We start from the raw sequence: 288,358 nt of genomic DNA, 5'->3' as shown, positions 1-288,358 counted from the left end.
ACCCCATAGCTCACAGTACAAGGGCCTCTTATACCTGGGTACATATGGCGCCCTTGGATTTCGGCTCTGACATTCATCTGCAGTGGTTGTTGCCATCTTGGTAGTTTACCATTATGGTCCCTTGTCCATTCCTGAAGCGTAGGACTCCCAGCTGGGACTATGGGTGGTGAGATGGCTGCACTTGTCTTCTGGTCAATTTTGAAGGTGGCTTGATATACGCCACAGAGTTTAGGGTCCAGTGCACCGTACAGAGTTTGGCTGGTGCATGGCCTGCAGATTTTATACAAGATACCCATGTCCCCCCCCCCATATTTCACCACGTCTGTGGGGTCAACAGCCCTCCGTGCAACTCCCTTTTTGATGCAGTTTTATCCCCTACTGCAGAATTGAGTTTTCTTTGGGGGCGGGTGTCTATCCTTCCTAATCAGTAGTGGCAGCCATGGCCAATGTGTCCGAATGGGCCTTTTAGTTAGGATATTCAGTTCTCTCAACAAGTCATTCATATCTGACCCTGTTGCCCAGGACCAACCTGTGGGGTACAGGTGTAAGAGCGTCCTTATTTCCCATCCAGGTCATGGAGTTCAGTTCAGTGGAGACTGCGGTGGCTTTCATTATATTATGGGGTGGGCATGCCCCCCCTTTTTCTTCACAATTGGTCCCCCTTAACTGAAGTATTTATGTGGGTGATCATGAGGGTGACCTGGGAGGTGGGAGGCCTTAGAGCCTTTGCATTCCTTCCATACCTGGACCGCTTCATCGGCCACCTCTCTTGGTTCATGTCTGACAAGGTTCAGGAGGGGACAGATAGCACTCCAAGGCCTTTCAGTTTTTACATGCTGTCATTCTCAAGGCACTAAAGATGCAACGTTACCTAGTGTTCAAGCTCAGTGTTTGGTTTTGTTCCCTTAGATCGTTGGATTGTCAGGAACCGGTGCGTGTGCTCATACGTGGGCACAGCAGTATGTTATGGGCCCAACAGGGGTTTCCAGTCAAGCTGTGGTGCCAGCTTTGACTTTCCTGGTTTGCCAACAGTCAAGTGTTGGGCAGGCGCAGCATATGGTGGAAGAGCCTTCAGCCCAGTTTGCTTCCCAGGGTGGAATGGAAGAATGGCTGGGGCCAGCAGGCCTTGGAATGGGCCCTGCAGGAAGGCCAACCAGGAAACAGCCATGTGGCTATCTCTGCATGGGGATGTGTGTATCCCTTATCCTGAGATTTACGGACCAGGAGGGAGCTTTACAGACAGGTTGAGTTCACCTGTCCAATACAGGTATTGACCTGTTCTTGTTTGACCTGCAAGGGGGTCTACGGGAATTAATTCAGTGCAGGTGGGGTGGGGGTTGACTAAGCATTAGGCTTTTCAACCCCTGTGGCTGTCAGGGATGGGCAATGGGAGGAGAAAAGGGATGGTGAGCATTCAGGGGCACTGTTTGGGTAACAGGTGATGCCTGAGGCCTCTCGCTATGTGGCCCCAGCAGGGGGATAAAAGTTACCTGTGAAGCCAACTCACTTCACTCACCCAAGGGTTTTGCGGCCTGGGAGGGGGTGACAGGGGAAGGCCTACCTCCCCCCAAAGGGGTAGTCCTGGGGTTGGCAATCTCTGACGCCACTCAGTAGGCTTTGAATGTTTCGCCCGATATAGTGCCTAGTTAGTGGCTGGCACAGATTAGTTGCCCATCCAGGTCTCCCCCTTTGCAGATGATCAATAAATATGGCCCAATTTGATACCAATCACTTGTGTCTCATCTCTTCATTTCCACCTTTACGCTCGCAATGGTTTTTCATAATTTTACTGAGCTTGTGAGTTGATTTTGTTGTAGCTGGTTCTAGTTTTACTTCTGTTTTTTTTAAATTGTTTTGATTTATACTTTATTTAACTTGTGATTGTGAACTGCCTTGAGGCTGAAAGGTGGGATAGCAATGTTTTAATAAATATACATATTATTACTGTACTGAAAAATGCAGAAGTCAGTGATTCACAGCATTTTACAGTACAATGAACATGTACAATCATGTTGTCAGATATTTCTGGGTCTTTTAGATGTATTTATGTCAATTTTTCCAATGACTACTACTTACATTGAAAGGGAAAATGTAGGCAAAGGCCAGTCATTGATGAAAATTGCTGTAACTCATTTAAAGACAGTACAGAAAAAAGGTATAATGAACACCTTATAACCTGAAGTCACTGGTGCAAATTTACCATATTAAATAGCAAACCACCATACACTGTCTCGATTGAAATGTTTGCAGCTGTGCTGGTCCCACAGCATGACAACAAATCAACAAGACAAAAGAGTCGCGCCTCAACAGAAAACAAACAGGGTAAAAATAAAGATTGGGGGGCGGGGATGTAGAAAAAGTACAAAGATATTTAATTTAAATTTTAAAAGTGTAGAAACTAAACTAGAATGCTTATCAGAAGTCAACAAGCAGTAGATAACATTAGTGAACCAGATAATTTAACAATATGAGTCCTATTCAGTTGTAGTACAAGTCTACTTATAAAAGGAAACAGGGACACACGCTCCAGCCCTACCTCTTCAACCTCTGACACCCACCCCTCTGTGTTGACAGGAAAGGTCTGAAGCAGAACCGTAACCATATTCAGCTGAATGCAGTTACAGTGTTTCATATTATTAGTATTATAGATATTGTAGAATATTATCTTATATTAGGACATTATTGATATTGGCAAGAAAGGATACCGTCCAATGAGGAATCTAAATTTTAAAAGGAAACAGTAAAAAACAAATCCGACTATACAAAAAAAACCTGATTGTCCCTACATCTATTCCATCTGGATGCAAGCTTTGAGATTTTTCTTTTGTATATTCAGAATATATTTTTTACTGTCTCTATGCTTTCCCCCCTTAACGTTTATATGTATTCCACAGTATGAGAAACCTTTTGTTTATATTGTATCTCCTCAGTTGGCTGATTTAAAATGGGTGCATTTCAAACCCACATGTTTTTACCAGAAACGGGTATTTTAAAGCAAGAATAAAATTGACTTTGAACTGTACAGTCATATTTGACAGATTCTCTTGAATCATCCCATTTATCATTGCTATCTTTGGTGTTGCATTTTTGTATTATTCCAGAAATATATGAAGACTTACGACATACAGCAAGGTGTGACTATAACTGTCTTTCCGTTGGTTCTCATTTGAGATATCTGTGGGGCAGTTTATATATGTTATTTGATAATATTTATATAAGACTTCCCGTTTTAAAAATCCTAAAGTAGTTTACAACAAATTTATAAAATAATAAATCATTATAAACGTACAATATTTAGACAAGTTAATGATTGGAAAAACAGGGTAAACAAGTAAGTTTTTGCTGGCTGGGAATGATGGGAGTTACAGTCCAACATGTCTGTTGGGCACCAGGTTGGGGAAGGCTACCTTACTTATTCCTTATCTGTTTCTGGGCTGCTATGCTTCCAGTGATGTCGTACATCTTATTAAGCCATCAATTTGATTGGTGCTGCTAAAGCAGCTGAAACATTTTAGGTGGTTTTCATTTTTCTGGAGCTAAATAGTACATCACATTGCTCAGGGAATTCATGGAAACTAGCCTGTGTGTAGATGGTAGACATGATGGCAGACTTGAACATAAAAGTACTAATTAAAAGTACTACAAAGCAGCAGAGGTTAAAAAACAGAATTTAGAATACTGTTTCAATAATGCAAAGTTCACAGTACCTGTTTTCTATTGGCTGCTAATCTGTATTTAATTTCATATTTAATTAGTGTACTTAGAATTCTGGCTTACTGTGAGCAAGCCAGTATTCTGGTGCAGGCTGTTTGATCACCCCCGCTTGGCTCCTCCTGCCAAACAAGGAACAGACTCCCCATCCATGGTTTGTTTAGTATGAGGACTGAGCCTAGAACTCTAGTTTGTTGCCCTCCTAACAAGCCAGAGCCATAAACCAAGAACAAACCCTGGTTTATGACTCTGGATTGTTAGGTGATAGCCTGAGTTCCTGGTTTGGACATCACATTAAACAAACCACAGATGGAGAGTCCCTGGTTTGTTTAGCCACACCTGCTGGCAGGAGGAGAAATCAAACCATTTACAATAAATCATTGTGAACATGTGCATGTGGCCACAGTAACTGCGTAATCTGTCTTGGTTGGGATTTCACAACTACTGTGTGCTGAAATTTGAAATTCAGAATATTTTGGGGAAATAATGTTTGAGTAAAATGGAGAAATTTAGGACACACGCAGCCCCTATTCACAACGAATGCTCACAGGTTCAGTCAACACAGGGAGCAGGTCTGTGCCGACGAGCCCTGCCCTTGATATCACACACGCTGGCTTGCTTTCCCTCTAGTCAAACATACAGCAGAAGCAGCTGCAGGGAGGAAGTGTTTGAGTATGCAGTTGTATGCACAAAGTCTTCCACCCTGCAGACATTCTAGATCCATTTCAATCGGGCTTCAGGCCTGGTTTTGGAACGGAAACTGCCTTGGTCGCCCTGTGGGATGACCTCTGCCGGGAGAGGGACAGGGGGAGTGCGACCCTGTTGATTCTCCTGGACCTCTCAGCGGCTTTCGATACCATCGACCATGGTATCCTTCTGGATAGGTTGTCTGGGTTGGGAGTTGGAGGCACTGCACTACAGTGGTTCCGCTCCTACTTGGATGGCCGATTCCAGAAGGTGGTGCTGGGGGATTATTGCTCTGTGCCATGGCAATTGTGCCATGGGGTTCCACAGGGCTCTATTTTATCCCCCATGCTGTTTAACATCTACATGAAACCGCTGGGGGAGGTTATCTGGAGGTGTGGGCTGAGGTGCCATCAATATGTGGATGACACCCAGCTCTACCTCTCTTTTTCATCAAAACCAGGTGAGGCAGTGGCTGTTCTGAACCAGTGCCTGGGCACGGTAATGGACTGGATGAGGGCTAATAAACTGAAACTCAATCCAGACAAGACGGAGGTACTGTTAGTGGGTGGTTCGTCTGCCCGGCTAGGTGATATTCAACCTGTTCTGGAGGGGGTTGCACTCCCCCTAAAGGATCAGGTTCGTAGTTTGGGGGTGCTCTTGGATCCAGAACTGTCACTTGAGGCACAGGTGAACTCAGTGGCACGGAGCACTTTTTATCAGCTTAGGCTGGTATACCAACTACGCCCTTATCTGGACAGAGATAGCCTAGCTACAGTTATCCATGCTCTGGTAACTTCTCGTCTGGATTACTGCAATGCGTTATACGTGGGGCTGCCTTTGAAAACGGTCCGGAAACTTCAGCTGGTCCAAAATAGGGCAGCAAGATTATTAACAGGGACTGGCCTGCGAGCTCATATTACGCCAGTACTTTTCCAGCTGCACTGGCTGCCAGTCCATTTCCGGGCCCGATTCAAAGTGCTGGTGTTAACATTCAAAGCCCTTAACGGCTTGGGACCAGGTTACCTGAAGGATCGTCTCCTCCCATATGTGCCTGCCCGGACCTTAAGATCATCATCAGCGGCCCTTCTCCGTGAGCCCCTGCCAAAGGAAGTGAGTCGGGTGGCTACTAGGAGGAGGGCTTTTTCTGTTGTGGCACCCCGGCTCTGGAATGAGCTCCCTAGTGAGGTTCGCCTGGCGCCTACATTGTACTCCTTTCGGCGCCAGGTGAAGACCTTTTTATTTTCCCAGGCATTTTAGCTTTCTAAATTTTTATCTTTGCTGTTTTAAATCTGTATTTTAAACTCCTGTATTGCTGCTAGGTTTTATTGTGGTTGTATTGTTATATTGTGGTTTTAATGTGCTATATATTTTAAATTGTTTTATTGTGTGTTGTTTGGTTTTAATTTTTTGTGAACCGCCCAGAGAGCTTCGGCTATTGGGCGGTATAGAAATAAATAAATAAATAAATAAATAAATAAATAAATTTTGCATGCATGGATATTAGAGGGCAGGGCAACGTGTTGTGTATGATGTCAAGATAAGGCTACTTAGCACAGCCCCACTTCCTGTGCTGACTGAGTGCATGAGCATTAGTTGTGGATAGGGGGTTTCGATGTCAGAATATCCTTTCTGGATTATAAGTAAATGTTGATATTTTCAAAATTGTTTGACAAGGCATTGAAGGATAAACAGAAGGTGCTTTGGTTGGCTTTCATCCTGTTGTAAATGAGGAAGAAATTTGTATGTTGAATCTGAACATGTTGTTCAGATACTGGAGAATATGATACAAGGAGACAAATAAGGCTTAGATACTGCATCTTAGTAAACCACTGTATTGGTGAGCATTTAGATGCTAAGACTGCCCATGGAGCCTTACCACTGTGTAATTCCTCTGAATCTCTCTCACCATTGAGGCTTTGGAGGGAATAATCATGCGAATCATTTTCCTTCTTAAATGTAACTGATTGTTCTTTCTTGGCCTCGAGAAAATGTTCCCTTTTTATGAAGGGCTCATTAGTTTGAGCAGCAGACACTTATAGAAATAGGTTATGACAGAATTAAGATTGCAAAAGGCAAGAACAGGTTTGCCTTCAAGGCATGTGACTTAATAGGGCTGAAACAAATGCAAGAAGGGGTGTGCACAGAACACCCATGCAGGTGTTCTGTGCACACCCCATCACATTTAAATGCATGTTGCACATGCATTGGTCTGTTTACATGTAGTGTTAGCACAGCAGCCATGCAACTGCCTGGGTGTCAGCAGTCTGAGATAAGCTAGGAGGCACAGGATGCAGTAGAAGATTGGAGTCAGGCTGAAGCCAGAAGTCGGGACCAAAGCCCAACTCTAAACCAGGAGGCATGATCAAGGAGCAACAAGCCAGAAGTCAGGACCAGAGAGGAAGTCAGGACTGACAGACATCCCATGAGGCAGGACCAAGGAGCAAATCGGGACTGAAGGACAGCCAAAGGATACAGGAATACACCAGAACTCTGGAAGACCTTGTTACCTGAGCTCAAGGCTCAGATGGAACAGAAAGCCCGCACCTACCGCTTAGAGAATTATTATATTAAGCGGTATATAAGTATTATTAATAAGTAGATAAACTATACTTCCTGTCCAAGAAGATCCAGTCACCACCCTGGATGGGCAGAGTTAGTCCAGAGCCTGAGGGTACTTCACTGCCTGTAGATGCTGCAACCTACAGTATAGTGATTCAGCACATGAGGTAGCCACACTCTGATACCAAGGCTATCAGTTTGAATTCCAACACCTCCTCATACTGGGTTCCCAGTTACTAGAATTCTAATAGTAGATGGAATGGCTGATATCCTGACCACCTCTATTCTGAAGTGATCCTGAACTTTAAGACTCTGTTCTAGGAAGCAATATTTGCCTCCCCTTCGAATATAGTTGGTGTACATTGTACAAATAATCAGAGACTTCACTATGATATGTGGTCCAGGGATTCCTGAAACCTTTTCAGATGCTTGCAAGTCAGCATTATATGGTGGCTAAGACAATGAGTTAAGGCTTGAGAGGTCCCTATTATTCCTTCTGGTGGTTATGATTTAACATCTGTTACAGAGTCTTCCTGTTTTGCAGTCCTCCGTTTCCCTTATCTTTTGGGGTTCTCATAGTCATTTTATATTTGCTATCATTTTGGCCTCTGCAGTTCTCTAGAGATGTTTTATTTCTACTTTTAGCCCAGTTCTTACTATTGACATGTCTGATATTCATAATTACTGAATTACGTTTACAGCAATTTTGTCCAGCTCACTTGATCAGAAGCTTATTTATGTAACAACTGGTGCATTGTTAACTTTGTCTGTTACCATGTGACTGTAGGAACACAAGTTTAAGCTTCTTTTATGCTTTTGGTTATAAATAACAAATGTAATATCATAATCCTATTATTTAAGCATAGTACAGTTTTCCAAGAACTGGAAAACACAATGATAGATCAGTTCTAAGTTTAAGAGGACAGTTATAAGCTGAACCATAATTGTGGTTTAGGATCTCTCTTTTGGAAACTTTATTGACCATAGAGTTTATTACCATACAAATCAAGGAGGCATAACAGGTCACAGGAGGATGCTATCTCAAATGCTTTCCTGTGTTTTCCCTCCACTCCTTCATATCTGCAGTTTGATTTCAACCAGTTCATGAATTTGTGTTGAGTATAGGACAGATTGGTAAAACCTAGTCCACACTGAGGCCCTTCTATAAGACTTTAAATCTAGACTTTGAGGATTCTGCACTATCATACTGTTGTACCTCAGGGCATACTTCCTAGGATGGACAGGAAGTTTTCTTCTACCAAGTCACACCATTGCTCTATTTATCTCAGGGTGCAGAAACTCATGAAGTAAGGCAGGGCTTTGGGATGGGGTTGGAGAAGTTATGGGGGGCACAGGTGAAGCATCCCTGAGATGGGGCTCTTTAGGCTGCCTTTGGGCTACTGTAAGTTTCTCCTGGTCTTCAGTTAGAGAAGGGTTTTCTGGGAGTCATCATCATCATCATAATCATAATTCTATACTGCCAAAAATCTTATAACCTTAAAAATACAATATAAAACACAATATAAAAATCATTTACATATACAAACAACTTAAAACAATCAGCAATAAAATCCCAGGACCTGTTAAAACTTTATCATACACTGTCAAATGCCTGGGAGTAGATTAGGATGAACCACAGTTTAGGGTTCGGGTGGCACACTAAACTGTGGTTAATCTAAAATGGAAGTGGAAGCTTCTGATCGCCTTACAGCAATGCCAGAGGGGGAACATGTGAGCCCAAGGCTCCCATAAGCTTGTTCTTGTATCACTAACCCATAGTTTAGTATTTTGTTTGAATGCAGCCACTATCATGTCAACTCCAATTTACTTGTCATACTCATACCTTATCTCCAAAAATGGCTTAGAAATGGTTCCCAGGTTGTCTCCCGTACAGGCAGTGCTAGAACAGATCAACAACTGAACTGCACTATGTGACCTTAGAGCACTCTGTGTCATGTGACCTCTATGAAGCTTATTGGCTTATACAAGATTGACAGTGTTATAACCATCATGGACTTCCTTCCCTCCGCATCATGCAACCTCTGACAGTAAATCAGAGCAGTGTAGTACATGCCACTTTGTGCACTGTTATTGCTGTTGAATAGAAAGCTGTGGTTTGAAAAGGTTAGGCAACCTTTTAATGTATCACTGAACAACAGAGACATCTGGAAGTTGTGATTACACTTATCTTCTCACCCAGACCCAACTTACACAGTCTCCCCTTGACATTTGCATCACAACCAATGCAATTTAGAATGCATTAAGCTGTTATAAAATATGTTCCCTTATTAACATGAAAGACAAATAATTCCACAAGGGTATCTCTGCTTACCTAGATCTAGGGACATAGCACAGGCCTTCAGCTATCAAAGGTATTTGAAATGCAGACCTGTATTCCCTTTATCTATAGGTCACTAACTTATGACTTTATTTGCTTCAATTTATTTTTGCGACATGGTTTCTTTTTGGTCAAGGATGTGTCACTTTACCATCCAGTTGTCCTTTAGAATAAAATGGCCAATAACAACACTCAAGTGATGGGACTTTGAGGGGATTTTGGTTAACCATGTATAGTTTTCCTTGATTAAACTTCCATTTTTTATTTCTCCCGGGGGCCAGAGTCAGCACCGGGAATCCTTGACCAGCTTGCTACTGATGCCGGCTCTGCCTCTCCCTCCCTTTTTTGGTACATTAATGAACACTGGGTAGCTTGGAGCTGCCATTTTAACTGCCCACAAGACTCTAGAGGAATGCTACATCAGGTGTGCTCCAGGGCACTTTAGGAAATTTAAATGCAAGCTCCAAGCTGCCCAGAGTGCTACTGATGGTGTTGCCCCTTCCTGATGCCAGGTAAGCCTGCCAGGGTTTGTGGGGATGACCAGTGTTGGAGGCCTACCAGAGTTATGCTGGTGGCCCCCTCAAACTTGGTGCTTGCCCCGATTTCTCTGTGTTAGCATTTTTGTTAAAACAATTTAAGGTGCAATGCTATGTATGTTTAGGCAGAACTAAGTCCTACAACACTAAGCATTCCCCAGCCAGCATGCATTGCACCTTTATTGGTACAACAGGATACTTTTTGTCTAAATCTGAGATTTGCATGATTTCACATGCCAAAGGAAGCACATTCCATGTCTAGAACTTTTATGATTCAAAGTAGCTGTTTCCTTGTCCTTTTTACCAAGGGGAGCCATTGTTCTTTCTGAATTGCAAGAGCAGTCCTCAAGTGTGTGTACTGGCCCATGAAGCAAAACAGAGCTTAATGGGGATCCTGTCTGTCTGTGATGAAAAGCTACGGTTCACAGAATTATAAAATAGACTTGGAAGTAACCTCAAAAATAATCCTGCCCAAGCACCTGCAGTGAGTTACTATTAACTTAGCTTAAATCTCATTAGCTAGATGCCTGTCTAGTCTCTTAAAAGCCTTCAAGGGAAGTTTTAAAACTTTTTCAGTAATTTGCATTGTTGACTGACCTCTTTCACAGTTAAGAACATTACCTGGTATTTAATCTATACTGACTCCCCCCCCCCCCCCGCAAACGCTTATCTGATCTGGGATTCCGTCCACTTTCCATGCCCATAGGGCCCAAACACATTACATTAAATCCATATCTAGCAACTAGGGCTTTCTTTCATTTTCACTCTACAGTAGGTAATGGGGGGGGGGCTGATATGGATTGGGATCCTAGCCCACGGGGAGGGAGCAGTAAGGCATCTTTTAAGATCTGGATTGGGACTCCTACACCTATTAGAGTAAACAAAAAAAGACATAGCTGCTAGATATGCATTTAAAGTAATGTCCGTTTCAGCCCTTAATTGCCATGTGGTGGGGGGCAGGATTTCCAGGGTGATCACAGTTGGTGATGAAAGGGTTAACCTTTCCCTCCCTGCATGTTGTGCGCCCTCCCAATTCCCCCTCAACAATTTCCTGCCATTTCAGGAACAATTATTTTCAACAGTGTTGTATCCATTAGTAGTAAAATGGATTTGATCAGTAGCTGTTTAAGATTGTCAAGTCAATGTTACTCCTTCATTGATTTCTATGGAACTAGTGGAAATATTGGGGTCATGAAGAGTCGGACACGACTGAACGACTGAACAACAACAAGTGGAAATAGATGTAAGTTGGAGTTATGGAACAAAAGTGAACAACCTTTTTCACCAATAGCTGGTTACCCTCTCTATTTCATTTATAATATCATGGTGCTACTGTTTCTGGATCAAACCTATTATCATAAGGGGCAGATAGTAAGGGACAACAACCTTAAGGGGCAGGTAGCTTTCACTGTGCTACGGAGTGGATTGTGTATATGCAGCCTAATAGAGGGATTCTGTAGCTAAAAAGAATAATTTTCTATTCCTCCATGCAGACTGCTACTGGAAGCAAACAAAACAGACAATGGTAAACCACCAGAGCTGCTTACAGACTAACTTTGCAGGTTTTTAGGAATGCTCTGAAGACTTACTTGTTCAGTCTGGACTTCCGATTATGTTTTATTTGACTGGGTTGTAGCTGCAGTTGTATTGTAGGTTTTGTTTTATATTGCTGTGTGTTGTTTTTTGTAGCATTTTCAGTTTTTACTACTGTATTGGTTTTTATTATATGAACTTTATTGTTATAAGCTGCCGTGGAAGGGCTCCTGTCCTGAAAAGGTGGCCTAGAAATATTTTAAATAAATAAATAGATGTTGTTTGATTTTGGCCAAACTTTACCTAATCCTACTGTGATAGGAAAAATTACATAAGTGGCAGATGTCAGTGCAAATTCAGCCTTGGTCTTCTCAAAATAATCACCAGAGGGGTAGCCATGTTACTCTGTACAGAAACCTGATGAAGTGAACTGTAATCAATGAAAGTTTATGCCATAATAAATTTGTTAGTCTTTCAGGTGGCACAAGACTCTTTGCTGTCTCTAAATAATCAGATGCTACAAAACCTAGGCAGTGGGATAAATAGGCTGGAGGAACAAGCGATTTAACTTCGGAGAAACATGAATACTTCACTTTCCAGGTTTCCATGGTTTTGTGCATTTACAGGCTAATTGGCAACCCAGTTAAACTAAAGTACTCAGATTTATGGGGTCACGAAGAGTCGGACACGACTGAACGACTGAACAACAACAACAACTCAGATTTAAGCTTATTTAGTTCCATGCAAGTCAGTAAGACTAAAATTTGCTTAAATCTAAGGACTTTGACTTCACTTAGCTATGGTATGTGCTGCCAGCAATAATTTCCGTTTAAATCCATCCTCTCCAAAGGAGGCCTGAGAATTTCCAAGAATGCATTTGGAAATGCATGAGAATGGCAAGGCAGTTTAGTCCTATGGTTCCATTCTAAATGCAGTCCTGTACACACTTGCTTGAAAATAAGCTTTCTTTCTTTCTTTCTTTCTTTCTTTCTTTCTTTCTTTCTTTCTTTCTTTCTATACTGCCCAATAGCTGAAGCTCTTTGGGCGGGTCACAAAAATTAAAACCAAAAAGCACACAGTAAAACAATATAAAATATAAAAACATTAAAACCACAATTGATTCATTGATCACAGTGGCACCTACTACTGAGTAAACATGCATAGGATCAGGCTGATGGCACTTGCTGGCTCTGCTGGTGCTGAGCAGTATCTGTGCCACTCAGCACTACCCATAGTAAAATGATAATTTTAAAAAGGCATAATTCCCACAGCATCAGCACAGCTCTCCCCATCAGTTTCATTGCCACCCATGGACAACTCCCCCAAGTGCTTCTCCCCCAGCACTTACATACAGAAAGAGCAAGTTGCTATGCAAAAATGCCACAATAGCACAGCTGGCAGATAATAACCCATGCCTTCTCCCCAACACCATGACCAGTGAAGCTTGCAGGGGTAGGAAATAGCTGCCCTCTCTCTGTGACTCTGTCAGCCCTGATATTGAATTGCAGGAGTGGTGCTGCATGAGGAACTGGGAGACATGAATTTGTTATGTGTTTAATGTTCATATAGCACCATCAGCATGCAGTACAACAGGTGGAGATTACAGGGAAACAGATTTCAGCTAAATGTTAAGAGAAACATTGCAACACTAAGAGGTGTATGGCAGTGGAAGAGGCTGCCTCTGGAGGTGGTGAGTTCTCCTTTGCTGGAGGTATTTAAACAGAGGCTGAACAACCATCTGCCAGGGTGCATTGCAGAGCATGCACTGAGCAGTGGGTTGGACTAGATCAAGGGTAGGCTACATGATGCCAGTAGGTACCAGTGTATCTGCAGACACCTTTCTTGGTACGCACTGAGGTGCCCTGCCCCTCCTGGTTTTTAAAAAATTATTGGTAATAAAAAAAATATTTTCTTACTAGCAGTTCGAATTCCTTCAAAACAAAGTAAGGATTTCTAGCCGTTGCCATGTTAATTTCCCATGAATGCCTCTGGGCCACACCGGGGGGGGGGGCGAAGGGGGCTCAGAGACATTCCTAGGAAATTGAGCTGGTGGCTGGCAGCAGGCCAATGCTTTCCTCTGCAGCATGGCCAGCAACCAAGAAAAAGAAAAGAAAAGGAACATTTGTTTGGTAGACTAAGAAAGGCTAAAGAGCAGTGGGTGGCTATTGAGAGTAGTGGGAGGACTAGGAAGGGCAGCGATAAGCCAGCAGGGTTGGGGGAGCCTGCTGAGAGCACCACATGCTTTGTGTATTGGGTCAGACCCCACCTGCGCCTTCTACTCAGTCTTTTGGGCAGTTACTTGTCCTTTGTGACTAGCCACATGTCCCATGGAAGCTATTTTGTGGTAGTGCCCAGGACAGTTTCTCATATGGCCAAATGGGACCAAAAAGGTTGCCTACGCCTAGACTAAATGGTCCCCAAGATCCTTTCTAAACCTATGATTCTTGGGCAGGTCCCTACCCCAAGGAGCAAATTGAAATCTTGCTTCAGTTATATGGTAGATATTTGCTTCTTTCAGTTCTTAGAGTTGTCCATGGTCCTCTTGCCTGTTGGTCTGTCTGTCTACATATAATAAATTCCCAACATTTAATCATGCTCTATGTCAGCAGTCCCCAACCTTTTTGGCACCAGGGACCGGTCTCGTGGAAGACAATTTTCCCACGGACCGGGGGGGGATGGTTTCACTGGCGGACTTCCGGCCGCTGGGACTTGCTGCGGAGCTGGCCAGGGCTGGCGAGGATTCTGGGGGGGGGAACGGATCACCTCCCCCCCTCTGCGGACCCAAGGTAAGGGGGTTTCGCACACCCCTACTGCGGCCCGGTTCCTAACAGGCCACGGACTGGGACCGGTCTGTGGCCCGGGGGTTGGGGACCCTTCTCTATGTGACCAAGAAACAGAATGTAAGGCAAGGCTGTGTGGATAGAGCTACATTGTTGTTCTTGATTGCTCTAGGGGCATGGAAGAAGCCTGGTCTCCAACCTAGTAATAATGGCCCTACAGTAGGGATGGGCAGTAGTGATGGATCTACTTTGTTTTTTATTCGTATTTATTTATTAAAATTGTATACCACCCAGTATCCGAAGCTCTCTGGGCAGTTCACAACAATTAAAACCATAAAATGCAGACAATAAAATACAATATAAAAGTTTAAAACTACAATATAAAATAAAAATTATAACCAAACAGAAACAGTGCAAAAATTTAAACTACAATACCAGATATAAAAAAACTAAAATGCCTGAGAGAATATAAAGGTCTTCACCTGGCTCCAAAATGAGCACAATGTAGGGGGTCAGATGAACTCTCTGGGAAGCTGATTCCACACCCAGGTGCCACAGCAGAAAAGGCCCTCTTAGTAGCCACCTACCTCACTTTTACTAGAATCTCAAGCCCCAGTAATTGAAGACAGGTGCAGCTTAGTTGGAGAGGCAGTGAATTCAATTGCCTACTGTACCCCGTGAGCCATGTACTGTATACACAAATACAAATCTGCATCTGGGTTACTATAGATTGGGAATTCTAATGCAAAATTCTCCAAAGTGGCCAGTAGAGCTGCACAAAGACCTAGTGAAAGGCAACCAATTGATACTCATATTTTACACGTGGGGAACACAGGCTAAAAGATAAGCGATTTGCACAAGGTCAGTCATGGCAGAGATTGGGGGTGAGGTTTTTTTAACTTTCAATTTTACTTGCTATTGTTAAACTATTGGGAGTCAGAAACCCTTGCTAATCTGTTACAAATCAACCAGAGATCTACTGCTAGATGCTAGATTCCGATCTACCTTCTGCCTGGCTGGTGCCCAACATGCATCTTTTTACTTTATCCTTTGTAAGTGAATGGTTTCCATTCATGCCTAAGGGGAGAAATAAAGCACTGCATTTGGGGATACTGCAGTAATGAGGGGAAGGCTTTCCTTCAACTCCTTATGCTGGAGCAATACGTGACACTGAAGCGTGCACAGACACATACTTACACCACTGAGAGTCATTGTAATATATCATCTCTCCTTTGGCATACACCACCCCGCATAATGGCAGGCGTTTTGTTTGGAGGGGGGCACTGTGTAAATTCACAGTCTGTCCATACTGTGGTAATGTTTGATAAGAAATCTATGAACATTTGTATAGTTTGGGAAATGCTGAATATATCTATGTTTATAATGATCAGCTCTGTAGTCTCTTGCTACTATATACCCTTTCTTAGGTGCAGAAGCAAAATATCCAAGAAATGCTCTTTACATGCTCCAGTTTCAACTAAAGTCTGAATTCAACAGAAGCATGGAGAACAAATTATAATTAATTTAGAACACAGAGCTGCAAAGTATTATGTCTCATGTATACTTATGACGTCTACCTGCCCTCTTCATGCCAGTCCACAGCCTGCTTGAATTCTCATGTATCGTTGCTGGGCTGCAAGATGACAAGTGATATCTCATGGCAGTGACTGTTCTAGCAGTGAGCTATAGTAGAAATATAAGATGGCCAGTGGCATAATATTGATGTAATCCAAGAGTGATGACAGTGTCAAGATCAGGTGGGTTTAGATTGCATGGTTCTGCTATTGTTTTTTTAAAAGTTCTTCTTCTGCCACCAATTCCTAGAAAGCTAATATGGAGTAGCACTGCATAAGAAGTTTCGGATATGAAATGTGTGAAACTTAGAATTGCCTCCAGTAATTTGCTCTTAGTCTGACTTCCCAGAACCCTTGGGCTAGTATGGGGTGGAAATTTACACAATGAAGGCAATAATAAAGCTTGTTTACTTGGTGATAAGCAGTACTGATTTCAGTAAAGGTAACCATTATCACAATGTGTTGCTATTATTATTATTATTATTATTATTATTAATTGCTGTTCTGCTTTATTTGTCATATATATTTAATTTTTAATTTGATTTTGGTGTTTTCATCTGATAAGACGCTTTGAAAGGCTTTTTGGCAGAAAAGTGGCTTAAAATATTAAAATGAATAAATAAATATATTTCCCATAAATCTTTTTCACCACATAATTCAAAACTACATTGTTCCAAGTTACTGGTTATTTTTGTCACCCTCTGATCTCATTACATTGTAAGACGTGGTCATTACTTAATTTCATTTCTACTTCAAGAAGCAAATTTATAATAGATTTGGCTTTAATTTGACATAGTCTAAGTTTAGAACTGTTAATACTGTTTTATCCACATGGACACTACAAGATAATATTAGTTGACATACTTTGTTTATAATAATATATAGCTCATATGAAATATTTACTTGCATTATTCCTCTTCTCCATTACATACCCACAATCCCCAAATGTCTGGTTTTCTTTACAATTTTCACACACTCTTTTTTAAAGTGATAAAATACATTTACCTAATAGTTAATTCATACAGTGACCTAAACATGTAGCGACATTATTACACAGTTGGTTGGTAGTTAAAGCAAATACAAATGTCACATTTACTTCTAGGAGATAGATTCATAAGTCTCAATATTTAAATAACACTACATTATTGGCTAACGAGGAACTATGAATTCTCTTATGAAGGAAAAGTACAACCTAAGGGAAGGATCCAGCAGTGTCCTGACATTTCACTAGCAGAACCAAGAATTATGCAATGTCAATAGTGCTTGCTAGTGTAGCAGATCTCCTGAGATATTTATAAAAATGTATTTACTTCAAAATACCAACCAATATTTGCATGATAACAAGATATAATATGAGAGCAGAGGACATGTGCAAATATACAGAGTGGTAGTTGTAAAAAGCAAAACACATTTCAAAAAGCTTTCTAAGAATTGTTTAAGGACCATGCCTTTTTTAAAAAGTGTATTTTTATTTAATTATTTGTTACATTTATCATCTTCCTATCCATTTTATCCTCACAACAACCTTGTGAGGTAGGTTAGGCTAAATGGCAATGACTGACCCAAAGTTATTCAGTGAACTTCATGGCTGAGTGGGGACTTGAACCCCAGTCTCCCCAGTGCAACACTGTAACCACTACACCATACTGGCTCTGTTTTAAAAAGAGTAAAATATCTTACCTATAAGATTCCTGAGCTGACCCAAAAGGAAAAGAGAAGCTGAGATGAGGACAAGTGCTCTCATCCTGAAATCTCTCCGCTGTGTCCCTAATATTTATATGATTCTTGGTAAACTGGTATGCGATGGTTAACAAAGAAAGGAACTGAGATCAGCACTCTTTATCAATGGCTGGGGATTATGAGAGTTGTAGTCCAACACATCTGAAGGGCACCAGGTTGGGGAAAGCTGGTCTAAACCTTTTCAGGTTTGAACCTGAGCAATATACATGATGGTATTTCTACCCCCACTTCTCCATAATGTATCTAAGAATTTTTGTTGAAACCCTAATTCCCCTCCCTTCCTGGATTCTTTATGCTGGTCTGTCTCTTTACAGCTTAAATTATCCTTTGTACTTAGAAGTGGAAAAAAATGCTTTTCATCATATTCTAATTATGGACAGATCTCTTAAGGTTCCTGGGGGAAGCAGAAATTGATGGCAAAGGAAGACATCCCATCAGACATCATTCCTTCAATCCCAGTTTCTCTCATTATGCTATAGAGCGAACAGAAACAGACAACCTGTCGCTAGGAAGAGTGAGTGCTTGTGCCTGCCCTTTGCCCTCCTGCTATCAGAATTCCATGACAGCATGCATGTGCAGTGTTCAACCTCTCTATTTTGTGTTGGTAGTTGCATTTGTCATTTTTTTTGGATTGAAGAGGAAAACCAATATTTTTGTATATACCTTGGAGTTTCCCCTGCTTATGCAGAAAGTTCCTCCTGTTTATGAATGGCCCCATTTTTACTGAGCAGTATGGGGCAATCCATTTTGCTACTAGATGGAACAAGTGGGCCTTGCAACAGCATTGTTGTGGCATGGAGTGCTTCTGATCAGGGTTCCATCCACTCCATTCCATTCCCTCTTCCCCAGTGGTCAGCATCCTATGCCTATTGACTATGCTCAGTTCTCATTGGCCTGTTTTGGGGGGTTCCCCCTTCATTTTGGTTTTACTTTGTTTTTTAATGTTGTCCATTGATTTTGATGGGCAGCTCTCAGTTCCTTCCCTGGAAACATAATAGCTTCTCAGTGTGAACAAGGGAGTAACCTATCCAGACAATGGAATAGTTCTTTCTATATCCGTTTTATCTCTCTGCATCTCTTATTCACTCCTTGCTTTCCAACCACTCCATAGACTTACCCCTCCTACCTAGTTGTCAGTCCTCCCCCCATTCTATCTCTGTACATTCCATGCAACTGAGTTCTCATGGGGCTGTTTTTGTTTTTCCAAAGATATTTTGAGCATCTTCAAACCTTGAGTTACCCCAGGTTTGCTGATACCTCTCTCGTGTGTGTGGGTAGTGCTAAGTAAGCATGAGCATGGGAAGGCTTGCATTGGTATTAAAAGAAATTATGGCTATCTGTATCTAGTAGGGACATTCAGGCATTCAAGAAAGGGTTTAAAACCAATGCATGAGGAGAAGGGAGCAGTCTAGCCCCATCCCTCTCCTTCATTTTGTTTGTTACCTTCTGGTCATGGAGTCCAATTGTCTGAAAAGGAAAGCCTTCTCTATCCATGGAAGCTCTCCATGTGATTGAGCATGCAGAAAAATCAGGGTTCTCAATTGTGTGGAGCGCCTCTACAGATGGTCTCCTCTTCAGACACGAGAAGAGGGTAACAAACAAGATGGAGGAGAAGGGCCAGGCTAGAGTGCTTCCTTCTCCTCACACGTTGCTTTTAAGCCCTTTCTTGAAGACCTGAAAAAGGCTATAGATAGGCTTCATTCTGAATTGCCATAGGAATAATCATTCATGCTCAGTTCACCTGATCTGCCCCCTGTAGACCTGCTTGTCAGCCCCCCCCCCACCCTCAGAAGCATTGAGCCACTGTCTAACTTTGCCATTATGACAGTTGCAGCCAGGTAAGTAACCTCCAGATGTTTTGGACTACAGCTCCTGTAATACCTTACTATTGGCCATGCCAGCTGGGGCTTATGGAAATTAAGCCTAAAACATCTGAAGGGGATCAGGTTGCCTACCCCTGCTTTAGAGTGCAAGTCAGGACAACCGTACCTAATAAATAAATGAGGCATCATTCTTCAAACATTAAATCAAAATGAACCTCTTAGTTTCCTGCAGTGAAGTACAGCTGCTTTGATACTGTGACTGTGTTGTCTCCGCTTGCAGATTAGTTCGATGAGAACAGTGCTTTGCAGAGGCAGGCATACTGTAATGTTCATAATGAGGAGAATATTTTACACTTGAAGTTTCTTTTCTATTTTACATTGCTGCTTGAGTAGTACAGATTTAGATGGTTTTTGAGCAGGAGCTGCCAATCTGTTGCTGTGAAATGAGAGAATAACACTGTTTCTAGCGTGATCTGAAAAGCAGTGATAATTGGAGAATATTTTACACTTGCAGTTTCTTTTCTTTTTTACATTGCTGCTTGAGTAGTACAGATTTAGATGGTTTTTGAGCAGGAGCTGCCAATCTGTTGCTGTGAAATGAGAGAATAACACTGTTTCTAGCGTGATCTGAAAAGCAGTGATAATTGCTTCATCAAGGTCGAACTGTGCAGCATTTTTACAGAACTACCGTGTCTGTAGCCAAGTGTAACATCTCGAAAAACATGGCACATCCTTGTACAAGTGGTATTTGATAGTAAACTGAGAGATTATATGACTAGCCCAGGCATAGCCCTCAGACGATTTACCATCTGCTTCAGTCCTGTCCCTGCCATGGGCAAATGTTCAACAGTGTAATGTGGGGTTATGTCGGTGAAATTTTGGATTTCTAGTATATCTCTTAGCCTAGTGGCTAAGAGTGTGTGAACCCAAAATTACCTGGTTCAGATCTCATCTATGCCATGATCCCATTGGATGGCAGTAGGCAAATTACTATTTTCTGACTTCCCACTCCATCAGCAATACAGTGCTGGCTTACCTTACAGGGCTGTTTTAAGGATTACCTAGGCAGCACCTCTGTACCTCTGGCGAGCACAAGTATACTGTTGAACTGAAAAATGTTTATAATCTCCAGGAACTTGTCGGAACAAAAAGGGGAAAGATTAAGGTTTAGATTATGATGGTTCATACTGTAGTGTTAAACATTTAGAAAAATTTCGAGTTGTGTAATGCTATTCAATATTTGAGTAGGTTGTGAAATTTTCTAGAATGACAAAATGAAATTCTTAAAACCATAAATTGAACATTTTGCTTTATAAAAGACCAAGGACTTGCCATACTACCAAAATTGGCAACTTTTTGCAATATACAACCTGTGATGGAGGTTGGAAATCTTCTACAGAAAATTTTCCAGAGCTTTCTTTTGTTGTTGAAAAATTTCCATTTTATCATTTCATTAATAACCATGAATGGTTATTGAATGAATGGTTATGCAATTTGCCAATTGCAAATATAATATTAGGCAAGCATGGCAGCTTCAAAGTTGTAGATGAGTGGTTGTCAGCATATCATGCTCAGTTCATTGGGTTGTTAAAATGTTATTAGTGTGTCATCAGTTTTCAGTACTTTTTGTTGCTTAAATTTAAACAGTGTAAGGGAAGTATGTGCTATTGTTTTAAAGGTGTACAAGTATTCCAATAAAAATTTCTACATAGTATTTCTACATAATTTCTACATAATATAGTGTTTAAATCACATTAAGGCATATAGAAGGACAAGCCCTGCTGCAAAAGAATCAACACAGCTTCCACAAAGGTAAGCCCTGTCTCACTAACTTTTTAGGGTTCTTTGAGAGTGTCAATAAACATGTAGACAGGGTGATCTGTTTACTTGGACTTCCAAAAGGCTTTTGGCAAAATCCCTCACCAAAGTCTCCTGAGCAAACTTAGAAGTCATGGAATAAGATGACAGCCCCTCTTATGGATCAGTAACTGGTTAAAGAACAGAAAGCAGAGAGTAGGAATAAATGGGAAATTCTCCCAATGGAGGGAAGTACATAGTGGGGTCCCACAGGGATCTGTATTAGGACCAATGCTTTTCAACCTGTTCATAAATGCTCTGGAATTAGGAGTGAGCAGTGAAGTGGCCAAGTCTGCAGATGACACCAAATTATTTAGGGTGGTTAAAACAAAAAGGGATTGTGAAGAGCTCCAAAAGGATCTCTCCAAATTGGGAGAATGGGCATCTAAATGTCAAATGTGGTTCAATGGAAGCAAGCGTAAAGTGATGCACATTGGGGCAAAAAATCCCAACTTCAAATATAACCTGATGTGATCTGAGCTAGTGGTGACCGACCAAGGTTGTGTTGGACAGCTCAGTGAAGATGTCAACTCAGTGTGCAGCCACTGTAAAAAAAGGCAAATTCCATGTTTGGCATAATTAGAAAAGAGATTGAGAATAAAACTGCCAATATCTACTGCCCTTATACAACTCTCTGGTGCGACCACACTTGGAATACTGTGTACAGTTCTGGTCACCACACCTAAAAAAGATGTTATAGAGCTGCAGAAAAGGGCAACTAAAATGATCAAGGGGCTGGAGCATCTCCCCTATGAGAGAAGGTTACAACAGCTGGGATTGTTTAGCTTGGAAAAAAAGGAGGGTAAGGGGAGACCTGATGGAGGGGTACAAAATTATGCATGGTGTGGAGAATGTGGATGGGGAGACATTTTTCTCCCTCTCTCAAAACACTAGAACCTGGGGTTATCCCATGAAGCTGATTGGTGGGAGATTCAGGACAGATAAAAGGAAGGACTTCTTCACACAGCGCATAGTTAAACTATGGAATTCGCTACTACAGGATGTAGTGATGGCCAGCAATTTGGATGGCTTTAAAACGGGGTTTGACAAATTCCTGGAGGAAAAGGCTATCAATGGCTATTAGTCTGGATGGGTATGCCCTACCTCCAGAACCAGAGGCAGTGAGCCAGTTGCACCATATTGGACAAAGTACACCAGTTGCTGGGGAACATGGGTGAGAGGGTGCTGTTGCGCTCATGTCCTGCTTATGGGTTGCTGGTCAACAACTGGTCGGCCACTGTGTGAACAGAATAGAATGCTGGATTAGATGGACCCTTGGTCTGATCCAGCATGGCTCTTCTTATGTTCTTATGTTCTTAATCCTATGCACATTTAGAAAGAAAAAGGTCCTACAACTCCCAGCATTCCCCAGCCAGCATAGAGTTGTAGGACTTTTTCTGTCTAAATATGCATAGGATTGTGCCCCAAGTGTGCTTTAATCCCCCCCCCCCCCAATCACCCTCAAAACTTTCTGGTCAAATACTTGTGGTGTATTTGGAGAAAAAAATAATAACTTGGGGTACTTTTTTAAAGCTTTGTTTACTAAATACAAGTAAAATAAACATGCTAGTCCATGAATGTTTATGCCACATTAAAACTGTTATCCTTAAGGTACCACATGATTCCTGACTGCTTTTGCTATAATAGACTAATGTGGCTATCCCTCTTACATAATATCAGTGGGAGATTTAAGTATGTTGTTTCTGTTTTCTTTTATTTTCTGAATTTATTAGTAAAAACAAGAATTCCTAGGAAACCTGATCCTTACCAGGTTGATCATGTCTCTGCACTACATGTGAATACTTCATACCTCATCTGATTTTTAAAAATTTTCAGTTACATTAAACTGAGACACAAAGTTATCTATATATTGTTATTCCTTTACCATTCACATTTGATCAAGATAAGATTCCTGAAGATGTCCTTTTGGGTGGGGAGTAAAGACAGCTAAATGGATCTTTCACCAGATTTTGGGTTCTATATTTGCTGACAGTGCTGAAGCGAGAAGAGAACATAAGTAATGCTTCCTCATTGATGTGCCAATGAAACTGGGTTTCGGTACATTGAGCTTTAGGTATTATTAGAAACTCATAAAGCTTAGGTTTATTTATGGTTTCTTGGATGCACCTTTAATGGGCTTAAGTAATAGCATATAAAGTGATGGATACACTTCACTGCGCTCACCATTTTGCTGCTTTCCTTTTTTCTTCTTTTGCCAGGATCACAGTGTCAATTTCTAAAGGAAATCTAGTTCAGGGTGGTAGTGGACAGAAAAATATGTTTATGTTCACTTTTTTGGGGGGGGGATAAACATAGTAGCTGTTCATAGTATGTTTATATTTTGATTATTGACATTAAACAGTCTGGCAGAGCCAGTTTACTACTATATTCTTATCTATGTAGTTTCCTGATGAGAAGAGATGAGTTCTCTTGTGCAATAACGGCTTTAATAATGCATGGCCCTGTTTGTGTATTGAAGTATTACTTTTGTTGAACAAGGTAATGGTTGCTGTTTCTCTTGTGGAAGGTAGAGTGCAAATTACCTGCATATGTGTTTTGAGATACTTTTTCCAATATGTGTGTGAGAGAGAGAGAGAGTGAGGGATGTTTGGTTAAGTTCTTACGATTAACTATCTGGAACACAAAGCTGTTAGCAAATGTTTTTAAATGGGTGTATAAAATCAAATTTGCTGATTAGTCAGGGACAGCAACTCACCCACCACCGCTCCAGCCTCAATTCAGAATTGGCCTTGGATAATCCGGAGTTTTCCTAAAAAGTTGGAAAGCAGCTTGGTTGTTTCAGAGTCCAATTATGTGCCCAATCTGAATCATATTGTGCTCCCTATGGCACCACTGAAAGTGTGATAGGATCTGAATCCACCTCTCAACTCCACCCAAAACCTGATCCAGCAGCCGCAGACCCCCATGAAGCAAATAGTTGCAGCACCAGGGACAGCTCCATGAGATTTGGAGCTCCAACAATTTACCAGTTTTGGCTACTGGTCCAGCATATTATAGCTAGGACAGAATGTTAGAACCTAGTTGAGTAGTTTGGCGAGTCCAGTGTCTGTAGCAGGTATGGGAATGTGTGGCTCTCCAGATGTTGTTGGACTGCAACTCCCATCAGCCCTCACCATTGTCTGTGTTGGCTAGGGCTGATGGGAGTTTCAGTCCAATAACTTCTGCAGGGCCACACGTTCCCTATCCCTAACCAATGGGATTTATTGTACAAATATTCTAGAAGATTCTGAATTCATGGCCCAGCACAAAAAGCTGCTCTTTTGTAAGCTGCCGTGGGAGGCCTTTGCCCTGAAAGGTGGCACATAAACACTCTAAATAAGTAAATAAATAATTGTAGTGAGCTCTCCACATTCCCTTCTTCTGGAAGCAATGCCCCAACTCTCTGCCACATACCTTCAAATTTGGAGGAATATCAGAAGTGGCTCCCACTCAGCAGTGTGAAAAAGAGGGGAGGAACTCAAGACGCAAGCCCTGCCAAGGTCCTTAAAGAGAGCTCTTTGGATTAGAGCCTGTATGTTTCAGAAAATGTATTCAGTATTCAGAGAGATGGCTTATGTGCATGTTTTTCTTCTTTTTTTTTAAAGTAATGCAAGAACAACATATAAAACCCATATTTAAGAATAAGAGATCTGAATTGTGTGGGTTTGCCTTTCTTGCTTTAGGGCCAAGGACTTATCGAAGCAATTAGAGGTAGGATTTTGACAGCTCACTCATATGTGTCATCCCAGTATTCCTCAGGAGAAGATAGGCAGAAAGTTAGGCGATGGAATTTTGACAGCTATATGAGATGATCAACTGATGCTGAGAGACAGGGCTAACCAATTCAGTGCATGACTCATATCTATACCGAATTACTAGCTAAACTAAAATGACACATTCTTTCCTTCACAGTGTGCTGGAGAAGAGAATTGGGTGGACAATCGGACTATTTATGTTGGGCATCGTGAACCCCCTTTGGGCACTGAAGCATATATTCCACAGAGGTATCCGGATAACAGAATAGTCTCCTCAAAGGTAATTTGTGGGGGAGTTTCTTTTCACTAGTGTTGTTGTGAAATTTGCATAAGACTTTTAACTTCGCTCTGTCCACTTTCTATTTTCCACCAACAATTTTATTTTTTGCTTCCTGAGCTACCTTGTTTACCAGCAGCTCGGAAAAGACATTATAATAAAAAACAAACTTTGTTTTCCACCATTAAAATGTGCTAATAGTCAAATTGTCACTGTCTGTGCAAACATAAAGTGGCACACTCATGTCTATCTAGCTGCTTATTTGCTGCTATGATGTGCCATAAAAGTTGATTTTTATATGTGCATGCCAGCTCTGCCCTCAACATGCTCACACTCCCAGCTGTCAGTTAGACCTTCATGCATTGAGCATAGAGGACTCCGTAAGCATGTTCAGCTGAATATGCTTACAGAGATTCCGTGGTCGGAAGCCCTGATAAAGCAGGGTTCACAATCATGGAGTCTCTGTAAGAAATTATACCAGCTGCAAGGAGCACTTCAGTATTATTCTTGGTGTTGCTTCTGGCCTTTAAAGCTGCAGTGATTCTGGGTGGCGCGGGGGGGGGGGTCCATGCAGAGGAAAGAGTGCTGCACCTGTGTTCTGGCTGCACATGTAGTGTGACAGCACATGCGCCTCCCATATCTGCAACACACAACATAGCCCAGGCATCATGGTGCTGCATTTTTCCCAGGCATTCAGCACCCTTCATAAATGGTACTCTACCCCCTGGCCCAAGGAGGTTGCAGTCTCAATTTTGGCAGTGGGGAAGACAATAGAGAAAAAGAAGGGAAAGATGTGGGTAGTAAATACTGTTCGGGCTGTCTTTTGGTGGCTGATGCAAGGGTCAAGTCAAGTTCAGTTATATGTTCATTTGATTTTTCTGCAATTACTGAACTCAGAGTGGGTTTACAACAGATATAAATGCAACCTATTACAAAAGCAAATTATCTAAACAAACAGTAATGCTACTATTTTTGCTAGATTTTATTATTTCACATTAGTTGGATTTTTTGGTGTGTGTGTGTGTGTGTGTATATATATACAGTCAGGGCCAGAAATATTGGAACAAGGATAACTGTTTTGGCAGTTGGCCTCTGTACACCACCATGTTGAAGTTGAAAGGAAGCACACCCAGATGGGAGCGAAGTCAGGACTTTCAGCTGTAATTCAAGGGGTTTGACAAAAATGGGGCACTAACCATTCAGGAAGTACAGCCAGTGGCATACACACACACCCATCGTTGGTAGCTCTTAAGTAATGGAACAATGGCTGACAAGCAGCTGCATGGCCAGGTGTGGCCTGTTTCCTGGGTACCCCATGACCAATCAAGCAGATAAAAGGCCTGGAGGTGGTTCTGAGTGTTACATTTGCATTTGGTAGCTGTTCACTGGAACTCCCAACATGAGGTCCAAAGAAGTGTCCATGCGAGTGAAGGAGGCCATCATTAGGCTGAGGAAACAAAATAAACCCATCAGAGAGATAGCAAAAACAGTGGGAGTGGCCAGTACAACAGTTTGGAACATCCTGAAAAAGAAGGAATTAACTGGCAAGCTCAGCAACAGCAAAAGGCCTGGAAGACCACGGAAGACAACTAAAGTGGATGACCGCAGAATGCTGCTCATGGTAAAGAGGAACCCTTTCACAACACCTAGCCAGCTCAACAATGCTCCTGCGGAGATAGGCATGTCATTGTCAACATCTACAGTCAACAGACAGCTTTATGAATGTAAATACAGAGGCTTCACAACAAGGTGAAAGCCACTGGTAACACTCAAGAACAGACAGGCCAGATTAGCCTTTGCCAGCAAACACCTAAAAAAGCCTGCCCAGCTCTGGAATAAGATTCTTTGGACTGATGAAACCAAGATTAACTTGTCCCAGAATGATGGGAAGAGAAAAGTATGGAGAAGGAAAGGAACAGCTCATGATCCAAAGCATACCACATCATCTGTCAAACATGGTGGAGGCAGTGTTATGGCGTGGGCATGTCTGGCTGCCAATGGAACTAGATCACTGGTGTTTATTGATGACCTGACTGCTGATAAAAGCAGCAGGATGAATTCTGAAGTGTATAGGGCTATACTTTCTGCTCAGATTCAGCCGAATATTGCTAAACTGATAGGACGCCACTTCATATAGCAGATGGATAATGACCCAAAACATACAGCAAAAGCTACCCAAGCATTTCTGAAGGCAAAGAAGTGGGATGTTCTTCAATGGCCAAGTCAGTCACCTGATCTCAGCCCAATAGAGCATGCTTTTCACTTACTGAAGACAAGCTTGAAGGCAGAAAAACCCACAAACAAGCAGCAGCTGAAGGAGGCTGCAGTAAAGGCCTGGCAAAGCATCTCGAGGGAGGAAACTCCACATTTGGTCATATCCATGGGTTCCAGACTTCAGGCAGTCATTGACTGCAAAGGATTTTCATCCAGGTATTAAAGGCGATCCTTAAGTTTGAAATGATGTTGGTTTGTTCCATTACTTATGAGCCACCAACAGCGGGTGTGTGTGTATGCCACTGGCTGTCCTTCCTGAATGGTGAGTGCCCCACTTTTGTCAGACCCCTTGAATTACAGCTGAAAGTCCTGACTTCGCTCCCATCTGGGTGTGTTTCCTTTCAACTTCAATGTGGTTGTGTACAGAGGCCAACTGCCAAAACAGTTATCCTTGTTCCAATATTTCTGGCCCTGACTCTGTGTGTGTGTGTGTGTGTGTGTGTGTGTGTGCTATTGTCCCCAAACCTTCAGGGTGGGGCAAGTTCCATATCCAAACAGATAAAATGCAAATGAGCCCCCATGACGATTCATGGACATTTGCCACCCACCCTTGTTGGACACTGTTTTTTCCAGGCAGTCTTTTTAAAATTGAATTTTTGTTCTTCCTCCACCTCTCTCTACCAAAAGCTGTCAGTTGGGGTAAGGCAGCCTTCCCCAACCTGGTGCCATCCAGATATGTAGCACTACAACTCCTATTATCCCCAACCAGCATGGCCATTCTGGCTTTGAGTTGATGGGAGTTGTAGTCCAACACATCTGCATTTAGGTTAATCTAACAGCTTTACGGCCGCAAATGGCATCCACTACACCATTTGCATCTGGAGTTAGCCCTCACTCAGTCAGCCAGCGATACTGCAAGGCAATGGCGGCTGGCCGTATTGCCGGCGGCCAGCTCCGCGGGATCACCGCACAGAGGAGCCGGCTCAGAACGGATTCCAGAGGGAGGTGGAGGCAAGTGTCCCGTTCTGCCATGGACTCTGGATTCCGGATTCCAAAGGACCTCATTGGGGTCCGTGGCGGAATTCTTTGCCATCCCTAAGCGTATGGAGATAGTTAGCAGTTCAAATTCAGAAGGGGAACAGCAAGAACCAAGGGAGGCATCTTCCCCAGCCAGTTCTGATATGGATAGGCATGCTTCTCAGGATGGGCCTGAGCCCCCCCCCCCCCGGTGAAAATCCAGGAGGAGGAGGAGGAAGGTGTGGGGCGTGACCAGAGGGATGCTAGATTGTGGTGCAGAGTGAAGTGGGAAAAGTTAGAGGTGGAGCTCAGACGGTTGACCCAGTTGGCGATGCGTGAGGGTCGACGTAGGGGATCATCACTGGAAGGGAGGGATTTCCCTCCCTAAGTTATTCTAGCCAGCAAGTCCCTGTTCAAACTGCTAGCAACATCATAGCTCCCACTTGGATTCCCTGCTGTTATTCCTTTGTAGCCTGAGAGTCTTCAGGGATTTGTATCTGTAATGAACCTGTTGATAGTGAATTAAAGATGTGGGACTGAAGCCTCTCTTCTCTGTGTGTGCATGAGGAAGGTGGGGGCCAAGGGCATGTGACATCTTGGGGCCATTTACACAAACTGATAACTCGCTGCTCATAAAACAATGATTTTCTCACCCAAAGCAAAAAGACCTAGGGAGCTGTAATGTGTTTTCCACTCACAGAAGATAGTCCAGTGATCATCTGACAGGTAAATAAGGACCATTATACATTGTGAATAGCTCAAGTTGCTCCATCCTATTGTTAAACTCACCCTAGTACGTCCATTTTAAAATCCACCCTAGTAAGATGTGGGCAATATAGCCTGCAATTAAAACAAGTTGTTCAGCTCCACAAATTGTGAGCAGCAATGACAGAGGCTCCTCCAGTTCCAGAGTCCCCTGCACTTTCAGGGAACAGTGGTGGTTGCTGTTACTGCTGCTGTTGCTATGCTTTACAATTGAATAAAACACCAAGAGCCCTTTCCAGAGCCTTGCAAAGAGCCCTATTGCAATGGTGCAGGAATGCAGCCTTTCCTATAGGAAATCCAGGAACTTTTGCGAGAAACCAGGGAACTATCATGCAACGAGCACAAACTCAACACAGTAAATAGCAGCTTCAAGTGAATGACCAAGGAAGAGATAGCAAGTGAATGACCAAGGAAGAGATTGCCCAAATGGGAAACTAGGGCAAAGGACCTGTTTAATCCTCTCTGCTACTACTGGAGTTGCTCTAAAACATTATTTGAATATAGACAAAGTAGCAGCATAAAGACACCCTGTAGAAAGCGAATTTCAAAGAAAGTTCAAGGAAGAACATAAGACTTTTATCAGAAGAATAGAATAAGATGTGTAGCTGCATGCATAAGAAGAAGAAAAAACATGGAGATGAGAGAAAGGCAACTCAAGAGCATTATAGTAATAAAGATGGGAAATGACACAAGAACATAAGAGCCATGCTGGATGAGACCAAGGGCCCATCTAGTCCAGCATTGTGTTCACACAGTAGCCAACCAACTGCCAACCAGGAACCCATAAGTAGGACACGAATGCAACAGCACCTTGCTGCTCATGTTCCACCACAACTGGTGTACATATGCATACTGCCTTTGATACTGGAAGTAGCACATAGCCTTCAGGACTAGTAGTCACTTATAGCCTTCTCCTCCAGGAATTTGTCTAACCTCCTTTTAGAGCCATCCAAACTGGTGGTCATCACTACATCTTGTGGTAGCGAATTCCATAGTTTAACTATGCGCTCTGTGAAGAAGCTCTTCCTTTTATCTGTCCTGAATCTCCCACCAATCAGCTTCATTGGATGATCCCAGATTCTAGTATTTTGAGAGAGGGAGAAAAACCTCTCCCTATCCACATTCTCCACACCATGCATAATTTTATACATCTCTATCATGTCTCTCCCCTTCGTGGATCACTGCCTTGTTGTGGCGAAGGGGCTTGCGTAACTCAGTGAAGCCATAAGCTATGCCGTGCAGGGCCACCCAAGACGGACAGGTCATGGCAGAGAGTTCTGACAAAATGTGGTCCACTAGAGAAGGAAATGGCAACCCACTCCAGTATTCTTGCCAAGAAAACCCCATGGAATGTATCACAAGGCTAAAAGAGATGACGCCAGAAGATGAGCCCCTCAGGTCGGAAGGTGTCCAATATGCTACTGGGGAAGAGCAGAGGGTATTTCCAAGTAGCGCCAGAAAGAGTGAAGCGGCTGGGCCAAAGCCGAAAGGACACTCAGCTGTGGATGTGTCTGGTGGTGAAAAGAAAATCCGATGCTGTAAAGAACAATATTGTTTAGGAACCTGGAATGTCAGATCAATGAATCAAGGTAAGCTGGAGGTGGTCAAACATGAGATGGCAAGATTGAACATCGACATCTTGGGAATCAGCGAACTAAAATGGACAAGCATGGGCGAATTTAATTCAGGTGACCATCATATCTACTATTGTGGGCAAGAATCCCTTAGAAGAAATGGAGTAGCACTCATAGTCAACAAAAGGGTGGGAAAAGCAGTACTGGGGTACAATCTTAAAAACGATAGAATGATCTCAGTACGAATCCAAGGCAAACCATTCAACATCACAGTAATTCAAGTCTATGCCCCAACCACTGAGGCCGAAGAAGCTGAGGTTGATTGGTTCTATGAAGACCTACAACACCTTCTAGAACTAACACCAAAAAAAGATGTCCTCTTCGTCATAGGGGATTGGAATGCTAAAGTAGGAAGTCAAGAAATCACCGGGATAACAGGCAGGCATGGCCTTGGTGTACAAAATGAAGTAGGACAAAGGCTAATAGAGTTTTGCCAAGAGAACATGCTGATCATAGCAAACACTCTTTTCCAACAGCACAAGAGGCGACTCTACACATGGACATCACCAGATGGTCAATATCGAAATCAGATTGATTATGTCCTTTGCAGCCAAAGATGGAGAAGCTCCATACAGTCAGTCAAAACAAGACCTGGAGCTGACTGTGGCTCAGATCATGAGCTGCTTCTTGCAAAATTCTGGCTTAAATTGAAGAACGTCGGGGAAACCACTAAACCGTTCAGGTATGACCTAAATCATATCCCTGATGAATATACAGTGGAGGTGAGGAATAGATTTCAGGGATTAGACCTGATAGACAGAGTGCCTGAGGAACTATGGACGGAGGTCTGTAACATTGTTCAGGAGGCAGCAACGAAATCCATCCCAAAGAAAAAGAAATGCCAGAAAGCAAAGTGGCTGTCTGATGAGGCTTTACAAGTAGCTCACGAAAGAAGGGAAGCGAAAAGCAAGGGAGAAAGGGGAAGATATACCCAACTGAATGCAGAGTTCCAGAGAATAGCAAGGAGAGACAAGAAGGCCTTCTTAAATGAACAACATAAAGAAATCGAGGAAAACAACAGAATGGGAAAGACTAGAGATCTCTTCAAGAAAATTGGAGATCTCAAGGGAATGTTTTGTGCAAAGACAGGCATGATAAAGGACAAAGAAGGCAGGGACCTAACAGAAGCAGATGAGATTAAGAAGAGGTGGCAAGAATACACAGAAGAACTATACAGGAAAGATCTGAATGTCCCTGATAGCCATGATAGTGTGGTCACTGAACTTGAGCCGGACATCCTCGAGAGTGAAGTCAAGTGGGCCTTAGGAAGCATTAGTAACAACAAAGCTAGCGGAGATGACAGTATTCCAGCCGAGCTATTTAAAATCCTAAAAGATGATGCTGTTAAAGTGCTGCATTCAATATGCCAACAAATCTGGAACACTCAACAGTGGCCACAAGACTGGAAAAGGTCAGTTTACATTCCAATTCCAAAGAAGGGCAACGCCAAAGAGTGTTCAAACTACCGCACAATTGCGCTCATTTCACATGCCAGCAAGGTGATGCTCAAAATCCTACAAGCTAGGCTTCAGCAGTATGCGAACCGAGAACTACCGGAAGTACAAGCTGGGTTTAGAAGAGGCAGAGGAACTAGAGATCAAATCGCCAACATTCGCTGCATCATGGAGAAAGCAAGAGAATTCCAGAAAAACATCTATTTCTGCTTCATTGACTACGCTAAAGCCTTTGATTGTGTGGATCACAACAAACTGTGGCAAATTCTTAAAGTGATGGGAGTACCAGACCACCTTACCTGTCTGCTGAGAAACCTGTACGAGGGTCAAGAAGCAACAGTCAGAACCAGACATGGAACAACCGATTGGTTCAAAATTGGGAAAGGAGTACGACAAGGCTGCATATTGTCACCCTGCTTATTTAACTTATATGCAGAGTACATCATGAGAAATGCCGGGTTGGATGAATCAGAGGTCGGAATTAAGATTGCTGGGAGAATTATCAACAACCTCCGATATGCAGACGATACCACCCTAATGGCAGAAAGCGAAGAGGATCTCAAGAGCCTCTTGTTGAGGGTGAAAGAGGAGAGTGCAAAAGCTGGTTTGAAACTCAACATTAAAAAAACTACGATCATGGCATCTGGCCCCATCACTTCCTGGCATATAGAAGGGGAAGAAATGGAAGCAGTGACAGATTTTACTTTCTTGGGCTCCAAGATCACCGCAGACGGTGACTGTAGCCATGAAATTAAAAGACGCTTGCTCCTTGGGAGGAAAGCTATGGCCAACCTAGACAGCATAGTAAGAAGCAGAGACATCACCTTGCCGACAAAGGTCTGTCTAATCAAAGCTATGGTTTTCCCAGTAGTAATGTATAGCTGTGAGAGCTGGACTATAAGGAAGGCTGAGCGCCGAAGAATTGATGCTTTCGAACTGTGGTGCTGGAGAAGACTCTTACGAGTCCCCTGGACTGCAAGGAGGTCAAATCAGTCCATCCTAAAGGAAATCAACCCTGAGTGCTCATTGGAAGGACAGATAATGAAGCTGAAGCTCCAATATTTTGGCCACCTAATGCGAAGAGAAAACTCCCTGGAAAAGACCCTGATGCTGGGAAAGACTGAAGGCAAAAGGAGAAGGGGACGGCAGAGGATGAGATGGCTAGATAGCATCACGGATGCAATGAATATGAACTTGAGCACGCTCTGGGAGAGAGCGCAGGACAGGAAGGCCTGGCGTGCTATGGTCCATGGGGTCACGAAGTGTCGGACACGACTGAACGACTGAACAACAACAACAACAACATCATGTCTCTCCTTACCCTCCTTTTTTCCAAGCTAAACGATGCCAGCCTTTGTAAGCTTCTCTCACAGGGGAGATGCTCCAGCCTCTTGATCATTTTTGTTGCCCTTTTCTGCACCTAACAAGTGCTTTAGGCTGCAATCCTATACCCACTTTCCCGGGAGTAAATCCCATTGAACACAGTGGGGCTCCAGAGTAAATTTGTCTGGGATTGTGCTGTTAGGCAAAAGGAAGGAGTGAATCTTAGAAATATAAAGATGACGACATTGTAGGATTTAGCAAGAATGCGAAATCTTTTTGGATTTTTTTTTAATGAGAAATTAAATCCCTTAATAAAATTAAAATTAAAAACATTAAATGTGAGAAGGAGTAGGATTCAGGGAACACGTAATGGGTTTGGAAGAGTATAGGAGAAGAGAGACATAATGAACAGTAATGAGAGCAAAACAAGAAAAGTGATCAGGAAGATTAGTTGGGAAAGTACAGCTCAGATTTGAAAATGGAGAAGAGGAAAAAGAAGAAAATGGAGATAAAGAAGTAAAGGGAAGGGAATAAAAAGACAGTTTTGTCAGTTAAAAACTGGGCAAAGTGTTGAGCAGAGAGAAAAGCAGCATGTGAAGAAGAATGTAGCAGAGAATACAAAACAGAATGGATGAGGAAGGCATAATAAGTGAGCAAACATAAGATAAAGCAGCAGCAAAAGAAGTGAGCATATCCCAAAGTTACAATGATAGGAAGGGCTAGTTTTCAAGCAGATATAATCACAATGCTTGGATAGAGCTCATGGGTGATGCCTATTGAGGAAAATAATTGTGTGTAAGTAATCCAAGGAAGATAATGATCCAGTCTGCTTTCTTTTGTCCCAGTTCAGTGTGCAAAACTGTAACACTATATTTCTCTGTCTCTCCTATGAGCTGTGGCATGTCACCTTCCAAAGGCAGGAGGGAGAAATTTCCAGGCCATTAAGGACCCTCGTGTTACATCCCTGATCACCCATCAAATTTGTTAGGCAAAACCATAGGATTGGCCCATTCGTTCAGGCAGTCAAACTCATAACAATTTCAGTGTCTTCCTTGCTATTGTTTATTATGTATAATTCTTATCTGTAATACTATTTTCTGTTAACTATATTTAAAAGTATTTTGGGTTTTATCTGAAAAGAAAATTGATATTGACACTTCACTTTAATTAACCTGTGATTTGCTGCGGTGCGTGCCAGGTGCATTCCGCAGCCTTTTTGAATATTCAAGCCCCAGTCTGGACAATCCAGGGTTGACATCTGAACCCAGGCACTATAGGTTAATTGTAGGTTAAATAATCCACAGTTAACCTAACTGCTAATTGTTGCTTGAATTAACCCATGTTTTGCCACCATTACATACGAACTAGGTCTTTGCCTGCATGTGTCAGAAAACCATGTCAGAATTGCTGTCTGACTGTGTTACTGACTTAACATTTAGTGAAAATGTCACTTGCAGGTCATGTTAGAGCTCACTTACTCAGAGGCATGTCAGTAATGCCAGCTACCTTTAGATGAGATATTAATAATAACTTTTTGGAATTTTGTTGTGTTCATGCAATATCGGCAGATGTCACTGTATTGCGAATCCACACTTAAGCCACTGATTTTTAGTTGACAGAAGCATCTTCTGTTGGTGTTGAAAGCTGAAGGAAGAAGCAGGCATGAGTAGGGGGTGTAACAGGCCACAAAGTTTATTGAGGAATGTGGCAACTAAAATATAATCATGAGAGACCAATATTACTGTCCTATTCTTCTAAATTTAGGCCTATCCAGGGTAGGCTGGTACAGCAGATGCCTCCTGTAATTCAGACCTGAGGCTGCTGACAAGCCCCCAATCCCATAGGCAGCCCTTTCCACAGTGGGAGAGATTGGTCAGAGGTGGATCCCCTTTGAATTGCCAGTAGATTTTCCCACCCATCTCCAGTTGGATGGCAGCTACCCCCCTGAGCCACTCAGCCATATGGAAGTTATGCCATCCCCTTTTTCAAAGAGATGTCCTTCACCAAACCAGTTGTCAGGTATTTGCTTCTGGGCCTCTTGCTCATGTTAATATTAGGTACACTTCTGCCACTGGAATGGACCATCCAAGCTTGAAATTATCCCTTCCCCAACACCAGTGGTGTAGCGGAACCAGAGCCCACAGGGTTGAAGCTCTGGGACTTTTTGATTACCACAGTTGATGACATCATTGACCACCCCCTAAGACCTTTCTGTTCTCTCTAAGCTTAGCTGCAATCCTCACAATAGCTGAGGGGAAATGGATTTTCTCACAACAATATATCATTTTGTGCCATCCTTCTTGTAATCCAAAGTATTTTAAAGTGGCTTGGTCTTGAATGGGCAAATAAGACCCGTTTGTTGTTGTTCAGTCGTTCAGTCGTGTCCGACTCTTCGTGACCCCATGGACCATAGCACGCCAGGCCTTCCTGTCCTGCGCTCTCTCCCGGAGCGTGCTCAAGTTCATATTCATTGCATCCGTGATGCTATCTAGCCATCTCATCCTCTGCCGTCCCCTTCTCCTTTTGCCTTCAGTCTTTCTCAGCATCAGGGTCTTTTCCAGGGAGTTTTCTCTTCGCATTAGGTGGCCAAAATATTGGAGCTTCAGCTTCATTATCTGTCCTTCCAATGAGCACTCAGGGTTGATTTCCTTTAGGATGGACTGATTTGACCTCCTTGCAGTCCAGGGGACTCGTAAGAGTCTTCTCCAGCACCACAGTTCGAAAGCATCAATTCTTCGGCGCTCAGCCTTCCTTATAGTCCAGCTCTCACAGCCATACATTACTACTGGGAAAACCATAGCTTTGATTAGACGGACCTTTGTCGGCAAGGTGATGTCTCTGCTTCTTACTATGCTGTCTAGGTTTGCCATAGCTTTCCTCCCAAGGAGCAAGCGTCTTTTAATTTCATGGCTACAGTCACCGTATGCAGTGATCTTGGAGCCCAAGAAAGTAAAATCTGTCACTGCTTCCATTTCTTCCCCTTCTATATGCCAGGAAGTGATAGGGCCAGATGCCATGATCTTAGTTTTTTTAATGTTGAGTTTCAAACCAGCTTTTGCACTCTCCTCTTTCACCCTCAACAAGAGGCTCTTGAGATCCTCTTCGCTTTCTGCCATTAGGGTGGTATCGTCTGCATATCGGAGGTTGTTGATAATTCTCCCGGCAATCTTAATTCCGACCTCTGATTCATCCAACCCGGCATTTCTCATGATGTACTCTGCATATAAGTTAAATAAGCAGGGTGACAATATGCAGCCTTGTCGTACTCCTTTCCCAATTTTGAACCAATCGGTTGTTCCATGTCTGGTTCTTACTGTTGCTTCTTGACCCTCGTACAGGTTTCTCAGCAGACAGGTAAGGTGGTCTGGTACTCCCATCACTTTAAGAATTTGCCACAGTTTGTTGTGATCCACACAATCAAAGGCTTTAGCGTAGTCAATGAAGCAGAAATAGACATTTTTCTGGAATTCTCTTGCTTTCTCCATGATGCAGCGAATGTTGGCGATTTGATCTCTAGTTCCTCTGCCTCTTCGAAACCCAGCTTGTACTTCTGGTAGTTCTCGGTTCGCATACTGCTGAAGCCTAGCTTGTAGGATTTTGAGCATCACCTTGCTGGCATGTGAAATGAGCGCAATTGTGCGGTAGTTTGAACACTCTTTGGCGTTGCCCTTCTTTGGAATTGGAATAATAAGACCCGTTAGCTTTACAAAAGTCCTGCTCCTGATGGAGATGACAACTGTTAGAACTGTTGGCTTTGAGATCAGCTGTTTTCCGTGGTAAACTCCTAGAAATCATGAGCTAGTGGTCTTATGCTGTTTAAAGACATGTTGTATCCCACTCTTTCCCTTTATCAGGTCTCCAACCAAAGTCCAATATGCTAACCACTACACTGCCCTCATTATTCTATGGTTCTCTATTCTCACTATATTCTGTGACAGATGATCCTAATAACTTGGGAATTATGCTATATACTACTGCTTGGGGTGGGGTGTACACAGACACAGAGATATAGATGAACACAGCTGTCTGCATTTTGGACTTATCTTGGGAGTGAGGCAACAGGGACTGTCATGATAAGTGTCTGCACTTCAAAATTTACCACTACACCATTGCCCACTCCCAAAGCTGCTCCAGGAATTCCTTCCAATCTACCCCCAGGTTCTTCAAATAATGGAACTCTATCCCCTCTTTTAAAAAATGGAATTTGGTATGTCAGATATTTGTCTCAGTGTATGACATTTCTTTATGATTGTAAGATTACTTTGCAGGCTGGTAGTCTACTTACTCATAACAATAAATTATATGGTGTGTCACAGATCCAGGCAAAATTAGCCATGCTTAAGCCCTGTGTAAATCAAGACTTAGACTTGATTAACTTTCTCTGGAGTAGGATCTATATGTAATTACTTTTCCTTTTTCACCATCAGTACTAAAGTATGCCATGCTATGTATTTTTAAATGTAGCATATTATCATAGCCACATTTCACTCTCCTTCTTTCTTTCAGTACACTTTTTGGAACTTTGTACCGAAGAATTTATTTGAGCAATTCCGAAGAATAGCAAACTTTTATTTTCTCATCATTTTTCTTGTACAGGTAATGTATACCTGTTTCTTTAGTTCTCATCTATCTATCTATCTATCTATCTATCTATCTATCTAATCATTATATACCTTATATCTAAGGTATTTTTAAATTAAATGTTTCAGTCTTCAAGTATGATTAATTTTGGTAAAAATGGAAAAGGCAACTAAGATCTGACAAAAAGTATTTCTGCTGTGAGATGTCTTTGCACAACATTTTAGGAACCACAATGAAGAGTGACATTCTGCATCTATTTTTGAATAAGTAAGGCTGCTTTCCTAAGTACATCTACTAGGAAGTACATCCCATTAAACAAAGTGGATTTACTTCAAATTAACATTTCTAAGACTGGACTATAAGATTATCTAAATATGTTAAATTAGAAAATTATATGAAACTCGTATCTAATTAATTCAATAATTAGATGCATTGCAAAACCAATACAATACTTGGGTTAGATATTAGAGGGTATTTCGTTGCAAGTTGGAGCAGAAATGGATAGTTGCATTCCCATTTCCATGTATATTGTGTTGCTTGAGCTGTAGTGGTACTGTTTGAATCGCTGTGGCTGAAGTAGTCCCATTTCGTACATTACATTTTTAGGTGTACCTAAAAACTTAAGGTGTGAGTGCAGGAAGCATATGTTTGCAAACACATGTATCATGTAGATATATTTGTTCGGGAGTATGGTTGGGGTTCCCTGTTGAGTGTGTATTTGGTGGACAACCAGATTTGTTTCCGCAATAATATGTAGCGATATGCTGTCTACTAAGTACGTTAAGCTGAATTTGTCAATATAGCTGAACTTCTCCAAGTTGTTACAGAAGTGATGTGCTAATCACTGGTTATTACTTTAATATTCAAATTGTTGTCAAAGGTCTACATAGGAACAGAAACTACTTTTTAAAACCAATTATTGTTTTGTTTTTGTTTTTTTTAAACAGAACAACTTGAAAATTAATGCTTTTATTTTTCAAATGCTGTTTTGTAAAAACTTGTGGTAATTCTTTGTTTTCCAGTTAATTATTGACACACCAACTAGTCCAGTGACAAGTGGGCTTCCACTTTTCTTTGTCATCACTGTAACAGCTATAAAACAGGTAAGAGTCTTGCTTGTCAAAAGTAAAGGTAGCATAATATCTTCCTGCTTTGTTTTTAAATTTCCTTTTTTATTCACTGTAAGAACATAAGAGTCATGCTGGATCAGACCAAGGGTCCATCTAGTGCATCATTCTGTTCACACAGTGGCCAACCAGCTGTTGACCAGGAACCCACAAGCAGGGCATGAGCGCAACATCACTCTCCCACTCATGTTCCCCAGCAACTGGTGTACATAGGCTCACTGCCTCTGATACTGGAGGTAGCACATAGCCATCAGGACTAGTACCCATTACTATCCCATCCTGAAGTCTTGAGGAGGTGAACAAAGACCTAGTTCAGATGATAGGACAGCCCACAGTGAGATAATTAACCCTTGGGGTGCTGGGACAGGTGCTCTCTGCCATTATGAATATGCAAGCCTCACCTATGGGTTGTTCTGGTTTGTTGTGGCATGTGAACCCAGCCAGTGGGGGTTGTTTGAGGGTTAAACAACCCTTGCAGAACCCATGGTCTGTTGTAGGGTATGCAGAGGTTGTTTAATACCTGCTAGCCAGGTTCACACAACATGACAAGCCACAGCAACCCCTGGCCAGGGCTTGCATATTCATAATGGGAACCAGTACACACCGCAACTCCTCATGGGTAAATTAAACCATGATTGGCTATCATGCTATGCGAACTGGCCCAATGGCTTGCATCCTAAGATAAGTGAAAGGAAGGAAATTCATGGAAGGAATGCTTCCTGTCCCCCTCTTCTTTCCTGCAGCTGCCTATAGCCCTCACCCCAAAAGTCCCTCCAGAGCACTGCGGGGGGGCTCTTGAATAATGTGGGACTGCTGGGGGAGAGGGGAATTGCCCAATGTAGAAGCCACTTGAAGCTTCTTTCATGTGGTGGCTTTACTCTGTACAGCATGACCTATATACCGCTGCCATAATGTGGGAAATTTTCACATAACACCCAGCAGTTTGGCAGTTTGTAGTCTGGTAACTCTGCTTGTAATGATGGAAAGGAAATCCAGGTGATAAGCTAGTCTACACCTTTACAGCTGCTGTGGAAAGCTTGTTTCAAATTGGCTTTCATATGGAGGTAGCAATATCTAGACTGGCCTTCAGTACTGAAATTATTGAACATCCTTGTGCCTTAGGAAATATCTAATTTATTTGGTAGCTGGAAGTATACTTCTGATTCATTGCCAAAATTACATATTTTATACTAGAATTTCTCTAAAAATTGTATGTAAAATTATATTGTTACTTGCTCCAACCACTTCAGAAGGGGGAGGCTATATTGAGTGGAAGTATGAACAATAACATGCTCAAATAGCAAATCTTGGAACAGTATTTTCTTATCCCCCACTATAGAACTAACTTGTGATCACTGCGTTTGATTTACCTAATTGTCTTGTGATGATTGCAGGAAATGCTTTTGCTGGATTTTTTTTATGAATTAACTGTAGACAAACAAAAAATCAAATGCCAGAATATTCAAGCTTTCACCATATGACTCCATTTTGTGCTGAATTTCACAGAGATGATATCTGATCATCGTGAGAAATACAATAACTAGCTTACTAGATGTATGTCTTCCCACTCTAAAATATCGTTCATGGTACTTATCAGTAATTGAAGCTCAAAGTGTATCAGTGGATTTGCAGATTCACTTTGTCTGTTTTAGCCAGTCCTTAGAACCTGCGCTATGTGTAAAATTTGATAGCTTATTTATACTTGTTTCTGTGGAGAGCAAGTAGTGAATACTAAACAGTGCACAACAGTGTAGTACAGTATTCACAAAACCATATTGATTCAGTTTTCATAAGTATTTCAATACCAGAAATTGTTAATTGTAGAATGCAATAATTAATATTATTTGTTTTTCTGCAATGAAAGGAACTAATACCAAAACCGTATGTACCTGGTATAAATAGTCTTGCTTTGGGTTGATGTGTTGTCCCCACAGTCCGGGGGGGGGGGGGGGTGCTTGGATTTCAACCTTCCACCCTCGATTTTCCACACAGGGCGCCTTTAAATCCCCAATGCAAGTCACCTCCATTGGCTTGCATTGGGGACTGAAAGCATCCCATCCATGAAAAGACAAAACTCTTTTTATGTCAAGGAGGGGGGTACTGGGGCGGGCTGTAGTAGACCATGTGGGGGACTCCCCAGGAACCCCACCCCACCCCTCCATGAAAGGGAAACCAGCAGGAAAGTGGATAACTTTAAAGAGGGTGCGGGGGGGGTACAGTTACCCACTTCCTGTGTTTCTGGTGCTCTTGCCAAGATGCCCTTTAGCCACGCTGGAGTGCCAGATGACACGATAAGCGACCGTGCCTAAAATAAACCTCACTGTATACCATGGCTTATCAGGGTGGCTTACTTTGGCTAAATAAACCACAGTGGTAGGGGAAAACTGCACACAGACAACACAAGCCATTGTGTTTTCCCCCCAAAAAAACACCATTGTGACTTATGTCATGCGAACCCATTCATGGCCTACTCTACATAGGACTAATGTTGGATACTACCCCTGGTTTCTATCTCACTTCGTATAGTCCACAGGAAATCCAAACATGTCAGAAATAACTAGAAATGTGAACACTGACATTCTTTAGTATTGAATGTTTGAGAAGTTGACTGAGTTGGAGTTATCTCATTAAAAAACACACACACGTCAGCAAGCATTCAGCATTATTTTTCAACTTCTGCCCGCTTGCCTGCCCACCTCACAACATACACATTTCTCCAATTACATTGTACATGTCTAATAGGCTAATTGATAAAGGGTTACTTTTAAGTTTGGGATTCTGAATATTTAATTGGTTATTTCATTTATAGGGTTATGAAGATTGGCTTCGTCATAAAGCTGACAATGCAATGAACCAGTGTCCTGTTCATTTCATTCGACATGGCAAACTGGTTAGAAAGCAGAGCCGTAAACTAAGAGTAAGTGTTATGTAACATTAAATATATTTCTTGGATGGAGGTGTGTACATGTGTGTTTGTGTTTTTGCTTGTGGAGGTTTCACAAATGGCAGGCAACCATTGCATAAATAGATGCACCGGCAGTTCCATGCAATTCTTAAAATTATTATATTGGCAGAACAAGCTGTTATTTTTTGTGTGTCATCATTGTGTTCTCCTGTTTTAATATGACATTTACCAAAGTCATAAGCTCTTCCAGCTGTAGTTATGAGACAGAACTTTTCTATCACTGAGATCTTGCTATATTAGCTTTTATCTATAACAGCAAAATAAGGAATTCTAAATATTATGTAATTATTAGAGTATAACATTTGCCACTGTATACAGTTGCTATCTTCCTGCCTTTAAAAAAACATGATCTCACTTAGCAGATGGGTTATAGCATAACTGGGTTGAGACTTATGAACCAGGATGAAGGCTTTTCTTCAGGGAGTGGATCAGGCTGCAATTTAAGGAGCAGGTAACTTTAGACCCTCATCTGTCCTTAAGGTATGCAGTACTGGTGGTGTACACTATGAACATCAGGAGAAACTTCCTGACTGTTAGAGCAATATGACAATGGAATCAATTACCTAGGGAGGTAGTGGGCTCTCCCACACTGGAGGCATTCAAGATGAGGCTGGACAGCCATCTGGCAGGGATGCTCTGACTTGGATTCCTGCATTGAGCAGGGAGTTGGACTCAGTGGTCTTATAAGCCCCTCCCAACCCTACTATTCTGTGGTTTTATGATTCTGTGAGATGGCCGTAAGAGGGCCTTCACTTGTGGCCTTTTAGTGGCTGATTTTATGTACTGAGTACACAGGTCCAACCAATGGGCCTAATTCATAGCAGTGGCAGGGGGATTGCCCTTGGGTGGATGTTGCATAAATGCAATGTGTTTGTGATACTGTCTTAGAGATTCCATTTCATCCCATATGCCGTGGCTGCTGTTGGCAAATTTTTTGTCAGGGATTTACTGTATGTTGGCAGTAAGTGTTGGATTTTCACTTAAATTAGCCAAGGCCAGTCCTTGGGAAAACAAAACGTGTTCTGCATTTTATCCCCTCTCTAAATGGAGGATGGACAATTAACAACTATAAAAAGTTCCTATCTTCATTTTTTTATAAAGCAGAAGGTATTCCATATGTTTCAAAATTCCATCAAAACGGGGCATTCCAAACGTTAAAATATTCCATGTAGGAATGAATGTGTTTCAGTTCTGTAGTTCATAACATGTTTGTTAATTGCATTGATACTTTGCTGTTCCTTCAAGGAGCTCATGGTGGCATCTACAGTCTTCCCCACACCTGATTTTGTCCTCACAAAAATCCCGTGAGGTAGATTAGGCTGAGACAGAGTGTTATCCAGTGAGCTTCGTGGTCAAGTGGGGATTTGAAGCCAGGTTTCCCCAGTCCTAGTCCGTCACCCTAACCACTACACCACAGATGTGAATCCCTGCAGTGATGGCCAAGACATTTTAGTGTCTGAGGTATAAAAGCCAAAGAGGTAAAAATAAACTAAATAATTGACCACTTGCTCTCCTTTAATATTATTCCAAAATCTATTGCCTGAGGCAGGCTACTTCAGTCTGCCTGATTAGTAACGATGGCCCTGAATCCCTGTATATGTACACAATATTGGAAACCACCATATAGAATTTGGTAAGGCCTTAGTTGAATCCACTTTGGGTGGATGCCACTTGCACTGTCATTCAGGATTTCTAAAGGAATTGGGGATGAGGTTGTTGACAAGGAAGGTTTGAGGGGAGGGTGGAAGATCAATAAGACTGGTATTCTTACAGATAGTAATTGTACTTTGTAATTTGAACCTTGCATCTCTTGAGAGCATCGAACCAACAGCTGTAAAGAGTTATATTTGATCTAACTCTGGGCTCAATGTATCTTTCTCTCTCTTTTAATGATTCCCTATCATGATAAACTCCTGTGGCTTTATGATATGTCTCTAAAGTTCCTTGAGTTCCTTGCGAGAGGGAGAAAGGCGGGGTATAAATGCAATAAATAAATAAATAAATAAATAAATAAATAAAGTGGTTTCTAGTCTAGGATTTTGGTAGTTTGAACACTAACATTTTTAGTCAGAAGGCTCCTATATGGTCTTGAATAGTGCAAGAAGGATAATCTTTGTATTTTTTTGTCTGTTGGTCTAAGTTCAATTTCATAAAGCAGTTTAGGGCACAATCCTATGCATGATTAGACAGAAAAAGTCCTACAGCTCTCAGCATTGGCTGGGGAATGCTGGGAGTTATAGGACTCTTTTCTGTCTAAATGTGCATAGGATTGCACCCTTAGAAACATAAACTTGTGTGTGTGTGTGGCGCGTGTGCACGTGTCTATAAGTGTCACCATAAGCCTTACTTCAGTTTTCACCCACAAAACCTCCATGTTTTGATGTTGGTCACTATATGCCTTGGCAGATGCCAATGGAAGCAGCTTTCTTGCTTTTCTAAAGTCTTTTTTCCATGGCTGGGTGCAGTGCGTTCTGTATTTGTGTTTCATAGGATATGAGTAGGGAAGCAAGAGACAAAATTCTATATACTAATATCAATCTCTTTCTCCAAGTGTGTATCCTTATGTAGCCAAAGTGGCACTATCCACACGAGAGAGAGAGAGAGAGAGAGAGAGAGAGAGGATATCCGAGAGAGGATATCCTCAAAAAAATATTTTGGAAAAAGAACCCTAAGGTGGAGATGGGACCAAAACAGGCCAGTGAGGACTGAGTACCCTCAGTGGGCATAGAATGCTAACCCCAGTTTTCTGGGGCAGAGAATAGGGAATGGATCACAGTATCCTGGAAGAAGGCATGCTGGAACACTAAACAGGAACCCTTCACGCGGCAACATTTTGTTGCAGGTCCCACTTGTGGTATTTGTAATGGCCATTATGGTTTCTGCCATAAGGATCTAGTTGGCCTCCTGAAGATGATCTACACTACACGTTCATGTACAAATATGTAGGCTGCAATACTGTGTACACATATTAGGGAGTAAGTGCCTTTGAATACAGGGGACTTAACTTCTGAATAAACATGCAAAGGATTGTTCTGTTAATTAAGGAAGAGAGTGATTCAAAGTTAATCCCTTTCTGGAAACTAAAAAGACTTTCCATTATATGTTACAGAACACCTCCTGCTGAGGACAATTTTAAAAAACAAACCCACATATTATAGCTACCACAGACTAATTGAAGTTGAAACACATATGAGCTGTTACGTTGTCCATCAGCCTTCCGTATGCAGTTCATCATGCAGAACAGGCAGTTTGCTGCACAGCTCCAAAATGATGGGGGGAAATTCTGTGATCTATGTGGTGAACCACATCACCAAATAAGACACCTGCATAGTGTCATCTAACATGTACAGAGTCCTGAAGCAGGAATAGATAGATACATATGGGTAGAGAGCAGGGAGGAGAAATAAATAGTGAGGTCAAATGACCCTACTGTTTATTATTATTTATTAATACAATTATTAAGAATAGAAGTATTATTGATATTAATATGCTGTAATAAAATATCTAGGGTGGCTGCGGTGGCTTAGTGGTTAAGACGCTGAACTGCAGACTGGAAGGTCGGCAGGTCAGCAGTTCGAGACCCGAGTGCTGCATGACGGAGTGAGCTCCCGTCTTCGGTCCCAGCTTCTGCCAACCTAGCAGTTCGAAAGCAAGAAATTGCAAGTAGATAAATAGGTACCGCCTCGGCGGGAAAGGTAACAGCGTTCCGTGCACCTGGGTGTTCAGTCATGCCGGCCACATGACCACGGAAGCGTCTTCGGACAGCGCTGGCTCTTCGGCTTAGAAACGGGGATGAGCACCGCACCCTAGAGTCGGACACGACTGGTTGGGGACACCTTTACCTTTAATAAAATATCTAAGCAGTTTATATGCCAAAGTATTAAAAATCACTATTTAAATAATTAATAAAGAATTACAACTAGAACAAAAATAAATAACAGAAAAATTAAAACAATGGAAAAACAAAAATGGAAAGCAATCAAATGGAGCACCTTTTGCTGCAACAGACTAACACGGCTACCCTCTGGAGGTTTCTAATACCTGGAATGGTTTAAAGCAGATGACTGTTCTTTAATATTTTGTTGTTCCAGCTGCATGTTTTTGATAGTGTTTTGGCTACTAGTGTACTTCACTTACAGTGCAATCCTATGCATGTCTACTGAGTTCAATGGGAGTTACTCCCAGGTAATATATAGGATTGAAGCCTGAGTGTCCTTAGTTTTCCTACAACAAATACATTAAAAAAAAATATGTATGGATGCACCCGCGCTCACCTATCCCAGCCTTCACCCCTCCAAATATTTTGGACTTCAGTTCCCAACAGCATGCCCAGTGGTGACGAATGCTGGGAATTGTAGTCCAAAACATCTGGGTGGCACCAGGTTGGGGAAGGCTGTCCTATCTATACACAGGAGATTCCATAGGGAGACTAAGAACAAAAGAACACATCTGCTAGATCAGGCCAATGGTGCATTCTAGCACAGCATCCTATTTCCAGTAATGGCCATCCTGTTGCTTCTAGGAAACCCACAAGCAGAGTAGGAAAGTAACCACCCTCCCCTGTTCTTTGTCTCCAGTATCTTATATTTAGAGGTAAAGTGCTTCTGAATGTGAAGGTTGTAGTTAGCTGTTGTGGCTATGTAAAAGATTATCAGCCTAAATGTAACTTTTGAGTGTTCGCTTCTCTTTGTAAATTATGTCGTTTATATTCTCTTAAATGATGTTTTGTTAGGCCAAATAGGTCAATGATGATCCTTTCTCATTTCTCTAGAGAGAGCTTTGCATATAGTTTTACTCCAGAAAAGCATGAAAAATGAATGTATCATTGTGGCAACGTGTTCACATTATTCATCCTGCTCTAGAGCTAAAAACAAAAAACCATTACCTAGAAACACCTCTCTTTTTTTTTTTTTTTACAAAAGGAGACTGCTTATACAATAATTTGGATTATTTTATGTGTGTGTTTTTAACAACTTGTGTTTTCTATTTAAAAGCTTGCAGTCCTAAAAATAAAACTTGTTGACATGTTATCTGTGTTCACATAATCTGTATAAATGTAAACTAATTCTGTTACTGTGTGTGGGCTTTTTGTATATTGGTAGCGAAAAACTGGTATCACTCTCTTTGAACATCTCAAGTTAGGCTTGTTAGCTATAGTGCAAACGGACAGCATGTTTGCTCAGACTTAGGTTCCATTATGTTCAATGCGGCTTACTCAAAAACACTGTGTTTAGAATAGACGCCTCGGGTACAGGAACTGCAAAGAAGATGACAATGGCAACAGTGGTGAAAAGCTTACATTTCTTACTCTAGTAGTGATTGTTTCTCCCCTTACACACACTTTCTAGGTTGGAGATATTGTGATGGTGAAAGAAGACGAGACATTCCCTTGTGACTTAATATTGTTGTCAAGTAGTCGGGCAGATGGAACGTGTTTTGTTACAACAGCAAGCTTGGATGGCGAGTCCAGTCATAAGGTAATTGAATGTTTCTGTTTCTTTATATATCTGCTTACTCTGAGTAGGGTGATTGCCTTAAACCTTTTTACCCTACAACGAATCCCCCCTTTTTCTTATCTATGTTGGAGGTACTGTAATTGCAAAAGAATATGATACATCCCCCTTTGACTATATTTTTGTCAAGGGCAGATGGAGCACGTCCTGTTAGCATATGGGATATCAAATCTTGAATGCACTTAGGAAATTAATTGTGCACCTCGTGAAAATATGGGCTTTTTGCAACAGTTTAAAACTTGGGAAGTATAGTAATATTGGGCATGTATTCGTGTACAATAAAGCCATTGTTTACTCCATTTGGTTTTGCTCTGTTAGAATTTCGATGCACTAAGGCAGCATTCCAGTAATTATTTAAAATATTCAAATTTTTTCAAGATGAAAAAGAATTTACTACTTGACTGTTACACACCCCGACCGAAGCTTTTTTTTCACTTTCAAACTCCTCACTTCAGTTTCATAAGTTCCTAGATGAATGCACATGATGTTTAGCTACAACTTTCTTGTCCATTCCAGACATATTATGCTGTCCAAGATACAAAGGCCTTTCAAAGTGAACAGGATATTGACACGCTACATGCTACCATTGAATGTGAACAACCTCAGCCTGATCTTTATAAGTAAGCCTGTGTGGTCAATTCTCATTTATAGTGGTTTACTAAAATAACTTTGTTCATACAGAATCCCAAGTATAGTCTGTGCACATTTTGAGCTCCTGCTTCTTTCCTTTTCTCTCCTCACTTTGAAAACCATGTGGGACTGTGGCTCAGCGATGGAGCACATGCTTTGCATGCAGAAGGTCCCAAGTTCAATCCCCAGCATCTCCAGGTAGGGCTAGGAAGGAATCCTGCCTCAAAATCCTGGACAGCCGCTGCCAGTCTGTGTTGACAGTACTGCATTAGATGGACCAATGGTCTGAATCAGTACAAGACAGCTTCCTATGTTCCTGTGTGTTTCATGACTTTAACATGGTAGATAGCAGATATAAAGAGCATACCCTGCAAAGGAAATGCTTATAAGTATCTGTGTGTCTGTGACCGACAGTATGTATGCATGTTTTGACTTGCGTTATAGTTGGGATAGACTGAGCCTATAATCAAAGAAATGAGTAGAGGCTGGAATATCTCCAACAAGTACTTCCAGATAGCAGCTTTCCCAGTGATGGAGTTGCCAAACCAGGGAGAGAAACAAGAAGTGACATAAAGAAGAAATGCCTGTTTGGGGTTTGGAGGTGCTCTTGCTCATTTTGCACAGTGGCTGCATCATCACCTACTCTGGTATTGCAGCTGATTAGCAGAGACCATTGTGTGTGTGAACGGATCAGCATTTGACTTTTAAAATACACACATGCACACACGCAAGGTTACAGAGAAGGCCTTGTAATAAATTAATATATATCCCCATGTGAATTGCAAATTTTAGGCATGTTTCATTGGACCACAAGTGTACAAAAACTTCTAAAAAAAAAGGTCACCTGGAAGCAACCTTAGTAAAGGTTACTAAGGCGTAGCTCTCTCCTACCAACCCCCATGCCTTTGCTCTCTAGCAGTTTTCTCCATTGTCCCTGCACACCTTCAGTGCACCCAGAGAAATGGCCTCTCTTTAATGTCCAAGGTGGTCCACTCATGTCTCTTGCACAAATAATCTCCCACTAGCCATCCAACAACCCAAGTTATACAATCTCTACTGGCCTTCTATCATTACTTTTCTCGTTGCTCCACAAAGCTATTTTTATCCAATGCTTTGCCTGCACACTAAAACACTGTGTGGTTTGTGAAGGGCTATTTGATCTGATAAAGTATCAGTTATGATTTTTTTGTAGGGCAATTTGTTGAGAGACATATGGGGGTTTGCTAGTCTGTGTGATAATGACTATGTAAAAGAAAAGAAGAGGAAACTGCATCCTTGTGTAAAATAAAGTATTCATCTGGTCAGGCTCCAACTACTTCTATCACTATATCATCACTGATTTTTGCACAAATATTGTCTGCCAAGCTTATGGTATGGGGATAGGGCCATGCAGCTCCAGTTTTTGCCAGCTCTTCTGTCATCCCACACTATCAGATCATTGTGGGGGCGGGATCTTCATGACAACAGAATGAGAAGTGCGTTGGAGTATTACCTGGATTTTCACGGAATCAGCTTTTGTCCGTCAGGGACACACAAAGCAAAATAAGCCAAGTGTAGCATACCTTTAAAATCTAGTTTTCAGCGCTTGAAAGGAACATACTTATGGGTGGGATGGGGGGAGTAGAACTGAATGTCATCAAACTGGCAGGGGCTGCTCAACCAATGAGAAAGTCTTGTTTCCTGCCCCTGTCCAGGCTCCCTGCTGCTACTACATTATTATGAATGGAGAGCAACTAATTTTCCCCATGTGTGCAGATTTCCCTGAAGAAGCCAAACCCCCAGTTCTCCAGTGCAGCGTCTGAAGGCTCCTGAGAGCTCCCCCACCCCAGTTTTGCCACTTCCTAGCAGTCTGCTGTGGAGTTATTGCTCCCACCCCTTTTTTCCCCATGTGTGCACTTTTGCCTATTGCTTCCAACCCCCCCCCTTTCTCCCTTCTCCCTGCTCACAATGAGAAGCTGCAGTAAACCCAAAAGATTTACATAACAACAGAGAAACTACAGAACATCAAAGATGCACAACATCACAATAGTAATTTAAGAGAGCATTTGAAAAGTGAAAGAGTGCTTTAGGGCAAGTTACTAAAGTTAGCCTTTAACTCTTTCACTGCAGGAGCATGAGATTTATTTCTTACTTCTTGCACAGAAGGGGGAGATACGTGTTAAAGATTAAAAGCAGGGTAGCTAAGGTGAATGAGTGTCCGCACTACTGCGGTAATGTGAGGGGTCGCTGCTGCACTCCTGGGGATTTTCTTAATGGGAAAAACTACTTCCATTGGGGAAAGAAGAGGGAATGGGGCATTCCACCCCCTTGACCACGTCACTGCCAGGTCACAGAGGCACGCCCAGGATTTAATGCGGGGGAGGGGGGACATGGCACACTGTGGCAAAACTGCCAGGGAGCCGCTTTCAGGGAAAAAAATCAGAGTAAAAGGAGTTTAAGAAAATGTGGCTTTTCAAGAGGGAAGTGGCTGGTTGGCAGCAGACTGGTGACAACGTCATCTGTTGCAAAGAACCTCAGACTGCTCTAACTTTGCACTAAATTGCTCTTGAAGACAGCCCCATGCTTGTAATCCTAACTTGAGGAAACACCAGGATAGGTCTAAGGAACAGTTGACTGCTAAGTATATGCCAACATTTATACATGAATTTGAGACTGACTCAGAATTTAGGTCTGACTTCTGTGCACAGCATATATTCAAACAGGAATTTAAAAATACATGTAAACATTACATGTTTGGTAACTTTGAGTTTTAGCTTCCACATTTGGAAGCAAGTGACATGAAGAACAATTAAATTTGCTTCTAAGAAAAGTGTTTAGAATTGGGTCCCATCAGCTTCAAATGGGATTTGTTTATTTGTGGGTGCAGGGAGAGTTTTTTGTGCTATGCTGACTTCAGTAGATCTAAATCAGCTTACCTACAACTCCCTAGGCTTTAACTGGCTTATCATGGATGTAATTCTGAGATGGAAACAGACACTAGCTAATAAAATAAACATTCTTTTAGTACTAATGATACTAGGTGTTGTTTAGCACATTGATGGCATGGATCCATTGGACTTAGTTTCATAGTCCCAAAATGCTCTGCATATGCAATAGAGCCTCTGCCTCCTTGCTGTCCAAAAGTACCCTAATGTATATTCAAGTAATTAATTGAAGAAAAACTGAGAAGCTCCAGTGGGCCTGTTCACATGATCACAGAGGCAGAAATTAGCCATGGTGGGTTATTTCCTCGGCTACATGTGCAAATCATGTCCTGGGGGGATTTACATAATTACCTTCACTGGTGCTGCTTGCCATGTCATGCAAACCTGGTGAGTGTGGCTTTTTGCCCTGGTTAACAAGCCACTGCAGGACCTCACAACATCCCAGAGGTTCTGGATTCATTAAGTGACTACAACAAACTAGCCTTGCCAGGTTCGCATGACACAGCAAGCTGCACGGCGAAGGTAATTATGCAAATCCTTCTGACATGCGCAGTGGGGGAAATCAGCCACCGTGGCTGATTCCACCCTCTCTGATTGTGTGTACCCAGTCAGTGTGTTGTGTGAGAACAAGAGGGTTTCTGGACCCTGGCCTAACAACAAAAGAGAAAGGAGTGGCTGGGGTTGGAATGCTAACTTTCAGATAGAGTGTGGTTATTTACACATCACCAAAAAGAGGACACAGATTTACATACTATTTGCATATGCTACTATAGATGTAAAGATGCGAATTTGGAAAGAATTACTATCACTTAATAGAACTACAATACATCTCCCCATAGTGGGAAGTCAATGACCAGGTGACTATGCTAACTCTTGATGAGCAACTTCAAAGTTATTGCTCTCCCGTCTTGGACTGAAGTGCTCCCACGTAATGGGAGAGGGGGACAAGCACAGTGAGTAGAAGACATACCAAATATGGGGTCAAGAGAAAGGAGCAAAGGGGGCTCCTGAAGTAGCAAGAGCCAGAAGTAGAAATTAAGGAATAGGATGGAATGTGAGGATTTGGGAGTCGCTCTCTATATCTCCCTCCCCTATTGGCACAACTGTGCTTCTCTCTCATTTCTGATAGGCTCCAAGTTAGCTTTTTAACATTAGACTTGAGAGAAGAGAGACGTGATTCTACCAGGAGTGGGGGAGGGTAGAAAGAGTCTGCTTTAGCAAATGAAACTACTGGAAGGGGGAATAATTTACTGGAGGGAATCCAGAAAGGAAGCTTGCAGAACTTGAGGCAAGAGACCATGCCATTGAGAAAATAGTTGATTTGCAATGGACGGAGTGACAGGGCTTTGTGATATAGGCTGAATATAAAGGAGGAAGTGACAGCAAGATTATATGCCCCAGATATGCCTTATCCACCTGCACTTAGGTGGCTGCTTGAAATTCAGCCGAGATGGAAAACATTTGGTGTGTTGCCATTAAATATGTGGAAAATTTGTTTTTTGTTACCCTATAAGCAATATGTGGAATTAGGAGGCTGAATATCTACGAATGCTCTAAATCAGCCTTTCCCAACCTGATGCTCTCTAGATGTTTTGGACTTCAGCTCCACATCAGCCCAAGCCAGCATGGCCAGGAATGTTGAGAGTTGTAGTCCAAAACATCTGGAGGGTGCCAGGTCAGGCAAGGCTGCTCTTAAATAAATAAAATACACTCCTTCCTCCTGTAGGTAGCTGGCTTAAATAAAGAAGGGAAATTGGCTGAAATAAAGAAAGGAAAAGTGGAAATGTTAGATATTTGAATAATAATAACTTGTTCGATAAATGAACAAGTTCATTTATTGTCATGTTCATCTTGAGATTGCAGTGAGACATCCAAGAGGAATATCAGGACAACTGAGGATACAAGCTTTAAAAGGAGGAGGAGGGAATGCCATGTGTTTGAAAGGTGCATTTGTGCTTCATCTTCCTTTAGGCAATAGCTGAAGCTATTTGCATGCAAGTCTGTACAATTACCAGCACACTCTTCTCTGCATTCCTACAGGCATGCCGATACTGAGGTATTTTCTAATCTGTTTTTCCTTTCGCAGATTTGTTGGCCGAATAAATGTTTACCATGACAGAAATGAGCCTGTTGCAAGGTAAAACTTAAAACTCACTGACCAAGTTCGCACAATCACGTAATAAGCCACAGTACATAATAAGCCACAGTGGCTTGTTACCCATGGCAACAAGTCACCCAACACAACAAGTTGTGCTGCCAATGACGGGGCAGGAGAGTGAGAAATTTCCCCTCCGTGATCGTGCAAACCAGGGCCCTCTCTCTCTCTGCTAACGATTTTTAAATGCATGTGTACTATTTCCATATTAATTTGTCTTCTTTTTTTGCAATCCATGATTGTATATGCATAGTTTGCTTCCAGGATACAAATCAAACATTAATTATTAAGTTTATATGTACATATTGATGTGAATTAAAAATGGTCTAAATCTTTATCTCAGTTTATGTTTGGGGAATATATTATAAATGGTTTTTAAAAACTGGACAGCAGAATTCTGTGTCTAGGATTTAGAGAATTAATTTTAGGATGCTATACATTTTACAAAAATTTACATATAAATATGACACAACATTGGGTGGGATGGCTAATACCTTGGAAGACAGAAACCAAATTCAAAGTGACCTTGATAGACTGGAGTGCTGGGCAGAAAACAACAGAATGAAATTTAATAGGGATAAAGTTTTGCACCTAGGAAAAAGAAACCAAATGCACAGTTACAAGATGAGGGATACTTGGCTCAATTATGCTACAAGCGAGAAGGATCTTGGAATTGTGGATCACAAGCTGAATATGAGCCAACAATATGATGTGGCTGCAAAAAAGGCAAATGCTATTCTGGGCTGCATTATTAGAAGTATAGCTTCCAAATCACATGAAGTACTACTTCCCTTCTACTCAGCACTGGTTAGGCCTCATCTTGAGTACTGTGTCCAGTTCTGGGCACCACACTTTAGGAAAGATGCAGACAAACTGGAGAGGGTTCAGAGGAGGGCAATGAAGATGATCAGGGGACTGGAAACAAAGCCATAATTGGACAGACTGAAAGAACTGGGCATGTTTAGCCTTGAGAAGACTGAGGGGAGATATGATAGTGCTGTTCAAGTACTTGAAAGGTTGTCACAGAGAGGAAGGCCAGGATCTCTTCTCGATCATCCCAGAATGCAGGACACGGAATAATGGGCTCAAGTGACAGGAAGCCAGATTCCAGCTGAACATCAGGAAAAACTTCCTGACTGTTAGAGCAATACAACAATGGAACCAATTCCCTAGGGAGGTAGCAGGTAGGGATGTCAGAGAATTCTGCGACGGATCTCAGTGAGGCCGAATGCCAGTGCATTCGGCCCACTGAAATTCATCGCGGAACGGCCTGCCACCCGCCCCCCGCGGATCCCCCCGGGACGAGACTTACCTGGGGCGGATGTTCCGGATGGTGGCGGCTCCAGCGGCGGTGGCGGCTGGTCATCCAACCGGCTGCCACCACCGCCATTTGCAGTCTGGTCTTTTTCTTTTTTTCCCCCCATAGACGTGATAGGCCACGTAAAGACTTACGTAGCCTATCATGTCTGGGTTTAAAAAAACCAAACAAACGCGTACGCAAATGGCAGCGGCTATGGCCGCCGCCATTTGTGTTCCTTATTTTTCGCCGTCTTAGTCTACGTCAATATTTAGGTAGACTAAGATGAAGAAAAGAAAGGGGAACGCAAATAGCGCCCACTACGCTATTTGCATTCCCCTTTCTTTTCTTCGTCTTAGTCTACCTAAATATTGACGTAGACTAAGACAGCGAAAAATAAGGAAAGCAAATGGCGGCGGCTGTAGCCGCCGCCATTTGCGTACGCGTTTGTTTGTTTTTTACCCAGAGCCCTCCGTGGCCGGAAATCTGGCTGCGGACGGCCCTGGTCTGGGCCTGGCCGTCTGCTCCGTGGAGCCGCCGCGGAGCACAGCTGGCCGTCGAGGCTTCTGGGGGGGAGGACCGGATCGCCTCCTCCCCCATCGAGGATTCCAGGGGGAGGGACGGAACGCCTCCCCCCCCTCGTGAACAGAATCCTCGAAAAGGTAAGTCACTTTCGTACATCCCTAGTAGCAGGCTTTCCCACACCAGAGGCATTCAAGATGAAGCTGGGCAGCCATCTGTCAGGGATGCTTTGATTTGGATTCCTGCATTGAGCAGGGGGTTGGACTCGATGGTCTTATAGGCCCCTTCCAACCGTACTATTCTATGATTCTATGAATGTTCTGTTAAACCAAATGTCATGATTGTGAAAATCTTTCTTTTCTGAATTTGTTCATTCTATGTTTCATTTGAATTGGAAAAAAACTCCCACCCATCCCTGCCCACCACCTTGTGATAATTAATTAATATTTGCCAATGTTTACCTTTGCAGGCCATTGGGATCTGAAAATGTGCTTCTTAGAGGTGCTACATTAAAGAACACCGAGAAAATCTTTGGTAAATATTGCAATAGAAAAGTAGTAATGATGCAAATTCAGAGATGTGCATGATAAGATATGCATATTCAGCAAAGCTATTTCAGTTTCAGAAGTATCTTCTGATGTGGTACAGGGGGTCTTCTGTTCAAAGAAGAAAATAAAAACGATCTTCCAAACAGGGCCATTAATTGTTTCATATTGAGGACTGAGGTGAGACGAAATGATTGCTGAGCAACCTCTAAATTAAGCAAATATTCACTTTTGGTTGTGGTTCCTGTTTTGTTGTCATTGTTACTCTTCTCTGCTGTTGACTTGGTGCCATTTTTTCTGGGTTGTCTTTTTCCCAGAACTGGCCTCATGGATGGTCCCAGTCAATTGGCTATCATGCAGTAATGAAGGCATGACCTTATGCAGCCAATCAGATTTGGTTACATGGTGATGTTACTGGTGGCAAACAAAGCTAGGTGAGAATAAGGACAATATTTCCTGGATCAGCATTACCCTCAGCCTGAGTGGGTAACCCTATACCCACTTACCTGGGAGCAAGCCTCACTGAACTCCATGGGTCCTACTTCTGAGTACACCTGCCTAAGATTGTGCTGTGAATTACCGTTTATACTGTTGTAGACCCATCCTGTCTGAAATATATACACTGGGGACCAAATAGGTGATTAAACTTGCTCAGTAAGCATGCTCAGTGTAATCTTTAGCTTTTCCTTTGAGCTATAGATCCCATTGTCAGACCAGAAACTGCTTTTGACAGTCCCCTAGTTGCCGGAGTAGTTTGCCATGAAGCAGATGGCAGGGCTGCTATTTGAGAAACAGCTTTTGGGTCCCAGGTTCCATCATCTGAATTCACGACTTGGGTGTCTGCCATTTCATTGCGACAACTGTATTTCTATTTATCTATGGTCAATGTCCCAAATGTTCTAAAAGAGGGATGTTTTTAATACTCTCACGAACTTGAACAACCAGTACACCCACTTTTTTGGTTTAGCCCTACTATTGAATACATGTGGTTGTTCGTGCACCCGTTAATGAACTCATTGGATCAGGGCTCACAACCGCAGTTGCATTTCCTGCATAGTATTCGTACAAACAATATTGCGTAACAATTCTCTCTGTTTGCGATACATGTATTAACACCACACACAATTTTTGATGAAACAGTGTTTTTTTTGTTGTTGTTTCAGGTGTTGCTATATACACTGGCATGGAAACGAAAATGGCACTGAACTACCAATCAAAATCTCAGAAACGATCTGCTGTAGAAAAGTAAAGCAGCTTTTCTAATATATGTATGTGATTGAGAGATATGGGTAGGAATGGGGAAAGGACAGAATTGTCTTTACATGATAAGAATTGGGAAGGGGTGTATGGAATCAAACCATGACTTATATTTTTAGTTGGAAAGAACTACTTGTGTGTTAAGTTTGATATGAGGGCTTTTTTGGCTTATTGTTTATTAAGAATAATTTGGATGCAGTTGTCAATTAGTCACCATTTTAGAATTGCTAGCTTTGCAAAAGTTCTGATGCCATTCCCTGCTTGTTCTTGTCTTGATCTTTAAAGAAACATGAGTTTGCATCATACAGGGTTGTAGGTACTCATAGCTGCTTCTTTTTTTACCAGTGTATCTGTATTTAGAGATGTCAGAAAAACTCATACTTGCCTGGTTTGGAATACAAATTTCCCTGTTCATAATACTTCAAAATAATACAATTAATTCCTCAAAGTTCTGCTATAGCAAAAATGAAAAATCAGGTTTTTCCATATGCTCAAAGGGTAGTTTTAACTTGAGGCTTGTTTTAGTCAAGACTGGACACACACTACTGCTCACACAGAGCAAAGCCAATAAAACTGTGGGCTGTGTGTGTGTGTGTGGAATTACAGCTTCAAGGACTGCTGTAAAAACCCAGTGACATTCCCAAACCCTGGGAAAAAAATTAAAATAATGCATTGCAATCAACAGACCAGAATTAAATTCACTCAGAAACATATTTACAAAACAAAATATAACATAAATAACATCAACTCAAACATAACATCAGCTCGAAGATACAAAGACAGAGGTTGACCTCCAAAAACAACCTTCCATCATTAGAGAATTAGTTGCTTCCTTGTTCTTATTGCAGCTATAAGATTTGGCCACAACTAATGATAACAATGGAATTTTATCTGACAGCAGACATTTAATATAAAATTGGGCTGATATACCTGGTAAAGTGGTCAACAAAGGAGCAATCTTTTGCTGACTAGCTCTAGCGTACTAATTACAAAACAACAGAATATGTTTGACTGATTCAGCCTCCTGGTTTTTGCACAGTCAAACCCTCAAGGGCAGGAGGACACCATCAAATCTTCCCCAAAGCATTTGAGATGGTAGCTCATTAAATGTAGCCAAAGTGAAAGCTCTACAATATTTAGCTACATGCATATTTGATTTACCACCTTTCTTACACCCAGCTGCCAAACCCCTTCCTTTAAGCTAGTAGTTGTACCCCAGCAGTAAGCAGCAGGGAGAGGAGAGGGACAGATATCCTTCTCCCATCTCCTTGCTGGTGGCCTAGAACACTGCAGTGCAGCACATGCTAAACCACACGGCCGCAACACCCCCTAGAAAATGTACCCAGTGGCCCTTGGCCAATATCAGTAGTACTTGGGAAAACTGCATTTTCCAGCAGGGACTAGGGACATTGCTGTCAGGTGTGTGCTGCATTGCAGTGTGTCAAGCTGCAAGAAAATGGAGGTGGAATATAACCCCCCTTTTTACTTCATTTATTATGTTTGTCCCACTTACATAGGGAAATCAAATGTACATAGACTAAATCAAAAACATGTTATAAAAAAGTAATTGATTTCACTGATGACAACAGTGTTTTCTTTCATTTGCTTCAGATCAATGAATGTATTTCTTATTGTATACCTCTGTATTCTGATCAGTAAATCACTAATAAATACTGTTATGAAATACGTTTGGCAAAGTGAGCAACATCGTGACGAGCCTTGGTTTAATCAGAAAACAGAATTGGAAAGGAAAAGAAATGTGGTATGTGAACAACTTCAGTTTTAATAAGAGATGTAGTTTATAATAAACAGGTAATTACAGCTTTCCTACACTTCTGTCTTCAACAACTGCATTGCTTGGTAATGTCATCTAGAGTAGGATTATTCCTTCCATTTCAAACAGAATTGCACATTCCTGGCTCTGCAATGCTCCTAATCCTACAAGAGAATCTGCATAAAAAAGCATTTTTCCTGGGTTGTATCCAACGTAATGCTACCAGAAAAAAGTACAAAAGGTCGTGGTGTTCCCCTACTGGTTGGGCAAGTGGTAGCAAAACAACTAAGGGTGCAATCCTATTTTCAGGCCCATGGGCATATTTAGCATTTTGAAAACATGCCCTGGTGCCATCACAAATTGACTGCTGTAGGGGGTTGGGAGGCAACACAAAAATGTAAAAAGTTCCCACTTATCTGTGTTTGTGTGTGCGCGCTAACCAGTCTGACTTCTTTTCTCTTTCTCTGGCTGCTCTTGCTTTTCTTTTCCTTCCTTCCTTCTGTCTCTCTGGATCCTCTCTGTCTCTCTCTCTCTCTCTGGCTTTTATTTCTTTCCTTCTCTCTGACTTCTCTCTGCTCTCTCTCTCCCCTCTTTCTGCCCCCCCTCCCGGCTCTTTCTTTTTATTACTCTGGTCCCACCCTCTCTCTGGCTGCTTTCTCTTTCTCTCTCCTTATCCCCATGCAACTGAATGGAGCAATTTCCCATTCATTTCCATGGGGTGAGAAAAAGCTCTCCTGTTGAAAATCAGATGGAAGAGGCAAAGCCCACCTCCCACCAAAGATCCTGTTTCCTGTTTTTCATCACATTTTCATCAGGGGGCTTTTTCACTGCCTATACAAACCAATGGAGATAGCTCCATTGGCTTGTATAAGCAATGGAAAAGCCCTCTGCCAAAAATTGGCTGTAGGGGGGTGAGGCTTACCCCTTGCCAAGGACCCCTGTTGCCCCAAGGGTCCTTGGTGGTGTGTGCACTTCATACACTCCTCCAACCGATTTTCAGCAAGGAGGACTTTTTTCTCCCTGTACAAGTGAATGGCAGAGGGGGAATATATCTTAACAGGCAGTCTGGCCTTGCAGGCACAGTGGTGCCACATTTGGGACCATAGTTGGGACCAATAAACCATAGTTGTTGGCAAATGAACAAGTGATAAGCTACCTAAGAACTAGAATTTCCTGCATACTATCCAGGAGTTCTGAATCCTATTTTGTAGGGAGCTCTTAAAATACAGTTTCCTAGTTTGACTTTCATAGGAAACTCTGGTTTAAGATATGAGGAGGTCCTTTTTTTTTTTTTTTGCAGCTGGGTTCATAAGAGGAGGGAAGAAGAGGCAAGGAGGAGCTTGTCTGTTGTTCATGGTTTCCAAGGACACCCTGGCCTCTAAACGCTGGTTTCCTAGAACAGCCCATTATGTTTGAATCACGCCTAAGTCAAAGCCTTGATTGGTGTTGCTTTCCTGCATAATATTCCTACAAATTAAAATATATATATTTCTTTTAGATAAGGAATGATATAATGATAACATAAATGTAAATGTTAATATTGCACGCTAGAGCAAAGCAGCTCAGTGAAAAATGTTGGATGAGGTAGAATTTTATTAGTCTTAAGCAAGACTAAGCAAGAATTTTCAGTGGGTCTGCCCTGTATATATTATAAATGTCTAAGAGTACAATCCTACGCAAATTTCAGGAGAAGTAAATCCAGTGGCATGCAATAGGACTTGCTCCCAGTACAGGAGCATACAAGTGCAGTCTAAGATGTAGTATATGCAGATATATTGAAAACAATTATTTGCTTTTGTTTTTTTTTCCTTTGGCAGTTTATTACAGCATTTACAGATTTTCTTGCCTTCATGGTTCTTTTCAACTACATCATTCCTGTATCCATGTATGTCACAGTAGAAATGCAGAAGTTTCTTGGTTCTTATTTTCTCACCTGGGACGAAGAAATGTTTGATGAAGAAACAGGTGAAGGACCACTGGTGAATACCTCTGACCTCAATGAAGAGTTAGGACAGGTAATTATTATGTGTTAGGGGTTGTAACAGTCCAGCAGCTGTTTCTGGTATATAGATTCCTGGAGAGATTGAGATGACCATTTCACTAGGACTAATTTATTTAGGAGTATGACCACACATAGCTTGGACATTCAATATCATCATCATTTTTCTTACTTAAGGGACATCCAGACCATTTTGTTGATCTAAACTTTTGATAAGCCAGAACCCTACATACAGTTGTATTTGGATGAAATTGGTTAATGGTAGATTCTTCAGAACTGTGAACAGTAACTTTAAATTTCTTGCTGTTATGCACAAAGAGGAAGGGGGAGCACGTAAACGTGAGACTCCTACTTGCTCATCTGATAACATTAAACCAGGGTTGCAGAACCCAGGGGCCAAATCTAGCTGCTTGGAGCCCCAATCCGCCCCCCTGGGGTTCCCCAGATGGCCCCACTATCTTCCTTTGGCCTACAGCCACTTTCTACTGGCCACTGATTGTTTGGTGGTTTCCCAGCTTTTGTGCAGTATTTTCCCCATTGTAAGAGGTTGAAATGGCTCTCCTAAGAGTTACTTAGAAACATAGGAAGGTGCCTTATACTGAGTCAGACCATTGGCCCATCTAGCCCAGTACTGTCGACACTGACTGACACTCCAGGGTTTCAGGCAGGATTCTTTCCTTGCCCTACCTGGAGAAGCCGGGGATTGAACCTGGCACCTTCTGCATGCAAAGCATGTGCTCTATCACACTGAGCTATGGCCCCTCCCCCTGCAGTAAGACTTTAAAGTAAAATATTTTAGTAATGTTGGTCTGCCTCTTCTGTTTTGGCCCTGCCCCTTTTGCCTTCAGTCCTGCCCACCACTGGAATTTGGCCCTCAGGCTGAAAGAGGGTCTGCAATCCTACACTAAACTATGGCTTAGCATTAAATCTGAACTAGGCCTAATTGGTTAAGACAAAGTCTTCTGGTGGTATTGATCTCTTTGTTGTAATTTCAAAAAAATGCTAGTTATGCAGTTTCAAAGTTGGTGTGGTGGTATTTTAATGTTTATTTAAACATTTAAATAATACTGCAGGATCATAGAATTTATTTATAATATAGTTGCTTAACACTAGTGTGATATAGTATTCACATAGTATTGATATAATAATGACCTAGTATTGGGCTTCTTACATTGAAAAGCTGCTGTCTGATTTTGAACTTACATAGGTAACCTCTGTCTGAACCAACATAGATAATATTCTTAATGAAAACAAAATAGATAGCTTTCTGCTGTGTGTTACATGCATCTACATTATAGCAAATGTCATCATTGAAAGGACAAGTTCTGCATGCTCTCTGGAGGCCAAGGGACAAAGTCTTAAGTCGCACATAACTTCAGCCATCAAGAGAGCTGGCTCCCCCACCCCAAGGTCTGTCCTTGTTATTTCAATCCTTAATTGTTCTGTATGTCTCTTTTCAGGTTGAATATGTCTTCACAGATAAAACAGGGACATTAACAGAGAATAATATGGAGTTCATAGAATGCTGCATTGAGGGGCATGTTTATGTGCCTGATGTCATCTGTAATGGGCAAATCCTCCAAGACTGTGCTGGTATTGATATGATTGATTCTTCTCCAGGAGGAAGTGGCAAAGTATGAAGCATTCTTAAAATTAAATAAATAAATGCTGATGGAATAATAACTGTTCCATTTATTGAAAACATGATACTTGGAAGGTTTAGTTAAACAAAGTAGCTTTCTGTTGGGCAAGAATTATGCTTTGAGAATATTAAATGTTCTGGTCGGACATTTGCTGGTAATAATTTCTAAAGCTCAAGAACACCCTGCTCTCTAAACTAGAAAGTGAAGATAAGAGCACTTGGATTTAAAGTGGCTGACAGCAAATTATGTAGTGGGCTGCAGCTCAGTATGCTAAATCCTTTGCAATCCTTATCTACTCCCACAGCAGCTTCTGATGCAAGTCACTGGTGTTCCAGGCTAAACAAGTTTGAAGTCAGGCAGGCCCAGAGAGAGGGAAGAACTTAGGGAGACTAAGTGGGGTTAACAACAGCTTGTGGAGGCCTACACATGCCTGGAACACCGTGTGTTTTTGTTTTTAACTTAGTGGGATGGTCATGGGGGTGCAGTGGTAGCAGCAGGCACTGAAGGGAGCTTGCTCTGACCTTTTTGTGCATAAGTCTGCTGGTTCCTCTCAGAGCTTGTTAGATCTTTTTATTCTGCTCTTTGAACCTTTCTACACAAGGCATTTATTTTGCACTCATGATTCCATACTCATGTGTTTTTTTTTACGGATTCCTTAGATGATGTCATGATCCTTCTGTTTTGCTTCTGTTTTTTTAAGAGCACTTTCCTGGCATTTTTTAGAGCAGGAAAAATGGGGTTGTATTTCTGAAAGTAAAAGAAAAGGTATTTTCCTATTTGTGTAACTGTGATACTCTGCTATACCACAGTGCCACCTAGACGTTATGTAGCAGAAAAGCAAGAAAGGAAAAGCTCTCTGTGTAGAGCTCAGATCTCAGTACTCTGATGAAACCTAAAGCAGATACAGTAGATTAACAGCCTCATGTAAAAAAGCTCTTTGAGAGCTAAGAGCAGAATAAATAGACTCTGTCAGCCTGAGCCCATGAGGCTGGATCACTATTTTGCAATAAAAATTCAGGCATGGGCCCCCTGATTCGGATCAGGCCCATAGCAGGGAAGGTGAAAAGCCCCCCTTTTCCCCATACTAGTGTCCCTGTCCAGATCAGTCCCCCTGTGCTACACTAAAGTAAAAAAAAAAAAAAGGACTAAAGGTGTAGTTGCTTGCTACGTCTTTAATGTAATGTCTGCTTTGGCCTACAGGAGTTGTATTTGAGCAGCTTAGCCCTCTGTGGCTAAGAAATGAAACTGGGGAAATAGGCTTATAAATAACTGGTACAGAAGTACAGGAAAATAAGTCTTCAAATGCATCAGACATCTTAATTCATAATGACTTGGATCCTAAGATAAGTTAACTTAAGGAAGTTCACAGAAGAAATGTTTCCCTGCCCCCTCCTCCACCCAGCAGGTCCCCATGCTCCATCCCACATTATTCAGGACATCCCCTGACACTCCAGAGAGGCTTTTTGGAGGTCACAGGTAGCTGCTGGGCAGAGGAGGGGATGGGAAACTTCTCTTCTATGAACTTCCTTACGTTTAATTTATCTTAGGATCCAAGCCAGTAGTGTGTGCACTTGCACATCAATCTAGTATATTAAACCGCCTCACCCTACCCATAAAAATAGAACTCGTTACATATAGAAAATATTTAATATTGATGCCATCTCTCTTAGAGTTGGACATTTTGTACTAGCAGAGCTCCTTTTTCATTTATTAGGACAGAGAAGAGCTCTTTTTCCGGGCTTTGTGTCTTTGTCACACTCTTCAAGTAAAGGAAGATGACAACGTGGATGGATTAAAGAAAGCTCAGCTGTCAGGGAGGTCTGCTGTGTATATTTCATCATCCCCTGATGAAGTTGCTTTAGTTGAAGGGATTCAAAGGTATGTGCCACAATAGTATATTCATTGTGCTCTCAACCTGTAGAGAGTAGAGATCAATTTAATTTTATAGCATCTCCACTGAAGGGAAATACCGTTGTGAAACTGTTCCTGAAGTTGGAGATGGACTGAGAGGAAAACAGACCTGAGGAGTTCAGAGGAAATTATCAGAGCGAGAAAGGTCAGGCCTGGTTGTATGTAAAACATTACTCTGGAGTAAGGGCCTGTTAACAACAGGTATCTTTGAATTTCTTAGGGTGCAATCCTATGCATGTTTAAACAGAAAAAGCCCATCAACTCCTAGCATTCCTCAGCCAGCCAAGAGCTGTAAAGCAGATATTTTACGATGTAAAAGCCTTTTCTTCCTTATAGATGGAGCAGGGATGACAGCTGAAATGTGATGAAAATCTGTTATGAGACAGACTTAGGAACATAGGAAGGTGCCTTATACTGAGTCAGACCCTTGGTCCATATAGCCAATATTGTCAACATTGACCTGCAGCAGCTCTCCAGGGTTTCAGGCAGGAGTTTTTCCAGCCCTAGGCGGAAATGCTGGGGCTCAAACCTGGGGCCTTCTCCATGCAAAGCAGCTGAGCATTGGCCCCACTTGAATCAGAACAAGCAGTTGGCTAGTTGGTCCTTATACAGGTACCTCTATGCCCATATTTTTGGGGAAGGAAAGCTTACCGCTGTCCACACCAAATGGGGAGGAGAATACTAATCTGAGTGTTGATATTTCAAGTATGCATGTCATGGAGGAGGGATTTATGCATGTCTGTATACCCATACATGGTGAGCAAGGGTATGATCAGGGACTACGAGCACTGTGTGTCTTGGTGATGGAAAGTAAAGGACCTGAGTTGTATTCCAGCTCGGTGAGAACAGCTTAGTTGGAATGGCTGTTCTCAAAATCTTGAGTTAGAGGACAAGACAAACAAAATCCTAAACCAGCTTGAGCAAAATGAAAATGTTTGTGCTCTGTAAATGAAATAAAAATATTGTTTCTAGTGTACGCAATTGATTACACAGCTCAGTATGTTTGCAGACATGAGTGAATAAATGTGATTGTTTTAACCTCTGTGTATCTATGATTGAATTTTCAGACTTGGTTACACATATTTAAGATTGAAGGACAATTTTATGGAAATTTTAAATCGAGAAAATGACATTGAAAGGTGAGTTGTACTTAGTGTGAGGTAGGACTACTACACTAATGGCATATTTTGTACGCATAACTATTTCTAATCTTTAGTGTTTTCAGAAAATTTTACTGGGCAAAAATATTTTCTTTAGTTGTTTTTAGTTGAGGATGATCTATATGTCTGACAGGTTTGGATTTTGAGCCAGAGCATGACATTTCAATGAGATATTATTTTTATATCACAAGGGTCATTCACATATACAATTAACAGTGTGTGTGTGTATAATATAAAACATTAAATTATTTCAATATGTGCTTGTTTTTTCCTCAGTTTTGAACTACTGGAGATCCTTAGTTTTGATTCAGTAAGGAGACGGATGAGTGTGATAGTTAAATCAGCAAAAGGTAAAATTTAAAAAACAACACAACCATGTACCCAAGTACATGGGTCCTTGGGTATTAAGTCTGAAATTTAACTTATGAGAGCCAGTGTGGTATAGTGGCTAGAGTGTTAGACTGGGAATTGGGAGATCCCGGTTCTAGGCCCCACTAGCCATGGAAGCTCACTGGGTGACTTGGGCCAGCCACAGACTATCAGCCCAACCTACCTCAGGGTTGTTGTTGTGCGGATAAAATGGAGAGGAGGAGGATTGTGTACGTCCCTTGGGTTTCTTAGGAGGAAAAAAGGTGGGATATAAATGTAATAAATAAATAAATAATGGCCTTTAGCTTCTGGCTTAGTTTTTTCCCCATCTCCTACTATTCCATAATGTTTTAAAATAGCATGCTCGCAATTTTGACTCTCAAAAGTCAATTAATATAGGTGCCCATTTCACAAAAGCTGCTTTGTAAGAAGATGTGATTTTATTTTATTGGTGAGGAGAGATGTTTTATCTACATTTAACCCAGTTATTAAAGTTTGTTTTGTTTACATTTTCAGGAGAAATATTTCTGTTTTGTAAAGGAGCAGATTCTTCTATATTTCCTAGAGTAACAGAAGGCAAAATAGAACAGATTAGATCAAGAGTTGAGCGCAATGCAGTGGTAAGATCCAGTGTCTGGCAAACATAATTATGTTGTATGCATTCAAGGCAGAAAGTTGCAAAGGTGTTTGTAAGTACAGACTTGCCTACAGTGGGATGGGACAAACTACAGAAGACAAAGTAACCATTGCCTTGGTTTGCAGGATCAAATCAGCCACCATAGCTTATTTGAGCAATGACTCCCAGTTTATTTGAGCAATGGTAGGCTGTGGCATGTGCTGGCCACCATTTTGAATATGCAAGCGCAGCACACATTGTGAGTTGTCGTGTTGTGCAAACCCAGGCAGTGGGGGTTATTGAGGTTTAAATAACCCATGGTGTGTTCTAAGGTTATGCGAGGTAGCGTCCCGCAAGTTAATTAACCCACTGTGGCTTAGTGTGACGCGTGAACCGGCCCATTGTGTTGACACTCCCATTCCTTCAGAGCACATGTTGCTGGGAGTCTACGCGCAGAACATTAGGTATTATTGATGTCAGTGAAACCTGTACTTCTGGCAATTCAATATCAGTTTTAGGGGCTCACCTCAGAGAACAGGTGAGTACTACAAGCCCTATATTCTTCTTCAGCTAGGATTGAAATCTGAACTGGAGAAGAATTTCCTTCCAAATCTTCTCCCATGCATTTAGCCTTAAACTTGCAAGGCCCACTAGTTCTGCTATGTCAGTGGCTCTTGGAGCAATTACATTTTTCCAGGGTTACCAGGGCTTTGCATCTAGTTGTCATGCTTCTGCATGGTGTGCTAGCCACCAGAGAGGGAAGAGGAAGAGATATCTCCCTTCTTTCCTCTCTCTGTGGCTACTTACTGCTACCAGATACACCAGCCAAATAAGTACGAGGTTACAGGAGAGGAGGGAGTGGTTTGCGGGGGGGGACCAGGGGTGAGTGGAATAAAAGGAGGCAGCGTGGAAGGAGAATGGAGGGAAATGGCTTGGCTTTTTTCCAAGCCAATCTGATGGAAGCCATGGGTGGCTCACCCACTTCTATCAGGAGTAAGTCTTTTCTTCTCCAAAGCAGTGGGGAAGGCACAGTAGGAGTTTTAATTCCCCGAGCTTCTGGTTTTCTCATAGGCTTCTTCTGAAGCATTGCCTTACTCAGGGCAATTAACAAACTTGCATTCTAGACTGAAGTAAATTAAGCCAGCATATAAAGTAGAAATATTAATTGTAATTTACATAAATAAATGTAAATACAATTGAAAATCTCTGGCGGACTTTCAGTTAACATATTTCAGTTAACATATTTTAACATATTTTAAAATAATTTCCTTTAGGAGGGTCTGCGAACGTTATGCGTTGCATATAAAAAATTCACTTATGAAGAATATGAGAATGTGCAGAAGCAGCTTCAGGAGGCAAAGCTGGCCCTGCGGGATCGGGAAAAGAAGCTGGCAGAGGCATATGAAAAGATAGAAAGGGGGCTTATCCTGCTTGGTGCTACAGCAGTTGAAGACCGGTTAGTACAGTCCTTTTAATTTAAACCTATGTATCAGCTGCATTAGGCTTTATCAGTTAAGGTGGTACAGTTAAATGGCAAAAATCTTTATGGCATTTGTCTAAAACAATCTCTAAAAGGCAGGGAGACTAAACACATTTACTGGCAGTTACTAACTATAACAACCCGTTCTCACCACAATGGAAAGGAAAGCACCAAAGGAAAGAATAGCCGATTCTCATTGGATGAGACTTCCCACAAATAAAATACAGCAAGGAGAGCTAACTTACTCTATATATTTGCTCAATAAAACACCAGGACCCAGACTTTTTAGCTTACTATAAAAGAAACAAGCAATCATTAAATTTTATTTATTTATTTATTTATTTCATTTCTATACCGCCCAATAGCCGAAGCTCTCTGGGCGGTTCACAAAAATTAAAATCAAACAACACACAATAAAACAATTTAAAATATATAGAACATTAAAACCACAATATAACAATACAACCACAATAAAACCTAGCAGCAGTGCAGGAGTTTAAAATACAGATTTAAAACAGCAAAGATAAAAATTTAGAAAGCTAAAATGCCTGGGAAAATAAAAAGGTCTTCACCTGGTGCCTAAAGGAATACAATGTAGGCGCCAGGCGAACCTCACTAGGGAGCTCATTCTAGAGCTGGGGTGCCACAACAGAAAAAGCCCTCCTCCTAGTAGCCACCCGCCTCACTTCCTTTGGCAGGGGCTCATGGAGAAGGGCCGCTGATGATGATCTTAAGGTCCGGGCAGGCACATATGGGAGGAGGCGATCCTTCAGGTAACCTGGCCCCAAGCCGTTAAGGGCTTTGAATGTTAACACCAGCACTTTGAATCGGGCCTGGAAATGGACTGGCAGCCAGTGCAGCTGGAAAAGTACTGGCGTAATATGAGCTCGCAGGCCAGTCCCTGTTAACAATCTTGCTGCCCTATTTTGGACCAGCTGACGTTTCCAGACCGTTTTCAAAGTCAGCCCCACGTATAACGCATTGCAGTAATCCAGACGAGAAGTTATCAGAGCATGGATAACTGTAGCTAGGCTATCTCTGTCCAGATAAGGGCGTAGTTGGTATACCTAAGCTGATAAAAAGTGCTCTGTGCCACTGAGTTCACCTGTGCTTCAAGTGACAGTTCTGGATCCAAGAGCACCCCCAAACTACGAACCTGATCCTTTAGGGGGAGTGCAACCCCCTCCAGAACAGGTTGACTATCACCTAGCCGGGCAGACGAACCACCCACTAACAGTACCTCCGTCTTGTCCGGATTGAGTTTCAGTTTATTAGCCCTCATCCAGTCCATTACCGTGCCCAGGCACTGATTCAGAACAGCCACTGCCTCACCTGGTTTTGATGAGAAAGAGACGTAGAGCTGGGTGTCATCTGCATATTGATGGCACCTCAGCCCACACCTCTGGATAACCTCCCCCAGCAGTTTCATGTAGAAGTTAAACAGCATGGGGGATAAAATAGAGCCCTGTGGAACCCCATGGCACAATTGCCATGGCACAGAGCAATAATCCCCCAGCACCACCTTCTGGAATCGGCCATCCAAGTAGGAGCGGAACCACTGTAATGCAGTGCCTCCAACTCCTAACTCAGACAACCTATCCAGAAGGATACCATGGTCGATGGTATCGAAAGCCGCTGAGAGGTCCAGGAGAATCAACAGGGTCGCACTCCCCCTGTCCCTCTCCCGGCAGAGGTCATCCCACAGGGCGACCAAGGCAGTTTCCGTTCCAAAACCAGGCCTGAAGCCCGATTGAAATGGATCTAGATAATCCGTTTCATTCAAGAGTGCCTGGAGCTGTCCTACAACCACCCACTCAAGCACCTTGCCCAGGAAGGGGATGTTGGCCACTGGCCTATAATTGTTAACATCCTCTGGGTCCAGGTTAGGCTTTTTCAGGAGTGGTCTAATTACTGCCTCTTTTAAAGCGGCAGGCACCACTCCCTCTCTCAAGGAGGAATTTACAACCTCCTGGATCCAGTCGGACAACCCCTCCTTGTTTGATTTAATAAGCCATGAAGGGCAAGGGTCAAGCACACAAGTGGTTGATCGGACTTGGCCAAGCACCTTGTCTGCATCCTCAGGCCTCAGTAACTGAAACTCATCCAATAAAACTGGACCAGACGGTGCTCTGAACGCCTCTACCAATGGAACTGCATTAATGGTGGTGACTTTATCCTCAAATCTGAGCGACTTTATCCTCAAAGTGCCGTGCAAACTTGTCACAGCGTGCTACCGAGGGTTCCACCGTCTCTCTCCCTGGCCCAGAATGTAACAGACCGCAAACCACTCGGAAAAGCTCCGCTGGACAACACTGAGAAGATGCAATGCTGGTGGAAAAGAACTGTCTCTTTGCCACCCTCACCGCCACAGAGTAGGCTCGATAGTGGGCTCTTACCTGTGTTCGGTCAGACTCAGCACGAGTTTTCCTCCACCTGCGTTCTAGCCGTCTCCCCTCTTGCTTCATTGCCCTCAGCTCAGGTGTATACTAAGGAGCTGGCCGGACTCTGCTCAGAGAGAGAGGGTGCTTGGGCACGATCGTTTCAACCCGAGTCATTTCTGCATTCCATAGAGCAACCTGGGCTTCAACAGGAGCACCAGCCATACCAGCAGGAAAATCCCCCAGAGCCCTCTGGAATCCATCAGAATCCATTAATCTCCGGGGGCGGACCATTTTAATAGGTCCCCCACCCTTGCAGAGGAGAAAGGCCGTCAGGAGTCTAAACCTCAGCAGGAAGTGATCTGACCATGACAAAGGGACAGATGTTAATTCCTCCACTTTCAGATCACCATCCTCCTGCCCAGTCAAGAAAACCAGATCAAGCGTGTGTCCTTTTATATGCGTTGGGCTGATGACATGTTGGGACAGCCCCATGGGTTGTCATGGCAGCCATGAAGTCCTGAGCCACCCCGGATACAGCGGCCTCGGCATGGAAGTTGAGATCCCCCAGGACCATCATCCTGGGGGTCCTCAACACCAAGTCCGAGACCACCTTGGACCACTTATCTTATTAAAGATAAGTATTTAGAAGTATGTAGATGAGTATGTAGAAAGCACAAATTCCTGAGTTTCTCATGCATGCCCACTGAATGTTGCTAATGGATGACTCAAAGGGTTGATCTCTATGGCATCTCCCCTTTAGTAAGGGAGGATGGTAGCTAAGGCCATTCTCCTGCTGCCCCTAAAACTTCAGTCAAGACTTCTGATTCAATTGGTGACCCATTTCTGAATCAAACTGAGTCTACCCATCACTGCTACTGTCTGTCATGGGATCAGGACCAAACCAAGTCCCATGGGTGGCATTAATTGGAGGAGGAGTTATTAAAGTCCCGTCTCTCGCTCTCTTGCTGTGATTGTTGCAGCCACCACTTTATTATTATTCATTCAGCAGCAGGATTGTACACTGTAGTTTATAGAGCTATATAAGCAAAAAACAAACCAACCCTTGGGAGGGTCCTGGGAGGTTTACAGTCTAAATTTTAACAATAGAGAGACAGGAATGGGAAAGGTGGGGTGAAAATGAGTGAGTGCAGTTGTACATACCTGTGCTTAATTGTGTGGATTAGCCCTACTTAGCACAAAGTCTCTTATGATTGTTTTAACCCTGTTTTTGTAGCCAAGTTAATCTAACCTGCATTTTATTCATTCATTCATTCAATTTATAACCCACCTATATATGAATACTCTAGGCGGCATGCAAAGTTAAAAACAATATAACAAAAAATCCAGCAAAAAAAAGCACAGCTTAAAAACAGTACACAAGAGTCAGCAAAAGGAACAAGAGTTCTAAAAAGGGAAGGCCTGCCGGAATAATTGAATCTATAATTCCTACTTAAAAACCTTCAATGAGGTCAGCAGGCGCATTTCAACCGGCAGGTCATTCCACAGCTAAGGGGCGGCAAAGGAAAAGGTCCTCGTGCATGAGGCTGCTAATATGACATTAAGCAGGTAGCCCTCAAAGGACCTTAGGTGGCAGACTGGGACATAGGGGAGAAGGCAGTCCTTAAGGTACCTTGGACCTAGACCATATAAGGCCTAACCAGTTTTTATATTTTGCTTGGAAACAAATTGGCAGCCAGTGAAAGATTTTAAAACTGGTGTAATATGGTCTCCACGGGGTGTCCCAGAGACCAACCTGGTTGCCATATTTTGTACCAGTTGAAGGTTCCAAACTAAATATACAGGCAGCCCCAAGTACAGTGCATTACAGAAATCAAGCCTAGAGGTTACCAGCGCATGCACCATATAATATTAGCTTACAAGTGAAGGGAAACAGTTTGTTCAGAACATATAGGTGCTTTTTTATTTTTGTTTTTACTTTTCTCAGTCCGGTTCTGATTTTGGGAGGTATCAATTGGAATATTCAAATTCAGAAAAGCAAGATCACTTTACCTTGCTTTTCAGGCACCTTATTGACATAGAATAGCTGAAAATGGCAACAATAATAGGTGGTCTGTGCATACCAGTCAACTTGCTAGAAAGTAAGGGAGGGGGCATAGCTCAGTGGTAGAGCCCCTGCTTTGCATGCAGAAGGTCCCAGGTTTGATCCCCGAATCTCCAAGTACGGCTGGAAAAAGTCCTGCAACACCCTGGAGAGCCACTGCTAGTCAGTGTCGACAATACTGGGCTAGATGGACCAAGGCTCTGACTCCGTATAAGGCAGCTTCCTAATAAGTGCAACTGGAAGTGTAACATAAAAGTAGTGTATATGTTCAAGTGCTGGGCTTCAGGAGACATCGGCAAATGCTTAGCAGTGGGCAGAATATCAAATTTCTATTGTTTGCTTGCCTGAACCTGGTTTATTTTTTTATTGTTTCACTAACAAAGCAACTGTAAAACTAGTTTCCCCCCTGTTTTTGTTGAGTGCCTTGTGGTTTTTTTAGCACCAGGATCAAGTTAAAGCCACTACACCAGGAGTAGTTCAGCATCCGTTCATGTGAACCTTTAAACGATCTTGAAGTTCCAACAAAACTCAAACTGATCTTCAGACTGCTCAGAGCTAGAATGAGTTGTGGGCAGTTCTAAGGATGGTTATGTCTTGCGTACTTAACTTAAAATAGTTAAAATGTGCTGCTAAAATATATATGTGCTCTCTCTCTGTCATTTACAGTTCATTAGATTTCCCCCCATTTTTCAATACAAGACAAACAGTAAACATTTCCCCTTGTCCCCGTTCCCGCCCCTTTAGGATTCCCCCTTCCCTCCTCATATTGTCCTATATTTAAAGAGTAAAGGTTTCGTGTATATAAGTAAAATCATAAAACAAAAACTGGATAAACATAGAAAGAAAAATAGAATAAAATAAAAGGATTTAGTGTCATGCACATCTCTTTGCCCACCTGCCCTGGTTTTGCGGTGTTATCTCTTTGCCATAACATGCCCTAGTTTGCATGTCGTGGCAGCAAAATGTGGGTTAACACTGGGTTGCTTAACCCATAAACAACCCAGAGTGTCCAGGTTCGGATGTCATGCTAACAACCTACAAATAGGGCATTCCTAGGTTGCTTATGTAGGGCCGCGGTGGCTTAGTGGTTAAGACGCTGAACTGCAGACTGGAAGGTCGGCAGGTCAGCAGTTCGAGACCCGAACTGCGTGACGGAGTGAGCTCCCGTCTTCAGTCTCAGCTTCTGCCAACCTAGCAGTTCGAAAGCAAGAAATTGCAAGTAGATAAATAGGTACCGCCTCGGCGGGAAAGGTAACAGCGTTCCGTGCACCTCGGTGTTCAGTCATGCCGGCCACATGACCACGGAAGCGTCTTCGGACAGCGCTGGCTCTTCGGCTTAGAAACGGGGATGAGCACCACACCCTAGAGTCGGACACGACTGGTTGGGGACACCTTTACCTTTTAGGTTGCTTATGCAAACCAGAAACAGCTTGCGTGATTTGCCACTGTGATGTGTGAACTGGCCCTATGTGTAATTCAAGAATGCTTCCCATATTAATTGGGATTTATTTTCTTTTATTAATTTGATGTTATATACTTTTTAATGGGCAGCTAGTCAATAGATCTCGAATCCAATTGTGTATATTTGGGGTTTTATTTGCTTTCCAGTGTTGTAGGATAATACACTTAGCCATTAGTGTGGCCTTATGATGATATGTGCCTTAAACAAACAACTGAAGACACTAAAATATGTTGCAGCTCCTCTGGAATGAAACGTCTCAATCCCTTTTAATCAATAAAGGTAAAACCATTGTGCAATCTGATGACAGCAAAATAAATAATATATTTCATGGCAAGAAAGACTCCATAAGCCTAAACTCCTTTTATCAGCACATTTTCCAGTATGGTAGAAACCTTTTAGTAAGACCCCTAAATTTTTAATTTCAAGTTCTGTCAATAATTATTTGCAATTGGTATCTCCAAGATTACAGGAAAAAGCTGCTGATACAATTGAAGCCCTGCAAAAAGCTGGCATTAAGGTATGGGTTCTGACGGGAGACAAAATGGAGACTGCTGCTGCCGCCTGCTACGCCTGCAAACTGTTCAGAAGAAATACTCAGATACTTGAGTTAACTACCAAGAAAATAGAGGAACAGAGTTTGCATGATGTGTTGTTTGAATTAAGCAAAACTGTCCTAAGGCACAGTGGCAGCTTAACAAGGGACACCTTCTCAGGGTATGTAGAAATTACAAATTCCAAGCCAAAATAAAACTTTCTGTGCTTTCTGGCATTGGTTCAGTGATAAAATAAAAAAGAGTTTTAAAAAATAGTAAAGTTACGTACATGTACAGAGTGTGAATTATATAACACGGAGCAGAATATACGTGAGCATTTTATTGGGCATATCTTGCAAATTGTTCCTTTACTGACTTGAGGTGCTGGGATGAATGAGTGGTGTCTTTTCTCTCTCTATGAAACTTTTTTTCGATCTTCCAGAGTGCTACTCCATCATATTACGTTCCCAGCTTCCCCCTGTTGTTCCATGTACCAATTAATTATGAACTGTGGTCACGGTTAAGGCAAGTTGTTCAACATATGAGAACTGGAGCATTAGCTGGAGGATTTCTCCAGCTTAAATTCTTCATTGGATTTCATCATACTTGCCATTAACTTCTGTTGCAGTGATCAAGTGTCTTGCAATTAGCCCCCAAAACACTTGTAATGCATCCTCCAAAATATACGCATATTTGTTTCTCATTTTATGTTAAACAACTGAGAGTGAAGGACAGTGTTTTGTGCATGATAAGTCCACATTTTATTAGAATGTAGACACATGTCATTTTTATAAAACCTATTACAAACTGGAACAATTTGGCATCCACTGTTTTATTGTATTTCATTTATATACCACTAGTTTTCCATGGAATTCAAGGTGCTCTACATAGGGCTTCCCATTCAGGCATTGACCTGAGCTACACCAATTTAGCTTCAGTAAGGTTGCAGAACCATGACTTTGCTATAACGTGTGCATCTCTTCCTAGAACATAGAAATTTCAATTGGCCTAGTTGTCTTGATGCATGTGGTATCTTAGTTGGATTTGGCACTGTTAAGTCCTAAATAAAATATTAAAATAATATACTCTTCTGAAGGATTCCTTATTTACATAGTTGCTCAGTGTTGGCCTGATCCTAAGGTTTGTTGAGCCACACTGAGATCTGCATCACACACACACACACACACTGCAGTTGTCATGCTAATCAGCTGCTGTCATCTGCAAATTCGAAATGCCCTTCTCTCTTCTGTGCTTGTCTGAAATCTTGGCCACCAGGTCACAACTAACTATAGCTGCTCACTTTGGTCCTACTGGACTCCTTGCCCTCTGCCTTTTTCTTGGCCCTCCGCTGCTGCTGTTTCTCGACATCAGTAGAGGAGCAGGTGCACCAAATCAGAATGAGAACACTGTCCCATCTGCTGCTCCAGTGAAAGTGATATTTAATTATTCCATTGCTAGAGGATTCTGCAAAATGTAAAAATAACTTGGCTTTATACTGTGTGATACAAGTGGAAAAACTGAGAGAAGAGATGCCTCTGAGGGTAACCTAGCGAGTAAAGGAACTGCAGCCTAGTGGTAAAGCTTCAACTTTCCACTGTGATAGTTGCAGGAAAAATAAGCCTGCTGTATACTTACTTAAAATGGCAAGATTTGTAAAATATCTGAGCGTGCTTTATTTCAGCATATTTTTTGAAGTGATTTCTCTATAAAACATGATTGGTTAAACTGCAACATCAGCGTTAATTTGTGTGTTTTTGTCATTCAACAGGCTTTCAGCTGAAATGCAAGATTATGGTTTAATTATTGATGGAGCAGCGTTATCATTAATAATGAAACCACGGGAAGATGGGAGCTCTGGTAACTACAGAGAGCTCTTCCTTGAAATTTGTAGAAACTGCAGTGCAGTTTTATGCTGTCGCATGGCTCCTTTGCAAAAAGCACAGGTTTGTGTTTCACTTGGTCCAATTACACGATAAATGTATGTTTTGGTAAATATTTGAAGTCTTCGTGTAATGCGTTGTGGTAATTTTAAAATGTAAAACACCCACCTTGACGATGGAAGCAAAAATGGAAAACAAGGAGAAATGAATGAAATAAGAATTTCTGTAAGAAAGCAATTAGTTAATGGTACATTAAAATGACATCCTGCTGTGCCACTGATTTATATATATTTCCACCAGATTTCAAGGATTGACACACCACCAAAAATGAGCTTATTTAATTAAGGAAAAAGTGCTGCATTTTCAGCTGATACCTTACTGTGAGATTGCAACGAACTTCATGTGGAAGCTTTTATTTCCTAAACAGAGAAATAAAAGCAGAGAGAGACAAGAATAGGTTATGATGGAAATTCTTTTTCAAGTCATCTGGGTGATTAGGGTTTTATCACCAACTGATATCAGGAATAAAATTAGATAAATAACTTATCTTTGGACTAAACACCTACTGCTGCCTGGGTAAAATTTCAATACAGTCTGCTCTTCCCCTTACTTTCAGAAATAAATAACAAGTTAACTGGGCTATACTGTATTTATTTGAATGATGTGTACCTCCCTGACCACCTCAATTGTTCCCAGAAAAAATAGAGATTTTATGTCAGGTAGTTATGCAGATAATCTCTTCAATGCAGCTAGGTTTACTTTCTCCCCATGGGAAGGGGAGGGGCATACTGAGTTTCCTCAAAACATAAAGAGTGAACAAGCCCAAATATATGTTTTGCAGGCCTGTATCTTTCACTCCATCTGGAAAATAGTATGATTCTATGATATTTGGAGTGAAAGTCTTCCCCCTGCCACCCCCACCCACACATATTGTGGTCAAGTTGCAGAAAACCCACCCCCAAACAGTAGTAATATCTAGCAAGTGAAACATGGAACGTAAAGACACAATTTAGCTCCTTTGCTGTAATACAGTAAAGCTTTTGTAATAGCACCTCTTTTTTCTTACAGATTGTAAAATTAATTAAATGGTCAAAGGAGCACCCCATCACATTAGCAATTGGTGATGGAGCAAATGACGTCAGTATGATCCTAGAAGCACATGTTGGCATAGGTAAGTGGATTGTTAGGTTCCAGTTTAAAGTCAGTAAATGGGCTTTAAAAAAAAACCCATTAACTTAAAAAGCAGTGATATTGACCTGGTTCGCTAGTAACAAGGAGCAACCATTGCAGAATTTCCCTGGGGGGGTTGTGTTGCAGCTGCTGCCGCCATTTTAAATATTCAAGCACCGCAGTTTGTTGTTACGTTCGAACCTGGTGAAGGTGGGTTGTTGTTGGTGCTTGACAAGCCATCCAGAACCCATGGGCTGTTTTCAGTTTGCAGGTGGCTTGTCAAGCACCCCAACAACCCACCCTCACCAGGTTTGCACATAACGACAAGCTACAGTGTGGCCCCACTGCAGCTTGAATATTCAAAATGGTTGCCACCGCAACGAGAAGCTCTGTGGGGAAATTCCACCATGGTTGCACCTTGTTACTGGCGTTACTAGCCTTGTTACCTCATTATGTGTGAACCAGGCCAAAGAAGCAGAATGCTCCTGGAACTATGAGGGGAGTGCCGACTTCTGTTGACAAGGATACAAACCTCCAACTATTGTGGAAGAATATGTATTTTCTCCATCAGTGGCTTAGTCTCTGTTTCACTGTTGGGTGGACGATGCTGAGTGGCCAGCAGAGTCCTTCATACTCATTTGGGGCAAATGAAGCACAGCTCTTGCTCACTGGTGGAGGGAAAATATACTTTGGAGCAGCCTTCCCCAATTTGGTGCCCTTCAGATATGTTGGACTGCAACTGCCTTCATCCTTAGATAGTATGATGGGAGCTGCAGTCCAGCACTCCTGGGGAAGACTGTTTTAGAGCATCAGACATATCTCCACAGAGCAAAAAGTACCAACAGGCAGCCAAGGCACAAATATGAGAACTTTCTACATTCAACTATCTAGCATTGGGGCGGGGGGGGGGGTGACACTGTGGTTGTGTTTGGATGGCCCTTGCTTAATAAGCCAAGACATATATGAGCCTTGTGCCTGCATATTTCATCCTCATTGTGCCCCTTCCCTCCTCCTTTATTGGCACACCTCAATCCAGGAAGTCTTCAGTTAATCACAGTTTGGAGTTGGTTTAAACTCCTGGCTTATTCTGAACAAAATCAGCAATTATGAAGACTTCCTGGGTTTAATAGCAACATGCCAGTAACGGACAAGGGAAAGGCATAAGTCTCATTCATCAGATCATCAGAACTGTGTGTGTGTGTGTCTCCTGTCTCTGTCTTTATCTCCTTCTGGGCACAGGAAAAGGTTTAGAAGTTCATCGCATTGGTGTAAGTAGACAATTAGGCCTTGGAATATACAGACTGGATGTCACTGATTTAATTTAAAGAATTCAGAGCTCATTCTCACTGGCATGTTTTCTCAAAGTACATAGCATGTAATCAAATTTAAATCATGGGGAAATCTAATTATTAGTATCACCAAGTCAGTTTCACTGCATCATTTCACATTGTTTCACCAGCTTCTATCACTTTCTTCTTCTAGGCATTATTGGAAAAGAAGGCCGCCAAGCTGCAAGAAACAGTGACTATGCAATACCCAAATTTAAACATTTGAAAAAAATGCTGCTTGTTCATGGGCATTTTTATTACGTCAGGATATCTGAACTTGTGCAATACTTCTTTTATAAGGTGGGGTGGCTTTGTTTTCTTCTTGTCTTGTATTAGATGAAAGCACCTGATGATAAAATGTCTTCCCAACACTGCTGTTATTAATACCACAGTTCAGACAGAGGCAGCTTATTTTTAAACTCATTGGCACTGATCTGAAGATTCCACTGTTTGACCAGAAGTCACTTCTGGTCATGCAAGGGGGCATTGATCCCCCAACATCTGCAGCACCCCCTCTCCAAAAACATCTAGAGGGTTTCCTGAAATGCTGGAGCCAGCTTTGGGGGAATGGCAGGGCTGAAGGTAGATGGGGTATCAGCAACCACCATTCCATGTCGTGGGATCTTTGGATCGAAGCTGTATTGACAAACATGGCCACTTTCTTCATCCTTTTTTCAGATCTTCACTGATCTCATCATATCCAATAAGTTAAGGTTACTTCCATCTACTCTGATTCTTAATATCAGATTTGAGGAAGGAATGTTTAAAACATAAAGCTGATTTATGCCCCAGGCCTGAAGATTTCTGATGGATTATCTACTTGCAGCACTTGTGACATGATGTTCTATAACAGATGGTGCGCCTCATCCTTCGCATTGATTTCCTGTCACAGCAACCTTAGGATTGGGTCACAAAAACCTGCAGTCCTAAAACCACTACTAGAATATCCATTAATGCAGTAAATAAAGGAGCAAGCAGTTTGATGGCTGCAACATGAATCAGCTTCTAATTTCAGTTGGCCAAGCTGAATCGAAGATAGATTGTTTGTTTTTATGTCTACAAATGATAGGCTGTATTGTATTAATGATAATTTTTATCTGTATTTTGTTATGTTTAAAACAACAGAGTCTTAGCCCTGTAAATCTGTACTTTAAAATGCAAACCTCAGGTATTTTATAACAATAGATCAGCACATTTCACATACGTGTTTTGTTTCTTTCAGGGAATAGCTCATCTCAACACGACAGTTATCCTTGCCAGATTATTTTTATTTCATCATGATGTGCTACTTGATACATTAATACATAGATTAGATAAAATACCAAATTCACTCAGTGCATCTAAAACACCATCATATAGAACATAATATGTAATGCACAAGATGTGGTCCAAAGTGAAGGACATATTTCTCCCTTGGCACCACATTTAGAATCCACTCCCAGCATAGTGTTAATATCCATTTGAACTAGCCTAGACTTTGCAGCAATACACTGCTCCTGTAACATCAAGGCTTAATAACATCAACCTACAAATAACGAACGTATTTGATCAGTAAGCTCAAATGCAGCAATGAAAAGTTAAATGACTGAATATATTTTGCTCTATATTGTCCTAGTTCTCCCTTCAGCTTCAACAGGGAATTACTCTGAGCATTAGAAGCTTGAAGCCTACTTTGCAGGAAAGGAAACAGCAGGAAATAGTCTGTATATGTTTCTGGTTTTGAGTCAGTTTACATATACATCAGTGTTACCATATTTCTTCCATGGCATCACTCATATGGACATGTGTAGAAAGACAGGTACATAATATTGCAGTAATTCATGCAACTGCTGTAGACTTTTGTCATCCACAGCAATCACAACAAATTCAGTCCTTCCTCCCCGCTCCCCTCTATTGGTTCTGCTTCTGCCCCCTTTTAGTCGTGGCAGCATTGGATGCATTCTTCTTTGCACTTGCTTCCATATTCTCACTCATCTTTTCTGTCACTATTGCCTGGGTTCTCTTCAACTTTTTCTCACAGATTATCTTATTTTACCCCCAACCGTATCTTTTACCGTGCATGCCTGCAAAACCAGTTGTTCTGTCTTTGTTTCCAGGGGCTGGGGCTGGGAAGGATGCACAAACTATTGCCAAAAAAAATGAATGCATCAGTTGGTCACCATTTGTTTTTACAAATACAGCTTCTGTCTACTGCCATTATAATTCACATAGTACTGAAATGTCGGGGGGTGGGGGAGTTAGTTTGGTTTTACCTTCTTATTGAAAACTAAATTGTATGTTCAGTAGAACTTAAATATGGGTTTGATTTCATTTATATAGTATGATAATAATGTGCAGCAGCTATTGCTTTTTTGTCTTCCAGAATGTCTGCTTCATTTTCCCTCAGTTTTTATACCAGTTCTTCTGTGGGTTTTCACAGCAGGTATCTGAGAACATTCTTTCTCCCTGTTTATCATTTAACCAATATGAAATATGTTTTAATGGGTTAGGAGAATTTTAAAGGTACCTTGATAAATATTCATTTATTTATTATTCTATACCACCCAGTACCTGAAGCTGTCTGGGCTGTTCACAAAACCTAAAAGTATAAAATACAATAATATAATAAAATATAATATTAAAAGCTTTAAAGGTTTAAAACAGAATAAAAACAAAGTAAAAACCATAGTAGAAGCCAGCAGCAGTGTCAAGATTTAAAAACAGAACATGTTTTTTTAAAAACTGAAGAACTAAAAGGCCTGGGAGATTAAAAACATCTTCACCTGGCACTGAAAATACCACAACGTAGGTGCCAGGTAAGCCTCTCTGGGAAGCTCATTCCACAACTGGGATGCCGACTGAAAAGGCCCTCTCCTTAATAGCCGCCCACCTCACTTCATTTAGTGGGGGCACACATAGGAGGCCATCAAAAGCCGCTGAGAGGTCCAAGAGAATCAAAAAAGCAGTGTTGGTTCTGCTGGACCTCTGGAGAAGGGGATTGTGCCCTGTTGGTTCTGCTGGACCTCTCAGTGGCTTTCGATACCATCAGCCATTGTAACCTTCTGCAGCATCTGTTTGAGATGGGACTGGGAGGCTCTGTTATACAGTGGCTCCAGCTCCACTAGGAGGGACAATCTCAGGATGTGGTGCTGGGGGATTCCTGTTTGATGCTGTGGCCATAGGCCTGTGGTGTCTCTCAGGGCTCACATATCCCTTATGCTATTTAACATATACGTGAAACTGCTGGGAGAGATTGTCTGGATTGTTTTGTGGTTCAGTGCTTCCAGTATGCTGATGACACCCTACTCTGTCTCTCCTTTCGATCCAGATCCAAGGAAGCTGTTCTAGTTCTAAATTGGTGTCTGATGTTGTTAATGGACTGGATGAGGGCAAACAAACAGAAGCTTAATCCAGACAAGATAGAGGTGCTCCTGATTAGCTGAAAGGCTTATCAGGGAATAGGGATTCAACCTGTGCTGGATGGGGTCACACTCCCCCAAAGACTCAGGCTCACAGTTTGGTGTAGTCCTGGACTTGGCCGTGAACCTGGATGCCCAGGTTTTGGCAGTGGTCAGGAGTGCGCTTGCACAGCGGAGTCTACTGCACCAACTGTGGCCATTCCTAGAGATGTCTGAACTGGCCATGGTCACACATGCCTTAGTTACATCCCATTTGGACTATTGTAACATACTGTATGTGGGGCTGCCTTTGGAAACTGTTCAGAAACTTCTGCTGATCCAAAATACTGCAGCCAGACTGTTGACTGGGGCCGGTTACAGGAGGCACACGACTCCCTTGTTACAACCACTTCACTGGCTACCGGTCTGTTCTGGACAGAATTCAAAGTGCTGGTTATGACCAATATGGCTTGGAACCAGGCTACCTGACAGACTGACTTCTTCCATACAAACCTGACTGGGTCTTAAGATCTTCAGGGGAGGCATTTCTTTCAAGATCACCACTTTCAGATGCGCACTCGGTGGTGATGCAAGAGAGGGCCTTCTCAGTGGCTGTTCCCAGGCTGTGGAACTCCCTGTGAAGGGAGGTTAGGTTTGCTCCCTCTTTGTTGTCCTCCTAGTAGGATAAGATATTTTTATTCAAACAAGACTTTGTCATGTAAATGGGTCTAGATGCTGTTTCCATGCTGTTATTGTTGTGTTCTTTATTATGTTTTAATGCATTTGTTTTATTATTGTTTTAATCCAGTTTTATTTGTAATTATAAGCCACCTTGAGTTCTTTTTCTTAGTAAAAAGGTGGGGTACAAACCAAATAAATAAACAAACCAACGGTTATGCCCTCCCTGTTCCTCTCTCAGCAGGGGAATTCCCACAGGGTGGCCAGGGCAGTTTCTATTCCAAAACCAGGCCTGAAGCCCAAATGAAATGAATGAAGCTGATTATCTAGATCCAAGAGTGTCTGGAATTGATTGGCAACCACCAGCTCAGGCACCTTGTCCAGGAAGGCGATGTTGGCAACCAGCCCTTAGTTGCTAACATCTTCCAGGTCTAGGTTAGGCTTCTTCAGGAATAGCCTAGTTACTGCCTCCTTTAAAGAGGCTGGTGCCACAGCCTCTATTAAGGAGGAATTTACAAGCTCTTCCCTTTTTAAAATAAGGTTTGTTAGCAGTCAAGAGCAGCTCAGAGGTCAGCTCTCTTTCCAGTCCTCTTGTTGCTCCTGTATTTGTAATCCGCAATGACTCATATGATGCCTGACATAGAAATGTCAGACTTTGCATTTATTATTTGATAACTTCAGTCTATGTATGAGAACTTTGTCTTGATCCAGCCAAAAGCTAAGCACTTTAATGTCCCATTGGTAGGTTCTTAAATATTTTCCATTAAAATCAATGGGATTTTACCATTTAGTTGCACTGTGTCCTTTTTGGACTATACAAAGTACTAATTTATTACAGTATCCGGTGTCCTTGGCACAACATTTGCTAATCAGATGTTTTATTAATTGGGAGTGGTGTTGAGGTTGGAGCTCCAATATCAATTTCTTAATTATTCACTGTAGTCACGTTCCTCTATTTGAGTGTGACTACAGTGAATAACTAGGAAATTAATATTGGATGATGGACATTATCTAATACTATACTGTGCTATATTATCCTATACCAGTGGGAGATCTTCAGGGTTACTTTGTCATTTATTTAAATCTTTACTATTACAGTACCTTAGAATTATAGCTGCTTAATATAATATGTTTTTCCATCTACAGCCTTTATACGATACTGCGTATCTTACCCTGTACAATATCAGCTTCACTTCCCTTCCTATCCTGTTGTATAGTCTAATGGAACAGCATGTCAGTTCAGATACACTCAAGAGAGACCCTTCACTGTACAGGTAGAGTTAATAACATTGTTTGGACAGACACTTAAGACCACTTAGTGGCACCCTGCTCAACTTTCATCCCTGAGGAAAGGGGAGCAATGAGATGCTGCAGTAGGGCAGGAGTGGACAACATACGTCCCATGGGTTTCATGCAGCACCCTGCCATCCCCCCAAATTTGGGAGGAACCAAAAATGTTTTTTTTAATTAAAAAGAAAAAAGAAAGAAAATGGCATCTGGAACTGCTGCAGAGCACCAAAAGGATTAATATTAGTTTGTTTGCAAACTAATTTGGACCCTTTGGGGACTCTGTAGCAGCTACATAGCCCGCTTGGGAGAGCATTCCACATCTGAGGTGCCACTAATTGTTTGTTTTATTATGTTGTTTCTGATTAGATTTTATTTTTATTATGGATTTTATTTGTGTGTTTATTGTAACAGCATGAAAGCTGTTAGCTATAGAGCAACTAATAAAGCTTAGAAATGCATGCATGCATGCATGCATATGAACAGATTAACACATTACCTTCTAAGTGATGGACGGTGTAAAATAAATTATTTGCTGACACCACCCCTGGAAGAAGTAGGTTGTCTTCCACCATTGGCCAAGAAAGACAGCAGGGATTTGTTGCCTGCATCTGTTCAGTGATCAAAATAAGTGGCAGCAACAGCAGCAGGATTGCCTCTCCATTTAATTAATGGGATACTGTGTCAGTCTGGTTAAAATGTCTTGCAGGAAAATGTTCCAACAAAGACAGTTTGTGCAGGCTTTGTTAATTTGAATAAACATGCAGAAACTGAAGTCATACCATTATATCCCAACTAGTACTAATGAAGTACTAGTTGGCTGGTATGAGATAGTTGTTAGGACCAGGGAGACCTGGGTTAAAATCCTTGGTCAGCCACAAAGTTTACTGGGTAAACTAGGGTGAGTCACTATATCTCAACCAAGTCCTACCTCACAGGGTTGAAGCCAGTGGAATAACTGATGAGTAAATGACCTCAGTCATGTAATTGATATATACAAATTTCTCATTTGTATTCTAATAACTACGGCTCTTTACCAGATGGTAAAAGAAGTGTGTGTGTGTGTGCGTATTTTTTAAAAATCTGTACCTGTTTCAGTTTACAAAGAGCAGCCTCTTGAAATGAAATGAAATCTTTTAGAGACCTCTAGTGTTGCTTTTTATTACTTAAGATGGGCTCATCAATGTACTTGATAATACTGATTGTTCCCTTCTAAAAGGATTTAAGATACAATGGAAAACTATACTATACACAGAGAATTAGACACCAGCATAGGAATATTATGGATAAGCCACATGGAAGCGTTAGAGCATTCCTGTCACTCAGGGAAACGTTTGTAATTTCATATTTCTATTTTAACACTTCAAAATTAATGTCTGTGTCATTATTCAGGGATGTTGCCAAGAATGCCCACCTACGCTGGCGTATATTCATTTACTGGACATTCCTGGGAGTATTTGATGCTGTGGTCTTTTTCTTTGGTGCCTATTTCTTGTTTGACAACTCAACTGTGACCAGTAATGGACAGGTTTGTATCTAGCTTGATTAAAGTTACCCTGTAATGATCAAGACATTATGATTATTACACCCAAGAGTTATTTACGTCTTTTTTTCTTCACTAAGTATAATCTAGTATTGTGTAAGTAACATGGTTACTTGTAAATAGAAAAGGTTGGTTTTTTTAATGCAGAATTGGAAGGGACTGGTAAAGTCTTAATTCAGTATGTCAGGGACTCAATATGAAGTGCTGGTTTTCACCTTTAAAGTCTTTAACATCTTCAGACCAGATTACCTGAAGGATTGTCTCCTTCCACATGTAACTACACAGATTTTGTGAACCTTTTCAGAGGCACTATTCCAGGTGCCCTCTCCATGTGAAATTGGGTGGGTGGGCTACTAGAGAGAGAGAGAGCCTTCTCAGTGGTGGCACCTAGGTTGTGGAATTCCCTTATTAGACGGGCATGCCTGGCACCTTCTTTATGGCCATTTAGGCACCAGTTGAAGACCTTTTGCTTGTCCTAGGCCTTTTAAAGTTGTGATCTTAAAGCTGAATTTTAAGCCTCTGGCTGCATTTGTATATAACAATAAATCAGTGTTCCTGCTTATTGAGAATGATCAGGACTCACTCTTGCTTCGTGCGAGGGGTTAAACTAACCAGGAAGGGACAGCTTATTGTGATGTCCGAACCTAGGATCTTTGTTTATTGCTCCCAAACAAGTTGGGGTTTGAATGCTAACAACAACGATTGTTGGCTTATGAATTCTGGTTTGTTTGTGAGCAAAAAGACAGGATCCCAGGTTTGGACATCACAATAACCTACTTTTTCTTGGTTAGTTTTACCTGCTTTTATGAAAGGTAGAGCAAAACGGGAGCAAATGGACTACATGCGTGCACAAGCACACTGATCATTCACAGTAAACCAGGATAAACCACTAATTCTGACTTAACACTATAAACAAACACGGCCACTGTTTTTATCTGTTCTGTTATTTGAGTGATGCTGTAAAATTTATTTTATTCCTCTCTACTGCTAGATATTTTAGGCTTTAATTTATTATTCTATGAGTTTTTGGAATTTTAATATTGTGCAATTAAATTTTTCTTTGTGAGCCACCCAGAGAACATGGTTATTGGATGGCCTATATAAATGTCGTAAATGAATAAATAATAACACGAGCTATAGTAAGTAGCTACAGTACCATTAAGGAGAAAGAGTGTCTTCTGTGAACTATATATTATTAATGTGGTTAATTTTGCCATTAATACATACTTTCTATTTTCAATTATTTGATTTATTCATAACTTCCATTTTAAGAAATGGACATTCCGAGATCATTGTAATAAACTTCATACATTCATTCAGAGCACTTCTGTTGTACTTGCTAAGTGACACTGAATATAATTTTAAGGTTCTTCTGCTTTTTATTTGCATGTTAACTTTTATGTAGTCTATTTTATTTGTGTCTTGTTTATTGTTTTTCCTTTTTTGCTACTTGCTTCTCTTCCTATCCTCAGCTAATGACAGCCAACACTCGCATGGTAAGACTGCTGTGCTTTTGTCACGATGTGTGTTTCCCTATCCAGATTTGGAACAGAGCAGATATTTACAGAAAAAAAATATTTTCAAATTTCTGTTTTTCCCTATCCCTGCTGTGTTGAAATAATAGAAAAAGCTGCTCTTAGTTTGCTTTTTAAAAGCATAGAATGAGAGGGTATGGATTTCAAAAACATAATACTTCTGATAAGTGGGTATACGCCTGTTACTTTTCAGTTACTTTCTCTTCCCATTCAACTAATTTTCGTGTTGATATAATTCTACACAGATTAGAATAATAAGTACTGGATGTGTTCAATAATACTGTTCAATAATAAACAAATGTAATAATTACCTGAAGTCAGTTGAGAAAAGAAAGCTGTGGAAAGGAGGTAGTCAGAAGAAGAAAAAAATGGCTCATAAAGTTATGAGATGAGAAACATAAAAAGTTATAAGATAAGATATAAAAATTATAACTACAGATAACTTCATAGAAATGAATAAGGGATTAGAATGAGCAGAAATACAACAGCTCCATGTTCTAGATGGAATACTAAAGGTCGTGTTCTGAGGCCCTCCTCTGGGTGACACCCACCTTCAGAGATTAGGTGGGTGGTGCCTGAAGAAAGAGCTTTCTCAATGAAGCTATCCCACCAGTAGGTGGGATAGCTTTCTCAATGAAGCTATCCCACCAGTAGGAAGCTTCACCTGATGGGAATCTCATGTCTTTCTGGCATCATGCAAAGGCCTATATGTCTGGGCCTGTTATAATATTTGTTGTATCTGTTTTAACACTGCCATTGTTTTTAATAACTTTTTTTGTTTTATTTTATTGTTTTAACTGTTGATTATTTTATTTTTTTTGTTTGTAGGAATCCTAGGAATGGTAGAACTAAAAGACAGGGTATAGAAGTACACAGTCCCCTATGTCTTGCTGGAGTATTTTTTATCTAATCTACTGTAATGCAGTGAACCAGAGCTTGCAGGGTTAAAGTGCAAAGACATTTTGATTAGCAGGGACAATTACATGATCTGACACCCCCTCAAACTTCCCTGTTCTCTCTGACATTAATTGCAATACTTGAGGTAGCTGGGTGTGTGTGTGTACACGCACACAATAGCTTGCAAGCTTTATGTCAAGCCATCCAATAGTGATATCTTACATTCCCATAAAAATCTTAAAGTGTACGCACTCAATATTTTCATATATTACACAACCATATGCTAAATCCCACTTGCTGTACTAGAACGTATAACTTAAAACTGGTTTGTTCTGAATGTGTTCTCTATAGATGTTTGGAAACTGGACTTTTGGGACACTGGTGTTCACTGTACTAGTATTCACCGTTACCCTGAAGGTATGATCTTCTACATATCTTCTATTGAAACCAACTAATATCACTTCATGGAACATGTTCTCGATGAAGAAAGGCTAAACATTTGGGACTTTTTAATTTAAGGGGGGGGGAGATTAATGACAGAACTTGATAGCAGTTTATGTAATTATGCATGCTGTGGAAAAAGTGAGTAGAGAGCACACACCCCCTCCCAATCTTATATTAGAACTTGGTGGACATGTTGGCTGGGGATATGTTCTGTTCTGAACAGGGGACCCTATATGGAGCAGGTAAAGGTTTAAAGTCCCCCTATCCCCCATGTTAGGGTTCTTATCCAGATTGGCTCGTTTGGCTTTCTCCCTGCTATCTTTTCACCAACAGTTGAAGAGCCTTTGATTTTTAAAGCTCCTTGTTCTTCTTCTGTCTACTGTGTTTCAGTTTGCTTTGGGATTACCTTATAGTGATTGTTTTTTTAAAAAAAATGTGTTTAGTTTACTAGATGTTTTTATTGTCAGTTGCTATGCAATGTTATGAATAGCAATCTAAAAATATTTTAAATAAATGGACAAGCACTTCTTCATACAGTGTGTGATTAATTTATGTGGCAGTAGCCACTACTTTAGATGGACTTAAAAGTGGAGTAGACAAATTCATGAAGGATAACTCTGTCAATGACTATTATCATGTACAGAGGCAGCGTGCTATTGAAAACCAGTTCCTGGGGAGCAACAGGAGGAGAGGCCTATTGTCTTCATGTCCTGCTTATAGGCTTCTCAGAGGCATCTGGTTAGGCCACTGCAGAAAGCAGGAAACTGGACTAGGTGAACCGTTGGTGTTGTATCCTATTGTGCCCATGCACTCATGGGACCCTCCACTTGCATGACGGGGCTTTTGCAGTTCTAAAAATAACCTGAAATGAGCAGAGCTGCTCATTTCCAGAACAGAGTAGGTCAGTTGAGCTCACAAAGAGGTCTCTGCTGATCTGTCCCAATCCGGAAGTGATCATTTCTGCTCATTTCCTGGGTTATTTTTAGAAGTGCAAAAGCCCCATTGTACAAGAGGAGGGTTCCATGAGTGTAATGGGACCAGTGGAGGTAGAGTGGCCTGGTTGGATACTGCCCTTTGTCTGATCCAGCTGGGCTGTTCTTGTGTTCCTCTGTCATTGTTTCTCAGAAATACCTTCTCTCCACAGAGGACCTTGTACCTTAATCTGCTGAACAGTTTGTGATTCACCTTTTAGTTACTGTTTTTTGAAGAACTAGTGATACTTCCCTTTGGGACTCATTGTTCCTTCTCCTAAATGAACTTGGTATTTATGGCACAAGAAATCGTCAACATGTCTTTCCTCCAGGGCTTAATTTGAAGCAAGGCTCAGCCTTATAGCCTCTTTGTAGTGCCTGTGATTTTCACATGAAAAAAGGGGCCTCTGAAATTATGTAGAGCATCTCTTCTTACCAGCCCCTGCACATACAAGATTATTGAGCAGAGCCTCTTGGTCAAAGTGGTGTGTGTGTGGCTTTCAGAAAGGTTGAATTCTGGCACCTCTTTTGTTTAAAACCGGGGTGCACAACCTTTACAACTCCAAGGACCACATTGGGTGTTGGCTGGGGGCCATACATACACACACTCAGTCACATATAATACTTCAGAGGTTGCTGGAGCTGGCTAAGTCCCCCCCTGTCTGCCCCAATGACCATGACAATATTGCTGCTTTACAGTGATGTGGTGGTGGTACAGCAGTGATCTAGGCTACATGGGGGTCACCAAGGGGGTTCCTCCCCTTTCTAGCAACCCTGACCCTATTGCTGCCTTACTGCTGCCATTAGCATTGGTAAAGGAGGAATCCAGGCTGCTTCAGGGTTGTGGTTGAAGCAGGAGGCAGCCTCCTCCCTGTCTCTGCAACTCTGATGCTGCTATGCTCCCGCTATTAGTGCCATGGTGCCGTGGTTTTTTTGCAACAGCTGGGAGTTCTGAGGGGGCCCATAATAAGAGCTTTGGGGGGCTGTCCTTTTTACATTCCTGGTTTAGAAAAAACTGATTGATGCCTATCTCAGGGGCTGAATGGTGATTCTAGAATAAGTTTGCAGAAGTGGCTTATGAGAAGGTAATTAAAGCAGATTAGATGTGTTCCTGGCACATGAAGGAACATAAGAGAGGTTGTGCAGGTAGAAGAAAATTAAGTAGTACAAAAAAAATTAACTTACATGGCATGGCAAAGGTGAATAAAGGGAGAGGGGGAGGAAAACTATTCTTAATACCTATATTCAGCTTCATTGTTTGTGGAAGGGTAATTTTCAGTAGTTGTCCATCACATTTGTTCTGTAAGATAAAAGCAACAGCAGGTATACAGCAGAGTTCATGTTGCTAAACTCTACTTGTTGTTCAGAAAACTGTGAAGCCACCTTAAGTCATTTAAACGTATACTAATCTGTCTTTTTTAAACTGTCATCCATCTGGAGATGTTGACCTAAATATCTCTTTGTATAGCTTGCACTGGATACACACTACTGGACATGGATCAATCACTTCATGATCTGGGGATCACTACTTTTCTACATTGTCTTTTCCCTTCTCTGGGGAGGGATCATTTGGTAAGACTACTGTGGACCATAACGTAAATGCCATTCGTAGCATTACAGTAATGGATTATATATTAAACAAAGGTATACCTGAGGTCCCATCATGATGGCCATATATATTTATTACATTCCATTTACATCCTACCATTCTTCCAAGAAGCTCAAGATAGTGTATGTGGTTCTTTCCCCTCCCATTTTATCCTCATAACAACCCTGTGAAGTAGGTTGTGCTGAGAGATATTGATTGGCCTAAGATCACTCAGCAAACTGAGTGGGGATTTGAACCTGGGTCTCTCCAATCCTACTAATCCTAGCCTCTAACCAATAAGTTTTGGCCAACAACTCCCATGATCCCTTACCATTGGCTATGCTTGGCAGTGCTGATGGGAGGTATAGGCCAGAACATCAGGAGCACCACAAGATGCCCATGACTGAAGTACACAACACATCCGAATCCTGGCACAGTTTCTGCCAGCACTAGCCTTGCATTTTAAACTGGAAACCAGTTTAAATGGTTTAATTAAAGGAACTGGGTGAGAAATTCTGTAATCTGAAACTAAGTGAGGTTATGTCAGCTGGTACAGTTCATCCCACTTGGGCAGAAACCTTCGTCAAGTTATGTTGAAGGAGTTGCTTCATGCCATATATTTCAATGTAAGCAAGCGTTAAATGATGTACAATGGGGCAAAAAATCCCAATTATACGTGATGGGATCCGAGCCAGCAGTGATCCCCAAGAAAAGAGTTTTGGGGATGTCGTGGACAGCTCAATGAAACTGTCTACCCAGTATGTGGCTACTGTGGAAAAAAAGGCAAATTCCATGTTAGGTATGATTAGAAAAGGAACTGAAAATAAAACTGCCAATATCATACTGCCTTATAGAAATCAGTGATGTAACCACACTTAGAATGCTATGTGCAGTTCTGGACATCGCACCTCAAAAACAATATTGTAGAGTTGGAAAAGGGCAACCAAAATAATCAAGGGGCTATGAGGAAAACGACTGGGACTGTTTGGCTGAGAAAAAAGGCAAGTGGTGAGACATGACAGAGGTGTACAAAATGATGCATGGTGTGGAGAAAGCAGATAGGGAGATGTTTTTTCTCCCTGTCTCATAATACCATAACCCAAGGTTATCCCGTGAAACTGATTGTTGGGAGATTCAGGACAGAGAAAAGAAGTACTTCACACAATGCATTGTTAAACTCTGGAATTCACTAGCACAAGACGTAGTGATGGCCACCAATTTCGATAGCTTTAAAAAGTGATTAGACAAATTTATGGAGGGGTATGGCTGTCAATAGCTGCTAGTCATGATGGTTATATATTACCTCTAGTGCTGAGGAAACACGAGCAGGAGGGTGCTATTACACTCATGTCCTACTTGTAGGCTTCTGACAAGTATCTGGTTGGCCACTGTGTGAACAAAATACTGGACTGGATGGATCTTTGGTCTGTTTCAGAATGGCTCTTAGTTCTTATATTTGTGGAAAGCACAGATATGAGATCAACAACATACAGGGTTTTATCTTTTACCAGACTGGATTCATTCCCTGCCCTAACCCTTATTATGTCAATTCACAGGTAGAGTCAGCAGATCTTGACAGAATAGGGCTTTGCTCAGAGTTCTGCTGCCGTCTGTGTACAGGATCCCTGATTCAGTCCTGCCTCTGGCTTATTCTGGAAGGGAAGTGACCTTGGCATTTCTGAAAATTTGTACAAAGAGACATAGAGAAGTTTCCAGCTTAAAATCCTGACATTTCCAGTTCAAAGACTCTTAAGTAGTGGGGCTAGCACATAGAAGGCAAGCCATTCAGCAGGGCATTGATTCAACAGGTGCAGGAAGGGTTCCTAGACTGACCAGGTTTGCACATAATGCTAACCCATGGTTTATTTAACCTATGATTTGTTGCCCTACCTAAGGTTTGTCTGGCAGGAGATTGAACAAAGCCATGATTTGTTCCTCAATCCCTGGGTTGTTTGTTTCCCTCCTTTTTCACTGCTTCCTCCCTATAACCCAAATGCTTTTGTGGTTATATACATACATATATACATATATGCAAACAAAGAGGAATCCTGTGAAAGTTTTGAACCTAGTCACTGTGGGAATTTGAAGGCAGGGTATAAACTTCTATAGTGAATACATAATAATAAAATATGCATACAGAGATGTTCTTGTTTTGACTTGATTTTTGCATCCAGATTGGATTCTGTTTTTCTTCCCACTAGGCCTTTTCTCAATTACCAGAGGATGTATTACGTGTTCCTGCAAATGCTGTCTAGTGGTCCTGCATGGTTGGGTATTATTATGCTCATAATTGTGAGCCTTCTTCCAGATGTGCTGAAGAAAGTTTTATGCAGGCAGTTATGGCCCACAGCAACAGAAAGAATTCAGGTAAAAAACAGAAATCAAGTCTTGATTGCTTTATATATTTATGGCAATTCATGATGAGTCCCTAATCTTTGAAGAGTTTCAGCCCAATATCTGCTCAGTTCAACTGAGGTAAAATGCAGCTTGCTTCTCAATAAGTATGCTCGGATAAGTATGTTTAGTACACAAAGGTTGTATACTAGAAATTATTTCCATTAAGACTACTTAAAGCTGGTTCACACAATGTATTTCCTATTCAGTCAGACAGCTCTAACTGCCCTCACATACATGATCACATGAACAATCATTGATGTATGAACCAATGAGGTATTTGGCCAGCAGCATCCCATAATTCAAGTGCTGGACAAAGCACAACTGCAATCACAGGAATTGTTGCAAGTAGTGCTGACCTGAAACACAAGGCTCATATTTATTCACTTTTCCATGGCCCTGGAAAAGTCCTCATTTTCAATTAGTTTTTTAGGAGCAAGAAGGGACATAAAAGCATTAAGCAATCTGTTTTAAACATGCATGCATACCTTGACAAAAATAAATAATCGCAAATGCCCATTGACACTTTTGGGCCCTCCTACCCCCAAAAACCTGAGCTAGATGTTTTATTGCATATATTTATGTATCACTTTCTTGCCAGTGCATTTGAAGGGGTTTCCAATGTAAAATAATGGCTTATGCTGTAATAAACATGATACAAAAGAAAGGGAGGGAAGGAAGGGAAAGAGAAAAATAAGCAAATTCAGGTACCATCTCTGTGTAAGATTTTATTCTTACAAAGTACCTTATACAAAATAAAAATAAGTCATTTATTAAGTACAATAGGAATGATCTAATAGAAATTATTATGCAGTCTATTTGGAATGTGTCATGAATTTTGAATGATCAAGTGTGTTACATGTATAGCTTGGACTTTCATGTTTCTAGAAAGTTTGTTTCCCTGTTCAACTGAAGCTGTTGGTATAAAAAATAATGGTTAAATAGAATTGCATCATAATTCTGTTACCTCTTTTTCATCCTCTGTAGTAATCTAAACTTTTAAAAATCTCTCTTGAAAGAACAAATCTATTTGATGTATTGCTAAGAATATTCTATGCTTCACAAATATCTATGTAGACACAATACGAAACGTCAATCAGTTTCAGACATTTGCTGCTTCTAATCTTTTGTCTAACCTCAAATGAATATCCCATAGCAATGCAATTGATACCTGGTTCAGACAATACTATCCCTTACCTTCTCCCTAAATGTGGAGGGAGGAGGTAAGGTGTGGGGGCTGACTCACTAGATGCACCTGTATTACTTTTGACACCCCAGGACATCTGTCTGTGTCTGTAACTTTTGAATAGGGTGTACCAAAGTAAAATCCATCCTGGATAGTCCCAAATCAGGGAGTCTATTTCTGGGTATTTGAAGAGAAAATCAACTGCACAGTTTAGACTTACATGCATTGTATTTTACATGTGTTCATCCTGGTCAAGTCTTGCTTCCACATGTGGACGTATGTTGATGTCAGAGGCAAGTCAGGCACCTGATTTGGCTGGGCAGGAAGATGCAATCTTACTGCCATACTGTACGTAAAGGAAAGATAGGGAAAATATTGACTGAATTAGACCCAGTCAATTGGTCGTACAGAATAATGGAGACAAGAGTTCTACTAGCATTAAAATTATACTTTTCTGTATAAATTGCATTGTACTAACTTTATGTAATAATCTGAACGACCAATTTTGGTAGAGTGGTCATAAACAGATTGTACAGACATTCAAGGCAAGGAGTGTTCAATATACAATAGTACAAATAACTCAGTGCTGTTAGGAGACATGAACTCATCCTTAACATTTTGACAGTTGCCTGTAGAATATGGTGGTTGTTTACAGTAGCTGGTAAAAACCATTAATATTCTCTGCACCTGATGCAGACCATGCATGACTTTAGCAAGAGATCTAAAGAGGAGCATAGATTACAATTCTATACCTGCTTAAGAACCTAAGAGCCCTGCCAGATCAGACCAAAGTCCCATCTGCTCCAGCACTCTGTTCTCACAGTGGCCAACCACATGCCTATGGGAAGCCCACAAGCAGGACATGAGGAAATTGGTACCTCTCCTGCTCATGTACCCTAGGAAGTGGTATTGAGAGACATACTGCCTCCAGTACCGGTAATATCTAGCCACCATGCAGGGCTGACCCTACCATTAGGCAGATGAGCCAACTGCCTCAGGTGGCAGATGCGTGGAGAGGGAGGGGCAGCAGTAGCAGTATCCCCCTCCCCGCTATTCCCATCTGTTGGAGGGCAGAACTACATATCCCGCATGGCCTGTTCTGAGCTCCCTAAGTATACCAGGTGCAGTGGAGGATACAGTCTGATTAACTGCCAGTCCAGTTAGCTTCTGTTCAAAGAAGGGGGGGGGGGCACCATCTTGTCCTCACCTCCAGCAGCAAAATATCTTGGTTTGGCCCTGCCATCATGATGAGCAGCCACTGATAGTCTTTTCTTCCGTACCTGGGAGTTGGCCTGTTGAACGCATTGCGACTTATTTCTGAGTAGATATGTATAAGATTGCATTGACAGTGAGGCAATTGTGCTATAATTCTAAAGAAGTCTAGCATGGCATGTCTTCAGTGACTTGCCCCCACAGGTGGACTTTGAACCTTTTTGTATGCAGTTGCTAGTTACCACATTGCTAATGTTTCTTTGTACTATGCACTAGAAAGCCTTTAGCATTTAATCAGATGTATTCCTTGTGTTTCTTCTTTTCCCTCTCCCAATATACTCCTGACTTCCATCCAACTTTTCCTAAATAACTACTACCTTGCTTTAAACTATAAATGATGTATTCTGGTACTTCCATCAATCTTCTGGGGAAATCAGACTAAACATCAGTGCCTTTCTGTTGAGCAGTCTACCATCTTTATGCTTTCTCAGACTTCAAGCAGTCTAAGTTTCTAATGGAGCAAAAGGTGATTCTTTTCCTGCCTTTCTGCATGCTTGGCCATTTCATTCAGAGGATGTTAGAAAGTGCATTCACAATCACAAGATGTTAGCCATACTTCATATCCCCAACTGTACTTTAAACCTTTCTGTACTTAAAATATTGTTGTAGGCATTCCCTGTTTGCTTTTCCAAAAGTGTCTGTATATCATAAGTAATTCTGTGCACGTTTTCATTCTTTCTATGTGAATAATAGCACAACAGAGTATTTCCATTGCTAGGTTTATTCTTTTTAAGTACTGGTGGTTTTCATAGATGGATGCACATAGTATTTGCATTGCAACCACCCCAGTGGACAGCTTGCCAAACACAGATGTGATGGGAGCTTGTGAACACCGTAAGGTTGTTCAGATGTATTGCTGAACTATAGTTTGTCATTATGTGCACAAAACTGGCTAGAGCTTTGGGCGTGTGCACTCTATCCTTCCCTCACCAGTGGCACTTCCCTGTCTCTTTCCTGATTTCAGGCAAACCATAGTTTGTCATTTTGTCCAAACCAGCAAACTATGGTTTTGAGCTTGTCCTGTAAACCAGGATCAAAAACCAGGGGAGTTTGTGCTTGACCTGTCCTGAATCTAGTACTTTAATTAGAGATGACTCTTAGATTTTCTCTTTCCGTTTTGATAGTACAACTCTGACTTTTTCCAAATTCATTACGTTTCTCACCTTATTGTGTTCTGCTGGTCACATCTATATTTGGTAAGCAAGAAAGAACATTGTTCTCAATGACTCCACAAGTTTTTCAAATTGACTTTCGAAGTTTGCCTCTTCTTTTGCTACTTCTATTTTGAGGGCTTAACTTTAGTATATATGCTGTTTTGGGCTGTTGTAATCAGTGAATCTGCAAAAGCTTTGGAGGAATCTGTTTCTTTTGGTAAACCTCAAGCCAAGTCCTGTTTCCTTTGCTGATTCATAACTATTCTATGATGCCACTCGCAGTATTTGATTTGAATCTTCAGCCAGGAATTATGCATGTGTTGATCCGTTTCCTCTTATGCCTACCAAACGTAATTATTCTGTGTTTACTACAAATTTGCATTAATGTGTCTTCATCATTTCTACTTAACATTATTCTTACTTCATGTTTCTAACATTAAGACCTTTAATGTAAACTTGACGTTGTTTTTCAAAAACGTCAACACTGAATTATTACATCCTTTCTTAATTTAGATGTATCTATTACAATTAACTTTAAGTAACTCAAAAAGTCTCCCTGACATAAATAAGTTATTAAAAATTTGGGGTGAAAGGTAGAATTGTAATCCCGCAACTGAGGTAGTTATGATGATAACTGTGATCCTCCATGTAGTGATGCATATGGGCTTATGGGTGATCTTTATCTTACCTGTTGCATGGGCATGTTAGACATTATCCTCCTACTTAAGAGTATAATGGGTCCTTTACAGAAGGAGAAAGAGAAGACCCATTTGGGACTGTGACAGATATTGTAGGAGCAGGCTTTACGAGATAGTTCTCTCAAAACCAGTTCTATTGAAATAAGGAGTAGGCAAACTGGTGCCCTCCAGATGTTTTAGACTGCAACTCCCATAATCTCTGAACATTGGCCATGCTGGTTGTGGCTTATGAGAGTTGTAGTCTCATAAGAGCAGCAGTTTGCCTATCCTATACAGTGTATGGCATACAGGTACTATGACTGAGTGCACTGAAGCCCCCTGAAATTTGATCATATACCGATGAAGACTCTTTTGAAGTTCACAATTCCCAGAACAAATATGAAAATCAGGTTATGAAACCGTTAGTATTCAGCTAGGATACAATAACGATTGCTTTATAGTTTATCTTTTAAATTTGTTAGTTTTTCGTGATCACTATTGACAATTTGGCATCCTAACACTACAGTTGAAATTTTCCTCTTGGGATATTCATATTCGTCTCAGTGTTTTTCCTCATCCTTGCAGAAGAGTATGAAACATAAAACAGCTCTAAATGCCCTGGCGAACAACGATGGGCCACTCCTTGAAGGAACCCTTTCTGCTTCCGAGGCATAATTAGATCACTGATAGGTAACAGTATTGCACGTGTTACCATTTTGGTAATTTCTGTTGGTGTGCTGTGATGTTTTCAAAGAGAAAACTGTTTCCTCCAGAGTTTTTGCTGTGCTTTACCAAATGCAATCTGATTTCTCCAGTTTTGGATATTATAGTCTGTTTTCAATACATTTCAGAGCACAGGTAAGTGTTATGGTAGTATTTGTGGGGGGATGCTGGGATTTAAGAAACAACGTATGTTGTTTTGATTTCACATTTATTCTAGTAGGACTTTATGTGCATGATAGGAGATGTAATTAAATCTGAATTTCTAGCTGTTGTGGGTCTGTGACCAGTGAATGGATGTACTTGTACCGCAGATAAGAAATGGTAGCTGGCATATAGGCATAAGATGCAGGTGTGAAGTCACTTGCGTTTGGATGGATTCAGATTGCAGTAATGACTAGTAACATTGGCTTGAACATAATTCAAAGTTTATTTCCTCATAAATATTGTTGTATAATTTCCAATCATGAATCCATGGCATGGGGTCCGGCCTTCTCTTTATCCTGCCTGTTTCCTTGGATGTGGAATTATGATAAAGCAAACTTTTAAAAGGCATCGATTTGCACTCTAAACCGCTAAACATCTATGCAAGAGACAGGCTACAGATGTCAAAAGGCCATTTTCCACATTACAAGAAGTGGTGGAAAGAAGGGGCACAAGTGCATGCACATATGGAACACCCATATCGCCCCTTCAGGGAACATTTAAAGGTTCCATTCTTGAAAGCCATGAGAAGTAACTTGAAGCAAAAGCACACATTCATGCACACACTCATTTTTTCTCCATGTATTGAAATATACAAAGCAATCCTCAGAAAGCTTAACATCTTAATTTTCCAAGGAATACCAATGTGCAATTTATCAGGATTCCTAGAATAGCTTCCACCCATCAGCATGCTTCGTGGAGACTTGGAAAGTGTGTTCATTTCTCCACCTCTTCTGCTCCAGCCTAGAGTGCTACCTCATTCAGATTAGGGATAGTATGGGAAGATTAAAATCAACTTACCAAGTTTAAAAATCATCCCTATCATTATTCTCTTTTGAAATATTGAAGAAAAATATCAAGGATACCAGGCATCCAAATATCAAAATATTATGTCACGCAAAATGCAGCATAAAGAGTGACTGAGCATCTTATTATTCATACTAAGCACAACATTAACAAAATGTTGTTATTTTTTTCTCCATTGAGATGGTTTTCATTTTAAATACGCCAAACAGTTGTGCTCTGTTGTAATTTTTCTATCTACCTTCGTGGCAGTGTTGCCCCTTTGAGCTGAGAGATACCACATTGAAGGTTTTTAGTTAGTTATTGTGTTGACTACTTTATAATCTCTTACTTGTTTTCTTGGCAGAATACATCAAGTCATGGTCGGTATCATCTTTCAGAATTCACACCTCTTGCCTCTCTGAAGAGACCAAGATACAGGAGCAGTGACTGCAAGAATTCCCCAGCAAGAAGGTCTAGTTCTCACTCTAAAAAAACAATGTTTACACATTGGAGAAACCATGATTATTCAGTACTCCCATCTATCTTTGGCTATTCCAATAAGCGTTGCAATTCTAGTACGGGATACTACCACAGGGGTTCAAGTATGGAAACATCTCTGTGACAGATCACCAAGTCAAGCCTTTAAGAACTACAGCAATTCCTTCCTCTCCCCCACAAAATACATTGCAAATGACCATTTAACAGCAGTGATTGAAATTTTGTTGGCTTTTACTGTCTTGTGTAATATTCTGACCAGCTGGATCAAGAGCACCGAGAACAAATCCTTCCAAGAGTATTTGTCTTTCTTTTTATGTTTTAAACTGTTGAAGCAATGGAGTATCTACACAGTCTGGAACTGTGAGAATGGACAGCACTATAATTTCACTCAGTTCTCTCAAACTCTTTGTGTGTTTATTGCCTCTGTCATCTCTTTTCCTTTATTACTTGAACAGTCCTGCTTCAGTCAGTGATCTTCTTCAGAGATCAGAGGTTAACATTTTTGACTGCCATAAGCAATGATCTCAGATCCTCCAGTGAAAGTCAATGAGAGCATATTCACAGGTGCTGTTTCTGACTTGTCTTTGTCCTGTTTTTGCTCTTTCTGTAGAACAAACTGGTGTTTCCTCTGTGCAAATCTGCTTTCAAGAAGCGCTCTCTAATGTCCATTTTATTGTAAGTCGCTAAGTAGGACTGTATGTGATTTTAAGATAGTTTTTTTCGCTGTAGACCAATACATTTCTACATAGACTCTCTACAGATCTTAAGTCAAGCTGGCTATCAAATGGGTGAAGTGGCCATTACTGGTATTGAACTGAAAATAATGACTGAATTTAAGAATTCAGCCTTAGAAACTTGTCGATAATAAATAAACCACTGATCTACCATTTTGCTATCTCTAAAATGGAGAGTGTTGGAAGTGTTTGGCTACCCTGTGTTGTTGTTTTTCCTGTCAAGGCAAGGATGTAATTGGCTCCTTAACAACTTAACAGCATGCTACTGTGTTTCAGATACTAGTGTTTCATTTTTAATTTGACTTTAAAAGGGGGACGGGAGAAAAGTCTAATAGAAGATCTACTGTATTATAAAGGTACAGCTTGTGATTATTTCTATTAGTTAATAACCGCTAAGTGGTGTTTCCTCTGCCCCTCTTTGAATGTGGACTTGACCATATTTCACACAAAATGCAAAAGCTGTATCAATTATTTTCAATAATTACAGCCAGCTTGTACTTCAGCTCTATTTGTGGCTCTAGTTTTGCTTTGTACTGGGTTTGATGATAGCAAACACATACCAGTTTTGTTTCTTTTCCCCCAGTGTTTTATTTAGGGTGTCAAAATTGCTGAAGGATTGTTTTATAAGAGCTAAAGTTTCTGAGTCAGGGGTGGGGTGGGGAATGCAAGTTCCCTCTCACATTCCTTGAGCAGAAAAGGTGGAGGGAGACATACCATTTTGAAAGGCAAATTGTGAAAATGTCATTATACCAAAGACTATGGAGAAAAAAGAATCTGGTGGTTCCGATACTTTTCCATTCTCACCCCCTATAACGCACAGCATCAGAGCATCTGTATCATTTAAGATGAAGCACTTTCCAGTCCCAGTGTTGTTCACAGGCTGATAGTAATAGACATAGAAGTAATATTTATTTGCTGTTACATACTTGAATGTCAGGTAGAAATGTCCCCTACATTAAACACTGGATACAAATATATATATGTATATATAATATATATATACACACATATATTTTTTAAAAAATCAACTTAATGTGGGTATTGATTTTGTATCTGTAGTAGTGACAAATCTCCTGTTTGGGTGTAGCTAACAAATTATTTTTAATGTATTTTTTAGAAAACTTAAAATTGCCTTTGCACTGAAATATTTTTCAATACTGTAGCTATTTATATATCTGTTTTACGCATACATTTGTTAACACACCATTTCTATTTTTTTAAGTGTATGTTTTAGAGGGGATTTTTTATACTTATGATTTTTGGATCTCCAGAATTTAGCGTCTAGTGGAATTGTGGTTGAATATTGAAATTCTGATGAATGTTAAAATTAAAAATGGGTTTGTTCTCACAGACTCATCCAAAGCTACTGATTTTTATTTTTATTTGCCTTTGCTTGTGAATATTAGCTTTTAATGTGGTAACACTTTCTGCTTACAACCAACTGCTGCTACTAGCCTTCTTATATTTTGGTTCCATAAAGCTTTGTGTGTTTGTGTTTTTCATTTCCATCCTTTAGCCTTAAATAAGAAGACGCTTGATGATCGGAAAATGCTGCATTCCTGCTCTGACTACTAACAAAAGAGTTTACTGCAACCTTCTTACATCACAACTGTTCCCTGTAAAATAAGTTATCTTTTACAGGCTGAAACATGTAATAGTAGCGGGGTCGGGAGGGTTGTATTCAGTGGCAAACTTCTGCCCACAGAACAGATACTGCTAACAGATTTAGTTTCCCCTCCCCCTTCAGCCCCCTGCAACCACACCCCAAATCTGCTCCAGAGGATTCGGGAATCCTCCTGAGCAGATTTAGGGGCATTCAGGTGGCTGTAGGAGGGAGAAAGAGAAGGGTAACTTCCATTGCACAAGCAGAACTCTGCCTGCGTAATATTGGACTTACCCTATTTTTTTTTTTTTAAGTTTTGTTTCACTGGCTTGGATCCAGACTTAGTCATACGTAGAGCAGACTCATTGATTTCAATGGCACTATACTAAGTAAGATTAAATCTGGATCCAAGCTGTTGTATTGTTTTAGAAGAAGAAGAAGAGAAATAGTTTTGAATTTGAAGGGGCCATTATGTTTCCACTAAACAGCTGGAACTTTTAAAATATTCCATGTAAATTAAAAAAGAAAAAGCTGTATAGGCATTAGTTTGAACGTCAGTCTTTCCTTAATTCTCTCCCTTTGGTAGATGTGCTAGTGTAATGCTGTAGCAGAACCTACACTAGTAGGCCCATCTAGAGATCCTTGTACACAACAGTAGAATGCACACATACTGCTACGTACAAGGATATGCCCTGCCAAATAAACAACAAATGTTGTCAGTGGTGATGTGTAACTAGATTTACTTCCTCCCCTAAAGATCAGAGGGCCCAAACTGACAACGCTGATAATCAGTTCAGTGATGTGCTTATATTCACTTGGTGAGGGATGTGGATGATATTTCCTGCATGTTGGGGGACCAGGTGAGAGCAGAAGGTAATTCCACAAGGTTGATATGTGTGCAGAAATCAATTTCCATGCAGCTTGCTGAATTGGGGAAATTAGTGCAATGCATATATGGGTGTAACAAGTGACTTACAATAGTAGAGTTGTAAGCATCATTTAAAAATGTAAAATTGATAATTGAAAAAAATTCATACGAAGAGAAAAATTGCATTCTGTAACTCAAACTGCCTTGTCTAAATTGCTGAATCTGTAATGATAAAATGTCTCAAATGCTTTAATATATGCACTGGAACTGATAGGCACCAACCAAATGTTAAATATGTACATTCACTGAAGCTCACATTTTTTAGAGTGGCTAGTAGCAAGATTCAGTTCTCCTTATTTTCATGCCCTTGAGTAATTATTATTTTGTTCAGCTACTTAACATAAAAGGCATAACATTTATTCTCCTGCTTGCATCAGCTTATTTATCTCAATTATAATGCAAGTATCAAAGGAAGGAAACTGCACTAATTTGCTATATCACTGGGATCATGTTGAAAAGCTTTAATGGAATCTTGTCAAAGTATTATGAGAGAAATATGTACATGATTGTACATTGCACAATTGCACACATCAGTTTATACAGCTTTACCTTCGTCAAAATTATACAGAATTTTAAATGTACATTGTCTGAAAAATTCTGTCATGTGTGCACTGTCATTCTCAATACTCTTCTATTATATAAAGTAGAATTGAAGAAAAATGCTCTTGGGAATGGTGGGACATAGTTATCCGTGCATCAACCATTAAAAGAAATGTGTATTCATCAGCACTAAATACTGACATGTATTTTTAAATGGTACAATGATAGGTGCACTTATCTGATATTTCAGCCTTCAAAACTACTGTTTAGACTAATCTATAACACTTCATTAACTGGATCAAAGCAGTCTCAAATATTAAAGAATATATATATATATATAATATACATGTGCATTAATGTAAAGTTTATTTTAAGTGCTGTTTTTAAATTTTCATTTCTGTAGATACATGAATTCTTTATATTCATATTTTGGAACTTTCTGTAGATTGTATAAAGCAGTAGATGTTTAAATCTGCTTGCAATAAAATAAAATTTACATACTTGTTTTGAGGTGTATGTATTTATAGTAAGCTAAAATAATAATTTAAGGGAGAACAGGAAAAATAATTCAAACAGAAAATGTCAAATTTCATAGGCATTTCAATTTCTAATGTCAAATGTGTTCCTTTGTTTATATGCTGTCGTTATTTACTACAGCGTCTTTCATAATTAGTGCAGGAAATATAGTTACTTCCAGGTGGCCAAATTAAATCACTGGCTAAGTGAAATGTTAGGTAAAATGCTGGATCATTTTAATTCTCCTTTTATTTTTTTTAACCAGTGAAAGATGGAAACTTGTATTCCTTCATAGGGCAGACTTTAATACTCCTTCACACATTATTGCAGAGTTTTCAAGACTCAAAATCAGCCGTAATCTTGAGTATTTGACAGCAAAGTGCCATTTCAAACATTAAGAAAGAGGATATAGTAATGTCATATTATGTATGAAAACACTTTTGAAATGTTGCCGTTCAGTTTATTTATTTATTATTAAATTTATTAATCGCCCATCTGGCTGGTCACCCAGCCACTCTGGGCGATGTACAACATACAATAAAAACAGTTTAAAACAATAAAATTCTACAATAAAAACATTTTCTAAAATACCCTAACCCACCCCAAATGCCTGCCTGAACAACAACGTTTTTAATGCATGACGGAAGCTCATTAAAGTTCCTCACCATCACCTCCATTATTTACTGCAGTTCATTTTTGTGTCTACAAACCAATGCTCTTGGTCTTAATTTCAGGACTTAACCAAATTCTTTATCTTTGCTTTGGCATTATTTGATATATCCATTCCATTTCTCCTTAAAACAGTTCTTCAGTTGTACTGTAACAGCCTACTGCTTCTCTAACGACAGTGTCCCCTGCTCATTTCTTTAATGAGCTCTGTACCACCACCACAATACTGTAATTAAAGCTGTCAGATCACAGGTATTCTGGTACTTAGCTGAAGCCTGTTTATAGATTATAAGGAACATGATGCCTATATCCTTTCTCCAAGGAGCCCAGGATGGCTTCTCATTTGATCCTTTCAGTCTTTGAAGTTTCAGGACCTTGGGCTAATCTGGGAGATGTCTTGTCAAAAAAGCTCTATATAACAATAGGGTCCATTGTGCCCTTTCTCCTAAACATTAGCAAGGTCCCCAAATCCCTATAATGGGTGAATAAATTGGGGGGCTTCCAGGTGTTGAACTCCAACTCCAGTCAGCCCAACTAGCATGGCCAATGGTCACAGATGATGGAGTTGTAGTCCAACATCTGGTAGGCCACAAGGTTTCCCACCCCTGTCCTACAGCAAGGAACCAAACTCATCCTATCAAAATATTAGTTAGTTTTCTTTCTCAATACACCATGGACTTTGAATGAATTTGAATACTGCTTTACACAGTGCAAGAAAAACTTCATAAGAATTTTTGGAAAAATATGCTAAAATAGCCTTCATTCTTGCCACATGACCAGTTTGTTCTCTTCCATTAGAAATTATCTTGCACTGTTCTCTGTAAATTTCATCTCCTGGTGTACTGCTTAAATAGATACTCCTGCATAAACTGTTATTAAGCCCCATTGTCATGAAGTCTCCTGACACACTGATACAATAATAAAAGGGATAAAACAAACAAAGCCTCCTCTAATTGGAAACAAGAATCCCAGACCATCTGTTACAAGACTAAAATGATCTCGTGAAATTTCTTGAGTACAGATGCAAGAATTGCATCAGAAAGAAGTTCTGATTTAAGGACTCTCCACTCAATTGCTCTGTTAACTTTGCTTTCAACAGAGTTTCAAAAGAATAATTTAAATCTCGTAATCCTGGTGCACTCACAAGTCACAACTCTGAAACCATGAAAAATACTTGCTAGGATTCAGAACAGTAACACATATGCAACAGCCCAGTTCTACACAGAGTTATTTGTACCCCACTTCCTTTACAAATATAACTAAGTGACAAATAACAAAATCAGTTATTAGCTGCATCTAACCACCCAACTGATTTCTGGTTGCAGGTACACCTTACGTTGTATTCTTATTTCTTAGCCTTTTAAAAATTTATCCTCTTATTGAAGAGCTAGAAAGCCCCTATTCACACAGGGCTACTTGTGTACATCAGATTTGCCCATGACCAAGTTGTAAAGGGCATGTGAACATCTCCCATTACTGTTTCATAGTATAGGAAACACAAGAAACTTCCTGTGCAACCCTATATATGTCCACTCAGAAATAAGTCCCATTGTGTTCAATAGGACTTACTCCCAGGTAAGTGGGTATAAGTTTGCAGCCTTAGTTCCTTGGTGCCATACACATCACTGCATAAGTTAATCATATTTAACTTATGCAGTGGCTCAACCACACTACAAGCAAGAAGGATCTTGGAATTGTTGTCGATCACAAGCTGAATATGAGCCAACAATGTGATGTGGCTGCAAAAAAGGCCAATGCTATTTTAGGCTGCATTCATAGAAGCATCACTTCCAAATCCCGGGAAGTACTAGTTCCCCTCAGCACTGGTTAGGCCTCACCTGGAGTACTGTGTCCAGTTCTGGGCACCACACTAAGAAGGATGCAGACAAACTGGAGAGGGTTCAGAGGAGGGCAACAAAGATGATCAGGGGACTGGAAACAAAGCCCTATGAAGAGAGCCTGAAAGAACTGGGCATGTTTAGTCTTGAGAAGACTGAGGGGAGATATGGTAGCGCTCTTCAAGTACTTGAAAGGTTGTCACAGAGAAGAAGGCCAGGATCTCTTCTTGATCATCCCAGAGTGCAGGACACGGAATAATGGGCTCAAGTTACAGGAAGCCAGATTCCGGCTGAACATCAGGAAAAACGTCCTGACTGTCAGAGCAATACGACAATGGAACCAATTACCTGGGGAGGTGGTGGGCTCTCCCACACTGGAGGCCTTCAAGACGAGGCTGGACAGCCATTTGTCAGGGATGCTCTGACTTGGATTCCTGCATTGAGCAGGGGGTTGGACTCGATGGCCTTGTAGGCCCCTTCCAACCCTACTATTCTATGATTCTATGATATTTATTTTGTTACTTTTCTATCCCATTTTTTTCCTCCAAGGAGCCCAAGATGGTGTATGTGATCCTCCTCCTCTCCATTTTATGTTCACAACAACCCTGCGAGGTAGGTTAAGCTGAGGGTCAGTGACTGGCCCAAAGATCACCCAGCAGGCTTCATGGCCAAATGGGGGCTAGAATCGAATTTCCAGAGCCCTCGTCCAATACTCTAACTGCTGCACCAGACTGGCTCATAGATCTTATTAGACTGTCACTACTATACACATACATATTAAATCTAAAGCTTTATATGGCAGTGCTGAGGACTTCTCCAGCTTGGTTGCAAAGCCCATTCACCAACTGCCTCAAAACAACAATGTTGGCTTAAGAAGAAATGCATCAGGAGACTGGAAGGGCAAATAAATGAAAGGAAGGCCATGGACTTAAGATAAGCAGCTCAAGACTATGTTTTTCAAATTGGTCACAATCAACTGTTACACTATATTTAGGCATTTCCCACCAAAGGAAGAAATTTTTCTACCACCTGAAGAGAGTCTGCACTGAGGGTTCCATCCCCTCCAACCACTAGGGTTGACGGGGATTTGGCCTCAATTGACAATTTGGCCTCAATTGACTTTTTTTTACCTACTGTATGACCTAAACTAATCTCTGGCTTTGCTCTGTCAAGTTTCTCTACACTCAACCTGTGTTTCGCCCAAGGCAACAGGCAGATCACAGTTACAGCCAGTCTTTGCGTTTTCAGAAATGGAGATCTGCCATTGCTCCTGCTTCCCAAAATGCTATGCTAGGTGTAATCTGATACCGGCAGTACCTAGCGCTGGCTAATTTGTTCAGACTCCAAATCTCCATTTTTAATCCATTCTGCATTAAAATGTAGACCTCATGGCCATAACACCTGGCTTTTTTTTTTTTTTACTTTGTTTCTTCCCCCATCCCCTGCTTTTTTGCCTGATGAAGAGTTCTGAGGGTGATTATGATTCTGTGGAATTTTGGTTGATCCTAATACAAGTATTGTCCAACTGTGGATTTTGAACTATTTTACTGATTATTGATACTGCAAGTAATTATTGTAGATAAATATTCTGATGGGAAAAGAGGGAAGAGAATTGTGGGGAGACTTGCCAATTTCAATCCTGATTACTTGCTCTTTAATGGCACTATGATGTGAAATTCATCCCCCCAAATTGGGTCCACATTAAATGGCAAGAAAATGCTCCACACCAATATTCAATACTATAACAACATGTGATTTGCTACAAACACTTTCTAGGAGTGTAATATAAAAAACACCCTTTCCCCCCATCATCTGCTGCGAGTGTGAGTGCTATGCATGCTAAAAATACAGTACAAATGATAAATAGAAGTGATCACTCAATATTATGGCCAGCAAGCCTCAGTTAAGAAATGGTAATGAGACTGCAATTTAATTTATGTGAGCAATTGTTGCAAACAATATATAAAAATGGAATAAGAGACAGCTCCTCCTCCCTCCTCAGCAAGGCTAACACCAAAAAGTTGAAAGGACAGAAGCAAAAAAATGTGAGACAAACTACAAAGAACTAAGACGATTAATATCTGCTTTATTATTCTGAAATTCCCCTGCCTGATAGCACAGCTCAGTTGTTACTTGGAAAGACCCCTCATTGATTGAGTGGTCTTCCAGTGTCCAAATACCAACCTTCCCTTTGCAATAACTAGCCAGTATCGAGGGGGAGTTACTACAGCTCATTATAGAAAGAAGTCTGTTCAATCAGTGAAGTCTGTCTGGCACCACTGAATGACGTTAAAAACGTCTATTACAGTAGAGCTCGAGAGCTAATGGTTATAGCTGAGAGAGTGCAGCAGCCCGACCACTTACAGCTTCTCAGTGGGAGTGACTGCTGAATAAATATACTTAAATTCATGCTGTTACTTCTCTGGTTCATCTATCTTGTGTCTTGTTCAGCCTGATCCTATGTACAGTTAGAAGGCTTAACTCTACAAATGTAAAATCCATCCACAAAAATGCAGTCATTACATTGAAATTGGGCTTAGATACACTGAACCCTTCCTAGGATTGACCCTTCATGTCAAATTACATGTGTGCTCTAGTGGCCTAACTACATTAATACCAACTGCAATCTACATTTTATATAGCAGCTTAACCACTCCCATTTTGAAACACACTGCGTGCATTTGGTGAGAATAGGACAAGAGGATATTTTTAAACAAAATGTGTGAACTTCAGTGTGAAAATTGATCCATCACAGGTGATCGTTTTTTTATTCTGTCCCAATGTTCGGCCACCATCTAAAATGGACAACAAGGAAAGAAGAATGCCTCGACGTTTCAGTCAAGCTGAAGAAACACATGCCTTGAGAATCAGACCAAGGGGCAGCTAGTCCAGAATTCTCATTTCCTACAAGGCCCAAACAGATACTACAGGGAAGTCCAAAAGCAAGGCATTATTTAGTTAGTTAATCAGTTAACATATTTAAGTGGTTTACATATAAGATGATGAAAGACTTGTCGCTAGTAGCCAGAGGTCTACTGTCTCCATTTTGGACTGTAAAGACCAACTGATACATTTTTCTGCCTAGAAGTCATATAATCCATTCACCACACAAATCCCATTCTGTTTCCTACATCTATAAAGGAAATGGAGGTGGAAAGAAGAGACATTTGTCCACATCTTTTCACTTCACCTAAGCACCGTGCCTGTTAACTGTTAGTTGAAGAACTACTCTGAGCTGCTCATGGCGGTGGCAATAGCAGCTGCTAGAGGACAAGTGTGAGCTGTCCACACTTTTAAATAATTCCAGTAGCCTGCAAGCATTAAGCAGTCCAACAGAAACTGGCCTGTGGTCTACTGGTGAAATGCAGCCTTCCTACTGCTCTTCCATGGTGACTGAGTCATTCTTCCTTGCTTACTTTCACCATGTAGGAGAACTCTCTCCTACATGGTGTCATTTCTTCAGATTCCTCCCCCAAAACAGCCTTTTCTGGGAAACCATTGACTTAGACCAGAGCTAGGGAACATCTGGCCCTTCAGATGCTGTTGGACTACAACTCCCATTATCCATCACTATTGGCTATGGCTGATAGGATCTGCAGCCCACCAACATTAGGAGGGCCACATGTTCACCACCCCAACTTAAATCCTTAACGCACAATCCTATGTAACTGTATACATGTATACTCAGAAGCAAGTCCCACTGAGTTCAGTGGGGTTTATTCCCAGGTAAGTGGATATAGGAGTGCAGCCTTAGTTCTCATCTCCAGTCAACAAGACATAAAAAAGAGTCCATTTTCACAGTTATCCTCACTTCTGTGCTTCTTCTCTGTTTACCCTTACCTGTGCCTCTCCTTTCTCCCTTATTTATGTTCTCCCTCCTCACTGAAATCTCCCTGAGGCAAGCAGGACCTTTTATTATACTTACTTTGTAAAGTGCCATGTACATTGCTGTTGGTATACAAAGGAGGATTTCTAAGAAGGCACTACTATTGTCTCCAATTTGTATGTAAAGTCCAAGAACGCAAACATGACACACACCCCACTCAGTCACATTATTAGATAACAGAGCCTGAAGGGACCTCTAAGATAATTTCTCACTTCCCATTAATTGAGCCTTTTTTCCATTTGGGACCAACTTTATCCAGATGATGAATGCATGAACATATTCATTTGTACCAACCCTGAGTAATGATGCACACACTAGTTTTTGTCCCTTCTCCCAGAAGTTGGATTAAAGCTGCAGTCCTATCGCATGAAAGCCTCCTGTGGCGCAGAGTGGTGGGCAGCAGTATTGCAACCCCACGACCTGAGTTCAATCCCAGAGGAACCCGGGTCTCGGGTAGCCGGCTCAGGTCAACTCAGCCCTCCATCCTTCCAAGGCCAGTAAATGAGTACCCAGCTTGCTGGGGGAAAGGTAGTCACAACTGGGGAAGGCAATGGCAAACCACCCCGCTACAGTCTGCCAGGAAAATGCCAGTGAGAGCGGCGTCCCTCTAGAGGTCAGTAATGACCCAGTGCTTGCACAGGATGAACCTTTCCTCCCCCCCCCCACTATACACACTTACCTGGATGTAAGACCCACTGAACACAATATGGCTTACTTCTGAGTAGGCATATATAGGATTACACTCTTAGAGACATACATTAACAGAGCCAGATTTGAAAGAACAAGCTTCAGCTAATGGGTGGTATAGAAATGCAATAAATTCATCCTGAGTCTCCATATGGATAAAGTTGGCCAAGAAGCTGCACTTCCATTTGAAAAGGATTCCCCCCCCCCCCCCGGTGCTATCTGTGATGCCATCAGTAATGGGATCTGCCTAGCTAGCCTGTGCAGAAAGACTTGGGGGTGGGGGGGCTGATGAATATCCCATGTTTGATGGGTTGTTTTACCACGAAGAGACAACTCTGCAGAATTTACTCACAAGTATTCCAGTTGGCTTTTGAGAACGAACCTCCTGCACTATATAGCATGAAAAGGGGGATTAGTCAAGTTCAGAGAGGGTCAGTAGCCAGCTTTCGCCATCGTGCGTGGCTAAAGAGAATGTCCATGCTCAATTCAAGAGACAGAACCTCTCTTACTTATCAGCTGGTGGTAAGCAATGACTGGGGGAGAGCTAATGCTTCTTTGCGGACCTCCTAGCAACATCTGGCTCCTACTGCTTCTGGAGAAAGGATGTTGTTCTAGACCAGCCTTCCCCGATTTGGTGCCCTACAGCTGTGTTGGACTACAACTCCCAGAATCATCAGCCAGCATAACTGGCTGAGAGATGCTGAGAGTTGTAGTACACAACACATCTGGAAGGCACCAGGTTGGGAAAGGCTGGACTAGATGGACCTTGTTCTGATCCTACAGAGCTCTTAATGTTTGCATTCAGTGGACCACATTCATCACATGACCTGCAGTCTAATTTGAATGTCTGCAGACCCCCCCCCCCACACACACACTTCACCTTGAGGCTCTGAACATGCAGATACTGTGACTTCACCATCAAGTCAGGGTTTTTTCCTCTCTCCTCTATTCTGCCCCCCCCCCCGCTTTTTGTAGCACCTTGCCTGATGAAGAGATCTCAAAAGCCTGCATTTTTGTGACCTTTTGGTTGGCTTAATAAAGGTATTACACTCACACAGATTTTGACACATCCATAATGTATGTCAAGGAAGCAGACCACTGTCACCTTTTATATAATGGTACATTACAGTAAGGCAATCTATGTACAGCACAATCCTGTTTGTGTCTACTCAGAAAGAATCCCTACCAGCGTGTTCAGCTAAACGTGTATAGTACCGCAGCCTTTTTTTCTGACCTGGGTTTGAGTTTTAAGCGTCAGCAAGTGCGAACCTACGTCGCTTCACGATTGCCTGGCGGAGGAGCTGAAGTCTCGCAAGGCTGCGCTGGCTTGAGGCAGCAACTCAGCTCTTGCGAGGCTGCTCTTGCTTTCCTTAAGATCCTCGTTTAGGAAACAAAGACTTGCCAGCACAAACAGCCGAAGAGGACCACCGGGGAAGCAAGCGGCAATGCAAGAACGTGGGTATGATGCAAAAAGCACAAACGGCGCTGGGCTGCGGTCCTGGGGCTCAGTCCCGTTGAGGTCAGAGGGGCTTACTTCTGAAAAGGACTGCGGCGTTAGTCTCTCCATCGGGGGGGGGGGGGAGCTGGTCGTTGCCAACCAGTGGAGGGGTGGGGGAGAGGAGGGCTGGAAAATCGGCTTGTCTGCTTCCGTATTCCAGATCTTCTTGCCCAGCGTAGCGCACCCTCCACTCCCCACAGCAACAAAGGAACTCCCGGCAGAGCATCCTCCGCCGCCGCCCGCTCCGCTCCATTCCCGCCTAGCATAACGGGGGGGATCTGAGTGGGCGGCGCTCAGCTCCAGCCGCCCAGGCGGAAGGTGGCGCGGAGGCGGAGGAGCGGCTGCGCCTCTTCCCCGCGGTGCGCCCCGCTCCGCCCGCCCCACGCCTTGCCCTAGAGAAGGCAGGTCGCTCTTTTCCCAGCCGCGGGGCGGCGGCAGGGGCGGGCTCGGAGCTCACGCCGCGGGGGCGAGCAGCGCGCTCGGAGGGGCACCTCGCGGGCAGCCTTGCAGGCAGCCCTGAGCGCCGGCGCCGGGCCCTGGAGGTGAGCGGGCGCGGGCTGGGCGCGGGCTTGGCTTCGGCCGCCGCCCCTCTTGGAGCGGCCCCGGCTGCGAAGGAGAAGCGTTAAATCCCGGGTCCTCCCGCCTTCGCCAGCTTTTGCTCCCGCGTGGCGGGAGCCCCCCTGGCGGCGGGGCGGGGCGTCGGCGCTGCCGGGACCTTCTGTGCTCGGGGGGGAGGGGCTTCTCCGCGGCCGCTTCCCGCTGAAACCCTCCGCAGGGCGGCCCAAGCCCGCGCGCCCCGCCAGCGCCCGGCGGACTGCGGAAGCCCCCGCTTGCCTGCGGAGCACGCGCGCTTGCGTCTGCCTGTCGGCCGGGCGGCTGCCCTCCCCGCCTCGCTTGCGGCTCGTTGCTTTCACAGCCGGGGCGGGGAGCCGTGGCCGGTCCATTAATGCATCTGACGCCTTGGCCAGAAGCCTCAGAGAATTCAAGGGGGGTTAGGACCCGAGGGAGCTGCCTTATACTGAGTCAGACCCATGGCCCATCTAGCCCAGTCTTGTGGACCCCGACTGGCGGCGGCGGCAGCAGCTCTCCGGGGTTTCAGGCACCATTCTTCCCCAGCCCTATCTAGGCGTACAAAGGATTGAACCCGGGACTCCTCCTGCTGCTACCCAAAATTAAGGATGCCGCGGTTCTCCAAGTTCCATCAGAAGTCCACAGAGCCTCGCCCTGTATTTTGGCTCCAAAGGAGCTCTTCAGCCTTTTGTGGCAACTTAGCCGATGAAGCTGGCTTTACCCCAGAGCCATTCATTTAGGGGAGCCGTCCTGTGCTACCCCAGGGCTAAGAGGACATAGGTCCAGTATGCTATGCAGCAGCCTCAAACGCATATTTAAATAAAAGCAAAATAAATATTGCAGGATGCTTACTTTCCACATGCGTTAAATTCATTGGATTAAGCAAAATAAATATTGCAGGATGCTTACTTCCCACATGCGTTAAATTCATTGGATTAAGCAAAATAAATATTGCAGGATGCTTACTTCCCACATGCTTTAAATTCATTGGGTTAAGCAAAATAAATATTGCAGGATGCTTACTTTCCACATGCGTTAAATTCATTGGATTTTCCAATCTGAGGTTTTTCCTGCCATCCTGCAAAATGGCTAGCTCTGAGTGCTATAAATTACGAGTCAAAAACACACAAAAGAGATTCCATTCCATATTTCATTCCTGCCTTTATTATTATCTTTCTATTAATGATGGTGGTCTGAAAGTAAGATTTTTTCTGTACCTGCAAGGAATAGAACTGTTAAAAGTTGGAATTCTCATGTAGTTAAACATTAAAGGGGGCCTCACCTGTAACTTCCATTGTTGTGCGGATGAGGGAATTTGAGCAAGTGTTGCTTGCCGTGTCATAGGTATGGTGCAGGAGTGAGAAAAGCTGCACCTGTTGAAATCCCTCACACAACTACAGAATGGCATGTTACCAAAACCTTGACCTTCTTTGCATGTCCTTCCACCTACATGTTATAACAGTGCAAACAATTCCTGTTGTACCATTATGCACAGACAAATCTAGAATATTTGACAGATGAGAGCAAGCATTCTGCTTCCAACATCACTTAATCCCTACAGCTTTTTGAATATTTTTTCCCTTTTGTGCACTGTTACAAACTCAGTAGTGTTTGTCTAGCCTTCCCTTGAGAGAGAATAATTGGGAACTTGCCTTTGAAAAAAGAGTGACATTTTCCATTGTTTGTAGCAAGCCTATTACATCTCACATTCAGGAGATCACATTGGAAGATGGCTCTTTTCCAGTATATGTAGATAGAAGATGTAGTACTTAAACCTATAGGGAGACAGGTTTGGGGATAATAGGAAGAATGCTTGAAATGGAGAAACTTGTTCCCATGAACTGAGTAGTTGTATAGTTCTTCTTACCCTCTGGGCAGGAAATGGATCTTCTGGCCACCCTTATCTCCCATGTGTGGTTTTGTAAATCGGCCCCTCCCTGTTTTTAGTTGTGCTCAAGGCAATGGCTTTTTCAGTAGAAATGAATACCATATTGTCTTAAGTGAAGTGTTGACTGTTGAATAACTAGATCATTTTTTCTGGAAAAGAAATATTGGCTGAAAAATTGAGGCTTGTATGTCTTGAGCATTGAATTAGGGATTGTTTTAAATATTAAGGTGTGTTAGATGGACTCATGCGCACATTTGGAAATTTCAAAAACTGTACTAGGCACCATCATAAAATGAATGCCATGAGTGCTGTAGCTAGTCAGAAGGAACAAGTAACCTTCCCCAAAGACTGAATACAAGGCAGAGACGGGGGTCTGAGCCCCAGTGCACAGAGCAACACCTTTGAACCCAGCTGTCTGTGCCAACAGAAGTACATTTCACAAAAAACTCTTTTCCTCTCCCCTCGCCCTCTTTGTAGCTCCCCCCCCCCCATTCTCACTGCCCTCACTTTAACTCCCTCCATTCTCAGTCTGTATTACCACCCATACACACATGCACTTCCTTTTACACACAAACACATGTAGTCACCATGCATACACGCACACGCTCACACTCACATCTCTCCCTTCTCATGGCAAGCATGGACAAAACGGCACTCAGACCCTTCCAAACTCTGCCTATCCCCTCTGGATTACCTCTAAACTCTTTCTTTCCCTCTCTTGTTCATACACGTGCAGCCCCCATACATTGAGACATACAAGAACACAACCCTCTCCAACCCCCAGGGTATTGCCCAGCTGGCTCCCTTCACCCACTGATTTTCCTGGCTCTCTTGTAGGCTTCCCCAAACTCCCTGCTGGTTTACAGCTGCTCTCTTTAGCCCCCTCCCCCAGCTTACCTGACAAGAGTGACAGGGCTCCATTTTTCTTTCTTTCCCCTTCTTTTTCTTGGTGGCTGGGCATGCTGTACAGGAAAGTGTTAGACTGCAGCTGTTCACCATCTTCACTTCCTAAGAATGTTTCTGAGCCCCATGTGTGGCCCAGAGACATTTATGGAAAATGAAGATGGCAGTGGATGGAGACTTACTTTCCTTAGAAGTGATTCCAGCTGTGGTAAAAACAAAACAAAAAATCAGGTGCCTTGGAGTGCTCCAAGGACAGTGTCTGGGGGCACACTGGCATCCATGGGAACCACCCTGCCTAGCCCCAGGTTAAGTTATCCTTTCAAAAGGTAAACAGTGCTTAAAAATAGTAGATATGCTGCATGATAAAGAAGATTACCAGCAGCCGAATCCTGTGCATCCTATTTAATGTAACTTATTCCTTCCCAGGTAACCTTAGGCTGCAATCCCATGCATACTTACTTGGGAGTAAGCCCCATTAAACACAGTAGGGCTTACTGCCAGGTAAACAGGATGGCAATGTAGCTGTTGCTTTAGGGCTTACATAGAATATTTTGTACATTACATTTCAAGAAGGAAGCCCACACTAAAGATCTCTATTTGGACCCATTTCTTTTTTTCATAGAAGTACATATTATAAAGAGAAATGGGAACAGGAAGGATGAAGTGATAGCCTGTAACACAATCTCTTTCAGATTAATTGCTCTCTTTTTTTCTTGTCTGCTTGGAAAATATGTAAAGTCTCAATTTAATTTGCACTTACACTTCGCTTGCAACTGCTCAACTACTGAGATTCCTGTACATTATTCCACTGGCAATTTTATACTCTTCTGCAATTTTATACTCTTTGTAATAGGTGTAACAAATAATCACAGAGGTCTTTTTCTTCAAAAGAAAAATATAACCTTAAATATTAAACCATTTAAAAATCTTCTGTTTTCATGTCAAAAAATAAATGGTAAAGGAAAGTAATGGGGAGATAGAACATGCATTTTGATATTAGGAAATGTGAATGTTTATACAATAATAACTTTATAGGAGAGAACATTTTGTAATATGTGTGTTTATGAAACTTTTGTGGTTCCTCAGAGCCCTCACAACAGATAATCACAACAGATAAAATGATAAATATACATCATTTTAACAGTTAAAACAATATCCCCAAACCATAAAGTAACCTACAAACAGCTACCCAATAAAAGAATAGACTTGCTGGCTGAAAAATATTTTTTTGTGTTTGTCATGCAGATGAATAAAGCATTAATAGTGAACAAAGTTGGTCTGCCAAACCTCCTTGGGGGAAGAGTTCTGTGATGGGGATACAACTGCTGAAAATGTCCTTGGCTACATATGGCTTTTAGTTACATGTTTAAAAATGGATTAAAATGGTATTTAACACATTTTAAATGTCTTCTGCCTCTGTCAAAATTCATCTCTGTAAAGAGTTTATGCAACATGCCTATATGTCAGCCTTCCCCCAACCTGGTGTTCTCCAGATGTTTTGGACTACAACTCCCAGAATTCCTGACCATTGGCTAGGACTGATGGGAGTTGAAATCCAAAACATCCAGAAGGGACACCAGGCTGGGAGAGGTTTCTTGGTTTTGGAGCAATTGCTTCTGAGTTTGTCTTACCCAGCATTCTAGCAGTCTGTGTTGTCCCAGGTTTCTTTTACTTCTTTCTACCCCTCTACTTTTAAAAATTAGCCTCTTGCCCTCAGATTGATGGCAAAACATCTGAAAAGAATTAAAAAGACATACGATGAATGTTATTTCATAAATCTGTTAGTACAATCATAGATGTGACTACTCAGAAGCAAGTCCCATTTAATTCAATGGGACTTACTCCAAGGTATAGGATTCCAGCATCGGTGACTTTGGATCCAGTTGCTCACCAGACTGTTGCCTATAGAGGCTAGGGAGTGCTGTTTATCACCATAACTCCGGCCAGGGTCGGCATGTGAGAAGCAATCTGATGCTTCCCAATATACCATAAATAATTTCCTAAAAAGGAATATTAAAGTGGCTTTCAATTTCGAATACATGATCTTCCTCTACTATAAATGTGAAAAAACACTAGTATGCCCCAAATGAGCTGTCACTGGTTATGTCACTTGTGGAAGAACATTTAAAAATTATTATTTCTTTTTAAATTGCAGGAGTCAGAGTAAGATATTTTCATGTCTAATTACTGGAGGTTTATCCTTTGCAAGGAAACTGGAAGTTGCAACTGTTTTTCAAAAGACAGCCAGCCAAATGAAGGAAAAGAAGACACGGACCATCATATTGTGGTGTCGGACATCATCCGGCTTGTGCAAGATAAACGGAAGGTGTTGGGAATACAGCCAGGTATGGTAAACTATTACTTGCTACATCTTGGGAACATAATAGTTTGTGCAGCATTTTACAACAAAGTAGCTCTCCCTTGAGTGAGATTAAGGCTGCAATCCTGTGCATACTTACATGGGAGTAAATCCCACTGATCACAGACAAAGTGGGTCTTCCTTTCTTCTGTGGAAGCATGCATAGTCCTGCTCTGAAAAATGTAAGATAATTATTGAATTCAGTTCAAGATGGAATAGCCAGGAGTGAGCTAGTGGGATGTCAAACGAATAATCAAGGATTGCAAATGCTTCTTTTTTTCTTTTCTTTTTTGCCTGCAATCTTGAGTATCAGAGCCCAGGTAAAAGTCTTCAAGGGGTTCTTCTATAATTTATTCTTAATGGCCTAAAAAGGAGTTGGGTGTGTTTATCCCGGAGAAGAGATGATTAAGTGATGATATTATTGCTTATATTCAAAGCTGTGAAGGGCTGTCAGATGATGGAGCAAATTTGGTGGTAGAACCTGAACCAATGGGTTCAAAGTACAAGAGAAAAGATTTAGACTAAGCATGAGGCACAATGTTCAACAGTGGAACAGACTTCCTTGGAAGGTGGTGGACACTCCTCAATTAGAGTTTTTTTTAAGGACATGCTTAGGGATTCTGGAGTAGTGGATTTCTTGCATTAGCAGGGAGTTAAACTAGATGTCCGTTGAAATGCCTTCCAGCTCTGATTCTAAAAGCCATCATGCCTGCTGTAATAGGGAACACTTGTATGTATGATAAACTATCCCCGTGCTTAATGGCTTCTTAGCTTTGTCCCTGGAACACTGGATAACAGATTCTGAAGTTTGTAATGACTTTCCCTGACTTGTAATCGACTATACACTGCTCTGTTCTACTTTCTTATTGTAACATTTTTAATGTATTTATTATTTTATATTGGTTTTTATATTGTATTATATGTATTTTTAATGTAAACAATTTAGAATTTAGGATATCGATTGGTATAGAAGTAGTTTAAATAAAATAATAATAGTCAGATAACATACATTCTTATTGGTGGTGAATGAAGGGAAACAGTTGATGAACCAATTTCAGTCCATAGATAACAGTATCTTGATGTTGGGAATCCTGCTAAGTGGCGCAGTTAATATTATATGGATTTGAGGGATTGCTGGACACTTTGTGTGTGAGTGTGTGTATCTCTATCTATATATCTACTGCAATATCTGATGGGATGCCTCTCCCATCATGATCCTACCTGGACTTTATGATCAACATCTGCCATCTTCTTCCGAGTGCCTCCTCTGAATGCTGCTCGGAAGGTGGCAACAAGGGAGAGGGCCTTCTCATTGGTGGCCCCCCAACTGTGGAATGAACTCACCACTGAGGCCCGCCTGGCACCAACACTGTCATCTTTTCGGCGCTTGGTTAAGGCTGCCCTCTACTCCCAGGCATTTAATGGCATATAAGGGGGCATTTATGTCAGCTGTCTTGAACAGGTCTATTATTGAAATTGTTTATTGAGTAGACATATAGGATTGTGTTGTAAAGGCTTTTGTGGGTCTGAGGCCATATCTTCAAATGCTTTATATGCATAGTATTTTACAAAGATTCTGATGGCACAGTGGACAACAGACCACCACCCCACCCTGAACTTGTCTTTTCTCTCCGATATTGGTTGTTCAGAGAAATGCAGGTAACATTTATGATATCCTTTACTCCACTCAGGGGTTCTTGTCCCCTTTCTGTCTCTCTCTTTCACATACGTGTATACAACCCCCACCCCCCACCCCAAGCTGCATTCTGCTGCACAATGGTTACAATCTGACTTAAGATATGGCTTGATTTTTTTTTGGTATTTATTTCCCACTTTCCTAAAAGTGAAGGGCAAGTAGTTAAAGTGACATAAAATATAGTTCCAAGTTCCCATATGGCTCAAAATCAATGTTGTATGCAAAGCCATAAAGAAAACAGACAAGAGAATATGTAAAAATAACATTGCTAGGCAATTCAATCCCTTCCCTCCTACAGTTTTGATTCTGTTGCCTCCCACATCCACCCCTCTGTTCCTCCTATTCACAGAGAGATGACAGGGGAAGGGACCTTACGACACAAAGTTGTGAACACAGGATGAGGGTAATGTTAACAAATGTGTAATGTGCTGCCAATAACTTTTGAAGTTGCACATAGTATACTTTCTCTCATCTGTGTTCACTCACTTCAGTGCCTGAAACTAGAACGTCCATTTCCTGCTTCTGCAAAATGTGGAATAAGCTTGTTGAATAAGCTTCATGTTTCATGGTAACACAGCTTCATCTCTGTAAATAAACTTTTGCATCTATTTCTTATCTGTCATTGCCACTAGCCACTTAAGAAGTGTAATTTGCTTTCAGCACAGTTATTCAGCTCAAGTTTGTTCTTGTACAAGCCTGATGGATTAGGGGTGCTTCCAGACAAGGATTTTATCGGGCCATCACCCTGCCTCATTCACAGATTCTTTACGGGGGTTGGCAGACTCCAGATGAGCTTACGATACTGGAAAAAATACATGCTTCAAGTTGCAGGAGAAAAAGCCCCCTTTCAGGTGTTCTAAGTGTATAGAATGAATGGGCATGGCAGATTTCCTCAACCTGGTCCCCTCCAGATGTGTTGGACTGCAATACCCATAATCCCCAGACAACGTGCTAGCTGGGAATTGCAGTCCAACACATCTGGAGGGCACCAGGTTGGAGAAGGAATGGGGGGAAGAAGAGCATGTTGCACCCCAACATACAAGCCCAAATAAAATAATAATAGTAATAATTATAAATAAAGCTATGCTCAATCATTAGAATGTCTGCAGGAAGCCTCCAAACTAAAAATGGGCTCAAAGTTTCAGTTTTCTTCACTGTAAATAAGTAACTGATTTGTAAATATTGAAGGGTCACCTTGATAAAGTTGCAAGAGTAAGACTTTTTTGATTCAGAAATAAAACAGATCAGACTGATAATGCTGTTCAGAAACTGCAGCTAGTGCAAAATACAGCAGCCATATTGGTTTCTGGTGCATGCTTTGTTGACCGTAGTGCACCACTCTTGTGTCAACTATACTGGCTGCTTCTCAGTTTCCAGGAACAGTTCAATGTGCTGGTACTTACCTATACAGCCCTAAAGGGCTTGGGGCTGCGATATCTGCAAGATGGCCTCCTTCCATATGAACTTGCCACGGTTTAAGACGTTCTTCAGATGCCATTCTGTATGCCCCCCCCCACCAAGAGAGGTTAAGTTGGTGGGAACACAGGAAAGGGCCTTCTCTGTGGCAGCACCACAGCCTAGGATCATAGAGTTGGAAGTGACCATTTTGTCCATTGAGTTCAACCCCCTGCTCAGTGCAGGAATCCAGTTCAAAATATCCCTGAGAGATAGCTATCCAGTCTTTGTTTGAATACCTCCAGCAGCAGAGAGCAGTTGGATCCATTGTCTGACTGCTCTGATAGTTAGGAAGTTTTTCCTGACATCCAAGCCAAAATCTGCCTTGCAGCGTGGTGTCCAGAACACTATTTGAGGTGAGGTCTGACCAGCACAGAGTAGAATGGAACTATTACTTCCAGTAATTTAGAAACTATACTTCTACTGATGCAACCTAAAATTGCATTTGCCTTTTTTGCAGCCATATCACACATATTCAGCTTATGATCAACTACAACTCCAAGATCCTTTTCACAAGCCAGCTATCCCCCATCTTATACCTGTGCATTTGATTTATCTTTTCTAAATAAAAAACTTTGCACGTGTCTCTGTTAAATATCATTCTCTTATTTTCTTTCTGGTTTTCTGGCCTATCAAGATCATTTTGAATTTTGTTTCTGTCTTCAAAGGTATTAGCTATCCCACCCAATGTTGTGTTATCTGCAAATCTGATAAGAATTCCACCCAACTTTTTCCTCCAAGTCATTAATAAAAGTATTGAAGAGTGCAGGGCCCAGGACCGAATCCAGTCTGATGAGGAACCATTGATGTGCACTCTTTGAGTACGGTTCTCCAGCCAGCTTTGGATCCACCTAATAAAAGTGCCATCCAGCCCACACTTAACTAGCTTGCTAATCAGGTATCATGGGGTACTTTGTCAAATGCCTTGTTGATATCAACATATATTATGTCCACAGCATTTCCACTTCTACTAAGGAAGTTACCCAATTGGAAAATTAAATAAGTCTTGACAAATCCATGCTGGGTTCCAGTGATCACTGCATTAGCATCAAGATGCCTACACATTGAGTGCTTTCTAATCTGCTCTAGAATCTTCCCAGATATTGATGTCAGACAGAATGGTCTATAATTCCCCAGATCTTCCTTTTTGCCCTTTTTGAAGATGGAGACAGCATTTGCCCTCCTCCAGTCCTGTATTTCACCCGTTCTCCAGGATTTCTCAAAGATAACAGATAGAGGTCCTGAGAGTACATCCACTAGCTCCTTCAACACCCTAGGATGCAGTTTGTCTGGATCTGGGGACTTGAACTCATTTAAGGTGCTTAGATATTCCCTGACTTGTAGAACTCTCTCTCAAAGGAAGTTAAGCTGGCCTGTTAAAACCTTTTTGTTCCATATGGCTTTTTAGTACTTTACATCTCTTAGGCCCGTACTCTGATTTTAAGGTTCTCTCCTGCTGTCAATTTCTGCTGTAGGTTCTGTTTTAAAGTTTTAAAATTGTTTTCAATTGTTGCAAGTTTTAACTATAAGTTGCCTTGAGGGCCCTAAATGAAATCAAATAACTGGATATAAAATGGACATATGGTAAGTAGAAAATGCAAGAAAAATGAGAACAGAACTCAGTCTATAATTTTCAACTGTTCAGTTGAAAATAGTTGAACTGCTCAGCTGTTCAGCTATTTTAAAAAATGCAAATTACCAATTTAAATGGGGCCGCGGTGGCTTAGTGGTTAAGACGCTGAACTGCAGACCGGAAGGTCAGCAGGACAGCAGTTCGAGACCCGAGTGCTGCGTGACGGAGTGAGCTCCCGTCTTCAGTCCCAGCTCCTGCCAACCTAGCAGTTCGAAAGCAAGAAATTGCAAGTAGATAAATAGGTACCGCTTTAGCGGGAAAGTAACAGCGTTCTGTGCACCTCTGTGTTCAGTCATGCCGGCCACATGACCACGGAAGCGTCTTCGGACAGCTCTTTGGCTTAGAAATGGAGATAAGCACCACATCCTAGAGTCGGACACGACTGGTTGGGGACACCTTTACCTTTTTTTTTTTTTTTTACCAATTTAAACTTTGGTGTAAATGTTCACTCAGTTGTTATGTTCACAGGCTATAGAAATCTTGAGACCTTGAGCGGGTTTTCAGGTCATGCTAAGCCACCCTGCAAATAAGCTATGGTGGGTTGGTTGTTCGCTGAACAATCCACTGTACGCCCAACAGACAACAGCTTATTCTCTGCCTCAGACCTCCAGCTGGCTCTGGCATATATCCCAGGTGCCTTTGCAGGAGAACCTGTCTTGTCTCCCCGCCCCAGCCCTCTCTCGCTTCAATCGCTAACCCTTTTCGTTCACCACTTTTTCAGGGGGATGGTTTAGGAGTATGTGAATGTGTTCATATTTTTTGAAATTATTGTTCTTTCCCCTTGTTATTTTGCAAGTGTGCAAGAGTGCACTTTCTCCTGTTGGATATGTGCAGTCTTGCCTTGTCAATGTCCTTGTATGTTGCAGCTGTCAAATGAGGGAGGAAGGAAGTTGAGTAGGTAACATACAAAGAAATTGACAAGGTGAGTCTGCAGAGAGGCTAACTTGTGCACAGTTGACAAGGGCCTGGCTGGGATGGGGTGGGGGGGTGGAATCATACTAAGGGAGAGGAGGAACCCATTTGCACAGTCAAGAAGCCTGAAAAGGGGGGAAACGCCAGAACAGTAAGTGAACCGGGGGCAGAGGAAACAACAATATCAGTATTCTCCTCCCATTCAAACTTCCTTGAGTCTCTAGCAAGTCTAGAAAGGGGAGATATTGGCTCTTCCCATTTTCACGGCTCCTTCTCAGAGCATTTACTGCTGCAGTTACTGTGCTCCAGGGGAGGGTGAGGAGCCAGTATCTTCCCTTTCTGGACTTGCTGGAGACTCAGGAAAGTGTTGAATGGGAGGGGAACACTGACAAGTGTCAGTTCAACACTTAGAGCTAGAGGATTTCATTGCCAAATGGGAGATATTGTCCCATTTGGCAATACTACCTTTTGGTGCACCTCATTCTCTCACTTGGTACTCTTTTGACAGCTGAAATGTACAAGGAAATTGACAAGGCAAGGCTACACATATCAGACAGGCGAATCTGCGCTCTTTCGCATTTGCGAAAGAGCAGGAAAAATGGCTGGCTGCCGATGGTGGGTTGCTGTGCTGTGTGAACCCAGTCATTGGCTGGGTTCACACAACCAGGGAAGGAAAATAAGCCATTGTAGCTTACATGCTGGTCACGTGCTGCGTCATTACTGTAATTACCCTTGCCGGACGTGCTTTGTTGTGTCGTCCAAACCTGGTGAGGGTGCATGGCAGGGATGGGTTACAAGCCACCTCACAACCCTAAAAAAAGCCATGGGTGGTTTGTAAACGTACCCACCACACACCCTTGCTGGGTTCGGATGACAAACTGTGCCCGATGAGGGTAATTATGGTAAAGATGCGGCGTACGACTGGCACGCGCTAGGCAGGAAAATAAGCTACAGTGGCTTATTTTCCTTCCCCGATCATGCAAACCTATTATGTTTACATTGGGCAGAGGGTGATCAGCCAAGCCCAGTCAACAATATTCAACTGGGTATCTTCTCCCCGAACTGACCCCTGTGTTCAGTACCCAGCAGTGTTCAATTCTTCAGCTGTTCATTGTTAGAAATTGCAGTATTGAAGAGATGTATTGCACTCCAGCAAGTGTCCTTTAACTAGCTTGGAGCATATTCAGCTGGGCTTATTACCAAGATAGTAGTCATTTTAATAACATGGAAATCCTGAAACATAGAATAGTAGGGTTGGAAGGGGCCTATAAGACCGTCGAGTCCAACCCCCCGCTCAATGCAGGAAAGGAAGAAAACGGAAGTAACACACCCAGGTGAAAAGTCTATTAAGCACTGTATATTTTGCTAAATCCAGTTATTCAGTACAGGCTCAAATCATTAATCCTATATACTGTCTCTTGAAACTCACACCATATGCAGAACTTGGGTGTGCGTGTGTGTTTTGGTGGACTACTGATGTATACTAAGTAGAAAAGCTTCCCATCTACATTACCCAAAATGTGGATTTCATTTCCTAACAGGTTTAAATGGAAAGCAACTTGGATGAAAATTCTAATTTTCATTGCTTTTAGCTTACTGCTTTGACAAGCATCTCTAAATTTCACCATTAAATGGATTATTTAAATAAATGGAAGAGCTTTACTGCTGCATTTTGTGCTGCTTTTAATTGAATCTTTCTTTAAGCGAGAATGGTTATGTGTAATAAATATGAAATGAGGCACTCAGAAGCTTCAAACGTATTTCATGTGTTTTTACTGCCAGGTAATATCAAGAAAAATAGCTTTCTTGGAACTGACAGTAATTCCCTTGAGGAAACTTATCGGTAGTTGATACCACCTTGGAATTAACCTTGGTTTTATTTATGGGTAAGTGTTAAGATTATGTAACCATATCTTAAGAAACAACACTATGGCGTTCTTGTTGTTTTTAAAAATGAGTTACGCATACGCTCCCTCAGTTTTATAGGAAAAAAACAAGTTAGTACAGTTAGCAGTATGTACAGCAGTGGAGGCTGGTGGCTCCAAATCAGTGGGGCAGTGGATCCACTTTGGGTTTCAGTCAGAACTAGTCAGAATGCCACACCTTGTACAGCTCCTTTAGAGATCTTACTGAAACCCGGAGCAGATTCACCGCCCGCTGACGTTGGAGCCACCAGCCTCCACTGATGTACAGCATGGCTTCAGGTCTTGAAGCTGTTATTTGAAAACCAGAAGAAACCTTCCCTCCTTAATCAGATGAATGTAGACCAAGAGTCGTACAGTTGGGAGGAACCCTGGAGGTCATCTAGTCTAATCATCTGTTCAGCATAGAATCTACAACACAGGGTGAAACTACAGTAACCCTGATACTAGGTCTCTAGCCCCTCCAGTGAAGAAGAGCCCACCACTTCCTGAGGCAGTCTGTTCCTGTGTCAAACAGTTATCACTATTAGGAAGTTTCCCCTAATGTTAAGGTGAAATCTGCTTCCCTACAATTTCCACCCATTGGTTTCTAGTTCTGCCCTCTGGAGCGATGAAGAATGGGTCTGCTCCATCTTCTGCATGACAGCCTTTAGGTATATGAAGGCCACTATCATGTCTCCCCTTAATCTTCTCCAGGCTAAACATATCCAGTTCTTTCAACCATTCTTCATAGCAATTGGTTTCCAGATCCCTCACCATCCTGGTTGCCCTTCTCTGGACACATTCCAGGTTGTCTACTTAAAGAAGAAGAGTAGGGAAATGTAGGGTTTTTTAGGTTAACTTTCACAAAAACTCATTTCAGGTATTTTATGTCTTTATTTTGTCATAATCATTATTTTGTGTTACGTTCCTGCCCACAGCTTTATATTCAAAGTCCATGGCTGAAGTTGATGGTTCTTCTTCTATGTTTTGACACCTAGTGATGGGTCTATAGACAAACATACTGGAGTTCTTACAATTCTGGCCATTAGTCATGTTAAATTGGATGCAGAGTAACTGATCAAGTGGTCTAGTGACAGTGTTGTGCTATCCACTGATCTCAACAGGAAAACAATAAATACATTAGAGCAATGATACTTTATGGCAAATGGTTGATCCAAACAGGTTTTGCCTTTGAGACCACCTGCCTGCTACTGATTTCTTCTATTTGTCTGTGGATTTATGCCTGACAACTTGCGACTCTGCTAACTTGTGCAAGTCTTTTTGGCAGGAGATGATTTTCAATGGGAAAATGGGGTGTGGGGGATTTTTTTTTAAAAGCCTTCTTCCCCATGGTCCTGATCCAGATTTGGGGGGGGGGGGGCGCTCTGGCTACTGAGTTTAAAAAAATGAAAAAGGGTCGCTATCTCAAGAAACAAAGACACGGCTAATGACCCTCATAGTTCTCCTTTGTAACCCTTGTGTCTTCCTTCCCTTCCTTTGTTCTGCCCTTCACTACTGCAATTTAGACTGTATGATTCTTGGGCACAGACTGTTGTTCTGTAAAATTCCATACACATTGTTGTTCACATAGCATCATCAGTGGCTTGAGACCAACATGGGGGAGGGTCATAGCTCAGTGGTAGAGCAGATGTATTACATGCAAAAGGTCCCTGGTTTGCTCCTGACATCTCCAGCTATGGCTGAGAAAGACCCCTGCCCTGATCCGGGGAAGTCAGTCAGTGTAGAACTGAGCTAGGCAACCTGGTGGTGGTGTGTGTTTGTTTATAGCAGCCAACCTATGGCCTCCAGATGTTTTGGACTGCAACTCCCATCATGGGCAATGACCAGGGATTATGGAAGTTGTAGTCCAGAGCATTTAAAGACCTTAACTGCTTGGGGCCAGGTTACGTGAAGGATCGTCTCCTCCCATACATACCTGCCCAGACCATAAGATCATCTTCAGGGTCCTTCTCCAGGAGCCCTTACCAAAGGAAGTGAGGCAGGTGGCTACCAGGAAGAGGGCCTTTTCTGCTGTGGCACCTTGGTTGTGGAATGAGCTCCCTGGAGAGGTTCACCTGGCATCTACCTTGTACTCTTTCCAGTGCCAGGTGAGGACCTTTTTATTTTACCAGGAATTCTAGCATTTTAGCATTCTAGTCTTTTAGCTCTGCTGTCTTAAATTTGTTACTGTATTTAAAATCTCTGCATTGCTAGTAGGTTTTATGATGGTTGTACTTTTATACTGTAGTTTTTATATGGTTTTTGTGCTGTATTTGTGGTCTTATTTTTTGTGAACCGTCCAGAGAGCTTTGGCTATTGGGCGGTACAGAAATGCAATCAATCAATCAATACATCTGGAGGGCACAGGGCTGCCTACCCCTGGTGTTGAGAATACTGATTGGATCAGTGAAGCGACTTGTATAAGGCAACTTCCTAAAGACAGCGACAGAGCACTTATCAGTCCCAGATCTATCCCTGACTCTTGGTGTAGCATTTTCAGAGGTCTGGAGGGGCTGACCTGGAGAAGAGGCAGCAAAGAAGTCTGCTTCAGTTAGCCCACTTGCATACACCTAAATCTGGATCCAATCCCATGTGCTTCCTTTTATAGAGAATGTATATGTAAAAACATATAAGCCTTTGTCTGAACTCTACCAATTATACAGTAGAGGAGAGACCACATGGAATACCTGTGCCTGAGCAAAACAAATCTTATACACACTAGATAGAGTCCTTCTCTCTGACCTTTATAAAATTGTATGGAGGAACATTCCATCATGTGAGGCCCCACCTGCGAGTAAAATCTAGGTGCAAGTTTCCCACTTCTGGTGTTTGCAGAACTAGGCCAATTATATGTTCAAATGCAGCTAATCAACCACAGAAATATTAAAACCTGTTGGTTGATTCTATAGTGCATGCGTGTGTGTGTGTGAATCGTTGGTTGGTTGCACATGAGTGGGAGTGGCCCAGTCCACTGCTGGCATGCAGTCCCGCACATGCTTGTGGGATGTCAATGTGGCACTTGAGCCAAAACAGCTTCTTTATCCCTGTTCTATACATTACTGCTGGTTATAGTAAGTTGATCTTTATATTTTTCTTGAATGCAGTTTGGACACTAGTAGACAATAAGCAGTAGTGGGTACAAGAGATAGGCTCTCCAAGGGAGTAGCATAGCACAGTGGCCAGGGGAGCAATTCTATGGCCACTAGACACTGTCTAGAGGGCCATAGGTTTTTTCAGTTTCTGGGAACTGAGGTCGGAGCCCGGGCTCCTAACACAGCTCCCAGAAACCACGCTCTGCGCCCCCTTCCCCGCCCCCTAGTAATCAACACAGTTCTCTCTGCACCAGCTATGTCTCTGCGCTCAGAATCAGAGCATGGAGATGGGAGAAAGGGAGCGGTCCTGGGGGCAGGGAAGGGAGGAGGCCATGGAAACCATATTGCACAGCTTCCTATGTACCAGGTGGCTTCCTTCCCAAAGCCACAGCTAGACAGCCAAAATCCTCCATCTAACCAAGGATGCAGGGCACCCAGAGCATGGAGGTGAGGCTGGTGCTACGGCATCCCTGCATTGGATACTCAGCAGCCTCCAACTGGGAGGCTACCGAATATCTCAATAAGATTGTGCCCTAAGAGGCTCAGCTATAAATCTGGAAAAAATTGGGCTTGAATTTCATCTGTGATATGAGGTCCTAAGCCTTAGGCAAGCCCTTTCTCTTTCAGTCTAGGTCTCTACCTGCAACGTAGGGATAATTATATTCTCCTACCTTACAGGGTTGTTTGTAAATATTACAACAAAATAAGGTAGGTGAAGTGCTTTGAGCACTTAAAGATGCTGTTCAGATGCTGATTGTTGTTGTTATCTCTAATAAATATAATTGCCTAGATGTTTTTGTAGTAGTATACAGTTGTACTTATAAAAGACAAATACACATGTTTAGACTGTTGTAGAACCAAGTCCTAAAGGTAAAAATGTGTTCATCCCCCATAATGGTCTCTGACACCTGTTTGTTTCCCCAAAGTGGCCGTGGATTGTTTATAGCAGCCTTCCCCAACCTAGTGACCTCCAGTTGTTTGGGACTCCAACTCCCATCAGTCCAAGCCAGCATGGTCAGTGGTCAGGAACAGGGCCAGCCCTATCATTAGGCAGAGTGAAACACTTGCCTCAGGCAGAAGATGCTGGGAGGGGGCAGCAAGGTGTTGGAGGAGAGACCTGTGTGCCATGCAGCCTGCCCTGCACCTCTTAACTTAGCCTTCTGCTTGAAGACAGATTCATCTGCCAGTCCAGTCAGCTTTTGTGCATGGCATGGGAGGGGGCATCATTTTGTTCTTTGCATCAGACAGCAAAATATCTTGGGCCAGCCCTCGTCAGGAATTCTGGGAAAGGCAGTCCAAAACCTTTGGGAGCACCAAGTTGGGGAAGGCATAATCCAGTCATAGCATAGTCCATGGCTGTCTGGGAGTTGTAGTCTAACACATCTACCGCCAGTACCAGAGGCAGTGAGCCTGTGTACACCAGTTGCTGGGGAACATGGGTGGGAGGGTGCTGTTGTGCTCATGCCCTGCTTGTGGGTTCCTGGTCAACAGCTAGTTGGCCACTGTGTGAACAGAATGCTGGGCTAGATGGGCCCCTAGTCTGATCTAGCAGGGCTCTTATTATGTTCTTAGCTTCTTATCTGGAGAGCACCAGGCTGGGGAAGGCTGGCGTAGTCCAATCCACCAACAAAGATCTAAGGCAGCTATGATGGTTTGAAGCTCGGTGTACTAACCCTTAGTGCCCAGCAGGTGTTGCTGTTGAGTCAGTGAGGCAGGTTTAGTGACCGATGGAGAGATGGATGGGAGGGAGAGTAAAGAAGGAGAAGGGAAGCAGGACTTTATTACTATACAGTTTGGCAGTGATTGTCTAAGGAGTGTGTGTGCTACATAGGAAAACACAGAAATCCCAGTGAGTTAGCTCTCTCCTTTTAAAATTTTACTCCTTATCCGTAGAGTAACCTGATTTGTATTAAGTAGAGCATTTGCATGCCACAGATTTATAACTTCTAATTGTAATGCATAAAATAGAAGTAACCGAGCCATCAGCACTTTTGAACAAAGAGCGTGTGTACTTCCCAAAGTGAGGTAAAGGATGCCTGGTTAAAGTGTCCAGTAAATCTCTTCCAAGTGAGTGAGGATCTTTCTGCCGGAATGCCCTCCCCTGTGGTAAATCACATGACTGTTCTGTTTCCAAGGAAACCTGTTCCCTGCAAAGAGACTGCATTAAGCTGGATCTGTCAGTTATACTGCTGTTGACTATGTGGCTGCAGATTTGGGATTTCAAATACTTCTACTTGAACTCCCTTCCCCTCACTTTAGTCAAAGGGTGGATAATACATTTATTAAAGTTTATGAAGTGAATATATTTTAGGTGAAATGGGACTGGCATTCTGAAGAAAGCTAAGGAAAGGTTTGTATGAATTCTCAGGGCTAATGTAGAATGAAAATACAAAATTCTGCTAATTTGAGAAAGTTTTAATATTTGTTTGACCATTCCCTCCCCTCACCCTTAAAAAAAAAAAAAAAGAGAAATAAATGTTACTGTTAAGATGTTGAATCTGAGTTAGGAAAGTTAATACATTTGCCTCTTCAAAGGATTTATTCATGCTGTATCGGATAAATCTGCATGTGCTGATGGAATGCTCGTTTTTGTTGTGATTTTTAACTTCTGTGATTTATTTAACTCAAATTTAAATTAATTTTTAACTTCTGCGCGGATAGTGTCATTCTATAGCTTAGTCACTAGGTGGCACTTGACTGAGTTCTCTCTGGGTAGAGTCAAGAGTTTCTAGTTTCTAATTGCTGTTCTGGTCTTCTTGGAGAGACAATACAGTTCTTGTCTAGCTTCCAAAAGCCAAGTTCTAAATGCACAAATTCCTAACAAGGCAAAGAAAATGGCATTGGAAGCATTAATAAACCTGCAGCATGACCTGACTGGAAAGAAAGTTTGCCTTGCTTTAGTCTGGCCACAAAACTCCACAAGAAAGAAGGAATAGTGCAAGTAAGTTGCTATAGGGAAAGAAGCCAGCAGTGTATATAAATCCTTTACATCTCGTTAAGTTAGGGTCATAAACACAACTATGAGAGTGTTCTGGTGAAGGTTTCCCATTTTATCCCCAAGATGAATATGGTTTATGAGAGAGTCTGCTTTCATGTATGTATATATGTATTTATGTGTTTGCATTGTTAGTCTGTCCAAGAACAAAAAGTTACCTGAAAAAAGAAAGAAAAAACACTCCATTTGTAAAACAGTATAAAATTGCTCCAAGGTTGGGAGGCTATTCTGCCAGCCAGCCAGTTCTGTACACAGCCAGCTGCCAGCCAATCAGCCAGATTTTCAGGAAAACTAGCAAACAGTAATTTGCCTTGCTAGCAGAAAAGAATACAGCAACTGCTATTTCTAGGTATATGCGTGCATACCTTAAGATCCTACAAATTTGCCCAGTCTTTCCTATTTCCTTCATAGAGAAAACTAATTTTGGGAGGAGTACACACTGAAAACAAATTATGATCATTTGGGCATTACCATTTGTATTTTAGCACTCATCATCTAAACAATGTGTATTTGCACCATTCTTATGTACTACATCTGTTAATGAGTAGTCACTTCAGAAGTCTTAGTAAATTATTATTCAGATATTCTGTGAAGCTACATGTGTTGCACATCTGGATGACTGATATTTTTAACTGACATCTAATATTTTTATTTACAAAGTGCTTTCTTTCTCTTCAAACACCCTTGTAATGGTGTAAGATTGATGTACTTGGCTGAAGAGCCAATGGGGTGAAGCTAATATTTGTGGGATTATGACTTAAGGCTTCTCAATCAGAATCCCTCCTAAACATACATGTTGCAATATTAATCCCGCTCATTATAAAATGAACTGCAGGTTCAGACATTTCATGGTGCACTCCTGTTTTATACATTGGAAATGGAATCCAAGATGACTTTCTCCAAGGAGGTGGAACTTGAATCCAGATCTCTAGAATCCAAGTTCAGTTCTCTTTGGTTGCCGACACTGACTTTTGTAATAACTTTTGTTAAACATCTGTGTGAATAAGTTCATCCATGGGCTTTCCAGCATGGCCATCAGTGGCAGACACTATATAAAAAACTACATGCAAAGAGAGAAACCTAGATGCAATTTTGTACATTAAAAATCAAATTATGTATCAATATTAATGTTTCAGTATTAACGCATCAAAAGTCTTGATTTTTAAAAAAAAGTTAGATGTGTGCTGGTAAAGATTATCTTTGATTTTAATAGTGATTTGTAAACATTTTGGAAGGAGAAAAATCTAACTGGGTTGCTTATACTGTATTTTACTGTGATACAGAGGTGTCATTAATGAAGAGCATGGGCCCCGGACCTTTTTTTTGAGCGGTGCCCTGGATCTTTGGAGCTGCCCTAATTGCCTTTTTTTTTTTTACATTTTCCTATTGACCTGCATGGGAAAACTGAAACGGCCATAACGTTTTTAGTTTGTATGATAAATATATGAGATTTTGAAACGTGGTAGCCCCCATGGATCTGATTAAACCTGTCCAATTTCAGGCAGTTAGGTCTAGTGACTTTTGTGCTAGTCACAGGCAAAATTTGCTATTTTCAAGAAAATCTGTCCAAGCAAATAGCTCTAATTTTTTTGTCCTTCACATAAGTGCATGGAATTTTGGGACCTGACAGCCCCCATAGAGCTGATTGAACATGCCAAAGTTCAGACAGTTAGGTCCAGTGACTTTTGTGCTAGTCATACATAAAGTTTCCTTTTCTCAAAGACTAAAACAAAAAGTAAAAAACTGTCAAGCCACACAGGGGATTAGAGATCCTAATCAGAAGGTGTTTTAAGGTGACCATTAAGAGGTCACTATCCCTAATCTCTGTTGTAGGGGTTTTTTGAGGTACAAAAAACCTCTCTCCTCCTACTTTTCTGCTCTTACATGCCCACTGTTGGGAGCTTGCTTGCAATGACATTTTGACGAGGGAGAAGGAAGGGAAGAAAGAACTCCATGTGAAATACTGGTATTTCACACAGCATCTGATTTCACTGCCCCAAACTGGAACCTTTGGCTTCTGCAGAAGTTTAGTAGCTTCAGTACAGCAAAGGATCCAACCAGCCTCCACAAACTTCTTTCTCCCCCTCCACTTTAATTTCTCCTAAATAGCTGTAGGACTCAAATAATCCCAAATGGAGGGTTAGGACTAGCTGTGGCTCAGTGGCAGAGCACCTGCTTGGCATGCAGAAGGTCCCGGGTTCAATCCCCAGCATCTCCAGGTAGGGCTAGGAAAGAATTCTGCCGGAAACCCTGGAGAGCTGCTGCTGCCAGTCAGTGTCGACAATACTGGGCTAGATGGACCCAGGGTCTGACTCAGTACAAGGCAGGCTCCTGTGTTCTGCTGAACAGAAAGCTTTAACTAAAAAATAGGAGTTTTTGGTTTGTTTTTTAAGTGAAGGGGAGATAAATACTGCTCATTTATACAAGCCCATGTATGCCTGCTCAGAAGCCGCATCAAGTTTATAATGAGGCTCACCCTCAGGAAAGTGTGCATAGGATTCCAGCACAAGTTACTTTTGCAGGGAGGTTTGCACCCTGATGTTCTGCATGTTTACTCAGAAATAAGTCCTGAGTTGTGAACATGGTACCGCGAGGTTAATACAGTTCCTACCCAATTCCGTCTAATGAATTGACTACCCTTTTAGCTCAGTCCTATGCATGTTTTCTTGTGCATGTGTGTGTGTTTTGCATGAACTCTAGCTTCAGTGTGAGGGAAAGGCACTTGGTACATGCTCAGAATTTCTCCATAACTTAGCCCTAGTTTTGAAAACAGACTCATTGGCTGGATCCTGGTGAAGTCTTGGCACAAATGAAGTTATGGGGAGGAAGCTACAATGAGAGCTTGCGCATAACAAAGAGAAGGAGAGTTGCACGAAACCAGACATCTGTTTTTATGAAGAGTTGCTGGAGGATGGTAGGATGAGGAAGGATGGTTGCTTACAGGGGAATAGAATTGGTAGGGGAAGAATGTGCTCAGTGGTGAAAGAAAAGCATTCTTCATATGCTCAGAGGCGCTCTCTATTTAAGAACATAAGAAGAGCCATGCTGCATCAGACCAAGGTCCATCTAGTCCAGCATTCTGTTCACACAGTGGCCAACCAGATGCCCACAGGAAACCCACAAGCAGGACATGAGTGCTATAGCACCTTCCCACCCATGTTCCCCTGCTGCTAACGTTGGTGAAATGTAAATAAATTCTAGTAATTCTAAATGTGCATACATGTATATCTTTCAGGAATTTTGCAGGTTTCTTGACTGGGGGACACCTCTAATGACCTGTGCATTTTCATACAAACTTATCCAAAAACTATTGGGGAAGGGGGGAAGGGAAGGGAAAGCAAATCACTCCCTCTCCCAAATTAGAGAACTCCCCTTCCACATGGACTGCTACACCTATCCTTCTGAAACTTTGCTGGTTTCTTACTTAGGGACGACTGTAGGGTATCTGTAATTTTCAGAAAAATGGCCCACAAGGAACATAGAGAGAAAAATACATCCTCTTTTAGAGACCTCAAAATGTCAAGGCCACTCTTGTACAAAAACCCTTGTGGCTATCATTCTGAAATTTGGCAGACATGATCTCCTCTGATGGGGCAATGAATCCTGAAATGTTTATCCAATTCTTCCAAGTAAAAAAAATGTTATTGGCAGTTCCCTTTAAAAGAAAATCAAAATATAAACCCTGCACCTATTTTTCTGACATTGGGAAGGTGTAATCCCCTTATTACACCTGCTACTATGCCTGAAATTATTATCCAGTTCTGACCAAGAGAAAAAAGTTACAATTTTTTCTAATTTCCCATGGTAGTCAACAGGAAGCATAAAGACTCATTTTTTCCAAACCTTGACTCAGGTTTGGTGCTTAGCTTTAGTGGACCGACTACAAATTGGCCTGAGCAGAAGTGGGATGTTTTCCAAAATGCTGAATCGGGGTCTGAGATGAAGTGGGGTGGGCGGTCAGTGCACACTTCTTATGTATGTATATATGTAATCTATACACACATGCAAGCACACCACATGCACACATCACACACACACATATATATTAGAGGTGTGCTTAGACTCATATATTGTTGTTGTTCAGTCGTTCAGTCGTGTCCGACTCTTCGTGACCCCATGGACCATAGCACGCCAGGCCTTCCTGTCCTGCGCTCTTTCCCGGAGCGTGCTCAAGTTCATATTCATTGCATCCGTGATGCTATCTAGCCATCTCATCCTCTGCCGTCCCCTTCTCCTTTTGCCTTCAGTCTTTCCCAGCATCAGGGTCTTTTCCAGGGAGTTTTCTCTTCGCATTAGGTGGCCAAAATATTGGAGCTTCAGCTTCATTATCTGTCCTTCCAATGAGCAGTCAGGGTTGATTTCCTTTAGGATGGACTGATTTGACCTCCTTGCAGTCCAGGGGACTCGTAAGAGTCTTCTCCAGCACCACAGTTCGAAAGCATCAATTCTTCGGCGCTCAGCCTTCCTTATAGTCCAGCTCTCACAGCCATACATTACTACTGGGAAAACCATAGCTTTGATTAGGCGGACCTTTGTCGGCAAGGTGATGTCTCTGCTTCTTACTATGCTGTCTAGGTTTGCCATAGCTTTCCTCCCAAGGAGCAAGCGTCTTTTAATTTCATGGCTACAGTCACCATCTGCGGTGATCTTGGAGCCCAAGAAAGTAAAATCTGTCACTGCTTCCATTTCTTCCCCTTCTATATGCCAGGAAGTGATAGGGCCAGATGCCATGATCTTAGTTTTTTTAATGTTGAGTTTCAAACCAGCTTTTGCACTCTCCTCTTTCACCCTCAACAAGAGGCTCTTGAGATCCTCTTCGCTTTCTGCCATTAGGGTGGTATCGTCTGCATATCGGAGGTTGTTGATAATTCTCCCGGCAATCTTAATTCCGACCTCTGATTCATCCAACCCGGCATTTCTCATGATGTACTCTGCATATAAGTTAAATAAGCAGGGCGACAATATACAGCCTTGTCGTACTCCTTTCCCAATTTTGAACCAATCGGTTGTTCCATGTCTGGTTCTTACTGTTGCTTCTTGACCCTCGTACAGGTTTCTCAGGAGACAGGTAAGGTGGTCTGGTACTCCCATCACTTTAAGAATTTGCCACAGTTTGTTGTGATCCACACAATCAAAGGCTTTAGCGTAGTCAATGAAGCAGAAATAGACGTTTTTCTGGAATTCTCTTGCTTTCTCCATGATGCAGCGAATGTTGGCGATTTGATCTCTAGTTCCTCTGCCTCTTCTAAACCCAGCTTGTACTTCCGGTAGTTCTCGGTTCGCATACTGCTGAAGCCTAGCTTGTAGGATTTTGAGCATCACCTTGCTGGCATGTGAAATGAGTGCAATTGTGCGGTAGTTTGAACACTCTTTGGCGTTGCCCTTCTTTGGAATTGGAATGTAAACTGACCTTTTCCAGTCTTGTGGCCACTGTTGAGTGTTCCAGATTTGTTGGCATATTGAATGCAGCATTTTAACAGCATCATCTTTTAGGATTTTAAATAGCTCGGCTGGAATACTGTCATCTCCGCTAGCTTTGTTGTTACTAATGCTTCCTAAGGCCCACTTGACTTCACTCTCGAGGATGTCCGGCTCAAGTTCAGTGACCGCACTATCATGGCTATCAGGGACATTCAGATCTTTCCTGTATAGTTCTTCTGTGTATTCTTGCCACCTCTTCTTAATCTCATCTGCTTCTGTTAGGTCCCTGCCTTCTTTGTCCTTTATCATGCCCGTCTTTGCACAAAACGTTCCCTTGAGATCTCCAATTTTCTTGAAGAGATCTCTAGTCTTTCCCATTCTGTTGTTTTCCTCGATTTCTTTGCATTGTTCATTTAAGAAGGCCTTCTTGTCTCTCCTTGCTATTCTCTGGAACTTTGCATTCAGTTGGGTATATCTTCCCCTTTCTCCCTTGCTTTTCGCTTCCCTTCTTTCGTGAGCTACTTGTAAAGCCTCATCAGACAGCCACTTGGCTTTCTTGCATTTCTTTTTCTTTGGGACGGATTTCGTTGCTGCCTCCTGAACAATGTTATGGACCTCCGTCCATAGTTCCTCAGGCACTCTGTCTATCAGGTCTAATCCCTGAAATCTATTCCTCACCTCCACTGTATATTCATCAGGGATAAGATTTAGGTCATACCTGAACGGTTTAGTGGTTTTCCCGACGTTCTTCAATTTAAGCCGAAATTTTGCAAGAAGCAGCTCATGATCTGAGCCACAGTCAGCTCCAGGTCTTGTTTTTACTGACTGTATAGAGCTTCTCCATCTTTGGCTGCAAAGGACATAATCAATCTGATTTCGATATTGACCATCTGGTGACGTCCATGTGTAGAGTCGCCTCTTGTGCTGTTGGAAAAGAGTGTTTGCTATGATCAGCGTGTTCTCTTGGCAAAACTCTATTAGCTTTTATCCTGCTTCATTTTGTACACCAAGGCCATGCCTGCCTGTTATCCCGGTGATTTCTTGACTTCCTACTTTAGCATTCCAATCCCCTATGATGAAGAGGACATCTTTTTTTGGTGTTAGTTCTAGAAGGTGTTGTAGGTCTTCATAGAACCGATCAACCTCAGCTTCTTCGGCCTCAGTGGTTGGGGCATAGACTTGAATTACTGTGATGTTGAATGGTTTGCCTTGGATTCGTACTGAGATCATTCTATCATTTTTAAGATTGTACCCCAGTACTGCTTTTCCCACCCTTTTGTTGACTATGAGTGCTACTCCATTTCTTCTAAGGGATTCTTGCCCACAATAGTAGATATGATGGTCACCTGAATTAAATTCGCCCATGCCTGTCCATTTTAGTTTGCTGATTCCCAAGATGTCGATGTTCAATCTTGCCATCTCATGTTTGACCACCTCCAGCTTACCTTGATTCATTGATCTGATTTTCCAGGTTCCTAAACAGTATTGTTCTTTACAGCATCGGATTTTCTTTTCACCGCCAGACACATCCACAGCTGAGTGTCCTTTCGGGTTTGGCCCAGCCGCTTCACTCTTTCTGGCGCTACTTGGAAATACCCTCTGCTCTTCCCCAGTAGCATATTGGACACCTTCCGACCTGAGGGGCTCATCTTCCGGCGTCATCTCTTTTAGCCTTGTGATACGTTCCATGGGGTTTTCTTGGCAAGAATACTGGAGTGGGTTGCCATTTCCTTCTCCAGTGGACCACATTTTGTCAGAACTCTCTGCCATGACCTGTCCGTCTTGGGTGGCCCTGCACGGCATAGCTTATGGCTTCACTGAGTTACGCAAGCCCCTTCGCCACAACAAGGCAGTGATCCATGAAGGGGAGACTCATATATATATTTGCGCAAATTTATGTTATGAGCCTGTGCCCTGGATCTTTTAAGAACCTAGCAGCACCCCTGCTATGATATGAGTCAGTTTATTCCTCAAGGGTGAATTCTCCTTTTCTTTTATATAAACTCAAACTGACAAGATTCCAGTGATGTACTCTTGTTCTATCATAGAATCATAGAATAGTAGGATTGGAAGGGGCCTACAAGGTCATCGAGTTCAACCCCCTGCTCAATGCAGGAGCCAAGTCAGAGCATTCCTGACAGATGGCTGTCCAGCCTTGTCTTGAATGCCTCCAGTGTGGGAGAGCCCACCACCTCCCTAAGTAATTGGTTCCATTGTCGTATTGCTCTAACAGTCAGGAAGTTTTTCCTGATGTTCAGCCGGAATCTGGCTTCCTCTAACTTGAGCCCATTATTCCGTGTCCTGCACTCTGGGATGATCAAGAAGAGATCCTGGCCTTCCTCTCTGTGACAACCTTTCAAGTACTTGAAGAGCGCTATCATATCTCCCCTCAGTCTTCTCTTCTCAAGACTAAACATGCCCAGTTCTTTCAGTCTCTCTTCATAGGGCTTTGTTTCCAGTCCCCTGATCATCTTTGTTGTCCTCCTCTGAACCCTCTCCAGTTTGTCTGCATCCTTCTTAAAGTGTGGTGCCCAGAACTGGACACAGTACTCCAGATGAGACCTAACCAGTGCTGAGTAGAGGGGAACTAGTACTTCCCGGGATTTGGAAGCTATGCTTCTATGCAGCCCAAAAGAGCATTTGCCTTTTTTGCAGCCACATCACATTGTTGGCTCATATTCAGCTTGTGATCGACAACAATTCCAAGATCCTTCTCGCTTGTAGTGTTGTTGAGCCACGTATCCCCCATCTTATAACTGTGCATTTGGTTTCTTTTTCCTAAGTGCGGAACTTGGCATTTATCCCTATTAAATGTCATTCTGTTGTTTTCTGTCCAGCGCTCCAGTCTATCCAGATCACTTTGAATTTTGTTTCTGTCTTCCAAAGTATTAGCTATCCTGCCCAATTTTGTGTCATCTGCAAATTTTATCAGCATTCCCTGCACCTCCTCCTCCAAGTCATTAATAAAAATGTTGAAGAGCACTGGGCCCAGGAAATACTGAAATACCTTTTACATGCGACAGTAAAAGATGGCATTTTATTAAGCTATTCTCAGCATTTGTCAAGATTAGCCTGGTTTGTTCTTAAATTAATATTGCTATGCTCCTGATTGTATGTTGTCTAATCTCTTTACACAGGAGTCATAAGTAGTGTGGATTAAGAGAACTTTATTTCATCAAAGTTAATTTTAAATTGCACATGGCTCTAGTTAATATAATAAAGAACTCATAAGCCTACTATAGTTGCTTTGGGATAATTCTGAAGCATTAGGACAGAATCCAATGCAACACTACTGCTAACGTAAATTACATTGCGCTAGCATAAATTACATTGCGCTAGCGTAAACAACCTCTAGGGCAGCACCAATACCGCTTGCTGGCACAAAAGGTGGTGCCTAGGAAACTCTGTGATGCCAGCAAGCTCTATTGCCATTGCACTAGAGGTTGTTTATGCTAGTGCAACATAATTTAGGTTAGTGGTAGAGTCCTACCACTAGTACTCCCCATAATATTTATACTCCCCGTAATATTTAGTTTATTATCAGATGTCTTTTTACTTTGGTGTCTTTCTAATTGTAGTATAAGTAAAATTGCGCCATCTGATACCTTTTTTTAAAAAGCTTGTGCTTAATTACTTAAGTTTCATTGGGATTGGAGGCAGTTTTGGACTGTATCATTTTTTCCTACTTGGAGATATCATTATTCCTTCTGTGTGTTCTTTGCCTCTGATCTTCAAAGGCAACACTACTTCCAGATATAGACATCATTTTGGAGAGTCTACCACTCACAGCTACAGGAATTCAGGTATTGAACATTGGCTCAAGGTTTAGACCACAAGTTTTTGAAGTCTGTTTGATGAAAACTTGAGATTCTTTGGATGTTTATCAGAGGTTCCTTCCTCAACATAGGGTTACAAGCTACCCTAAAAGAGAGCTTGGTCATGCTACGTGTGGCAGCAGAGTTTTGGGGGGTGGCCTAGATTGCACTCATGCTGAGCAATGGGTAAGGGTTCAACATGCTTGACCAGGGCTACACAACATGAACAATGTGTACCATAGAACATGACCCTGTGTTCAAGATACAGATGTTCTATAATTGATATAGAAAGTTTGAAAACTGCTGGGGGGGGGGGTTACTGACAAAAGGCAATTGTACCCATGTGCTACCACCACCCCAAAAAGCTTTGCAGCTTTCCCAAAATTACGATTTATCACAACATATCTAGCATCTGGGATTCTTTATTATTTTATTTATTAATAATACTTACATATCACTTAATATAATTAAATATTTAAGCAGTTTACATATAAATATTAAAATCACATTTAAAATACACTATTACAAGCATTTTCAACTGCAATAACAATAAGAAGAAATTAGGTGTCAGGAGGCCCTAGCCGGCCTCTTTCAGTCTACTCCAGTAGCCAACTCCAGACACAGACAAAGGATTATTTTCAAGGCTTTATTCCTTTTACAACTTAATAACTCTATCACCAGTGACTAAGCTATGAACAGCAGAGTAATCTATGCCCTGGGTTGGAAACAGTTGGTCCCCATTTGAATGAGAATCACTTGCAGACCCTGAACTTATGGGCTAGGGAGAGTCCCTCCTCTTTTCCCTTGGGTCCTCTGGACGTGACCGTTGCTTGCGCGCCAAACAGGCGCTACGCCTCCTTTCTGCACCCTCCATAGCTCGTCGCTCTCTCCGTCTGCGTCGAGCATCCAGCCAGACCTCCTCCCGCGCTCTTTCACTCCCAGGACTGCTATGTCTGGAATGCCGGCAGGAGGAATCTCTGCCAGCTGCAGGGCCTGAGAGGGATGAGTGTGCTCCTCTCCCATGGACGGCTGTTCCTCCTCAGAATCAGAACTGCTCTGAGTTCTATGGGCTCAGTGTCCACCCTGACATTATGGATTTTAGAGAACTCTACCACGGACTCCAATGAGGCCCTCAGAGTCCGTGGTGGAACGGACCACCCACCTCCACCACCCCACAAAGTTGCCCCGGAACGGATCCTACCTGCCACCGGCCAGTCTGGTCCATCCGCTGCCGTCCTGCAGAAGAAAATTGTGTCTGGCGTAGCAGACACCATTTACGTCCCTTCTCTTTGGCATGATAGGCTACATAAATCTTTACATAGCCTATCACGGCAAAGAGCAGGGACGCAAATGGCGTCCGCTACACTGGATGCCATTTGCATTCCAGCAGCCGGAAGTCTGCCAGTGGCTGGCAGCTCTGTGGATTTGCCACGGAGTGGAGCCGGCCGGTGAGGATTCCGGGGGAGAGGGACGGATCACCTCCCCCCCCCCCATGGACCCCCCGCAGACTCCAAATAAGGGGGTTTCACACAACCCTAGAAGCAATACAAAGAATGGCAAGATGGAACAGCATATGATTAATTGCAATTAATTGTAAGCCAGAGAAAGCCTGGGTGAATAAGTGTGTTTTTAGGAGGTGTTTAAAACATAGCACATTTTATGCCTCCCAAACTGCACAAGGGAAGATGTTCCAGAGGGTGGGCACCACTACCGAGAAGGCCCCAACCCTCATAATTTTTCTACTTCTGAAGCAGGAAAAGTTATGATGGCTATATGAATTGGTACACAGCTGCAATAGTGAACTGAATAACTTTAGATTTTTCATTTTAAACTATTAAAAAAAAACAAATATGTGAAGGAAGGAAGAGAGGCAAAGAAGACATTGGCCAAGAAGTGGACATTGGGAGTCTTCTGTAAAGTCGTGCAGAAACTTGTACCTCTAGCTTTTTCACAAAAATAAAAAAGTGAGGCATGATCACTGATGGATTTCAGAATACTGTGTGAACTCTTTCAATGTGATTAGCAGATTCAGCAATAAATAAATAACCTTAATGGTCTTGATGTATCCCTGGTAGATAATGATTTCCCCATCTGTTATGATATGGGAAATTAAACGAGCTGGCAAAAGAAAGATGTCTACGCACAGCAGATAGGTACAAGAGAATAGAATCATAGAATAGAAGGGTTGGAAGGGGCCTAGAAGTCCAACACCCTGCTCAATGCAACCACCAGTAACTCCCAAAGTCATAATTTATCAGTGGGAATGTAAACCCAAAAGAGGAGCACAGGACTTGGGGCTCTCTCCTACCAGGGGATCACCACAGCCCAAGCACAATAATCTTCCTGAATAAGAGTTAAAGTCTTCTTTAGTTGGGTTGGCTTAGGGTAGAATGGGGAGGAGAGATTTTTTTTTTAATTTAAAGACACTAACTGAAAAGGTACATACAATGTGCACCATGTACATACCTTTATTTATTTATTTTATCTCATTTATATCCCACTTTTTTTCCTCTTCCAAAGAACCCAAGGCAGATTACACGATCCTCCTCCTCTCCATTTTATACTCACAGCATCCCTGTGAGGTGGGTAAGGCTGAGAGTCAGTGACTGGCCCCAAATCACCCAGTGAGCTTTATGTCCAAGTAGGGACTAGAACCCAGGTCTTCTGAGTCCCAGTCCAACACTTTAACCACTACACCACACTAGCCCTCACAATTTGAGATCCATTCTCCTGACTAGGTGTTTGTCCATTTCTGTTAGTACAACATAATACTGCTGATGTTTTTAGTGAGATTGTTTGTTTTTATGGCCTCTTTACTACCCCAGGGAGGCTGCAACATTAGACAGCTCCCCTTCAGTTAAGTCTGACCTCTGCTGTAAATCATAATTGTAGTTGCCTTTTAGTTTGGCGTGTCTTTGGTAGAGTGAAAGGCAAGACTTTAATACCAAGTGGAATTCAGTTTTCTTCTATTCTCTCCTTCCTGCATTAGATTGTTTTTTTTTTAAGTGAAATAATAGCCAAGTATAAAAACCAAATAACATTAAAAATCCCGTGACTTAAATAATGAGGTACGTTAGAAAAAAACAACTAAAACTAATATTGTGGTGTGAATTGTTGGTTGGGATAAAATAAGTTCTGCTGTTAGATTAACTGGAAATGCCACAGGAGTAACTGGCCAGTTTGAATGCCCTGGGTACTTCCAAGTTCTTATGTTCCAAGTTTTCCACAACTGTTGCAGGAAATGGAGACTTCATTATTTGACAAGCAGTTAGGTTTTGCTGTTGGGTTAATTCAACTACAGTGGTTTGATCTCTTGCACTGAGGAAGGGAAAATGTGCCTTTGGTATCTAAGTGGTTTTCTGGTGAGATGACAGCCTTCAGGAAGTGGGATTTAGTGTGTTCTTCTCTGGAAAGTGTTCTTTATAGGAAGTGCTGTGACATGCTGTGGGAACCAAGATTAATATATCCTAGTAACCCAAAATAATAACAACAGAAAGGCTTGCATTTAAGTCTACAGTTTTGTCCCCTCACACTGTTTTGAACCCCACACACACATACATACATATGGAAATTGCCAAGGAAGTCCAACACATTTGACGTCAAAAGAGGAAATTTCTCTAACATAAGGGAACTAGTAAAATGGAAGCTGAAAGGGGGAGTCAAGAGAGTTAAATCCCTTCAAAATTCTTGGAGGCTACTCAAATCACAATAATAGAAGCTTATCTAGAACGTATACCACAGTTTAGGAAAGGTAGCACCAAGTCCAAGAGGTAACCCGCATGGCTAATGAGCAGTGTCAAAGAAGCTACTAGAGAAAAGAAGGCTTCCTTCAGAAAATGGAAGTCTTGCCCAAATTTGGAGAACAAAAAGGAAATAGAAACAGACAATAAGAGATGCAAAGAATTTTTTTTGAGGCGCATATCACTAACAACATCAAGGCCAACAATCAGGAATTCTTTAAATAGAAGCAGGAAACCAATGAGGGAGGCAGTTGGACTAATGGATGACAGTGAAGTTAAAGGAGTACTAAAGGAGGATAAGGAGGTTGCAGAGAAGCTGAATGAATTCTTTTCATCTGTCTTCACTGCAGAAGATGTAGGACAGATACTTATGCCTGAACAGATGTGTTCAGGAAGGGAACTGAGGCTAATGGTGGTGACAAAAGAAGAAGTTCTTGACCTTACTGACAAATTGAAAACTAATAAATCATTGGGCCCAGGTGGAATCCATCCTAGAATTCTTAAGAACTCAAGATGTCAGGGATTCCAAGCTCTTCCGCTGAGTAATGAGGCAACCAACACTCCTTGCTGCGCAATCCACAAGCTCTTTATTCAGCTAATAGCACCTCTTCACCTCTGAAGCGACTACAAGAGCTGTCCTCTAGCCCTTATTAGCAAAATAAATATTTTGGTAAGAGAGCTACTGAAAGCAGGGCAGTTGCCTTTGATCTCAAATGGACAGGTTTCCTGCCATGCTCTGCCAACTCATCCCTGTCTCTTCCCTTCAAGGAGGTTCCTCCTGGCCCAACTTCTGATAGGCAGCTGGGTGGGATGTTTCCCACTTCCTCCCAGCTCCACCCTCTTAACTCTGCAGTGGGCTCTGGGATCTGTCAATCTTGATGCTCCCTCTCCTTCCATCAGGGGCCAGCAGGGGCCATCAGGGGCAGGACGGAGGCGGGGGGAGACAATCTCTGATCCTGTTCCTCCTCCTCAAATAGCCCCTGGGAAGGTTCTTCACTGACTCCGGGGGAGTCTTGGGGAATTTCCTCCCCACACCTTGTCTCTGCTGGGCTTCTTCTAGCTCCATCTCCAAATCTGAATCTAACAAAAATATGAAATTGCTGATCTCCTAACCACAATATGTAACATATCCCTAAGATCAGCCTCTATAGCAGAGGACTGGAGAAGAGCCAATGTAATATCAATTTTTAAAAAGGGATCCAGGGTGGAGTCAGGAAATTACAGCTCAGATAGCTTAACATCTGTTCTGGGTAAACTGGTTGAAAGCAATATTAAAGATAAAATTAGTAAGCATATAGAAGGACACACCCTACTGAAAAAATTAACATGGTTCTGCAAAGGTAAGCCCTGTCTCACTAACCTTTTCAAGTTCTTTGAGAGTGTCAGTAAACCTGTGGACAGGAGTGATCCAGTAGACATTTCTTACTTGGACTTCCAAAAGTTTTTTGACAAAGTCCCTCACCAAAGAACAGTCATGGAATGGTCTTCTTATGCATCAGAAACTGGTTAAAGAACAGAAAGCACAGAGTAGGAATAAATGGCAAATTCTCTGAAAGGAGGGACACAAACAGTGGAGTCCCACAGGGATCTGAATTGGGACCAATGCTTTTCAACTTGTTCATACATGATCTGGAATTGGGAGTTAGCAGTGAGGTGGCCAAGTTTGCTGATGATACCAAATTATTTAGGGTGGTTAAAACAAAAAGGGACTGTGAAGAGGATCAAAAAGGATCTCCCCAGACTGGGAGAATGGACATCAAAATGGCAAATGCAGTTCAGTGTAAGCAACTGTAAAATGATGCATGTTGGGGCAAAAAATCCCAACTTCAGATATAAGCTGATGGGATCTGTGCTAGCAGTGACTGACCAAGAAAGACATTTTGGGGTTGTGCTCAGTGAAATTGTCAACTCAGTGTGCAGCTGCTATGAAAAGGGCAAAATCCATGTTAGGCATAATTAGGAAAGGAATAAAAAATAAAACTGCCAATATCATACTGCACTTATACAAATCTGTATATCCTAGAAAAAAGGATATTGTAGAGTTGAAAAATTGCAGAAAGGGGCAACTAAATGATCAAGTGGCTGGAGCAACTCCTCTACAAGGAAAAGTTACAACATCTGGGACTGTTTAACTTAGAGAAAATGAAAGTACAGGGAGACATGATAGAGATGTGCAAAATTATGCATGGGATGGAGAAAGTGGATAGGGAGACATTTTTCCTCTCATAATACTAAAACCCGGAGTCATCCCATGAAGCTAATTGGTGGGAGATTCTGGACAGATAAAAGGAACTACTACTTCACACAGTGCATAGTTAAAACTATGGAATTTGCTACCACAGATGCAGGGATCGTCACCAATCAGGATGGCTTTAAAAGGAGATCAGACAAATTCATGGAGGATAATGGCTGCTAGTCCTATATGCTACCTCCAGTATCAGTGGCAGTATGCCTATGTACACTGGTTACTGGGGAACATGACTAGGAGGGTGCCATTACATTCATGTCCTTCTTGTGGGCTTCCCACAGGCAGTTGGTTGGCCACTGTGTCAACAGAATGCTGGACTAGATGGACCTTTGGTCTGAACCAGCAGGGCTCTTCTTCTGTTCTTACCCTCCCACACACTTACTCTGTGATCATGCACAAGAACTCCACACTTGTGCCTAGGCTAAATGTGAGCCCTCAGTTCCCCTGCTCTTCTCCTTGCTGTCCCTGGAAATTGGACTGGCCATGTTCCACAGCACATGTATGTTTCCATCTAGAAGCAGTCTTTCCAGATGGGGTCAGCATAGATTTCTAGTTCAACGGTCCACCCGCTTCAAGTCCATTACTTCTCATGATGCTCCTTCCTTGTCCCATTCTTCCTCTGCACTCCCAATATTATATTCTCCATGGTAGACTTGCATTGCCACCCTGACTAGGTCACACACCCAGTCAGGGGCTCTGAAGATACTGAGGTTTTGTCCTGGCTCCATTTTCCTGCTTCTCACTCATCAATTTTTTTCCCTAAGAAAATGTATTTACCTAAAGATAAGTCTCTTTCTTTCTAGAGGTGAGCAGATCTTTTGGAAGGAGGGGGAAGTCTTTCCTGTGGGCAGTGGTTTTCAAATATTGTCATTCCATGTTGTCTGCCACGAAACCCCAGAATATTAAGGAAGATTCTGGGGCATGTTGCTTTGCTCATGCACACTGATTTCATGCTTATCTCCCTATTCCCCTATATAAACAGAAAGTGTTTATGATCCTAGATTCTAGTCTACACCATACCAGAACAATCCTGTGGCTGCCCACTGTACAGAAAGATTGGCAAGCTGTTTTTCAGGGAAGCTTATCCACAGTTGCTGATATTCTCACTGAGGAACCCCTGTAATGAGATTTTCTAGAACACTGTTTGGAAACCACTGCTCTGTAGCATCAGTCTTGCCGTGACTGTAGACAAGTGGCTGAGTGAGGTAGACTTGGATAAGAGGATCAGAAACTATGTAGTCCTTGTGAGATTTGGCAGATGGCAATCACAGAACTACTCCTATTTGTGTCAGAAACCGATTTTCCCCCCTCTGTCAAAGTCAAGTTGGTTGGCCACAGTGCTTTTGAGAGTGGTCACACTTTAATGTGTAGCTTGGCTTAGTTGGCGGCTTCAATGAAACTTGCTTGAATCAGGCAGGTATTTGGGATGCTGGTAGTTCGCTGCTGATGTTTGCACATGGGATATTGTAATCAGAGGAGCTTGTTTAAAGTGTAGGTGGATATCTGAACATATGGCTTGGATGTGAATAAATGCATGTAAGTTAGGTTAATAAATTGTTCTTTATGACGTTCTAGTCATAATTCCACCTGATTTTGTGATGCACATGAAGTAATAGGCATTTAAATTACACAGGATGAAGCCAAAGGACTTTGTACCCACAGCTGATCCATGAGTCATCTGACTAGTTTGCCTATTAATGTTTCCGTGACTCTGTGTCATGTAGATTTGCAGCCAGCTCCATATTCCACCACATTTGCCTTAGCCAACCAAGTGTATTGGATAAGCATTTACACTGGCCTTGGGACCATATCACACAGGTGTAGAAAATAACATGTATACCATTGTGTATGAAAATTGTTCTGTCTATTTGGCCATGTAGTGGTATGTGTTTGGGACAAACAAACATGTCTTCTAAACTATCTTCTAAACTACATTTCTAAACTATCTTCATGTATAAGTGCATTTTCTTTTACATGCACCTCTGTTTGTAAAATCTTAAATATGAAACCACCTCAGCCCGAATGGACTGGAAACTGCTTGTTGATAGAAGTAAATTTTCTGACTTGAATACATGGGAATCATTATTTCTCCATGGTGGATAATAATGGAAATCTCTTTCCTTTAGGATGTATAAAGTAGACTAGCTGAAGAAGGCATTATCAAATTGGGTCTCTGAAGCTGCATGTAGTACTCGGTTGATTCCAGAAAACAGGACGTTGGAGCTATCCCTGAGTAAACCTAGAAGGAAACTGATTTCTTGCGCACTTCTCTGTCCTAGCTACTAAGGACCAAAGCAGACATTACTTTAAATCCATATCTAACAGCTATGTCTTTCCCCCACCATTTTTGCTCTAGAGTAGGTGCAGGGCCCCTGGTCTGGATCTTAAAAGTCCCATGCTAGGGTCCTGATCCAGATGGGGGCCCTCTGCCTACGCTAGAGTAAAAATGAAAACAAAAGATATAGCTACTAGATGTGGATTTAAAGTAATGTCTATTTTGGTGTATATACCGAGAGGGTTTAGGAGGTTGCAGTGTGATCAGAGCTTGACAGAGAAAGGTGACGGCCTGTGTGTTTGGCTTTGAGTGTGTCAAGACTTGAGTCGGCAGCAGGTGTTGATGAGGCAATAGGCCAGCTGAAGATCTGAGAGTGGTGTGAGTTCTGGTGAAAGGAGGCAGGCCTTGCTGCATTGGGAAAGGGCAAAGGACATGCCAGTGGTGGTAGCAGTGGGAAGGAATGCTTGGGAGGAGTGAAGTTGCAATGATAGCAAGCTGTTATTCCCAGCTAAATTTATTATTACTTCTTGTTGCAGCTCTGGAGCTTAGGAAGCATGGTCCTCTCTAAAGTAAAGTATTTATACAGGAACTTAGAGGTACATTTATGCAGTGGTGGGCTGAGGAATGGTTTAGCTTGGGTCATTTCAGTCTTCTAATATTCGTATATCCAATGCTGAAAAGCAGAGCCAGGATCAAGGGTGTAGGTATGGTCAGTCGAGCACCTGGTGAGGGCCCAAATGCCAGCAGGGATCCACTGACTGGAGCTGCTCCTCCTCTTCACCGTTGCAACCTGCCTGTTCACCTGCCTCTTGCTCTGGCCCACACAACAGTGGTGATGAGCAGGAAGACCCGTAGATGCCACTGCCTACTTGCTCACTGGTTCTTTTTCAAGCAAGTAAGTGTAGCAATGATGAGAAAGAGCGTGAAGAGCAATAGCAGCTGATGACAGCAGTGGTGAGAAGGTAGGTTCACTGAGGGAGGGGGATATTGAGGGTGTCTGGTCCAAGGGCCCTCAAAAACCTGGAGCCGGGCTGTTAAAAAGGTTGGGAAATTGACTTCTTAGTAAAGTATGCTTGTGTTATGTCTTTGTCTTAGGTAGCGCTGAGCTGAAACAACACATCCAGTTTGTTTCTTTTTAGCATAGGTTGTAAAACACTTGTTTTCGTAGTCTCTCTCAATTTGAACATTTTCATCTGCACTGGGTCAAGCTGTTTCTGAGCAGTGCCTGAAAGAGTGTCCCCAACTTGAGAAGAGAGAACTGTGCAGTCTCTGAGGAATTAATTGCCAAACGTTCATGCCCAGAGAGGCTCACCAGCCTTAGAAGAGGGTGCAATACATTCCTGTACTAGGTGAAAACAGCAAAGGTTGAGGATGTCTTGGTAACCCGTGAAAACTCAGCTCAGACTAATTCTAGATCGCAGTCTCTTTCACATTCCTTTCCTATCGTAGTAGCTCTCCCAGTGTTTAGTACTCTGAGTTACAGCCAGCAGATTGAACAGACGTTATGTGGCCATTACTATGTCTAATTCAGCCCCCCATTGCCTTTAACCTTACTAACATGGTGGGTCAGAATCCCACTTAGCTGAACGGACTGCAGGGCCACTGAATGGACTACAACTAGAGACCATCTATTGAAAGCCTTAAGGAATGTAGTCTAAACCACTTGGACAACTGGATTTTTGTTTTATTAATTTAATGTATTTTAGAAGTCCAAGTACATGCATTCAGGGACAAACGAAAAGCTACTATTTTATCTTTTATATGCTTGCATGCATGTATCAGAAGTGTGGAATTGTACAGCCTCTGGGTCTACAGTGACGTTAAAATGATGCAGGTCTGTCATGATGTTGAGGCAGTAGTGCAAATTGATTAAGAAAAGCCCTGTTCGCTTTGCATTCAGAATGAAGATACCGTTTTCTCTAGGACCTGGGTTGGCTTTCTCCTCTTTAAGGGAACAGCAGGCAGCATCAGCACGTTGAAGCAGGGCAGCCCTGGGACGTGCTTGCTTGAATCTTCCAGGGAGAGAGAACTGGCTAATGAAAACTTCACATTAATTCTGACATCTAATAGCAATTCAGCAAGTGGAGTGGCGGGGGGGGAACCACTTCACAGAGGAGGAGAGAATTTTTAAAGCGATATTGATGTAATTATCATTCATGGCTCGGAACAGCATCCTCCTTGCCTGTGCACAGCAGAGGGAGAGTGGTGCCTGCTCCTTTTGCGCTGATATTGGGGGGGTCCATGGGGAGTAGCGATTGAAATGCAGCACTGTAAAGCCGCCCTGTTGGTTCCCCATGACCACCTCCAGTCTTGATAATGGGGGGCATGCTTCCTGTGGGTCGCCTTTGTTAATGCTTGGGAATGAAGTGTTAGCTAAAAACGGAAGAAATGGCTTCAGGAGAACTGGTGTGGAGATTGTGTGCTGTTTCCCAGCACACTGGTAGGAGGGGCTGCTGGTCTAAAATTATGTATCTGTGTTTAACACTCAATGTTTGGGGTTTTAACAGGATATTTTTGGGAAGCCAGTTGTAATTGGAATGACTATTTAATTAGATATATCTGTGTTGATGGGAAGGAGAATTATTTGTTAATTGCTACTAGGACCTTATAGTTCCTTTGGCAGGCTTTTTTAAAAGGTCTGTTAGAAGGATGTAACAGACATTTGTTCATATATGGTTCCCAGAATGTACTACGCCCGGTGCAATGTACCCAGGGCATAGAAATCAGATACAAATCAGATACGCAATTTTTTTCCCCAGGGCTGCTTTTTGAAAATGCAAACTGAAATTACTTGTTTAACAGAGAGGTGATGCAAGCTCATTTTAGGTTGCCGCCAGCCTGGCTCTTTAAATGAGAAGGGATATTTGAAACCGTTAGTAAAGAATGTGTGTTATGCAGGAGTTATTGTCTGAATCAAGAATGCATTTATTGAGTTTTTAAAAGATTTCAAAGGTGTCTTATTTTATATTTTAAGAACTGTTTTTAGGGCTTTTAGTACTTTATTCTGCTGCTGGTTTTAATTTGATTTTATGTGTTGGAATGGTTTTATTCTCTGCTGCTGGTTTTATCTTGGTTGTATTCCGCACTGGTTTTACTGTTTTGTTCTTAATGTTTGTATCTTATGTGTTTTAAATGTATTGTATACTGCCCAGAGAACTTTGGTTATTGTGTGGCTTAAAAGTACAGTAATTAAATAATAAATGTTTAAATAAGAGCATTTCAACATTGTTTAATTATCAGCGGGTGATGTCTTGTTCTATGTAGTTGTGTTGAAGTAAAGGAAAACTTCTTGAGTATCGTTTATGAAACAATAAAATGTGGAGATACTACAATATGTGTGCTGTTACTTGTGACAGGTATACCTGTTTGAAACTGAAGAGAATAACTTATTTGTCTGAAAATAAGGGTGTGTATGTTTTTTTCTTGGGTTCCCTTATAACAAAGCCAGGACTGTTAAATAAAAGTTGCAAGCTGTTTTTTATCCTGCAGTTGAATCCATGGATGCTTATTGGGAAATGAGCCCCATTTATTTCATTGGGACTTACTTCCAAGTAATAATAATAATTAATGCTTGCTTGGTATTCATATACAGCTTTTTCTGTGTATGCTTTACATACATTATCTAAGTAAGTCTTACTATGACCCTGTTAAGTAGGGCAGTACTATTTATCTTGCTGTTATACATGGTGTGGAGGATGGACCTGAGAGATAGCAGCTTGCCTAGGGCAACCTAATAAGTTTATGGCTAAGATTTGAACTACTGTCTTGTTAGTCTGTGTTCCTAAAGAGTACCCTGTACCAGAGAGCAGCACGAGGATAGATGTCAAAAGGCACAGTGCTTTAGAACATCTTTGCACTATTCCTTTTTTGGTATGTTTCATTTTGGTCTCTATCTTTAGGTTTTGTTTCACTGAACCTGGAAACCTGTGCTGTTTTCAGTAGCACAGGAACCTGTACCATCATTCAGAAAGAAGGTTACACACTTTATGGATTCTCCTGCACGAACCTCTCCGCTGCCTTTCTGTGTGAATAAGTATAGATGCTGTCATTGCTCACAGAGATCCAATGATGCTCCCAAAGCCCCCTCCATATGTTCCCTAAATATGGGGGCATAAAATTGCCTATTGCTTGCCATTCTGTGCTGTGGATATTGCTTTATGTCTGCTAGAGTTCCTTGCTGTCCTTTTTTATTTTTCGTATCTGATATAATTAGCAAAATGACTGGTGGTTAGAACTGCAGTGATCAGCTATATTAGGGATTCATTTAAAATGGGCAAATGGCTGATAATCTATGTTTTGGTTTTATCGGCTGCACCTTTCCTTTTCCTATTATTTTGGTTGTTGCTTGATTGTTTTGTTAATTTGTATAGGATTTTATTGGTTTTCAGCTGTCTCATTCTGCACATGCAGTGGAAGGGCAGGATCTAAACATTTCTAATAAAAAATAAATATTAATCAAGTAGAGTATGTTCGCATGTATCAGCCATTATTGAATGTTACTGGGTGGGTGGTAGCTAGGTGTGTATGTATTGGGGGTGGGGGGAAGAAATGTAACACAGATGAGTTTAAAATATTGCCAGTTAAGGCAAGATGCCAGTTCGTTGGCTAGTAGGCTTCTATTCTATTTAAAAACGTTGCCCAGATGGAATTGTTTGTAGCTCAGTGGGTGTACATTATACACTGTGTAAGAATTGGATTCGAACGTTAAAATCATCTGTGGCTTGCTGTGCCTAGTAATACAGATTTTTGTTTGTCCTGTCACAAGCAATATATTTTAAGCTCCTTTTATAAAATATTTTTTCAAAGGTGAATTTTGTTTTAAACTTGTTTTTGTTCTCTCTCCCCCCGCCCCGGTTACTTGAGCAGGACACATTGTGTGCATTCACACATGACAAGCCATACTCAAGGTTGAAAAATGGGTTGTCATTGAACCGTGGGTTGTTGTGTTAGCTGTGCTAATAAACCATGATTTGTTAACCACGAACAACCCACGAAGAGAACCCATGGTTTGTTGTTGGGTTGTGAACTGCAGGTTGTTTGTGGTTAACAAACCATGGTTTGTTAGGGTGGCTGGGTTCACGCAAAACAACAACCCATGGTTCAGTGACAACCCACAGTCAACCTATACACAACCAGGAGTGTGGGTTGTTGTCTTGTATGAACCTAGCCATTGGGTGTATTGGACACATCACAGGGTTCTTGGTGGGGAACCATACTTCTGTTCCAGGAATGCAGACATATCAATAGGATTAGATCTAAGGACACAGTCAAGGTCAAAAAGGCTGGTTTGCTCACACACAACTGTCTACATGGAGATTACTACAATCCAGCATGAGAAGAGAAAGAAGCATAGTTTCCAGGTACAGTTGCCCTCTTTGTAACTGGCCGACAGTTGGGCTGATTCATAACATGATTTATTCACATAAGCTCCAGAAATACACACTTCATAACATATTTAACAATAATCTTGCAAAACTGGGTGTCATTTATCAGGAAAGACGTATGTACGTGCATGCATGTGTGTGTTAAGGTTGCAGTTTGGACTTGAGTTCCAAATGCATATATTTGGAATTAAGCCAATTTGATTCCAGTGGAAGCCAGCCTGATATAGTGAAAAGAGTACTGGACCTGAACCAGGGAGATCTAAATCCCCATGTCGCCGTGGAGGTCATTGGGTGACCTTGGACCAGTCATGTTAGTACTATTCAAGTTTTCTATACACAAGGAGGGGACGGGGGATGAGCATGCTAGCTCCTCACCCACCACCCACTTCATTCTCATCATCATCCATGTGTAGAGGCCCGTGTCTGCACTCATTGGTAATTGTACAAGGTAGCATGTTTTCTTGTTGCTGTTCTGGAGGCCAGATTCTAAGATATTTGTTGGAATTTTTCAGATGACTTTCTAATGTACCTAGCTGTCTATTTAGAAACAGAGCTTGAGTCCCCACTAATATTAGATTTAAGACTGAGACTAATCATGCTCATGTGTTCCTCTACTTTGGGGGTGCAGGGAGGAAGGAAATGGTGTTTTTGTTCTGTGAAATCTCAACTTTTGCAATATTGATCTGTTGGCTATAAATAAAACTTGCCAAGTCTTATTTTCTTTTGAAAGATAAAGTAACAGACCACATTAAACCCTCAAGATTTTGGGACTAAACTGTAACTTGCCTTGCTTTCAATGTATTAAATATTTTCACATTTACTCTTGACCTCTTTAATGAACGTACCTGCATTTGTTTCAGTTGGCTGCTATCCTGCATATTTAAATTTTTACATAACTAACATAACTACACCATTTTTATTCACTCTGACATTAGCAATTTCTCATGAGAATACATCTCTACTTTTTATATTTTGCTCTGTTTTTAAAATTGCTATAAGAATTTAAATTGGTGGCTTTTTGCAAGATACCATTTTTAAACTAACTAAGAGCAGTGTCAGGAAATAATAGGAATTACTGAATACTCAACATCTTATTTCTTTACACAATGATTTGAAATATAGAAGGAGCAATTTTGAAAACATAGGTGTTCTGTTTTATAGCAATATGTTGTGATTTAAATTATTGGAGGAGGCTTAAGCAGACAAGGTTTTTTTTCATTTATACATAATACTGATAAAAGTGGACAGTCACAAATGTCCTCGGAATGTGTGATACATGGGCTGGGTTTGCACAACAAGCTAACCCAAGATGGTTTATTTTTCAGAGCAACCCATAATGGGTTACCATGTTGTCTGTGAGCTGTTTTTCCCACCCACAGTGGGTTATTTCCTCCAAATAAGACACCCCAAGAACCTGCAGTATGCAGTATGGGTTGTTTTACCTATGGTGGGTTAGTGTGTTGTCTTTACGCCAACCTGGGTTACAGAGATCACCTACAGAGCCTCTCAGCAAAAGTGGTCAAAAACACTTCTACCACTCTGCTCCTCTCCATCCATCCTGAGATCCGCCTAGCAACAGATTGTGCCTGCTGCCAACGCTCCATCTCCTTTGCCACCCAACTCCTCCCTCCTCTCTCCTTCTGCGATGTGGTCTGCAAAGTTGCTTTCACTCACACAAGTGTCTAATTGGCTGAGCGACCTTGAGCAAAGTTGTTTTCCTGCCTAATTCAGCTGTGTCTCCACCTCCAAAGCATCTCCTACATCCTGCCTGGGCGGTTCCCAAACAGTTTCACCTGCAGTTAAATCCTCACTTTTCCAAGGAAAAGCAAAGTTGTGCAATTATCCAGTAGTGCTTCTTGTGCCTCCCCACAATGGGAACCTGTATATTAAATTGTGTCCCATTCCTGCACATTTTCAAGGAGTTGGAGGCTCCCCACCCCTTTTTGCGCAATATTCCCACCATGTAAGCATCACTCCTTTCCAGTCAGGCCACCCCTTCCCAACTCAGCAGATGATTCTTCCCCTCCCTACAACCCACAGGACCGAACCTCCACCCTGCAACTTGTCACTGCAACTGCCAGCCCCCAAGCTAACCATCCAACCCCCCACCCCACCCCGGAACTAATTCCAAATAGTGCCCTGGTAGATTCAAAGCAGTATTAAGCAAGTCAAATAAGCCACATAGTCACTTTGTATGCCCATAAAAATTATCTTTTTATCCTGTGTTGTTGGTCTGCTGCTGGTAAGGAGGGAGCTGTCAAATCCTTGGAAATTGGGGCGAGGGGTAAGGAATAAGAACTGAGGAAGCGGGGGTAGGAGTGGGAAGACAAGGGAAGGAAACGGGACAGTGGGTAATGATCGGCATGGGGTTGAGAATGGGGCAACTGACAGAGGCAGAAGAAGACGTGAAGTGGACCAGTTAGAGTCAGGCTGCTGAGTAGTGACAGTGCGAGGGACGGCGGGATATGGTTTCCACCGCAAAGGAAGCTGGGATACCTGTCCGGCTGGACAGGAGGGCCCCAGGGGCAGGAAGGGCGAGGGGGGAGAAATAAACTACACTGTGTAACTTATTTGAGAGATTGTGTGAATGGGGCACAGTCGGCTATTTGCAAAATAATCTACTGTGAGTAGCTTATAAGCCCCCATGGGTTAACATGATGTGTGAAGAGGCCCATGGTGGGTGTTCAGATGATTGCAGGGGCAAAAGAAGCCATCATGGCTACCCCCCCCGTCCATGCCAGCCGCGCGCACTGGTTGTTTACAGAATTACCCATGCTGCATCACGGGTTGGTGCGTCATGCAAACCCAGCGCACAGCGCGGTGGGGTGGCTTCATATCCACCGTAAACCCCTACTGCACATCGTAGGTTGTAGGGTGGGTATGGAGACTGCGCCACACGCCAGGTTAGCATGACAAGCCAACCCGTGCTGCAGCAGAGGTAATTCTGTAAACAACCGGTGTACACGGCAGGGGCGGGAGGAGAAGCCATCCCCCCGCCCCCCTCCGTGATCATCCAAACCTGGACATTAGGTCAGAAGATACAAAAAGAAGAAGATACAATCATGGCCTAGAGCAGTGTTTCCTAAACTGTGAGTCCGCAGAATTCTGGTGTTCCGGGCAATGTTAATAGGGGTTCTGTGAGAAAATTTTGATGCTAGCAATATTTTTCCCTCTAAAATATGAAATATGAAATTATGAATGTATCAAAAATACTTTGCTGAATAGTATTTAGATTGTAAAGGCTGCTGTTGTGACATGGCCATCACAAAGCCACATTGGCTCTTGCAAGGTGGAGCCTATGAGGAAGACAGAGCAACGCCCCACCCCTCTCCAGGCTATTATGGGCACCCTTAATAGATTCACAGAGAGCAGTATCTGGAGCCAAGCTTTGGTCTCTTCTGTAGGCAGCAGCAGCAGGTGCCTGAGCAGAGTGTGTGCGTGTGTGTGTGTGTAAATTTTGTTTTTGAATTCTGTGTGTGGGGCTGGGTCAACTTAGAATCATAGAATAGTAGGGCTGGAAGGGGCCTATAAGGCCATCGTGTCCAACCCCCTGCTCACTGCAGGAATCCAAGTCAGAGCATCCCTGACAGATGGGTGTCCAGCCTCGTCTTGAAGGCCTAATCCTTCGAGACCCCCAGCAGACAGCACCATCAGCTAGGAGATGGGAAAGTCAGTCAGTCAGTCAGTCAGTCAGCCAATGTACATATCAACTTGGGTACAGCTCTAGACTGTGCAAATTAATTTTTAGGGCTCTAGGATCTGTAAATCAATTTTTAAGGCTTGGGTGCACCTCTAGGTTTTGGAGAGGAGATGGTGAGGCTCCGTGGCAGAGCTCCTGCTTTGCATGCGAAAGGTCCCAAGTTCAATCCCTGGCATCTCCAGGTAGGGCTGGAAAAATTCCTGCCTGAAACCCTGGAGAGCCACTGCCAGTCACTGTTGACAATACTGGGCTAGATGAACAAGTAGTCTGACTCAATATAAGGCTGTGTTCCTAAATTAATTTTTAAGGCAGCTCTAGGGTGCCTTAAACGGGTGCAGCTGTAGGCTCTGCAAATTAATTATTTGGCACTCCTAGCAGAAGGACAGTTGTTCATTCCAATAATTTCCCTACGTTCTGCTCTCTTTGTAATTTGTTCTTTCTGAAAATGAAAACTAACCTTTAAATAACTAACAAATAAAAAATCAAATGCACATTTGAGCATTATGGGTGACAGTTTATCGGTATGAAAATTGACTTAATTTCCTCTGTTGTGTTTCCAAATTTCCCCAACCCCCTTTATTCCAAAGGTAGTCCATTACCGCCCCCCCCCCCCCCGCGACCCACCGGGACCAACATTTATGGATTCTGTGAATATATTTCAAGCCCAAAAGTGTTCTGTGGCGAAATTACTTTTGGAAATGCTGGCAAAGATGACTTCCTCCTTGTTCCTTTATCTTTTTATTGGGTTGCCCAGTTAGCTGGATTTTGTACACAGCTATTGATTACTTTCTGCATAGGGAAAGAAACAAAGCAACAATAATAATTTACAGTGTGGTAGGTTTTTCTCCCTTGGTTCTCATAGTTTGCACATTAGTATTGTGGTCAGACAGTTCAACTTTGGGCTTTGTGCTGTGATTCTACAATGAAGTGTTTGTAGGGGAGACCTTGGTTTTTGGAGCTTTTTCATTGAAGCAAATGGGGCCTTTTTTCCTATTCAAATTGGCGTTGTGGGGCAGGGGGAGCACAATCTGGATCAGGACCACAGAGGGGGCAAAGAGATGAAAGCCCCCCTATTTCTCATATACAAGGATCCTGATCTGGGTGAGGTCTTCTGTTCTTATTTTTGCATATCTAAAGTGCTAAAGAAGCACTTTAATGCTACCTATTAAAGATAATTTAGAATTTGGCCCTGAGTCAGATGAGGACATGCCAGAGAAGAAGAGGGGAGAGTCCCAGGCTCATGCTGCTCATCCTTTTAATGCTAACCCATGGTTTAGCCGTGTTGCATCCAAATGAGGCCAGAGGGTGAGCCAAAGGCCTCAAGCTGCCCATTCCTGCTCTAGTCCGCGCCCAAGAGAGAGATGAATGGATTACTCCTTGTTGCTGTCTGCATCTAAGTGAGGCAAGAACAGATTTGATCACAGGCACTCTTCCCACTATGCCTGAGCATCAACGGCAAGGTCCACCACTTCCTCGGAGGTGGTGTTTGTGCTAGGGGCACATCCTCTAGTAATTACAACATATCTAATAGCCATCAAGATGTTGTGTGGACATCCCCATAGAACTACAGGTAGTCCCAAATAACTTGATATAAAGTTATGAATCTTTGTATTAAAATTGACATTTTCCTTGGAGATTAGGCATGCAGCTATATTGGGTCAGAGCAGCCTGGCTTTGGCTTAGGGTGGCAGTGGGGCAGTGAGAATCAAAGTAGGTTTCAGCAACTTAGGACTCTCGCCAGCTGGTGGTGAAGTAGTGGGCTGACCCCTTCAACATCCCCATTTTATGCTGTGGCTTGGAAAAGGAAGGACCGCGATCACTCCTTTCTCTGTAACTGGTAGGAGGTACTCTGAGACTAGGTTCCTTCCTGAGGGAAGAGGGAAGGATTTAACCACAGGCACCCCAACAAGGTTTGCACAACATGCTAAACAACCCAGAGTTGGAGTGTTCCTGGGTTGTTTAGCACAGCAGAAATGGATGAGCAGTCAGGAGCCAGCTTGCTCCTGAACAATCCATGGTTAGATTGTTGTGTTGTCTGAAGCAGGCATATTGACTGGTGAAGACATACCTGTAGGGCAGCCTTCCCCAATCTGGTGCCCTCTGTATGTTTTGGACTTCAACTCTTACCAACCCGAGCTAGCATTGTCAATGGACAGGAATTCTGGGAGCTGTAGTCCAAAACATCTGGAAGGCACCAGGTTGGGGAAGGCTGCTCATTGGATATATTTTTCTCTCCCAGAAGCAAAACCAGCCATGAATCTATCTGTTACATTCTCTTAAAGCAGCCTTCCGCAACCTGGTGACTTCCAAATGTTTTGGACTTCAACCTGCACCATCCTATTGACCATGCTGGCTGGGGATGATTGGAGCTGGAGTCCAGTACATCTGGAGGGCACCAGGTTGGGCAAGGCTTTACAGATCCATTGCTGATCTTTGAAATTTGATTAAAACAAGATGGTAAAAGATCTCACCAGGCTGACTTAAAATGAGCAAGGAAGCTACTTGAGGTTTAGCAGGGTTACACCGTTTTTCTTTTTTTAATAACCTAGTACAGGGCCAACCCAATACATTGTGCTGCCTGAGGCAAAGAATAGGCAGCACATACAGAATCTATATAGAATATAGGAGTTGAAATTTACTTCAGTACTGGCAACAAAACAGCATTCTCAACCACACCTGAGGCAGCAGCAGACTAACTTAGGGAGCTTGGGGAAAATGGCAGGTGGTTGCTCTTTCCTTGCCCCTAGCATCCACCACCTGAATTGGCCACCTCACTCTGCCTGAACATAGCTGCAGCAAAGTTATTTAGAAATGAAAGAACCTGGCAAGCATACTGCTGCAGGCAAAAGCTGATGTTTCTTTTGATATACTTGTGTGATTCGGTATGTTTGTGAATACCAGTGTTTAGGTTGACTAGATGGCAGAATAAATAATTGATGGATTATTAAAAGTGTGGTTCCTCTCTTCTGATTCTCTGTGCACTAGAGTGGGGTGTTGCTTGTAAAACTCTGCTGTTGAGACAGAGCACATCATTTTTAAATGTGATTTTTCTAAATATAGGTAATCCCAGAGGCCCTTGACCTTGTAACCAAATGCAGTTGAAAGTCACTTTGGCTTCCCCTTTGAATTGCAAGTAGGATGGACAACTTGAGTAAAAACCTGTTCTTTTAATCTCTGTAGACACAATGTCTAGTTCTCACATAATCAGAACTCCTTTCTATTTTTAGACACCTTTCTCACCGAAAACTTTGTTTCTGTTTGCTTGCTTTCCTCTGAGGAAATGGTTTCTGTATCCTCCTCCTTTGTTAAAGGATCCTCCCTGTTAAGTAATTAAGTTAAAACAAATGCAACTTTCAAAACTGCTACTTCAAAACTGAAATTTTCTACGTAGTATACATTTTTATTTTTAGCTTTATCCACAAGTGCCCTTGTTCTGAAATCCCTTTGAACTGTTGGGGATGATGTGTTGCCTAGTCTGACATGTGTAGTTTTAACTTGATGGCATGGTGCTATTCAAGTTTCTCTTGGTTTGTATGTGGTATAAAAAGCCATAGAAAAGGGATAGCCTGTGGGCTTTTGGGAGGGGGGATGGGGAAAAAAATCTTGTCCTGCTTTTGTGGCACTCAGATGCTTTGTGAAGTTTGCAGAACACTTATGTGGAAAGACCCTCATATTTCAGGATGCTTTGACACTAAAAACTCCATATACCCATCGCATATTTAGTAGCTATTTATTTATTTAAATACTGTTATGCCATTTCTTCGAAGCAGCTTACAGAATAAAACCGCCACATATATCATAAAACAAATAACACAAGTCACAAGAACATACAATGTCTGGCAGAGCTTTCTCCTGCCTGGGGCCCTCTAGATGTCCTGGACTTCAACTCCCATTTCTAGCCAGCATGGCCATCCATATGGTTGGGAATGATGGGGATTGCAGGTCAACACACATCTGGAGGGTGTCAGGTTGGAAAAGACCTTCCAAACCGAAAAAGCCAGCTGAAAAAAGATGCACCTTGCCTTGCTTTCTAAAAGCAAGTATAAGAAGTAGACTTTCACACTTCGGAAGGAAGATTGTATCATTCAGCAATATGCCAAATAAAGTATAAAAATGAAATGGTGTAAAATAAATCTGCCCTGAGAGCTGTTCTCTCACCTAGAACACCCACAAAAAAAGAACAATAGTTAACTTGCATTAATACTGTTTCGCACCTTGACAGGTTTTTTTGGAAATTCTTACCCTTTGGCATTTAAGAAAGAAAATGCAACTCTGAAATAATCTTTGTATTTCAGAAGCGATATAAAGAGGACAAAGTACTTGTTCTTATGACTCTTTAATGAAAATTGGAAGAGATACATTGGAGGGGGAAGTAAAAATGTGTTTTCACAGAAGGTTCTTTGTGCTTGTATTACAGTAGTAAATGTTCCGGAAGATGTACTGTATGTCACAAAAAGAGTGTATGGATATATATTTGAGAGGAGTCTTCAATACATTCCTGAGGTCTTGAATCACCCAAATGATAGGAGTGTTTATTTCTGGCTTGCCTAAGATTTTTGTATTAGATAATGTAATGTTTTTGTTTATTTACTTTTATCTGAAGCAACCCTTTTTATAGCTTAGGTAGGCTAGGGGCTCTGATCATGTGACCAATACTGCAAGAGTTACATTGGTTGCCAGTGCATTTCCAGGCCCTATTTAAAGTGCTGGTTTTAACCTTGAAAGCCTTAAATGGTTTGGGCCCAACTGTTTGAAGGACCACCTTGTCCCATTCCAGATTGCCCACATTTTGAAGTCATCAGTAGAGGCCCTTCTCACTTGCCTGCCAGCAGGGGCAGTTAGCTGGTGAGTACAAGGCAGAAAGCCTTTTCAGTGGTGGCCCTGCACGTCTGACAGCTTCCTTCAGGGGTCATTGGGCACTTTCTTTGCAGGTCTTCAGGAAGGTTCTGAAGACTACTTGTTTTTGCTAGCCTTCGTATAATACAGGTTTTTATTTCTATTATCTGTTTTTATAGTGTTTTCATACTATTTTATTGTATATTTATTTATTGCTTGTTTGTATTTGTGTACTTTTGTATTTTTTACGATCTTGTATGCTGCCTTATATGCTTCTACCCGTAAAGGCAACCTAAACATTATTTTAAACAAATAGATAGAAGACTTTCAGTAAAACACTTTAGTAGTAGTTATAAAGAAATATTTTTCTGTGGTGGTAGTGATTCTTTACATTTAAAGATAAAGAACTTTTACAGCTGGTCCAGATGTAATGGGAATCCATGGTTTCCCACTATATAAACAAGCCTGCACTCTTGGACTCACGCACTCTTCCCTTCCCTCCTCTTGTGACAGTGAGTAGGAGGTTGGACATTTTTACTTCCACTTTTAAACAAACCACAGTTCCCTGTTTATGTCTGAACTCAGTTCAGGGCAGTGGGGGTGGGAGGACTGCTAGGAGTGAGGAAAGGTGTTTTATATGTGTCTGTATATTTTGCATGGGGTGTGTGCGGCTGTGTGTGTGTGAGTGTGAAAGAAAGATAGAAAGATTATACTTCTGGCTTAGAATAAACTGTAGTTGCCAATTAACATCTGAACTGGGGGAAAATGTATTTTAACTATGGTTGCTTCAAACAAACCAGGATCAAACAGTGGTATTAAATCCTGGCTTGTTAACAAACCACAGTTAGAATAAGCTAGTTTCCCAGCCCCAGTCATAAAGGGAAAGTATGGTTTATTCAAAACCAAAAGTGAGCATTTTCAATCTCCTTCCCTCATGTATGGAGGAGATGGAGAGGGGAGGGAGGATTACATGAGCTCAAGGCTCACCAAGGCTTCTTCTCGTAGTGCTAAATCATAGTTTACCATTACAGTCTGAAACAAGCCATATAATAATGCACACATATTCTGTCTGTCTGTCTGTCTGTCTTTGCCCTGTAAGCTTCAGTCCACCGGTTCTCTGCTTCTGGTACATTGTAGCCTCAGTTGTGCAGGCAGGTTGGAGGGAGTGTCCTTTTTTGTTTCCTCCAACTCATTTGCTGAGTTCACATGTAATGCCCAAACCATGGATTGATCATTGTGCCAAGCCTTAGGGTTTCATACTTCTTCCTTTCCCTTCTGCCTTGGTGTCAGATTCCTTCTCTCACTTCCTGGTTTGGTCCTGCAGTGGACAAACTGTGGTTTGATCAAACCAGCAGGTCAAGGAAGGAAGTGGAGCCCATGAGGGGAGGGGAGGACCCATAGTGCACATCATATTCCTGATCCTCAGAGTCCAAACCTTAGTTTGGAGGGTCAGTAGGAGTATTACATCTGAATCAAGCCAAATACTCTGTGGTTTAAGAATAAAACAAATTGGGAGCGTTTCCAAATGTAGTCATGTAGTTTATTTTGTGATACCTAAAAGTAATGTAAGTCTTTGTAAGAACTATACTGCAAACTTTCTACAGTGAGTCTACTATCAGAATCTGTTGAATTCTTGGGTGAGGCGGAGGCGGAGTGTCACATTTTATGACGCAATAGTATTAATTATGCATTATCCATTGCTCCAGTATATAGCGACAGATATGTGTCTGCTGTTATCCATAGTGCAGGAAATCCTGTGAATGACTCTTGGCAATGTTAAAGGTGTCAGAAAAACAAAAACCCAACAGTCATATGTTTGTGAAATGATCCACTCTTGCTGAAAGCAGTTTTTTTAAACCAATAATGTTCCAGAAAGACGAGACCATGTTCTTAATGGAATTGACCATTTTGTTGAAAAGGTCAAAAAGGTTTATTGGCAAAACAGCCAAGGCAGGATCCTTGTTGGTGTAAGTCCCAGTGCATTTTTCCCCTCTTAGCACAGGGGAGAGAGAAGATCAGGTGCAGTTTATTTAGTACCTCCAATTAACACTGTAGAATATTGCTTCTTTCAAGCTGTTAATTAGCTTGCTGGTGGTTGTTAGGTAGAAACTGAAAAAGAAACCCTGTGTGAGTATGTGTTTAAAAAACAACCGTAGGGATCAAGAAGCCAGGCAAAAAAATTTTTTTCCCCCTCTGGTGTTGTCACGCCCTCAGTTTCCTTCTGATTTATGAACAGGCACAGTCATTGTTGTAACCAATTTCTTTGCACGTAGAAACTTTGAATGCATGAAATAGTAATCCCAGTTGCATCATCGCTAAAGTTGATGGTTCTGCTTTTTTCCAAGCATGCTGACCACTACTTCTGGAAACGATCCTGTAATTTTCAGTTTTCATCTCTCTTAAACCTAACTAATGGCTGTGCTATGCAGAGGACATTGTTTCTTGCTGCTCTTGAGTTTTGCCTTTCTTCAGGGATCACTGGCAGTCCAAGTACACATGAACAGAGACGAAGCTGTCTTGCATCATTAGACCTTTGATCTATCTACACTGACTGACAGCAGCTCCGCAGTTTCAGACAGGAGTCTTCCCCGGCCCTACCAGGAGATGCTGCATGCTGGGGATCAAAACTTGGACCTTTGCTTACAAAGCATGCACTCTACTGCTGAGCTATGGCCCCTCCTTTGTTGGAACAGCTATTGGTGTGGAAAACACGCATACCTGTAATGCTTTTCGAGAAACAACACACTGAGCTTCAAGGGCTGTGTGTATGCATTTAAGTACGTGCCAGATATGTAGTGAGCTACGGCCTGCTTGTGTTTTCCACCCTAAGGACTCTTCGCAGTACAGCTGTCTGAGCTCTTCCAGCCAGGAAAGATATTTTAAACAGGATTAATACTACTGAAAAACAATCAGTTATCGGTAAGCCATGAAGTGTCACCTGATAAAAGGCAAAAATGAACCTCAGCCCTTATTTGAATTGTGATTGCACCAGCCGTTATTTTTGTAATTCAGTAGATTACTGCTATCTTGATGTACATTGGGGGGTGGGGTGGGGGGTTCTGCTGCTTGCGCTTTTCCTGTTGATTATTTGGGGGTCTGTCGTTCTTTTTAGTTACCAACCGTATTTGTCCAGTGGTACTTCTCTCTCTCTCTTGATAATTTAATTGTCAAGAGGTATCAGAAAAGATAATCTCAAAAATCAATAGTTACATATATGGGCATGTTTCAGATAACACTGCCTTAATGTAATTTTACTATGGTTCCTACTACAGTGCAGTGATAAACTTGCCTGACCATGAAAAATGCAGTGGCTGTTTATGAAGAACAAATACCTTGCTCAGGTTTTTGCATTCAGTATGGGAAGTAGAAGTGTGTCTTCAGTGGATGTGAGAGATGGTGTACACCAACCTTTCATATGCTTGAGTGAATGGAAAATCGCCCTTCATGATTTCACTTGCAGAAATGTATAAAGGTTTTCAAACCCTTTTCTAGTATCAGGACTTTCTTAACTGCAGTTAAGAGATCAGGAGAGGGGAAGAGGATCTCATGTTTCCTCTCAAAAGCTAATTCCCTCCCTTCCACCTTTGTTGTACTTAAAGGATTTGGCTGACCAACATTAACTGTGGTTAAGTCAGAAGACAAGATGCTATGAAGAGCAGGCATTTGTTATGATCTCCTAGCCATGGTTTATGTTTGTACTGACTCTGGGTGTACTAATGATTGAAAGTTAGGTCAATCACAGTAAATATTAGAGGATTATCTGCTATTGTAAGTGAATAAACTATGTTTAGATGTCATATTTATCTGTAAAAAAGATGTTCCAGGAACAGAATTATGTTTGATTTGGTGATTTCTTCTTCACTTTAAAAGTGTTTAAGGGCACAATCCTATGGCTGCTAGATAGCTGCTAGACGGCCATAGGATTGGTCAGTTTCTGGGAACCAACCTTGGAGCCTGTGCTCGGAGATTGGTTCCCAGAGAACTGTGTCCCTGCTCCCACCCTGCCCCCTCATATGTGGCTCAGATCATTCCCGGGCACCGGGCTCATAAGAGCAGCATGGAGTGGGGCAAACGGAGCCGTTCCCAAGAGCGGGGAGGGGCGGGGAGTGCAGAAGTGCTGGTATGATGCTTCCTATGTGTCATTTGGCCTCCCCACCCCATGTTCCCATGTCCTGCAGCTAGACAGCTGAAATCAGCTGTCTAGCTGCAAATGCAGGGTGGCTGGAGTGAGGAGGAGAGGATCCCTTCTGCGTTCCTCCCACTGTGCATTGGATAGGTGGTCGTCTCTGAGTTTGGAGGCGGCCGCCTATCCTGATGGGATTTCTCCCTCCAAGAATTTTCCATTAAAAAAACAATCTGGGTCACTGTTTCCAAATTCATTTCATACAGAGACATCACTGGAATTTAGTAAAACTACAGCTGCCCTTAAATCAGGATAGTTTTGAATCAACAGGCCATTTTTCTTCACCCTTTGTCTTTTGAAGTCACTGTTTTGCAGTCTCACCAGGGAACTTGGTTGTCAGAAGAGTTGGGGAACAGAGTTCAAGTAAGTGGGTATCAAAATTCCTTTAATGGAAAGTAACACATCTTGAACAATGAATAATGGTATACAGATAGAATAATGGTAGGAAATAAAACGAACTGTGTTTTAAAACTGCTCTCAAGCTCAACTACAAAAACATTATACAGGCCAGTTCCTTCCTACAACAGGGATGCTGAACCCCTTCAGCCCAAGGGCGAATTCCATTTTGGAGAAGCTCTGGGGACTGGGGACTGGGGACTGTGGTGTTGGGTGGGTTGAAAAGCAAAAGAGGAACCCAGGAGGGCCAGTTGTCAAGTGCAGAGGAAACAAAATTATTCTTTACAATTGTTCTTAATATTCCTTGATGAAGAGTGACCCAACTAAAAATGTGTTGGTAGTTTGCATTAAAAACTCCTTTGGCTGCCTTTGATTATGTCACATTGTCCACAAAGTAGCAGCTGAGAAGTGCTTCATACATTAAGATTTTCTTACCACTTATATGTAGGAAAAGGTTTGAAAGATGCATGTGTATAATAAAGTGTAATGATAACGCATTTGGCATGTTTGCATGCCAGAGAATTGTAATGTTTTGTCCCAAGTCTAGAGTATGATTGGACTTGTGTGTAGTTCAGTGGAGATCGCACTGCGCACTAGTTGCAAATGTTGATGTGCTATTGTGGGAAAATATTGGTTATCTGAATACACCCACCATTGAATATCTTTCATACAAAGGAGTTACTGCCAAATAAAGCAACGTAATCAGTTTCCTCTCTCTCTCTCTCTCCTGTGTTGAATAAGATGAGGAGAACAGACAGTGCATAACTTCCTGGTTTGGTTTAAGACAGCAGTGGTCTCTATCACCTCCCTTCCTTCCCACTGTAATTTGTGTGTTGAGCTTCCATTTTCCTGGGAGGTGTTCTTTGTATTTCTGTTTTTGAACGCTTTGAAGGGGGAAAGCCATTTTGGCTTTGAAGAGCTCAGCTGCAGCCTGTCTTCTGTTTGATGGAGCTCAAGCAGCAATTAAAGCAAATTTGTTACAGGAAGGGTGCATAATTTCTTATAGCATTTTTTAGAACACCATCCTGGCACGTATGTTTTCTGCTGCATTGTTGAAATCAGCACAGTGCTGATCTCCGTGGGGAGTGGAATACTTGATGAGGCAGAAGTGGGACTTGAAAGTATAGGGATCTCAGTGATATATTTCTGCCTTGCTGACTGCTGATTTATGAATATATGAAGAGGACCTCCACATGCCCTGCTACACCAGAAGCCTAAAACATTACTTGGCAATTACAGAATACTCCTATGCATTTCAAAGGAGGTCGCAAATATGCAGAGTGGGATAAGTGGTTTGGAAATGAAGGAGAATTCTCTAGTATTGAGGGGAAATATGTGCCAAGAAGATGGACTGTAGAATTGGATGCAACTTCTTCTGGAAAAGAAACTAAAGTTACAGGGTCTAACTAAAAATAAATCTGGATCCTGTGACAGAATACAGGTGCAGCTATTCATCCATTTCTGTACAATGTGCCTTGTCTCCTTGTATAGACTTTTGGCTTCAAGTAACAGCTACTGACAAGAAGCAGTGAATGTGTTCGGATCATCAAGATGTTAGTTATACTGTTGTAAAATATTTTTAGGAACGCACAGTGTATTGTAGATTCATCAAGAAGTTGTCACTATCAGTAATCAATACCGATATGAGTTATCTATTGTCAAATCCATCAAGTGCTTTTTCTTTTTAATGAGGTGAAATATTAATAATTAAGCATCACCTCCCAGTGTTATAGCATTTGGTAACTTTAAAAAAAAATCCCTGCTCTTAAAAATAGCATTGGAGTGCTCAGTACAGTAAAGATATAAGAGGAAGGTCATGTGTGTTGTATGAAAAGTTAAAAATTAATGTGATGATAACACAATGTCACAACATCGATATTCAAGAGAAGGACAAGAAAATCTTCACCGAATTCGACGCAGAACCAACTACATCTTTCACAACCTTTCCTTAACAGTACAGCGGTCTCTTACAAAGAGGCATGGGCGAAATTACTCACGCCACACCTGGTCTGGTGAGAAGAGTTCTACCTTGTTTTTAGAATAGGAATTTGTAATCTGTTAATGAGTAATCCTAAATAGTAATGTTTGAATTGCATGTCCATTTTTTTATGAGCGGACACTTGACTTCGTACTATCTTATTTATGTTTCTTTTTCTTAAAAAGAAAAAGTCTATCCTTAAAAAAATTGCATTATCTTCCTCCCATTTTAATGCACTGATAACAAAGCAACCTCATTTAATTAATTTAATGGTGCTTTTCTACTACTGTGGGTGACAAATTAAAAATGTGTGCACTGTTTTTAAGAGCAATCATCTCTTCAAGATAATATTTATTTTATCGTTCATAAGTGTTGGGTCAGCCTTTGCTAGTCTTTAACACCTGTTAGAAAATTGGCATTTTCAGGGGGTTTTAAAGTTCACATGATGACAGCTTCTAATGGAATATAGATTTTAGTATTGACTTTTGTGTTTAGTATAAACTGTGTTAAACACTCAGTCCCTGTTTTGAAATACACATTTCTGCTATGAAATGCACATAGCCACAAACAATGTGGAAAAGTGCATGCCAATTCTTTTCTCTCTCTGTTATTCCAAAACTGTTGGACAATGTATGTGCCTGCAATGCAATAAGGTAACTTATTAGATTTCCTATATGAGGTTGAGATGTAGGAAATGCATGTCCAAATACACTCATCTTTAGTACTTAATTGTCTTAGGGCACAATCCTATGCATGTTTAGACAGAGAAAAGACTTACAACTCCCAGCATTTCCCAGCCAGCTTGCTCGGGAATGCTGGGAGCTATAGGGTTTTTTTCTGTCTAAACATGCATTGTGCCCTTAAAGGCTTACGTTAATTGCTACAGACAAAGCCACAAGGAGCTTTAACACAGCATAGGCTGAATGCCAGAGATATGAATCAGTCCTTAACTTCCAGTTCTGAGTTGCATTTTTTTTAAATAAAAGAAGCCCTTGGAGTTCACAAGAGCAGACTGAATTTCTGGGACTACTGGCTGGCAGGTTTTTGTTCAAAATATTTGGACTCTGCTCAGTGCGTACTTAAGAAACACGCACTCACATACACACACACGGTTTTGCAAGCTAACAAGAGTATGATGGCTTTAATAAACTTTAGAGATTTCTAACCTGGATTTTTCATGAATTTGGCTGTTTTTAACACTGACAGAATTCTTCACTACTGTGAAAGTCAAAACTTTGTTTTACTAGGTGCTGCAGCCTCTTCATACGTTTATCAGTGAATTAAGACATTAGAAAATTAGAATCAGTTTTTCTTTATAGCAGGAGGACCAGAACCTACTTACTCACCCCAGCACTATTAACCTTAATAAGCTTCTGACAAACACCTGTTTATTTGCTCAGGAGTGAATTAAGTCAACCTCAAGCAGAAGTATTGAGCAGAGTCTAACAGCTGCTCCTTTTACTTCACTGTCAGAGTGGGGGCTGAGGTTCAAAGGCTTTGCATCTTATTCAATAGGCTTCCTTCATTGCTTTGAAGATAATAGCCTTATTTCACCTGCCCCTTGCAAACACAAATTATTAGAATTTGAGTGTGGTTTAAAACCTGAATCTCCTATTGCTAGACAGCAGGAATCTTGGAAGAACAACATATGTACTCACTAAATTTGGCTAGGGTACACAAGGGCATAGTAAAAACACAACCAAATAACATACAGTATGGCCAGAGTAATAGAATGGTTAGCTGTATTTACTGTGGTTTATTGTGCACAGCTCAACTATTGCTCCAAGGAAAGAATACTGAAAAGTGGACATTTCCTCAGGGATTAGCAAACCTTCGGGAGTCTGGTCAGATGAGTGCAATTTTAGTACACCTGTGTAACCCTTAAATAGTATTTATTATAAGATATGGGTAAAGATGACATATATGAAAATACCCCACAAAGGCTCTCAGTAGGGCTAGACTTGTATTTGGAGTTGAATTTGATGAATAGTTCTGCATTCAAGTATTAGCAGCTGATGGACAAAGAAAGAATTTCATCATCAATATCTTAAGTCCAAATTCAGGACATGTATTAGTAGGCCTCCAATATAATAGTCAAAATGTTGTTTGTGTGTTCAGGAGTATGCATATTCATTTCTTGAAGGGTTGTTCTCACATTCAGGCATCCACAGGCAGGTGAGAACTCCTGGGAGACAACTGACTTTATTGTTTTAATAAGGCTATATCATGGCTAAAGGCAGGAAGTGAGCAGTTATGGGGTCGCTCTTAAGGGCAGTTCTCAAATTACAGGTGGGCAAAAGGGGCCCAACCACTTTTCCTTTTGTTGCATCCCCCTTAGCTACTGTTTTCAGAAGGTTATCGGGGCATGAGTTGGCTAAAACTGGAGGGAGTAAGAGGGTGGGGCTTTCGATTTCATTAAGGCCCCCCTACCTTTTTTCTCATAATTTGAGCACTGCTGAAAGGTAAAGGTGCATACATCCTGGTGACATAGGAGTTTCTCCAAATGATGGAAATCAGTGCTCAAGAATCTTCAGATGGGAAGTGACTGGACCATGGGTTCAGCTGGTAACACTTCAGAATTTGAGTGCAAAAGCATTTGGGGGGAGATAGATAGGTTGCGCTGTTGTCTTCCAGCAGGGATGATCAACACAAGGGCTAGCAATCTTATTTCTGCCTAGCCAAATCACAGTTATTATTTATTTTGTTTTATTTTCAGAATATATCCTGTCTCTTTAAAGCAGGTATGGGGAACCTCAGCCCTTTGGGGATCCTCCATCCGACTTCAGCTTCTTTCCCAAGCCCTGCCCCTTCTTCTGGCAGGGAAAAGCTCTTCTCTCCAATCAGCTACTGATCGGAGATAAGAGGTTTTCCCTGGTGGGGAGAGGGGCAGGGCCTGGGGGAGGAAGCTGCTGAGTGATTCAGGCCTGCTTGCTTCTGAGTGGGCATCCTGCTCGTGCTTGCTTTTGAGTAGACACACGGAGGCTGTCTTTGGTATTTGGGATGCTACTTGAAAGTGCTGCCAAATGATTCAGCCCTACTTGCTTCTGAGTAGGCTTTAAATCAGTAAGGATCACATTTTGGCCATACCCACTTTGCGTTGGGCCCCAGCCATAGATGGACTGTGGCCCCAAGACTTTTGCCAGGTTGGAGCTTGACCCTTGGACTGAAAAAGGTTCCCCACCCCTGCTTTAAAGCATTTTAAAAATTATACAATGAACAAAAATTAAAAACCTAAACCTAACAGTTAAATTTTCCCAGTAACCCATTGTCACTATTACTCTTAGGCCCAAACCTAGCAACACTGTTTTAAAAAGTCTTCTAGCCTTTTCTGAAGGCTAGGATGGATATTCATGGATCCGCCTCAAGGACGCCATTCAGTAACCCAGGAGCTACAGCTAGAGATGGACAAGAGTTTCATTTGGTTAGGATTTTTTAAAATAAGAACTTATTAAAATGTGCACATTTCTTCATAAATGGGATGGAAAGAACTTGGAAAGGTACTCAGCACCAGCACTTTTTTTTATTAGCAGGGATGCTGACATCTGCCACCCCACTCAGAATTCCCTGTTCCCTCAGAGCTTTGCTGCAATTCTTGGAGTAGCTGTGGGGGTCAATGAATTTTCCCAACCAAATATATGATTCCCTATTGTAATGCAAAGAATTTTGCAGTGGCCTGGCCTCAAATGGGTAATGAAGACCCATTAGCTTTACAAAAGACCTGTGCCTGGTGAAGATAAAACCGCTAGAACTGGTTTGTTGATATGAATCAATTGTTGTTGTTGTTGTTCAGTTGTTCAGTCGTCCAGCTCTCTCAGCCATACATTACTACTGGGAAAACCATAGCTTTGATTAGACGGACCTTTGTCAGTAAGGTGATATCTCTGCTTCTTACTATGCTGCCTAGGTTTGCCATAGCTTTCCTCCCAAGGAGCAAGCGTCTTTTAATTTCATGGCTACAGTCACCATCTGCGGTGATCTTGGACCCCAAGAAAATCAATACAGGTTCCTAAATATTTGGATTCCCCTTGGGGGTGTGGCTATTGGGACTGTCATGATGAACACCTGCACTTCAAAAAATTTCCACTACACCTGGCTATGTTATAATTTACATCATGAGGGGTACACTTTACTGGGGCCTGAAGAGCTAAGGCACCTTAGATCTAAGGCACCTGGCCAAGGCTGCAACTATCATGAGGAAACAAACTGAAGCTAAATTGTAGTACTGCTTGAGGATATTTGTGGAAATGTATTCCACGTCCAGGACTTGTGAGTTTGCTGGAGCCCACAAGAAGCAGTGCTAGAGCAAAACAAGCAATGTTCTGAACCTTGTGTTTGTGGTGTAGGCCCTTCTCTAGAACAGAGTGTGCTTGTGCAATTACGCTACTAGTCAAACGACTTGTTATGTTAATTGCATAGTGTGTAGCTAAGCCCGATAGGGTTTTTCTACTTCTGTGTAACTGCACATGGCCCCAATTTGGATTGCGACCAGCATGTACTGGGAGGGAAGGATTAAACTTTCCTCTCCTGTTCCCCTTTCCCCCAAATTCCACCCCTCCAGTGGTGAGACAGGTAAAAAGAAGAAAAGCCTCCAGTGGAAGGATGAATCCTCTGCACCTGGTACACGTTGGTCCTGATCCAAATGGGGGCTGTGTGCGGTTACATGAAAATAAATAAAACTATCAGGCTCAGCTACATGCTACTCAATTAACATAATGTGTAGTTTGGTCCTAGAACTTGCTGTTTGAGAGGCAGAGAGATTTGTGCTTCCCTGTATGACATACTCTCTCAAGAACTACCGTTCCCAGAGTTCATTGTGTGTAGGCAAAAGGGGGTGACAACTGGTAGGAGGGACAAAGCAGGTGGTAGTAAGGATATCAATCCCAAGGACAGTGAGAGGCAGTGGTGCCAGGTAGGATATATAGGTCCAAAATATGTGTGAGTGAATGTCTAATACACAGACAATGCTGCTATGTCTGGCTGTAAATACAAATCAGGCATCCAGAAACGTAAGGAGGTTAAATAAAGGAATTTAATAGAAGTTAAAGGGCACCAATCGGTCTTTGCGTTTTCAAAACAGAGGCAGCCTTTCTGCAGTTTGGCTCAGGCACTATGCTAACTAGAGAAGTGGATAAGCAAAAACAAGATGAAAATTATTTCAGTACAGAGACAGTATCTGTGGCAATTGATGAGGAAAAGCTGCCTGCATTGTATGACCTGAATTTAATGCTTTCAAAAGTTAGATAATATCAGCATTAGCACCATTTTCGTTATTTTGTAATGAAAAAAGCAAAGAAAAACATTATAGCTTTAAAGTTATTTTGTCTGTTTATAAGACCTTTACAACCATTTTGCTCATTTAGAATAAAAAATAAAATAAAAACAATGACAGGATAATACCTTTATTAGGACCAGCCAAAAAGTTATATAATAGTTAGCCAACTTTGTAGGACTCTGCTTCAGGCTGAATATTATGTTACAAGTTTGTAGCGAGCCCAAAGAAATAATGCTTTGAGCCTGGTAGGAAAAACAAACAAAACCACAATATTAGTACCTGGTTTTGGATCTGAAGCCTATCGGGAAGTTTTGAAGGTGTGGTTTATAATATGCCAGTTGTATACCTACCTAATGTAAACATCCAGTTTACCATTTGATAACTAAAGGGAGCATTACAAAGAACAATTCAGTGGGAGTGGAATTATAAAGTCACTCTGTACAACTTCTGATTTTAAAGGAACGAAATTTATTCCATGAGAAAAGTCAAATCAAATAAGCATTGTCTGATGGGAAGGCAAACTCTTCCTTTTTGTCAGATTTGGGGTGAAGATGAATTGTAGAATTTCAGTAGAAGAAATGGAGAGCTATTACATTTTTTCCAGTTGCAGTTCCTGGCTAGTTTCTTTGGCTCAAGGTAAGTAGATATTTCTGACCTTGTATCAGAATGGGAGGATTGAAATGACAGTTTACATCACTCAGATGTTCTTATCTGACAAGTCAAGAGCTAGTCATCTGTAGTTTCTGGAACATGGTGAGGTGAATTTTACTAGGCTCTGCATCCCATGTTTTTAATCCTTTACAGAGCCTGCAGATGACCATCTCTTCAAGGGGTTGCAGTCACCACACTTAATTTTAAGAGGCCACGCTGGTGCAAGCATTCTTCTAAGCCTGGCATTCAGAGTGGATTCAATGGCAGGATGAAGGAATAATTCCCTCTAAGTCTCTTGTGGGCTAAGAAATGTCTCTTGTGGGAGGCGGGTCAAGCAGAAGGGTCTTGTGTGAGTAGAAATCCACCCAGCTCCCCTTGGAGTTACCTTCGCTAAACAGCAACAGTGCTCTGATTCTTCGAAAGCACAGTTTCAGGATTTCAGGCCAGGGGAGGATATTGCAACCTTATTACTACAGTCTTTAAGTTTAACAGGAACCTTACTACTTAAATTTAACATAACCAACTTTAAAGGTACAATCCTATGCATGTAACCAACTTTAAAGGTACAATCCTATGCATGTTTAGACAGAACAAAGTCTTACAACTGCCAGCATTTCCCAGCCAGCATGACAGTTGTAGGACTTTGTCTAAACATGCACAGGATTGCACCCTAAATTAACTAGTGGGTTGTACTCAAAATCATACATGTGTGTATGCTCTTTCATGCATGCTCCTCCAGTCACCATCTGCACCAGCTTATTTGAGATAGCTTAAAACTGAGCACCTGCAAGGAAGAAGCTACTACCAGGGCACAGAAGGAAGCAAAATGTTTTCTTTGTTTACTGTGCTGCTTTCAATTACCTTCTGTATGGGTTTTTTTTTTAACACATCAGGAAGACACACCACAATTTTGTGAAAAATCTTGCTTATATCCCTTGTTTTGGACTACAAATCCCAGCATTCCTGGCCATTGGCCATGCTGGCTGGGGCTGATGGGAGTTGAAATCAAAAACCTCTGGAGGACACCAGGTTGGGGAAGGGTTTCTTAGAAAAACCTTTATTTAGCCTTGGTGTGCCTTTCTCAAAAGGATGGAACCTGGTGCTGCAACCTGCAATATAGGAGGGGAGGAGATTACAGGCACCTGTGGGTAGTATCCAATAGGGCCCGGGCATTTTCGCTCACATGGGGGCTTGTGACCAGAAGCGCTATATCGCAGCCACATGTGGACCTGGGCTTGCAGGGCTGGCCGTGTGGTCGGCCCTTATTGGATACTGCCCTTTGTCTCTAGGAGCTATTCTCAAGCCCAGAAAGGGCCAGACAACATTAACAAAGCTGGATTTCCACTTGATGTAGGCCATAATATTATTTGGAAGTAGGGGCAACAAAAGTAAACGGTTCTTACGCAGATAAGATCCAGCTCAAGTAACACTGTCACATATTACTCCTATTGGAACATAGGAAACTTCCTTATATCGAGTCAGAGTATTTGTCTGTCTACCTAGAGTTGTCTGCTCTTACTGGTAGCTCTCTGGGATGTCAGGCAGAGGCCTCACGTCTTCTACCTGTTCCTTTAAAAAAAAAAATGGAGGTGCTGGGGATTGAACCTTCTACATGCAAGGCATGTGCACTACCACTAAACTGTGGTCCCTCCGCCAAACTACGAAGCAGTCACCACTGAAGGGAAGAAAGAAAAGGACCCAGTGAAGATATGAGCTCCAACGGATGGATTGAGTGGGGGTGTGGAGGAGAGAGGGGCAATGTTGGCTGCATGCCATAACAAAGACTAGAAGACCAAAGTCTTCCAAACTTAGAAGTTAAAACAGACCTCCAAAGGACACATGTATCTGACAAACCCATACATGCAGATATGCATCTGAAAGATGGACAAGTATAGTTGGAATTAGAAAGTTATAATAGACAGTTACAGAGAATAACAAGAAATACAATTCAGAGAAAGAGTAGACAATGAAAAGGACTCCCAGTAGGGGCTGCAACCCTGACAAGACAAATCTAAATAAAAGAGTTGGACAACTCTCCTGAGTGCATAATGGGCCAGGAATTGCTCTGCTGCTATGTGCCTTGGGTATGTTGTGGCGTGGCTTTGATCCTGCACAGGCTTTTGGGTGTGCTGCTTATGCCTATGCAAGTCCCCACCATTCTTAGAATGACTGAAGAGGAGAATATGTGTCTTTTCCAAACAAGGTTGTTGCCTGTTGCAGTTGTTTGGTATCTGTGTTATGCAAATAACCCCACCCATACCCAGCATGAAAGTACATAAAGAAACCATGTAAACAGCAATGTGGAAAGTGAGGCACTTCTTCTTGCAAGCCCATTACTTGCATGTGGAACTAAACAGGAAGCGACATGGGAAGCTGATAAGTAAAGTGAGCCGTCATTATTCTAAACAGCAGACATTTTGCAGGATAAAAGTGCTTCTTTGGGATAAGGTTGTGCTTCCTTTTTGGTTCACAAAGTAGATAAGGCCACAGTAGTGTCTGTCATGCATCTTTGTAATGGTAAAACTACTGGAACATTTTGTAGTCCCCCCTGCCTGCAGCACATAGTTACTTACCTGCCCTACAAGATTTCATGACTTGGCCAGTTTTTGTTTTATGGATTTAAATATCTATATCTCAGATCGGAGATGGCAGCGAGGGAATACTCTCTGAGGGTATTCCTCCAGGGGGTAGGGATTCCCATGGGGATCTAATTCCTGCCTCCTGGAGGACCCCAAGAAGTTGTGTGGGCTTGATTAGGGTGTCCCCAGGCTGGAGGTTCTGCAGCCCTTGTCTAGTGTTACTGGCTGACCAAGAATCACTAAGGAGTGACCTTCATTGGTTGCTAAGTAGCTCCTGCATGATTTCCCCTTTTCCTTTCCTTCCCAGGACAAGACCCATGGTCTTGAGCTGTGGTATCAGAGGAAGCTGCCCATGAGGACAGCACCTGTTGTCTGGAGGTGGACCCATGAGGTGTACAGTAAGGTGTACTGTCCATGTGACAGTAAGGGGTGGTCTGTTGGAAACTTTCAGTTCACTGGGCAGGGCTTTAAAGAAAAGTTATAAAGATAATGTCATAGTAGTACTGTAGATGGCTGGTTGCCTTTCTGCAGAATTTCAAAAAACTGGAAATCAAAAGTTCGTGGAAATGGAAAATAAACTGCTACTGTCCATCAGCTGTTAAAACAGAAATGAAATTTATAAATTCTGTGTTTTCCTCCTTTCTTTGCCACAGGTGTGTTTTGTAGTCTTTTGGCAAGATGTTTTGTCTTTCTTTCTCTGTTAGTGAAACATAGGATGTAGTCAGGGGATTCTCTGTTGGTATCTTCACATCTATACATGGGCTGTTCTACACAAGTAAGGAGGAAGATGGACATTATTTGAGAAGATGGGCCGGTTCTCATATCACGCTAAGCCACGCTGAGAATAAGTTGTGGTGGGTTTGTTGCTCGCTGAACATTACTCCCGATAGACAGTCAGGCGCATGACAGTGTGGCGTGGCTTCTTTCCCCACAGTCCTCCAGCCCGCTCCCTATACATATTCCAGTGTCCTTTGCTTGGCAACCCTTCCTGCATCCATGTCTCTACAGCAGGAAACTTTCCCTGTTTCCCACCTCGCTCCAATCACTATCCCTTGTTGGAGCACTTATTTTATTCATAACCTTTTTTCCTTCTTTTTTTGGTGCTTCGGATGTGCACAAATGGTTTCATGATTTCTGTTAATTTTTACTTTTCTGTCGTTGACAAGTGTGGGAGTGCACAGATCCACCTGCTCACTATGCATAGTCCGCAGTGGTGCAGTTGCTTTTTCAGTTTTCTTGTATATTACCTGCTCCACCTCAACACTTCCATTGACAGCTTTGGGAGTTTGCTGTTAAGGGAAACATGGAAGTGGAGTAAGTAATATACAAGGAGATTAACAAAGCAACTGTACTACAGTAGACTATGCATAGTGGGCAGGTGAATCTGCACATAGTTGCAAAGGACCAGAAAAGCACCGAGAAAGATGGTGGGTGAAGGAATTGCTGTGAAAAGGAGCACCAAAGGGGAGGGGGCAATAATTCCCACTTGTCCATGTCATCCTCTCACGACTACAGCTTGAACTAGCACTTGTCCGTTTCCTTCTCCCTTTTGACGCTTCGCCGAGTCCCATTCAGGAAAGCTGAACAGGACAGAGCAATTGGGGTGCCTCTACCAGCAGTGATTACACCCATCCACCCCAGTCGCTTCATCCCGTTCAGCCTCTGCTATCGGCATTCAGGAAAGCATCAAAAGGGGGACGAAACTGACAAGTGTCAGTTCAAGGTATACTAGTAAGACATCGCAGCTCTTTTTGGAGCAATTACTGCTGGGGTTACTGCGCTTAAGCAAATTTGCGCAAATCTCCCCAAAAGTTTAAAACAACAACTTCAGTTTGGTGCAAATCTTCCTGAACATGTGGGGAAAAGAAGGCCACACTCAGCAACCCTACTACAAGCCATGGGTTCTCAGGGTGGTTTGTGAGTGGTTAACAAGTGATGCTGAATCGTCTGTGCTGGGTTCACACAACATGGTAAGCTATGCTGATGCTAACAAGGATCACAACCCATCATGGCTTATTGCGTCATGTGAACCCAGGCGAAGACTCACAATGGCTTCCTCCTAGCTTCTCAGAAGAACTGCCTCATCTCTCTCCACTGTGCTTCAGATGGGTTGTGTGTTCTGGACTTGCCCTTCCAACTGCTGCCACTGGTGTCCCCTCCTCCTCTTGGGGAAAATTAAACAGCAGAAATTTCTCCTTGCAAAGTGCAGCAGAGCAGAAGGGTGTGCTTGTGGCCAGCTTCTCATTTTGCTTTGGCCTCCAAAGAAAGAGGCTCAGCCCCTTTCAACTCAAAGTACTTTGAACACAAGGAGCTGCTTCGCATGTCACAATAGGCCACACTGAAAACAAGCCATGATGGGTTGGTTAATCACTCACTAAGCCACGCCACTGTCAACAGATGATCAGGTGCTCACTGGCTTGCCATAGCTTTTCCCCCTTTGTCCTCGCACCCACTCCCAGTACATAGCCCAGGGGCCTTTGCAGCACAACTCCTCTATACTCCTGGTGTTATGAGATCTTTCCCCTGTCCCATCTTGCCTTGCGAAGGACCTGCACCGACATTCATATGTCATATCTTCAGAGTGGTGGGGGGATTACCTAACTATGTGTTTAGGACAAGGTGGCTGAGGTTTTTGTTTATTTTCTTTAACACTTAAAAAAAAAAGCCTCCTTGGTGTTCCTCACAGCCTGATTCTCTTCCTATGCATGTAAATATGATTGACTTACCTCTGGGTAAGCACTTGTACACCCAGTTTGGGACCATGGCGATTCAGGAGGGGGATTTGTCTCCTCCTGTTTTCATGCTGACCCCCCCTTTTTTTGCAGGAAAAAAAGAGAAAAATTGAGAGTTTTCACTCTTTTTTTAACCCCCCCAGGGGGGTCAGCATGAAAACAGGAGAGGGGAAGTTTAAACCCCCATCCCGAATCTCCATGGTCCTGACTTGCAAGTGTGTGCACTTATGCAGAGGCACGTCAATCACGCATATACACATAGCTGTGCTAACTTGGCTCTCAAGGAGATAAAACCAGTTGCTGTAAAATGAAGCGCCAAGCTGGAGGAGGAGCGAGCTGGAGGAGGAGGCGTGGCGGGCACAGTGAGGAGTGGTCGGGCTTCCTGCTGCTCTTGCCAGGCGGTGCTGTAGCCCTTTCCAACAAAACATGCACAAGCTGCTCTGGCAGGTTTAGATGTCATGATGAGCCACACTGAAAACCAACCAACTTGAATAACCCAACAACAAGCCATGGATTCTCAAAGTGGCTTGTGTATGTCGTTAACAAACCACACTGAGGAAACCATGCCAGGTTCCGACATCACAACAAGCCACCCTGAAACAAACAAGGCTAACAGCCCACAGACGTACCTACCAGCGAGTTGTCATGTCAGGTGAACCAGGTCAAACTAAAAGGGTTGCTTACATGGCTGTAGAGTGTTTGTTAACTTTCCCCAGCTGCAAGAGGCAGTAGTAGTTGTATCAGATGGGCAGACAAATCACAGATGGATAGTCTATTTGAAGCACAGCAGGAGAGGCAGAATGATGGCTGAGCCAGTGTTTGATTTACTGGTAGTTATGTCTGTCTTTTTCATTTCAAAGCTATGTTTATTCCACAGTGATGAACCCGCAGTATATCCTCTTTTTACATTATGTCTGTTTTTCCTCTAAGTTGTTGTTGGCAGTGGTTTTGGAGCTGCAAAGTAAAAAATTAAAAATAAAATTAGGACATATCAGTCACGGTTCACACAACTACTTTATGCCTGATTACTTGCAGCTGAATCTGAACCATCTCAACTGAATATTGCATTTTGAGTGGATATGAACTTTCCTTTCTGTCTGTGGTGTTAAGATCTGTGATGGGCCTTTCTCACAACCCATCACTTGATGTTGTGGTCATTTGATGAATATCTGTGAACCAGCCAGCCACATTTAAAAACACCAATCTACAGGCTCACACTGCCATATGTGAAGAATACAACAGCAAGAATTCATTTTGTGTTTTTGTTATGTTGCCAAACCAATATTATGTTTTCAAAAGCAGGTTCCTCAGCTATAGTTTCCTTATTGTAGTGTGCCCTGTAAGCTACTTTGATATTTCAGATAAAACTAATCATTTACAGCATGTAATGAAAATTATTTAACATTTTGGCCTTGGTTTGGATAAATAAATAGAAAACATGGCATAAATAGTGCCTTTGTTGTTTATAAACTTTAGTAAGCAGAATATATCTCTAACTTGGTTGCTACTGGTCATACAAAACCTGTTGGTAAATCTGGACAATTGAGCAGATAACTGATAGCTTTTCCTCATGTAAATGTACAAGGAAAAGGAAATCTGGAGTTCCTCTTTGAATGCTTTGTGTGAATAGGTGTAATTGCCAATCAATGATTTATCCACCATATCCTTGCTTCTTGACCTTTTAGTAACTTTGGGAAGTTCTCCTCCAATAGCAGAAGAGAAACTTCCTGTTTTATTGTTTGAGTCTTTTAACAGTTGCTTCTGTCACTTTCATTTACTATCTTGCTTATCTGTATTACTGAGCCCAAGATTGCTAGTAAGTAATCCTTGAGGTCACTAATTAACAGATAATCTGTCCTGCAACACTTACCTAAAAGGATCAAGTGAAGGAAGACTTTGCTTAACTTTAGTGGGTGAAAGTTCGTAGGCATTCCTGAACTGTATTAAAAGTTGGACATCTTTTTAAAACATCACTTCACACATGTCCCTAAAATGTAAATGAAGAAAGGGACAAGTTCTTCAGAGTAAGAATCTGTTTCATATTACCTTTAAAAAAAATCTGGGTCCATCTACACGAATAACAAACTTTATGAATTCACTGCCTGGCCCTTTGTATAAATCTCCAAAACTATGTAGCAAGTGCATTTTTCCCTTTGTGCAATAACTATCAGAAGTGTGGAATCTCTGCCTTCCTTATGAGAAGACATGTAGAAAGTTTGGCGGGGGGGCGGGGAGAGAGAAAAATATATCTTTATTGCAGAATTTAAAAATCTTGAAAAAAAGGCTTCAAGAGAATTATCTTAGATTTTGAAACATATTCATGAGAGCACGCACTATTAATTTTCATTGTAATACATGCACAGAGTACATTTTATTATTCTAACTGGAAAAAAATCTGTGAAGCTCAGTAGTAAGCACACATTTATCAAGAGTTTAATTAAAGCTAAAAATATCTTTCTGCCTTTCAGTTAAAAGTATGAGATTAGGGGATTTTTTTGCTGCAAATGTGGAACTTCCCATTGCAAGGAACTATCTCGTTAGAAAGCTGCATGAGAGAGGCAGCTGTCAGCTGACTGGTGTTCCTTTCAGACTAAAAAGAGATGGCTTTACTTGATAGGTTACCATTTGTTAAAGTAGGGTTCCCTAAGGGAGGCTTTTGACATGCCACTCCAGGTCAGTTTCAAAATTAATTCGTTTTAAAAAAATGTGTGGTGGTGGTTGAATTGGTTTGCTCAGTAATTGTCTTCACATTCTGAGTAAATTAACTTATGTTTGTTGCAGGTAAACTCTTTATACCATAAATATAGAGTCAGAAAGCCCCAGTAAATAGCTATCCCTTTGGTGGACCTCTGATCCTGCTGAAAGACAGGCTGGCTTTGCATGTAACTTGATGACAGGTATTGTGTCCCATTGGAGCTTGGCTTTTACTGTGGAAGATGAAGTTCTGAGCTTTCCTTGTGCCTGAAAGGCAGGCTTAGAAATTAACAACTCTTCACTAAATTGATTTGTGGCAAAATGACCTTAAGTCTGATCACCTTACTATACAAGGATATCGCAGAACTGTGGTATCTTCTGGAGAAAAGCACAGGTGTGTCTACCTTTCATGTTTTCTCCCCATCCCTTTCTTGTTCCCCCATCTGTTGACTTCACAGCACTGCAATGACTGATATAGTCTAGTAATTTGTCAGTGTTGTATTATTCTATTAATGTTAAATAGATTTTTCTGTGTTGTATACAATACAAATGTATAAGCCTACATTTGTAGTTCTTTTCTTCTTTCATTTGTCAAGCCAAAGGGTATAAGTTGTCAGATTATATAGCGTAGAGCCACGTAAATGTTGATTTGCATTTTTATTACAAAGAATGTTTGTAAAAGGTATTTACTAAAGGATCGGGAGAAATACAATGACTACTTCCTTCTTGTACAGAACTGGCTACTCCTTTAGAAACCATTTTCTCTATCTTGTGACATGGTATTTGACTCTCACTCCAAGACAATTTATTAACTTTGCAAGAAGTCTAGTGCAAAGATGGGAAATAGAGAATTGTTTTTAAATTGTTTTTATACCTATTTCCAAAACTTCTTAGCACCAAAGGTTCATCACGATTTTTTTTCCTTACATTTTGTTAGTGCAAGCTTCCCACAGTAATCTTGTCTCTAGTAGAGAATGAATGAAGCATTGGAGGCACTCTTTGCTCTAAATAGTGAAGCTACAGTCCACTGTGAAACTGAAAGCTTGTTTTTGTGGAAATTGGGGAGGGGGAAGAGAGAAACCAAATACTGCTGATTCAGTTCACGTTGCCTGTCTTGTGTTCTGTTTGGTATGCATGACTGTTACAGAGGAATACGGGATGGAGAGCCATGCCATGTCAGGTGGGTGATTTCCATTCTAGTCTCTCAAATATTTTTGTTTAGAAGAATAGGATTTAATATTCAAGATCTAAATGGTGTTGTACATTGAGCGTGAGGGTTTTTCCATTTAGAACAAATTCTTCAGTAGTTTCTGGGTGTGCTGGCAGTTTTGCTCTGCATTCAAGTTAATGTTACTATGCTTTCTATGGCATAGTGTACTCCTGAACACATGAAAGAATACTAATCTGAGGTTAATAAAAACTGGAGAAAACAGAATGATAGCTTTCAGAAAACGTAACCTCCAGTATATTTGTACTTTTCCTGTAATGTGCATAAAGTGTTGTCTGGACAAAAATGCATTTTTATGGAAACAAGTACTATTCCGGTGAAATCGACTTAATGGTACTTGCTAGCTGCTTTAGTGTGAATCATATTGAAGAGATTTTCTGAGTTAGCTGAGGATCATTGTAAGATTTTTTTTTTCTGGGTAGTCTTATTGTTCTATGTGCCTAGATTAAAAAAATGGTGCCACTTGCCTGGGGGTGGGGAGACAACATGTTTGGTGTGTTCTCACCTGCCTTTTCTGCAGCTCAATCTGCTGTTAATCATCAGCTGAGGCTTCATAGAGATGAGTGTTATCACCCGCAAATGTCTGCAGATGAAACTGCTGTTCAAGGCCCTGAAGCCAGGCCGTATAAAGCAATTGGCAACATTGGTGTAAGCTCTGAGAAAACAGAAGTATGCTGGTTTTGACCCCCTTTAAAACTTATCAGCTGAAGTTCGGCCGCTGCAAGTGTGCCATAAACTGTGGGCATGCTGTTGTCCCTCTCTAAAACCTCTTCGTGTTGGCAATTAATTTCTTTGTCTTATGTGGAAGAAATTATCAGTTTTATGTGAGGGAGATGCTCTGAGACACATTGTCTATGTAATCTATTGGCTTGGAACAGAATCATCTGTGGCCTAATGGAAGATTTTTTGCAAGGGGGAGGGTGGTGGAATTCATTACTTTAATTCTCCCCCTCCTTTTGAAAATTATTGATTCACCCATACAAGGTTTTCTACGAACAAAAATTATAAGAAAAGGAGTAAGTCCCCCAACGTAAAGAAGACGGTGCTGGTCACAGCCCTTAAACCCACAGGGCGAAGTTTTGCTTTGCTTCAAGAGACCTGTTGATTCTTCTGTCAAGTTGGGCAAGTTAGAATCTGACGTACTGCGAAATCTAGGGATTATGTTTTGTCGTCAGTGCAGTTTACGAAAAAGCATTACAGGGAGTCATATATATGCTGGTGTTTATACTCCAAAATATAATTTATAAACATATAAAATGTATTAGTCTGGCTTTTGTGTGGTATGCTTTTCACTTAGGGAGCAAGAGGTCCTGGGTTTAGATCCCAGACAAGCCCTTATCAGTGGATGAAGGCTGACTGTATTTTTGGGGTGGGACCATAACTGAATGATAGATCACATGTTTTGAACATCCCAGCCTTAATCCCAGGCATTTCCACGTAGCGCTGAGAAGGATCTCTGCTGAAGACCCTAGAAAGGTATTGCCTACCAGGTTAGACATCACTGGGCTACATGGAGAAATAGTCTAACCTTTTCTAAGGCAGTTCCATGTGTTCATATACTGAATATTATTTATAATATATTACACATTTCTAGTAAAGTCAGGTACACATACTCCAAAAGGGATCAGTGAAGATTTTCTATTAGGGGCATTCAATCTACACCTGGTCTTGGCTGGTATGGAAATAGGTTTCTATTGTTTCCTGGAATATCATCCCCTGCTTCAGGTGTCTTGCACCTCTCGAGGTGGAGTGGGTACCCCACAGTTTGACAGTCACTGCCCTAGGAAGGCAGTAAATTGGGAGATTATTTTGCTTTGCTGAAGGTGGTAAACATATATGTTACTGTTGTTGAACTATATAGACCTGAATCGCTATATGTGCTAACAGCCCAATCTTATGCATGTTTACTCAGAAATAAGTTTTAGCTGTGTTCAGTGAGGCTTACTCCCTGGCAAGAGCTGCAGCCCAAGTTCATTTGTAGCAATTCCTTTGTGCTTCAGCAAGCTCGGTCAAGACCAGAAGCATTGGAGAGCTAGAAACAATTCATATGACTGCAATGTTATGATGGGAATGTGGGTTGATGGATCTGTCAGCAGTCATACAATTGTCATATCTGCATCCAGCTATCAACTGTGAACCCCGTTGACTTTTACCATGCCACTGCTCAGACCTTTTTTAGTAGTTTGATGGTGGTTCAGGTAAATGGGAGTTGAACTGTAAGCTGGTGCAGAGCAATGGCACATGGCACAACTGCTTTGCTGTATATGGAATGCTACAGAGATCCCCTCAAATTTCTGAGTTGTTCTTTATTTATTTCATTTCATTTCATTTCTATATCGCCCAATAGCCGAAGCTCTCTGGGAGGTTCACAAAAATTAAAACCAAACAGCACTTGTTCTTGCAAGCTGGTCCTTGGTTTATTTTATTTTATTTATTTATTTATTTCATTTCTATACCGCCCAATAGCCGAAGCTCTCTGGGCGGTTCACAAAAACTAAAACCAAACAACACACAATAAAACAATTTAAAATATATAGAACATTAAAACCACAATATAACAATACAACCACAATAAAACCTAGCAGCAGTACAGGAGTTTAAAATACAGATTTAAAACAGCAAAGATAAAAATTTAGAAAGCTAAAATGCCTGGGAAAATAAAAAGGTCTTCACCTGGCGCCGAAAGGAGTACAATGTAGGCGCCAGGCGAACCTCACTCGGGAGCTCATTCCAGAGCCGGGGTGCCACAACAGAAAAAGCCCTCCTCCTAGTAGCCACCAGCCTCACTTCCTTTGGCAGGGGCTCACGGAGAAGGGCCGCTGATGATGATCTTAAGGTCCGGGCAGGCACATATGGGAGGAGGCGATCCTTCAGGTAACCTGGCCCCAAGCCGTTCAGGGCTTTGAATGTTAACACCAGCACTTTGAATCGGGCCCGGAAATGGACTGGCAGCCAGTGCAGCTGGAAAAGTACTGGCGTAATATGAGCTTGCAGGCCAGTCCCTGTTAACAATCTTGCTGCCCTATTTTGGACCAGCTGAAGTTTCCGGACCGTTTTCAAAGGCAGCCCCACGTATAACGCATTGCAGTAATCCAGACGAGAAGTTATCAGAGCATGGATAACTGTAGCTAGGCTATCTCTGTCCAGATAAGGGCGTAGTTGGTATACCAGCCTAAGCTGATAAAAAGTGCTTCGTGCCACTGAGTTCACCTGTGCCTCAAGTGACAGTTCTGGATCCAAGAGCACCCCCAAACTACGAACCTGATCCTTTAGGGGGAGTGCAACCCCCTCCAGAACAGGTTGAATATCACCTAGCCGGGCAGATGAACCACCCACTAACAGTACCTCCGTCTTGTCTGGATTGAGTTTCAGTTTATTAGCCCTCATCCAGTCCATTACTGTGCCCAGGCACTGGTTCAGAACAGCCACTGCCTCACCTGGGTTTGATGAGAAAGAGAGGTAGAGCTGGGTGTCATCCGCATATTGATGGCACCTCAGCCCACACCTCTGGATAACCTCCCCCAGCGGTTTCATGTAGATGTTAAACAGCATGGGGGATAAAATAGAGCCCTGTGGAACCCCATGGCACAATTGCCATGGCACAGAGCAATAATCTCCCAGCACCACCTTCTGGAATCGGCCATCCAAGTAGGAGCGGAACCACTGTAGTGCAGTGCGTCCAACTCCCAACCCAGACAACCTACCCAGAAGGATACCATGGTCGATGGTATCGAAAGCCGCTGAGAGGTCCAGGAGAATCAACAGGGTCGCACTCCCCCTGTCCCTCTCCCGGCAGAGGTCATCCCACAGGGTTTGGATGTTTACCTTAAACAAAGAAATGTGCTGCCAGAAATATTGGTTTGTTATAATAAGAGAAGTAAGTGTGGGTTTGCGTGCAGCTTGAAGAGGGAATATTTAGTGACCTTGTTTTCATTTCAGTTCTCAAGTGTGTTTAGTTGAGAAGTTGAGGTTGCTTGTTGTAGGCTCCCCTCCCTCGCTCCCGTGTTCATTACTTTAAATTACATAATGATTAAGCGGAAGTGAAAGGTATGCAAAGTTGTGAGATGAATTCAGAACATGATGTGGGATTAACTCTGGTCACTGAACAATACTGGCTGCCACTTACTCACATGTCCACTTGTGTTCTTTTGAGAGAGAGAAATTGTAAAGGTTGTTTATGTCAGACTAATAATGCTAGTTCACCTGGCCAGGCTTCCCCCCGCCATCATTTGTAGCATCTACAAGTTGAAAACCAGAGTGAGATTGAGCATTTTCCAGTTCTTTGCTGATTACCTCTTTCCAAATAAATGGAAATTTGATTTTGACTTGGTCTGCAGTTCACAGAGCAGGAACTCTCCATTTTCAGCATTGTGTTTAATTCAGAGTGAAAGCATTCATTTGAGTCAGTTGCGGTGGGCCATTTCAAGGGCAATTGCACTGGCTTAATTGGTTTGTGGACCGCTGTCTCCCATTGCCAATGCTGTACATGATTTCAAAGAATCGCTGCTGTTTACCACTTGATCCCAGGATTAGTTGCAAGAGGCTGAATTTGAATACAATCGCTTAGGGGTGTTGGAACATTGAATGTGATTTTATTGTTATATATAAAATATTTAGTAATTTTTTCTTTAAAACTCTACATAAGGGCGAAGTCTATGATTTTAATGCTGTATTTTATTTCACAGCCTCCAATATTTCCAGTTTGTTAACCTGAGAATTTTAGTCAGTTAGTTTCCTGTATCCAGAATGAGAAATGTCTTTACTTTATGCTTGAACCCCAGATCAGACCATCTCCAATGTCCTCTTCTATTCATTCTTCACACACCACAGGCTGTTTAGGAAAAGTGCTGAAAAAACACATTTGGGTCAAGCAACTGTCATTTTTTCACTTCACGTGCAAAGAGGTCATACTTTATATATGTACCCTCTCTTATATTTTTTCTTTCTCTTGATTAAGGTACTTCATACAACTCAAAGAAACTCTTACGTTGCATTCGGTAGAAAAGCACTTTCCACCCTCTATCTGTGTATACACACATATCCTTGAAGATAAATCTTTCATGATTTTTTAAATTAAAAAACGGAATGTTTTTTTAAAAAATTAAAAAAACACATTTTGGGTCATCCACATTACACACTTATAAGTCCCATTTATTTTAAGCATGTGCTTAACTATTCAATGGAAACTGCGCCTATTGTTTTCAGGTGCAATCTTTTGAAATGGTTACTAAAAAACAATTGAAGAAATTTGAACTCGTATAATGTTTTAACTGTGGAACAGTCCAGCAAGGTTACAAATTAACTAAGACTGCAAAGGAAAGGGAAAGGGAGACAAGCCATCTTGTGGCTTGTGCTTTCCTTTGGATTTTCTTGTGGAGCTACTAAAACATTTAGGGAATACAGAGTGCATTTTCTAAATTTATTTTTTTACCCCAGATTTTTGTTTTCTGATGTTTTTTTCCTTTTCTAAACCAGTTTCTTAACAAGAACTTGTTGAGGTAAACTTCCAAGTTAAGAAGTTACAGGAGACAGCTGCTGCTTCAGTTAGTTAACAGGGAGATTCAGTCATCTTCCATATAAAGGCATCTTCCATATAAAGGTTCCTACAGTCTAATCTTTTTGTAATTCCAATCTTCTTACTTATAGAACTAGACAAGCTGCTGGTAGATAGGAGGGTAAAGACCCCAAAGGGATGCAAAATTAAAGATTTGCCTCCGGGCTTCAATTCCCACTCGGAGATGATGAATAGCATTCTTTTAAGTCATACTATAGGGAACTTTTTAAAAGAAAGAAAGGATATCTGTTGTAGACTACTACAGTACATTCACTTGTGTTTTGTGAGTAGCAGTTCACTTCCCAGACATAATACTCAATTCCATATTTTATGTGCTTAAAATAGGACATCTGTAACTCAGGCAACTTTCTTTTGAATGTCCATATTTACATCGTTAAGAATGTCAAAATTTAAACTTGCCCTCATTCTGAAAAATAAAAAAGTGTAATAAAACATTACAGTCATCCATAATAATAAGTTGCAAATGAAGTGATTTCTTCTTTAAAATTTTCCAGACTAGGTAGAAAAATCCATGAATGCACACACTGTGGGGAAGCCCTGGGTCTCTGCTTACTGCAGGGCCCTCTTTCCTCCTGTCGTGTCGAGGTGGAAGGGGAGTAAGAGCGAATGATCCTCTTCTTGTGTGGCTGGCAGCTTATTAATTCTATGTGCTGCCCAACCACACCGTAACCTAGGTCCTGCCCTGAGAACCAATCCGCTGTGCCAGGTCATTTCTGAGGGTGGGGCCGAGGACCAGACCTGAGAGAGAACCTTTTCCCTCTGGTTTGCTCCTAAGCCTTAAATGGGGGCCCAGCTCACAGGGTCAGCATTGTCCTCACCAACTTCCACACACGCCTGCCCCTGGTGTTAGCACTCCTTACCTTGCGATAGACAAAGACAGTTAACCTCTGCTCGACAGGGCTGGGGAGGAGTTTTACCCACATTTGCAGTTGGACGTGGCAATGCAGGGGTCTGTTTTGTTTTGCCTTCCCTTCCCTGTATTGCTATCTACAGTTTGTTTAATGGCATTGTTTTGTTTCAGGTGCTGGAAGCATTGGGCCAGAGCCCTAGCAGGGATAAGCGGGGGGGCACCATGCTTCCCATTGGGGATTCCCTTAAGGCAGGGGCGCAGAACCCCAGGCTCAGGGGGCAAAGTCAACTATCCAGCAGTCCCAGTCCAGCCCTCCAGGGTCCCCCAGATGGCCACACTCCCTTTTCCTGGCCTTGGCCCTTTTCCCCAGCCTCCAGTCATTTCTAAAAGATTGAAATGCCTCTCCTAAAGCTTAGTGACTGGCATTAACAGCTTTAAGCTGAGTTCAGATCTCCAGGGCCAGATGAACTGCATCCTAGAGTAATAAAGGAACTGGCAGAAGAACTCTCAGAACCGCTGTCTATTCTCTTTGAGAAATCGTGGAGGACGGGGGAAGTGCCAGGTGACTGGAGGAGGGCTAACGTTGTCCCTATCTTCAAAAAGGGTAAAAAGAAGGAACCTGGGAACTACAGGGCTAACTACAGACCAGTCAGTCTGACATCAATCCCTGGGAAAATTCTGGAGCAGATTATAAAGGAATCCATCTGGAAGCACCTTGACAACAATGCCGTGATTACTCGAAGCCAACATGGATTTGTCAAAAACAAGTCCTGCCAGACAAATCTGATCTCATTTTTTGATCAAGTAACCTCCCTTGTAGACCGTGGGAATGCTGTAGACATCATATACCTCGACTTCTGCAAAGCTTTCGACAAAGTGCCCCATGATATCCTGATGAGCAAACTAGCTCAAAGTGGGCTAGATGAAACAACGATCCGGTAGATCCACAGTTGGCTACAGAATCGGACTCAAAGAGTGCTTATCAATGGGACCTTCTCAAACTGGGGAGAGGTAACGAGTGGGGTACTGCAGGGCTCAGTCCTGGGCCCAGTGCTCTTCAACATTTTTATTAATGACTTGGAGGAGGTGCAGGGAATGCTGATCAAATGTGCAGATGACACAAAATTGGGCGGGATAGCTAATACTTTGGAAGACAGAAACAAAATTCAAAGTGATCTGGATAGACTGGAGCGCTGGGCAGAAAACAACAGAATGACATTTAATAGGGATAAATGCCAAGTTCTGCACCTAGGAAAAAGAAACCAAATGCACAGTTACAAGATGGGGGATACGTGGCTCAACCACACTACAGGCGAGAAGGATCTTGGAATTGTTGTCGATCACAAGCTGAATATGAGCCAACAATGTGATGTGGCTGCAAAAAAGGCCAATGCTATTTTGGGCAGCATTAATAGAAGCATAGCTTCCAAATCCCGGGAAGTACTAGTTCCCCTCTACTCAGTACTGGTTAGGTCTCATCTGGAGTACTGTGTCCAGTTCTGGGCACCACACTTGAAGAAGGATGAAGACAAACTGGAGAGGGTTCAGAGGAGGGCAACAAAGATGATCAGGGGACTGGAAACAAAGCCCTATGAAGAGAGACTGAAAGAACTGGGCATGTTTAGCCTTGAGAAGAGAAGACTGAGGGGAGATATGATAGCACTCTTCAAGTACTTGAAAGGTTGTCACAGAGAAGAAGGCCAGGATCTCTTCTTGATCCTCCCAGAGTGCAGGACGCGGAATAATGGGCTCAGGTGACAGGAAGCCAGATTCCGGCTGAACATCAGGAAAAATGTCCTGACTGTAAGAACAATACGACAATGGAACCAATTACCTGGGGAGGTGACAGGAAGCCAGATTCCGGCTGAACATCAGGAAAAACGTCCTGACTGTAAGAGCAATACGACAATGGAACCAATTACCTGGGGAGGTGGTGGGCTCTCCCGCACTGGAGGCATTCAAGACGAGGCTGGACAGCCATCTGTCAGGGATGCTCTGACTGGGATTCCTGCATTGAGCAGGGGGTTGGACTCGATGGCCTTGTAGGCCCCTTCCAACCCTACTATTCTATGATTCTATGATTCTATGCTGGTATTTTTGTCCCAGCCCCTTTTGCCTTTAGCCCTGCCTACTGCTGGAATGCAGCCCCTGACAGCTTCTCCAAAATGGAATTGAGCCTGAAGCTGAAAGAGGTTCAGTATCCCTCAAGGCAGGGGTGGGCAATTTGTGGTACTCCAGATGTTTTGGCCTACATCTCCTATAATACCTCACTGTGTGCCCTGCTGATAGAAGTTGTAGGCCATATGTGCCTGCCCGGACCTTAAGATCATCGTCAGTGGCCATTCTCTGTGAGCCCCTGCCAAAGGAGGTGAGGCGGGTGGCTACTAGGAGGAGGGCTTTTTCTGCTGTGGCACCCTGGCTCTGGAATGAGCTCCTTAGTGAGGTTCGCCTGGCACCTACATTGTATTCCTTTCGGCGCCAGGTGAAGACCTTTTTATTTTTCCAGGCATTTTAGCATTTTAGCTTTCTAGACTTTTAGTTTTGCTGTTTTAAGTCTGTATTTTAAACTCCTGCACAGCTGCTAGGTTTTATTGTGGCTGTATTGTTATATCATGGTTTTAATGTTCTAAATATTTTAAATTGTTTTATTGTGTGCTGTTTGGTTTTAATTTTTGTGAACTGCCTAGAGAGCTTCGGCTATTGGGCAGTATAGAAATGGGGGGGGGGAGGCCAAAATGTCTGGAGGGCTACAAGTTGCCCACCCTTGCCTTATGGCTTAATGGATCTGGCTGTGTCTCCTCAATGCCCCTGCCCAGCTTGAGGGATATGAGCCTGCTACACAACCAGGTTGCAGGAATGTACCACAGTATCAGTTTGCACAGCATTGACATGTGCCTGAGATTCCTGCCACTCCCATCAATGTTATCCCAGCATATGGGCTGGAACAGTGTCATCATTCTGCAGTCAAACTGTCCAGTGGCTGGATCTTTGCCCGATGCCATGCCAAATTCTCCACAATAAAGTTGTGGTCATTTTAAAGCCATTTCAGCCTACGCATAGTTCTTGCTTCTATACCCCAGTCCAGTAGGTGAGGATTTGGCAACATAACTGAAGCGTGAGTTGGTGGCTCTTTCTGTTAACTTTTTAGAACAAGTAAATCCAAGTTTTCTACTGCTGTAGTAATTCATCTGACAAATACTGTACAGGGATTGCAATGATTTGCTTTTGTTAGTACTAGTAGACAGTATTGATTAATTTTATTACTCATCCATAGTAGCAGTTTCATTAAAGTAGACATCTGCAAATCGTGGCTAATTACTAGTGCAGATCCAACAGGAATATTGGTTGTCCTCGAAATACTTCAGGGTTTGCTGGATCTCCCTGTGAAATAATTTTCAGAAAGCATCCTAGAACAATTTACAAACACTAACAAAATGTAATTGAAGAATGAATGGCATGTGTTGAAATTGAAATGGTGCATTTGTGCTTCAGCAGCATGGTCAAGGAGTTCTCTGCTCTACTGCTTTGAGGATTTTGGAAGCAGCTACATGACAGCTTCTAATCTCTGCTAGTTTTCATGTAGCTTGTGGTCATACATTATATGTAAGTGATTCTATCTGAATGCGGTGCACAGATTTGGAGAAGTGTTTTACATGTTGTAGCCTTATACTGAGTCAGGCCACTAAACCCATCTAGCTCCATGTAGTGTATAGTGACTGGCAGTGGCTCTCCAGAGTTTCAGAAAGGAGTCTTGCCCATGCCTATGGAGATGGCAGGGACTGAACCTTGGACCTTTTGCATGCAAAGCATGTTAAACGTGTGTGTGTGTGCGTGTGTGTCTCCTCCCTGTCAGAAATAGGCAGTACCCTGCATGTATTCTGTCAAATATTTTGAGCTTGCACATCTGTTTTGTTGCATTTACATGTATAGGCAGGTCAGATAGGTGGCAAGGATTGTAGTGAGTACATGCAGCAACAGATGGGACAGCATATACTATTTTCTATATGAAAATGATATCCTTGTAGGAAATTTTGTGAGGTGGTGCTGTCCATGGTACATCGCTTGTAAGCCTGGTGAAAATGGGATAATCATCTAGTTCTAGTTTATGCTCTCAGTTTTAAACATCCCCTTTAATTGTTTTTAACAATTAAACAATTAATTTAATTGTTTTCAAGTAATAGTACTGTTGTTGGTACTCCTAACCTGCAGATTGAGTGGTACATATTTGCTGTGAATGTGTGTGGTAGTCAAACTGGTCAATAGGTGTTATCTCTTTCATCTGCACCAGACTTCTCCAGCCTGTTGCCCTCCAGATGTTTTAGACTACAACTGCCAGCATTCCTGACCATTGACCATACTGGCTGGGGCTGATGGAGTTGAGGTCCAAAATGTCTGTAGGGCACCATGTTGGGGAAGGCTGATCTGTATCTATTTTCACAAACGCTGTGGCCACTGATCAAGCAAGATGTGAAGTCTCCAGGCATACAGGTTATAGAACACATGGAAGTATTATGATACAGGTTTGTATGCTCAACACATGTGGAGGGGGGGGAATGGGATCTCACCTGTTTATCCTACCCATCTACAACTTACGTTCATTCATCATAACTTGTGAAAGTCCCTATACACATACAAACTGTCCATGTATACACTCTTTCACATGTTATACCAATTGTACATAAGCAGGGCATGGATGAGATCCTGTTCCCCTGTCTATGTGTCTTGACTGTAATATGCTCAGTCCTACAATCCAGTGGAGGCTGGTAGCTCCAATTTTGGTGGGGCTGTGAATCCATTCCAGGTTTCGGTCAGAACCAGCCAAGACTCTAAAGGAGCTATCCAAGGTTCTGAACCCATTTTGATGATAGGGCTCAGCACTTTAGATAGCTCCTTTAGCGTTCTGGATGGTTCTGACTGATACCTGGAATGGATTTAGAGCCCCATCAAAATCAGAGCCACCAGCCTCCACTGCTATGATCTAATATATTGGGTTTTCTTATAATTGAACAGTAGCTTGATGACTAACATCATATCTGTGAATGGAATATGAAAGTACAGATCTCCAATTAATCTGCCTCGAAAAAAGATAGGCCTGTCCTATTGTGTCTCAAGCTTGATCTATACAACAAAATGAGGTGGTAGTGTCCTGGGGTGGTAGAATGATACCAACATATGCATCATATGGTACCACCAAAAGTAGGAACTGTCATTCATATAAACACACCATCCCTGCAAGTAGAAAATTAGCACAGCAGGGTAAACCTGTCCCTGATGTGCTAGTTATTTTCTTGAGGGAACATTTTAAAAAGTCTTGCACCTATAATCTGAAGTGGTATTAATGTAGTTTACCACCTGTCTTCGTTGCATGTGTAGACAAGGCCTAATAGGTCATTAAAGGTTTGTTCTTGAACCCAAAGAAATGAAGGTGAAAACTTCGTTGGCTGTTTTTCAACACTTGCTTTTTTCATTTTTGTCATATGAGAGGAGTTTAGTGTAAACAGGGGTTTCCCTTTTATTTTTATTCTTCCCCTGAAGTCCATAGACTTATCATGCTGCAAACATGTGACACAATAGTTCTGCTTCTTAAAGTATATTTGTTAGTCATCTGATTTTACTTTCTCTTCTTCACTATCTCATCTCTTCTCCTTCACAGCCCAGTTTCTTGTAAATCCAAGGCTAAAGCAAATACTGAGCTAGGAATGAAAATTAATGCTTAATTTGATAAAGTAATGTGTTGTTTCTTGCACTCCATCTGCAGAGCAAAGTGAGATTTTTGGTTACCAGATTAAGTGGTGGTTGCTATTAGATACTTGTGGCATTCTAGTGGTTTCACATTGATTTACAAACATTATAATGTTATTTCAACGTGGCAGTAACAAAGCTCTTTGCTATGGAGTGTGTTCATAGCATAGGTGGATGGTAATGAGAATTGTGGTTAGCTCTCTATAGTTGGCCATTCAGCCCCCTGTGTTGGTACCTTGCTGCAGTTCCAGATTCTCCCCCCCACCCCTTTTCATATTTCCCTCCTGGGTTGTCTTCTTCTACCACCTCCCTCCTTTTCCCCCTTACCTTGTATACACCAATCACAATCATACAGCATTCTGTGTCACCAATCACAGAAGCAACTAGCAGGTGGAGTTCATACTTGGGATAAATGTCCAGTGAGCGGTTCCTAAGCACCCCACACAGTGTTCCATGTCTGCCCAGCAGCTTTTCAGCTTTACTGTCATGGTGGCAGCTCCCTACACTCTTTAAAGTCCTCCAGAAGGTTGGAATTCTCCAGACCAGCACCCTAAGAGGTGCAAAAGGCTGTCACCAGAAGTAAAAAAACCCAAAAAACACCATGCGCATACACTCCATATCCATGTGTGGTATAGAAGCACTTTGTACATGTAGATTCTCTCTGGAACTCAGCCTGAATATAGGCAACCCTATGTTACATTTGCATGATTTTGGATTCTATGTCTTGGATCTGTGCATATTTTCAGTGGTGCCACGCTACTGGGTAATAGCAACTGGAGAGTGGTAGTTCCATATAACTGTTGATTCTCCTGCTAATTCCAGACAAAAAGAATCCAGAATATTGTTTGGTTTATTCTTCCCATTTACTAAGACACATTTATGATTAAGCCTTATGCTTCATCAGCATTTTGAGATTTGCATGGAACTGTGAGGAGGATAATAATGCTTTAATTGATGGATCTCAGTTGCCAAATTGTGTTCTAAGGGTCTCCAAAAGTTATCTCATACTCTGAATCTTACTTATTTTAGAAAAAAATCTATTTCCCACAGCACTGAAGCACTGCATATTTTGTACTGTAGTATACATATGGCGTTGCACTTTAGATTTTAATGTTCGCTGCTCTAGAGTTGTATCCAGTGGTGTCCTTCTATCTGGGGAATAGATACCACTGGCAGAGTGAATTTCTGCTCCAGACCGAAGGCCCCCCCAATCTGCTTCAGATTTGAGGGACCTTCCAGAGCAGATTTAGGGGATATGCAGGAGGCTGCAGGGGGAGGAGGGGAAAGGCCTTCTCTAGAAAGAGAGAGCCTTCTCAGTGGCTGCTCCCAGGATGTGGAACTCCCTGCCAAGGGAGGCGAGGTTGGTTCCCTCTCTGATGTCCTTCCAGCAGCAGGCAAAGACCTTACTGTTCAAGCAGGCATTCGGCTTGTAAAATGGTCTGTTGGGCTGGGTACTGTTTTTATTCTGTAATTTTTGGTGTTTTTATATCTGTTTTTAATGCATTTGTTTTATTATTGTTTTTAACTATGGTTAAAAACATGTTTTTATGATTGTTAGCCACCTTGAGTGCCCTTTTTTTTGTGGAAAGGTGGGATATAAATCAAATAAATAAAGGCAACTTCTACTGCGTGAGCAGGTCTGCTTACATAACACTTAATTTGGTTTTGTATGAAATTATTTTAAATCTGATATTCAGTATAGATGTGAATGGCAGGACATCAGTGTTTTCAATAAACTAATATGTAAATGTGATCCAAACATTTCTACATGACATTACAAGGAATTCTGTTTTTTGTGGGGGGGTTGGATTTGTTTCAGATGAAATCATGCATCAAGATATTGTTCCCCTCTGTGCTGAAGATATTGAGGACCAGCTGAGGAAGAAGTTTGCCTATCTGTCAGGTAAGGGCATGAATGTTCATGTTAGACTTCTTTAAAGTAAGTGTGTTGAGTTTCAGTTGTTGTCATTCTGTACATATGAATCTGAGGACATCTTTCTTTTCATGGTTTATTTTGTACATGTTGGCTTATATATATTAACCTTGAACTTAGCGAATGAATACTATGTGGATGTAATGTTCTTTCTAACAAAGCAAAGTGAGTCATTTAGGTGATCAGATATTAAAATTGTGGCAGCTGAACCTCACAGCTGGTATCACAAAGATAGCCAAGGAACAATCTTAAGCCTTTTCAGGTTTGCGACATACAAAATGCAACATATACTTTGGATCTTTGAGGTTATAACACATTCACTCTATTGTTCAATTACCTAGTTAAGGAGGTAAAGTTGTCCATGTTTATCAAAAAGTCTAAGTACAACAATAAAGATTAGTTTTTCCCCTTTCCTTCCAAGCAAAAATGGATACCTTGTGAAAATGGGAAAGATAAAATGGTGTAATTCAGTTCAGGATTCTTTAATCTCTACCTGTATTTGTTCAGCACATCCAAAAGCATAAGCAACATTAATTAACATCCACAATTCAGTGGAGCATAACAGAGGCAGCCCTTTTTCATTCCATTTTGTTGGGTTTATAGTTAACCCTTTTGATCTTGTGGTGAGTAGATCTTATAAGTAAACAGAGCTATCTTTAAGGGACAGGGAAGACTGTATTCCCCCCATTAATTCTAATTTACCACTCCAGTTCAACTTGGCTTTTAAGCTACGTACTAGTAAAAGCATGTTAATAGCTAACTTCAGGGATCATGCCCTTGCACTATGAGAGCTGTATTTAATATTCTGCCATCGGATCTATGTAGCAAATTGCTTGCACTTGTGATTCTTTTGATGTGCCCATTTTGGTGCTGTTTCTGTTGAGCACTGTTGTCCCCCTCTCTTTTGAGGCTTGCTGACGTTGTGGTTTGAACATAAACCAAAACTGATATAACTTTGTAGTTTTAAAAATGCCATTCTTTTGTTTAATAAGTTTTGATGTTCTGCTAGGAGCAGTCAAGCTGTTCAGAAGAAAGGGCCAGAAGTTAGAGAACAGCATTAAAGAGTCAGATCAGATTAGTGACTCAGAGAAGTGCATTAACATAATAGGGGCTACAAATTATTAATGGACTAATTGTGTGCCCCATCATTTACTCTGAGGTTTGGGGGATAACTTAAGTTTTTTTTTTTTTAATTTACCAGCCACAGCTGTTCATTTACTTCCTGAAATTATCTACATCAGAAGTGCAAATATTTTCATAGAACTAAGAATCCAAGCAGTTTTTCTAGAGGTCAGGTTGGTGGGAGAGATGGCAGATTCTGTTCTCACTGTTAAGTTCTCAAGTTCTTCCTCTCCCTGCCTTCTTCAGCATATATTCAGAACCATTCCTATCATCATCATCATCTATATTCCAATACCAATACTTTTTTGACCCTTTTCACACATAACACTAAACGACTATGGTTAACGTCGTTAAGCTAACCATAGTGTCTTAGCATGCTGTGCAGGGAGACAATCCTGACAATGATGGGCAATAAGTCACCCTGGGTAACCACCCCCTTGCGGCAAGGTTAAAGGGCCCCAGGGGGCTTACCATTACGGGTGGGGGGTCTCCGGTGGTTAAAACAGGCTCCCGGTGGTTTCTAGGCTGCAACCATTAAGATGGAGGCCTAGAACGTCCCACACTTCTGGCGACGCTCTAATCATCTCAGCCGGGCTCTATGGTCGCTGTTGCATAGCGATGGATGGAGCCCCTGGTGCACACATTTTGCCAACAGCATAGCCACTGGGATAACCAGCTACTCCACAGGGACGGTAAGTAAACCACAGCGTGCTGCGCGGCTCCCAGTCGTGTGACGGGCGTGCCGTCATGGCCTTCCTAACCCTCCCATCAGAGTTCCCTTAACCACCTTTCCCCCAGTTGCATCTGAATAGGCTCTTTGAGTGCTTGTACTTATGTAGCCAAAGCAGCACCACACACACACCAGAGGGAGGCCTCTGCAGACCCAAGGAAACCTGAAGTTGAAAGATTTACCCAAAATCTTTAGGGGAGAAACCCTATGGGATGGGACACCTGAAAGCAGTTTAGTGTACGGTTCTGGTCGCTGCCCCTAAAAAAGGACATTGTAGAGCTGGAAAAAATTCAGAAAGGGGCAACTAAAATGATCAAGGGGCTGGAGCAGCTCACCTATGAAGAAAGGTTACAACAGCTGGGATTGTTTAGCTTGGAAACAGGTTGAGTAAGGGGAGACATGATATAATTGTACCAAATTATGCATGGTGTGGAGAAAGAAGATAGGGAGACATTTTTCTAATACTAGAATCCGGGGTCATCCCATGAAACCAGTTGGTGGGAAATTCAGGACAGATAAAAAAAAAACACCACAGCACATAGTTAAACTATGGGGTTCACCTCCCTAAAATGTAGTGATGGCCACCGATTTGGATGACTTTAAAGGGGGATTGCACACATTCATGGAGGACAAAGCTATCAATGGCTACAAGTCCTGATGGCTATATGCTGTCTCCAGTATCAGAGGCAGTATACCTATGTACACCAGTTGCTAAGGAACATGGGCAGGGAGGTGCTGTTGCACTCATGTCCTGCCTGTGGATTTCCTGTGGGTGACTGGTTGGCCACTGTATGAACAGAGTGCTGGACTAGATGAACTCTTGGTCTGATCCTGTGTCTCTTCTTATGTTCTTAAGCAGCACCATGAGGTCTGAGCATGCTCAGTGGGGGGGCACAGAATGCTGACTGACAGTTGAGAGTAACTCTGTTCTGGGTGGGAGGCGGAATAGAATGGAGTGGTGGGAAAAGCAGAAAATAGGGGAAGATGTGCACAGATGTAGATAATTTATTTTTTAATATTTTTGTTGTATATTTTCACTTTGTTACCCACCCTGGGATTTTTGCCGTGGATACCCATTTGGCAGGCCACGTTTTTAAGTTGCCAGCGGCACGTGGATTTTTGCACCCTTGGTCTAATCATTTTATAAACACAGCCATATCACTACTTCTTGCTACATCCCATTGTAGCAGGTTCTCCCTGCCCCCAGCAGTTTTGTGGTATTCTGCAACTTCAGGTTCACTGCAGGACTGAAAATCCAGAGATGTGCAAAAACTGAAATCAGGGAGAAACAAACTTGTATAATATTCGACTTTGTTTCAGTACACATTTACTTTCTGACCTGAGGTGGGACGAAATTTTTTCAAGCTGGTGATTTCCTCTGAAATAACGTTTCTCAATATCCATGCTCCTTGCACAAAGACAAGATAAGCCAAACTGAGGGTGTGGTGTCACTGGATGTTAAAGTCAAACAACCCATAAGCAAAGAGAAATACTATATCTTCCTTCCCTTTTGAACTGAAATATTCTAATATCTGAAGAATGATGCTAAACACGTTAAAATGCAGTTGGAAAGCAATAATATATCTGTGTGTCTATCATCATTTTATATTGATAATACTGTTATTGGCTTTGACCCCTTGGATTAGATCCAGCTACAAACAGAAATAAGTGAACTGGAACAAGTATCTGATGCAGGAACTGATACAAAGTATTCCAAAGTAATGGTTTGAAAGTGATGATAACAGAGATGTGAAGGACTGGAGGAAAAACAGAAAAATGTGTGGAGGTGTCTTTTTTTAAAAAAAATCAAGTATTTTTGGAAAAGGCAGGGGACATTTTTTCTGACACTTCCTGTTTCTTCTGACATTTTCTGCTTTTTCCCAGGCTGTCACATCACTATATCGTAATAACTACTTTCATTCCAGGGAATGAGTGGCAAGTAAACTTTGCTTTTCTTGTTAGGTGGGCGAGGAAAAGATGGCTGTCCTGTCATTACTTTTCCAGAATACTCAACATTCAGTGAAATTCCCGAGCAGGAGTTTCAGAATGTTCTGACATACCTCACTAATATCCCCAGGTAAGGCCTGTGCACAATGAAATAAGAATGTTTTAATGATAATGTTTACTTACCTACAATCATGCACTTCAGGGGGAGAATTCAGGAGGTTGTAAACAAGTTAATTAAAAAAGAGCCTTCTGAATATAAAGAAGGGGTTGATTTATCACTACTTTTAGGGAGCAAAAAGCCTTTGGAGCCCCTACAAAGAGAAATTTTGGGTTCAGAGGTTCTCTTGTCACTTTCCCTTATAGCTGTAAGAACCAGCATTCCAAGTCTGCTTCACAACTGTTGGGGGAAGAGCAGCAGTAGCCAAAAGCAATATTTCCATTGTAGAAATACCACAGTGCTGCTGAATGCCTTTGTCCTATCCCCAATTCTACTAAATAAAAAACTGTTTTGGAGAGAGGGTGTTGGAAGTCAGTCATAAACCACTTTATTACTGGGGCAAGAGCAAAGTCTCTCTCTCTCTCTCGTTCTCTCTCTCTCTTTCTCTCTCTCTCTCTCTCTCTCGCACACACACGTGCTCACACATGCGTGCGCGCACACTATAAAGCATAGTGATAACTTGATCAATGAGTGTTCTTAGAGTCGTATGCGTATTTTATTGTATTTTATAAGGAATTATGTGATTATACTAGTGATTTTGTCACTGTGAAAGACAAATATGTCTGAGATGTACTCTATTAAACCTCTTGTTCATGTGGTTCAGTGATGAAAGTGGACAGTTAAGGATTCCAGCAAAATATTTCTCACGTGTTGATTTTTGTACTCTCAGGCAGATACCAGCATACAAAAAACAAGCAAAACAACAACAAATGTAATCTGTGTCTCCTGCAAAGGGCTTTGTACATTTTTGTTTTCCGTTTGAAATGCACAATAGCAGCAAGTGAGAAAGGACTGGCATGTTCAGTCTTTTCAGGGAGAAGAAGGCTGTCATTTATACACATGTGTGCCCACCACAACTGCTGTGGCGTGAGTTCTATCACTGTAATTGGGTATTAAAATATAGTGCAAGATCCTGCCGTTGGACTACCAACAAGACATTGCGAGAGTTCTGGCAAAATGCAACACGTTGTAGTATATGTTTGGTCACCCAGGTTTCACTGCGGGAGCATTCTTGGACCAGCCGCTGTTCAGGAATTATTAGGAAGCTGTTTGTGGGAATCAGCTTCCCACAAGGCTGAGCCATATTGAACCATGCCTCCCAAAAGAAGGATTGAACCATGATAGTTAAAACCAGCTAACTTCATAGGAAGCTACTTCACACAACTGCTTCAAGCTGTTCAACCCACACAGCTAGTGAATATAGCAATCAGTTTTCATACTCTGGTTTGTAGGTGAGATTAGGTTGTATCCAATGGTGGTGTTCTGCCAGTGGAAGGGAACCACACGCAAAAAGAATCTCCCCTGCTCCCCGCAGCTCCCCCATGTGCCCTCAAATCTGCTCCAGAGGGTTGGGGGACCCTCCAGAGCAGATTTGAGGTGCATGCAGGGAGGGTCTATAGGGGAGAGGAGAGGATGGGAAAGTCCCATTGCACAAACTGACTTCTGTTTGCGCAAGGTTGGATCCAAGCCATGGAAACATTACCAAGTGATTGTAACGTCTGTCTTTAATAAGGAAATGCACCTTGGCAAAAGTCAGTGCTACTAAAGGCTCTTACGGAGTAGCTTTGTAAATTGCTTGATATAGGCATCTTCAAGGCTATTTTCCATTTAGTAGAAATGAAAATGGATCTTTGTGAGAATGATGTGGCAGTGTTTGCTTTAGCTTGCCAAAGAATTCGTCCTTGTGAATTGCCTAGAAATATCTGGTCTCGTGCCCTTTACAAGCCTATATTTTTAAATCTTTATAGTATGGTACACTGAGCTGTTAAATTGCATGCCAGTGCTAAAACACTGCCAGTGTGATTCCTGTCCTCAGTAAACAGTGTCATATAAATTATACATATTGGAAGCTTTCAGTAAGTAGCCCAGATCCATTCCCAGATTAATCCTATTACTACATAACTTTTCCAAAAATCAGGAAGTAAAAAAATAAGATAACAATACTATGGAGCATAGGAAAAAACTTAGGAGCTGCCTTATACTGAGCCAGACCATTGGTCCATCTACCCTGTATTGTCAACACCAACTGTCAGCGTCTCTCCAGGGTTTAAGAACATAAAAACATGAGCCATGCTGGATCAGACCAAGGGTCCATCTAGTCCAGCATTCTGTTCACACAGTGGCCAACCAGCTGTCAACCAGAAACCCACAAGCAGGACATGAGCGCAACAGCACCCTCCCACCCATGTTCCCCAGCAACTGGTGTACATAGGCTCACTGCCTTTGGTAGTGGAGGTAGCACATAGCCATCAAGACTAGTAGCCATTGATAGCCTTTTCCTCCAGGAATTTGTGCAACCCACTTTTAAAGCCATCCAAACTGGTGGCCATCACTACTTCCTGTGGTAGCAAATTCCATAGTTTAACTATGTGTTGTGTGAAGAAGGACTTCCTTTTATCTGTCCTGAATCTCCCACCAATCAGCTTCATAGGATGACCCTGGGTTCTAGTATTTTGAGAGAGGGAGAAAAATATCTCCCTATCCACATTTCCACACCATGCATAATTTTGTAGGCCTCTGTCATGTCTCCCCTTACCCTTCTTTTTTTCCAAGCTAAACAATGCCAGCTGTTGTAACCTTCTCTCATAGTGGAGATGCTCCAGCCCCTTGATCATTTTTGCTGCCGCTTTCTGCACGTTTTCTAGCTTGACAATATATTTTTTTAGGTGTGGTGACCAGAACTGTACATAGTATTCCAAGTGTGGTCACACCATAGATTTGTATAGGGGCAGTATGATGTTGGCAGATTTATTCCCAATCCCTTTTCTAATTATGTCCAACATGGAGTTTGCCTTTTTTACAGTGGCTGCACACTGGGTTGACATCTACATTGAGCTGTCCACCACAACCCCAAGATCTCTTTCCTGGTCAGTCACTGCTAGCTCAGATCCCATCAGGCTATACTTGAAGTTGGGATTTTTTTGCCCCAACGTGCATCACTTTACAGTTGCTTACATTGAACTGCATTTGCCATTTAGATGCCCATTTTCCCAGTTTGGAGTGATCCTTTTGGAGCTCTTCACAATCCCTTTTTGTTTTAACCACCCTAAATAATTTGTTGTCATCCATAAACTTGGCCACTTGACTGCTCACTCCTAATTCCAGAGCATTTATGAACAGGTTGAAAAGCATTGGTCCTAATACAGATCCCTGTGGGACCCCACTATGTATTCTCCCTGCACTGGGAGAATTTCCCATTTATTCCTGCTCTCTGCTTTCTCTTCTTTAACCAGTTACTGATCCATAAGAAGACCTGTCCTCTTATTCCATGACTGCTAAGTTTTTTCAGGAGTCTTTGGGGAGGGACTTTGTCAAAAGCCTTTTGGAAGTCCAAGTAAACAGTGTCTACCAGATCACCCCTGCCTACATATTTATTGACACACTCAATGAACTCTTAAAAGGTTAGTGAGACAGGAATTACCTTTGTGGAAGCCGTGTTGATTCTTTTTCAGCAGGGCTTGACCTTCTATATGCTTACTAATTTTATCCTTAATAATGCCTTCAATCCATTTACCCGGAACAGATGTTAAGCTAACCGGCCTGTAATTTCCCGGATCCCCCCTGGATCCCTTTTTGAAAACTGGGGTTACATTGGCCATCTTCCAGTCCTCTGGTATAGACACTGATCTTAGGGACATGTTACATATTTTGGTTAGAAGATCAGCCATTTCATATTTGAATTCTTTGAAAATTCTAGGATGGATACTTTCCTTATTCTTGTCAGTTCTTGCAAACACAATGCTGTGACTTTGGGAAGAACTAGATAATTATAAGCATCACAAAACACGGCCCCATGTCAAGTTCCCATCTCACTCTGTAAAATGTTATTGTACACTTACCTTATGTTCTAACATCAAGATGCAAAAGTTTCCCTCACCCCTGATCCACATCATAGGACATGGACTAAGTCGCATTACATTTCATGAAGGGTTAGAGTTGAAAATTGACACAGGTCTACTGTCTTTCGTGGCACTCAATATTTCTGATAATGTATCGTTCTGACCTAATTTTCTCAATGTTGTGAGTTTTTATAGTTTTTATAGTATTTTATATTCAGTTTTTGCACAAACCACTAGAGGCTGCTATAGGATGTGGAATATCAACTAGACATGAAACTGAATGAGAATGGGGAACTGGAAAGTTTTCTTGTTTCATGCTCCCAGAAATTTTCATGCTTTGAACCAGAAATGAGAATATTATTTGTGATTTTATGAGAAACTTGTCTGTTAGTATGCCTGAGAGTTTCCCAAACAGTACAATTTTACAGTTTTTCCCTACATGTTCACTCATTGTTTAATATTCTCATACTACTGTGGAAAGTGTTGAGATTTTTATGAATTCAAAGAGGTATATTGAGAGTTATTCTTCCGTCGTGGAGGATTCTTTCTGTTACTGGGAATGGTTTATATAAGAGGTAGATGGTGTTCATTGTTCCTGCTTCTCTATCGTAAGGCACTTAGTTAGCTTAATTTGGTTTATATATTGGTCATAACAATAAGAATAGTTACTATAAAATAGCATAAAATAAAAACAATGGGAATTATTATTACCAAAGGAAACTATTTTCTGATTTATTGAAAGCTGTTCCATAGGACTACACACTGGATATAAAATGTTCCAGCACCTTCTTATCCTTCTCCTCTGCCCTCCGCCATCATTGAAAATTATGTGTAACCAATTAAACTATCAAAATTAGTAGTTAACCAACAAAGCCTACAGTGCAACCCTGTTCATGTTTACTTAGAAGTAATTCCACTGTGTTTAGTGGCTCTTACTCCCAGGTAGTTGTACATAGGTTTGCAAATTTAGTCCATTAATTGATCAAAACAAAGGAATGAACAAAACAAATGAACCCACTCATAAATTTTTAAATAAATATATAGGTACACTTAAACATAATATTAATCAAACAGATGCTTAACTGATAGATAGATAGATAGATAGATAGATAGATAGATAGATAGATAGATAGATAGATATAGCAGAGCCACTGTAGTGTAGTGACAGCCAGTGTGGTGCAGTGGTTTGAATGTTGGACTGGGAGCCAGGAGATCCGGGTTCTAGTCCCCACTCGGCCATGGAAGCTCACTGTGTAACTTTGGGCCAGTCACAGACTCTCAGCCCAACCCATCTCACAGGGGTGTTGTGAGGATAAAATGGAAAGAAGGAGGATTACGTACACTGTTTTGGGGTACTTGGAGGAAAAAAGGTGGGATAGAAATGCAATAAATAAATAAATTTATTCGGGAACACTGACAATAGCTTATTTATATATTATTACATTTCTATACCGCCCAATAGCCAGAGCTCTCTGGGCTGTTCACAACAATTAAAACCACAAAATACAGCATAAAATATAATATAAAGTGTAAACATTGAAACTACAGTATAAAAGTAAAACCAAAATAAAACCTAGCAGCAGTGCAGAGATTTAAAATACAATAACAGATTTAAAACAACAGAACTAAAAGACTAAAATTCCTGGGCAAATAAGGTCTTCACCTGGCACTGAAAAGAGTACAACATAGGTGCCAGGCAAGCCTCTCTGGGAAGCTTATTCCAAAACTGAGGTGCCACAGCAGAGAAGGCCGTCTTTTTGGTAGCCACCCACCTCACTTCCTTTAGCAGGGGCTCCCAGAGAAGGATCGCTGAAGATGATCTTAGGGTCTGGGCAAGTAGATATGGGAAGAGACAATCCTTCAGGTAACCTGGCCCCAAGCTGTTTAGAGCTTTGAATGTTAATACCAGCACTTTGAATCAGGCTTGGACATGGAGTGGCAGACAGTGCAGATGCAAATGTATTAGCATAATATGATCGTGTTGGCAAGTCCCTGTTAACAATCTTGCTGCCCTATTTTGGACCAGCTGAAGTTTCTGGACCAAAGGCAGCCCCACATATAACACACTGCAGTACTCCAGACGAGAGGTTATGAGAGCATGGATAACTGTAGCTAGGCTATCTTTGTCCAGATAAGGATGTAGTTGGTATATCAACCTAAGCTGATAAAAAGTGCTCTGTGCCATCAAGTCCACCTGTGCCTTGAGTGACAGTTCTGGATCAAGAGCACCCTCAAACTACGAACCTGATCCTTTACGCTGAGTGGAACCCCCTCCATAACAAGTTGAACATCCCTTAGCCTGGCAGACAAACCACCCACTAACAGTAACTCTGTCTTGTCTGGATTGAGTCTCAGTTTATTGGCCCTCATCCAGTCCATTACTGTGCCCAGGCACTGATTCAGAACAGCCACTGCCTCACCTGGATTTGATAAAAAGGAGAGATAGAGCTGGGTGTCATCAGCATATTGATGACACCTCAGCCTACACTTCTGGATAACGTCCCCCAGCGGTTTCATGTAGATGTTAAACAGCATGGGGAAGATAATAAATCCCCGTGGAACCCGATAGTGTAGATGCCAAGGCACAGAGCAATAAGCCCCCAGTACCACCTTCTGGAATTGGGCATCCAAGTAGGGTTGGAACCACAGCAGTGCAATGCCTCCCAACTCCCAGCTCAGACAGAAGGATACCATGGTCAATGGTATCTAAAGCTGCTGAGAGGTCCAAGAGAATCAACAGGGTTGCACTCCCCTTGTCCCTCTCCTGGAAAGTTCATCCCAGAAGGCAACCAAGGCAGTTTCTGTTCCAAAACCAGGCCTGAAGCCCAATTGAAATGGATGTAGATAATCAGTTGCATTCAACAGCGTCTGAAGTTGTCCTTCAACAACCAGCTCAAGCACCTGGCCCATGAAGGGGATATTGGCTACCAACCTATAGTTGTTAACATCATCCGGGACCAGGTTAGGCTTTTTCAGGAGTGGCCTAATTACCGCCTCTTTTAAAGTGGCTGGCACCACACCCTCTCTCAAGGAGGATTTTACAACCTCCAGGACAGCCTGGATATCCCCGCCTTATTCAATGTAATAAGCTATTAAGGGCAAAGGACAAAAAGGTGGTTGACCGGACTTCGCCAAGCACCTTATCCACATCCACAGGCCTCAACAACTGAAAGTCATCCAATACAATTGGACCAGATGGTGCTCTGGTTGTTGTTGTTCAGTCGTTCAGTCATGTCCGACTCTTCGTGACCCCATGGACCATAGCACGCCAGGCCTTCCTGTCCTGCGCTCTCTCCCGGAGCATGCTCAAGTTCATATTCATCGCATCGGTGATGCTATCTAGCCATCTCATCCTCTGCCGTCCCCTTCTCCTTTTGCCTTCAGTCTTTCCCAGCATCAGGGTCTTTTCCAGAGAGTTTTCTCTTCGCATTAGGTGGCCAAAATAGTTGAGCTTCAGCTTCAGTATCTGTCCTTCCAATGAGCACTCAGGGTTGATTTCCTTTAGGATGGACTGATTTGACCTCCTTGCAGTCCAGGGGACTCGTAAGAGTCTTCTCCAGCACCACAGTTTGAAAGCATCAATTCTTTGGCCCTCAGCCTTCCTTATAGTCCAGCTTTCACAGCCATACATTACTACTGGGAAAACCATAGCTTTGATTAGACGGACCTTTGTCGGCAAGGTGATGTCTCTGCTTCTTACTATGCTGTCTAGGTTTGCCATAGCTTTCCTCCCAAGGAGCAAGCGTCTTTTAATTTCATGGCTACAGTCACCGTCTGCGGTGATCTTGGAGCCCAAGAAAGTAAAATCTGTCACTGCTTCCATTTCTTCCCCTTCTATATGCCATGAAGTGATGGGGCCAGATGCCATGATCTTCGTTTTTAATGTTGAGTTTCAAACCAGCTTTTGCACTCTCCTCTTTCACCCTCAACAAGAGGCTCTTTAGATCCTCTTTGCTTTCTGCCATTAGGGTGGAATCGTCTGCATATCGGAGGTTGTTGATAATTCTCCCGGCAATCTTAATTCCGACCTGTGATTCATCCAACCCGGCGTTTCTCATGATGTACTCTGCATATAAGTTAAATAAGCAGGGTGACAATATGCAGCCTTGTCGTACTCCTTTCCCAATTTTGAATCACTCGGTTGTTCCATGTCTGGTTCTGACTGTTGCTTCTTGACCCTCGTACAGGTTTCTCAGGAGACAGGTAAGGTGGTCTGGTACTCCCATCACTTTAAGAATTTGCCACAGTTTGTTGTGATCCACACAATCAAAGGCTTTAGCGTAGTCAATGAAGCAGAAATAGACGTTTTTCTGGAATTCTCTTGCTTTCTCCATGATCCAGCAAAAGTTGGCAATTTGATCTCTAGTTCCTCTGCCTCTTCGAAACCCCGCTTGTACTTCCGGTAGTTCTCTGTTCGCATACTGCTGAAGCCTAGCTTGTATGATTTTGAGCATCACCTTGCTGGCATGTGAAATGAGTGCAATTGTGCGGTAGTTTGAACACTCTTTGGCGTTGCCCTTCTTTGGAATTGGAATGTAAACTGACCTTTTCCAGTCTTGTGGCCACTGTTGAGTGTTCCAAATTTGTTGGCATATTGAGTGCAGCACTTTAACAGCATCATCTTTTAGGATTTTAAATAGCTCAGCTGGAAGACTGTCATCTCCGCTAGCTTTGTTGTTAGTAATGCTTCCTAAGACCCACTTGACTTCACTCTCGAGGATGTCTGGCTCAAGTTCATTGACCGCACTATCATGGCTATCAGGGACATTCAGATCTTTCCTGTATAGTTCTTCTGTGTATGCTCTGGACAGCTGTACTAATGGAACAGCATTAATTGCAGTTTGTGACGAATTTGAGAGACATTATCTTCAAAGTGCCATGCAAACTTGTCACAGCAGGCTACTGAAGGTTCCACCATTTCTCTCCCTGGCCCAGATTGTAGCAGACTATGAACCACTTGGAAAAGCTCCACTGGACAACACTGAGAAGATGCAATGGTGGTGCAAAAGAACTCCCTTTTTGCTATCATCACCACCACAGAGTAGGCTCAATATGAGCTCTAACCTGTGTTCGGTCAGACTCCGCATGAGTTTTTCTCTGCCTCCATTTTAGCTGTCTTCCCTTTTGCTTCATTACTTTCAGCTCAGATATATACCAGGGAGCTGGCTGGGGTTTGCTCAGATGGAGAGGCTGCTTGGGCTCAAATGTGTCAACTGCCCGAGTGACCTGGGCTTCAACAGGAGCATCAGCCATACCAACAGGAAAATCCCTCAGAGCCCTCTGGAATCCATTCGAATCCATTACCCTCTGGGGATGGGCCATTGTAATAGGTCCCCCACCCTTGCAGAGGGGAAAGCGTTTTGAGAGTCTAAACCTCAATAGGAAGTGATCTGACCATGACAAGGGGATAGATATTAATTCCCCCACTTTCAGATCACCATCTTCCTGCCCAGTCAAGAAAACCTGATCAAGCGTGTGTCCTCCTACATGTGCTGGGCTGAAGACATGTTGAGATATAGCCCCATGGTTGTCATGGTGGCCATGAGATCCCCCAGAACCAACTTCCTCGGGATCCTCAACACCAAATCTGAGACCACCTCTGTCAGCTGAGGCAGGGAGTCTGATGGGTAGCAGGGTAGACGGTACACCAGCAGAATCCTTAATCTGTCCCAGGTACCCAACACAAGATACTGACACTCAAGTTCAGAGTTTTGAATGAACAGGAAGCCTAGTTTACCAAGAAAGTGTAGATTTCATTTTTAGATTAGGATGAAACAATTTGTGTGGATCTTTCTGAATATTATTGTTCAGTGACTCATTTTTATTTTCATGGTGGTTATAAACAGCTGTACCCTCAGACGTGCAAGTCTTCAGCTGTCTTCACTGAAAATAACACAGAAACAGAATATGGCTTCAAGATATTGTTGTTCTCTGTCTAAACAGAAAAATCTCAGGATGTTTTTATACCAAGATGGCAGTAATTTTTACTTAAAGAGAATAATTCATGCTGCTTGCTTTGGGGCTATAAAATACTGAGGTAAATGTGAACTGAAAGTTCTAGTGAATAACATGACAATTATCTGTGTGGGGGATTCATTATAAAAAATGCATGAGGTTGTGAAAGGATTAGTGAGAAAAAACTGAATGATGGTGCAGAATATAGGCTTAAAGAACAAGAAACAAGAGATCGAGAACAAAAACAAGAGATCTTTGGCTATTGGGTGGTATAGAAATGTAATAAATAAATACATAAATAATGAACACTTTTAATCAGATTCTCTGAGGGCACAATCCTATGGCTGCTAGACAGTGGCTGGACGGCCATAGGACTGGTCGGCTTCCAGGAATCGACCTTGGAGCCCACGCTCCGAGGCCAGGTCCTGGAGAACCGCCTCCCCGCCCCTCCCCCGCTGCCTTGTAGGTGGCGCAGATTGCCATGCTCTGCGCTAGTAAGAGCAGCGTGGAGTGGGAGGAAAGGGGGCATTCCCAGGGGAAAGGCAGAGTTTGTAAGTGCCAGTATGACACTTCTTATGTGTCATCCAGCCTCCCCACCCCGTGCTCCAATGTCCCGTAGCTAGACAGCCGAAATCAGCCGTCTAGCCACAAATGCAGGGTAGCTGAAGCGCAGAGGAGAGGATCCCCTCTGTGCTTCTCCCTCCATGCATTGGATAGGCGGCCACCTCTGAGTTTGGAGGCGTCCGTCTATCTGCATAGGATTGCTTCCTTCAGCATTTTAGGCAGCTTAGACCGAGTCAGACCATTCAGCCATCTAACTCAGTATTGTCTATACAAGGGGTGGAGAACCTTTTTCAGCCAGCAGGCCACATTTCCTTGTGGTTGACTTCCGGGACCCGCGGGGCCAAAGGGAAAAGTGGGTGGGGACGCACATCCATATACCCACGCGCACACACTTGTGCACATCTATACATAACACACACATTCACATCCATTCTCTGTCTGTCTGTCTGTCTGTCTCTCTCACACACACACACACTCACACTCACGCACAGAGCAATTGAAATAAATTGGAAAGGCTTTCCATTGGAGTCAGTGGGAAGATTTGTTTCAAACCTGATTGCTGTGTAGTGCGGGGAGGGGGGAGTGGATTTGCACAGGGTGAGTCACAGCATGCAGGGTGGATAAGGTTAACCCTTTCCTCTTCTATGGAAAATGTAGGCAAAATATAAGGTCTGGTTTACATGTTTCAGAACTCCTACTGGTTGTACTATGTAGAAGTTAACATGAAAGCCACATGTAGCTTGTTAACATGTGATGATCTTCATCCTGGAAGGCCATGGCTAATCACAGGTTTGCAGTGTAAGTGCATAAGAGTGAAAAGCTCACATAACAAGTAATTGACACATATTATGGTCTATAGATAAGGCATTGTTGATTCCAAGAAGAAAATTTCATACATGTTGGTTGCAGATGTTACATTTCAAAAGATTTTCCATTTCAATTTTTTATTAACATCTGAATTGGGGTATCACCAAGAAGATTGCAATGACTTCAGTGATTTGAAAAATCAGAAAATCAGGGTTTTTTTGTAATCGTAGAAATAAGTCCTGTGATCCACCAAGAGTGGACCCAATCACTTTGGATGCTGCTCACATGAGATTTGAGTGTTGTGTTATTTGTGTGGGTTGTGAATCTTCATATGTGAATCTTCTCTCATTTAGCCACTCTAGTTTTTTTTGTGAATAAATGGTAAGGCAAAACAGTTATATTTCCACATGTGGATTACAGCATAGCTTTAAATGAGCAGAAATATGGGAGGCTAAAGTGTAGGCTATGACCAAATTGCTTAAAGGCTGGAGTCATCTCAATAAAGAGCAGTGTTCCCCTAAATACTTTTGCAATAATGTTATACTAGAATAAATATTTTAACTATAACTTTATTGACTTAAGAAAATACGAGCTTTGCAAAATTACTCAAAAGTATTTTGCAGTCATACAAGAGAAAATACTACAAAAAGGAACAAGGAGGTGTTCCTGGTATACTCATACCAGAAGAAATTCTTGCCACATGATTGAGGTCGTATTTGCCACCACCCATACCTTGGAGAATGCAGTAATCTTCTAAATGACTAACAGATAATTGATTTCACACACCCTTTGGGAAAGTTACTTTATAAAATCTCATGCATTATAAATTCCCACCCTTTCCCCTAGGTATGTGAGATCATACATCAGTCTTCCAAAGAAAAGGCAAAGGATATGACCTGTAAATGAAAAGTTTAGCAATTTCTCTATTCTGTGATTGGATGACTTAAATATTAGCATCCTGGTTCCCTAGCAACCTCGAGCAGAGCCTCAGATGTGTTTTTAGCTGAATGCTGTATACCAAAACACACCCTGCATGGCTAAAATGTTACCTTCAATGTTATGAGATATTCATGTTTATGGACTGAGTTTCATCACTGCTGGGCTAGATGAATCCATTTGCTAACTACTCTATAGAGTAGTTCAAACATTGTGGGTGTGCATTTATCTCAAAATGGGAGCGGTGTCCAGCTGGAAGAACCTATAGAATATTGGCAGCCTGGTCAGAATGGCAAGCACAATACAGTCTATTCTACGTAAGATCTGAATGTTGGATTGGGACTCAGGAGACCTGTGTTCTAGTTTCCACTTGGCCATGAAGCTCACTGGGTGACTTTGGACCAATCACTGACTCAGCCTGACCTCCCTCATGAGGGTGGTGTGAAGTTAAAATAGAGAGGAGCAGGATCATGTATGCTGCTTTGGACTCCTTGCAGGAAAGGTGGGATACAGTTGTAACAACTAAATAAATAGAGCTCCCTTCCATGAACTCATAAATAATATACTATCTAAGAAGTGGCTATCATGATAATTTGTGAAAATTCCATAAATTAATTATGCATCAGATTAAACAAATATGGGAATCCATCATATGTTAAACCACATTGTTTCATTACACAGTTATTTTTCTCTATCCTGACCCGTATCCAAATCTAATGTCGAATGAAAATTAGGACAAAGCAGAATAACTGTGTAATGAAAAAGCCATATTGTTGGTCTACAGCAGAAGAGTGGATGTGATTTTTGGGGCAGTGATATGGAGCTTCACAATATAGTTTAACATATACATATCACACATTTGCAACCCAGTGATCCTGATACAGATTTCCCTTACATTGCTGCTCATGGAGGCTGGGGAAAGAGTGATCTGTGTGAGGATCTCTGGGGGAGGGAGTAGACAGACAGGCGATGGGGCGGAGGATTTGGCAGGGGTGGCTGAGTCAGGGCACCCATGCGGGGCTGCTGCTGCTGCTGGTGCACTCCTGGTATAAACCATGGAATATGGGTTTAGAATTTTGGATAGTGAATAAGGCAGTTTTGATGTAAACCTCTCAAAGCAATTAGGATTGGGCTGGTGCAGGAGGACACCCATCCCTCCACCCCATCTATGCCATGATTCCTTCCTACCTTGAGGAACGCCATAGTTGTTCGTTTTGTCCAAACTGGCAAATTGTGTCTTGTATTTTTATTTTATTAATTTATTTAGAAATATATACCTTGCTTTGCTTTATAAAATAAACGGAAAGCAGTTTGTGGTTTGCAACCCTGATTTGCAGAGTGAGCAAAAACTATAATTTGAGCTGAAGGGGAAGAGTGCACGAGCTTTAGGTTCCTCAAAGCTTGTTCATGCTTTTGCATTAACTCTGAACCAGCCCAATAAAAGTGCTAATATACAACAGTTTATATCTGCTATTTATGCTTCCTTTTCTTCGAGTCATTGTTCGAGTCATAGGCATAGGTGCCTATCTTGAATCTCAGGTTCATCTTACACTTTAGGATAATATCTTTAATATTTGTTGGATGTTTTAGCTTACTATTACCCAACACAGTAGTACTTAGGCATTGTTGTTGTTGTTCAGTCGTTCAGTCATGTCCGACTCTTCGTGACCCCATGGACCATAGCACGCCAGGCCTTCCTGTCCTGCGCTCTCTCCCGGAGCGTGCTCAAGTTCATATTCATTGCATCGGTGATGCTATCTAGCCATCTCATCCTCTGCCGTCCCCTTCTCCTTTTGCCTTCAGTCTTTCCCAGCATCAGGGTCTTTTCCAGAGAGTTTTCTCTTCGCATTAGGTCTCAGTACTTAGGCATATGATGGGCTAAATGTGTAAATAAATGAATGAATGTGTGAAGCACAGATATACACTGGAAAAATGATAAGAGTATAAGTACAGAGCAAATTAATGCCCCTGATCATTATTCAGAATTGTGGTTGTGATTTTTTAAAAAAAATCCTAATATATTTTCCCTGAAATAATCAAAATATCAAATACTGTTTTAGAAACAAGAGATGAAGATAGTATTTCCATATTATATGACCAATACAGCAACATACTTACTACCACATGAAATTATATAAGTGTGTGTGATAGCATATGTATGTTGTTTTGTGTACATTATACCAATCCAAACTGTGATACTGTAATCAAAATCATGGATTATGTTAATACCGGATTTCTGCAGGGATTTCTGCATGCAAGAAGAGAGAGAGAGAGAGAGAGCGCAGTCACAAACATGCAGATATGACTGCACAAATCTATGTGCATTCCTAATATTAACATAATCCATGATTTTGATTACAATATTGTAATTTGACTTGGAATAATCTGCTCATACGTACACAAACCAATTAGAAATTCAAGTCATTCTGGCACAAGGTTGCCTGTCATTTCCATTACGTTGCAATTGGCTAGCAGTCAGCTGCTGGCATTACACAACTGGTTTGTATGTGAAAGTATAAAACAGGAGTGGATCTCTTTATTTGTACTCTGCGACTGTAGCACATGCAGCTGAACAGAGCACGAAAACAAAGATCCCCCCCAATGATTTCTCACGTTTATATTGTCATAGATATTCCCATTTCAGAAACAGTACCTCTTATCTCACCTCTGTGGTATATGTCCTAGGGAATTTCTGCCTTGATTTATCTCATCCTTCAAAGGTCTTGAAAATGCAGAAGACCAGAAATCTCAGATTCCTAGGATTAAATTGATGCATGGAATCTTGATCCTAAGAACTTGTTACTTCAAGGGATGAAAAAAACATGCATATCCACACACAGTGATTGGATAAAAACCAGTATATCAGCAAGAAAGTGTGAGAGGAAGAAAAATGGTTTTCATTCTGGAGTGGACATTATTGACACTTATTTAAAGGATGGATTATTGTACCAGAGAAAAGAGCAAGGGATACTGAAAAAATGAAGTGGAAGCATATTTGTATACCAGATTAATAAAGCCTTGCTACCTATGGAGAAGGGTAATGGATATTTTGCCTAGCTGAAGCTGCATGTAATCCATTTGGGAATGTCTCATTCTTCTAAAGGAGGTTATATTGTATTTGCTTTTACTTGGGATACTTAAATTAGTGGCTGGTAGAAAAGGGTCATTCTCACTGTAAGATATTGCCTGAGAATTTCAGAACCACTAGGATCATTTTCCATAATTGTTTCTTCCTTTTTTCCCCTCCCCCCCCTTCAAACTTAGTTCACAAGATGCTGGAATTGGATTTATACTTGTTATAGACCGCAGGCAAGACAAATGGACCTCGGTGCAAGCCTCTATACTGCGAATTGCGGTGAGCTGTTATACAATTAAGACTTTTGAATCCCTTGACAAACCTGCATAAATTGCATTAGAAAGGATTTTTGTTTTCGAAAGTGCTTGGATGTTACCATTTTGTCAAGTAGCCTCATATAATAATTGTCTGATTCTCATTTTAAGAACCGTACACAGCATGTTCAGTGGTCAAAAGTGTTACATATAGCATAGTTATAGAAGCAGAGATAATCTGTAGTAATATATCATGCATTAAAAAGCTCAAATTTGTAGAAGCTGCTGCATTATCATTCAGTGATGAAGTGAGTCTAACCTTTTATGATGACATTGATTTTAGGAAACTGGGCTTCAGATGGTATCATGATTCTAAATTGTGTATGGAGGTGGAGAAGCTGGGGGGAAAGTGATTTTTGCCTACAGGATCACTTGATTCTAAAAATGTATCTCAGTTAATGATGAATTAGCAAGTTTTAGTTAAAGCACAATTGGTATTTTACGAGAAAACTCCTAAGGTTCTTGCTTCATTAATATCTATTAGGATAGGCTAATTTGCATAGCTTCTAGCTTATAGTCAATAATATAAAAGAGTAACAGAATTGCTAAGTATTTCTTTTCTTTTATTACAGAAGCTTTATTTAGACTTCTGTAACAATGTAAAAAATCCTTCTCACTATAGCAATGTACTAGTGAAGTTTTCCCCTTGTTTCTTGTTGCCTTTCTGGCTAGCCTTGAGGGGCATTTATTTATTAGTACCTTAAAATATTTCACGGCAAATATAGTTCTACAACCAGTTCTGAGTGTGTATGTATGTATTCTTAGTTTTTTTATTACTATTATTCCTGGAAGGAAAAAGCCAATAAGAATGGAATCTAAAATCATTTATCATTTGGCAAGGCAGAGCCTAGATCTGTTAATTCCTCAAGGCTTCCCATGTTTCAGAAAAATTCTACAAAGGAAAATTTGGGTTGCTAGCTATTTAGTTTATGACAGGTTGAACCTTTTGATTACCTATTTACAGGAAGAATGTTGGTTCTAGAATAATATTCTAGTTATAAGCAGTAACAGAGCTGCCTTAGGTGTTTGAGGCAGATTCGAAAAACAGACTCCAGAGGCTTTGTGAATAGCTCTCCGTTTTCTAGATTCAGAGCTGGCTGTTTGTTTTCTATGATGCAAGAACATTAAGGTTGGTTGTAAAATTACTCTTGATTTTTATCTAGTGGCAATGTAAGTAACAGTGTCTGTATTAGTTCTAGAGGTAATGGCACTGAAAACGGAAACACTATTTAAGCTTGTAAGCCATGCAATATATTGGCCTGGTCCAGTTGTTGTTGTTGTTGTTGTTGTTCAGTCGTTCAGTCATGTCTGACTCTTCAGTCGTGACCCCATGGACCATAGCACGCCAGGCCTTCCTGTCCTGCGCTCTCTCCCGGAGCGTGCTCAAGTTCATATTCATTGCATTGGTGATGCTATCTAGCCATCTCATCCTCTGCCGTCCCCTTCTCCTTTTGCCTTCAGTCTTTCCCAGCATCAGGGTCTTTTCCAGAGAGTTTTCTCTTCGCATTAGGTGACCAAAATAGTTGAGCTTCAGCTTCAGTATCTGTCCTTCCAATGAGCACTCAGGGTTGATTTCCTTTAGGATTGACTGATTTGACCTCCTTGCAGTCCAGGGGACTCGTAAGAGTCTTCTCCAGCACCACAGTTCGAAAGCATCAATTCTTCGGCGCTCAGCCTTCCTTATAGTCCAGCTCTCACAGCCATACATTACTACTGGGAAAACCATAGCTTTGATTAGACGGACCTTTGTCGGCAAGGTGATGTCTCTGCTTCTTTCTATGCTGTCTAGGTTTGCCATAGCTTTCCTCCCAAGGAGCAAGCGTCTTTTAATGACGCTTCATGGCTACAGTCACCGTCTCCGGTGATCTTGGAGCCCAAGAAAGTAAAATCTGTCACTGCTTCCATTTCTTCCCCTTCTATCTGCCAGGAAGTGATAGGGCCAGATGCCATGATCTTAGTTTTTTTAATGTTGAGTTTCAAACCAGCTTTTGCACTCTCCTCTTTCACCCTCAACAAGAGGCTCTTGAGATCCTCTTTGCTTTCTGCCATTAGGGTGGTATCGTCTGCATATCGGAGGTTGTTGATAATTCTCCCAGCAATCTTAATTCCGACCTCTGATTCATCCAACCCAGCATTTCTCATGATGTACTCTGCATATAAGTTAAATAAGCAGGGTGACAATATGCAGCCTTGTCGTACTCCTTTCCCAATTTTGAACCACTCAGTTGTTCCATGTCTGGTACTTACTGTTGCTTCTTGACCCTCGTACAGGTTTCTCAGGAGACAGGTAAGGTGGTCTGGTACTCCCATCCCAGAATTTGCCACAGTTTGTTGTGATCCACACAATCAAAGGCTTTAGCGTAGTCAATGAAGCAGAAATAGACGTTTTTCTGGAATTCTCTTGCTTTCTCCATGATGCAGCAAATGTTGGCGATTTGATCTCTAGTTCCTCTGCCTCTTCGAAACCCAGCTTGTACTTCCGGTAGTTCTCGGTTCGCATACTGCTGAAGCCTAGCTTGTATGATTTTGAGCATCACCTTGCTGGCATGTGAAATGAGCGCAATTGTGCGGTAGTTTGAACACTCTTTGGCGTTGCCCTTCTTTGGAATTGGAATGTAAACTGACCTTTTCCAGTCTTGTGGCCACTGTTGAGTGTTCCAAATTTGTTGGCATATTGAATGCAGCACTTTAACAGCATCATCTTCTGGTCCAGTTATCACATTCCAAATCTCCCTTTCCTGGTTTGATATTTGGGGCTGAGACCCAACCTCTACCTTGTATTCAGTTTTTTGGGCAAAGAACGGGTCTCTTGTGACTAGCCAGGCCCCAGTGTCCACAACTGTGTCTTACAGTTTGAAATGTGCCCACTGGCACAAAAATGTTGGAGGCCCTGCCCTGTCCTAAACATTCCCTGTCCAATTGTACATATTTCCAAATGTATATACAGCCCCCACCCCACTGTCAGTGTTGATCCCTGATTTCAGAACAATGGTAGAAACAGACGTAGCTGCATCACTTGATGCTTTTATTGAATACTGCAGTTGGTGGCGTTAGTTCTGGCAGCAGGACACGTGGCCATTTGGTTCTCCAGTTTTCAGAGCTCCTAGTACAGCTGCTCTAGTCTTCCATAGTTACCTGCATCAAGGCTTTCTTTTTTCTGTCCTCAGCCATGATAGTTTATTTCCCACATGGGCCACCTGTTGTGTCCAGTGTTTACTTACCATCAGTGGTTCTGCCAGGTTTGAGGGAGTCCTTGGCAAGGTACCCATGGGGGGAGGGGGCTGCCCTGCATGCCACCCTGGATATTCCAGCCTGCTTTCTTCTCCTAATGCCCTGAGACCTTTTCTCCTTTCCCTGGCACCCTGGTCACTCTGCTCTCCTCATACATACACACACACACACACACTAGCTTATGAGGTGGTGGCGGGAAGCAGCCCCCTTTTTTTCCTTTTATAACAGCAAAATGCCTGCTGTTGATGCTCCAGCCATATTCGTCATCTTCATTTCCTCAGAGTGGTTCTTGTCCCAGGCCTCACATCACCAGGATACTGGAGGAGCAGGAGAAACATAACAAGATGTTGTGTGGCAACAGCAGTCGGTCCCAGTATTTGGATGCCTGTGCTGGGTATTGACACTGCACCTTTTTCTTGCCTCCAACCTCATCATCTGCCACCATTATGTCCTCTGCTGGTTGTTGAGCGGAGGCATGGGCTGTGGAGCCCTGAACATGTGTCCTAAAGTCCAACCCTAGTGGAGCTGCTGCTTACCATGTGTTGTCTTGCAAGAAGGTACTGTCCAACAGAGTGCAAGAGAGTTGTTAGGCTTCCACTTCTGCCTCCCCCTAGTTTCTTCTTTGGGGATGAAGGATGCTGTATAGCAAGTGATTGCCTCACACCCTGTTCTTTTGAAATATTCACTGTGGGAAGGAGCGGTTGGTGTTCATGAACTTGGCGATGCGGGGTTCTGTTTTCCTACCATGATGTTTTTTTGTCTTGTGTCATTTCTGAAGGTAGCTGATAGTTTTTAAAAATGGTTTGTAGCTGACTTTCTGTCACAATTAAGCAAAAATAAGCCATGGATTATTGACCTTTAAAGCTTTAGGGGGTAGCAGATTAGATACAGAGCAGTAACTCCTTGGGGAAACATAGCTTGATGAACCATGAAAGATCCATCTGTGAAGGAAATGGAAACCATGTCCTTCCAGGTGGAAGTGTTTACGATACACATTTTGGAACCCATCAGTTCAGTATTTGCTCAGAGTCGTAGTATGATGTGATATGTTTCATTGATATGCTATGGAATGTAGCCCACACTTTAACCAATATTCCAGAAACTGTTTTTTAGCCCCAAGCTACTCCATTAAACTCTGGAAAGTAGAAATATGTACTCCATTAGGAAAAAATATCCTGACAACCTCCCAAAAGGACAAGTTGTTATAATCAATTTTGCATAAGGTTTTCTGACTTGTGTACACTGATATTTAAAACTGCTGGATTTAGCTGCTGTGAGATATTTTTTTTTAACTCTCATGTGCTGGAGGCATGTGCAGCACCCTGTAATGTCCCAGTCCTTAAGTATGGGTCAGCAAAGAACCTTTCTCCATTCTCCAGTCCAGTTGGAGTATCTACTTTTTGCGTGTCTGACCCAACTCTTGTTAATTTTAGAGCTTGGTGAAATGAGGTAAAGGCAATCAGTAGGCAGCAGAAGCAGAGCCTCCAGTGAGCAAAGTTGACCCAAAAGCTTGTCACCTGATCTGGCCTGATCTGTTGGTATAAAGAGGCTTTTTTCCTGGTGTGACTAGTTTCCTGGCAGTTTCTTAAATTCTGTGCAGTACTATAGCCACACCTACATACTCTGGGCAATATCCAGCTGTGTCATTCCACTAGATCAAATGACATTCTAAACTAGGAGGAGAATCCCACTAAAATTTTATTTACACAAGCATGGCTGTGCAAGTGTAACCCAAAAGCACTTGCACAACAGAAAGATTCAGCAGAGCTATGCTAGTGTTGTTTGAGTTTGCTGAATGACAGCATTGGATACTGCCCAAAGTTCACTGTATGATGTCATTTCTGTCCGTCTCAGAAATGAAGGTGATCTATTCTTCAATGTATATTACATAGACTCTGTAAATATTTTACATTAGTATGGGCTTGTGCTACCTTATTCTGCGAACTACCTTTAAGGATTGTCAGGAGCCAAAATGGTGGTATAGGTATTAAACAAAATACTAGCCAACAGAAAACTGTATTTCCCCTTGTCGTGAGTTTCATCAGGTTTTACACTTGGGATGACTCGTGAAATGTTTGATTCAATTAATGTTGCGATTACTCTAGGTCTCCTTCCTTCTGTTGCAGATAAATTGAGGGTTCTGTCCATGATGGCTCACAGAAAAATTTAATTAAAACAAAAAACAAACAACTGGAAAGGGTTGGCAAAGTCATTAAAAGTTCAAATAAACTACTTCACAGTGTTATATTGTCATAGAGTACATAACTTGTTTTAATATATTGTCAAGCCAGTCATGTTCAGTGTAAATATAACATCACTAATGGTCAGAAACACAGTTATGAAATATGGATTCAATTTAGGTAGTGTACTAAGTCTGCTTCAGGACATTTATCTATGATTTAGTGTGATGCTTTGAATTAACAAACCATGGTTTGTGATCAGCTAGAAAACTAGGCTCAGAAGCTGAGTTTGAACTGGGTTTGCAATTGTTTGAACTGGGTTTGCAAACCATGGTTTGGGCTAAATAGTTTTTTTGCATGATACCTGAATTAGCAGGCCACAGTTGCAACCGTTTCCCCTGCACCATAAAATGAAAGCAGACAAGCAGCTCTAAACTATGTTTTGCTTATATGATTGTAAGCTCAGACTATAGTTTGGGTTTTACACTATCATTAGTGCAAACCATGAATTGGTTTGAGACGTACATTGAGTTGTTGATCCAATCTATGTCGTTCTTTAACATGAAACATTTTAAGATGACCTGATTTAGGATTAATTACTAATAACTATTTCTAAACTGATAATATAAATTAATGTTAAGATAACAAGCCTGTTTAATGATTTTTGCAGGCATCATTTCCAGGAAACTTGCAGCTAGTTCTTGTTTTGCGCCCAACAGGATTCTTGCACAAAACTCTCTTCGACATTACATTCAAATTCCGTAGAGATGACTATAAGATGAAGCTACCGGTTAGTGCTTAATTCATTTACTTCTGTTTTGTGATGTGTGACTTTGGGTAGACTGGTTAATAGCATACTGGAACAATAAAAAGTGCAGCTTTAATATATTGCTTCTTAGTGCAAGGTATTTTTACATCAGGAATATATGAAATGACATTTTCATAGACAAATTATAGCTTTAAAATATGCACGTTGTGTTCCATTAAGAATTTACTTTGCCCTGTGTTTATATACAAGGGCTGTAGCTCCATGGTAGAGCACATGCTTTGCCTGCAGAAGTTCTGAGGTTCAATCCCTGAAATTCCCAGGTAGGGCTAGGAAAGAATCTTGCCTGAAACCTTGGAGAATCACTCCCAGTCAGTGTCAATAATCATAGGCCAGATGGATGAATTGTCTGACTAAGCTAAATACTAAGGAGGGGTCCCCAAATAGTAAGAAAACACCTTAAATAATTGGTGCCAGTATGAGAAAATTTACAGGATTACACTGTAAAATTTACAGTGGACATAGTCAACCAATTACAAAGTAGCAACATGAACCCATAGCAAGTGAGTAAATATGACTCAGTATAAGACAACTTCCCATGAAATTAGGTGGTTTGCTAACAAATATTGGGTAGTATCCTGTGCTGTACATATGCCAACAGGAAACAGGGCTAGTGCAACAGGAAGCTAGTGGTTATTAACGCAACCTGAATTGAGGGAAGTCAGCAGAACCCACAGAAGAGAGTTCTGCTGACCTGTTCTGATCCAGGAGCAAGCATTTTACACTCATTTCCAGGGATCCTTTATAAGGTGCTAACTTCACAAGCAGTGGTATCCACAGGCACAACACAATCAAGTGGAATGCAGCAGCCACATTGGATACTGCCCAATGTGTGTAGTTTTGAAAGCACAAATATTTTACGCCATACTGTATTTTTTCAAAGACATGAATGAGTACAAGTAACTGTTTTGAAGACGTACATTACCACAGCGAGCACACAGGGGCATAGGGAGTGGATTTTTGTAGCATTTGTACACATAAAGCATATTTTACCATGCCTCTGCTTTACATTTGAGTAGGTATAAATTAGTGATTAAAATCATTCGCAACTTTGGGTAGATGCTATAAATACCTCCCCCAATGGTTGCATGTCAACATGGCAAGTCACTACTTCTTAGTTGGCTACTGTGTCCACCCATTCTTGTAAATTTTCTCATAGTGGCAACAATTATTTACATTTGCAAACATGCTTGGTTTTTTTTCTCATACATGAATATAGAATCATAGAATAGTAGGGTTGGAAGGGGCCTACAAGACCATCGAGTCCAAACCCCTGCTCAATGCAGGAATCCAAGTCAGAGCATCCCTGACAGATGGCTGTCCAGCCTCATCTTGAATGCCTCCAGCGTGGGAGAGCCCACTACCTCCCTAGGTAATTGGTTCCATTGTCGTATTGCTTTAATAGTCAGGAAATTTTTCCTGATGTTCAGCCGGAATCTGGCTTCCTGTAACTTGAGCCCATTATTCTGTGTCTTGCACCCTGGGATGATCGAGAAGAGATCCTGGCCTTCCTCTCTGTGACAACCTTTCAAGTACTTGAAGGGCGCTATCATATCTCCCCTCAGTCTTCTCTTCTCAAGACTAAACATGCCCAGTTCTTTCAGTCTCTCTTCATAGGGCTTTGTTTCCAGTCCCCTGATCATCTTTGTTGCCCCCCTCTGAACCCTCTCCAGCTTGTCTGCATCCTTTTTAAAGTGTGGTGCCCAGAACTGGACACAGTACTCCAGATGAGGCCTAACCAGTACTGAGTAGAGGGGAACTAGTACGTCCCAGGATTTGGAAGCTATGCTTCTATTAATGCAGCCCAAAAGAGCATTTGCCTTTTTTGCAGCCACATCACATTGTTGGCTCATATTCAGCTTGTGATCGACAACAATTCCAAGATCCTTCTCGCTTGTTGTGTTGTTGAGCCACGTATCCCCCATCTTGTAACTGCATTTGGTTTCTTTTTCCTAGGTGCAGAACTTGGCATTTATCCCTATTAAATGTCATTCTGTTGTTTTCTGCCCAGCACTCCAGTCTATCAAGATCACTTTGAATTTTGTTTCTGTCTTCCAAAGTATTAGCTGTCCCACCCAATTTTGTGTCATCTGCAAATTTGATCAGCATTCCCTGCACCTCCTCCTCCAAGTCATTAAAAAAATGTTGAAGAGCACTGGGCCCAGGACTGAGCCCTGCGGTACCCCACTTGTTACCTCTCCCCAGTTGGAGAAGGTCCCATTGATAAGCACTGTTTGAGTCCGATTCTGTAGCCAACTGTGGATCCATCGGATCGTTGTTTCATCGAGCCCACTTTGAGTTAGTTTGCTCATCAGGATATCATGGGGCACTTTGTCGAAAGCTTTGCTGAAGTCAAGGTATATGATGTCTACAGCATTCCCACGGTCCACAAGGGAGGTGACTTGATCAAAAAATGAGATCAGATTTGTCTGGCAGGACTTGTTCTTGACAATTCCATGTTGGCTTTGAGTAATCACTGCATTGTTTTCAAGGTGCTTCCAGATGGATTCCTTTATAATCTGCTCCAGAATTTTCCCAGGGATTGATGTCAGACTGACTGGTCTGTAATTCCCAGGTTCTTCCTTTCTACTCTTTTTGAAGATAGGGACCACATTAGCCCTCCTCCAGTCATCTGGCACTTCCCCCGTCCTCCATGATTTCTCAAAGAGAATAGACAGCAGTTCTGAGAGTTCTTCTGCCAGTTCCTTTATTACTCTAGGATGCAGTTCATCTGGTGCTGGAGATTTGAACTCATTCAAAGTAATTAGGTGTTCCTTGACCATATGCCCATCCATCTCAAGCTGCAATCCTGCCCCTTCAGCCTGTACTTTGCCTTTGCCGGGTCTTTGTCATAGACCCTCTTTTGGAAGAAGAGCCAAAGTAGGAATTGAGCACCTCTGCCTTTTCTTTGTCATCTGTTATCGTTTTGCCATCCTTATTTAATAGCTGAACCACCATTTCTTTCCTCTGCCTTTTACTATGCACGTAGCTGAAGAAAGCCTTTTTGTTGTCTTTAGCATCCCTCGCTAACCTCAGCTCGTTCTCAGCTTTAGCCTTCCTGACGCCATCCCCGCAATTCTGTGCTACCTGCCTGTACTCTTCCTTTGTTACTTGGCCTTCTTTCCACTTCCTATATGTGTCCTTTTTTGTTTTCAGGTCATCTCTAAGCTTTTTGTGAAGCCACATTGGCTTCTTCTGTTGTCTTCCACCTTTTCTTCTTGTTGGAATTGTTTGTAATAGTGCCTTGAGAATTTCCTTTTTTAAAAGCTCCCACCCATCTTGGACTCCTTTTCTTGTTAGCGTCGCTTGCCATGGGACCTTACTGATCATTGTTCTGAGTTTATTAAAATCAGCTTTCCTAAAATCCAGGGTGCACGTTTGATTACACTCGGCTTTTGCTTCCCTTAGAACCAAGAACTCAAGTACAACACGGTCGCTTTCCCCCAGAGTTTCTGTAACTGCTACTTTATCCACCAAGTCATCTCTGTTGGTTAGGGTCAAGTCAAGGATAGCCGATCCTCTAGTTCCTTCCTCTACTTTCTGTAGGAGGAAGTTATCCATCACACAAGTCAGGAATTTCCTGGAGGGGCCATGTTTTGCAGAATTTGTCTCCCAACAAATATCGGGGAAATTGAAGTCCCCCATTACTACTACATCATGCTTCCTTAAAACATTGGCTATTTGCTTTTCAAAAGTTTCATCCTTGTCTTCTCCTTGATTGGGTGGCCAGTAGTAGACTCCGACCACCAGATTCCTTTTATTCTTTGCTCCATTTATTTTGATCCAGATGCTCTCTATAGGGCTACCAAGCTCATCCTCCTGTATTTCTGTGCAGAGATATATAGTGCAACCCCACCTCCCTTTCTGTTCCTCCTGTTCTTTTTGAACAAGTTATATCCTTCAGTTGCTGTATTCCAGTCATGAGAGTCATCCCACCAAGTCTCAGTTATACCTATCAAGTCATAATTTCCCTCTTGTATTAAGAGTTCAAGTTTGTTCTGTTTGTTTCCCATACTCTGGGCATTAGTATATAGACATCGAAGACCATGTGCTTCATAGTCTGGCTTTCTTCCTACATGTGTCTGAAGACTATTATTGGGTGCTATTAGAGCTGTTCTCTCCGTTGCAGTGCATGAGCCTATGTCCATTGTTACCCCCAACTTTACATCTCCCTTCCCCGTAGGATTCAGTTTAAAGCCCTCCTGATGAAGTTCTTCATGCTGTGGCCAAACACATTCTTCCCATCCTTTGTGAGGTGCAACCCATCCCTTGCCAACAGCCCATCTTCCAGGAAGTATAGCCTGTGGTCCCAGAATCCAAATCTCTCTTGTTGGCACCATCTTTGTAGCCAGTCATTCACCCAGAGTATTTTTTGTTCCCTTTCTATCCCTCTTCTAACTACTGGAAATATGGATGAGAAACCTATCCGGGCCCCAAAGTTCTTGAGTTTCCTTCCCAAAGCTTCAAAGTCTGACGTGATTTCTTCATAGCTCCGCTTGGCGGTATCATTTGTTCCCACATGGATGAGAAGAAAGGGATACCTGTCAGTGGGCTTTATGAGTGCAGGCAACCTTTCAGTCATGTCTCTAATCCATCCTCCCGGGAGACAACATACGTGGCGAGTCCACGGGTCTTCGTGACAGACTTGGGTCTCGATCCCACGCAGCAAGGAGTCTCCCACTACTACCACTCTTCTTCTTGTAGGCCTGGGTTTCATCGCCTCAGTTTGACTGACCTTCAGCCTCTTGCTCACTCTCATGTAGGTTTCCTGTGTGACTCTTCCTCTGCAGGCTGTCCTCCAGTCTCATCCGCAAGTACCTGGAATCGGTTACAGAGCTCCGCTGCTTCCACTGGTACAGAGTGGTGTCTAGTTCTTCCTCTCCTGTCACCCTTTTCCAAGGAGTATCCTCTACTCCATTTTTCTTCTCAGCATTTCTCACTTCTGCCTCAACTTGCTGTTGCTCTTCAAGCTTCTGGTCTTCCCTTTGCTGCTGTAGTTCCCCCATTCTGTCCAAGAGCTCTTCGTGTTCTCTTATTCCCCGGCGGGTTGACAGTCACCGCTCCAGTCCACTTACTTTTTCTTCCGGCAGTGTGATCAACTTGCACTTGTTGCAGGTGTAGGCCATGTTGTTCTCAGGCAAGAAAACAAACACTGCACCCACCTTGCAGGTCACCACCACTGGAGAGTCTTGTCCTTCCATTGCCTCTTTCCCCTTTTTGTGTCTAGCTTTGTGATTGTTCTAGACTAGCCTGTGCCTGCTCCTCTACTCAGTAGAGGTTAAAAGCAGAGTCCCACTGGTGTGGAAGTGTGTGTTACAAGACAAATAAATGAAAAAAAAAGTTAGTTAAAAAAGAAAAAAAATGTTATGGGCCTCCCCCTTGACCTCCCCTGCCAAACTCCCCTGGCCAACTCCTGTTTGCTCCCCCTGTCCGCTTGCTCTGGTCGCTCGCTGTCTGGGAGCTTGCTTGCTTCTGTAGTCCCTGGACCAGCTGAAGCAGCTTGCTCTCCTCTGCTCAGCTGGGAGGTGAGAAACAGACTGTAATTGTAATGTAATATACAATGTAATTACATTAATGTGGAATCACTGACCTTCATTTCACTTTAAATGGTTCTGGTGATTGCTGACAGATCTCTTATTGCTTGATTTCCCACCATATCCATTCAAATACAAAATGGGTGATTAGCTACATAAGACAAGACATGAGTAACTATAAGGATAAAAATTAAAGACAATTTACCTGAAATAAAAGACGTTCTCTCAAAATGTGGACCTAAATGTAATGCAGAATCCACTGTTTGGCTTGAATTAGTAATCCGTTCTAGAAATCTGAATCACAGATTTTCTTTATATCCCATTGGATGTAATATTTGCAAATTACAGCAATAAAGAGGAATGAAAAGAGAGAGGAGAAACCTGGGATAGTTTTGGTTTAGGCTGCAGTCCTAAACAGAATCATAACTCATCACCACTGAGTGAGGTGGGACTTTAGTTCTGTCTAAATTTAGGATTGCGCTGTTTGTTCTCAGTCTTTATTAAATCTTTGACTTGTTATGCTGTTTATATGGTGGGGACTAATATAATGTCCCAGAATTAACACATCCATTGTGATCTATGCTGGGAATGTGTGTCAGAGCTGACCAAGAAGGTGGTGGAGTTTCTGTGGAGTTCTCAGCTGCCATTGCCAAGCAGCAACTTGGCAGGAGGTGTATATTTCATTCATTAGTTAGTTAGGGGATTTGTACCCCATTCTTCAGATGGTAGCCTCCCAAAGTGGCATAACACAATACAACAAAATACAACAGCAGACTTCCTGGGGACGACATTCCAGAGTCTGCACACCACAGCCATGAATGCCCTAGCACACAGGCCCCCACCCACCTCACCACTGCCAATGGACCTTGCAAAGAAAAGCTTAGACAGGCAGATATGAGGGCCTGGTATGCCTATACGGGAATCTACAACAGTCTGTGAAGGTTTGAAGCAATGGCATTCATCAGATCATTGCCATTAGCTGATGCTGATGTACATTTGCCTACAGCAGGTGAACACAACCTTCCCGTCTTTGGTTATTGCTTGGTGAGAGGAGGCACAAAGTGTAGTATGTTTAGCTCCTCTCCCACATGGGCTGTGAATATAATACATTAAGCTAAATGTTTGGCTAATTATCGTATGCTCTGTTATCAAGGTACTGCAACTTATCTGTATGTACATTAAACAGATATTTAAACAAATATTTTGTATGCTGCTGTTGTACACAAACGGAAGCATCTGTTCGTCTGATACGTCCTGGTCTTACTGAAATTTCAAAAAGCATTCGCAGAAACTGACAAAACAAAAACTCCTAAAAGACCCATAACTGTATCCATTTTATGCTGTTGCTTCTGTGTTGTAGATCATAATGCTGAGCTCACTAACGGAGTTAAATAGCTACATTGACATATCACAGCTAACAGAAGATCTTGGTGGCACTCTGGATTACTGCCACAACAGGTGGCTGACACATCGCACTGTAAGCCATCTTTTTTCCTGTCTGTTTATGTCAATGGGCCCTTCTGTTGTACACCCTGTGACTAATAGCATGGGCTTATGAATACCAATTGAAATAGCATATATGAGAAGATGTCTCAGAAGAGCTTGGCCATCTCAGAGAAACATCATGACTAATGAATTTGGGAGTGGTGATTTCAGAGCCTGGGAATCTACAGGATGTTGTTAAAAAATATATTTTCTGATATCTTCTGTGAGAGGAAAAATACAACTACATTTTGTCTTTAAAATCTATCTATCTATCTATCTATCTAATCTTTAGATAATCAATATATTGAAAAGTCCCCAACGACAAGCCAGAAAATATGCAGCTAAGGAGCTAATGATGGCCATACGTTTATTTACAAATTTTGACATTTACTTTAAGGCAGTATTTTTACTCCTTTTATTTCTAACAGTATTGTAATTGGTCACTTTTTATTTATGCTTGTATGTATACATATTAAACAGCATTTGACTCTTGAGGGTCAATGTGTGTAATGTTTTGTAATCCTAAAGGCTATAGAGAACTTTGCTCGAATGGTTAAGGAGAAGGCTCAAACTCTTCGATCCTTTGGGACTGAACTGGCAGAAACAGAGCTACCAAATGATGTACAGTCCACCAGTTCCCTCCTTACAGCACATACTGAAAGCAAAGACAAAATGAAGGTATGTTAGTTATGCTAGATGCATAGTGGCTTGAGTTAACAATACATAAAATGATTTTATTGGGTAGATCCATCAACAGAACTTTAAGCTTTGTTTGCCATACTACTGCCAGACATACTCCGTTACTTAGAATTCATTCTCCCTTTTAATGCCGTAGCATCCTCTTCTCAATATCCATGCCAGCACCCACCATTCAGGAATCCTTAAGATACTATTTTCAATTCTACAAATCTAGAAAAATAATAGTGGCAGTGTGAGATTTTTAATCTTAAAATAGTTGACTGTATTATATAATCTCCTGCTTCCAGTATTTCTCCTTTCCCCACAACACCTTTAATTTATGGTGGAGGGACGGAAACCCTTGCAAATTATGGGCAGTATCCAACACTGCCTACACACTAGTAGGACCCACTGCTAGCACAATGGGAAGCTAGAAGATCCTGCAGAAATCAGAACCGAGACAGAACACTCGTTTCCGGAATGGGTCATGTCAGCAGAGCTTGCAGGAAGGAGCTCCACTAACCTATCCCGTTCTGGAAATGAGCATTTTTGCTCATTTCTGGGGTTGCTATTGGAAGCACTAGTTCCTGTTGTACTCGTAATGGGTCTCGCTATGGAAACAATGGAAACGCAACCACAGTACTAGATACTACCCAAAAGGTTTGACAGAGAAATGCCTAAAAAATGGCTTCTGTTTGTAGCATTACCTGTTCCAGTGTCTGGATTATTTATTAGGGAAAGTATTTATTTACTAGCATTTATTAGGAAAGGAATTGTTCACTTCTAAGTGAAAGCATTTACAGCACTGTTAGAGAAAGTAGGTCATTTGTGTCAAAATAAAAGAAAAAAGACCAAATTTCATCACGTTGCAAATTTTAAGCAGTTGTACTGACATATATTATGTTATGCTTGTTAGATGCTTTACTTTTTAAAAAAGATATAGTGTTGATGGCTTTAACATTTGTCATTAATGGTGTACAAAGTATATTTAAAAGTATTAGCATCCAGCATTAGTGTTAGGCTGCAAGGAACGTCCAGATTTCAGTCTAAGTTCACTGTATTCTGGAGAAGAAAGGCAGAGTTAGCTAGGAGCAGGATTCATGATAGTTCTGCTCCCTGAGGTCCAAAGAAGTTTCTGGGATGCCTATTTCCGAGCTACGCACGGTCTAGAATCCCCAAAGAAACTGGTCATATGTGCAGGCTCCCTTTGCAGTTTTCTGGGAATTCACCATTGACAGTGTTTCAGGTTCAGGCTTTTGCTTTTCAGGTCTTTTACTGGACAAACCTATCCCAAAGGCAGTTGAAGAGACAGGGCAGGGTCAAAGGACTGGATGCGCCTGATCTTGTCTGATCTTGGAAGCTAAGCAGGGTCAGCCCTGGTTAGTACTTGGATGGGAGACCACCTGGGAATCAGGCTTCCTGCACTGAGCAGGGTGTTGTACTCGATGGCCTTGTAGGCCCCTTTCAACTCTATGATTCTAGGCTTGCTTCAGTAGCCTAATCCTTTTATAATAAGATTCGGTTGTAGTGGTTTAGATGCTGTACACTACTCACCTCTGATTTTAGATTTCACAAAACTGATGGTATGGCCTCTCTCAGCTGAATTCTCCAAAAATCACAATGTAACTTTGTAATTTTCTTTAGGAGGATCTGAAGATGGTATTAAGAGAAGGCCAGGATATTCTCTACAGTATTAGAAAACCAGTTCTTGAAAACCGAGAGTACAAAATGAATCCAGATCAAATGGAAAATCAAATTACTGTGGAAAGGTGAAGTAAACCTAGTATTTGTAGCATATATTTGTGTTGCATGCCTGTTCTTCCCTAAAGTACAATCTAATATCTAGTCAGAGGGTGAGCTGTCACATGCTCATTTTGATGCCTTTATGAAAGCCCAGTAAATGCTCCCATACCAAGATGGTAGTTTTCATCCATTTAGCCACATTGTTTCCCTCTCAGCAAAAAACCCAAAAGGCTGTCTACAGCTCTTGAAAACCAAAAACAGTCTAGTTGTTTGAGGATGAGGATACTGACACAGCGGGCCGGTTCGCACAACATGGCAATGTATGCAGCTGCCATTTTGATTGTGCAACCCCCAGTCGGGCCGATGTTGTCTGAAACTGGTCATCGTGGGTTATTCAAGGATTAAGCAAGCCTCGCTTAACCCCTACTGCAAATTGTAGGTTAAGTGATGGTTGTTTGACCCACGATGACCAGGTTCATGACATGGCACAACCACCAATCAGGGCTTTCGCAATCAAAATAGGTGCTGCATGCAGCCAGCACGCACCGCAGCTCATCGTGGGTTAAATAATCCATGATGAGCCAGCCATGTCATGTGAACCGGGTCTGAGCCTGGTTGCATAACTACACCAGCATTTGTGCTGGCTTGGGAGTGAGCTTTAGCAGTGTGAAGTGTCCTCTGAAGAGTGGGGGGATGACGACCCATTCTTCCACCCATGAGTAAGGTTGCACTTGTGGTGAATATCTTTACTAGATCTTAAAGGTCTAACCTACGAAGCGGGTACCCACAGCTGTTTTGACTGTTACAGTCAGTGGAGGCTGGTGGATCTGAATTTGGTGGGGCTGTGAATCCATTTTGGGTTTCAGAACCAGCCAGAACTCTAAAGGAGCTATCCAAAGTGCTGAATCCTATCCTCAAGCTAGGTTAAGCACCTTAGATAACTCCTTCAGAGTTCTGGCTGGTTCTGACTGAAACCCAAAATGGATTTATAGCCCACCGAAATCGGAGCCACCAGCCCTCACTGCTCGCAGTCATAGTTGGCAAACCAAGGACAGATTAGCTCTCCCCTAAATGGCTGCTGAGGAAGTTGCTCTCAACATGAATCAACAGCAGCTCATGTTCTCCTTCCCTCTGCACGGAGAGTGGCTAAAACAGCCTTCTTCAACCTGGTGCCCTCCATGTGTGCGAACCTGAAGCTCCCATCATTCCCAGCCCGCACGGCCAGGTTGGGCAAGGCTGGTCTCAAACAGGCAGAGTGGCAAAACTGTAAGTTATAACCAGCTGCTTTATACTGAGTCAGATCAGTGGTCCAGCTAGATGAGTATGGTCTCATATTTCACACTCTCCACTAGCATAGGAATGTTCTCCCACCTTGCACCACTAATGTATAGAACATTTTTTCCCATTAAAGAATGAGCTAGATTCCAAACTAAGGAGAACTGTTCTCTTTCGCTAACAGTGTGCTGGATATGGTGATTATCTTTTTTTTATTCTTTTTCTTTTAAGGCTTCTAGGTCAACTAGATGAAACAGAGACAGCCTTTGATGATTTTTGGTTGAAACACCAGCAGAAGCTTGAGCAATGTTTACAACTCAGGCATTTTGAACTTGATTTCAAAGAGGTGATGACTTTTGATATATAGGACATTTTAGTCTAGTTGGCATCAACACAGTTCAAACACAGCACTCAGTAATACTTTGAGTATTTTATTACTTTGTTCTACTTTGCTTTTCTCTCCTCCCCTTTATGCTTTAAATTTACTTTGCTTCATGCAATACTGTGAAAAAAGATCGATCAGTTATGTTTGTGATCATCCATAAAGTATCCATCAAGTACATCATTCATCAAAGGAGTGAACTGACATAAATAATAAGTCAAAAATTGGTTTTATACAAATGTTATTTTAAACAATTAAAATATATAACTGGTGAAGTACAACTGAAAGTACATGAATGAGGTCTCAAAAGCTAAGGGTGGTTGAAATAAGAGCCTTGCAGCTTCCCGATATCGGCTTAGCTCAACCTTACCCAAACTGGTGCCTTTCAGATGAGTTAGACTACAACCCCCATCATCCCTAGCCAGCACAGCTAATGATCATGGTCTGAACTACAACCTCCCCATCATTCCTTACCACATGCCAGACTACAGACTCCACTGTCCCAGTGGCCATATGCTGGACTACAACCCCACCCCACCCATCAGCCCCTACCATGTACTGGGCTACAGACCCCATCATCCCAGCCAACTGATTATGTGTTGAAAGTTCAACAGACATTCTATGATTAAAAGCTTTTTACCCCCCAAAGAGTCATAATGGAAAGCTTTTGCAAATGGGACACCCTTTTCAGCTTCACACATGAGTCTCAGTGCCTGAGAAGACTGCCAGCCTGGCAGCTTTGCTTTATTGTTGTGATTAACAGAAGTAGGAGCTTGTTATTTAATTGATGATCCACCTACCTACCAAGGTAAATGTTGTTCTCTCAAAACTGTGATCTCTCTCTGCCCCCCCCCCCCCCGGCCAAGCTTTCATTGATATGTAGCTATCTTTCATTTCAGGTCAAAGCAGCTCTAGACAGCGTGTCCGAGAGGTTGTCTCATTTCACAGAAGTGGGAAATAGCTGTTCACATGTGGAGCACATTCTGAAAGATCTTGCCAACTTTGAAGAAAAATCGCATGTAAAGATTTGAAGTTTCTCGACATGCCATATTTTTCAGTTAGCTGCATTTTTATAAATAGATAATGCTACAGCTTGTGTTTTCCTGTCTTATCAATTATCAATAACCTTCTTTAGGAAGTTCTGGAAAAAGCCAGGATCCTAATTTCTAAAGGAGACCAGTTCATACAAAATAGGCATTACGCTGTGGACTCCATTCTCCCCAAGTGCAATGAACTCCAAGATCACTGTGACACTATTATGGCTGAAGTGAATAAAAGAAGGGCCCTCCTGAACCATTCATTTGAATTACATCGCCGGTTGGAGAAGGTAAATCTAGCCTTACTATTTCTCCTCTCATTTGCTGATGCAGCTCCAAAGAAGTTGTAATCCTACTTGGGGAAGTTACAGTCAATTAATGTCATGTGCAGGAGAGAACCTAGGCCGTGCAAGAATGGGCCAAACCAAAGGGTTAGACATAGTAGTGGGCTGTCCCACACTGGAGGCATTCAAGATGAAGATGGACAGCCATCTGTCAGGGATGCTTTGACTTAGATTCCTGCATTGAGCAGGTGGATGGACTCAATGGTCTTATAGCCCCTTCCAACCCTATAATTCTATGATTCATTCATTAGGTCAGTTTGCAGAAGGTAGTCTAGACAGTGTGAAGACAAAAGTGGAAAGCAAGACCAGCATGATCAGGGGACTGTGAAAATGCCTGCAAAGTCAAGGAAGCAAAGTCCACTCACTTGTGGGGTGCCACAGGGTTCCATCCTCTCCCCGATGCTATTTGATATCTATGTGAAGCTGCTGGGGGCTATCATCAGGAGGTTTGGGGTGCAGTGTCATCAATATGTGGATGACTCACAGCTCTACCTCTCATTCAAATCTTCACCAAGGTTGGCTGTAGAATCCCTGTCCAAATGTCTGGAGACGGTGAGTGGCTGGATGGGGAGGAATAAGCTGAAGCTGAACCCTGACAAGACCGAGGTACTTTTGGTGGGAGACAAGAGGAGGCTGGGGGATGTTGACCTGGTGTTGAATGGGGTACGGCTACCCTTGAAAGACTAGGTCCGCAGCCTGGGGGTCATTTTGGACTCCCAGCTGTCCATGGAGGCTCAGGTGTCAGCTGTGAGCTGGACAGCGCTGTATCAACTCCATCTGATACGGCGGCTGCGCCCCTTCCTTCCCGACCATCTGTTCCCATCGGTAGTACATGTCCTGGTCTCCTCTCATTTAGACTACTGTAATGCGCTGTATGTGGGGTTACCCTTGAAGACGGTTCGGAAGTTGCAGCTGGTACAGAACGCGGCGGCTCGCCTGATTAAAGGCAGCTGCCGGCAAGATCACATCACTCCAGTGCTGAAGGAGTTGCACTGGTTACCAGTTGTTTTCCAGGCCAAATTCAAGGTGTTGGTTTTGACCTTTAAAACCCTATATGGTTCCGGGCCAGCCTATCTTAAGGAGCGCCTCCAGCAGCACCAGACAGGCTGCTTAACAAGATCAGCCTCGGATGGCCTTCTCTCTGTCCCATCAGCCAGGACAGCTAGACTGGTGGAGACGAGGGAGAGGGCCTTTTCTGTGGTGGCCCCCACTCTGTGGAACTCCCTCCCTAGGAGTTAATCGCCTCCGCCATGCCCCCTCTTTAATGAGCTTCCACCGTGCATTAAAAATGTGGTTGTTCAGGCAGGCATTTGGGGTGGGTTAGGGTATTTTAGAAAATGTTTTTATTGTAGAATTTTATTGTTTTAAACTGTTTTATTGTATGCTGTACATCACCCAGAGTGGCTGGGTGACCAGCCAGATGGGCGATTAATAAATTTAATAATAAATAATAAAAATAAATAATGGAAGCCTCATAGGAACAGGAGAAGGCACAACAAGAAACAGAGTCTGTGAAGTGTACAGAGAGGCGCACAGGGCCAGCCCAAGACATTTTGCTGCTTGAGGTGAAGAACAAAATGGCACCCCCTCTGATTCCATGTACAAAAGCTGACTAGACTGGCAGACTAATTTGTCTTCAATAATGATGATGGGACAGCAACTTCCACTCTACCTAAAAGCAGCAGGCTAAGTTAGGAGGTACAGGGCAGGCTGCATGGCACACAAGTCTCTCCTCCAACACCTTGCTGCCCCTTCCCAGCATCTGTCACCTGAGGTGACTACTGCATTCTGCCTAATGGTAGGACTGGCCCTGGAGGCGCAGCCAAGGTCTGCTGAGAGGAAGGAGAAGTTGGATAGGGAGAGGAAAGAACAGAGCTCCTTCATAGCTGGAAGGAATGGATCAAAGCAAAGAGACTTCGAAGAGTTATGGTTTTCAAAAGAGATCCAGTGACTCAGTTCTTGAAAGATCTGTGGTTCAAGTCCACCCATAGCTGATGACCCTGGGTGTTGCATAGTCTAGGGCCTTTTCAAGCAGTTTTGTACCCAGAATGTATATAAGAGAAGAGTGAGCCTCAGACTCAGGTATTCTCCTACCAGCATGCTCTTTGTCCTTCCCCCTGCTCCATGTTGTATCTGACAGAAAAGAAGCTGGAATTCTTGCACCATTAATTTGGTGGTGACCTTAATAGTTACATACAATGACAGGACAATTCTAAAGAACGTGTGCAGATTCAGTGAGGCCAGGTGCAAATGGAAGGTTTTCAAGGCGGTAGTAAAGGTAGAAGGAACAACGTTAAAAAATGGAATCTAATCAAGGACACTTGAGAGGCATTAAATTCCCCAAATGGTTGGAATGTTCATCCATACTCCTCCCCGGCTGTGTGGGATCATAGCACAGAAATGTGGCTCCCAAACTGCTCCGTGTGAGTATGTGTATATGTGTGTTTGACAAAGGGAAGGCCATAGTCCCCTGCTATTCTCAGGCTTTGGAACCTTTCCTCATAGAGTCTCTTCAAAAGTTTCTCCCAGGGCTAAACTACAAATTACCTTAGCTGTGTTTCATTCTGGCCTTGAGTGCAAAGTTGGTTTGTTTTTCACAAACTGTCAGATGGAGGGCCTAATCCAGATTGGGAGCCTATTGTAGGATTTTAGGGGGCTTTAAAAATGGTTCCGGTGAAACAAATCCGACTATTTTGGCAATGAAAATTGAAGGCATAGCGGGCCTGATTCCAGTCAGGTCAGCTGCAAGGGGTAAACGGTTAAAGCCCCACTACTTCTGCACTAGGTTCCTGTTCCAGATTAGGGGGCTGAGATGGCAATTGGCGGTGGTGGTGGTGGTGACAGGGAGGAACTTCTTCCCTTCCAACTGTTACTTTCTGCAGCCAGAATTCCACTCGGCTTACTCCTCCCTCCACTTTAGAATTCACAGGTTTGCCTCAGATAGATGCAAGTGCTTTTACAGTTCACGCTCAAACACCAGCACAAGCATCCTGAAAATGTCACTGAAGGAGAGCCTGGTGTCCTCAGATCTCACTATTACCAGGAGACAAGCCATTTGGGAGCTTATAGATACAATGTTACAATCCATATGGATTTTCAGTTTCATCGCTTTCAATATAGTGCTATATATTACAATATAGTCCCTTAAGGGTGTTATTTACTGATGTGTGTTCTTCCTGTCTCCTTTGTGTGTTTGTAGTCCATGAAGTGGTGTGATGAAGGAATTTACTTGCTGGCTTCACAGCCAGTCGACAAATGCCAATCTCAGGATGGAGCAGAATCAGCTTTACAGGAGATTGAGAAATTTTTGGACTCTGGTGGAGACAATAAGCTCAAGGAATTGAATTACTTGTATAAAGAATATGAAGTCATCCTTAGTGAGGAACTAATGGTAATCTTGATACCAGGATTTTATAATGACCTTTGATAGCCATGAACGTAGGCATGTATGGGGGCATGTACAAACACTAATTTGGAACATTCCTGTTGGAACAGTTCCCTACAGTAGCATTACTGTGGTACCAACATCCTACTGTGTGTGATAGCTGACAGCTACACACAAAACTCTGTAACTATTAAACTGACACAGCTTCACGCTCCATCAATAACATGCTTGGAAGCCCACCCATGGCCTGCCCTACTATGAGACACAGCTGGGCCTGACTCTGTCCCTGTCTTTAAGCTGCTATGATCAAAGTACTTAAAGAAACACGCACATACGTTGGAACTAGAATATTGTGGATACTCACTCACAAACACATTGGCTTGGTCCAAATCCCTGGTTGAGTTAACGGAAGCACTTCTGCTCACCCATGGGGTGGTTGGTTACTGATGTTTTTTTCCTCCATGGTTGCAAATCCTCCAACCACCCTCCCAAAAGCTCTTGGGGGATTGTAACCATGAGGGAACATCAGCAGCATCTTTCTGTAAGCAAGCAGGCTTCTGCTCACACATGGGCAGGTTGGATACAAGCCAGTGAGTACATGGCTAGTTATGACCAGACACTTCACTTTTTAAAGGTGGTTTAGAAAGTGAACTGTAGAATCTTAATTCAGTTGCTTAGAATCTTGTTCAAAGAATCTTGTTTCATATAATGAATGAAAATATTCATTTATAAATTTGAGCATGTCCTTTGTGATTCATTTTTATATTTGAAAGAGTGCACTATGAATTGAGTTATGTGTTGACATGTATACATACATAAGTACAAAGGCAGTTCAAAAAATTTAAAATAAATAAATAGAAGCATGAGAGACAAATTTTAAATATGGTGATGGAATTTTGGGTTCTGCTACAGGAACATGTACAAAAAGTGTTTCAGAAACAGGAAAGTATGGAAGAAATGTTTCAAAAGAGGCAAATCAGTCTTAAGAAACTGGCAGCTAAGCAGACTCGTCCAGTTCAGCCAGTGGCACCTAGACCAGAAGTCCCTCTAAAATCACCTTGTCCGTCTCCAGGTAAGTAACTGGGTTGCTCTGACTGGTTGAAAAAAAAAATAATTGAGCTTGCAAGTATGGTTGCTTACTTAAGCTGAGCTGTGCTCCAGTTTCAACAGCTGGATTCTATTTCACATAGCAGGTCTTCAAAGAGATTCTGAAGGTCCATCCAGCCCAGACAATCACATGGTCCAGAGAATTAACTTCAGAAGAACCAAGGTGTGTGTGTGTGTTTGTGTGTGTGTGTAATTGTTAGAATGTTAAACTTGCTCATTCCATTGCTGGGATGTTTTTTAATGATACAGTTAGGGGAACAGGAAAAATTTCAAACCATGGTTTTGTAAAGATTTCAAAGACTTTACATGTATTTGAAACTGTAATCATAAGTTTGTAAATTCTGAAGAAGTACCTTCAAATTAACTTGAATAGAATTCAAGTAGCAATAATTTTTTCTCTCTCTTTCTTAAACTAATAGGCTACTATCTACAGAATTTATCATGCCATTTCTTCCCTAAAAACAATAATTGTTTTTTTTAATTCACATTCAGTTTTTAATAATATAAATGTATTTGTTACATTCATCTTTTATTGCACATGCCATTGAGAGCTGAATTCCGTGTTGGGAATGAAGGTCCAGCTACGTTTTATTCCACCAGTATTATATTGCATCCACATAACATTAGCCTGAGCTGCTCCTCCACTCCAGAGTGATCTCAGGAAGGGTGAGGAGAAACAGGAAGAGAGGGGTGGGGTCACTTAAGCCTTTCTCTGCTTTCTGCTCTTCCCCTGGAACTTCACACCTCTGCTGTTTTGTTTTTTTTGCCCCCAGTGGGATTTAAGAACCATGTTTACCTCACAAGCATGGGTCTGGAATGCCACAGTACAGAAAGCAGCTGAAGGATGAGGAAAATGGCAGGTGGGTAGGGTTAAGCCCACTCATGCACACTGTGACTGGGTTCACATGACACAACAACCCAACATGGGTAACTAGCCGGAGTGGTTTGTCAGGGTCTGTCTTCAGACGACACGACAATACATGGCTTGTTCTAAGGGTTGTTTGATCCATGATGGGTTGTCGTGTCGTCCAAACCCAGGACAGCAATTTCATCATGGGTTGCAGAGATCAGCTACAAAGCTACTCATCAAGAACAGCAACTCCCCTGCTGCTCTTCGCGATCTCACCCTTGCTGCCATCACTGACAGCTCCTCCACCGATGCTCAAGTGGTACTTCGGAGCGACTGTTCCTTTAAAAAAAATAATAATTTAAGTCCAGCACTTCAAAGCAACAGGATCACATTGCCAGGGGCAGGATATTGTCCCCCCACCTCTTTGAATGCACCTACTTTTGTTACTTTTTTTCTCTTTTCGGTGCTTTTCAGTTGACAACTCAGCAAATGGACCCTGGCAATTGTGCGCAAATTAGCCCTACATGCAGTCTCACCTTGTCAATTTCTTTGTATGTTACCGACTCTTCCCAGGTGGGCCCTTTGACAAGTGAAACATACAAGGAAATTTACCAGGCAAGAATGCACATATCTGACAGCTGCCAGAGTGCACTTGCAAAAAATCAACAAAAAATATAAATAAATTACAAATAGCCCTAAGAGTGCACTTGTGAAAGATGACAAAGAATAAACAATAAATTAAAAAGACTACAAACACAATTGTGCAATTTTCTGGGGCCAAATGTTTTTTAAAAAAATATTACCCCAATTGCGCATTTTTGAGGCTCAGGGGGAAAAAAAACCCAGCGGCAAATGAAAACAGGTAGCTATCAGAGCAGGGGGAAAGGAGACAAGACAGGTTCTGCTGTGAAGGACACTGGGATACCACCTGGAGGACCAACTGGGAAGGAGGGGAAGCACGAACCACAGTGAGCCTGATCGTCTGTCAGGCACACCGTGGGTTATTCCGTGAACAACCCACACTGCACAGCTTATTTGTAGGGTGGCTTAGAATGACGTGCAAATGTGGGCTATGGCTCCTTTGTTGTAAATCTCCCCTCCCCAAAGGAACTTGGGGAGTTCCACTATGCCAACATAGCATAGCTGTAGTGAACATATGTATATTGCTTTTTCTGTGATTCTATTAGCTGTTTCTTTTTTCTTATTCTTTTCAGAGTGAACTTAATGAAATCCATCATTCCAGAGGTGGATCTGTGATGGACGGTGAAGAAAATCTAGCTGTGTTACGGAAGTGAGTGCCACTTTACATACCAAAGCAGTTGTACTGTGTGGGACTACCATATTAGAGGCCTAACTCAGGACTTGCAAGCATCTAGTACAAATCAAACAATTCCACTAAAAGGTGGTAATGGTTGTTAACATGCAACTCAAATGTATTAAGCGAGACGTAATAATCTATGAAATTCTAACCGGAGATGTGGTTGATCTGGGCAATTTAACCGTATCCCTCCTTAACATTTTGATAGCATGTTATTTTGTTTCAGTGGTACTAAGTTTGTGAAGATATGATTAAAGTTATTCTATTGTGAACAGTTCTGGGAAATGTCATGCAAGTTCTTTGTATTTGCTAGTCTATATGAAAAACATACTCATGATTTCCAGTGTTAAATAGTCTAAGAAATGCATGAAGACTTTGAAATATGAGCATCTGCTTCTTGCCTCATGTATTCCTTATGTTCACAGGCATGTAATTAATGAACTTCTTGAAACTGAACGAGCTTATGTTGAAGAACTTCTGTGTGTCCTTGAGGTAGGTATTTTAGGTTCGTCGCAGTGCTGCATCTAAATATATTCCTTGATTCATCCTGCACTGCAGCACACAATCCCAAATGTGGGTGTGTGGGTGGGCACTAAGTGGCTTTAGGGCTGAGCCAAATTTTTGTGGGGTTTGAATGGGGGTTTGCAACAAAAGGGTGACCTTTCAGGACACACAATTTTTTCTGCGAAAGAGCAGCTCAACCCTAGGAAGAACGTCCTTTTGCTATGAAATCGGGATCCTTTCCCCTCCCTCGTGGCAAACTACTTGTCAAGAGAAGCAGAGGGACCCTGCTTGGCTCTCCCCCTTGCTGAACTTCACCTCCTGTAAGCGGCTTCTGGAGCCACTTTTAAGGGAGGCGATCCATACTGCAACTCAGTACGAGGAGCCACATCTTCCTCTTCTCTTGCCAAGACAGGGTGGATTGTGTTCAACGCAATACTGCTGATTTGGTCAGTGTCCTCACTACTGTTCAGCTGCCCATGAAAGACCACTGAAGTGGGAGGGGAGACTTCGGAGCGGTGAAGTGCTTCATGAAAAGATCCCCCTCCCCCATTTGGCATACTTCTAGGTGGTGTTTGAAAAAAGTTGCTGCACTCTGACCCTCCTATTTATGGGATGGTGTTTTTGTCAAGGGAGAAATGCAGTTGAAAAGCACGTCCCCACAGAAACCAAATCCCCCTTCTGTAATATTTGGAATTACTTCCCAAGAAGATTGGGGCTATCGCATGTTGAGTCTCTGTATTCTTGGTGATAGTGGATGTGGCTTTGGTCTATGTACTTCCAAATGTTGTGGCATGGAAGGGAGAATTAGAATGCCATTTTCAGCAGCATCACCCTGAGCTAACTTCTCCATGACCAGGGCCCTGCCACGTCTGCCCTATTTCCCTTTCTAAGCCAGGTGCTTTATATACACCAACTAAAAGGAAAATCTTCTGTGGTGGTGCCTAATGAGGAACAAGAGTATATACTTGAAATGCAGATTAAAACAAGTTTGTACGTCTTTCCTGCTGCGTGGAAAAGCTAAAGAATAGCCTCTGGCTTTGTTGCCTACAGCAGATGTCATAAACAGGAACTTGTGTCAGGAAGGAAGAAGAAAGAACAATTGACTTGAAAGGTCACAGTACGAGATTCTCTAGTCACTGTGGTCAGCTATGGAACCAAAACATTGGAATTACCAGCTGTATACATGGTTTATAAATAGTTATTATTTACTTGCAGATAAATAGTTCAGAAATACATTTTTATTTTTAATTTTTAAAACCCTTCCATTTTTAACTAGAACTCCCCCCCCCCCAAATTAACTGTTTATAGACTCTAGAATGTATTTATGCAGAATTGGGCTAGTATTAAGAGCGACAGGTACCATACTAGAAATTTGAACAGTTTTATACCTGATGTTGAAATATTGCTGTGTGTTTATCAGCTTTGAGCAGGCTGGACTTGCTGGAAAGAGAGAAATTGGAACTAAATACAAGCAATTAATCTGCTTCCGTTTTGTATCACAGGGCTACGCTGCAGAAATGGACAATCCCTTAATGGCACATCTCATTTCACCAGGGCTGCAAAATAAGAAAGATGTTTTGTTTGGAAATATGGAAGAAATCTATCACTTTCACAACAGGTTAAGATTGTGTCCCATACACACACATTAGTAACAGGGAATAAAAAATAAAAAATCTTCTCTTTGTTGAATACACATTCGAAAACTTAAAGCTTTTGTTCTTAACAGTATATCAAAATCCCAGATTATTTGTGGAGCTGTAGGCTGGTTAGTCTGTTGCAGCAAAAACAACAAAGATTCTTGTGGCATCTTAGAGACTAACAAATGTATTATGGCATAAGCTTTTCTGCATTGCTGTCGACAAAAAATTTTGTCATAAGTTCATTAGTCTTTAAGATGCCACAAGAATCTTTGTTGTTTACAGATTCGGTTTCCTTTGTATTGTCCGTAGAAATAGAACAACACATCTAATGGAGTCACAGTAGTTAAGCTCTTCATTCCTTAGTCCTCAAGAGTAGTCCCCATATTCCAGTAGTCATAAGGCTTAGCATTTTTACTCAGTTGCTCTTTGAGGTCCCATAGAAATCATAATTGTGTATGCACTCACTCTCTCTCTGCATGGTGAAACATCTATGTAAGTGGAATTTCCCAGCAGGAAAGTGCTAGTTGAGCTTCTTTTCCCATTGTTCTTGGTACTGTTTTCACTGTTCATTCTAAACAACTAAGGGCTCAGTCCTAAGGGGATGGCTGTAAGCCCCTGAACTCGGAGACTTACAGCCCTCCGAAGAAAAGCGGGAGGCGCAGCACATGCAATCTTTGCCTCCGCGCTCCTCTCACTCTGCATTTTTGCTAGATGGGCTTTTTCTCCTGTCTAGCTGAGGCATCAGGGAGGAAGAGAGAAGGAAGCTGGAGAGGCCTAGGGATATGGCATAAGCCATCCCCTTCTCTTCCTGCCCACAAGCACATCCCCTTTCCCTTCCCTTCCCTTCCTTGGCAACCTTGGAGAGACAGATGGCTCCTGGGCCTGAGTTCGGAGTGGTGTCTCTGACCTCAGGTCCAGGAATTCAAACTATCCTCTGGTCCCCCAGGGGCCATAGGATTGCTCCCTAAGTGATTTTTGCTGAGCAGCCTAACACTATATATTCCAGGTATATGCATGTAAGAATCTGAATTGAACAAGGTTTTATATAGTGCGGTTTTCCTAAGTGCGCAAACTACTTCACATATATAATGTCTTCGCTTTCAGCCTTATCTCTGTCTTCTTTTCTCCCCTGTCTCCTATGCCGATTACTGTTTTCATATTGTTAAGCTGTTTATCTTAAAGACTCGACTATTTTGCTTTTCCTGCTCAATAAAGCACATGCACATCAGTGGTAATTATGGTAATAAAAAAATTATTACCATAATCATAAACCTTCTCCGTAACTCTTAAATAATATTAGGCTGTATTATTCTATGTTTTTTTAAGTGAAACACTGGTTATATTGAACTTGGTGCTCTTTTAGAACGGTGTGTGTTTACTCTTACATAAGGATATTACAGCTCCCTGCATCTGAAATATAGAAAATAGATGAACATTTAGACTAGAAGTGTACATGTTGTTGTTGATATTTGTGGGTTATTTCATCATATTATCTAATAAAATAACATTGTTTTCTTTGTAGAATATTCTTGAGAGAACTAGAAATTTACACAGAATATCCAGAACTGGTAGGAAGGTGTTTTCTTGAAAGGGTAAGTAGTACAAAGATAAGGGAAGACTGACCTGGTTTGCACGTAACCACAATTCTTGGATTCTTTAACCGAGGAATTGCCATGCAGGACTGAGCAAGTTTGCTACTTCCTGCACACTCATTGCTTCCACCTTCAATTAGCAGGCCAGGGATGCCCCATTCCTGGGTTGTTGCTATGACATCTGAGCCCAGGAACTCTGGGTTGTTTAGGGGCTAAACAACCCAGAGTTTAACCCAACAAGGAAGCATGGGCAATTGTTGGGTTAACTCTGGGTTGTTTAACACCTAAACAACCTAGGGTTTCTGGGTTCGGATGTCAAGAGAACAACCGTTCCTGAGTTATTGATTGAAAGCTGAAATGCCAAGGGCACAGGAAGCAATGCATTCGCTTACTCCCACCCAGCCACGGCAATTCCTGGATTAAACAATCCAGGAATTGCCGTTACTTGTGAACTGGCCCATTGTGTTTGGCCCTTCGTTGGCAGACTACTTTTCTTTTTCTAGAAACATTTTTAGCAGAAATTATACCATGGTCAGAACTGCCAAGCTCAATCAAGAATTAAGTTGGTTCGTACACCAATTGTTAACATGACTAAGTAACAGTTCATATGCATATACAGCTAGTTTTTAAGCAGACTAGAGCAGACGTATTTTACTAAATTACGTTTTCTGAATGATCTACCCAGTTCTAAGACAACATAATCCATGTTTTTATTGCAAATTCCTAAGCCTTCATTCTAAAATAAATTTACATGCCATTTCCATGGATCCCAGTTAGACTGATTTGAATATCTCTGTGTTACATTTGGTGCCAAAGTCAAGAATGATCATGTAAATTGCTGCAATTGTCTCAGGGAGGGACTATAGCTCAGAGGCTTTGCATGCAGTCCTAGGACATCTCTATTATAAATTAACCAGGTAGCTGGTGATGGGAAAGACCTCTGACTGAGACCTTGGAGAGCAGCTGCCAGTTAGAGTAGACAGTACTGGGCCAGATGAAGAAATAGTATGACCTGGTGTAAGGCAGCTCCCTGTATTCCTATGATGACTTGTTCATGTGAAATGACTGCTGGAGATCAACATAATTGATAGAGTTTTCTTGACATGGGAACACAGTAACAGTTATTCAAAAGTAACAATATTCCTCTCCACGCACTCTCCTGAATGTGTGAAAGATAAAACTCAGGACGTGCTGGTCCTAACCCCCAGATCCCTGTCCTTACTGTGTTGAATGGCAAGGTCTGCAGGCTACTCATGCTGTCTTGAATGTGAGTAGAATTCTCTGGGCATTTGGGGACCCTGATAAAGGAATAGGTCTCCCCTGCAGAGAGGTAGGACTCCCCTGTAGACCTTGCTGCTCGATATGGCAAGGCCAGGGATCTGAAGGGGCAGGGCCAGCGCACTTGGTGATTGTTGGGTTTATTCTGGGTTGTTTAACCCCCAAGCAACCCAGAGTTCCTGGGTTCGGATGTCATGAGAACACCTGTTCCTGGGTTATTGATTGAAAGCCACAACAACAAGCGCGCAGGAGGCAACACACTCCCAATCGGCCAAGACCAAGGAATAGGCGTTAGTTGTGAACTGGCCCATTGTGTTTGGCCCTGCATTGGCAGACTACTTTTCTGCATATGGAACATTGGGGACAAGGTCCGTGTGTGCAGCTCCTTCCCCAGTTTTAGCTCTCACACATTCGGAAGAAAGCGTAAAGAAGACTTATCTCAATTGATTATATTAACTGTCTCTTACTGTGTTAAACTTTTTGCCGTATCTGTTCATACATTGAAGTTTGTTGCATTATTTAGAGGAGAAGATTAGAATCCAGACAGCTGCTAGCTAATGAGAAGTGGCAGGTGCATCCAGTTGAGTTCCATTATTGTTTTCCTATATCTGTGGCTTATGTTGTGTAATGCAGGTTTTCAGATTTCCCATATGGGGGGCATAGAAGCAAAAGCAAGAATAAACAGGAAAAAAGTCCTTGTACAGTGATGCAATATCTTTTGCAGGTTTATCTAACCAAAATAGTCATGCATACTTTAATGTTCCATTAGTAAGTTTCTCATTGTAGATGTGGCTATTTTCTTCATACTTAAACAAAAGCATAGACTGTTGCATTTATAGTTCTTTTCTATCACATTTAGATGGAAGACTTTCAGATCTATGAAAAATATTGTCAAAATAAGCCTCGATCTGAAAGTCTTTGGAGGCAGTTCTCAGACTCTGCATTCTTTCAGGTATTCTTTATTTTATTGAAAACACATTCATTAGTTAATTAGTATTGCTTTCAATACATCTCATAGAAAAAGTTGTTTTTCATTCTTTATTCAAATATTTTTCATAGGAGTGTCAAAAAAAACTTGACCACAAGCTAAGTTTGGATTCCTATTTACTGAAACCTGTTCAAAGAATAACCAAATATCAGCTATTGCTAAAGGTAGGATTAACATATTTTAACTGTGCCCATAATTACTTTCTGAGAGATTGCCTTAGGTTTGTGACTATGACTTAGGGCAAATCCTCGCTATGAATAGGAGTTTGTCTAGTGACACCTCTGCAATTTATCATTTGTACAGCATTTGTAATTTGTAACATACTTTACAACTTTGCTGATGTCTTCAGCAGCAGTCTTCTGAAGAGAAGATTACTCTGAATAATGTTCAGGGCACACTTTCACCAGCAGAATATGAGGAAGGCGACTTCTGCTGATTTTCCCCTGTAGCCTGTTATGCCCTTTGAAACTCTGCTCTGGAGGGTTGGGGGACCATCTGGAACCATGTGGGAGGTGGGCTGGGGGCTACAGGGGGAGGGGGGAATTGGCCAAAGTTGCCTTCCCTCATTTCCACCAGTGGGATCCTTCTGCTGGATCAGGAGAAAGAGCCCTTCCGTTTGCAGATGGTGAAATCTAGATCCAAGCCTAAGTATCCTTTACAGATGGAAAACTGATTTGGGGAGATTGACCAAGATCATATAAGAAGTGAAGAAAAAAGATCATACTTGAACCAAAGTCTCCCAACTGAAAGGTCTTGCTTGCTCTCTCCAACTCTACCCATTTCCTAGTGTAACCATTTATTTTACGAAGTTACGGTACCCATTTATTTTATGTTATACTGTAGAAACTTCGTTGTTGCTTTGAGAGACTTATGTTCCTCCTGAGATTCATGAGGTGGTGTATGTAATTCTTTCCCAGGAAATGTTAAAATACAGTAAAAATTGTGAAGGTGCTGAAGATCTCCAAGAGGCACTAACATCAATATTGGGAATTCTTAAAGCGGTTAATGATTCCATGCATCAGATTGCAATCACTGGCTATGACGTAAGTCATAATATTTTTAGAATTCATATTTTAGAATGATACCTAAGGAACAGTAAGAAAATGTAAGCAGTAGTGCAAATATTTTCTGCAACAGTTTCCTTTTCCCCTTATCTGAAATTATGGCTGAAGATGTGACACAGTCTCATTATTGTATGTAACTCCTAATGTTTTGCAACGCTACTGGCTCTGGTTTTCAGGTGATCATTGTCTTGCTCACCTTATACAGGAGACATGGGCAGGATGAGATAGTACCAGGCTTATTATGTGTTACTGGAAGACTCATATATTCATTCCATTTTAGATTGCAAGCTCCTGTCTTCTTGTATTCTGTAAAGCACCATGTGCCTAGATGGCACTAAGAAACAGACGTTGCTCATTGAGGTTGTAGAATGGACTGTATCACTTCAGATTATAGGTTGGAGATCTCCATTTTTAATGCAACCTTGTTTAAGAGCTTCCTGCAAGTAGAAAAGCAGCAGAATAGGGAATAGGCTTGGCTGAAGCCTTCTCCCTAATATGTTAGTTGCTTACTTGCAGGGTGTTTATTTATTTATTTATTTCATTTCTATACCGCCCAATAGCCGAAGCTCTCTGGGCGGTTCACAAAAATTAAAACCAAACAACACACAATAAAACAATTTAAAATATATAGAACATTAAAACCACAATATAACAATACAACCACAATAAAACCTAGCACCAGTACAGGAGTTTAAAATACAGATTTAAAACATCAAAGATAAAAATTTAGAAAGCTAAAATGCCTGGGAAAATAAAAAGGTCTTCACCTGGCACCGAAAGGAGTACAATGTAGGCACCAGGCGAATCTCACTAGGGAGCTCATTCCAGAGCTGGGGTGCCACAACAGAAAAAGCCCTCCTCCTAGTAGCCACCCGCCTCACTTCCTTTGGCAGGGGCTCACAGAGAAGGGCCGCTGATGATGATCTTAAGGTCCGGGCAGGCACATATGGGAGGAGGCGATCCTTCAGGTAACCTGGCCCCAAGCCGTTCAGGGCTTTGAATGTTAACACCAGCACTGGAAATGGACTGGCAGCCAGTGCAGCTGGAAAAGTACTGGCGTAATATGAGCTCGCAGGCCAGTCCCTGTTAACAATCTTGCTGCCCTATTTTGGACCAGCTGAAGTTTCCGGACCGTTTTCAAAGGCAGCCCCACGTATAACGCATTGCAGTAATCCAGACGAGAAGTTATCAGAGCATGGATAACTGTAGCTAGGCTATCTCTGTCCAGATAAGGGCGTAGTTGGTATACCAGCCTAAGCTGATAAAAAGTGCTCCATGCCACTGAGTTCACCTGTGCCTCAAGTGACAGTTCTGGATCCAAGAGCACCCCCAAACTATGAACCTGATCCTTTAGGGGGAGTGCAACCCCCTCCAGAACAGGTTGAATATCACCTAGCCGGGCAGATGAACCACCCACTAACAGTACCTCCGTCTTGTCTGGATTGAGTTTCAGTTTATTAGCCCTCATCCAGTCCATTACCGTGCCCAGGCACTGGTTCAGAACAGCCACTGCCTCACCTGGGTTTGATGAAAAAGAGAGGTAGAGCTGGGTGTCATCTGCATATTGATGGCACCTCAGCCCACACCTCCGGATAACCTCCCCCAGCGGTTTCATGTAGATGTTAAACAGCATGGGAGATAAAATAGAGCCCTGTGGAACCCCATGGCACAATTGCCATGGCACAGAGCAATAATCCCCCAGCACCACCTTCTGGAATCGGCCATCCAAGTAGGAGCGGAACCACTGTAGTGCAGTGCCTCCAACTCCCAACCCAGACAACCTATCCAGAAGGATACCATGGTCGATGGTATCGAAAGCCACTGAGAGGTCCAGGAGAATCAATAGGGTCGCACTCCCCCTGTCCCTCTCCCGGCAGAGGTCATCCCACAGGGCGACCAAGGCAGTTTCCATTCCAAAACCAGGCCTGAAGCCCGATTGAAATGGATCTAGATAATCCGTTTCATTCAAGAGTGCCTGGAGCTGTCCTACAACCACCTGCTCAAGCACCTTGCCCAGGAAGGGGATGTTGGACACTGGCCTATAATTGTTAACATCCTCTGGGTCCAGGTTAGGCTTTTTCAGGAGTGGTCTAATTACTGCCTCTTTTAAAGCAGCAGGCACCACTCCCTCTCTCAAGGAGGAATTTACAACCTCCTGGACCCAGCTGGACAACCCCTCCTTGTTTGATTTAATAAGCCATGAAGGGCAAGGGTCAAGCACACAAGTGGTTGATCGGACTTGGCCAAGCACCTTGTCCGCATCCTCAGGCCTCAGTAACTGAAACTCATCCAATAAAACTGGACCAGACGGTGCTCTGAACGCCTCTACCAATGGAACAGCATTAATGGTGGTGTCCAATTCATGACGAATCTGAGCGGCTTTATCCTCAAAGTGCCGTGCAAACTCGTCACAGCGTGCTACCGAGGGTTCCACCGTCTCTCTCCCTGGCCCAGAATGTAACAAGCCGCGAACCACTCGGAAAAGCTCCGCTGGACGACACTGAGAAGATGCAATGCTGGTGGAAAAGAACTGCCTCTTTGCCACCCTCACCGCCACAGAGTAGGCTCGATAGTGGGCTCTTACCTCTGTTTGGTCAGACTCAGCACAAGTTTTCCTCCACCTGCGTTCTAGCCGTCTCCCCTCTTGCTTCATTGCCCTCAGCTCAGGTGTATACCAAGGAGCTGGCCGGGCTGTGCTCAGAGGGAGAGGGCGCTTGGGCACGATCGTGTCAACCGCCCGAGTCATCTCTGCATTCCACAGAGCGACCTGGGCTTCGACAGGAGCACCAGCCATACCAGCAGGAAAATCCCCCAGAGCCCTGTGGAATCCATCGGAATCCATTAATCTGCGGGGGCGGAACATTTTAATAGGTCCCCCACCCTTGCAGAGGGGAAAGGCTGCCAGAAGTCTAAACCTCAGCAGGAAGTGATCTGACCATGACAAAGGGACAGATGTTAATTCTTCCACTTTCAGATCACCATCCACCTGCCCAGTCGAGAAAACCAGATCAAGCGTGTGTCCTTTTATATGCGTTGGGCCGATGACATGTTGGGACAGCCCCATGGTTGTCATGGCGGCCATGAAGTCCTGAGCCGCCCCGGATACAGTGGCCTCAGCATGGAAGTTGAGATCCCCCAGGACCATCATCCTGGGGGTCCTCAACACCAAGTCCGAGACCACCTCCGTCAGCTCAGGCAGGGAGTCTGATGGGCAGCGGGGTGGGCGGTACACCAACAGAATCCCTAATCTGTCCCGGGTACCCAACACAAGGTACAAACACTCAAGATCTGCACTCGAATGAGCAGGAAGCCTGGAGAGGGAGATTGAATTTCTATAGACCACGGCAACCCCCCCTCCCCTCCCCTCAAGTCGGTGTTGGTGTTGCACCGAGTACCCAGGAGGGCACAGCTGGGAAAGACTGACCCCTCCCAGTTCCCCCACCCAGGTCTCAGTAATACATGCCAGGTCAGCCCCCTCATCCACAATCAAATCATGGATGAGGGAGATTTTATTTTGGGCCGACCTGGCATTCAGCAGCAGCACCACCAGACCCGAGGGCAGACTGGTAAGGCTGCCAGGAACCATCAGGTTGGGGGAAGAACCAGAAGAGGGGACAGCTGTAAGGTGTCTAGCCCCTCTTCTCCTCAGCTGGCCTGTTAATCCCCCAACGCCATACCTCCCCCTGCCCGTGACCACAGTTATGGTGGCACCTCCCCTACCCCCTGAGTTGCCCAATAGTCCTCCCAGGCACATATTAAAATATTAGGATATAAAATACACAACAGTTTAAAAGAATATAAAAAAGATAAAAGAGAACAGCAGCTAAGAAGGAGCAGATAGTCCACGTTTGCCCCTTCCCCTTGTCTTTAAAGCCGCTGCCCTCTGCTGCTGCTGCTATTTGCTGCTGGTATCTGTGGCTGCTGGTGTCTCTGGAGAGGCAGGTGGGTAGATCCTCAGGTCCTACGCGACTCCAAGTGCGACGCTAAGTGCTCCTTCCCGAGCAGCCTCTGGCAGCCCCGCCTTAAGTACCTGTGGGCGGGGGCGGGGGCGGGGGCTCAGGCTCAGGCTCAGGCTCAGGCTCAGGCTCAGGCTCAGGCTCAGGCTCAGGCTCAGGCTCAGGCTCAGGCTCAGGCTCAGGCTCAGGCTCAGGCTCAGGCTCAGGCTCAGGCTCAGGCTCAGGCTCAGGCTCAGGCTCAGGCTCAGGCTCAGGCTCAGGCTCAGGCTCAGGCTCAGGCTCAGGCTCAGGCTCAGGCTCAGGCTCAGGCTCAGGCTCAGGCTCAGGCTCAGGCTCAGGCTCAGGCTCAGGCTCAGGCTCAGGCTCAGGCTCAGGCTCAGGCTCAGGCTCAGGCTCAGGCTCAGGCTGGTGCAGCAGCTGGCTAGTCCTCCTTCCCCAGGCTCCTTCCCGAGCAGCCTCTGGCAGCCCCGCCTTAAGTACCTGTGGGCGGGGGCGGGGGCAGGCTCAGGATCCACCCGGTGCAGCTGCTGGCTGGTCCTCCTTCCCCAGGCTCCTTCCCAAGCAGCCTGTGGCAGCCCCGCCTTAAGTATCTGTGGGCGGGGGCAGAAACAGGCTCAGGCTCAGGATCCACCTGGTGCAGCTGCTGGCTAATCCTCCTTTCCCAGGCTCCTATGTTTATGTGAAGGGGCACTCAATAGCGGCAGCCTGAAGCACTAGCACCCCCTTCTGCTACATGAGTTGAACAGGCCCAACTTTATTATCCCTCTCCTACCGCCCCTCCGCAATTCATATCTTGGGGAGGAGATACAATTACTTTAGGCTTTGTGGGCCTACTAGTAAACGTGATTTGATGCTGATGTCTCCCTGACAGTAGCTAATGGCAGATATTTCCAAGAAGGGTATAAATTCAACACCCTAGATGTTATCCTGTGGTAATTCTTCACTAGAAAAGTTGGACTGAAAATGGTAGCGTTCGACTTTGTTTTTTGTCTTCAACATTCAGTAATATAAAGCTTTTTATTTTGCATTTTACATTTTGCCTAATATGTTTCAATATGTAACGTAAGTGGCATAAAGTATACCTATGCTAATATCAACAGATACATAAATTGATATTCTTCATCGTTAACCTTGCCGGGAGTGGATGAGATCAAAGTGTGGACGAAGTATTGCTGGTTCTCTCCTTAGACTTTGAACCTATGTAACGTAAACAAACCCAGCTGGTTTAGTGTAACTTGGCATTTTAACATTTTAACAATAAGCTTTTAAGAAAAGTATAATCATTTCACAGTTCTGTTATTGCTTTATCTTCACCTATGTTTGCATCTGCCAAGTAGCCTCCATTACACTGGGCCTATTTAGATAATACATCACCCACCGGTTTGTACCCAGGTGAGAGCAGGAACCAACCTGACACTTGAGCATTCCAACCCCAGACTCATTACCCTAAATATGCATAATCTCCCTACTTCATTTGTTCTGTTCTCCCCAAGTGAGCGTGGAGTAGAAAAGGTGTAGGAGGTACAAGCCTGAATCCTGCCCCCAATCTCCCCCAGTAGAATCCTGGGATGTTCCATCATACTACTACCCATAATGCAATGAACCTCAAAAGAACAATAAAGTGTGTGTGCATATTTATGTGTGTGTGTTTCTTTCTCACGTACTTAGGGATGACTTCTAACAATAGAATTATATATTGGAAAAAGTGAGTACTCCTACTTGTTGCCATGCAGTCATAGGATTTCCAGGGTTCCCAAGGCTTGGACCTTGAGACTTGGAGTCAGAGCATGAAACCTAAATAAAGGGTGGTGACTCTTGGCAAACATGCCTGGTGCTGTTGTTTTTAAGGAGATCTCACACCTCTGTAACTGAATGCCAGTGCAGGAATATTGCCATCTTTCCTATATGTTTCCAAATTATATTTAGCCTGTGGGGTGTCTGCCTCTCTTCCACATAAAGAGAAAAATGCTGAGGTTTGGCAAACATGCTAATGGTTTAAACTTCAGAATGTAAGAGAGGGCTGGAGGGGTGGCATACAGGCCCTATAGATAATACATTTCTCCCTCAGCCCTTGCTTCTGTCTTCTGACTGCAATTTAAATCTTTCCACCAAAGAACATAAGGAGGAGGTGAAAGCCCTGAAACTTTAGGTTCAATCGTGAGACCTGCCACCTAATGTCTGGACTTGCAGTGGTCCAGACATTAGGTGCTCTCCATTTCTTCAGCTTAAGAGTCCATGGGTGGATTAGGAGGAGGGACTCTAGAAGTGACATGCTAATGCCTCTGTTGGAGAAGAATCCAGGCTTCGTGTTTGCTCTTCCACTTGGTTTCGAGCTGGGCTTTCTTCCTTTCCAGGCCAGACTGATGAAAGAACAAAGGAGACATCCAGGTATTATTGACTGTGTGTAAACATTCCTTGCTGTGTTTGTTTTTCAAGGGAAACTTGAATGAACTGGGCAAGCTTCTGATGCAAGGGTCCTTCAGTGTATGGACTGATCATAAAAAGGGTCATTCAAAAGTGAAGGACCTGGCACGGTTCAAGCCAATGCAAAGGCACCTCTTCCTCCACGAGAAGGCAATATTATTCTGTAAAAAGAGAGAGGAAAATGGAGAAGGATATGAAAAAGCACCTTCCTACAGCTATAAGCACTCCTTAAACGTAAGGTACTTTTTAACATCCTAATAAACAGTAAAGTCAAAGTAATAACAATTTGGTTGCAGTAACACAGTAATATTACTTTTGGCTTCTAAATTAATTCCCTTTCCTTGGTGCAAGTCCCATAAAGGGGCTGAGGCACATTTGAAGCTTGGAATATTAAAGTTTACATTAACTATCCAGCGTGGCTGTTTCAAGACCTTCCCAACTGAACTTATGATGCACTTGGTGGAAAATTGAACACTGAACCAAAATCCAGCAGAAATTAGTTACAACTAAGTCCCATTGAAATAACTTAGATTTGGGTTGTGCTCCATCCCATTGCTTGCAATGGAAAGCTGCAATGCAAGGGGGCTGTGGCTCAGTGGCAGAGCACCTGCTTTGCATGGAGAAGGTCCCAGGTTCAGTCCCCAGCATCTGCAAGTAGAGCTAGGTAAGAATCCTGCCTGAATCCCTGGAGAGCCACTGCCAGTCAGTTTCGGCAATACTGGACTAGACGGGCCAATGGTCTGACTCGGTATAAGGCAGCTTCCTATGCTCCTCGTGATGTGAGAGCTGGTGTCACAGCTCTCACACCACTCCATCCATATCGCTGTAGCAACATGGGAGCCTCGGACTCCACTTCTTCCCCACAACAGCGTCAACCCTTGGGAACCTAGGCTAACAACATTGGTATAAGAAAGGAGCCATAGGATGGGCTTCTCATGGTACCCAGGGTTACAGGAAGGACGTCATGCTGCTGTGGCTTCCATGCCCCTGCAGTAATGTAGGAACCACCCAGCCTTAGTGATGGCTAATATTTGCTGGCTTGTGCTTTTGAAGGTTACTTTAAGGACCAAAACAGACATTACTTTAAATGTGTATCTAGAAGCGACGTCTTTTTCTTCCCCATTCTTACTCTAGACTAGATGCATGGCCCCTGATCCAGATCAGGTCCCTAGCATGGGGGATAGGGAGGGCTTTTAAGATATGGATCAGGCCCCATGCACCTACTCTAGAGTAAAAACAAAAAGAAGACATAGCTGCTAGTCACGCATTTAAAGTAATGTCTGTTTTGGCCAATTCTTGCCAATAGTCTTCATCTCTTGTCTCCTTTTCCTGTTTCCTGACAGACTTGTAGAGTCTGAGCCATGTCCCCCTGCGCTCCATGTGCTACATTTGTGCATAGTCTCCTCTTTGATCTGGACACTGGAAAAATGTTTGTCAGGACTATGGTGGGAAGGTTTTCCTCCCCTGCAGGAGTCCCCACATGTGCTTTTATGTCTTTAAAAGCATTGACATGATTCTCAGTTATGTGTTCAATGTCATATGTAGTTTGGGTCCAAATAATTAGTACTGAACAGCTTCTTAAGTGCTCATAGAATCATAGAATAGTAGGGTTGGAAGGGGCCTACGAGGCCATCAAGGCTCTATGGATACAATACAGCTGTTTTGGTACTGAGTGAGTTTTCACCTGGTTGGAGTCATTTAAACTAATCCCAATATTTTGGGCCTACATTGCTTTTATTTCTTTTCCCTAGGATTCAGGTGACTCCAGCAGAACTTTAATGAAATTCTCCATTTTTAAAAACAGGAGGATTTAAACAAAACAGATCAATTCCCCTGCTATTAGCACAGGTTATGGAAATGCTCTACATTGTTTGTTCCCTTTTGGGTTTAGTTATGACCAAAAGTACATATGAGAACAGCTGGAGGGTGGGAGGGAGTTTGCCTTTTAACCAAACCACACAAAGGTCAGTTTTGATGCCTGTGCATAGAGTTGATGGAAGCTTTGCTTAGCAAGGATGTCAACTTGAATGTCAGTTTATATGTATTTTGTTTTCTAGATGGCTGCAGTTGGAATAACAGAGAACGTTAAAGGTGATGCTAAAAAATTTGAAATCTGGTACAATGCAAGGGAAGAAGTTTACATAATACAGGTATAAACAATCATTTTTAAAAACGCAACTTTTAAAAAAGCTGTTTATGCAATGGTCGATGTACATTCCTGGCCCCAGGATCTCCGCTGGGATGGAGAGGGAGAGAGGAAACCCTGACTTGTAGTATGAGAGACAGGATGACGCACTTGCCTCCCTCTGTCATGAAGTCTCAAGATCTGCAAGTCTCAGAGCTCCTTTGTTCTTGCTGTGTACAGCCAGGAGGGGAGAAACAAGCAAGCAGCAATAACAGCCAGGGGCATTGAGATCCCAGGGACAGTGTCAACTAGTGCTGCTGATAGGACATACGTGAGTAAATGAGTTGGGCCTCTGGTCTATTGAGTGCATAGAAGAACTGACAGTGGATCCCAGGAGTAGGGAATAGGGTCTAAAGGGCTCTTGTTTCTCATGTAGAATTAATGAACATGTCTACCTTACTGCTATGCCTGGGTATAAATAGGAATTAAGCAGCCAGACATGTAAGCAGCTTAAACAAAGAGACCTCATAGACCAGCCTTCCCCAGCCTGGTGCCCTGGACTATAACTCTCATAATTCCAAGTCATCATTAGAACATAAGAACATAAGAAGAGCCCTGCTGGCTCAGACCAAGGGTCCATCTAGTCCAGCATTCTGTTCACACAGTGGCCAACCAGCTGTCAACCAGGAACCCACAAGCAGGGCATGAGCACAATAGCACCCTCCCACCCATGTTCCCCAGCAACTGGTGTACATAGGCTCACTGCCTCTGGTACTGGAGGTAGCACATAGCCATCAAGACTAGTAGCCATTGATATCCTCTTCCTCCAGGAATGTCATCTAACCTCCTTTTAAAGCTATCCAAACTGGTGGCCATCACTACATCGTGTGGAAGCGAATTCCATAGTTTAACTATGCGCTGTGTGAAGAAGTCCTTCCTTTTATCTCTCCTGAATCTCACACCAGTCAGCTTCATAGGATGACCCTGGGTTCTAGTATTTTGAGAGAGGGATAAAAACCTCTCCCTATCCACATTCTCCACACCATGCATAATTTTGTAGACCTCTATCATGTCTCCCCTTCTGCTCCTTTTTCCAAGCTAAATGATCCAAGCCTTTGTAACCTTCTCTCATAGGGGAGATGCTCCAGCCCCTTGATCATTTCTGTTGCCCTTTTCTGCACTTAACAAATGCTTTAAGCTGCAATCCTATACCTTCTTTCCTGGGAGTAAGTCCCATTGAACGCAGTGGGGCTCCAGAGTAAACGATCCCAGTGGTTGTAACCTTCTCTCATAGGGGAGATGCTCCAGCCCTTTGATCATTTTAGTTGCCCTTTTCTGCACTTCTTCCAGCTCTACAATATCTTTTTTTAGGTGTGGTGACCAGAACTGGACCATTGCCAGTGGTCATGCTGGCTGGGAATTATGGGAGTTGTTGTCCAACACATCTGGAGGGCACCAGGCTGAAGAAGGCTGTAGTAGTCCAGTCCTCCCATTTTTCAAAACAAGGTCTTTGGGGAGCAATGGGTGGAGCCTATGTGACAAGTTTGTACTGGGCCCAGAGAAATGATACCTGGACGCTGGTAGCAACTGCAATGAGTTCTCATACACCATGTGATGATCTCTTAATGTGTGACAGCTCTATATGCTTCTTTGTATGTAACCCTGAGAGGTGCTGAGCTTGGCATTTACAATATACGGACAGTTTTTAAAAAGATATAGAGTGGTCTCGCTTGTTACATCATAATGTGCAATATACTCAGAGTATGCCCATTTCATAATATGTGAAGGAGCCCTAAGTTTCTCAACGAAAGAAAGAATCCCAACGTGTGTTGGCCCATGTAACTCTTTTTATAGAAAATATGGAATAATAATACTAATCCTATTAAATTGGGTAGAATAAGTTGAATTGTCTTCTGACAGAAGGGATTTTGTGACTGTAACAAGACACAATCGACTTTACATCCCAGTCAAAAATAATTGGTTTTCTTTAGGGCCTAGGATGTTGAGTCTTTCTGTCTTCTTTTGGGGTGACTAAATCAGTGGCAAGCTGTTGATTAAATTTCTTACTTTTCCTTTTTGACGTAGGCTCCAACGCCCGAAGCCAAAGCCACTTGGGTAAATGAGATCAGAAAAGTATTGACCAGCCAGCTACAGGCATGCAGGCGTAAGTCTATTCTTCCTTTTCTTTTCCTCCCTGATATCTAAGAATAGCAAAGTGCCCATCAGTACGACAGCTTTATTTATTTTCTCCTGCAGGCATGAATGCATCCCATGACATTGTGAGAGGGATTAAAAGGGCTGCAATTAGAGACGAGTTGAGATAGGAGCAAAACTTTCCACCCTATCCTGATGCTGGGGTTACTACTATTTGACGAAAGTTTTGCTTCCAGCTCACGTATGTCCCCAGTTGTAGCCCCTTTCGTTTTTCCAGTAAAAGAAAATTGGCACCAATTGAGGTTTTCTTTCTTTCTTTAACTGCCACACAGGGTGGGTTGGGGATTTGGAGAGAGCGGTAGCTGGGCATGTGGTGGTCCCAATCTAGATCGGAGCCCTGCATGCCTTCTTTAGAGTAAAGAAAATCATGAAAGGGAGTTGCATGCTATGTAATTAACATAATGCGAAGTTTAATCCTTTACAAAGTAAGTATTACATAAATTTCAATTTTTCACCAGAATCCTTCCCCTTTTTTCATGGCTTTAACATTTCCACAAATGTACATCTTGAGCAAAGGGATAAAGAAACTACAGATGAGAACTGAAAGAGTAGATCAGATTGGGTCAATGGGAACAGTGGATCTCTGTGCACACCCTTCAGATTGACCCATTGGTTTGAATGTAATGATCAACCATGGTTAGTTAGGGCTGCCTCCCACCTGCTTGCTGCTTCTGCTTTGCATCTGGTTTGAAAAACAATGCAGGAACACCCTGTCACTCAGTTGTTCAGGGTGACATGTGAACCTGGCACTCTGTGTTGTTGAGGGAGAAACAACCCAGAGCTTTCATCCAACAACAAACCGTGGGTTAAAACTCTGGGTTGTTTCTCCCTCAACAACCCTGAGTGCTGGGTTCAGATGTCACTGCAACCAACCCAGGAACAGCATGTTCCTGGGTTGTTTGCTAAACTGGATGCAAAGCAGAAGCAGCAAGTGTGTGGCCCCAACAAACCTTGGGTTGTTGTTCCATGCGAATTGTGTTCCTCTCAGGATCCTTGGTGGACTTTGATATATGTATGCTCCCTAAAGAACAAGACAGAGAGGCAGGTTGCGATAGTGAAAAGGTAAAGATAAAGGTAAATAGCACTGGAAATCCAAGAGACATGGTAGTATCTGTGACATACCAGTTACACCACAACAACCTGAGCATGGACAGAATTCTCCATGTAACTGTGGCATTTGCTTCTGCCTACAAGAATGAGAGGCTTTGTAGGCTGCATCTGCACTGCCTATGTTCTGTGTGCCTTCAATGTACTGGGCATTTGTTTTTGTCTGCTTTTTCTGTTATGCTTAATTCATACTTCAGTGCAAAAGCGATGGGTTATGTATGTCCCACAAGATAAGTTGGTAGGGTTTGTTTAACTGTCGCTTTTTCAGATTAACAACAATATTTCCCAGGAATTGTATTGTTGCTATACCAGACAGAATGGATATCTCAAGCTAGAAAGTTGCAGACAAGAGAACTGAAGGAACAAGGGTGCATTACTCTCACAGTAATAGCCTAACCAAAGTCCCATAGTTAATGTGAGAATTCTGTCCATACTCAGTTTGTTGTGACGTCATTGAAGCCATATAACTTAGTCCCTCTTTTTGGTGAGGGCTCCTTAGATTCCAAAGTGTGCAGAAAAGTTCCAAAAAATGAACCGAAGGTTTGTAATATGGCTAAAGTACTTTGGGAGTCTCTGTCTTCCTTACAGAAGCCAGCCAGCACAGAATTCTAGAACATACACACAGCTTACCTCTACCTGCATCTAATACAAGGTGAGTTACTATCTGCTTTGCCTTTCTCTAAACTATATATTTGCTTTTACCTTCCTAGGTAGATATTACTTCTTGAAAGTTTGAATTCCTTTTTAAGTTATATACAGCAGCTAGTATACTTTTACAAGAATATTTTATGTGCTTTTATAACTAGTAGATTATGATCCTAACTGTTGTACATTTACATTCGTAGAAGTCTGCTTTTCCTCATGATCATAAATCCTATTGAATAGTAGGCCTACATCTTTGCTTACACTATTGGGCTTCTTTCTATTTCTAAAATATGGGTTTGGGGTTTTTTTTACTACTTGTCTTAGGCAGATAGGCATGGTCGTCCCCTGCCAATGGCCTACATCCCAACAGGGGCCCACTGACAAGAGCCCCTTGGAGTTGCATCTCCTCTTCAGCATTGCAACCTGCCCTTCTCTCTGTCCCAGACAACAATGAGAGTGAGAAGAAGGAGCAGTAGACACCCCTGGCTCTTTGCCTGTCAAGCAAGCAAGTAGTAACAATGATAAGAAAGAGGAGGAAGAGCAATAGTAGCTGTTGACAGTGATGGAAAGATGGCAGATTCATTGAGGGAGGGGGCCCATTGAGGGTGTCTTGCCCAAGGGCCCTCAAAAACTTGGAACTGGTACAGGTCTTACAGGTCTTTTTGTAACCTGAAACCCGCCTTGCATATCCTACTTTCAAGCTAAGTGCCCTTCCATTTTGCTCCAGAAAAAGTCTGCAGATATGAAATGAACCAGGCAAAAATAATGCTATAGCACAGAAATATGTTTTATCCTTTTTGTGGTCATCCACCCTCATCAAGAAGTGTGTGTATCATTCCTAAGCTTGCCTCCTACTTTTTTAGCAATACTTTAACTTGCTGTGAGATTGTTGTAATTACCTTGTGATGAAAATAGGGCCATGTCGATGGCCCTTAGTGTATGTAGTCTTACATTTCTCCCTAAACAGCCCTTCAAGAAATGAGGGAAGAAATATCAGAAAGCAAGAAGAGAGAAATGCTGATCTTGCAATTCCGGATGGTTGTGTCACCTCAATAGCACCAAAATACCCTGAAAAAGGCAAAGGTAAATTTGAAGTACGCTTTGGTTATCCATGGGCATCAATTAATGGTAAAGTGGGACGAGTTAGGATGTGAAACATGAAAGGATTGAAGTGGCAGTATCTTATTTATTTTGTGATGTCAACTCTTGTTATACATAAAACAAACAGCTCTATAAAAATTAAAGCTTTCCATTTCTGTACACATATAGCTAACATTAGCTTATGCTGCTGATTAGTCCTGTTTAGCATCTGTTGAAATCAACACATTTTCCTAAATCCCTTGGTAAAACCATGAGGATTGATTTCCAAGAACCTATTTTCTTCCTTTGGTTGGTTTTCATTACTTAATTATGATTCCACCCCAGTTTTAAATGGAAAAGATTCCAGAGCTATATTAAACACACAGGTGGTTCTGTTAATCTGATCAAATTGCAATCATCATTTCTTCACCAAAGCCTACTTTTCTGACACAGCCTCCTCTTTACCTTTGTCTTGTATGTTCTTTCTCTCTCCTCTTACATCTCTCTTCTTTTTATAGATGATATGATAACTAGTCCTACCTCAGATTGCTCAGCTCATTAAAAAAAAAACCCTTACACTGCAAAGCTTTACTAGCCGCAAATGTCGGAAAAAAAGTCAGAAAAAAACAGTAGATTATTGTTGTCCAGTACAGACTGTAGTTGACATTATTCCTTCTAGGCATGCATGCGAGATAGAGAGAGAGAGAGAGAGAGAGGACTCCCATGAAGAAATACTAGCTTGGATTCAAAGTTGTTTAGCATGAGCCGAAAAGCACTTGTAAGGTGGTTCCTCAGTTTCCATCTACGATCTGTGCACCATACCTGTCAGTCCCCCATCCCTCAGGATCTGCTTTTTGTGGACGCTGGGGGTTGCAGCGGGGTGGATGGGGCAGGAAAGCTCTTCTCAAAGTGTTGGGGATTCAAGCCATAAGGATTTCCATATTTCCAAGGTCTGGGTTGCTTCTTCCTACCTCAAAGCCTGGGGCAGAAACTCTTGATATACAGTTCCCAAGTTCCCCAAAGGGCAGAAACCAACTTGAGCTATGAAACTATGTAGAACATAGTTCTATAGAAATAGAGGCTAAATAGAAGATTTGAAGTGATCATGTTGACAAAAGTATAGAAATAATACAAGAGTACAGAAATCGCATTAGCATATTTTCATCCCAGCTGCGTCCATGGATATCCTACCGTTTTCTATTCAGACAAAAAGGCCATACGCTCTTTTTCATAATACTCTGTTAAGAGTCCTGACACTGAAAGGGGAGATACACAAACATTGCAAGCTGTGTTCCATATCTACCTGGGGGCCATCTACACGGCACTGCTTTCAACCTTCACTCTGTCATAACTGAGTAGCATTGCAGCTGTGAATTAACTTCTGCTGTGGTAGAATGTGCATGCGCGATTTACTGTGGACTTCTCCAACAGGAAAATCCGCTGTGCCCTGACGCATAGCCGTCGAAATGTTGTAAATGCGGCAGTTGTGCTGCTGTTTTTGTTTTACCATTATATTTAAATGCGCAGCTGCACAGGCATGTGAGGGTGCAGGTATGACACTTTGGGTTTTAGTGGCTGTTTTGTATTTTAGGGGTTCTTTTGTGTCTGTCCATTCCTCGTTAGGTAAAATGTGGGTGGTTTGCTCCATGCCAACTGTTTGGCAGTCCTCCAGCCCGAGACTCCTGCGATGGTTTGCACATGCCAAGGTGTGTGCCCATGAAAGGTACATGCCTACCCATCATTCCAAAATGGTGGCTGGAGTGAAGTTGGCCCTGGACCTTCTGCTCCCCCAACACGCCCCCCCAGCCCTTGGTCACTGACTCCAAAGCAGCCAGTGCAAAGATACGAAGCTGCGAAGGTGTGCGAAGGCGTGGTTGAAGAAATGTGCACACTTACCTGTGTCTCTGTAACTGTGCAGCCACGAAGGAACAGGGAGGAGTGATAAGGCATCACAGAGTGACACAAGCACTAGGCGCACCTACCACACACCCACTGCAAAATGCGAAGTCAGTTCAGGGAAGGGACAGACAGCTCGCAACCATGGGAAACCTGCAGCAACCCAAACACATCGAAGCAAAATGCCTCTGGAAATCCGCACTTTCCAGGTGCAGTTACTGCAGACTTAGGATCACTAGTGGGAAGTGTTCCAAATGGACATCAGTTGCACTAATGCACACAGTTGGACCCTTCCCAGTGGTTCCTTGCTCATAGTGAATACGTTATCTGAATTGTCCAGCGTTAAGCAAGTATGTGTCCTTTGTTTAGGGTGACTAAGGAGGAGGTGTTGAGATGACATGTTCATTATAACCATGGAGCTATCATGAGGTAGAGGGGAGAAATGACCACCACAATTCTATGTATGTACCTCAACCAGTAGGAAAAAGTGGTGTTTTTCCAAGCACACTGCTGTAATGGGTCTTTTTAACAACCTGATTACCTTTTAGTTCTTTCTGGAGAAGCTGCAAATTAGTTAATACTCCCTGCTTGCCTTGACAGAAGCAGCATCTCCTACCAATAAAAGCCAGACTTTGCCAATGAACCATCTTACAGGACCAGGTATTGATAGAGGATTTAGTTTTATTAGAATAAAATCATATTTGAACACATAACATACTAATTCATTATGACTTCGCTACAGCTATTTAATATTTGTACTTATAACCGTAAATGTGCCTTTTTTCCATTTTCCCTATATTTCTCAATTACCTACATTTTTCACTTGCTTCTATTTTAAGAAAAGAATCCCACTTAAAATAGACATCATTTCAATGCTCATTTTGATTTGTCAGTATAAACTCAAAGGTAATTTGCATGCAACCCACCTATTTTTCTCTTTCCAATTCTTCAATCTCTTTCTCTTTTTCTCTCTGTTTTGTTTTGTTTTCCTATTCATCCTGTTACAGCTTCTATCAGCCCTGACAAAAACACTAAACGACATGAAGTAAAGAGTGATCCAACTCCTCTGGGTTTGAGAGGTAGAGTGGAACCAATTTTTCATATTCATAATTGTAGGGTCCCAATGTAATATGTGCATTGTGTTGGCTTTATTGCCAATCCCTTGTTTTGGAGCATTCTCACTTACAATTATATGGAAGTTTGGACGGAGCACACTTAATCATAGCAAATGAAAAGCTGTCATGAATTACTGTGTCAAGGACAGCATTTAGCATCATCCATCAATATCATGGAGGCTCCATACAACAAAGTGAATATTTATGTTCTGGACAGTTCTTGTGGGATTTTAACAAAAGGAAAAGCAACCCATGTGCCCATGCCATGTGACGCACGCGCTCAACTTCGCAGGCTGGAGGATGCCGAAAATAGTGTCAGAACGGTCACCAGGTTTCTTCAATGTGCCCATATCCACTGACAAATCTATGCGCTGGCTTCCTTGGGCAAAACCCATATGAATCCATCCTCAGTGAGACTTGACACCCATAATTTTTGGTAATGGAGGTCTTAATCACTTGGCATCCACATATTTCATTATAAGAGCTGTATTAGATAGGGAAGGGTATTCACACAAAATAATAACTTACTGATAGTAATAATAAATTTATTGTTTTTATTATTTATTTATTACATTTCTATACTACCCATTAGCCAAAGCTCTCTGGGCAGTTTACAAGGCAAAGCTTGAAACCATGAACTATAATAACATAGTAAAACTTAATATAAAACCATAAGTTAAAACAGAATAAAGCCAGGCCAGCTTTGGAAGTTGGCACCTTGATATAGGGATGGGAGTGAAAAGACTGAATAATAAGCCTTTGAAACCTACCCACCCACCCCTCACCATACACACACAGGCTCACTTAAGCACTTTTTCCTTGGAAACCTCCTTAGCCTGGCTGTATAAAGCAGGAATTTTCAAGCTGGTTTCGCTATGCTGCTTTACATGTGGAATACTGTGGGTGTATGCAATCTCCAGACAAGATCTAATGTGGCTTCTACAGGGCATTCGGGGAGACAAAATCAGACAAACATAGATGCAAACTGAAGGCCTAATGACATGCAACTCAAGATTCGTTCAATAAGTAACGGCTATAAGAATAATAGCCCAGGAGCAGATCTTGGAAAGAGCCGTTCCTCCTAATAAAAAAGACAAAGACACAAAGGGCTGGATGTGCCTGATCTTGTCTGATCTCTGAAGCTAAGCAGGGTCAGCCCTGGTTAATACTTGGATGGGAGACCGCCTGGAAATCAAGCTTCCTGCCTGAGCAGTGGGTTGGACTCGATGGTATGCAGGTCCCTTCCAACCCTATGATTCTATGATAAAGTGTCTGATCTAGAAATGCGCAAAGATGATCACTGTGTGTGCACCTGTGCAATCCCTTTTCTGTCCATAAAGAAGCTCATTGGGTTTGGGCCCAAAACATTGAAATTCTGCACAGATGCTACACAAATAGCATCATCCACCTGATCCATTATATTCAGGTAGCCGTTCTGTTCTCCCAAAGAACATGGCTCCCAAAGGACGTTGTGCGTGACACAGAGAAAAGGAGTTCAAAGCAAGAAACGTCCCTTTTTCATTGAAAAGAAACCTGTTTAATTCAAATAGCCTTCCTGAAATGGGTCGTCCAACACCATAAGCTGATGTTCCTTCTTGCATAATGGGTAATTGAATATTGTTTGTCCTGCCATAATGCCTCAATGACAGGAGAACTGGCACCTGCTAATGTTTCCCGTCAGACTCAGAAGCAATAACCGTCTACTCAGGATCTGGCAACCCTATTTTTTTGCCGATACAACAAATGGAGACAGGAGTCGCATCAGCTTGGGCAAGGGTGGGGAGAGGTGCTGGGAGGTTATCCTGGATTTTGTTTTATTTCCAGATATGGGATCTATATCCGCATTTTCAGGAAAATTGTGTGTGAAGTGTACCACAGAAGCCTGCCAACAAACCTGTGTTGTTCTGCACCTGCTCCTTAAGTTCAGGCACAAATGCGCCAACAAACAAAACTGTGTGAAAAGCTAAGACATGAGAATCAGAGCGTGGAGGTGGGGTGGGTGCATTGTAGCAATAGATAATACCATCTCTGTGACAGATAAACAGTGCAAGACATACTGCTTTTGTGTTTCGTTTGAATTGTGATCCAGTAGAATCTCGCTTCCGGTTTCAGGCTCAGGATGAAGGCAGTAGCATCACAGCTACGATGTAATGCACTGGGAATATTTATTATTCAGTTCTTTCACAGATGCCAGTTCTGTGTTAACATGGAACAGGGCCAAGTGGGTCAGCACTACTTGCCTTTTGCTAGCAGCCCAGCGCAGGCAAGGTAATGTATCCCTCCTGGGCCACAGGAGCTTTGCGCATGGTGTGGTGTGCTGTGACTTCTGGCTGCTTAAGGGCTTGCTTTGGCTTTTCCCGAACATCTCGTAGCCTCGCAGCTGACAGGCAACAGCGCTGGTTTTGCAGAACTGCCAGGAAAAAGCACACCCACACCTTAGCTTTTTTCGATTTTAATCATTTATAGCTAGGATTTGGTGGGTGAAGGAGTCCTTACCTTGGTTATTTTGTATTAGTTTGCTCTTATACCTGGAATGCAAGCATCATTACAGATCTTCCAGGACTTTCATTTATTGGTCACGTTTACATACTACCCTTCCTCCAAAGAGCTCACGGTGCCATATAGGGGGTTGCCCCTCTCCCCTCCTGTCAACAACTTGTGAGGTAAGTTACACCGATGGCCAAACTAGATGTAAAACGAGTGTTCTCTAATAGGAGCTCCCAACAGCTTCAGCTTGTCCACAAGGCAACTGGCGCGCGCGGCGGTGTGTGTGATTTGGATCAGGGCCAGGGAGATGGGGTTATTTCCCCACACACCAATTCTCCACCCTTACCCCCTGTCCCCAAGCAGTTATTAGCTGCAGAGAGGAAAACATACAGGCGCCATATTTGTTTTCTCCTCTGTGGCTGATAGCAACTCTAGGGGTAGCAGGGATTTGCATCAAGCAGTTAGTGTGGATGCAAAAGGTTAATATCCCTTTCTTCCCACACCTGAACTCCAATGGAAATCACGGTATCACCCTCCCCCACCGCTGTTTTTGGACAAAGGTAATAGCTGGAATCCACCTTCCACCAGCAGAACAGAAACTGCTGGCAGAAGGGATTTCCCCTCCTCCCCATGCATCCCCCAAATCTGCTTCCAAGGGCTGGGGAACCCTTTGGAGTAGATTTGAGGGCATGGGGGGGGGGCTGCAGGGGGGAAGGGAAGGCAGGAACATTGTCCACTCATACAACATTTGGTTTAAGCCAGTACAGGTACATCTCATCTAGTTTGGCCCTGAGAAAGAGATTGACTTGCTTAAGGCAAACCAGTGAGCACCCTAATGACAGAGCAGGGATTCAAGCCCAAATCTTCCTAGTCCCAATGCGGCCCCTCTAGTCCCAGTGCAACCCAGGATCTACTATACCACACTGGCACTCTGCTGCTATTATGAGCTAGTAAAATGCCCCTCGATATGTTGGCGTGGGCAGTCAGGGCTTGCATATTTCAAACATCTCTTGGGGAGAAGAGCTCACAGAGACACGTTTTGCCCTTCCTGTGTCACTTGTTATGGAAGCTGGGCCATCCAGTGTCAGATGAGGAGGGCAGGCTTTGCTTCTACCATAACAGTGTCCCCAAGTGTAGCACTCTACATTTTCCCACAGGACTGAATGATAGCCATTCATGCTTACATGGGGCAAAGTAAATGGGTGTGTTCATTAGCATAATTGGGAGGGGCATCTGAATATGCCCTGAGTATCTCTGTTCTTTGGGGGGCCAGGCTCTAGCTATCCTCAGGTGGTCTTGCCAACATGTATTTTGTCTGATAGAAATCAGTGCAAGCCATTGACAACCACACTTACTCTAATCTTCATAGTTCCTCTGTAGGTTTAGTTTCTTGATCGGCTTTTTTAAAAGTAAGGGAAAATGTGGAAATCTCAATCTGTCACATGAGTTTATTGAGATGTATTTATTCTGGTGGTGAGTGACTCACAAGTAAGTACAGTCATGTAGTTTGCTTTATTGGCGTGACAAACACAAGTGTACCATGGCTAAGATGTGCATGACGCCCATGGCTGTATCTTGTTCTGATGACAATGTACAATCTTAGAAGTATAATTGAAGGGATTTTTCATATTAGAGCTGAAAGGGTTTTGTTTCCCAGCTGATAAATCATGCTGTTTTGTGATCCTTTATTTGCATGAAGCCTCAGTTCTTATCCTAAGTCACAGTTGGTGTCACATGGTGACACATTTTGTCATATTTCATCAGGTTCATTTGCTGATGAAAAAGCATACCAGCTGAAAGCACATTGTGACTTGGCTTCCACTCCATCTGTGATGTAAATGGGATCTAAGAAGAACTGAGAAGTCATAAGATCGATCTTCTCTGTGCTAGCGTAGTGATGGCCAAGTTGAGGACTACCAATGTTCTATAAGATATGAATATTTCAAATAATGGTTCAGTTTGGCCAAAGTCTTGGTCTTTGGTTAGTTTGTAATGTGTCACCTGGCCAGGGTTGGTGATAACACCCGCTGCCTATCAGCTCCAAGGAGAGTATAAGATAGTCACAGTACAGTATTTAGCACAGTGGAATTGGCCCAGAGGTATCTAGCATTTTTAAAGCTTTTCTAAATGGATGCTGAATTTCATGTAGAAGTAGCAACAGTTAAAGGCTATTTTTATTATTATTATTTATTTATTCTGCAGCAATTCTGAAGTATTCCAAAAGCTGCATTACTTATATAGCATTTTCAAGTATTCCAAAAGCTTCGTGAATATTGTCTCACTACTAGTTTTAGCTCTTGCTTCAGAGATTATCAGTAATGGTGGGTTATTGGTTTATTAAGGATGGTCTAAAACATCTCAGTATCTTGATGCTTCTGAAGAAAATGATGATTGGTCTAGTGCAGAGGATCCACTTAATTCCTCAGATGCAGAAGAGGAAGGAAAAGAAGAGAAGAAGCTGGTAAATAAATACATGTTTACATTTATTGGGGAAAGGGGGATGAAATGTATGAATCCACATTCAGTGACTAATCTCTCATAGAAACTTCGGGATTTTTTTGGAATATATTTTTATTTATTTTATCTTTATAAATGAAATAAGCAATACCAAGAATACCAACAACCTGATCAATACCAGAATTTCCCAGCAATACAATATTCTTATGAGGACACAACAGTAACAAAAAGGAAAAGAAAAGAGGAAAAGAAGAGAAAGAAAATAAATTTCTTTCCCTCCCCCTCCCCTTCCCCTTTAAAGGATTAAGTTTAAACTCCAATACCCCCGGCTTCTGATGCCATTCTCTTTTAAAAACTACATAACATTAAGAATGTACAGTTTAGTAAACATCCTTACATTTCAATATCATAAGAAATATAGTGTTATATAATAATAAAATTTAAAATAAACTTTCAACAATCAGTAAAATATTTTATACTAGATATATAAATACATGTGCACAATACACCTTCAAACAATATATTTAAATACAGCATATCATATCTATTTTGGAATAAAGAAATAAAAAAGAAAAAGAAAAGAAAAACGAAAGAGAATAAATGAATATATGTATAATCATTTATCTTCTGACCTAGCCTGGATCATGTAGACGAAACATAAACAGTTAACAGAGCTTGTTTAAAGATTCCAGTTCATGGGGTTGTAACAGCAATGTCACGCATTTTTATGTTCAGCCATGCCTCCGCCATTTCATGATTTAGAAACTTCTTCATCTGACCTTCAGACACAATGCAAAGTGTAGCAGGATATTTTAAGCAATATTGTAAGTTAATTTGTTTTGCCATATTTTTCGCTTTGATGAATTGCCTTCTTTTATTCGCCACCTCTTTGATGTAATCTGGAAATAACATAACTTTATCTTGTTTCCAGGAAAGGCTTCCACCCTCTCTTGCCAAACGCAGGATATAATTCTTTGTAAATTGGACTATGATCGTATATGGTCAGTCCCTTTAGCATTTGGCACATGAAATGCCTGCTCAATATCAAGTAAATAATCAGATGGGACAGGGAGTATCTCATGCAAAAGTTTATCCACAAAAATAGGCAATTTTACATCATTAGACAGATTTTAAATCCCAATAATACATACATTGGATCTGCGCGTGAAGGCCTCCAGCTGAGAAATTCTGTCGGAGTCATTTTTAAAACAAACTTGTGTCATAGTTTCATTCCCTGCCATTCAGTCTTCTAGGTCGTTAATTTTCGTCTCCATTTTTTGCCAAGACGCATTAATTAGATCCACAGCTCCTTGCAAGGCGGTGATGGAATTTTGGATTAAATCCAACCTTTTGGCTTGCTCCGTAAATTGTGAAGATAAAGTCTTTATCAGAGTAACTAATTCCCCTATATCTAATGTTCTCTAATGTAGTTAGCTCTGACCCCTGCATCCTGGGGGTCATTTTAGACTCCCAGCTGTCCATGGAGATTCAGGTGTCAGCTGTGAGCTGGACAGTGCTGTACCAACTCCTTCTGATGCGGCGGCTTGCCCCTACCTTCCCGACCATCTGCGTCCATCGGTAGTACATGCCCTGGTCTCCTCTCATCTAGACTACTGTAATGCGCTCTATGTGGGGTTACCCTTAAAGATGGTTCGGAAGCTGCAGCTGGTGCAGAACGCAGCAGCTTGCATGATCACATCACTCCAGTGCTGTAGGAGTTGCACTGGATACCATTTGTTTTCCAGGCCAAATTCAAGGTGTTGGTTTTGACCTTTAAAACCCTATGCAGTTCTGGCCCAGCCTATCTCAAGGAGCGCCTCCAGTAACACCAGACAGGCCGCTCAACAAGATCAGCCTCGGATAGCCTTCTCTCTGTCCCATCAGCCAGGTCAGCTAGGCTGGTGAGAACAAGGAAGTGGGCCTTCTCTGTGGTGGCCCCCACTCTCTGGAACTCCCTCCCTAGGGAACTCTGCCATGCCCCCTCTTTAATGAGCTGCTGCCACAGATTGAAAACGTGGTTGTTCAGGCAGGCATTTGGGGTAGGTTAGGGTATTTTTAGAAACACGATGTTTTAATGTAGAATTTTACTGCTTTAAACTGTACTGTTGTACATCGCCCAGAGTGGCCAGGTGACCGGCCAGATGGGCAATTAAGAAATTTAATATAAATGAATGAATGAATGAATGAATGGGTAGTGTATGTGTATGCACACAGATAGACAGACAGACAGACAGACAGATACACACACACACACACACACCCCTTTGCCATGCGCGCGCAAAATGCCTGACGTCATGATGGGCAGATGTATGTCAAGAGATTACCCTTACATAGCAGGGACCCCTGGAGTGCATGAGTATGTGAGCGCAATGCATCCTCACTGCACTTTGCATGGAGGCTGGGTGCACCCAGTGCCAGAGATGGTCGTTAGATTTTGTCCCCACAGCAAGGTAGTCCCAGGTGTAGCTCTTTTACTTTTCTCTGAGTGTAAATTACAGGAAAAGGACTGCAGTTTGAGGCACCATTGGAGAAAGGCTAAACTGACACCAGCGTCCAGTTACATCCCAGATTTCTAGCTATTCCTTTTGTCCGATGGAATGCTGTTGAAGTAATCTGGAACTGCATTGCTCCATTCTGGGGTCTATTTCTTGTTTGTCATAGAGCAGGGGTGGGGAACCGCAGGCCCGGGGGTGGCAGATCTGGCCAGCCCTGCAGGGTGCCCCCTTCCCCTGGCCCCGCACCGTCTCCCAACCACCAATAATTTGTTGATTTCCCAGCTATTGGCAGTAAGATCTTTAAGCTACACTATTCTGGTAGTTTGTGTATTTTATGGCCCCACCCGCTTTGCCTTCGGCTCTGCCCCTTTGCCTTCGGCCCCATCCACCACTGAAAGGTGGCCCCCCGACAGCTTTTCTGAACTTGAATTTGGCCCTCAGGCTGAAAGAGATTCCCCGCCCCGTCTTAGAGTGTGACAATCTTGGAAATGGTGCATATATAATGCCTAATGTAGGCATAGTCTAGAACTCCACCTGTGTGACAGCTTCTACGTGTCATTTGTGAGGGAAAAATGCTCCCCATGCATAATGGGAAATCCTATACACTTGCCATTTCAAAGAAGGAGAATGGGAACCCCTGTGCACATGGGGCTCTGAGTTCCTAGTGGTGATCATTATGTGCCCGTGACCAGGGATGTTCATGAAGTTGCATTGTAGAAATCATCAGAATAAATTGATTTGTTAGTGTCAAAACCTACATTTGGCACCTTGATAATCATAAACTCCATCTCTGGGCTATGTGATTATTTCTTATTAAACCAATTGTAGTTTCTCCTCTGTGTTTAGACCCCCGGTAAATACACAGTTGTGACCAATTACGACAGTGGAGGCTCTGAAGACCTGATGCTGAAAAGTGGAGAGTTAGTTCAGCTGATCCACGAAGGAGAAGACGGGCTTTGGTATGAAGAAGTATATTTTAAGAGGGGGCATCCTTAAAAGCACTTTGAGCCACTGCACACATAATGTTCCAGATATCTAACTATAGTTAAGAGATCAGGAGCGGGATTGTTCATTCAGTCCAAGATTTGAAGGTATTTTTCAAACCATAGTTAAGATTGGTAAAGATGTACTCTCTTAACCATGGCTAAACTCATTGGGAGAAAGATGGAGAGAATTTACACACACAAAAAGACACTGGGGAAGGGAGAAGGTGAGCCCTGGGTCCAATCTGGATGCTATGCATGCACCAGAACAAATCTCAGAAATCATCTGTCTTTAAGAATGGGCTACATTGCTTCCAAATGAGGCATACTGGTTTAATCTTACACATTTTCATACAGTTAAAAAGCAAAAATGTGTTTCCTAGGTATGTAAGAAACCTGAGCACAAGCAAAGAAGGTTGGATCCCAGTCAGCAGACTGTTGACACTGCTTGGAAACTCAAAATCTGCTGTATCTCTGAGCAGCTCGGGTAAGATTGCTGTTGTAAATGCTTTAGTTTAGCTTAATTTGTTAAAGAGCTAGTGTCACGTTAACCACAGTTCAAAATGTAAAGTTAAAATGCACTTCTCTGTAAACTTGTGTGCATTCCATCCAGAGTCTGCAGCTGCTTCAAGTACGCTGAGCTCATCTTCAAGCTACAGTGAGAGTTGCAACGTTACCAGCACCAGTTTCTCGGACGTTAAGGGCTAACTTTAAGGCTCCATCAGGACTCTTGTGAAGTTTTCAAACTCCTGATGCAAATACTGGATGTCAGATGAAACAGAGAAGCACTGTGCTTGCGTGTCTCTCCTCCCATGTTTAAATGGTCATTTACAAAGTCTTCTTAAAGACATTGAATGAAAATGTACGAGGTGGTTGGAACATGGACTAGTAGGACACTTGTTGGAAAGAAAGTCTTCCACAAGTTGCGTGTCAGAAATCTTCTCTAGAACAAAATGAAGCCTGCAGTGGATAATGTGGAAGAATATTATGAAGAAACCAGGCTGTGTCCATTGGTGTAAATCTGTACAGTTAGAACAGTAAATATGAAGTTAATGTATAATGTAGAAAGAAGTGAGAAACTTTACCTTAACAGGTCATCTTACACAAAAACCACCTGGAGTCTCTGTGTAAAGTGCAGGAAATCCGTTTTGATCTGGGTATTCTTTTCTGCCTTTGTGTTTTTTTAACCACTGTGCTTTATGTAGCCATAGGCTACACTACAAAAGAAACGAACAATTCCACTCCAATAGAAACAATACTTTTTTTGTACACTATGTGGCAATGGCCATTGGGCGGCGGGGGACGGACGGACATCTAAACCAAATTCTATAACAAGGATAGTTGTTAGTGGAATGCTGACAATTTGATAAATTCTTTGATAAAACCAAACCCTTTTTATTATGGAGTAAAAACACTGAAACATGTTTTATATCAGTTAAGCATTATACAATATCATGCAATTGTCTTTAGCTCTTACAGTTAGAAGATGGCCCCAAGCTAATAAATGAAATATATCTCATTCTCTCTTTAGACTGATGTCCTTCCTGCTACTAAAATTTTACTGTGAAATTAAGAGCTTCATTTGAGTATGGGAACACTTTTTTAAACAAAGGGAAATCATCAGCATTTTATTTTCTACATGCTGCATAAATTGCTCCCTCTAAGGTATGTTTCTACAGATCTGCCTTACCAAATGCCAGCAGTATGTAAACTCCTGTATAAACCATGTTGGATTCACCCACACTTTTGAATTAACTTATAGCTCATATCATTAGTAGCTCATTCATGTATTATATAATGAAAAGTCACATGAAAGTGAATGTTCGACTTCCAGCACTTATGAAAACCATGCAGTTAGAATCCAGCAAGATTAATTTTGATTTTTCTTCCTGCCATATAAATAGTCTCTCATCATATTGTTCCAAATGCTAGAAACAAATTCTCACTTGTGGTTACAATGAAACCACGACTGGCTCCGGCCAGTGCAAAATTTTATGTCTACCTGTATATGTTTATATATGTGTGGTATGTATCAATGTAAAGATGTGTATTTATACTCTTCAGGCTGCTAAAGATGCCTCCATTTGTATTTAGGTTTCTTCAAGAGGCAGCAACCTGAAGGCTGTCCAGGGCTTTATTTTATACGATTTCCAGTATGGAAAGACGCATCTCTTCACGTTATTGTACCCAAACAAGACTTTGCGCTGCAGTAATAAAATAGCAATAGTCTTTGTAACGTATTTTGTAAATACGAGTATTAAAAAAACTCTCTTGCTCCAAAATTTGTCCTTGAAGGAAAGATGCAATTCTGGTGTGCACACCGGGCTTCATAATCATATGCCCACCCCCAGCAGCCAGTGGCACCAGGTTGGGAGTCTGGCAAACAACAAACATTCTATAAAAATATAGAATGAATGAATGAAGTGCTTTATTGCTTCTCTCTGAAGGAGCTACTATGGGAGGCAAAGCTATGGAAGAGGCCCTCCTATCAAATCCTGTCCCTTTTCACTTGGGCCCTAACAATGTTGTTATTCACGTGGTTGTATGTGTATCATTGCACTTTAATACAGCCCACATTTTAATTTTTCTACTGCTCCTGTAAATTACCACTAGAGAATCCAGTGTCTTTACTGTATGTATGAAACCTTGAATAAACTTCAGCATTTCTTGCTGGGTGGTCTTGACATAGCGGTGCTGTGTTTTGTTTTCATTTGTTTTGTGGTGACCAAATTTGTCAGAAGGTGCAGTGAGTCAAAGTGCGTCCACCCTCTGCTGGAAACAAATGAAATGCTAAATGTGCATCACACATTCTAATCGCCTGCAGCAACATCCCTGACCCAGAAAAACCTTTCTATGATGCGCACTTGCCATCACTCAAAGCTTGTCCAGTTGTTCAGTTATTGAGTTTGGAAAAGAGAACTGAATATGTACAACCACTTTAATGCTATGCAAATTTATTTATTTATTTATTAAATTTATTAATCGCCCATCTGGCCGGTCACCCAGCCACTCTGGGCGATGTACAAAGTGTATAATAAAACAGTTTAAAACAATGAAATTCTACAGTAAAAACATCATATTTCTAAAAAATACCCTAACCCACCCCAAATGCCTGCCTGAACAACCACATTTTCAATGCGTGCCAGAAGCTCATTAAAGAGGGGGCATGGCAGAGTTCCCTAGGGAGAGGGTTCCACAGAGTGGGGGCCACCACAGAGCAGGCCCTCTCCCTTGTCCTCACCAGCCTAGCTGTCCTAGCTGATGGGACAGAGAGAAGGCCATCCGAGGCTGATCTTGTTAAGTGGCCTGTCTGGTGTTGCTGGAGGCGCTCCTTGAGATAGGAAGTGCTGATTAATTCCCTGTTTCTTTCCACTGGCTGTCATGCCAGGGTGCTATTCTGGAGATGAAGGTGACAGGAGGCTTCCCCAGTAGTCTTGCATTATTGCATGCATTGACTGGGAAGGGTCAGGGTGTTCACATTATCCTTGCGTCACTTAGTGCTGTGTTATTCAGCGACTCTTAGCTGAGCGTGTGAAGTGCCTCCATTGAAGACTGCTCTGTGTGAGGTGACATCTAAGTGCTCTTTGATATATGATGGCCATTGCACATGTAAGTTGTTACGATTTTGTAGGCAAAATTAGGTGATGAACATGCATGAACGAAATCACTCTGTCCCATTGCTTTTAAAGAAACATATGTTTGTCTAACTGAGGTGAGGGTTAAAGCTTGATTAAGGCACAGAGTGGGTGAGAGAGGAGAGAACAGAGAACTGGTGAGATGAACTAGTGCCGAAGGATATGGAGCCAGGAAATTTGCTAAAGTGTGTGCTGAAGAAGGATTTGAAAAAGAGGACGGAGGAGTCTTTATGAATAGTGATGGGGAGGCTGTTGCAGGCATAAGGCAAGTGATTTTCGGCCTTACATTCCAACCCAAATCAATGTATATCTAACAGATTTTGAAAGAAAAGAGTGCTAAATAATACACACCACTCAAATTGGTTGGCAAATACTATTCAAATGAGATTCTTGCAGATCCAGCAGCCGGAACAAACAGAGCGAAACTAATCTCTCCAGCAAAAGGGCCTAAGGTTAGTCTCACTCAGCTGGCTCCCTTCATTCCAAGCTGCCTGTTAAGGGCTGTCATAGCTTACAAAAACCCTTTACCAACTGCCCTCTGTTGCACTTCTTAAATAGCTTCTATGCCCTAAACATGAAAAGAATGTAAACTGTTATAAATGGGTGATACTGACTTCTGCCCAGTAATCTTGATTACTGCCCAGTAATCTTGATGTTTAACTTCTGGATGTTTATAAGAGGAAATGCATAGCTGCTAATCTATGTGTCTTTACCCACAGCAGCAGACGCAAGGAACGCCACCAGGCCACGAGCAGGCAATTTCCCCACCATTTGTGTCACCTTTGCCTTCTACCACGCAGGGTTCAGGCGAGGCCCGTTTGTTCTTATTTTTTGCCAGTATCCTTCCCCCCATGGCCAAATATCAGCTTGTGGTGCAATTTTAACTGGGGAAATGGCATAAATAGATAAACCCCTCCTCAGCACTTTAATCCAAATTCAATTCAGGTCTTCCCTATGTAGCTGCTAATAACAAATTTTAACCGAAGGAGATCCACATTTTCATTTATTCCATTTCTATGCTACCCCTCTTTCACCCTAGAAATCAAGATAGTCATTGTACCAAGGTTAGTACTAAGAAGCTTCCCTGCCAAAGGGTGGGGACCTGTGTTTAAATCAGGGGTTGAAACTGATTCTGAACTCTGGTCTGAAAGTAAACATGGTTAGCATTATCTCTGTTGCTGGTTTAATGGTGCTGTACAATGTTAACCTATGAAAGGGAATGATGGGTGGAAGTTGAAGGCAGGATGCTCCTGATCACTGAACCATGGTCAAGATATTGCGAACCATGTCTGTACTGGACCATTAAGAGAGGGAATCGCAACTGATGCACATGGGAGAGGTTCAGAGGACCAATCCACGTTTTATGCACTGCCTGAGCTACCCTGTTGCTAAACATGCGTAAGAAGACAATCTGATTCTCAGCCTGTTATCTTTTGTGTTTAAAATTGGGGCTGCTTTGAACACAACATCTTTCTTAATTTGACATACTCCCATGCGCAAACTGTGTGGATGATCATTGCGCATACAACTGTTTTGCTGCAGGAACATGCAGTAAGTAAAAATGTGTCTGTGTCAGTCTACATTGAGGTGGGCAACATTTATAGTCTGTCTGGAGCTGCTCTCTCTCTCTCTCTCTCACTCACTCACTCACTCACACACACACTGGAATCAGCATGAGGGGAGAGGGTTTAACCCTTCCCTCTAAGCCTTCTTCCTAAGCTTAACAGCAGATGACATGGTCATCTTCATCAGGATTGTGAAGGGAAGGGATGGGTTAAATATTTCTGTTTTCTCCCTTGTGGACTGTGGGAATGCTGTAGATATAACATACCTCAACTTCAGCAAAGCTTTCAACAAAGTGCCCTACGATATCCTGATGAGCAAACTAGTGGGCTAGATGAAACAACGATCCGGTGGATCCACAGTTGGCTACAGAATTGGACTCAAACAGTGCTTATCAATGGGATCTTCTCCAACTGGGGAGAGGTAACGAGTGGGGTACCGCAGGGCTCAGTCCTGGGCCCAGTGCTCTTCAACATTTTTATTAATGACTTGGAGGAGGAGGTGCAGGGAATGCTGATCAAATTTGCAGATGACACAAAATTGGGCGGGATGGCTAATACTTTGGAAGACAGAAACAAAATTCAAAGTGATCTTGACAGACTGGAGCGCTGGGCTGAAAACAACAGAATGACATTTAATAGGGATAAATGCCAAGTTATGCACCTAGGAAGAGGAAACCAAACGCACAGTTACAAGATGGGGGATACGTGGCTCAACAACACTACAAGCAAGAAGGATCTTGGAATTGTTGTCGATCACAAGCTGAATATGAGCCAACAATGTGATGTGGGTGCCAAAAAGGCAAATGCTATTTTGGGCTGCATTAATAGAAGCATAGCTTCCAAATCCTGGGAAGTAGTAGTTCCCCTCTACTCAGCACTGGCTAGGCCTCATCTGGAGTACTGTGTCCAGTTCTGGGCACCACATTTTAAGAAGGATGCAGACAAACTGGAGAGGATTCAGAGGAGGGCAACAAAGATGATCAGGGGACTGGAAACAAAGCCCTATGAAGAGAGCCTGAAAGAACTGGGCATGTTTAGCCTTGAGAAGAGAAGGCTGAGGGGAGATATGGTAGCACTCTTCAAATACTTGAAAGGTTGTCACAGAGAGGAAGGCCAGGATCTCTTCTTGATCATCCCAGAGTGCAGGACATGGAATAATGGGCTCAAGTTAGAGGAAGCCAGATTCCGGCTGAACATCAGGAAAAACGTCCTGACTGTTAGAGCAATACGACAATGGCACCAATTACCTAGGACGGTGGTGGGCTCTCCCACACTTGAGGCTTTCAAGATGAGGCTGGACAGCCATCTGTCAGGGATGCTCTGACTTGGATTCCTGCATTGAGCAGGGGGTTGGACTCAGTGGTCTTGAAGGCCCCTTCCAACCCTACTATTCTATGATTCTTCCAACCCTCAGGAAACCTCTGACTTACTTCTGAGTAGACATAAAATGTAAGATTGTGCTGTAAGTCTACAACCCTCAGCACATTTACTTGGGAGTAAACCCCACTGAACTTAATGGGGTGTTCTGAATCAACAGAGGATGTTCCTTCTGAGCTTGGTGGGGTGGAGTATCAGATGTGTCTCTCTTGGTTGCAGGGAGGCAATTTTACCCTCTTCTCCCTCCAACTCAGAAATGTGCTCGACCGTTTACTTGGCAGACACCTGGGTATCGAGGAAAGTCCTTCCTCAGCAAGACTTAAGCGGAGGCAGGAGTTGCAGTTGGCAGGCGATTCTTGCCTCGCGCCTGTCAAATCTGCTCCTGCACATCCTGCAGCCCATCCTCAATGCCCTTTTTCCTGACTGCTCCCTCAGCAACTGAAAACAAACGCCCACAGCAGGCAGACACAGCGGTTTCTTCCGCTATGAAGAATTTCATGGGGAGGTCATGGTGCTCCTGTTCCGTGGGCTGGAAAATCATTTTGCATTTGGGGAAAACATGGGATTGGCTGTGGGAAATTGCGGGAGACGCCCTGGAGGGTAACGGCGTCATCTAAAGAGCCTGCAAACTTCTGTGACAGAGCCCTCCCAATAGCAGGATAAAAGCTCCGCGTGATGAACCCCCTAGTCTACCCAATTCACTTGCTGCTTTCCTGTACTGAAGTAGTATCCATTGAAGAAAAATTATATTTGTTTTGTGTGCGGACGGCCTGATTGGCTAAAAAGCAATAAACTGTATACTATTGCATGTTCTGAGCATCCCTCATAGGACTGCCAAGTGGTCCCCCTGGTATGTTTGTGTTTAAATGAACTCACCAGTGCTGGTCCAAGACATTTTGCTGCCTGCAGTGGATCCCAAATGCCCACACAAGGACCAAAACTTTTTAAAGTCTTGGTGCACCAGATACCAGCTTGTGCGTTAATCTATCCCTCCCTGGAACTTACTTCAAAAGTAATGTAGTTTCCCCTATGTTAGTTCTTTCTGAAAACAGACTACAGTGCAAAGTGCACATGGTCCAAAAACCTAGTATTGGCAGACATAGAATATCAGTGAAAATTCAGATCTTCAGTTATGCACACAGTCATGGTGATATCTTACAGGCTGACGTATGCCTCTGCTTCTACTTTCATCCTGAAAAAAATTGCCCTGACTTCTGACAGCATGGAGGAAAACACACATTCTAAAGTATGGTGTGAATGGTTTGCACCCATTCTCTGCCCTGAAAAGAAATAGCTCAAAACGCAGCAAATGTTTATTGCACATTCCATCACACTAGAATGTCTGTTTTCACTCATAGGTACAATTCCAGCCTAAAGTGGCACCAGAGAAAAGAAGCCATCACGGCAGAGATCTCAAAGATTGTCTTTATTGATATTGTCATAGCATTTCACGTGATTTCCGCCCCACCCCCTGGCATCTGCTCTAAAAGTATTTATTGCAGATACTGGAAAGAAAAGCCATGAACGTCTGTCTAATTATGTTACATAGTTAGCATCATGGAGGGGCAATTAGGATAGGGGAATGGGTTCCAAGAAATCTTCCCCTTTCTGTACTGTATTTGAATGTTTCCTTCCTCATGAAAGGAAAAAAGCCACCTTTCCCCTTTCCCATTCCCTAGAACCATCTCCTTCCTGCTGTTGTTGTTATTCAGTCGTGTCCGACTCTTCGTGAACCCATGGACCATAGCACGCCAGGCCTTCCTGTCCTGCGCTCTCTCCCGGAGCATGATCAAGTCCATATGCATTGCATCAGTGATGCTATCTAGCCATCTCATCCTCTGCTGTCCCCTTCTCCTTTTGCCTTCAGTCTTTTCCAGAATCAGGGTCTTTTCCAGAGAGTTTTCTTTTTGCAAAAAAGTGTTTGAGCTTCAGCTTCAGGATCTGTCCTTCCAATGAGCACTCAGGGTTGATTTCCTTTAGGATGGACTGATTTGACCTCCTTGCAGTCCAGGGGACTCGTAAGAGTCTTCTCCAGCACCACAGTTCGAAAGCATCAATTCTTCAGCGCCAGCCTTCCTTATAGTCCAGCTCTCACAGCCATACATTACTACTGGGAAAACCATAGCTTTGATTAGACGGACCTATATGCCAGGAAGTGATGGGGCCAGATGCCATGATCTTCGTTTTTTTAATGTTGAGTTTCAAACCAGCCTTTGCACTCTCCTCTTTCACCCTCAACAAGAGGCTCCTCTTTGCTTTCTGCCATTAGGGTGGTATCATCTGCGTATCTGAGGTTGTTGATAATTCTCCCAGCAATCTTAATTCCGAACTGTGATTCATCCAAGCCGGCGTTTCTCATGATGTACTCTGCATATAAGTTAAATAAGCAGGGCAACGATATGCAGCCTTGTCGTACTCCTTTCCCAATTTGGAACCAATTGGTTGTTCCATGTCCAGTTCTTACTGTTGCTTCTTGACCCTCATACAGGTTTCTCAGGAGACAGGTAAGGTGGTCTAGTATTCCCATCTCTTTAAGAATTTGCCACAGTTTGTTGTGATCCACACAATCAAAGGCTTTAGTGTAGTCAATGAAGCAGAAATAGATGTTTTTCTGGAATTCTCTTGCTTTCTCCATGATCCAGCGAATGTTGGCGATTTGATCTCTAGTTCCTCTGCCTCTTCGAAACCCCGCTTGTACTGCCGGTAGTTCTCAGTTCGCATACTGCTGAAGCCTAGCTTGTAGGATTTTGAGCATCACCTTGCTGGCATGTGAAATGAGCGCAATTGTACGGTAGTTTGAACACTCTTTAGCGTTGCCCTTCTTTGGAATTGGAATGTAAACTGACCTTTTCCAGTCTTGCGGCCACTGTTGAGTGTTCCAAATTTGTTGGCATATTGAGTGCAGCACTTTAACAGCATCATCTTTTAGGATTTTAAATAGCTCAGCTGGAATACTGTCATCTCCGCTAGCTTTGTTGTTAGTAATGCTTCCTAAGGCCCACTTGACTTCACTCTCTAGGATGTCTGGCTCAAGTTCAGTGACCGCACTATCATGGCTATCAGGGACATTAAGATCTTTCCTGTATAGTTCTTCTGTGTATTCTTTCCACCTCTTCTTAATCTCATCTGCTTCTGTTAGGTCCCTGCCTTTTTTGTCCTTTATCATGCCCGTCTTTGCACAAAACATTCCCTTGAGATCTCCGATTTTCTTGAAGAGATCTCTAGTCTTTCCCATTCTGTTGTTTTCCTCGATTTCTTTGCATTGTTCATTTAAGAAGGCCTTCTTGTCTCTCCTTGCTATTCTCTGGAACTCTGCATTCAGTTGGATATATCTTCCCCTTTTTCCCTTGCTTTTCGCTTACCTTCTTTCCTCAGCTACTTGTAAAGCCTCATCAGACAGCCACTTGGCTTTCTTGCATATCTTTTTCTTTGGGCTGGATTGAGTTGCTGCCTCCTGAACAATGTTACGGACCTCCGTCCATAGTTCCTCCGGCACTCTGTCTATCAGGTCTAATCCCTGAAATCTATTCCTCACCTTCACTGTATATTCATAAGGGATATGATTTAGGTCATACCTGAATGGTTTAGTGGTTTTCCCTATGTTCTTCAATTTAAGCCAGAATTTTGCATCAAGAAGCTCATGATCTGAGCCACAGTCAGCTCCAGGTCTTGTTTGTACTGACTGTATAGAGTTTCTCCATCTTTGGCTGCAAAGGACATAACCAATCTGATTTCGATATTGACCATCTGGTGATGTCCATGTGTAGAGTCGCCTCTTGTGGTGTTGGAAAAGAGTGTTTGCTATGATCAGCGTGTTCTCTTGGCAAAACTGTATTAGCCTTTGTCCTGCTTCATTTTGTACACCAAGGCCATGCTTGTCTGTTATCCCGGTGATTTCTTGACTTCCTACTTTAGCATTCCAATCCCCTATGATGAAAAGGACATCTTTTTTTGGTGTTAGTTCTAAAAGGTGTTGTAGGTCTTCACAGAACCGATCAACCTCAGCTTCTTTGGCATCAGTGGTTGGGGCATAGACTTGAATTACTGTGATATTGAATGGTTTGCCTTGTATTCATACTGAGATCATTCTATCGTTTTTGAGATTGTACCCCAGTACTGCTTTTCCCACCCTTTTGTTGACTATGAGTGCTACTCCATTTCTTCTAAGGGATTGTTGCGCACAGTAGTAGATATGATGGTCACCTGAATTAAATTCGCCCATGCTTGTCCATTTTAGTTCGCTGATTCCCAAGATGTCGATGTTCAATCTTGCCATCTCATGTTTGACCACCTCCAGCTTACCTTGATTCATTGATCTGACATTCCAGGTTCCTAAACAATATTGTTCTTTACAGCATCGGATTTTCTTTTCACCGCCAGACACATCCACAGCTGAGTGTCCTTTTGGCTTTGGCCCAGCCGCTTCACTCTTTCTGGAACTACTTGGAAATTCCCTCTGCTCTTCCCCAGTAGTATATTGGACACGTTCCGACCTGAGGGTCTCATCTTCTGGCGTCATCTCTTTTAGCCTTGTGATACGTTCCATGGGGTTTTCTTAGCAAGAATACTGGAGTGGGTTGCCTTTTCCTTCTCCAGTGGACCACAATTTGTCAGAACTCTCTGCCATGACCTGTCCGTCTTGGGTGGCCCTGCACAGCATAGCTTATGGCTCCACTGAGTTACGCAAGCCCCTTTGCTACAACAAGGCAGTGATCCATGAAGGGGCCTTCCTTCTGTAGAGTTACAAAATGTTCACGTTCAGGGCTGGCAGCTAGCCACAAACTTGAGCTCTCTGCCACAGAAGGGAAGTCCTCTTAGGGTGACGATGCATTGCAGGTCCTACTTGTCTGTATTTGATTTGCAGACTTGCATCTTTAACTTCCCAGAATCCTGACTCATAAGTTATTGTTAAGGTGAGGAGGGAATGGCTGCCCTGGATAATTTATAACAGACTAGTTTCTAGAATTTTTTTTGCTTCCTTTTTATTGCTCTCTTCAGTCAAGGAATTTTTACCCTAACAAAAGTATATAATCAGTTGAAATACACACAGTGTATGTATACAGTAACATCCACTGTTGCTATAGTGGGCAAATCTATAGTACCTTCTCATTGTCTTTCCGAGTCAACTTGTCTGGAGTTTTAATATGCAGACAGAACATAAAAATAGTCTGCTTCATTTTTTGCAGAAACCAACAAAAATAGATTCTTTGTTTAACTTTAAGGCCATTCATATCCAATG

At 42.2% G+C, this 288,358-nt stretch overlaps 2 protein-coding genes across 22 annotated transcripts in view; both read left to right on the top strand.

Annotated features, from left to right (window-relative positions):
• The window catches only part of ATP11A (ATPase phospholipid transporting 11A), a 139,810-nt gene extending 38,845 nt beyond the window's left edge, over window positions 1-100,965 (top strand). The window contains exons 2-29 of the mRNA XM_084844613.1: window positions 25,051-25,173; window positions 38,084-38,173; window positions 39,181-39,261; window positions 42,095-42,202; window positions 47,599-47,727; window positions 48,280-48,383; window positions 53,404-53,454; window positions 55,761-55,825; window positions 57,000-57,081; window positions 58,705-58,855; window positions 60,685-60,882; window positions 62,327-62,500; window positions 64,224-64,387; window positions 65,488-65,559; window positions 65,857-65,930; window positions 66,466-66,569; window positions 67,840-68,021; window positions 74,413-74,664; window positions 76,252-76,426; window positions 77,432-77,534; window positions 79,016-79,161; window positions 81,224-81,283; window positions 84,063-84,190; window positions 85,596-85,731; window positions 88,530-88,595; window positions 91,062-91,165; window positions 93,383-93,548; window positions 99,939-100,965. Of these exons, the coding sequence (XP_084700739.1) occupies window positions 25,051-25,173; window positions 38,084-38,173; window positions 39,181-39,261; window positions 42,095-42,202; window positions 47,599-47,727; window positions 48,280-48,383; window positions 53,404-53,454; window positions 55,761-55,825; window positions 57,000-57,081; window positions 58,705-58,855; window positions 60,685-60,882; window positions 62,327-62,500; window positions 64,224-64,387; window positions 65,488-65,559; window positions 65,857-65,930; window positions 66,466-66,569; window positions 67,840-68,021; window positions 74,413-74,664; window positions 76,252-76,426; window positions 77,432-77,534; window positions 79,016-79,161; window positions 81,224-81,283; window positions 84,063-84,190; window positions 85,596-85,731; window positions 88,530-88,595; window positions 91,062-91,165; window positions 93,383-93,548; window positions 99,939-100,196 (3,546 nt within the window). The 3' untranslated portion in view covers window positions 100,197-100,965. The remainder of the gene's footprint in view (window positions 1-25,050; window positions 25,174-38,083; window positions 38,174-39,180; window positions 39,262-42,094; window positions 42,203-47,598; window positions 47,728-48,279; window positions 48,384-53,403; window positions 53,455-55,760; window positions 55,826-56,999; window positions 57,082-58,704; window positions 58,856-60,684; window positions 60,883-62,326; window positions 62,501-64,223; window positions 64,388-65,487; window positions 65,560-65,856; window positions 65,931-66,465; window positions 66,570-67,839; window positions 68,022-74,412; window positions 74,665-76,251; window positions 76,427-77,431; window positions 77,535-79,015; window positions 79,162-81,223; window positions 81,284-84,062; window positions 84,191-85,595; window positions 85,732-88,529; window positions 88,596-91,061; window positions 91,166-93,382; window positions 93,549-99,938) is intronic.
• Window positions 100,966-113,160: 12,195 nt separating this feature from the next.
• On the top strand, window positions 113,161-279,226 carry LOC146350257 (guanine nucleotide exchange factor DBS-like). 21 transcript variants are annotated; one of them, XR_014789220.1, is made up of 34 exons: window positions 113,282-113,513; window positions 118,488-118,677; window positions 199,497-199,580; window positions 203,425-203,539; window positions 218,992-219,082; window positions 225,199-225,318; window positions 232,249-232,365; window positions 232,902-233,051; window positions 234,696-234,820; window positions 236,301-236,415; window positions 237,351-237,470; window positions 237,587-237,778; window positions 241,032-241,223; window positions 242,130-242,289; window positions 242,408-242,487; window positions 244,389-244,465; window positions 244,918-244,984; window positions 246,499-246,614; window positions 248,159-248,228; window positions 250,366-250,458; window positions 250,566-250,658; window positions 251,412-251,537; window positions 257,951-258,172; window positions 259,996-260,088; window positions 262,149-262,227; window positions 263,973-264,036; window positions 264,997-265,112; window positions 267,606-267,665; window positions 268,013-268,084; window positions 272,950-273,068; window positions 276,406-276,518; window positions 276,926-277,029; window positions 278,074-278,207; window positions 278,637-279,226. XR_014789220.1 is itself a non-coding variant. In XM_084844581.1 (33 exons), the coding sequence occupies exons 2-33, from the start codon at window positions 118,509-118,511 to the stop codon at window positions 277,248-277,250; spliced, it is 3,606 nt and encodes a 1,201-aa protein (XP_084700707.1). In that variant the 5' UTR covers window positions 113,282-113,513; window positions 118,488-118,508; the 3' UTR covers window positions 277,251-279,226. The 21 variants fall into 21 exon arrangements, 19 of the variants coding, with proteins under 19 accessions (XP_084700715.1, XP_084700707.1, XP_084700712.1 ...); XR_014789219.1 differs by having other exon boundaries at window positions 277,156-278,207; XM_084844581.1 differs by having other exon boundaries at window positions 242,411-242,487; window positions 277,156-279,226.
• The last annotated feature ends 9,132 nt before the right edge of the window (window positions 279,227-288,358 follow it).

The sequence above is a fragment of the Heloderma suspectum genome, chromosome 3, assembly GCF_057233095.1.
Source record: "Heloderma suspectum isolate Gila_16-S chromosome 3, 16-S_ref, whole genome shotgun sequence".
NCBI classification, from domain to species: domain Eukaryota; kingdom Metazoa; phylum Chordata; class Lepidosauria; order Squamata; family Helodermatidae; genus Heloderma; species Heloderma suspectum.
This window is presented reverse-complemented; position numbering and strand designations above follow the sequence as displayed.

Bases quoted from the DNA above. Each gene is read 5' to 3' on its own strand.
- LOC146350257 (XM_084844580.1), top strand. From the start codon at position 118,509: ATGTCTAATTACTGGAGGTTTATCCTTTGCAAGGAAACTGGAAGTTGC. The intron at 237,779-241,031 runs GTAAATCTAGCC...GTGTGTTTGTAG, and splicing joins TACATCGCCGGTTGGAGAAG to TCCATGAAGTGGTGTGATGA. The intron at 276,519-276,925 runs GTATGAAGAAGT...TGTGTTTCCTAG, and splicing joins GAAGGAGAAGACGGGCTTTG to GTATGTAAGAAACCTGAGCA.